Source organism: Hyla sarda, chromosome 4 (assembly GCF_029499605.1).
Source record: "Hyla sarda isolate aHylSar1 chromosome 4, aHylSar1.hap1, whole genome shotgun sequence".
NCBI classification, from domain to species: Eukaryota; Metazoa; Chordata; class Amphibia; order Anura; family Hylidae; genus Hyla; species Hyla sarda.
This window is the reverse complement of record NC_079192.1, coordinates 55,791,040-56,079,397: the sequence shown is the minus strand read 5'-3', so window position 1 is coordinate 56,079,397 and position 288,358 is coordinate 55,791,040. Positions and strand designations below refer to the sequence as shown.

At 44.4% G+C, this 288,358-nt stretch overlaps 3 protein-coding genes, 1 long non-coding RNA gene and 2 pseudogenes across 18 annotated transcripts; all 6 read left to right on the top strand.

The window, feature by feature from the left end:
- Positions 1-6,699: 6,699 nt before the first annotated feature.
- Positions 6,700-22,252, top strand: LOC130366805 (uncharacterized). The gene is made up of 3 exons (XR_008891933.1): positions 6,700-6,836; positions 10,434-10,519; positions 20,134-22,252. It is a non-coding gene; the product is annotated as an uncharacterized LOC130366805 (long non-coding RNA).
- A 34,806-nt stretch (positions 22,253-57,058) lies between these two features.
- On the top strand, positions 57,059-91,416 carry SLC39A14 (solute carrier family 39 member 14). 2 transcript variants are annotated; one of them, XM_056571066.1, is made up of 10 exons: positions 57,059-57,158; positions 57,295-57,497; positions 59,313-59,536; positions 65,652-65,832; positions 73,316-73,485; positions 80,998-81,120; positions 83,431-83,604; positions 83,700-83,907; positions 87,783-87,967; positions 90,334-91,416. In XM_056571066.1, exons 2-10 carry the CDS (start codon positions 57,464-57,466, stop codon positions 90,478-90,480), a joined length of 1,446 nt encoding a protein of 481 aa, XP_056427041.1. In that variant the 5' UTR covers positions 57,059-57,158; positions 57,295-57,463; the 3' UTR covers positions 90,481-91,416. The 2 variants fall into 2 exon arrangements, with proteins under 2 accessions (XP_056427041.1, XP_056427040.1); XM_056571065.1 differs by lacking the exons at positions 57,059-57,158; positions 73,316-73,485 and adding an exon at positions 71,014-71,183 and having other exon boundaries at positions 57,173-57,497.
- A 12,250-nt stretch (positions 91,417-103,666) lies between these two features.
- Positions 103,667-179,717, top strand: PPP3CC (protein phosphatase 3 catalytic subunit gamma). The gene is made up of 15 exons (XM_056571064.1): positions 103,667-104,097; positions 133,357-133,554; positions 135,828-135,952; positions 143,107-143,218; positions 151,101-151,246; positions 156,476-156,615; positions 156,717-156,794; positions 159,121-159,215; positions 164,534-164,660; positions 165,999-166,000; positions 166,133-166,210; positions 171,103-171,184; positions 171,346-171,443; positions 174,667-174,696; positions 179,184-179,717. Exons 1-15 carry the CDS (start codon positions 104,043-104,045, stop codon positions 179,339-179,341), a joined length of 1,524 nt encoding a protein of 507 aa, XP_056427039.1. The 5' UTR covers positions 103,667-104,042; the 3' UTR covers positions 179,342-179,717.
- On the top strand, positions 111,544-111,652 carry LOC130268185 (U2 spliceosomal RNA; annotated as a pseudogene).
- Positions 112,325-112,500, top strand: LOC130267972 (U2 spliceosomal RNA; annotated as a pseudogene).
- An 18,961-nt stretch (positions 179,718-198,678) lies between the features above and the next one.
- Positions 198,679-286,112, top strand: SORBS3 (sorbin and SH3 domain containing 3). Of its 14 annotated transcripts, none has more exons than XM_056571049.1 (16): positions 198,679-198,778; positions 208,934-209,050; positions 212,523-212,678; positions 213,652-213,712; positions 220,290-220,374; positions 222,027-222,540; positions 229,076-229,165; positions 248,449-248,482; positions 251,840-251,895; positions 257,251-257,309; positions 260,466-260,580; positions 264,329-264,433; positions 282,912-283,091; positions 284,762-284,847; positions 285,672-285,778; positions 285,866-286,112. In XM_056571049.1, exons 2-16 carry the CDS (start codon positions 208,952-208,954, stop codon positions 285,934-285,936), a joined length of 1,818 nt encoding a protein of 605 aa, XP_056427024.1. In that variant the 5' UTR covers positions 198,679-198,778; positions 208,934-208,951; the 3' UTR covers positions 285,937-286,112. The 14 variants fall into 14 exon arrangements, with proteins under 14 accessions (XP_056427024.1, XP_056427025.1, XP_056427028.1 ...); XM_056571050.1 differs by having other exon boundaries at positions 198,705-198,778; positions 208,937-209,050; XM_056571053.1 differs by lacking the exon at positions 198,679-198,778 and adding an exon at positions 202,144-202,165.
- The last annotated feature ends 2,246 nt before the right edge of the window (positions 286,113-288,358 follow it).

Genomic DNA, 288,358 nt, shown 5'->3' with positions numbered 1-288,358 from the left:
ATTTGGGGAGCCATGTCATCTGCTGGTCCACTGTGCTTCATTATGTCCAGGCAGGGCCGGTTTTCGGCCTAGCATGGCCCTGGGCAAAATCAAAAGTGGGGCCCCAAAAGTCTTAATAGTGCACTAACCAGATTTGCACCACACATTAGGTTGGCAGTATAGTCGTCGTCGTCCCCCCCCACTTTAGGTTGGCAGTATAGGTCCCCCACATTAGGTTGGCAGTATAGTTTCCCCACATTAGGTTGGCAGTATAGTTTCCCCACATTAGGTTGGCAGTATAGTTTCCCCACATTAGGTTGGCAGTATAGTTTCCCCACATTAGGTTGTAGTTCCCCCACATTTGGTTAGCAGTATAGTTCCCACACATTAGGTTGGCAGCATAGTTCCCCCACATTAGGTTGGCAGTATAGTTCCCCCACATTAGGTTGGCAGTATAGTTCCCCCACATTAGGTGCAGTATAGTTCCCCGCATTAGGTGCAGTATAGTTCCCCCGCATTAGGTGCAGTATAGTTCCCCCCCACATTAGGTGCAATATAGTTCCCCCCACATTAGGTGCAATATAGTTCCCCCCACATTAGGTGCAGTATAGTTCCCCCACATTAGGTGCAGTATAGTTCCCCCACATTAGGTGCAGTACATAGTCCCCCATATTAGGTGCAGTACATAGTCCCCCACATTAGGTGCAGTACATAGTCCCCCACATTAGGTGCAGTACATAGTCCCACACATTAGGTGAAGTACATAGTCCCCCACATTAGGTGCAGTATATAGTTCCCCCACATTAGGTGCAGCACAGTTCCCCCACATTAGGTGCAGTATAGCTCCCCCACATTAGGTGCAGTATGTTCCCTCCACAGACATACAGCCTTTACTTTACTGCCCCACTTCAGTATTCCAACCACCGCTCTGGGGTCACGATCTACTGCTATGGCCCATAGCCTATGATCGTGACCCCGGAGCGGTGGTCGGAATACTGAAGATGACGTGCCGCTGCGCGTCCTCCTCACCGCTCCGCTCTGTTGCCATGGGCGCACGGGACGTCAGTGACGTCCCTGCGTGCGCTACTTCACGTCAGGCCCCTGCATTTTTAAAGTTAACGCAAGGCCGGCAGCCGCACAGAGGTAACCAGGGCATCCTTGTGTCCCGAAAAGATTTTTCGGGACACAGGGATGTCCTTAATAGTGATGGGGGGAATTGCCCCGTCGCTACTGGACGGGCAAGCATCGGCTCTGCTCGGGGCCCTCAGCCAGCTTGGGGGCCCCAAGCAATTGCTTGGTTTGCCTGTCCTGTAACGACGGGCCTGCTGGTAGGAGAAGGAAGGCATCCCATTGTCACCGAGGAAGATCCTGAGTGCTATATACCTGTTCCAGTGCTCCGTCCGTGTTAGTGGTGTAAATGCAGGATTATTAGATTTTCAGTGCTTTTATCTTTTTTTATTTTGTTTTTCTATTAGACACTAAACATGGTATAAAAGATTAGGACACCACTTATTCCTGACACTTTTGTCACCTGTACTAGTATACTTTGTGTCAAATACATTTAATGCAGGAATGGGAAGTGCTGGGATTTGTGGATTAAGTTCTACACAGATTTCTGCAAATCAAAGTTTAGTTGTTTCTTTTGATGCTGTTAATTTAATTCCTCACCCGTTGTCTTGGCACTTATTGAGATATTTGTTCTTCACCACCTTCTAAGCAAACATCCTGCATTTAATGAATAGAGTAGGAAAGGAAATTTAAAAACTAAATTTTAGTTAAAGGAGTAGTATATTCATTAGACCGGTAAAAAAATTGCATAATTCAGTATTGTTTTCTTCTGATTTTTTAACTTAAAGAGTGGAAAACATTTTTATTTTTAAATCAACTGGTGCCAGAAAGTTAAATAGATTTGTAAATTACTTCTATTAAAAAATCTTAATCCTTCTAGTACTTATCAGCTGCTGTATGATCCACAGGAAGTTCTTTTCTTTCTGAATTTCCTTTCTGTCTGACCACAGTGCTCTCTGCTGACTCCTCTGTGCATTTTAGGAACTGTCCAGAGTAGGAGCAAATCCCCATAGCAAACCTATCCTGCTGGACAGTTCCTGACATTGGCAGAGGTGTCAGCAGAGAGCACTGTGGTCAGACAGAAAAGAAATTCAAAAAGAAAATAACTTCCTGTGGAGCATACAGCAGCTGATAAGTACTACAGGGATTAAGATTTTTTAATAGAAGTAATTTACAAATCTTTTTAACTTTCTGACACCAGTTGATTTAAAAAAAAAAAATTTCCAGTGGAGTACCCCTTTAACTACTGACATGTAAATATTATGCTTGTACTGGAGTTACCATTGTTGCTTTAGCAGGAAATATTCATGGACATACTATCATGTGCCCTTGGCTCTTAAAGAAGTACTCCGGGAAATACTTTTTTGCTTACATAGTGAAGCATAGGCTATTATTAGAGGAAAATGTAGAGGTTCTTGTATATTCCTTGGGGGACATGTATCATTTCCAGTGTATAATAGAAGTTTTTTACCCCTCTGCCTGTTGTCTAAATTTGGTGCAGCTGCGTAAAATTTATCATTCTTGTGCAGCTACTTTCTTGAATTGCGTTTAAATTTAGAATTCTCCTCAGAGCATAAATTTACACCGCAGCTCTATTTAGTAGGAGCTTTGTCTGCAGCGTATCTGCACCTAAACAGTAAGTGTGTCCTCGTTATTAGTTTTAGAATTTTTTTTCTTCATAATGTAGAGTTTTAATCTCAAAATAATACCACTTTTTGCACACATCAATTATACCAATGTCCTTATTCTTCATTTAACATCTGTGACACCCCTGTGCAAATCACCTCAAATGTACATGGTGCACTCTACCTTATGGGCCTTGTTGTGCGCCCGCAGAGCACTTTGCGCCCACATAAGTGGTATCTCCGTAGTCGGGAGAAATTGTGTCCCAAAAAATGGGGATCTTTTTTCCCATTTACCTCTTGTGAAAATTTAAAGTAACAAAGCAACACCTGCATGTCAGTGTAAATAATTTTATTTTTATACACTAACATACTGGTGTAAACTCCAACTGTTCCTTTTCATAATGGGTAAAAGCAGAAAATACCCCCCAAAATCTGTAAGGCAATTTCTCCCGTGTACGGCGATACCCCATATGTGACCCTAAACTGTTGCCATGCGCATTTGAGGCCTAAATTAGGGTTTTATATAGGGGTATTCTATGCCAGTGTTTCCCAAACAGGGTGCCTCCAGCTGTTGCAAAACTCCCAACATGCCTGGACAGTCAACGGCTGTCCGGCAATACTGGGAGTTGTTGTTTTGAAACAGCTGGACGCTCCATTTTTGAAAGTGCTGTACCAGACATTGTCCATATTTATTGGGGAGGGGGGCTGTGTAGCGGTATGTGTATATATAGTGTTTTTTACTTATTTTATTTAAGTGTAGTGTAGTGTTTTTAGGGTACGTTCACACGGGCGGGTGTTCACAGCGAGTTTGCTGCATCTCAATCTTGCAGCACTCCCTGTAAACCTCCGCCCATGTGAGTGTACCCTGTCCATTCACATTGGGGGGAGGGGGGGGAAACATCCAGCTGTTGCAAAACTACAACTCCGAGCATGCCCTTTGGCTGTCCGTGCATGCTGGGAGTTGTAGTTTTGCAACAGCTGGAGGCACACTGGTTGCGAAACACGGAAACAGACTCCTTGTTTCGCAACCAGTGTGCCTTCAGCTGTTGCAAAAACTTCAAATCTCAGCATGCAGTGACAGCAGAAGGACATGCTGGAACTTGTAGTTATGCAACAGCTGGAGGCATACTGCTGCAACTCCCAGCATGCCCTTTGGCAGTCCGTGCATGCTGAGGGTTGTAGTTATGCAACAGCTGAAGGCACACTGGTTGCAAAACACTTGAAAGTTTTTTACTTAACTTAGTGTTTCCAAACCAGTGTGCCTCCAGCTGTTGCACAACTTCAATTCCCAGCATGCATGGTCTGTCAGTGCATGCTGGGCGTTATAGTTTGGAGGCACATGGGTTGGGAAAAAGAGTTAGGAAATGAACAATGTTTCCCAACTAGTGTGCCTCTAGCTGTTGCAAAACTATAATTCCCAGCATAGCCAGACATGCTGGAAGTTGTTTTTCGGCAATATCTGAAGGGTCAGATGTTGACAAACTACAACTCCCAGCATGCTTGGGCAGTATGGGCATGCTGGGAGTGGTAGTTTTGCAACAGCTGGAGGTCCAAAGTTTGTAGACCACTGTATAATGGTCTCCAATCTGTGGTCTTCCAGATGTTACAGAACTACAACTCCCAGCATGCCTCGACAGAGTGGGCATGCTGAGATTTGTAATTTTGGAACATCTGGAAGAGCACAGATTGGAGACCATTATACAGTGGTCTCCAAACTGTGGCCCTCCAGATGTTGCAAAACTACAACTCCCAGCATGCCCAGAAAGCCAAAGGCTGTCTGGGTATGCTGGGAGTTGCAGTTTAGAAACTCCCAGAGGCAGCAGTGAGATCGCTTTAGGGCGTTCTCACTGCTGCAAATGAAAATGCCGCCCTGCTGTCGCAAACTCACCGTGGGGACGCACCACCCCCGGGACCGCCTGGAGGACGCCGCTCGCGCCGGGACTGCTTAGGACACCGCATGGCCTGGTAAGTGACGCTGGGGGACAGGTAAGGGACACTTAACAGAGCGGTGTGTGTCCCGATCCCCGTGATCCGGACTCACACACCGCACTGCTATCAGCTAGTCAGATTTGACCAGCTGATAGCAGCGATCGCTGGGGGGGGGGGGGGGGGGGGATGAAACCCCCCCGTGGTCACATGGTAAGATGGCTGGATATCAGTGATAGCCACCATCTTACCGGGCGCTGGGGAAAAGTATAACGAAAAGCAGTAAATTTTAAAAATATAAGGAAAATGATCTACAGTGTTAAGTGGATTACAAAGCTATTTTAATGTGACGGAGCTTGTTCAATGATAAGTTATCAAACATTTCCTATGTAAATGTATTAAATAGTTGGATCATAAAATACCAATATACAAGTGATCTAATGAATAACTGAACTGTAAACAAATATTCTAAATTATTTTAAAAGTTCTTTGGAATAACCAAGGAGTAAAAAGCAATATAAAGCAAACCAAAGGAGGAATTGAGATAGGAAAGTTAAAGGAGTAGTCCAGTGGTGACTCAGTGGTGAGCAACTTATCCCCTATCCTAAGGATAGGGGATAAGTTGCAGATCGCGGGGGGTCCGACCGCTGGGGCCCCCAGCGATCTCCTGTACGGAGCCCCGACAGCCCGCGGGAAGGGGGCGTGTCGACCTCCGCACGAGGCGGCGGCCGACACGCCCCCTCAATACAACTCTATGGCAGAGCCGAAGCGCTGCCTTCGTCAATCTCCGGCTCTGCCATTGAGATGTATTGAGGGGGCGTGTCGGCCGCCGCCTCGTGCGGGGGTCGACACCCGCTATCTCGACGGAGAGCCGGGGCCCCGTACAGAGAGATCGCAGGGGGCCCCAGCGGTTGGACCCCCCGCGATCTCAAACTTATCCCCTATCCTTAGGATAGGGGTATACGTTTTTCACCACTGGACTACCCCTTTAAAACATTCTGGTGGTTCCTTAGTAGAACTTTCCTTCAGAAATAGAAAGGATTGCTACGTGCAGTTAAAGTTGGCTTATATTTGCGGGGGAAAAGACGCACTTGCGTCAAAATTTTTGGTGCAAAGGAAAAGAACGCAGGTAATAAATCCATGTGTACTATATATGCAGCTCCAAGGTACCCTGATTAGGCCACATCTGGGCCACATGCTCTACCAAAACGTGCGCAAAAAAAATGCGCAAAAAAAAAGGGCTTGCGCTAAATTTTGCGCAAAAAAATAAACACAAAACAGGGGTAAAATCTTTAATACATGTCCCCCCTTGTGTTTACCTGTTTTAGCTGATGTGGCAGGCGTGGGTTTTCAGCTATACTTGTTTGCTATTCCATTACTGAAATGATTTCCTAATACTGCCTACATTTCCCATTAATCCCTCTGGCTTTGCAGAGAGAGGATATACTCTAATGCAGTGGTCTCCAATCTGCGGACCTCCAGATGTTGCAAAACTACAATTCCTAGCATGCCCGGACAGCCAACGGCTGTCCGGGCATGCTGGGAGTTGTAGTTTTGCAACATCTGGAGGTCCGCAGGTTGAAGACCACTGCTCTAATGTAATCACACTGCTGGTGCTGGAGTTTACCCAGGTGAACTTATTTGACTCATTAGTGGGTTGAGGTTAGTTCTCATTATGTGCAATTTTGATGCATTTTGTTATTCAGTGATTGAATTTTAAGATAAAAATTGTAATGAAGTGAAAATAATTTGACCCTTAAACACAATTGAGGTGTTTTATTAACATTTAATGTCTTTAGGATTCATTTTTACGTAATTTTTTTACATTTTTTTGTCTATATATATTTTTTTTTTTTGTGTAGTGATTTTCCAAAATTTGCACAATTGTAAAATAGCACAATGTCTGCAGTGATTTGGGGGAAAAAAACCTGTAAAAAAAAAAACCTGTAAAAAACACAATTGCCCAGATTTATCAATCGGCCTGAAACCCTAATTGTCTGTTTTTTTCCCATAACAACAAAGCTCTTGTAAAGTGAAAGCTGTGATTGTTTGCTATGGAAAAAAACAGACAATTAGGGTTTCAGAATGATTCATAAACCAGGGCCAATATGTGTGAACACAGCCTCAGGGGAAGTGAATAACTACTGTACAGGGTTTGGAAAAAAATAAATATATATATATATTTGTCCAGGGACTAAAACTGGAGCCCAATCTACTCGTCCTGGTACACAAAATAAGGTAAGGTTTTGTTTTTTTCCTCTTCACCTTCTAGTGACCATAACGCTTTAATTTTTCCACCTACAGACCCATATGGGAGCCTGTTTTCGTGCCACCAACTGTACTTTGTAATGACATCACTCATTTTACCACCAAATCTACAGCAAAAATGAAAAAAAATATATTTGTGGGGAGAAATAAAAAAAAAAAAAAAAAAGCAACTTTTGGGGGCTTCCATTTCTATGCAGGGCCCTTTCCGGTACAAATGACACATTTTTATTCTGTAGGTCCGTACGATTACAGCGATACCCAAATTATAGGTTTTGTTTTATTACTTTAAAAAATAACACTTTTATTTTTCTGTATACAGGGGGTGTATGAGAGCTATTATTTTTTTGCGCCATGGTCTTTAGTTTTTATTGATACCATATTTGTTTTGATGTGACTTATTAAATGCTTTTTATACATTTTTTTGCCGCAATTATACACTTCGTGACCGATTTTTTTTTTTCTTTTTTTTTTTTTTTACGTTTACGACTTTACGCCACTGATTATGTGGTTTAATTGACATTATATTTTAATAGTTTGGACATTTATGCACACATTGGGGGAGATTTATCAAAACCTGTGGAGAGGCAAAGTTGCCCATAGCAACCCATCAGATCGCTTCTTTCATTCTTAACATGTGAAAAATGAAAGAAGCGATCTGGTTGCTATGGGCAACTGGGCAACTTTGCCTAAACAGGTTTTGATAAATCTCCCCCATTGATACTACATGGGGGAGATTTATCAAATCCTGTCCAGAGGAAAAGTTGCCCATAGCAACCAATCAGATTGCTTCTTTCATTTTGCAGAGGCCTTGTTAAAAATGAAAGAAGTGATCTGATTGGTTGCTATGGGCAACTTTTCCTCTGGACACGTTTTGATGAATCTCCCCCCATATGTTTATTTTTGTTTACATTATTATTATAATTATATATTTTTTTTTAATGATATAAGGGGGGGGGGTTAAACTTTTATTAGGGATGGGGCCTATTCATATTTATTTATTTTTACATTTTATTCACAATTTTTTAGGAGTCTATTACCTGCAAACTTCAGATTGCAAACACTGAACAATGCTTTTCCATAGAAAAACATTGATCAGTGTTATAGGTGCTCCATTGCTACAGCCTGCAATGGCTGGTTGCAGCATAGAAGCGCCGATCAGACAGCAATGAAGCAGTTAAGAAGCTTCTCTCAGTCCTTACAGCTGATTGGAACACCTTGATTTTGTTGCGGAGGTCCCCATCAGCCACCCTGAGCTACCCATCAACTTTGATCGCAGCGTCTAAAGGGTTAAAGGGGTACTTCGGCCCTAAGACATCTTATCCCCTATCCAAAGGATAGAGGATAAGATGTCTGATGGTGGGGATCCCGCCACTGGGGACCCCCTCAGTCTCTCATCCAGCACCCACCTGTCTCAGCTGCCTGAAGCCATGATCGCTCCGTGTCTGAAGACTCAAAACCCCGGGACCAGAGTATTTTGACTTCACGATCCTGTCCCCTTGTGACGTCACACCTCGCCCCCTCTATGCAAGTCTATGGGAGGGGGCGTTATGGCCGTCACACCCCCTCTAATTGGCTTGCATTGAGGGGAGGGCCGTGACGTCACAAGGGGGCAGGATCGTGAAGTCACAATACTCCGGCCCCCGGGGTTGTGAGTCTTCAGACACGGAGCGATCATGGCTTCAGGCAGCTGAGACAGGTGGGTGCTGCATGAGAGATTGAGGGGGTCCCCAGTGGCGGGACCCCCCCCCATCAGACATCTTATCCCCTATCCTTTGGATAGGGGATAAGATGTCTTAGGGCCGGAGTACCCCTTCAATTCAGGACATCACCCTGGTCGGCGATGTCCAGTATTAGCGGGTATAAAGTAAGCTCAGCTCCTGAGCTCACTTCCTACTAATGCCGCGCCGCTGCGCCATATAAACACTGTGTTCTGTGGCAAGGGATTAAATCGGCGCTCACTCGGTGCATCTGGGACGTGAGTCCTGAATCCCCAAGTATCGACCTCATCCCCTGGGTGTTCTTGACCAGTGGCTTGGGCCCTGGCTCTGCCCAAAGCAGGGTTAAATGCCTGTAGAAATCCCCTGCCTGGTGAACAGAACTGCATGTCCCAGGTGTTGGGCGATAGGATTTCCACAACCCTTACTGTATATCCTGATCCCATATATATAGCAGCAGTATACGGTGGTCGGAACACCCCCTCCCCTTCCCGCAATCAAACACTTACCCCTATCCTGTGAATAGGGGATAAGTTATTATGACTGCAGTTGTCCTTTAAGTTTTATATATTAGTTCAAATGCAGCCTTAGGCGTTCCTTTTGATGCTGTATATGAAATCCTTTCACTGTTGTCTTCAACGTATTTGTTCCTCACCACCTTCTAAGTAAACATCCTTCATTTAATGACTAAGAGTAGGAAGGAAAAATATAAAACAGAATTATGATTAATGGGGAAATATATTAAAGTGTAGCTCAATAGATCTTAAAAGTATGCCATGATTCGGTACTGGATTTTTTCAGATTTACTAACTTTTGCTGACATGTATATATTGTTCTTGTGCTGGAAATAACATTCTTGAAAATATTCATGGACACCCTCTTGTGTGACCTGGACACCTTAGACCAGTGTTTCCCAACCAGGGTGCCTCCAGCTGTTGCAAAACTACAACTCCAAGCATTCCCGGACAGCCGCTGGCTGTCCGGGCATGCTGGGAGTTGTAGTTTTGCAACAGCTGAATGCCCCCTGGTTGGCAAACGCTGCCTAAAAGGGGTACTCCGGTGGAAAACTTTTATTTTATTTTTTTAAATCAACTGGTGCCAGAAAGTTAAACAGATTTGTAAATTACTTCTATTTAAAAAAAATCTTAATCCTTCCAGTACTTTTTAGCTGCTGAATACTACAGAAGAAATTCTTTTCTTTTTGGAACACAGAGCTCTCTGTTGAATCACGAGCACAGTGCTCTCTGCTGACATCTCTGTCCATTTTAAGAACTGTCCAGAGTAGGAGAAAACCCCCATAGCAAACATATGCTGCACTGGACAGTTCCTAAAATGGACAGAGATGTTGGCAGAGAGCACTGTGCTCATGATGTCAGCAGAGAGCTCTGTGTTCCAAAAATAAAAGAATTTCCTCTGTAGTATTCAGCAGCTAATGAGTACTGGAAGGATTTTTTAATAGAAGTTTTCCACTGGAGAACCCCTTTAAACAGACTTGTAGATTAGAGAGATGAGAAAAAATAAAGTAACAAGACTGTGGGATCAGACTACGAAACTTTGTAGTCTGTAACCATAGAGACACTTAGTTCAGCATTAGAACTGTATACATAAAACAGTAGGTGATACATTTTTTCATTTTAGATACACTGGAGCAATAAACTAAATGGTTGCACATAGCCTTCAAACCACAACACACTTCTGCCACCTAACCAGAAATAAAGTATTTACCCCCCCCCCCCCCCCATGTCTATTCTGAGTCAAAACTATTGGAAAATACATCTCTATTGTGCTGCTAGAATGCTTCAATTGCACAGGTAATATGCACCTATTATAACATATAACAGCTTTCTTCCAGAAACAGCACCACACCTCTCCCTGGTTATGTCTGGTATTGCAGCTTCATTGAAGTCAACGAGAATGAGTTGCAACAGCTGTGGAAAGGTGTGTTGCTTTTTTTAATATCTATTTTCAGTATATTTTAATACAATTTTAAGATTTATTTTTAATGTCTATATTTTTTAGATTTTTAATCATCTACTTTTTTAGAAAAATTATCATGTTCTTCTAATTATGTATGACTCCTTTATCCCCATGGTGACCTCCTTTGTAGGTTTACAGCTAATTTATATAGGGACAATATGAGACATTAAAAGGGGTATTCCAGGCAAAAACTTTTTTATATATATCAACTGGCTCCAGAAAGTTAAACAGATTTGTAAATTACCTTCTATTAAAAAATCTTAATCCTTGCAGTACTTATGAGCTTCTGAAGTTAAGGTTGGTTGTTCTTTTCTGTCTAAGTCCTCGCTGATGACACCAGTTTAGAAGAGGTTTGCTATGGGGATTTGCTTCTAAACTGGGCATTTCCCGAGACAGGTGTCATCAGAGAGCACTTAGACAGAAAAGAACAACCTTAACTTCAGAAGCTCATAAGTACTGAAATTAAATTTTTTTAATAGAAGTAATTTACAAATCTGTTTAACTTTCTGCAGCCAGTTGATATATAAAAAAAAGTTTTTTCCTGGATAACCCCTTAAATCTGTTCCATGTTTGGTGGATGCCAGCTGTGTTATACAGCTGACACCCCCCTGCAGCAGCATGAGGTGGTTGGTGATCCTTATCACGGCTGTTTTACCCCTGAGATGCCGCAGTCAATAGCAATGGTATCTTCTGAGTGGTTAGAGGGAGGCAGCACTTTCTATCCCCAGGGGTATTATAGCAAGCAGAGGCCTGTTATTTAATAATCTCCATTACAGGGTACAATAGGATTATGGTAAAATCGTAATACACTGCAATATCAAAGTATTGCAGTGTATTGTACAACTGAATGCAAGTTCACATCCCCTAACAGGACTAAAATCAAAATCAAAATTGTAAAACAGGTTTAAAAACATTTTTCTAAAAATACCAAGCATTCAAAGCATTAAGTTTTTTATTGATCATGTAAAAAAATGCAAATACTAAATAAAATAAACCACATTGGTATCACCATACCTGGAAATAAAATGTAAGATCACTTATCTTGGATGGTGAACACAGGAAGAAAAAAAAAGAAGAAAAATACAAAATGTAAAAAATCTAAAAATTGTATGAACTAGAGCTCAGTATGAAAAAAAACGAGCCTCCAAACACCACGGTCAAAGTAAAAAAAAATATATATATATATATATAGAGGTCAGAACAAGGCAACACAAAGCATTAAAAATGATAAAACGTCACAAAAACTATAAAGATTGGGTAAAAACTGAATAAAGTTAATGTCAGTTTTACCGCACAGTGAACTATAAAAATAAAACCCATCAAACAATGGCAGAAGTTCTTTTTAATTACATCCCACAATTCAATATGATACCTAAAATGTTGCTGTTAAAAGACACAACCCGTTCTGCTTAAAATAAAAACATACAGCTGTATCGACAGAAAAAAAAAGTTATGGCTCTTGGAACGTGTTGTTGGATTGGGGATGCACTAAAAGGGGTTAAAGGGGTACTCCGGTGGAAAAAAATCAACTTGTGCCAGAAAGTTAAACAGATTTGTAAATTCTATTTAAAAATCTTAATCCTTCCAGTAGTTATCTGCTGCTGATGCTCCAGAGGAAGTTGTGTAGTTCTTTTCTGTCTGACCACAGTGCTCTCTGCTGCCACCTCTGGCTGTGTCAGGAACTGTCCAGAGTAGAAGCAAACTTCTCCTGCACTGGACAGTTTCTGACATGAACAGAGGTGTCAGCAGAGAGCACTGTGGTCAGACAGAAAAGAACGACACAGCTTCCTGTGGAGCATCAGCAGCTGATAAGTACTGGAAGGATTAAGATTTTTAAATAGAACTAATTTACAAATCTGCAAGGATTAAGATTTCTAAATAGTAGTAATTTACAAATCTGTATAACTTTGTGTCCTTCGGCTGTCCAGGCATGCTGGGAGTTGTAGTTCTGCAACAGCTGGAGGCACCCTGGTTGGGAAACGCTGGTGTAGACAAACCCTGTTGTAGCAAGTCCTCTCCTTGTGAAAGGAAATGTCAAATCTGAGATTGTGTAGGATAAGGGTAATCTCCAGCTCCATATTGTGCAAACAGCTTATCCTGATCATGAGAGGTTCTTACACACACTCCAGAACTATCTGAGGAAAAGTGTTACTAGTAATGTGTATTTACCCTGAGTTCTTGTAAGCAGACTCCTATCTATAGAGAGAGCTGAGGTTGGAATGTTGACTGAGTAAATAAATTATTAAAATCCCCCGTAAATCCTTATACAACTACACATAGCCTACTTTACTATACAGTGGCTGTAGAGATTAAGCGGTCACATAGGCCCCAGCTGGGAGCTGGCGAGGGATTTAGCTCCACTGGCTGTGCTCCTGGATTTAACTGAGAATTTTAGTTTGATCAGGTGACTAAGATCACTTTCAAACATCAGTATATCGGTCAGTATTTTGGTACGAAATACATAAAAGGTTTGTCTTCTGGTTTTAGTTTATAAATACTGATGTTGAATACAGACCAGGATATTGTCATTTTCCATGAACACCCTTAACCCCTTAAGGACTCAGCCCATTTTGGCCTTAAGGACTCAGACAATTAAATTTTTACGTTTTCATTTTTTCCTCCTCGCCTTCTAAAAATCATAACTCTTTTATATTTTCATCCACAGACTAGTATGAGGGCTTGTTTTTTGCGCGACCAGTTGTCCTTTGTAATGACATCACTCATTATATCATAAAATGTATGGCGCAACCAAAAAACACTATTTTTGTGGGGAAATTAAAACGAAAAACGCAATTTTGCTAATTTTGGAAGGTTTTGTTTTCACGCCGTACAATTTATGGTAAAAATGTTGTGTGTTCTTTATTCTGAGGGTCAATACGATTAAAATGATACCCATTATTATATACTTTTATATTATTGTTGCGCTTAAAAAAAATCACAAACTTTTTAACCAAATTAGTACGTTTATAATCCCTTTATTTTGATGACCTCTAACTTTTTTATTTTTCCGTAAAAGCGGCGGTATGGGGGCTCATTTTTTGCGCCATGATCTGTACTTTTTTTTGATACCACATTTGCATATAAAAAACTTTTAATACATTTTTTATAATTTTTTTTTTAATAAAATGTATTAAAAAAGTAGGAATTTTGGACTTTTTTTTTTTTTTTTTCGTTCACGCCGTTCACCGTACGGGATCATTAACATTTTATTTTAATAGTTCGGACATTTACGCACGCGGCGATACCAAATATGTGTATAAAAAATGTTTTTTACGCTTTTTGGGGGTAAAATAGGAAAAAACGAACGTTTTACTTTTTTATTGGGGGAGGGGATTTTTCACATTTTTTTTACTTTAACATTTTTTTACATTTTTTTTTACACTTGAATAGTCCCCATAGGGGACTATTCATAGCAATACCATGATTGCTAATACTGATCTGTTCTATGTATAGGACATAGAACAGATCAGTATTATCGGTCATCTCCTGCTCTGGTCTGCTCGATCACAGACCAGAGCAGGAGACGCCGGGAGCCGGACGGAGGAAGGAGAGGGGACCTCCGTCCGGCGTTCTGAATGATCGGATCCCCGCAGCAGCGCTGCGGGCGATCCGATCGTTCATTTCAATCGCGAACTGCCGCAGATGCCGGGATCTGTATTGATCCCGGCACCTGAGGGGTTAATGGCGGACGCCCGCGATATCGCCTCCGTCGGCCATTGCCGGCAGGTCCCTGGCTGCGATTAGCAGCCGGGATCAGCCGCGCATGACACGGGCATCGCTCTGATGCCCGCGGTTATGCACAGGACGTAAATGTACGTCCTGGTGCGTTAAGTACCACCTCACCAGGACGTACATTTACGTCCTGCGTCCTTAAGGGGTTAAAGGGGTTCTCCGGTGCTTAGACATCTTGCTTAGCCGCCGGCGGCGTGTGACGTCACACGCCGCCGGCTTGTGGTCGTCCGTAATCAGACTCAGAGCGAACACGCTCCGGGGACTGATTCCAAACGGGGTGCCGCATGCAAGATCCCGGGGGTCCCCAGTGGCGGGACTCCCGCGATCAGGCATCTTATCCCCTGTCCTTTGGATAGGGGATAAGATGTCTAAGCACCGGAGAACCCCTTTAAATGGGCACTGTCAGATTCAAAAACTTTTTAGATGTTGTACACCTTCTAATATAGATCATAAGAAAATGTTATTATCTTTCTATAGTAATCATGGCTTATAAAAAAAAACACCACTAGGGGTCCCCATACCATCCAGAACATAATCCTGTCCGGCTACAGTAATATATTTGTCCCAGCTGAAGCACAGGCAGGGACAAAGCCCAGAAAGTGAGGGTGGGACTAGCACTCCTCTGTGCTCACTACTGTCCTTGGAGACTGCAGTATAATAGCAGAGAGGAAGGGGTTACAGCCTGCAGTGATTGGAGGAAGATGAGTCATGCAGAGGGAGGACCCATCCCCTTCCAAAGCACAGGATGACAAACTAAGTGAGCAACAGATATAAGGTATTTGTGAAATAAATATAGGTGCTAGACACAATAATTATGTGTACATAATTAGGATTAGGTAGAAAGTAACATATGACATTTTGGGATTTTTGTTGGATATGTCAGGTATATCTTAAAGGCCTTATCCACACTTAAAATTAACCAGCGTAATTTGGTTACGGAATTGTTTTCAATGGGATTATGCTACACAGAGGAATTCTACCTACAGACGTCTGCCCAAAGAATAGACAATGAATGCTGGACTGCATTGCTGCCTTTGAGGCGGCGCACATCAAAACGGTCCTATTGCCGATTTTGCTCCAGACAGAATCTCCGTCCAGAATATCTCCAGGCAAAGATTCAGCAGTGTGGACGGGGCCTTAAAAACAAACAAACACTATTGTCATCATGTTATATAGCAGGGAACACTGGGCAGACTGATGTACACTCACTGGCCACTTTATTAGGTACACCTTGCTAGTACCGGGTTGGACCTCCTTTTGCCTTCTTTTTTCATGGCATACTTTCTTTAGGGGCCCAAAGTGTGCCAAGAAAATGTTCCCCACACCATTACACCACCACCAGCCTTAACCGCTGATACAAGGCAGGATGGATCCATGCTTTTATGTTGTTTACGACAATTTCTGACCCTGCCATCGGAATGTCATGGTTGGAATCGAGACTCTTTAGACCAGGCATACCTTGGTTAAAACGAGTGGTTATTTGAGTTACTGTTGCCTTTCTGTCATCTTGAACCAGTCTGCCCATTCTCCTCTGACATCAACAGTTCATCCACACAACAAAAGAAAGTGTCGGCACTCAAGTCCAGTAGTGGTGCACGTGGAAAGCAGTACTTCTAGTAGAAAAAAAATATCCTGGCACTCACTGTATTCTTCTGCCACGTTTTCATGTTTATTTACACAGTGCTAATGCAAATAGATGCATTTCGGCCAAAGCCTTACTCAGACTGATATCCACACAACTGCTGCTTACTGGATTATTTCTCTGGTCTCTCGGACAAGCTCGTCTGGCATGAACAACCATCTAAGTCACTTAAATCCCCTTTCTTCCCTATTCTTCAAGTTTGAATGTCAGCAAGTTGTCTTGGCCATATTTACATGCCTAACTGCTTTAAAGGGCTACTCCACTGGAACACTTTTTTTTTTTTAATTAACTGGTGCCAGAAGTTAAAAAGATTTGCAAATTACTTCTATTTAAAAATCTTAACCCTTACAGTACTTATCAGCTGCTGTATGTTCCAGAGGAAGTTCTTTTCTTTTTGAATTTCCTTTCTGTCTGACCACAGTGTTCTCTGCTGACACCTCTGTCCATTTTAGGAACTGTCCAGAGTAGGAGCAAATCCCCATAACAAACCTATCCTGCTCCGGACAGTTCTTAACCCCTTCATGACCCAGCCCATTTTCACCTTCATGACCTGGGCATTTTTTGAAAATCTGACCACTGTCACTTTAAACATTAATAACTCTGGAATGCTTTTACTTATCATTCTGATTCCGAGATTTTTTTTTCGTGACATATTCTACTTTATGTTATCGGTAAAATTTCACTGATATTTGTATCCTTTCTTGGTAAAAAATCTAAAAATTTAATGAAAATTTTGAAAATTTAGCATTTTTCTAACTTTGAAAGTCTCTGCTTGAAAGGAAAATGGATATTCCAAATAAATTACATATTGATTCACATATACAATATGTGTACTTTGTGTTTGCATAAAAAATTGACAAGTTTTTACTTTTGGAAGACACCAGAGGGCTTCAAAGTTCCGCAGCAATTTTCCAATTTTTCTCAAGATTTTCAAAATCGTAATTTTTCAGGGCCCAGTTCAGGTTGGAAGTAGATTTTAAGGATCTTCATATTAGAAATACCCCATAAATGACCCCATTATAAAAACTGCACCCCCCAAAGTATTCAAAATGACATTCAGTAAGTGTTTTAACCCTTTAGGTGTTTCACAGGAATAGCAGCAAAGTGAAGGAGAAAATTCTAAATCTTCATTTTTTACACTCGCATTTTCTTGTAGACCCAATTTTAGAATTTTTACAAGGGGTAAAAGGAGAGAAATCACCCTAAAATTGGTAACCCAATTTCTCTTGAGTAAGGAAATACCTCATATGCGTATGTCAAGTGTTCGGCGGGCGCAGTAGAGGGCTTAGAAGGGAAGGAGCGACAATGGGATTTTGGAGAGTGAGTTTTTCTGAAAGGGTTTTTGGGGGGCATGTCCCATTTAGGAAGCCCCTATGGTGCCAGAACAGTGGACCCCCCCCCCCCCACATGTGACCCCATTTTGGAAACTATACCCCTCATGGAATTTAATAAGGGGTGCAGTGAGCATTTACACCCCACTGGCGTTTGACAGATATTTGAAACAGTGGACTGTGCAAATCAAAAATGTTATTTTTCATTTTCACAGACCACTGTTCCAAAAATCTGTCATACACCAGTGGGGTGTAAATGCTCACTGCACCCCTTATTACATTCCGTGAGGGGTGTAGTTTCCAAAATGGGGTCACATGTGGATATTTATTGTTTTGCGTTTGTCAGAACTGCTGTAACAATCAGCCACCCCTGTGCAAATCGCCTCAAATGTACATGGCGCACTCTCCCTTCTGGGCCTTGCTGTGCGCCCCCAGAGCACTTTTCGCCCACATATGGGGTATCTCCGTACTCAGGAGAAATTGCGTTACAAATTTAGAGGGTCTTTTTTCCCTTTTACCTCTTGTGAAAATGAAAAGTATAGGGCAACACCAGCATGTCAGTGTAAACAATTTATTTTTTTACACTAACATGCTGGTGTAGACCCCAACTTCACCTTTTCATAAGGGGTTAAAGAAGAAAAAGCCCCCCAAAATTTGTAAGGCAATTTCTCCCGAGTACGGGGATACCCCATATGTGTCCCAAAACTGTTGCCCTGAAATACGACAGGGCTCCAAAGTGAGAGAGCGCCATGCGCATTTGAGGCCTGAATTAGGGATTTGCATAGGGGTGGACATAGGGGTATTCTATGCCAATGATTCCCAAACAGGGTGCCTCCAGCTGTTGCAAAACTTCCAGCATGCCTGGACAGTCAATGGCTGTCCGGCAATACTGGGAGTTATTATTTTGCAACAGCTGGAGGCTCCGTTTTGGAAACAGTAGCGTACCAGACGTTTTTCATTTTTTGGGGGGAGGGGGGCTGTGTAGGGGTATGTGTATATGTAGTGTTTTTTACTTTTTATTTTAGGTTAGTGTCAGTGTAGTGTAGTGTTTTTAGGGTACAGTCACATGGGCAGAGGTTCACAGCAAGTTTGCCGCTGGAAGTTTGAGCTGCAACGCAAAATTTGCGCCATCTCAAACTTGCAGCACTCACTGTAAACCTCCGCCCATGTGAGTGTACCCTGTACATTCACATTGGGGGGAGGGGGCAAACATCCAGCTGTTGCAAACTCCGAGCATGCCCTTTGGCTGTCCGTGCATGCTGGGTGTTGTAGTTTTGCAACAGCTGGAGGAACACTGGTTTGGAAACACTAAGTTAAGTAATAAACTTTCAAGTGTTTTGCAACCAAACTTAGTGTTTCCAAACCAGTGTGCCTCCAGCTGTTGCAAAACTACAACTCCCAGCATGCATGGTCTGTCAGTGCATGCTGGGAGTTATAGTTTTGCAACAATTGCAACAGCTGGAGGCACTGAGGTAGGAAACGGACAATGTTTCCCAACTAGTGTGCCTCCAGTTGTTGCAAAACTACAACTCCCAGCATGCCCAGACTGCCAAGGCATGCTGGAAGTTGTAGTTCGGCAATATCTGAAGGATCAGATGTTGCCGAACTACAACTTCCAGCATGCTTGGGCAGTCTGGGCATGCTGGGAGTTGTAGTTTTGCAACATCTGGAGGTCCACAGTTTGGAGACCACTGTATAATGGTCTCCAATCTGTGCTCTTCCAGATGTTAGAGAACTACAACTCCCAGCATGCCTGGACAGACTGAGCATGCTGAGATTTGTAGTTTTGCAACATCTGGAAGAGCACAGATTGGAGACCATTATACAGTGGTCTCCAAACTGTGGACCTCCAGATGTTGCAAAACTACAACTCCCAGCATGCCCAGAAAGCCAAAGGCTGTCTGGGCATGCTGGGAGTTGCAGTTTTGAAACTCTCAGAGGCAGCAGTGAGATCGCTTTACGGCGATCTCACTGCTGCCAATGAAGATGCCGCACTGCTGCCGGAAACTCACCTCCGGGACGCAGCGCAGCCGGGACCGCACGGAGGACGCCGTGACCGCACGGAGGACGCCGGGACCGCTCGGAACACCGCTCCGACGGGTTAGTGACGCCGGGGGACGGGTCAGGGACACTTAGCAGAGCGGTGTGTGTCCCGATCCCCGTGATCGGAACTCACACACCGCGCTGCTATCAGCTAGTCAGATTTGACCAGCTGATAGCAGCGATCGCTGGGGGGGGTGGGGGACGAAACCCCCCGTGGTCGCACGGTAAGATGGCTGGCTATCAGTGATAGCCACCATCTTTCCGGGCGCTGCGGGATGCCGCGAGTAGCGGCAGTAATGTCCATGACGTACCTGTATGTCATGGGTCGGGAACACCTTGCCATCCATGACGTACAGGTATGTCATAGGTCGGGAAGGGGTTAAAATGGACAGAGGTGTCAGCAGAGAGCACTGTGAACATGACAGTGCGGTCAGCCTATCACCGGCCAAGGCGGGAGATTGCTGCAGCTGGCGATACACTACTGACTGCAGTGTGACGTTTTGAGCCTAAGAAGCAGAGAGCCGAGCAGCGCCAGAGGACCGAGATGCCGATATCGGTGCAACGGAACGTAGGAAGGTGAGTTAAAGTTAGTTGTTTTTTTTTCGTTTTTGTTGCCCAGGCACAGGTGGACTTAAAAGTTATGTGCCGCATTTCTCCTTTTAACAAGCAATTAATCAGGTGTATACTGTTTCAGTGTAACTCATTGATTGAAATTGGATATTTTCCTACCCTTGGTGACAGAAAATATGGAATTTTTAAAAGACAGGAGGCGAACGTTATCCCTCCTATTACTCACCGTTATGTTTTTTTCTTGTGCTTCTTTTCAGCATATTAGTACCATCCAGATGCAACCTCTTCTCATGACAACGTTCCGGTCGTTCCTGTTTTGAATCACCAACTCTACTTACCTGCCAGAATTCCAGAAGACTTCATGGCTTCTTCTCCAGTTTATGAACGATCTTCATTGACTTCATAAAATACTACATTTAAGAATTTTATTTTGTTATAGTTTATCGTAAAGAAAGAGGATGTTACCTCAGTTACAGCTCCTTTTATAACATAGGAGACACTCTGATTGGCTATTACCAATGTGTAGCATGTTTGTTTGCACCATTGTATCTAAGTTTTTTCTTATTTATTTTTAAAAACGTTTTTAATATTAATTTCTAACTTTCTGCACTAAATACAAAACTGCAGAATGCTCGCCTTCTGTCTTTTTTAAAATCCATATTTTCCGTCATCAAGGATAGGAAAATCTCCAATTTTATAGCAAGACAGGAGGCCTCGCATTATGCAAGTTTAAAGCTATAACTGTACATAATAAACTATATGATAACTTTAATTATAATCAAGAAGAGACATGAGTTTCAGGTCTGAAATAAAAAGTTTTGAAGGTGGAGTCAGATGACCAATCTGCTGCTTTGAGAAGGTCTGCTAATGAAACACCAGATTGAGCCATTTTTGTGAAGACTGCACCTCTAGTAGAGTGTGCACCGAAAATAGATACATCAATATTAGCAAATTTCATACATTGGCCCTCATTTACTTAGAAACTCGGGTTGTAAGTCTATCTTACTTTCTTACCCGATTGCTTTTTTCCCCGGGTATTTATTATTATGTTGCATCCTGTTTGTCGCACGTGGGTTTTGTTGGTTTTGGTTTCCAACTCCTCTGAGCTGTCGGGAAAAAATCCACAACAATTCAACAAATTCGGGTTGGAAACCTTTATAAATACGTGGGAAAGCTCAGAAATGTCGGGTTACGCCCCTTTTTCGGGTTTGGGAGAATCCACATCGGGTCCGACGGGAAAAAATGTTGCAGACTGGCGCACGATGTCTGCGACATGTCGCAGACAAAGATGCGCCAAAAAAACCCGACAAAACAAGTCAGGTTTAGAATAGTAAATGAGGGCCAATGTCTTACCCATCTTGCAAGAGTAGTAGAAGAAACAGGTAAGTGTGGCTTACAGTAAGAAATAAGGAGATGAGAATGGTGACAAAGAGATTTAGTTTTATCTTCATAGGATTAAAGACATTTAACCACACATAGTTTATCATGATGAGGAAAGGAAGGGCAAAAGATTATTTGTAGGTCTGTTTTAGTGCGTCTATGAATATCGAATATAACACCTTGAGGAGAGTAATGTCTACGAGATATATCTAATGCTCTGATGTCAGATAGAGTTAAGACATAATAAGGTAGTGAGTTTAAAAGACAGTAGTTTAAGGGAAAGAGCATTGTTATTGTCCCAGGATGAAAAGAGTTGAAAACTTAAATTAACATCCCAAGTAGTATGATATTTGGGAAGAGGAGGACGTTTAAAACATATACCTGTGAGAAGTTTGCAAACTAAAGGATGGAATCAATAGGAGACTGATAAAAAGAAATGGCCGAACGATATAAATTCAAGATTCGGTTTTACCAGAATCAAAAGAAGCAGATAAATAGTTTAAGATGTGAGATATATATATATAGGTGCTTGTACGGGATCCAGATCCTGTTGTATGCACCAATCAGACCAGAGTTTCCATGCCAAACGATAGGCGGTTCTGGTACCTGGAGCCCAGGCTTTGGAAAGGATATTTCTAGTTGACTGAGAAAGTTCTGATTCAGGGTTGAGTGTCCCGATATTAGCCAAGCAACTAGAAGCCGTTGTGATAAGATTAGGGGATGATGATTTGCCAAGGGATCCAAGAGAAGATATGGAAGGATTCTTGGATAATCTATGGACATATTCAGGATTTGGGGAAACCAGGATTGAGTCGGCCGGAGTTATCAGGACTAGGGTTGATTTTTGGATCAAACTTGAATCAAAACTCTGGGAATAAGGATGAATGGCAGAAAGGCATAAAGTCTCTGAGATGGCCAAATTTGGAGGAGAGCGTCTACTCCTGATGCTTCCGGATCCGGACACCAGCTGAAGAATAGAGGGAGCTGACAATTGAGGCGAGAAGCAAAAAGGTCCAGATGAAGGGGAAATAAAGTTCTCTCAGCTCACCTCCTCCACGGTCTGCAAGGACCCGAGCCCGGCCAGGCTTGAAACTTGTAGGTAAATGAAGAAAAGTAGTCCAGCAGTCCCTTAAAACGTAGATCCTTTATTTCGCTTTTCTTTAAAAGTACAGAGCACACACCATCCACCTTCACCTGGTCAGCAAACAACTCCTATGGACGCGTTTCGAACGCATGCGCGTTCTTGATCACCACACCACCTGTGTGTTCCTCACCTCCTAAATACCAAATTCAAGAGGGAGGAGCACCAGCTTCAAGAAGACTTGTGTAAAACACCATTTGTGTACTTTAAAACTTCTTACAAAAACAGGTAACTATTAAAACTTACTATTGCATGAAAAAATGAATGAATGAATGGAACAGAGGAAAAATTGAATTGTCAAATTCTGCACGGTGTGTTTTATGAATCGACCAATTAAGGTTATGTGTGTTCTACACCGACTGCAGAATTGACAACTAACGCACTGTATGTGCTGGTTCTGAAAAATACTTATGTTTTCGTTCACAATAATTTGCTTGATGTATTTTTAATAATGCAACATTAATTCCTTCCGTATATTCAGACCGTGCGGTACTCTGGTGCACAGAGTGTACTGCCAGAAGGCCTCACGGTTGAACAATTTTCTTTGTATGTCACCACCTCTTATGGGTTTTTTCACCTTCTCAATGCCATATGCTATGAAATTACTTATATTTCCATTATGTGCCTGTGCGAAATGTGTGGATGCACCCGATTTATTTCTATTGCCTTCCATTTTGACCGCGTCATATAGATGCTCGCGGATCCTGATTTTTAAAGGACGTGAGGTGAATCCTACATATTTTAAGTTGCAAGCAGTGCATTCAATTGCATACACGACATTGGTCGTATTGCAATTGATGTACTGTTTGATTTCATATCTGAGATTATCTGTACTGTCAGTAAAGTCTTTGCAAACCCTGGCAACATTGCATAGTTTGCACCGATTTGCTCCACACCTGAAGAAACCTTTGTTTCTTAACCATGTATTCACACACTGCGTTTCTGAAACAACTAGGCTCGGGGATAGACTATCCTTTAAATTGCTAGCTTTTTTTGGCACTACGGCCACTCCTTGTGCCAAAAGACCTGCCAAGATCTCATCTTCCTTTGAAAGGTGCAGGTTTTTGTAAATTAAACCACGAATGTTTTTGAAATATGGATTGTGTGTGATTGCAAGTACCGGTTTTTGTGTTGTATTATTGTACTTTATTTTCTTTTTGTTTGTCACAAGATTTTCTCGATTTTTGTTTTGGACAATTTTCATGGCTCTATTAAATTGTGTGTGGCTATAGCCTCTTTTCATAAGCCTGTCCTTTAATTGTTTTGCCTCTTCCTGGAATGTGGAATGTGAAGTGCAATTGCGTTTTAACCTGGTGAGTTCTCCGACTGGAATGGCTCTTATGGTTTGTATGGGATGGTTACTATTGGCCCGTAAAATGGTATTTCCTGATGTGGGTTTGCGAAATGTGGAACTTTGTATTGTCTGTCCTGGTATACCTGTGAGTTGTAAATCCAAAAAATTAACTGTGACTGAATCGACATGTTGTGTGAACCTTAAATTGAACTGGTTGTCATTTAAGTATTCCATGTACAGTGGTATGGAAGACATATCTCCTCTCCAAATGAGGAGAAGGTCATCTATGAATCTTCCATACCACTGTACATGGGTGGCAAAGGGATTGTGGCTTGAGAAGATAGTGGTCTCTTCCCAATAAGACATGGTGAGGTTAGCCAATGAGGGGGAATGTCTGGCCCCCATTGACACCCCACTGCACTGAATGTAAAATTGATTGTCAAAATTGAAAAAGTTATGTGACATTAGAAACCATGTAACTTGTTTAATAAATTCACACAAATCGCTTGTATAGTTGCTGTGACATTCTAGATGGTGTTCTAAGGCTCTTATGGCTACCGGCCAGGGTATGCAAGTGTATAACGATACCACATCGCAAGTGAGCCAACACCATCCAGACTGCCACTGCAAATCTCTCAGATTATGTAATACATCCCTAGAGTCTTGTAGGTACCCCGGCACTCGGCGGACAAGTGGCTGGAGCATTTGATCCAGCCAGAGAGATAATCTCTCTAGCAAGGATCCTCGACTGGATACAATGGGGCGCATCGGGGGTGGCAACACTCCCTTGTGCGTTTTAGGTAAGGTGTACAGGATGGGCATAACAGGATTATCACCCAGAAGATACTCTTTTTCTCTCTCACTGAGCACTTTTAAGGCCATTCCCTCACTGAGAAGAATGTTTAACTCTTTGGTGAATTTGGCAGTTGGATCTGCACTTAGTTTACCATATATTTGATCATCAGATAGCATTTTTTGTATCTGTGTTACATAATCTTTCTTATTCATAACAGTTACCATGCCCCCCTTGTCTGACATTCGAATGACAATCGATTTGTCTTCTTGGAGGTCTTTTAAGGCTAATCTGTGTACTTTACTTAAATTATTGTGCTTGTAACTGTTTGTGTTTAATTTTGTTTGTAAGTCCGTGAGATCTCTTTCTATGGCTTCCTGAAATTTGTCCATTCCTTCTGTTCTCGCTTGTACCGGATAGAAATATGGATTTTTGATTTTGTGATGTTTATTTTTCTCAATGTCCCTTGTTTGCTCTTCATTTTCCATATTGAGATCCTCAAGTGCCTTTAGTGCCAACTGTTCAGGAAACATTAGTGTGGAATATGAGTTACTGATTTGTTGATCCTGTGCCAGGACTGATTCATCCTCTGGATTATGAAAGTGACGTTTGACTGTTAGATTCCGAACAAATTTATTGATTTCTGTTAGAGTGTGGAAAACATTGAAATTATTGGTAGGTGCAAAATTTAAACCAAGGGCTAATACTTCGATGTGTTCTGGACTTAAATCCTTTGATGATAGATTTAGGACGCTGCTTTTTTCACCCTGCTCCGGGTCTGTAGCGTTTGTTCTGCGATTTCTTCTTCTATGTTTGCGTCCGGCCCGTCTGTTTTTTTTCCTTTTTTGCCCTTCCAGTTTTTTGATTTATGTTGATAAGGGATGTTTCTTTTGAATTGTGACGTGGAACTTTCTGATCCTGTGCTTTCTGCATCATCTGTATCTACTTCTGTAGAGCTGAAGGTTACTTTAGGATGGTTACGCGGCTTCTTTTTATATCCACCCCTTTTTAGGATAGATCTGGGAACATTCTCATTTTTTTCCCATTTGTGCCAATCATATACTTGGTTTAACGTGTAATCCTTGGTGTCCCTTTTGTATTTGACTTTTTTCGTTTCCATGATAAAATTCTCAAGCTTCTCCACTCTATCATTGATTTTTTCCAGAAATAAATCATAGTCCGGTAAATTTTTGTATTTTTCCACTTCTTCTTTAGTCTTGTCTATGTCAATTTTCAGATCATCCAGTTTGATTGCTTCATATTTAGTGATGACATTAATAAGAGTTTTTGAACATACCGTGAGTGCCTGGTTCCACTCCTGCAACATCTCATCACAGTAGATTGTGGTTGGGATTTTTTTTTACTCTTAGTCCTCTCGGTATCATTTCTTGGCTTAGATAATTGCTTAGAGTTGCTTGATCCCACCAAACTCTTGCACAGGCACATAATGGAAATATAAGTAATTTCATAGCATATGGCATTGAGAAGGTGAAAAAACCCATAAGAGGTGGTGACATACAAAGAAAATTGTTCAACCGTGAGGCCTTCTGGCAGTACACTCTGTGCACCAGAGTACCGCACGGTCTGAATATACGGAAGGAATTAATGTTGCATTATTAAAAATACATCAAGCAGATTATTGTGAACGAAAACATAAGTATTTTTCAGAACCAGCACATACAGTGCGTTAGTTGTCAATTCTGCAGTCGGTGTAGAACACACATAACCTTAATTGGTCGATTCATAAAACACACCGTGCAGAATTTGACAATTCAATTTTTCCTCTGTTCCATTCATTCATTCATTTTTTCATGCAATAGTAAGTTTTAATAGTTACCTGTTTTTGTAAGAAGTTTTAAAGTACACAAATGGTGTTTTACACAAGTCTTCTTGAAGCTGGTGCTCCTCCCTCTTGAATTTGGTATTTAGGAGGTGAGGAACACACAGGTGGTGTGGTGATCAAGAACGCGCATGCGTTCGAAACGCGTCCATAGGAGTTGTTTGCTGACCAGGTGAAGGTGGATGGTGTGTGCTCTGTACTTTTAAAGAAAAGCGAAATAAAGGATCTACGTTTTAAGGGACTGCTGGACTACTTTTCTTCATTTACCTACAGATGAAGGGGACCCCCAAAGAAGATTGATTTGTTGAGAGACAAGCAGATCTAGTCTCCAGTCGCTAGCATCGATTAAATACCCAGATTTCCAGTCTGCAATTGTGTTGGACAGACCTGGAAGGTACTCTGCTTTCTAAATAATATTTCTGCTTAAACAAAATTGCCAAATATCTTTGGCGATATTCGCTAGGAGTTCTGATTTTGTGCCTCCCAAACTATTTATTGAACAGCAGGAATATTGTCCATGTGAATCAGGATGCAGGAATTGGAAAAAAAAATCCGCAAAACTCTTCAAGGCGAGAAATACGGCTAGATTTTGGCTGTCCGGACATGCTAGGAGTTGCAGTTTTGCAATAGCTGGAGGCAGACTGGTTGGGAAACACAGGCATAGGTTTTGGTGTTACCATAACAAGCTGCTAAAATGGATTTTGCTGAGCCCTAATACACATTATACACATTGATTTATTTAATGCTGCGTTCGTGATCCTTTTCACGACCATATACAAATAAAGTGTTTATTATATTTTTCCATGAGTTTGCTATTGATTGTATTATAATGTCATCCTGTCTATTACTTAGTAACTTCCACTCCTTAGAAGTGCGATCATAATCACATTACAAGTCCCTGATAAGAGCTTCAGACCTCATATATACTGAGCCTCCTCGGGTGACTATGACCCTGTCTGTGCTGGGGAGGAGGTAAGTGACAGCTCTGGATCTGTTCTCTCCTCTGTGTATTCTCTATCATTCCTTTATTGTTTATTCTGTTCTATTTATCTCCAAACCAAGCTGAAAAAAAATAGTGTTAACAGGGTGTCTTTAATTTTGATTGGACCCTGGGCAAGCAATTTTTTTGACGTCTCCCATCAGTCCTGGCCGCAGGCTCACTGTTTTGAAGGCCGCGGCGCCGCTTTAGAACAGTGAGGCATAGCACAGCGGCGGAGCCAGCCCTGTCTGGACCGGCGGCAGCTAGCTGCTTTAGCGTGGGGCTAAAGGGCTAGCTGCTTTGGGCCGCCAGGAATGACGGGGCCCAGGGCAGCTGCCCTTTTTGCCCCTTGTTAAAGACGTCCCTGATAGTCTATATATATTGTATAGTGGCCTATTGTTTTCTTCCTATGCTGTGATGTCATAGTTTACGTGCTGACCTTTTGTGTCTGCATTATCCCTAAGCTGTGGCATCATAGTGTGTATTATCTCCTTACTGTGACATCATTGTGTGTATTCTGTACTGTGATATCACTATGTGCAATTTCCTATTACTGTGATATTACATTATCGCATTACTGTGACATCACTATGCATTATCCTTCTATTGTGACATCACTGTGAGCACCCTGTACTGTAACATCACCGGGTGTATGCTATACTGTGACATCCTAATTTGCATTATCCTGTTACTGTGATATTTTTATGTGCATTGTAATTGTGACATAACTGTGTATTATTCTATTAATGTGATCTCATTGTGTAATATCCTGCTATTGTGATATCACTTTGTGCATTATCCTATTACAGTGCTATCACTATGTGCATTATTTTGTTTTGTGACATCACAATGTGCATTCTGTACTGTGACATTACTATGTGCAATAACCCATTATGTGATGTCACAATGTGCATTCTGTTTTGCAACATCACTATGTGCATTATCCTATTACTGTGACATCCCAGTGTGCATTCTGTATTGTGACATCACTGTGCATTATCCTATTACTGGGACATCACTGTGTACATTCTGTACTGTGACATCACAATGTGCATTATCCCATTACTGTGACATCACTGTGTGCATTCTGTACTGTGACATCACAGCGTGCATTATCCCATTACTATGACATCAGCGTGCATTTTGTAGTGTGACATCACTGTGTATTATTTTATTGTGACATCACTGTGTGCATTCTGTACTGTGATATCACTGTGCATTCTGTATATGATATCACTGTGTGCATTGTCCTATTACTATGACATCACTGTGTGCTTTCTGTACTATGATGGCACAATGTGCTTTACTGTGACATCACTATGAATATTATCCTACTACTGTGATATCACTGTGTATTATCCTACTATTGTGATATCACAGTGTGCATTATCCTCTTACTGTGCCATCACTATGTGCATTCTGTACTGTGACATCACTGTGTTCATTCTGTACTGTAATATCACTGTTTGCATTATCCCGTTTCTGTGATATCAGTCAGTGTTTGTGTTACAGCCATGACTCCAGGGACATATGCACCTGTAGATTAGTGGGGGTTAAACAGATTGGAATGTACTAAATTTGTAGAGCATAGGAAGGAATTTTCCTGTGTCAATTATTTTTTTTTTTTAGTATGTTACTGAGGGAGCGTTGAAAAAAAATAAAAATAAAACATGTTATTCTCAAGAATTAAAAAAAAAAGTGTCATACAGTCACCGGCTCAATACTGCTTGTTATTGTTACTTCGTCTAAGATGAGTCTTCTCAGCAGGACATGGCCCCCAGCCAATCACAGGTTACAACTCTGTCCTGTTTCAATAAGGGATTGGCTAAGCTGGAAGGTCCTGCTTTGATGTCTTGTCTCAGAAACAGCAACAGTGGTGAGGAACGGGGACTGGAAGGTGCTGGAACAGGAGCTGCGGGGGAACAAAGTTGGTGTGTATGTCTTTTATTTGGAAACTGAAATACTCCTTTAAAGGGGTACTCCGGTGGATGGAAAAAAAAAGTTTTTAAATCAACTGGTGGCAGAAAGTTAAACAGATTTATAGATTAGTTCATGTACAGTGCAATGTGCAGGCGGCTCACCACAGTCCTCCGCACGGCAAGGAACCTCCAACAGTAGCAATAGGACAACAAAAGCCAGCGATAAAAGTAACTTCACCTTTATTTCATCCAGGTTAAAACATCAACATGGAGTGGTCTCATAAACATCAGTAGTGAGGTAAAACTCAGGAAATGCTCAGCATGACGCATTTCAGGTCATGTGACCTTTCATCAGATGCATCTAATGAAAGGTCACATGACCTGAAACACATCATGCTGAGCGTTTCCTGAGTTTTACCTCACTACTGATGTTTATGAGACCACTCCATGTCGATGTTTTAACCTGGATGAAATAAAGGTGAAGTTACTTTTACTGCTAGCTTTTGTTGTTCTATTGCTAGATTTATAAATTAATTCTATTTAAAAAATGTTATCCTTCCAGTACTTATTAGTTGCTGTATACTACAGAGGAAGTTGTGTCTTTCTTTCCAGTCTCACAGTGCTCTCTGCTGACCATCTGTCCATGTCAGGAACTGTCCCGAGGAGGAGAGGTTTGCTAAGGGCATTTTCTTCTACTCTGGACAGTTCCTGACACGGACTGAGGTGGCAACAGAGAGCACTGTGGTCAGACTGGAAAGAACTACACAACTTCCTCTGGAGCATACAGCAGCTGATAAGTACTGGAAGGGTTAAGATCTTTAAATAGAAATAATGTACAAATCTGTATAACTTTCTGGCACCAGTTGATTTGGAAACACTTTTTTTCCACTGGAGTATCATTTAAATGAGCTACTAAACATTAGAGTTCCTTCCTTTATTAACCCCCTAGGACAAGCAGGTTTTTTGTTTTTGGTTTTTAAATCAACTTGTGCCAGAATGTTATACAGATTTGTAAATTACTAAATCTTAATCCTTCCAGTACTTATCAGCTGCTATATGTTCCAGAGGAAGTTCTTTTCTTTTAGAATTTCTTCTCTGACCACAGTGCTCTCTGCTGACACCTCTGTTCATTTCAGGAACTGTCCAGAGCAGGAGGAGTTTGCTATGGGGATTTGTTCCTGCTCTGGACAGTTCCTGACATGCACACAGGTGTCAGTAGAGAGCACTGTGGTCAGACAGAAAATAAATTAAAAAAGAAAAGAACTTCCTCTGTAGTAGACAACAGCTGATAAGTACTGGAAGGAATAAGATTTTTAAATAGAAGTAATTTACAAATCTGTTTAACTTTCTGGCACCGGTTGATTTAAAAATAAAAAAATGTTTTCCACCAGAGTACCCCTTTAACATTAGCAGGGCGCCCACTTGTACATATGTGCTGCTGTAATATTCTTTGGAAAACCACTGACTACTTACCAATATACAATCAGATGGCAGCTCTGTAAATAGGGAGCTCTCAACTATTTAATAAGACATCTGTGCCACAAGGATCCAGAGTACAGACATGTGCTTTAGGGCCTCCGGCTCAAATAAGTCATATTTCAGGTTAGAGTTACCATCTTTCTCAGTAAACACAGCAGGTACAGCTCCATAGTAGCTGCCATGGTAAACACAGTATTTGGACAGGTCTGTAAGGATCGGGGAAGGAAATCTTTTTTTCCATATTAACAGAATGGCAATGGTCCCATAAACATCCTTATTGTCCTAGATGAAATCTTCCTACGTATCCTGTCTTGGCACCTTTCACAAGACTTGCTTGGCAAGAGCTGGGAATTGTCTCTTGTCTCGCAAACTTACAAACAAATTATGAATGTGTGGCAATGGTCTCACACTGTGGCCCTCCACATGGTACAAAACTTCAACTCCCAGCATGCCCGGACAGCCGTTGGCTGTCCGGGCATGCTGGGAGTTGAAGTTTTGCAATATCTGAAGGGCCACAATATGAGACCACTGACGTATGTCAATAAATGGTACCACTGTACCCAGTGCCAATGACTTAGGCAAATGGCACCTTTACCAAACAAGCAACTGCCCCTCCTGCACTGAAATTGAGCTCGGATATTGAAGAAGGCTCCGTATGTTCTGGAAATGGGGGATTCATTGCTTCTCAATAGTAACTAAAGGAGGTTCTGCTCCTTAGTCGTGGTGTGTGTATGTGTGTGTGGATTTAAAGGGGTTATCCAGGAATAGAAAAACAGGGCTAATTTCTTTCAAAAAACGCTCCCTTTCTGTCTCCATGTTGGGTGTGGTTCTGTTGCTTAGTTCCATTGAAGTACATGGAGCCAAGTTGTAATACCACACACAACCTGGGGACAGACGTGTTTTTTCAAAGTAACCTGATGTACGGCAGTGAGTTTTACTGAGCAGGAACATCAAATAAACCTACAGAAAGGTTTTTTTTTTCCAATTGCCCACACTACAGACTCTTTCTTGTTTATATTACAAACTCAATGAGAAGTCTGTAGTTTTTGCAGTCAAAAGTTCTGCTGCATGGTCATGGTGCAAATGTAAAATACATTGTTGGTAGTTCCTCGTGTAATGCCGTCTGGTGGAGTAACATGAGGTTGGGAAGAAGTCATAATAGGGTGAAGTGTGGTAAAGAAGGTAACAGTACAGAGTGACCCCTGTAGAAGCCCAAATACCCCTTTTGGTTCGCCTATCACCTTAGGTATGTTCTTTGCAGCTTTTATGAATAAGGACCCAAGATCAGAGTTGCTAGTGGGAATGCTTTTTGCAATGAATCCTTCTTGCAGAATCTACCATGCAAAGACAGAGTAGAAGTAGAGGCAAAAATCAAGTCTAGCTGTAGGTCCTGCTTATCCCTTTTGTCTTCAACAATCCTTAGGGCAAGGATCAGTTGTAGCCAATACAAAGAATAACAGGATAAAACAAATAGAATATATCATATACTGTACACGAAAGTAACAACGCATTTCGGGAACACCCCAGTCACCTCATCAAGTCCCTATAAACCGGTAAACTGACCAGGTATGTATGTAAAAAAGTGACCCGGAAGTAGTTACAACAGACACAGTCAAAAGCATTCAATGAATAAAATAGCTAAAAATGCTAAGAGGTTCATACACGCAGAGAAAAACTAAGTATAATCCTTTAAAAAGGGTGTGTTAAACAAAAGCTCTGTATACATATATACACACACACTGGGGGATTTACGAAGCTAGCATTCCATATACCACTCAAAAGTAAAACTTTTTCTCTTGATCACCTGGGTATTTCCATCTCCCATGTAGGGTAGACAGTATGATCAGTTTTACTATGTTCTTTAGAAATACCGTATATGTTACTCCTATGTTTTATGTGTGTCGTTGTTCCTTGTTTGTTTGTCTTGTCTACTCTCCTGTTTTGCCTCCTCCCTTCCCTCTCTTCTCTTTTCCTTCTTTCACCTTTGCTCCTTATTCCCTTCCTCAGGTTTTCTTCCTCTTTCTCCCTTTTCTTTTCTTCCTCTTTCTCTCTTTTCTTCTTTTCCTCTTTCTCCCTTTTCCCGTTGCTATTAAATTCTTGAATGTATGTTTCTTTAATGTTAAGGGAGTTAATCACCTGGAAAAACAGAGTTAGATAGCATACTATCTGCACAAGAAGAAGAGCTCTTAGCTGTGCTGCAGGAGACTCATTTCTGCGCCTCAAGACCACTAATCATTATTACCCACAGTAGAATTATTCTTGTTTGGAGGAGACAAAGGAAGAGGTGTTTCTATACTTTTCCACCTGTCTTTTAAGCCTACAGTCTTGAAGTCACAAGCATGGTAGTAGAACTCTTTTGCTCCAAATTTCCTTTGCCTCTCGAGTGTTAACTATTGCAAATGTTTATTTCCCTAACAAGGGTTAGGTGGCATTTGCTTTCGATTTTTTAAAGACTCTTGATGATTTTGCAGGCTCTACGGAGGTCGTCCTAGGAGAAGACTTTAAACTTACTGTTCCCCAGTTCATTCAATATACAGCCTTATTGATATATATATATATATATATATATTTATTTATTTATTTATTTTTGGTCACACTTTGTCTTTTCTATTACCTTCAGCTGCAATCATATCTATAATTTGGTCCAATCATTTGCCTGTCTTCCTTCATCTACAGCATCGGTCTCAAACTGTGGCACTACAGATGTTGCAAAACTTCAACTCCCAGCATGCCCGCACAGCTGTTGACTGTAGCCAACAGCTGTCCATGTATGTTGGGAGTTGACGTTTTGCAACATCCATAGTGCCACAGTTTGAGACCACTGATCTACAGTGTGAGAAGTCTGTCCCCTGAGCCTTCACGTGCCAACTCACTAGATGATGGGGCCTGTAAAGTAGACATTGAAAACGTGATCTGAGTCTTTTCTCTCACTGATACCTTTAATGATACCTCCGATCCAGTTAAGTGGGGGGCTCTGAAATGAACCTTGTGGGGCATTTTCATCTCACATGCGGCCCGACGCTAGAATGCGAATGCTGCCAAGCTGCCACAATTGTTGCGTGATTTGGCGGTTCTGGAAACTGCCAACAAACATCAAAAATCGGATGTAGTAGTCACAAATCTCTACTACACACCAGAAGCTTCTCTCTTTATTGGATCAGTGTTCAGAAAAAAAGCCTACCATGGTTTCTATGAACACGCAGACAAGAGTGGTCATGGTTGTCCAGGGCTCTCTATCCCTGACTGGCCCGGATCAGGTAAACCCTTTTCCATCTGTCCCAGATACGTATTGAAGGTGTGAATCTGGGGTGGGCTAATATCTACAAATCTGGTAGAATTGTCCACTGTTCTTCTCATTCTGGACAGCAGTATTTGATCTTTATTATCAGGTTTGCGCCTGCGCTATTTCTCCGACACTGACAGCGCAGATTGGACTCTGATCTCTGCTATCTGGAGCTGTCTCTAGTGCCAAACAGGGTCTTGGGAGGTGGTAGTGGAAAACCAGAATAAATTGATTATCTTAGGCAGTATATGTTTGACTGGATGATGGATTTCTGCACTGTCAAGTTGAAATCCTTTGGTGAAGTTGGCTCTAAGTTTGTTCATTCTGTTTCTTAAAGGAGTATTTCAAGTTAAAGTACTTATCCCAAACAGCCTGACCTTTCTTGGGAGGTTTTACTTGCGAGGGTAATGCTATAGTCCTCTCTGAGAAGCTCTCGGCTATGAGAGAGGATGGGGTTGACAGGTTTCAGAAGGTGTGGGGGCCCTGGCTGTCTTCCACTCATTGTCCTGATCTCAGATATAATTTGTCGTAGTACTGATGTACTCTACTTTGAGATGGTGTGTCTTTCCGTTTATCATTTCGAATGGCATGACATATTTATTATGTTTTTTTTGTTTGTTTTTTTGTTTTTTAAGTTTATCCCATCTTTATACTTTACTGTGTTGCATTCCAGATTTTTTTGTAACTCAATAGATTTCCAACTGCTAGGACACCTTGCAATCTCCAGAAAAAGGCCCCAACTCTATGCAGCAACCTCATTCTTTCTCTATAGAAGTTGCTGTGCTTAGCTAACTTTGGTAGCTCCATGATGGAGCTGATCTATTCAAAACAATGTAATTGGGGGCCCAGTTCTTTAGAATGCAGGGGTCCCATCAGTCAGACCAGCCCATCTTTCCCAGTGACCTGGCACAATTACTTTTAATTTGGAATACCCCTTTAACATTTGAATTGTTTGTCCCACTTATTGTAGGATGCACTTACATTCTAGAAGGTATTTGACATAGTCTGAACTACATAGAAAGATAAATATGTCACTCTCCTCCATCTTTCGTGCTCAAGTAGGTTACCCAAACCGTCTTTCACAATAGAAGAAGACTTGGCACACAAATACGTGAAGTATGAAGAATTTATTTCAAGCAATCTTATTTACAGTTACTGAGGTTTTGGTCCAATTCTAGGACATTCCTCAGAGTTTGATTTCTGTGGAGGTGTGGGATTAGAAGAGCGGCTAGCTGCCAGGAGCATTGTGCTGAGAAGCGCGATTTATGATCACTGAAGCAAGCAGTACCATTCAGTAGAGCTAAATGGTGTAACTATCAATTATTTCTGATGTTGGATATTGTGAAAGAATAAACACCTTCCATTTGTCAAAGAATTTCATAGTGTGTGTATCCTTATGGCATTCCGTGTCTAACCTGTCAATCCCACATAGCAACTTAAGTTGAGATATTAACATAGTCAGGAAGGGGACCAAGGGAGATAACCAATTGGAAAAAATGCAACGGAGTGCTACTAAAAGAAAAATATGAACCATCTGAGGTATTATGGTAAGATTAGCTCGACCTGGTTCGGGGGCTTTACACTGGTAAAACAGTAGGGCCCTGGGGGTATATGGCAAGGTCAGACCCCAGGTGTCCTTGACCTAAGACATGACCAGGCGCCAGTAATCCACAATATGTGAGCAAGTCCATAACCCATGCCATAGGTTCGTTAGTGGGGTGGAGCATTTGGGGCAAGCCGTTATCCTGTCTGGAAAATCTGAGGACAGGAGGATATTGAAACCATAAAGGGCCTTGTGTACAAATTTGAAGTAAGTTTCACGCCATCACTCTATAATGCAACGACGGACCACTTGCCAGCAACTCATTACACATTCAGAAATATCGTCTCCCGGGACCCAGGTTGACCAAGAGGAGAAGACTGTTGCCAGGTCCATTTTGAGAAGTACACGTCTGAGAGCAGGGTAAATGGTAGAAACAGTAATTTTCCAAAGGCTAGTACCTATTGGGAAGTCTAATTCGTGGTCTAGTGATTCCTTGGCCAGATTTCTCAAGCGAGTAGTCATAAAAGAGTGCAATTGAAGTAAAGAAAAAAACGTGCATGGGTGATAAATCAAATTTGGATAGAAGAGACTGTGGCGATAGCCACCTCTTGTTAGGTCTATCTATGAGGTGACAGACTGTGGTCAAACCTTTAGAGGCCCAAAAGGCAAATGTCTGGGAAGGGATATCCCTGGGGTATTCCGGATGGCCACTAAGGGAAGATGTTTGGAGATTAAAAAGGGGAGCTGAATCAGTTTCCTCACCTCCTTCCAAGTCACCACCGTGTACGCAGTAGAGCAGAACGCTTCCCCAAGAAAGGCAATTTGGTGTAGGAAGTGTGAAGAAGGGCCGTCAGATCCCAAGGAGCCGCCAATGCCCTCTCCAAATCCGTGATGGCGTGGAAGGAGGATCCGTGTATCCAATCTATGACAAAACGGAACAAACAGGACAGGTTGTACCCCCTCACATATGGAATATTGAGACCTTCATCCTGTTTGCTCTTCATACGTTTAGTTAAAGCAATCCGCGGTCACTTGCCCGCCCATATAATTTTCGTAAAGGCAGAGTTGAGATTACGTGCTTCGAAGCCAACGTGGCGGGATGGTTCCCAAGGCAAGCAATTTCCGATTTATTGAGATTTATTTTGTAACCCGAAAAATCCCCAAAAAGGCACAAATGAGTCAGGATACGTCCTAACGATGTGTCCGGGGAGTTAATGAATAGTAAGACATCATCCGCGAACATTGTGAGATTAACCTCTCCCCCCCCCCCACCTGTATCCCCGTGTATATTTCGAGGTCAATAAAGATCTAGCCAGAGGCTCAAGTGCCAGGTGTAACAGGAGGGGGGAAAGAGGGCAGCCTTGTCTAGTCCCTTTAAATAGATAAATAGGAGCCAAAAGGATACACCATTGCTACTGGGGCCCAGTATACCACTGTTAAATAGTTATGAAAAGAGCCATGAAGGCCTGCTCGGTCCAGCACCAATCCCAGCCAGTCCCATCAGACGTTATCAAAAGACTTTTCGGCATCTAAGGCTAGTAAGGCAAGTTTTTTTCACAGCTGGGGCTGATGCTGTAACCGATTCAACACCAATCTATCGGCCAGTATTTTGGATAATATTTTAATGTCCTTTAATGTAGTTAATTAAAGAGATAGGACAATATGAGCTGGGATCTATAGTGTCTTTGCCCGCTTTCAGTAATACCTTAATATAAGCTAAAGAAGCTTCATTGGACAGGGACCCGGAGGACATATAATCACGAAACACATCCACCAAAATCGGTGAAATCTGGGGTAGAAAGGACTTGTAAAACTCCCCTGGGTAGCTGTCGGGGCGCGGTGCTTTACTGTTCTCCAAATGTCTTATCACAAAATTGATCTCTGATGCATTTAGGACATCCCTCTGATAGTCCATCAGTGAGGGAAGATCCAATCCCCTCAAGAAAGCCTCACCAGCAGATAAATCAGAGGGAGAATCCTTGTATAGATTAGTATAGAAGTTAACCAGAATTTTATGTATCAAGTGGGGGTCAGTCCGCAGTACGCCAGAGCATACCATAGGTCAAATTGGGCCCTAGCTGCCTTCCACTCATCTCTATGTATCTGCGTAGGGGAGGTAAAGAATAGGGCATAAGCAGCTCGTAAGCGGGTACTAGCCTCATTAAGTTGAGCAAGGGAGGTGAGTTTTATGGTTGCCATGTGGGCAATTAAACAGCCTCTGAGTACCACTTTACTGGTCTCCCAGAAGAGAACCAGATTCGAGCGATGAGAAGCATTGTGGACTGGAAATTCTAGCCACCAAGCCCTCAGCTGCTCCGCAAATGCATCATCCTTCACCAGAAGAGAAGGGAATCGCCACAAAATGTCAGTTCCTCGAGGGCAAGATGAGTAAAATTGTAAGGTCACCGGGGCATGATCCGAGAGTGCCAGATCTCCAATCAATTCGAGACCACGAACTGTATGCATTGGAAAAATGGGTAAATTCTCTATCGCCCAGGTGATAGGCGCCATATGTCTTGCATACCTAATTGTCCAGAAACCGAGGAAGGACACAGTCACGTCCACGAACAGAGGTAGTCATGGGTAGGGGGCTTGAACTTGTGCGGTCAACTAGTGGGTCTAATACTGTATTCAGGTCACCCCCTAGTATTTTCCCCCTGGATCCCATCATTTTTAATTCTAGTAGAAAGATCACTAAAGAATTACATATTCTAACCATATACATTGTAAACACTGAGAGACTACCCATTATGTTCCAAGAGTAAATGGGACATCTTACCCTCCGTGTCTGCTGTGTGGGAAACAAAGTGAAACATAAACAATTTATGTATAAGGGTGAGAACCACCACCTTCCCATCCTTAGCTGGAGAGCCATACACATGCCCCACCCACTGCTGCTGCATCCTAATAAAATCAAACTCAGACAAATGAGTTTCCTGAAGTAGCACAATATCTGGATGGAAGTGTTTAAGGTAACGAAGAAAAAGCCTCCTCTTATAGGGGGAGCGAAGGCCCTTGACATTCCAGGACATAATCTTGACCATAGGACAAATTTAGGGGAAGTTGTTCCCTAAGAGGGGAATACACTGTGTCTCAGAATCTAGTTTGGAAAGAAGGATACAGCAGCATGGAGAAAAACATTGGACCCTCCCTGGTTATTTCTAAGAACCCCAATAGTGACGCCCTCTAGACTAGGGCCTCCAAAGAATGAGCGACATGGCAAACCTGGCTCAAAAAAACAGATGAAACATACAGCAGACACCTAAAGCAAAAAATGAATTACAAAAAACCTGTAGAATAGTCGAGTAACACAACTCCCTTCCTATGGGTGAAGGACTTCTTTTTCTTGGGCAACATAGAAAATAGGGGGTTGGCAAAGAAGAAATATATAACAGCGGGATGGTGAGCCCCCCCCCCCCCCCCCGGCCAATTACATAAAGTGCTTATAGACCCCCAATGGAGAGAAATGAGCCCCCCAGGAAGGCAGCACCTGTGGAGAGCTTCCGCTCCCCGCGCTGGAATCGGAAGTCCAATTCTTTTTTGTACCAGATATTTTCCGAGAATTTAGACATGCTGCGAAAAACAGATGCCTCTTAGTTTGGATAATTGGATTTCCTGCAGTTTTTCTTGTTTCTTAACCTTTAGGCAGCTGGGGACCAGGATACTTCTAAGTGTTTTGAATCTCCTTAAAAGAAAATCATAAAAATATTAATCTTGTTGTAGTGTTTTTCCTTTGTTTTTGTGGGATCTGGCATATTGTGCGGTGGTCCTTGGTAAAAGTGATGATAAATTTGTAACTTTCATTTTTGGTCATGGATCTTGGGAAAATGCTATTAAGTATTTAGCGTATTTTTTGGTTATAGATCTTTGTAAGTGCTTTTTTTTGTTGTTGTTGTTGTGGTCAAAATCTTTATCTCGTGTACATTTGCACCTGAGTGAGCTTTGTTAAATTCCATGTAACCATAGCTGTGCACTGTTTTAAAATAAGACTTGGTGCTGATTTTGTGGTCTTCAGTGTGAAATATCATGATGTCCAAAAATCTGTATCTGTAATAGTGTTGGGTAAAAAATGTAGGCCCTTTTTTAATTAGTTTGGTTAAAGTTGATGAGTTTCAATTTGCCTCTTCTCAGATTATATAAATATATCCATAAATTGATTAAATCTTTTGTATGATGCACTTTTTGAACAGCATGTTTCTATATGATGATCTCCTCAAAAAGGCTTACAAAGAAGTAGCTCTCTCTCACCACCTTTTGCAAGATAGCTTTCCCTTAAAGTTTTGCTGTCCTTAGAAACAACTTTTTTTCATTTAATACTTTCTTAAAAACTGACCATTTTCCTAATATGCTTAATAAAAAAAATTTGATTGCTAAAGATGTGAATTTAATTTATTTTGAATTTTGCAAAAAAAAAAAAAACTGGTATCCAAGCCCTTTTGGACCTGGGGGTGTGGTTATCTCCCTGCTGTACCTCAGTGTAGTGTATAATCCAGCTTTCACCAGTGTGAGCTTAACCCCTTAAGATCAAATCAGCTTGCATTCTTTTCATAAGAGGAGCATTTCCTTGCACACTGACAAGCAATACTAATTGCTAAATTATTATTTATATGAAATATGCAATTATTTCTCTTTAGTCCTTTTATGAATTTATTTATTGTGTATTTGCACCATATAGGTTCCACATGGCTGCTTAAAGGGAACCAATCAGCAGATTATAGCATATATAATGCTTGACAATGTGTTATATATGCTAAAATCCTTATCCTCACCATCCTCGAGGGACATTTTTGCCCCCAGAGATGCTAAAGATATTAAGTTATAATAGTAACTAGTAGTCCTCTGGGCGGGGACTTATACTTACCAGCACTCGTCGCTCCGGCCGTGGTCTCGTCCCCTTATCTTCATTGATGGCTTGCGTCACTTCTCTGCTCTGTCTGTTTAGGGAGCAGAGCGATGACGCAAGCCATCAACCAAACCGACGGGGCGCGGCTACAGCCGAAGCAATACGGAGCAGCGGCTGCTGGTAAGCATAAGTTTGTATATGTGCTTTTTTGTGCACAAACACAAAAATGTTTGTGCAGAACTTATGGCAGGGGAGAGGGAGGGGGAAGGAAAGGAACTCCTGAAGAAATGCCCCCAGCCTTCTGGAGAAGTACAAGCAGAGTAAGATCAAAAGGTATTTTACATATAAAAACATGCATATTATTATGCATACAGGTCTCGGCACACTACTACATTGACTTATGCATTCTTTTTTTTATTTTCGTGACACAAATGACAGTAACGCTGTCATTTGAACAAATCTTGCATAGATCAATAGTACAATTAAATATAAGAAACTTTGTAATATATCAAATGCAATATGCTCAAATCTTCTTCTCTGTAAATCTGCTCAGCTTTGTCCTGTGTTTGCAAGACAAGCAATGCAAATCTATGAAGAGAATTGGACGGAGTTCCACCCACAAGTACTGGCAGAGCTGGTGAAAAATGCCATATACACGTTATATATTGGCCAGAAATAGTACTGCTTCTCATGTACACAGGACAGCTTGTCCTAAAAAGTCAACTGAAATGACAGGCACACTTTTAAGTGTTTCACTCCAATTAGGAATCTTAGAACATCTCTGGGAATGTATGCCAGGCCAGAAACCTCTCACTAAGGAAAGAATTGTTATATGTAGACAGCTGTTTCAGGGTTACTGCCCCTTTTTAGAACACACCATTGTGTTGGATGACTGTTGAGAGGGCTATCACCATGGGCCCAAAGGGGTAATGTTTCTCCTTGAGGAGAACATCATAGAGATATGTGAAGACTTATAGGCCATTCATGCTTCGGGAAACTCTCTGCAAATTGTGTTCCCATTGCAGTCCCCTTTTGCTGCATTTTTCATGTAGGAATTGTCACGATTCGGCTCGCTGGATGAGGATCCTCTGTGTCAGCGAGGGATTGGCGTTGACCGTGTCGGTGGACCGGTTCTAAGTTGCTACTGGTTTGCACCAGAGCCCGCCGCAAAGCGGGATGGTCTTGCTGCGGCGGTAGCAACCAGGTCGTATCCACCGGCAACGGCTCAACCTCGCTGACTGCTGAGAAGGCGTGGGACAGAAGGACTAGACAGAGGCAAGGTCAGACGTAGCAGAAGGTCGGGGCAGGCGGCAAGGTTCGTAGTCAATGTGGATAGCAGAAGATCTGGAACACAGGCTTTGGACAACACTAAACGCTTTCACTGGCACAAGGCAACAAGATCCGGCAAGGAAGTGCAGGGGAAGTGAGGTAATATAGCCAGGGAGCAGGTGGAAGCTAATTAGGCTAATTGGGCCAGGCACCAATCATTGGTGCACTGGCCCTTTAAATCTTAGAGAGCTGGCACGCGCGCGCCCTAAGGAGCGGAGCAGTCCGCGCCAGAACATGACAGCCGGGGGCCGGGACAGGTGAGTGACTTGGGATGCGATTCGCGAGCGGGCGTGTCCCGCTATGCGAATCGCATCCCCGCCGGCAATGTCAGTGCAGCGCTCCCGGTCAGCGGGTCTGACCGGGGCGCTGCAGAGAGAGGAACGCCGCGAGCGCTCCGGGGAGGAGCAGGGACCCGGAGCGCTCGGCGTAACAGTACCCCCCCCCTTAAGTCTCCCCCTTTTTTTGTCCGGCAATTGCTTCACGTGGGACGAGGACACTGGGAGCGATTGTAGGGTTTCCTCAAAGGCAGGCAGTTCAGCAGGAGCTGGAATGGGGAGGAAGGGCAGAGGGTGAAGCTTGGCACGGGGCAGAGTGTCACCAGGACGGGGGCTATGAGGAGGCACGGCACAGTCCTGATAGACCTTGGGGAGACCAGGCACAGGAGGAGACACTGAGGCCCGACAGACGGGACTGGGAGCAGAGGTGAGGCATTTCTTACGGCAAGCAGAACCCCAATTCTTGATCTCCCCTGTGGTCCAGTCAAGGGTGGGAGAATGATGCTGGAGCTATGGCAGACCGAGGAGGACTTCAGAGGTACAGTTGGGAAGGACGAACAATTCAATCTTTTCGTGATGGGGTCCAATGCACATTAAGAGGGGTTCTGTGCGGTAACGCGCAGTACAGTCCAACTTCACTCCGTTGACTGAAGAAATGTAGAGCGGCTTGACGAGACGGGTCACCGGGATGCAGAACTTATTCACCAAAGAGTCCAGAATAAAATTTCCAGAAGCACCAGAGTCCAAGCAGGCCACGGCTGAGAAGGAGGAGTTGGCAGAAGGAGAAATCCGCACGGGCACAGTGAGACGTGGAGAAGCAGACTTCGTACCAAGAGACGCCACACCCACGTGAGCTGGGTGCGTGCGTGCATTTCCCAGACGTGGAGGACGAATAGGGCAATCCACCAAGAAATGTTCGGTACTAGCGCAGTACAGACAAAGATTTTTTTTCCCTACGGCGAGTCCTCTCTTCCTGGGTCAGGCGAGACCGATCCACTTGCATAGCCTCCTCGGCGGGAGGCACAGGGGTAGATTGCAAAGGATACTGTGGGAGAGGTGCCCAGAGATCAAGGTCTTTTTCCTGGCGGAGCTCCTGGTGTCTCTCAGAAAAACGCATGTCAATGCGGGTGGCCAAATGGATAAGTTCTTGCAGGTTGGCAGGAATCTCTCGTGCGGCCAGCACATCCTTGATCTTACTGGATAGGCCTTTTTTAAAGGTCGCGCAGAGAGCCTCGTTATTCCAAGATAATTCGGAAGCGAGAGTACGAAATTGGATGGCGTACTCGCCTACTGAAGAATTACCCTGGACCAGGTTCAGCAGGGCAGTCTCGGCAGAAGAAGCTCGGGCTGGTTCCTCGAAGACACTACGGACTTCAGCGAAGAAGGACTGGACTGTGGCTGTGGCAGGATCATTGCGGTCCCAGAGCGGTGTGGCCCAAGACAAGGCCTTTTCAGAAAGAAGACTCACTACGAACGCCACCTTAGACCGTTCTGTGGGAAATTGGTCCGACAACATCTCCATATGTAGGGAACATTGAGACAGAAAGCCACGGCACAGTCTAGAGTCCCCATCAAATTTGTCCGGCAGGGACAAGCGGAGGCTGGGAGCGGCCACTCGCTGTGGAGGAGGTGCAGGAGCTGGCGGAGGAGATGGTTGCTGCTGTAGCAGTGGCAGAAGTTGCTGTAACGTGGCGGTCAACTGCGACAGCTGCTGTCCTGGGCGATTTGCTGCGATTGCTGAGCGACCACCGTGGATAGGTCAGCGAGACTTGGCAGCGGCACCTCAGCGGGATCCATGGCCGGATCTACTGTCACGATTCGGCTCGCTGGATGTGGATCCTCTGTGTCAGCGAGGGATTGGCGTGGACCGGTTCTAAGTTGCTACTGGTTTGCACCAGAGCCCGCCGCAAAGCGGGATGGTCTTGCTGCGGCGGTAGCAACCAGGTCGTATCCACCGGCAACGGCTCAACCTCGCTGACTGCTGAGAAGGCGTGGGACAGAAGGACTAGACAGAGGCAAGGTCAGACGTAGCAGAAGGTCGGGGCAGGCGGCAAGGTTCGTAGTCAATGTGGATAGCAGAAGATCTGGAACACAGGCTTTGGACAACACTAAACGCTTTCACTGGCACAAGGCAACAAGATCCGGCAAGGAAGTGCAGGGGAAGTGAGGTAATATAGCCAGGGAGCAGGTGGAAGCTAATTAGGCTAATTGGGCCAGGCACCAATCATTGGTGCACTGGCCCTTTAAATCTTAGAGAGCTGGCGCGCGCGCGCCCTAAGGAGCGGAGCCGCGCGCGCCAGGACATGACAGCCGGGGGCCGGGACAGGTGAGTGGCTTGGGATGCGATTCGCGAGCGGGCGCGTTCCGCTATGCGAATCGCATCCCCGCCGGCAATGTCAGTGCAGCGCTCCCGGTCAGCGGTTCTAACCGGGGCGCTGCAGAGAGAGGAACGCCGCGAGCGCTCCGGGGAGGAGCAGGGACCCAGAGCGCTCGGCATGACATGAATCAGGTTTGAAGACATATTCTTATAGGTTGATATCAATAAAATAGGACAGATTGGATGTGATGGAATTCATACCAGAGATGATTGGTCTTCCTGGTGGTTTGCTTTGTTTTTTGTGGTCACAGCACCAAGAACCTCCAAAATGTGTCAGTGTCTTTTATCCTGTGTGTAAACCATGTTTTATGGATCTTCAATAAAGTTGATTTAACCCGTTAACGACCATGGACGTCTATGTTCGTCAATGTGTCATTAACGGGGTATGACACAGGCTCCCGAATCGAGCCCGCGTCATACCGGCCGGCCCCCAGCTGATTCTTGTAGCTGGGGTCGGCGTTAATAGCAAACATGCGGTGATTAACGCGGCCGGCTATTAACCCGTTAGATCACCACTGTCAAAGTTGACAGCAGTGTCCAAAGGTGCCTTTATCCCATCCCTGGTGGTCCAGTGGGGTGGATCGCCCCCGCGCAGCGTCACCACTGTGGAGGTAGCCGGTGGGCTTCCCTCTACTCCTGTGCTGGCTCCGGGGCTCAGAATGATAAAGCCTGGCAGGTCCAGGCGTTATCAATCAAGCGCAGAGCACACAGATCAATGTGGTTCTATGGAACTACATTGATCTGTATGAGGAATCAAATGATTCCTCCTAAAAGTCCCCTAAGGGGACTAAAAGTGTAAAAACAAAAGTTTAACCCCTTAAGGACACATGACGTACTGGAACGTCATGTGTCCACTCCCGATCTATAACGCGGGGCCACGGCGTGGCCCCGCATCATAGCGGGTCGGGCCCGGCCTCTAACAACGGCCGGGACCCCTGGCTAATAGCGCGCGGCATTGATCGCTGTGCCGCGCGCTATTAACCCTTTAGACGCATCTAAAGTGAAACCGAAAGTATGCCGGCTAGCTCAGTGGGCTGTTCGGGATAGCCGCGGCGAAACCGCGGCATCCCGAACAGCTTACAGGACAGCAGGAGGGCCCCTACCTGCCTCCTCGCTGTCCGATCGCCGAATGACTGCTCAGTGCCTGAGATCCAGGCATGAGCAGTCATGCGGCAGAATCATCGATCACTGGTTTCTTATGAGAAACCAGTGATCAATGATAAAGATCAGTGTGTGCAGTGTTATAGGTCCCTATGGGAGCTATAACACTGCAAAAAAAAGTGAATAAACATCATTTAACCCCTCCCCTAGTAAAAGTTTGAATCACCCCCCTTTTCCCATAAAAAAAAAACACAGTGTAAATAAAAATAAACATATATGGTATCGCCGCGTGCGGAAATGTCCGAATTATAAAAATATATCGTTAATTAAACCGCACGGTCAAAAAAATTCCAAAGTCCAAAATAGTGCATTTTTGGTCACTTTTTATATCATGAAAAAATTAATTAAAAGCGATCAATAAGTCCTATCAATACAAAAATGGTACCGTTAAAAACTTCAGATCACGGCGCAAAAAATGAGCCCTCATACCGCCCCATACGCGGTAAAATAAAAAAGTTATAGGGGTCAGAAGATGACAATTTTAAAACGTATAAATTTTCCTGCATGAAGTTATGATTTTTTCCAGAAGTACAACAAAATCAAACCTATATAAGTAGGGTATCATTTTAACCGTATGGACCTACAGAATAAATATCAGGTGTCATTTTTACCGAAAAATGTACTACGTAGAAACGGAAGCCCCCAAAAGTTACAAAATGGCTTTTTTTTTTCAATTTTGTCTCACAATGATTTTTTTTTCCGTTTCACCGTAGATTTTTGGGCACAATGACTGACGTCATTACAAAGTAGAATTGGTGGCGCAAAAAATAAGCCATAATATGGATTTTTAGGTGCAAAATTGAAAGAGTTATGATTTTTTAAAGGCAAGGAGCAAAAAACGAAAATGCAAAAACGGAAAAAACCCCGGGGTTAAAGGTTAAAAACCCACACATTACCGCCTTCCCTATTAAAAGTTTGAATCACCCCCCTTTTCCCAAATTCCATATAAAAAATATATAAACATAATAAAAATAAACATGTGGTATCGCTGCATGCGTAAATGTCCAAACTATAAAAATATAATGTTAGTTAAACCGCACGGTCAATAGCGTACACGCAAAAAAATTCCAAAGTCCAATTTAGTGTATTTTTGGTCACTTTTTATACAATTAAAAAAGGAATAAAAAGCGATCAAAAAGTCCTATCAATCCAAAAATGGTACCGATTAAAACTTCAGATCACAGCGCAAAAAAATTAGCCTTCATATGACCCCGTACGCGGAAAAATAAAAAAATGATAGGGGTCAGAAGATGGCAATTTTAAATGTATTAATTTTCGTGCATGTAGTTATGATTTTTTTCAAAAGTTCGACAAAATCAAACCTATATAAGTAGGGTATCATTTTAATTGTATGAACCTACAGAGTAAAGGTAAAGTGTCATTTTTACCAAAAAAATTTACTACGTAGAAGCGGAAGCCCCCAAAATTTACAAAATGGTGTTTTTCTTCAATTTTATCGCACAATGATTTTTTTCCCATTTCGCCCTAGATTTTTAGGTAAAATGACTGATGTCATTACAAAGTAGAAAAGTAGAATTGGTGGTGCAAAAAATTAGCCCTCATATGGATTTTTAGGTGCAATTGAAAGGGTTATGATTTTTAATAGGTAAGGAGGAAAAAATGAAAGTGCAAAAACAGAAAAACGCTTGGTCCTTAAGGGGTTAACATCTGTAAGAAGGTGCAGGATTTCTCTACTTGTTCCATAAATGGAATCCCATTTTGAAAATCCAGAACACACAGCCCCCATCCGCCTAAATGTTAAGAGAAATTAAACACTGCAGGACATCCAATTACCCAAAGTAACAGGCGTTAATGCTGTGAAAACTTTTGGCACAAAAGGAAAGAGTTCAAATCCTACACCACCAATGTTTCTTTATCAAAAACAACATTCCAGAACTGTAGTTCAGACTATATGATATATCTTATAGAATGCAGCTGTGGCCATGAAGCAAATAATTCAAACTGAAAAGGAAAAAGATACCGACAGGTAGTGCAGGTGACACTGATGACAACGGTATTTACCTTGTCCCGTATCGTGCAGGGATCTCTGGTAATCTCCTCCGTTAGCTCCAGCTCCAGGCACCCGGCTTGGGGCACGGGCGGAGCTTAGTGACGTCACCACTGCTCTTCCCAGGACCCGGGACCCAGCAGAGAACAGCAGCGATGATGTCACTACGCTCCGCCCATGCCCCAAGCCACTGCTGCTCTCAGCTGGGTCCTGGGAACAGTAGCGGTGATGTCACTAAGTTCTGCCCGTGCCCCATGCCAGGTGCCCGAAGCTGGAGCTAACGGAGGAGATTACCAGAGATCCCCTGCATGGAATTGGACAAGGTAAGTACCGTTGTCATCAGTGTCACCTGCACTACCTGTCGGTACTGACAGCTTAATGCAGGTAACACTGGTGACAGATTTCCTTTAAAGACAGCATCTGTCACCCAAATCTCTCCACAACAATGCTTCACAGAAATTGGACCTCTCTGATATCCCTTTTTATATCATTTTTATTCCTTGTATTTATTCCTTTTATTCCTGCCTACTGTAATTACTGCACTCCTGAGTCACTTTTTGTATAATAACACTGTCAGTTTACACATGTACAAAGTCCTGATGAAGGGAACGGAGTGTTCCCAAATTGCACTGTCCTTGTTTTACTTTAGCATATACCATATATTTTATTTGTCTTATTTTATATTTGATTATGAATCTGCACCACCTTTGCACTAATTCTTGAAGACAAAAAGGATTTCCAATGCTGTCATCTAGCCTTGAGTTTTCCCCTCTTCTTCTGATGTATTGATGCTGGAAAAGTCAGGGCTGGTTTTATAGAAAAAGAGGTCCTAGGCAAAGAGCTAAATTATGTCCTGTATGACTATGCTGACATAATAGTGGCAAAGCAATACTGCCATATAGTGCCCAAATAACATGCAGTATACTGTACAAACAATACTATGTAATACTGCTATTTAGTTCCCAAAAATAATACCACCTGCACAGGACTTTTTTATATTTTTTTTTTTAATCCTGTTCCCCGCTGGATTTCTATCCATTACCGCCAGCTCCTACAAGTTGTGTTTTCCACTCCTGCCCGCTCCCGCGACGTGTGTCCAATCCTTCCTGCTCCCATAAACATTTTTGTCACAGCTTTTGGAGATAGTATCCCCATGCCATTTCATCAAAGTGTCATTTCATTACCCCCCTTTTGTCATTTCATCACCCCTTGTGCCACTTCATTACCCCCCTTGTGCCATTTCATTACCATGACTGTGCGTGCATTCTAAATATGGGATTAGCTGAATATATTATATTGCTGGAAAAGCACATACTGTTACAATGAACCACCTGTTTAGCTCAACTTTATGGCGCTAACCTGATGATGTCAGCTCATAGCCGGGCGGAACAAACCCCAAGTTGTCCCTTAGGTTCTCATCACTTATCTATGAACAGGTGCTTGCAGAACTGCTTGTGTCATAATATATTTTAGGATAATTTATATTTAACCTGTTGGGGACTGAGGGAGTACAGGTACACCCTCGTGTCCTGGTACTTAAAGGGGTTATCCAGGAAAAAAAACTTTTTTTTATATATATCAACTGGCTCCAGAAAGTTAAACAGATTTGTAAATTGCTTCTATTAAAAAATCTTAATCCTTTTAGTACTTATGAGCTTCTGAAGTTAAAGTTGTTCTTTTCTGTCTAAGTGCTCTCTGATGACACGTGTCTCGGGAAACGCTCAGTTTAGAAGCAAATCCCCATAGCAAACCTCTTCTAAACTGGGCGGTTCCGAGACACGTGTCATCAGAGAGGATTTAGACAGAAAAGAACAACCTTAACTTCAGAAGCTCATAAGTACTGAAAGGATTAAGATTTTTTAATAAAAGTAATTTACAAATCTGTTTAACTTTATGGAGCCAGTTGAGATATATATAAAAGTTTTTCCTGGATAACCCCTTTAAGGATGGAGGGCGTACCTGTACGCCCTCCGTATTTCCTATTCCCGCTGCTCACTGGGCGGTGATCAGACTGGGATGACTGCTAATATCTATCAGCAGACATCCCATGACATCGCCCAGGGGTGTCCAAGGGGTTAATAATCTACTATGTAATTATGTATAATAAGCTACGTATATCTATTGTATATAATAATAGTCCATAATGCTGTCTAATCTAGAAATCGGTTACGCTAAACTAGTGTTTCCCAATCAGCGTGCCTTCAGTTGTTGCAAAACTACAACTCCCAACATGCCCGGACAGCCGAAGGCTGTCCGGGCATGCTGGGAGTTGGTGTTTTGCAACAGCTGGAGGCACACTGGTTGGGAAACACTGCACTAAACTCTGCACTCCTATTGTTCCTCTGCACTCCTATTGCTTTTTCCCTCCTCCCTATAACCATGCAGGACAGGTACGTTGTGTCTTTCAGCTTTGCAAAACTCCATGAGGGTTATTTAGAAGTAGGTCTGATGAGATGGGAGGAGGCACATTTTGTCTCCGCCATGACCCATTTCCAGCGGCCCCGCTGATAATACAACAAGGACATATTTCTGATAAGGCTATAAATAAGATTCTGACATTTCAGCATCTTATCTACACATCACAAATTCCTCCACGCCGAAAGAGGCTCCATAGCTGGAAGGCCCTGCATACAAAATCTGTAAAGTGTCACCATGAGGAACTAGTAGCTGCATGGCCTGGCTTGCAACAGCTGGAGACACACTGTTTTGAAAACACTAATCTAGGCTCTTAGGAATCATGTTCCAGCCCCCATACACCTTAGTGAAAAGTCATATTAACCCTGTGACTATTCTAGGCTAGGTTCCTACCGCAATTTGTGCATCCCAGGCACAGATACGTCAGGAAAATGTCACGCCAACGTGTCCTTGCTTAGACAGGCACGGGCCCCATTCATTAAAATGGCCTGAGCATAATCAGCTAATGACTACGTTCAGGTCATATTCCCAACGTATACAAGGTTTATTTTCGGCTGCAAGCCGCGTTTCTTAGTCTGAACCAAAACGTGCATACGCTCGGGCCGAACCAAAACGTGCATACGCTCGAGCCAGACTAAAACGTGCATACGCTTGAGCCAGACTAAAACGTGCATACGCTTGAGCCGAACCAAAGCGTGCATGCGCTCGAGCCGAACCAAAATGTGCATACGCTCGAGCCAAACCAAAACGTGCATACGTTCGAGCCAAACCAAAACGTGCATGCTCTCGAGCCCAACCAAAACGTGCATGCGCTCAAGCCGAACCAAAACTTGCATACGCTCGAGCCGAACCAAAACGTGCATACGCTCGGGCCGAACCAAAACGTGCATACGCTCGGGCCGAACCAAAACGTGCATGCGCTCAAGCCGAACCAAAATGTGCATGCGCTCAAGCCTAACCAAAACTTGCATACACTCGAGCCGAACCAAAACTTGCATATGCTCAAGCGGAACCAAAACTTGCATACACTCGAGCCGAACCAAAACATGCATGCGCTCGAGCCCAACCAAAACTTGCATGAGCTCGAGCCCAACCAAAACATGCATGCGCTTGAACCGAACCAAAACGTGCATGCACTCGAGCCAAACCAAAACTTGCATACGCTCGAGCCGAACCAAAAGACAACCAAAACTGCCATACATTCGAGCCGAACCAAAACGTGCATATACTTGAGCCGAAGCAAAACTTGCATACACTCAAGCCGAAGCAAAACTTGCATACACTCGAGCTGAACCAAAACGTGCATACACTTGAGCCGAAGCAAAACTTGCATACACTCGAGCCGAACCAAAACGTGCATATGCTGGAGCCGAACCAAAACTTGCATACGCACTAGCTGACTATGCTTGGGCCACTGAAATGAATGGGACCCCATTCCTGTCTGAACAAGGACAGGTTGGCATGTCATTTTGAAAATTTCTCGACATATTGTGGTGTGAACGAGGTCTAATCTATATGGGGGCCCAATTATGGGAAACAATAGGTGGCTGTCAGCTATCAGATCTGTATAGTTACCTTACCAGAAAGTACAAGGTTTTACATTATTATTCAGATTCTGACCTTTCTTAAAGGGGTACTCCAGAGGAAAACTATTTTTTTTTTTTTAAATCAACTGGTGCCAAAAAGTTATACAGATTTGTAAATTACTTCTATTAAAAAAATCTTAATCCTTCCAGTACTTATCAGCTGCTGTATGCTCAACGGGAAGTTCTTTTCTTTTTGAATTTCTTTTCTGTCTGACCACAGTGCTCTCTGCTGACACCTCTGTCCATGTCAGGAACTGTCCAGAGCAGGAGCAAATGCCCATAGTAAACCTCTCCTGCTCTGGACAGTTCCTGACATGGACAGAGGTGTCAGCAGAGAGCACTGTGGTCAGACAGATAAGAAATTCAAAAAGAAAAGAACTTCCCGTGGAGCATACAGCAGCTGATAGGTACTGGAAGGATATACTTTTTAATGTGGTGCACTATATTCACTTCAGTTTGCAAAGAAGTGGTAAAACCAGCATGGTCTGGGATTACCCCAGGATGACATCCATCTTAGTTTAGGTCTACACTGCGTTCCTGCCCCTGTTAATCATATCCCGTTTTTGGCAGGATGCCGACATACACCGTTAACTTGAGCAGCGGACCCCATTCACTTCTATGGCCGGACAGAGTCACCTTGAGACTCCTTTTGGGATGTATGCGCTATTTCAAAAGTGCCCCTAAAATAGTGGATATGTCCTTATCTGAGTCACTAGATGACTTGATCAGCCATAGAAGTGAATGGGGCCCGTTGCTCCCTTTAACAGTATACATCAGCATCCCGTTTTCAGCTGGCGACGGATACGATTAACGGGGGCGGGAGCACAGTGTGGACTTACAGTGAAACCTAATATTAAAAAAATAAATAAAAAACACCACAAAAACTGCATCTTGAGAATGTAAAATGACAGGGCAGTTTTTTTGTGGCAGTTTTTTTTCAGGTGGAAAAAAAAAACCACCAGAAAAAAACAAGAGGAAACCTGGCCTCAATGTGGTGCACTGTATTCACTTCAATTTGCAGAAAAGTGGTAAAACCAGGGTTGTCTAGGATTACCCAAGGTTGACATCTATGTTACTATAGTACGTTCCACCCTGTACAGTTAGGCTAGGTTCAGACTACGGAACCTCCAGGCAGAAAATTTCCGCCTGGAGATTCTGAGTTCCGCCTGCGCCGACTGAATAAGTCGGCGCTAGGACCGCTCGGACACTGCAGTCTCCCATAGACTGCAATGTGTTCCGCGAGGAATTCCGCCTGAAGAAAGAGCACCGCCTTTCTTCAGGCGGAAATTTCTAAGCGGATTTACTAAGCGGACTAAGCGTGAATTTGTGAACAGAAAACCATTCACTACACTAGACATTTTAGCAAGCGGAATTTCTGACGTAAATTTTACGACTGAATTTCTGTCGGAAATTCCGTAGTCTGAACCTAGCCTTAGGGTTTATTCACATGGCGGAATTTCCGCTTGCGGAATCCGCCTCAAATGAAAGCCCATAGACTTCTATGGGATTCCGCACTCCCATTCACACTTCTGAATATCCGCTTGCGGAAATTCAGAAGTGTGAATGGGAGTGCGGAATCCCATAGAAACCTATGGGCTTTAATTTGAGCCTGAATTCAGCCAGCGGAAATTCCGCCGAGTGAATAAACCCTTAAAGGGGTACTCCCGTGGAAAACTTTTTTTTTTTTTTTTTTTTTTTTTAAATTCACGCTTTATTAAACGAACAGAAATGGAAAGGGTACAATGGCAAAGTGCAGAAAGCCACTTCCGTGACAATGAAATATGTTGTACAGCAATACAAATACACGGGCAAAAACCGCCTCACGCAGGAGGGGGCTCAACAAATGTTTGTTCGGCAGACGTTGGTGTCATCTTAAACAAAAACAAAAAAAAAAGAAAACAAGTACTGCCCTGCAGGAATTGAGGGGAGAAAACAAAGTCAAGCCAGAGACGCCAGCGCGCCAGGAATCTATCATTGTGGCCGTGTAGCTCCGACAGACATTCCTCAAGGCCCTGAATGGGAAACTTTTTTTTTTTTTTTTTTTAAATGAACTGGTGCCAGAAAATTTAACAGATTTGTAAATGACTTCTATTTAAAAAAAAAATCTTTATCCTTCCAGTACTTATTAGCAGCTGGATGCTACAGAGGAAATTCTTTGCTTTTTGAATTTCTCTTTTTTTTGTCTTGTCCACAAGTGCTCTCTGCTGACACCTCTGTCCGTGTCAGGAACTCTCCAGAGCAGCATATAGTTTGCTATGGTGATTTTCTCCTGCTCTGGCCAGTATGGGCATCAGGATTCAGCAGAGAGCACTGTGAACAAGACAAAAAAAAGAAGAATTTCCTCTGTAGCATACAGCTGCTAAAAAGTACTGGAAGGATAAAGATTTTTTTTTTTAATAGAAGTCATTTACGAATCTGTTCAACTTTCTGGCACCAGTTGATTAAAAATATATATATATATATATATATATATATATATATGTTTTCCACAGGAGTGCCCCTTTAAGTACTAAACTCCGTCAGTTCCCGGGGTTGTCAGGGCATGCTGGGAGTTGAAATTTCACAGGTTGGCGAGCACTGGTATGGTGTAATGAAGGGCTTATACCAGTGGTCTTCAAACTGTGGCCCTCCAGATGTTGCAAAACTACAATTCCCAGCATGCCCGGACAGCCGTTGGCTGTCCGGGCATGCTGGGAGTTGTAGTTTTGAAACAGCTGGAGGGCCACAGTTTGAAGACCGCTGGCTTATACTGGCACAGAATGGACACTTGTCTACACATGAGATCATTCCAGGTATGGAGGCTTTTATCTAATGTGGATGATAACTAGTAGGTGACTCCCAGTAATGACTGATCATAGCTGCTCTCTGTAGTGGTAATTATAAGGTGGAGGTCATCATGGCGTAGAGAAGTGCCTATGACCATAAAAAAATTAAAGAAGAGTAAGGGTATGACTACACTATGGGGGAGATTTATCAAAACCTATCCAGAGGAAAAGTTGCCCAGTTGCCCATAGCAACCAATCAGATCGCTTCTTTCATTTTTGAAAAGGCCTCTGCAAAATGAAAGAAGCGATCTGATTGGTTGCTATGGGCAACTCAGCAACTTTTCCTCTGGACAGGTTTTGATAAATCTCCCCCTATGTTCCTGCCCCCGTTAAAGGGGTAATCCAGTGGAAAACTATATATATATTTTTTTTAAATCAACTTGCTCCAGAAAGTTGAATAGATTTGAACATTACTTCTATTTAATAATCTAAACCCTTCCAGTACTTATCAGCTTCTGTATACTACAGACGAAGTTGTTTTCTTTTTTTCTATTTCCTTTCTGTCACGACCACAGTGCTCTCTGCTGACACCTCTGTCCATGTCAGGCACTGTCCAGAGCAGGAGCTAATCCCCATAGCAAACCTCTCCTGCTCTGGACAGTTCCTGACATGGACAGAGGTGTCAGCAGAGAGCACTGTGGTCGTGACAGAAAGGAAATTCAAAATGAAAAGAACTTCCTCTGGAGCATACAGCAGCTGATAAGTACTAGAAGGATTAGGATTTTTAAATAGAAGTCATTTACAAATCTGTTTAACTTTCTGGAGCCAGTTGATATATAAAAAAAAAAGTTTTTTCCTGGATAACCCCCTTTAAAACAGCAGATACATCCCGTACGGAGTTAATAGGAGTGGCTGTATTGGGCAATAGAAGCGAATGGGCTGAGCTGCTCCCGTTTAACAGTATACTTTACTATCCCGCAAAAGCTGAAGGCGCACTGGTTGGCAAAGGGTGCGCTAATGTTCTGTAAGGTGCCATATAGGTGTTATGGCATGTCATACTAAGAGCACAATAGTAGAATAATTATAGATTGATGACATGTAGCAGAGCTGGGTTTGCCATTTTGGATAACCATTTGTGATATATCAGCAGTATTACACTGGGCTGCAGGTTATTAAAAACAAATCTGAAGCAGAGCGCACCCTGAGGCTGGGAGTCCACACAACTTTTGTTTGGCCTTTTTTAAATTTGGCTACAAAAAAACTTCCCCCTCATTATGGATTCCCAAGATGCAGTTTTTGTGGCATTTTGTTCTCTCATAATTAGTGGGTTTCAATACAGGCGTTTTTCGTTGGGGTTTTAACCCGCATGTGTATATGGGAGGAAAAATACCAAGATATCCCCTATAGACCCCATGCTGGGCGTTGGTCTACAGCAGTGTTCTTCGACCTGCGGACCTCCAGATGTTGCAAAACTACAACTCCCAGCATGCCCGGACAGCCGTTGGCTGTCCGGGCATGCTGGGAGTTGTAGTTTTGCAACATCTGGAGGTCCGCAGGTTGGAGACCACTGGTGTACAGTATGGAGACTGGCTGTTCGGGCATGCTGGGAGTTGTAGTTTTCTAACGTCTGGATGTCTACAGTATGGAGACCAGCTGTCTGGGCATGCTGGGAGTTGTAGTTTTTTTGACGTCTGGATGTCTACAGTATGGAGACCAGCTGTCTGGGCATGCCGGGAGTTGTAGTTTTTGCATGTCTGGATGTCTATGTATGGAGACCGGCTGTGTGGGCATGCTGGGAGTTGTAGTTTTTGCACGTCTGGAGGTCTACAGTATGGAGACCAGCTGTCTGGGCATGCTGTTAGTTGTAGTTTTCCAACGTCTGGAGGTTTAAAGTTTGGAGACTGGCTGTCTGGGCATGCTGGGAGTTGTAGTTTTTTGACGTCTGGATGTCTACAGTATGGAGACCAGCTGTGTGGGCATGCTGGGAGTTGTAGTTCTTGCACATCTGGATGTCTACAGTATGGAGACCAGCTGTCTGGGCATGCTGGGAGTTGTAGTTTTTTTTTTACGTCTGGATGTCTACAGTATAGAGACCAGCTCTCTGGACAGGCTGGGAGTTGTAGTTTTTGCACGTCTGGATGTCTACAGTATGGAGACCAGCTGTCTGGGCATGCTGGGAGTTGTAGTTTTTGCACACCTGGATGTCTACAGTATGGAGGGCAGCTGTCTTGGCATGCTGGGAGTTGTAGTTTTTGCACGTCTGGATGTCTACAGTATGGAGACCAGCTGTGTGGGCATGCTGGGAGTTGTAGTTTTTGCACACCTGGATGTCTACAGTATGGAGACTGGCTGTCTGGGCATGCTGGGAGTTGTAGTTTTCCAACGTCTGGAGGTCTTCCGTTTGGAGACTGGCTGTCGGGGCATGGTGGGAGTTGTAGTTTTCCGACGTCTGGAGGTCTACAGTATGGAGACCGCTGTCTGGGCATGCTGGGAGTTGTAGTTTTGCAACATTTGGACGTCCTGGCAGTCATACTTTACACAAAACTTATTTTCTGCCCTTAATAATTTTCATATATTTCTCCCTTTTCCATGTTTTGTTGCCTTTATTTTTATTATTATTTTTTTGCTTAAATTTAAGTTGACAAAGTAGCCCCCTCTATGTTGAGCCTGGTGAGGTGACACAGAGGCGCCAAAAGTGCCCTCACACGTAGGCGGCAGGTCATGTGACCGCGCTAACATTCCACTGTATTCGAACATAAGCAACTGTAGAGTGTAATCACGTGATCGTGGAGAACGGTCCGCCAACACTATTCCATTCATACAAACTGTGCGGCCGTTCTAACACTAGAGGTCAAACTGTCTCCTTCGGACGGTAAGCAGCGAAGCCATATTGCCGGAGCCTGCTTAGTAACCTCAGGCGGCTGTGGTCTCCGGTAACAGGGACGCTTCAGCGGACGGGTTAGGAAAATCAGTCCTTGAGTTTATCACAGGCAGATGTTTCTGTACAGGTGATGTGTTGACGGTTTCCTATCTCTGGTTGACGCCCCCTTCGTCAAGGAAAAGAGGCGGAGCGAAATCGAGTGTGACGTCAAGGTTTAAAGAGCCAGCTCCCGAGCTCCACGTTGCTGACAGGGAGGCCGTGATGAGCGCAGTGACCGGGACACCGTGAGCGGATTCATGTGTGACACAGCGAGGACAGCTGCCCGGCAAGGTGAGCGGTGGGGCTGCCGGGGGCTCTTTCTATTGATTCATTACTATAACCCACATCTACTTCTCAATGTCAGGGTATCCTATAGCCCTGGGATCCTGAGCTGTCACCTAGTTGCACTGGAGTCCTGATCTGTCACCCCGGGATCATGAAATGTTGCCAGTTATCCCCGGGATCCTGAGCTGTCGCCCGGTCTCCCCGGGATCCCGAGCTGTCACCCGGTCTCCCCGGGATCCTGAGCTGTCACCCGGTCTCCCCGGGATCCTGAACTGTCTATCACCCGGGATCCTGAGCTGTCTATCACCCGGTCTCCCCGGGATCCTGAGCTGTCTATCACCCTGTCTCCCCGGGATCCTGAGCTGTCTATCACCCGGTCTCCCCGGGATCCTGAGCTGTCTATCACCCTGTCTCCCCGGGATCCTGAGCTGTCTATCACCCTGTCTCCCCGGGATCCTGAGCTGTCTATCACCCTGTCTCCCCGGGATCCTGAGCTGTCTATCACCCTGTCTCCCCGGGATCCTGAGCTGTCTATCACCCTGTCTCCCCGGGATCCTGAGCTATCTGTCACCCTGTCTCCCCGGGATCCTGAGCGAGCTGTCACCCGGTCTCCCCGGGATCCTGAGCTGTCACCCGGTCTCCCCGGGATCCTGAGCTGTCACCCGGTCTCCCCGGGATCCTGAGCTGTCACCCGGTCTCCCCGGGATCCTGAGCTGTCAACCGGTCTCCCCGGGATCCTGAGCTGTCAACCGGTCTCCCCGGGATCCTGAGCTGTCTATCACACGGTCTCCCCGGGATCCTGAGCTGTCTATCACCCTGTCTCCCCGGGATCCTGAGCTGTCTATCACCCTGTCTCCCCGGGATCCTGAGCTGTCTATCACCCTGTCTCCCCGGGATCCTGAGCTGTCTATCACCCTGTCTCCCTGGGATCCTGAGCTGTCAACCGGTCTCCCCGGGATCCTGAGCTGTCAACCGGTCTCCCCGGGATCCTGAGCTGTCAACCGGTCTCCCCGGGATCCTGAGCTGTCAACCGGTCTCCCCGGGATCCTGAGCTGTCTATCACACGGTCTCCCCGGGATCCTGAGCTGTCTATCACACGGTCTCCCCGGGATCCTGAGCTGTCTATCACACGGTCTCCCCGGGATCCTGAGCTGTCTATCACACGGTCTCCCCGGGATCCTGAGCTGTCTATCACACGGTCTCCCCGGGATCCTGAGCTGTCTATCACACGGTCTCCCCGGGATCCTGAGCTGTCTATCACCCTGTCTCCCCGGGATCCTGAGCTGTCTATCACCCTGTCTCCCCGGGATCCTGAGCTGTCTATCACCCTGTCTCCCCGGGATCCTGAGCTGTCTATCACCCTGTCTCCCCGGGATCCTGAGCTGTCTATCACCCTGTCTCCCCGGGATCCTGAGCTGTCTATCACCCTGTCTCCCCGGGATCCTGAGCTGTCAATCACCCTGTCTCCCCGGGATCCTGAGCTGTCAACCGGTCTCCCCGGGATCCTGAGCTGTCTATCACCCTGTCTCCCCGGGATCCTGAGCTGTCACTCTGAGATTCTGGGCTGTCACCCAGTCACCTTGAACCGTAACCTGGGGATCCTGAGCTGTCACCCTGAGCACATATATGGGGCTATTGCCCTCCTACCCTTTTCTCCAGGGTTGTCACCTTCTTGCCCTGTGTCGTGAGGCTATTGCTTTCCTGCTCGGTTATGAAATGAACAGCAATAATATATTTGCCCTAATTGAATGTTATACAGTGTTATCGCCCCCATTCTGGGCCGGCGTGCTTCCACTTATACTGTATCTCTCTCCCTTTTAGAAACCATCATGACTCGTACGTGGGTCCTTCTTGCCTCCATGCTGCTGGGGATTGTAGTTCTGAGCTCCTCGGCCTCTGGAGATCAGCTGAGCGCAGCTTCCTTCCTGCAGGACGTATTGCAGAGATATGGAGAGAATGACACCCTCTCATTGATGCAGCTACAGACCCTACTGGGAAGACTGGAAGTTGGTAGAGTGGTCAAGGAGTCCCACAACATATCACAGGTATGTGCTAAAGCCCATATATTATACAAGCTGTGAGTATTACTCGTATTTATGTATGTCAGTGTTTACCAACCAAGGTGCCTCCAGCTGTTGCAAAACTACAACTTCCAGCATGCCCGGACAGCCGAAGGCTGTCCGGGCATGCTGGGAGTTGTAGTTTTGCAACAGCTGGAGGCACCCTGGTTGGTAAACACTGGCCAACACTGAGAAACTTTCAACCATGTTAATCTTACCTGGGACTATGGCTGTCACATGCCGGATTAGCGTTAACAGGAAGGTGCAGTAGTCGCTATAAAGCTAGGTCTTGTTCTTACTCTTGAGACTACTGGTCAATGGTGTAAAGTAGTTTATCTAAGGGTTTCCAATAGATTAAAAGAGGCGGCAAGGCTTTACTTGAACAGAGGACTCTTTATAGGGACCATAATCGCCATATGGCCACCCGGCGGGTTTCCATCTATAGTTGATTGTAGAACGTGAATCCTACATAATCCCCCATTGGCGGGAACTGAGACGTGCATAGTCTGGATTATAGTAAATTATAGTGCAGAGGAGGAGAACCTTTACCACACAATACTAACATGAAACTTGCTGTTATGACTTTAGTCCCTTATCTCTGCTTTGACGTTCGTTCTTTGTCCTGCGGGATTCAAGACTCGTGTCATCAGTTGCTGACGAGCGTCTGTAACGTAGTAACACAGTCAGATGGTTTGTACGTCTGAAAGACGTCCATCTAGTTCAGTTTACTGCAGTGTTGATCCAGAGGAAGGCAAAACCCAGTGAGGTAGAAGACAATTTACCTCCAAATCTGGTGAATAGAATAAATCCCTGGATCAACAACCCTTGTTTAAAATCTAGAGTCTATAACCTGTCCTATTATAACTCTCCAGACTCTAGTGACTATGGGGGAGATTTATCAAAAGTCCCCCTGTACAGAGGAAGAGCGGTGCAGTTGCCCATAGCAACCAATCAGATCGCTTCTTTCATTTTTCACAGGTCTCTTTAAAAATGAAAGAAGCAACCTGATTGGTTGCCATGGGCAACTGCACCACTCTTCTTCTACACAGTTTTTGATAAATCTCCCCCTATAACCTGTAATATTACTCTCCAGACTCTAGTGACTATAACCTGTAATATTATTACTCTCCAGACTCTAGTGACTATAACCTGTAATATTATTACTCTCCAGACTCTAGTGACTATAACCTGTAATATTATTACTCTCCGGACTCTAGTGACTATAACCTGTAATATTATTACTCTCCGGACTCTAGTGACTATAACCTGTAATATTATTACTCTCCGGACTCTAGTGACTATAACCTGTAATATTATTACTCTCCGGACTCGAGTGACTATAACCTGTAATATTATTACACTCCAAAATATAGAGACTATGGAAGGACATTTATCATCGAGTTTACTCCTTTTTTCTTGTGTATTTTTCTTCTGCAAAAATTTGCGCAGTGACTTTCATTGCGTCTTGTTTTGATAGAATATTTTCCGATGTTCTCTAAGTGCTCGTGTACCGTAGAAAGAAAAAGGCTTTACACACTAATTTACTATAGTGCATCTTTTGTTTAGATATTAAAACTTTGCGCAAAAGGCAACAGATTTTGCGCAAATTATAGAACACCGAGCAGTGCACGTACCAATGTGTCAGATGGTAGGAACATGAAGGAATGTCTATGTTTGAGCAAAATTTATCAACAAGCTTGTGCACGGCTGATAATTTTTGCACAGACATGAAAAACGTAGAAAGCAATGGCAGGGTTTAAAAGATTTCTACCTCACACCGACATTGATAAATCTCCAAACTTGAAAGAAGAAACGAGGAGGCACTGGCTTTGCTGCCACGTGAAGTTTATTCCATGAGGTCAATGATGCATCTCTGGCTGACTGGCCGTTTCTCGCTCACATGCGCTTAATCATGGCCAAGTGAGCGAGAAACGGCCTGTCGCCCAGAGTTGTATCATTGACCTCGTGGAAAAAACTTCACGTGGCAGCAACGCCAGTGCCTCCTCGTTTCTTCTTTCAAGTTTTGAATTTGTCCTTTTTCCGGAGCATTAAGCACGGTGACCAGCCTAATTTTTCGTGCCAGGTGTAGGACGGTATTCACCACCTTCTGCTCATTCAGGTACGTGGCAGTGCTGTACTTGTTTTTTTTTTTCTCATTATGGACATTGATAAATCTCCCCCTATAACCTGTAATATTATTACTCTACAGATTCTAGTGACCATAACCTGTATTATTGTGCTCCAGAATCTTGTCACTATAACCCGTAATATTATTACTCACCAGAATCTAGTGTCTATAACTTCTAATATTGTTACTCTACAGAATCTAGTGAGTATAACATGTAATGTCCAAAGAGCAATAACGAAATAATGAGGGGGCACTCACGTACAGGTGGTCAGGTGTTTGGCTTCTTTATCCATTGCAGTGCAAGTACATCAATGTCCAGCGTGGCCCTGGACAGTGTGGTTCATCACCATGCTCTGTCTGGCGCCCCGCTAGACGTTGATGTGCTTGCACCACAATGAATAAAGAACCAAACACCTGACCACCTCTACATAAGTGGCCCTGTTATTTCTTTATTGCTATTTGGATTGGACTTTTTTGTTGTTTTTTTACTGCACGGGACGGAGCACCAGAGTGGCCGGGAGTGGGCTCCCATGCTTGCTAGGCTGCGATAGGCGGATGCTAGTGTGCTACAGAGTATAGTGTTAGTGCCAACCTCTGTCTCTTGTGGATTGTATCCACAGATATTATCAAAACCTGTACAAAGGAAAAGTTTCCCATAGTAACCAATTAGATTGCTTCATTCATTTTTAACAAAGCCTCTTCAAAATGAAAGAAGCGATCTGATTGGTTGCTATGGGAAACTGGACAACTTTTCCTTTGCACAGGTTTTGATAAATCTCCCCCTATAACCTGTAATATTGATCCCTAGAAATGCATCCAAGCCCTCCTGATCTCTATTAGTGACTTCCCCATTATCACTTCCTCTGCCAGAGAGTATCATGGGGGTTACTCATCTCCAGGGTCTGAGATAGTTGATACAGCCGTGTTCGTTTCAGATTCACCAATCTGAACCGCTATCAGCACCACTGTGCACTTTAGACAAAACATAAAACCCTGCTTGGCTGAGCTCTAATACAGAACTGCATCCCTAATTATTATTTTGAGCCTACTGCTCAATAATGGACACGTGTTTCATAGAGACTTGGAACTTGTGGCTCCACAGGCCTGGCCTAGCCTGTGTCCTCTCACACTGAGAGCCATCACCTGGGAAGCTCTGAAGACTCTGGCCCAGATCTATCAAACTGTGTGAGAGAAAAAATGGAGGGATTTTCCCACAGCAACCAATCACAGCTCAGCTTTCACTTTACCACAGCTCATTAGCTGAGCTATGATTGGTTGCTGTGGGATAATCCTTCCACATTTTCTCACACAGTATGATAAATCTGGGCCTCTAAGGGGGAGATTTATCAAAACCTGTGCAGAGGAAAACTTGCCCAGTTGCCCATAGCAACCAATCAGATTGCTTCTTTCATTTTTCACAGGCCTTCATAAAAATGAAAGCAGCAAGCTGATTGGTTGCTATGGGCAACTGGGCAAGTTTTCCTCTGCACAGGTTTTGATAAATCTTCCCCTAAGTCTATGTTCACACATCGGAATTTCTACATAAAGATGCAGATTTCCGGCCAAATTATGCTTTTCTTTCATTGCTTTTGTTAAATTTCACACGGAATTCACATGGATTCCGTGTGAAATTTTAATAAAAGCAATGAAAGAAATTCTGCACGAAATTCACATCAATTTCGCATTTTGCGGAGACAAAATAAAATCGCCCCATTCATTTCAATGGGCTTCCACTTCCGAATTCCACAAAAGTTTAGGACATGTGAATAGGACTGCGGAATCTCATTGAAGTTCATAAGGCTGTAAACACATGCCGATTTCCATGTGGAAATCCATGCGGAACTTTAAGTGTGAACATAGCCTAAGACTGAGATCAGACTACAGAATTTCTGAGCGGAACTCCATTCTGAAATTCCGATGCAGCAGCAGCCTCCTGATTTCAATGGAATTCTGCTGCACCATGCACACTGCTGAATTTCGACCACCGAAAGACCTTTTGGTAGACCTGCTTGGATATGTATTGCCATCAGTAGTGACCGGGCTTATCCGAGCGGTCCTGCTGTGCACGGAATGTCTGTCGGAATTTTTCCAGGCGTACGTTCCATTGTGTGAACCCAGTCTGACAGGGCTGCGGCAGGTCGTTCCTTTCTCATCAGCTCTGGGCAGGAGTGGAAGCTGCTCTTTTCAAAAGAGCAAACATCCAAACATCCAGCTCCTGTTTTGGATGTACGGTCCAACCCTAACAGGAGAAATGTTTTTTGTTTTTCTCTTGTCTTCATTTTAGTGCCACTCCAGCAGCCTATATTAATTTTATCATTATTCAATTACTATTCATATAGTAATATTGTGTGTGTGTATATATAATATATATATTGTGTGTGTGTGTGTGTGTGTGTATATATAATATATATGTGTGTATATATTCTCACAAAGGAATAACGACTGTTATTTTTAATGATGCAGCATGATGCAATGTTTATCTCCTCACGAGACCTTAAAAATGGCCCCCGAGGAGACTGAAACGTTGCGTCACACTGGCTGCCTTTTCACTGTTATGCCTGTCATTCACGTTATAACAGTGTGTGTGTGCAAAATGACCCTTTGCAGTGCCCTGTAGACCAGTGGTTCTCAACCTGGGGTACAAGTACCTCCAGGGGTACTTAGCAGTTCGCCAGGGGGTAATTGAAAAAAAATCAGTAATGGCAGCCACAACCACTAGTTACTGATCTGGACCCCTTTGAAAGAAATGGTTGGCTGACGTCACTGCACCGAGGAGCGGAGCAGGAGGACAGCAAAGGGGAAGCGCGGGCATTGGGCTGCTGTGGGCAGTAACTACCATCAGCTTTGTTGCTCCACTGCCCCTGCAGAGCGGGGACCTACTACTATGAGCCCTAACAATAGGTCCCCAGACCAGAGGAGCAGTGGAGCAACAAAGTTGGACAGTATGGCGGCCTACAACTATATATGGGGGCAGTTTGGGGGCCTACAGCTATATTTGGGGCACAGGGGGGGGCCTAACAACTTTATGGGGACACAAAGCGGGTACTATTACTGTGTGTGACAATAAACATGGGGAGTTTGTAAATAGGTTGGTATTGTACAGCAGAAATAAGCCTAAAATGTTTGTTTGGCTGGTTCTGTGGAGACGTCTTGTATGGGAGAAATCTTAATGGCGGTCTAGGCCAGATAGTGAAGAAAAGAAAACAACTCCGGTTAGAGAAGACGTCACCTGTAAATGGGCTGTCAAGGGGTACTCAGGCAAAAAAGGTTGCGAACCACTGCTATAGACAGATGATATCAATAAGATGGGTTCTGTAAACGGATTATTTACCAATAAAGGGGCTATATGACGCCTCTAGTACATACTATCCCCTATATGTTATGCTAGAACTCTTTGATGTTGCGGGGGTGATGCATTAGAAAAGCAGAGCCTTGTTTCCTTTTGACGTGTGTATTTTGGAGCATAGATCTCAGTATGGTCTCTGCCTTTTTTGACCTTCCTGCAGGCCCAGTCCAACCACATTTTTTTCATGTTAATGTGAGGTATCTGGTGCCCTAGTAAATCTGCTAGATCATGATTGGCTGTCACAACTCTGTCCCCTAGTGGCGGTTTCAGGGATTATTAAAAATCTGTTTGAAAACGTTATTTTAATTTTAATCTAGTTCATTGTTTCTCCACCAGTGGGCCTCCAGCTGTTGCAAAACTACAACTCCAGCATGCCCAGACAGCCTTTGGCTGTCTGGGCATGCTGAGAGTTGTAGTTTTGCAACAGCTGGAGGCACACTGGTGGAGAAACACTTGCTTAGATCTTTCTATGTCTCCAAGCTATATTGTACTGTGGAGCTCTCCAGCTTTAGCCATGGACTCCACCGTCTTCTGGCATGTCTCATCCTTTAGATGGATAGATGGATAGAGAGATAGATGGATATATATATTATCTCTATTTATCTTAATCATTCTTCTTCCTATAGTGTCTCAGCGCCTCTGCCCTATTCTCCACCCATAACCTTACCTCGGACTCTACGGTCGATGCGGAGGGTCTCCAAAGTCTCTGTCCGTCAATCTTGCAACAGTTGGAAGCCAAAGCGTGCCAGGGGAGCACCGTCCTTCTCAATGACACCGAACCTGAGGGAAGACCCAGCAGTGGAGAAGGTAAGAAGGAAGCCATCTTTACTACTCCTTTTTAAAGTGTACCTGTCACTTTAAAAAATACTTTTGATTTGGCCTTGACACATGTTTAAAAATTTTGATCTGTCTAGGTCTGAGTGTTTGGACCCCAACCAATTGTTAAAACAAGCCTGCAGAATAATGCGGCTGACCGAAACAATCCTATAGACTTACATTGTAAGTTTGTCTGGTTTGGAACGCTTTACTCCCAGTTAGTTTTAGCTATCGGTTGCGGTGTGAACACTCAGACCCCTGACCGATAAACATTATTGACTTTTTTTTTTTTTTTTTTACCCCTTAAGGAACAGGCCCATTTTATTTTTGCATTTTCGTTTTTTCCTTCGCACCATCTAAAAATCATAACTTTTATATTTCCATCCACAGACCCATATGAGGGCTTGTTTTTTGCGTCACCAATTGTACTTCCCTTATTTGACCATACCTTTTTTTTTTTTTTTTTTTTTTCCCCGTTAACGCCGTTCACCATATGGGCTAATTAACAATATATTTTGATAGTTCAGACTCTTTTTTTTTTTTACGCACACGGCGATACCAAATATTTTTAATAATGTTTTTTTTTTTTTTACGCTTTTCTGGGGGGTAAAATGGGGAAAAACAGGTTATTTACTTTTTCATTGGGGGAGGGGATTTTTAACATTTTTAAAAAATTATAATTTTTTTTTTTACACTTTAATAGTCTATTTATAGCAATTGATTGCTAATACTGATCAGTGCTATGCATAGGGCATTGCACTGATCAGTATTATCGTCGATCTTCTGCTCTGATCTGCTCGATCTCAGACCAGAGCAGTAGACGCCAGGAGACGGACAAAGGCAGGTGAGGGGACCTCAGTCCACCATTATGGATGATTGGATCCCCGCAGCAGCACTGCAGGCAATCCGATCATCCACTTTACTGACCACATTACCGAAGATGCCGTGATCTGTATAGATCATGGCATCTGAGGGGTTAATGGCAGACATCCGTATGATCGCAGATGTCCGCCTTTACCGGCGGATCCCGGCTGCTATCAGACGCGCATGACGCGAGTACCGGCCCGATGCTTGCTTTCATGGTGAAGCATAAATGCATGTCATGGTGCGTTAAGTACCACCGAAGCATTTACCTCCATTGTCGTTAAGGCGTTAAAGTAACAGTGCCCATTTAAAGGGGTACTCCGCTGGAAAACATACACATATATAGATGTATGTTTTCCAGCGGAGTACCCCTTTAAATGAGCACTGTTACTTTAACGCCTTAACGACAATGGAGGTATATCATTTTTTTTTATTTTTTTTTTATAATTTTTTTTAAATCAACTGGTGCCAGAAAGTTATAGATTTGTAAATTACTTCTATTTAAAAATCTTAACCCTTCCAGTACTTATCAGCTGCTGTATGCTCTTTTTGAATTTCCTTTCTGTCTGACCACATTGCTCTCTGCTGACACCTCTGTCCATTTTAGGAACTGTCTATAGTAGGAGCAAATCCCCATAGCAAACCTATCCTGCTCTGGACAGTTCCTAAAATGGAAAGAGGTGTCAGCAGAGAGCACTGTGGTCAGACAGAATGGAAATTCAAAAAGAGCATACAGCAGCTAAGTACTGGAAGGGTTAATAATTTTAAATAGAAGTAATTTACACATCTTTTTTACTTTCTGGCGACAGTTGATTTAAAAAATAAAATAAAAAATAAAAATGTTTTCCGGTGGAGTACTCCTTTTAAGGCAAGCCAGTGACTGGAGAGCATCTGGAATCTTCACTACGGGCACAAGTAAGACCTTGAAGAAGATCTATGATCGGGTTCCCGTGGTGTGGTTAAAACCACATACACAATGGCCAATGGGTGCACAATTTTTTTTTTTCTTCGGTAAAATTGCAGTTTTATCTGCATTATTATTTGACCATTGGCGTCCGCCTGTGGTTATGGTCTCAGTGCGAGAACCTGATCTAAGATTTTTTTTTATTTTTAATTTTTTTAATATTTTCATAAATTAATATTTAAAGATGTTACATGTCAGGGGCCAAGTGTTCAGGAGAACGGGCCACATGGTTGATTGGCACCTCCTTACACCTATGTTGGTGTTTGGCCTTTTCAGTTTATTTTCTTCTTTTATTAGTGTATAGTTCAGCTCCGATAAGAAGAATAAAGATATCAAAGTGAACTTTTCCAGCTGCTTTTTTTTTTTTTTTTTTTCTTTCCATGTCCCGTCCTTGGGTTCCTTTTATGCTGTGTTTTTGTTCCGTCTAGGTTCTCTGGAAAGACTCCTCATTAAAGATCTCTGTAAAGACTCCATATCTTAAGGAAAGATCCTAAGTAACTATAGGTCCATGTTGTCCTCTCCAAGGTCCTAAATCGGGCTATAATTGAAAAGTTCTAAAACATTCTTATCTACTTGTATAACCTATATACAGTGGTCCCTCAAGTTACAATATTAATTGGTTCCAGGGCAACCATTGTATGTTGAGTCCATAACTCTATGGAAACCTGGTAATTGATTCTGAAGCCACCAAAATGTCATCCAAAAAATAGGAAAAAGTGAGGATTAAAGAAAAATAAGTAGATAACTAAGGCTGGGTCCACACTACGTTTTGTCCCATACGGGAGCGCATACGGCAGGGGGGAGCTAAAAGCTCGCGCTCCCGTATGTGACCGTATGCGCTCCCGTATGTCATTCATTTCAATGAGCCGACCGGAGTGAAACGTCCGGTCGGCTCATTTTTGCGCCGTATGCGCTTTTACAACCGGACCTAAAACCGTGGTTGACCACAGTTTTAGGTCCGGTTGTAAAAGCGCATACGGCGCAAAAATGAGCCGACTGGACCGAACGTTTCACTCCGGTCGGCTCATTGAAATGAATGACATACGGGAGCGCATACGGTCACATACGGGAGCGCAAGGTTTTAGCTCCCTCCTGCCGTATGCGCTCCCGTATGGGACAAAACGTAGTGTGAACCCAGCCTTATACAGATAAAGCAAATCCTTACATATAAAAGTAATAAAGATCTGCTGGAAGCTGTAAATCACTGTCCGGGCATGCTAGGAGTTGTAGTTTTGCAACAGCTAGAGGCACCCTCTTTGAGAAACACTGGTCTATGTAGAGGACAGGAGCTTCTTCAGGGTCCTGTACAGAACACGCAATGTCCAAAAAAAAAAAATTTTAAAAATGGAGCCGCTCTCACTTGATGCCCAAAGGAGCAGGTAACCCTGGCACAGGTAAATAGTACAGAACATGTAATACCTCCCTGTACTGTAGGGGGCACTACCAGACACCAGTCAGTGCATACACTTTAGGAATACAGGGGATTTACCAGTGAAATATCCATCTGATTGGTCGGTTCTTCCAGCCATTGACACGTTTCGGAGATTCCATTAGCATTGTATGTTGAGTCTGGTTTCAAGTTACAATGATCCAGAAAAGACTATTGTATGGTGAGGCCATTGTAAGTTGAGGGATCGCTGTATACCTTTTTACATCCCTAGTCCTACATCCTGTTATGTCAGTTTCTGGCACATGCTAGGTGACGGCCAACATTGCCATTGCATCTTCAACGTGGATTATACAGGGAGTGCTGAATGGCAAACTTACCTAAAGTATATACATTGGATCCTATATTGCAGCACAAAAAGGCAGATCTACCATTCGGTACTGGCAACATCCTAAGAAGAGGTCACCTAGCTTCCCAAAAGCTGATGTGCAGGAACGACTTGTCAGAAGAGGATGACTTGGACATATAGTTACTGATCATTCATCTTAAAGGGGTACTCCCATGGAAAACTTTTTTTTATTTTTTTTTAAAAACTGGTGCCATAAAGTTAAACAGATTTGTAAATTACTTCTATTAAAAAATCTTAAAGGGGTATTCCATGAAAAAACTTTTTTTTATATATCAACTGGCTCCAGAAAGTTAAACAGATTTGTTAATTACTTCTATTAAAAAATATTAATCCTTTCAATAATTATCAACTGCTGAAGTTGAGTTGTTGTTTTCTGTCTGGCAACAGTGTGCAGTTCCCGAGACAAGCAGAGATGTCAGCAAAGAGCAGAGTAGAAGAGGTTTGCTATGGGGATTTGCTTCTAAACTGGGCGGTTCCCGAGACAGGTGTCATCAGAGAGCACTTAGACAGAAAAAAACAGCTCAACTTCAGCAGCTCATAAGTACTGAAAGGATTAAGATTTTTTAATAGAAGTAATTTACAAATCTGTTTAACTTTCTGGAGCCAGTTGAAATGTAAAAAAAAATGTTTTTTCCTGGATAACCCCTTTAAACCTTCCATTAATTTTTAGGGGATGTATACTACAGAGGAAATGTTTTACTTTTTAGATTTCTCTAATGTCATGACCACAGTGCTCTCTGCTGACCTCTGCTGGCCATTATAGGAACTGTCCAGAGCAGCATATGTTTGCTATAGGGAATTTTCTCCTGCTCTGGACAGTTCCTAAAATGAACAGCAGAGGTCAGCAGAGAGCACTGTGGTCAAGACATTAGATAAATCTAAAAAGTAAAGCATTTCCTCTGTAGTATATACTGGAATGATTAAGATTTTTTTAATAGAAGTAATTTACAAATCTGTTTAACTTTCTGGCACCAGTTGATTTAAAATAGATAAATAAATAAATTAAATAAATAAATTAAAAAATTTCCATGGGAGTACCCCTTTAATGAAAATTGTCTTTAGGGTAGGGTCACACGTTCCGTATTTGCTGCTGCATTTTTTCCTACCCATTGAAGTCTACGGGTAGCAAAATATGCTGCGGACTTTGCAACTTTTTTACTTCAATGGGTAGAAAAATACGCTACGTGTAACCCTACCCTTAAAGGGGTACTCTACTGCTCAGCGCTTGGAACAAAATGTTCCGAACCCGTAGAGCTGGCGCTGAGGACCCATGATGTCGTGGTCCGTCCCCTTGTGACATCACAGCCCACCCCCTCAATGCAAGTCTATGGGAGGGGGCGTGGCGTCCGCCACGCCCCCTCCCATAGACTTGCATTGAGGGGGCAGGCCGTGACATCATGAGCCCCCGCCGCCGGCTCTAGACGTTCGGAGGGTCTGTGTGACATCACTCTGATTTCTGTAATGGGAACGAATATATGTTCTGTCTAGTCTTATAACAAGTCTTGTATTGAGAATAGACATCCCTCACTTTGTCCTCTTGTCCCACAGTCTGGGGTTTTGGGTTGGCAGCAGTCACCGTGATCAGCCTGTCCTCTCTCCTGGGAGTGTTCTTTGCCCCGTGCATGGGTAAACCGATCTTCCGACGACTTCTTATTTATTTCATCGGCCTGTCCATCGGCACGCTGCTGTCCAATGCTCTCCTGCAGTTGATCCCGGAGGTGCAGTACCAGTTTCCACCACAGAGGGAGCTCACGTTCCACAGTACATTTACACACACTGATAATTTATGTATAATGATGGGGGAGCCATAATAATTGGATCAAATTCTATATATTCTCATTACGGGTATATAAATTAAAATATGAATCACATGTACCGAGAACATAATTTAGTCTACAGAGCCGCTGCCTATACACTATAGCGGACACTTACACTTGGGGAACAACTCCTGAATGATTACAGTGATATTGTGGATGATTGCGTCTCAGAAGGTGCCACCTCCATTCCCCCATGTCCTTGATGAGCTGACAGATCTGTCTTTAATTCAATGTATTTGTTTATGCTATTTTGATAGATGAGCCTTTGATTTATTTACCAAATTATGCATTTGGTAAACTTGTTGGTTCATAAATCAAAATGGCGGTCATCATGACAAGTGAATGTCAATATGTACAATAATATATTCTCTCGATCAGAATGACCGCGCTGTGGTGATGCGTCGGCAGTCACTATAGAATACAGGGGGTATAGAAGTGATCTATGATATTGCTGTTAATAATTTCGTTCGTCAATTCAGCCTTTCTTATTTTCAGGGTGTAATTGTTGTCAGTACTTCTGCTGTAACTGAGGAGCCTTTAGGTTTTTCAGGACTTGAGGGAAGGGTCTGACAGAGTCGCCCCACGGTGAACGGAGCGGGAAGCAGACGGTCATACATCGTGTAGTGGCCATGCTGGGTTACTACAGCTCGGACCCCATACACGTCATTCTAAGATGAGTTAGAGAAACCCAGCGCGCGCCCACTACACAACGTACAGAGCTGTCTGGGTCTCGGCACCCCACCAATCTGGTATGAATGACCTATCATGAGATAAAGCCAGTGTTTTCCAAACCGTGTTTCTCCAGCAGTTGCAGAACTGCAACTCCCAGCATGCCCGCACAACAGAGTTGTATTTTTGCAACAGCTGGAGGCACATTGTCTGGAAAACATTGGTGGGGGGGAAAGAAATAATCCTGGAAAACCTATTTAAAAGGGACATTAAATGAAGAAAACCCCTCTCAAATTGTATCAAATGACATGGGGGGGCGGGGGGGATTATTAGTTCTTATTAAAGGAGAAAAATGTATCCCCTTTCCAAAGGATAGAGAATTAGTTTTAGATCACGTGGGGTCTGACTGCTTGGACCCCCACGATCTTCTCGCCCTCTCCCATAGACTTGCATTGAGGGGGCGGAGCGTGATGTCACGAGAGGCAGGGCTGTGATACCACGATACCACGTCCCCTGTATCGCCCGTCATCATAGAAAACGTGCAGCAGGAGACCAGCGGCGGGACCCCCGCAATCAGACATATTATCACCTATGCTTTGGATAGGGGGATAAGATGTCTTGGGGCGGCGTACCCCTTTAAGCTAATTAGAAGGGTAGAGTATTAGCCGGACTATATGGGATGCTGCTTGCTGCAGCAGAAACCCCCCCCCCCCATCCTTTTAATCTAAACCCAAACTAGTGACCTCACATAAGATAATCATATTAAATAATTATCTTATGTTTTTGGGGTTTCTTTTGTGCTCTTTTAGGCTTATCAGCTACAGCAGAAGTATCTGGTTTTTCGGGTTTCCTATCCCTCAGTTCCATATGACTGGGGCATCGGATCCATGTATGAAGAGCCATCCTTTATAGTCTTCTCTCAATGTACTGGTGCAATTCCCCTCGGCCGAGAGAATGGTGAAAATCGTAGGACTCGTGCACATGTGAACTGAGAACTAAATAGTCCTGAAGGGTACAGGATTAGTCAATCATGGCGGCTTTCTTCCAGAAACGGTGCTGCATCTGTCCATGGGTTATGTCTCCACTGAAATGAATGGGACTGACGTGCAGTACTGCACACTACTCGTGAACAAGTGTGGCGCTGTTTCTGAAAACTAAAAATAATAAAAATAAAAAAAACATGTTTTTGTGCCTATTTAGGTGTTGTGGTAGATTCCTCAGATTATATGTGCATGAGGCCTATGGATCGATAGACGCGCTCGGACCGTATCTATGAAAGCCAATCACTAATCATATTTGTTCTCTCTCCCCTCCCTTTGATTTCTTCTTCCTTTCTGTATGTCTTTCCTCTATTCCTTCTATAGTGTGGGGTTATGGCTTCCTATGTGTCACCGTCATTTCTCTCTGCTCCCTCATGGGGGCCGGAGTGGTTCCCTTCATGAAGAAATCCTGTTACAAGCGTCTTCTCCTCTTCTTCATTGCTCTCGCCATTGGGACCCTCTATTCCAACGCTCTCTTTCAGCTCATCCCCGAGGTATGGGGGATCAGTCCTGAGACCCTGTTTGTGTGCGTGCTGTGCTGACTGTGTTAGTGTGATACTGTGCATGTGTAGTTTTAGTGTTTTTTTTTAACTTTTTACAACACTTAACAGTTGAAATTTACATAAAATTGAGGTAACTTTGCCAAGTCTTTGTTTTACTTATCCACGACTGATTTAGATTTTTTTTTTAATCCGGTTTCTCTCTCTCCATTCACAGAATAGATTCCTCACAATTTTGGGGATGGTTTTTTTTTTTTTTTTTTTTTTTTCCTTCCAAGTCTAAGTTCACATTGCTGCTTGCATCCATCCAGTACAGGTTCTGTTTTGGCTCTTTTTTTTATTTTATTTTATTTTTTTTATTATTTTTTGTGCAGAAGTGTCCCTGAAATGAGTCAGAGCGCAATGGACACTGCCGGGTCCCGACGGACCCCATTCACTTGAATGGGGTCTGTCAGAGATCCGGTAGTTTACCAGAGGAAACATAATTGTGCATGCCCAATTTCTTTCTCTGCTAAACTTCACGGAATTGCCACATAACTAAGCCTGATGGAGAGGAGGCCTAAGAATGATAACTTTTTGTAGTTTTCTATTGACAAAGCAATTTGAGGGATTTTTAATTTTGGTGGGTGGTGGGGTGATTCACAATATTTAGTCTATAGTAAAAATCACACTTTTTTATTTTTATTTTTTGTTTTTTATTTTTTCTCCTTTAGGAAAGTAAGATTATAGCAGTACCAATATTTATATAGGTTTTATTTATTTATTTTTTACTACTGAATTAAAACAAAAAGGTAAAAAAAAATAAAAAAATGATATATGCACACACACACACACACACAGGGGCAAAAAAGTATTTAGTCAGCCACCAATTGTGCAAGTTCTCCCACTTTAACAAGATGAGAGAGGCCTGTAATTTTCATCATAGGCATACCTCAACTATAATAGTGAGAAAATGACATAATGAGGAAAAAAAAGATCCATAAAATCACATCGTCTGATTTTTTTTTAAAAAGAATTTATTTGCAAATTATGGTGGAAAATACTTATTTGGACAATAACAAAAATTCATCTCAATACTTTGTTATATACCCCTTCCAGTACTTATTAGCTGCTGAATACTGCAGAGGAAATTCTTTTCTTTCTGGACCAACGAGCTCTCTGCTGATATCATTACCACAGTGCTCTCTGCTGACATCTCTGTCCATTTTGGGAACTGTCCAGAGCAGCATATGTTTTCTATGGGGATTTTCTCCTACTCTGGACAGTTCTTAAAATGGACAGAGATGTCAGCAGAGAGCTCTGTGTTCCAAAAAGAAAATAATTTCCTCTGTAGTATTCAGCAGCTAATAAGTACTGGAAGGATTAAGATTTTTTAATAGAAGTAATTTACAAATCCGTTTAACTTTCTGGCACCACTTGATTTAACAAAAAAAAAAAACATTTCCACCAGAGTACCCCTTTAATGCTCTTGCTGATGGAAGGAGGTTTTCACTCAAAATCTCACGATACATGGCCCATTCATTCTTTCCTTTACACGGACCTTAGCAGAAATACAGCCCCAAAGCATGATGTTTCCACCCCCATGCTTCACGTTAGGTATGGTGTTCTTTGGATGCAGCTCAGCATTCTTTCTCCTCCAAACATGAGAAAATGAGTTTTTACCAAAAAGTTCTACTTTGGTTTCATCTGACTATATGACATTCTCCCAATACTCTTCTGGATCATCCAAATTCTCTCTCTCTCTCTCTCTCTCTCTCTCTCTCTCTTTAGCAAACTTCAGACTGGCCCGGACATGTACTGGCTTAAGCAGGGGGACACGTCTATCACTGCATGATTTGAGTCCCTGGCGGCGAAGTGTGTTACTGATGGTAGCCTTTGTTACTTTGGTCCCAGCTATCTGCAGGTCATTCAATAGGTCCCCCGTGTGGTTCTGGGATTTTTGCTCCCTGTTCTTGTGATCATTTTGACACCACAGGGTGAGATCTTGTGTGGAGCCCCAGATCAAGGGAGATTATCAGTGGTCTTGTATGTCTTCCACTTTCTAATAATTGCTCCCACTGTTGATTTATTCACACCAAGCTGCTTGCCTATTGCAGATTCAGTCTTCCCAGCCTGGTGCAGGTCTACAATTTTTGTTTCTGGTGTCCTTCGACAGCTCTTTGGTCTTGGCCATAGTGGAGTTTGGAATGTGACTGACTGAGGTTGTGGACAGGTGTTTTTTTTAATACTGATAACAAGTTCAAATAGGTGTAATTAATACAGGTAACTCTTAGGCTAAGTCTCTACAATGTATGTTTTGCAATTGGCCCTTTTTTCTTTGGTATTTTTTCACCTGTGAAAGAAAGGGGCTGCTCCCAAGAAGAGGAACAGCAGCCATTTTCTCTGGAATCGGCCAAAAAGTTAAAAAAATCCAACTTGGAAAGGCTGGAAAAACTGCCAAGGTTCCAAAAATGCAATTTCCTACGCAAAAAAAACAAAAACACCAGACGCAGGAAATTGCACTGGCATTTTTTCAGGCTTTTTTCTTACTTTTTTTTCTTTTTTATTTTATATATAAAAAAAAAAAACGCAGGACAATGTGATTTTATGTTTATTCCTCCCCCCCCCCCCTCATAGTTGAGGTATACCTATGATGAAAATTTCAGGCCTCTCATCTTTTTTTAAGTGGGCGAACTTGCACAATTGGTGGCTGACTAAATACTTTTTTTTTTGCCCCACTGTGTGTGTGTATTATATAAATTCAAATAATTATATTTTTTTTTTTGGGGGGGGGGGGGGGGGGGGTAAAATTAGACTTTTTATATATTTCTAGAAACATATACTTTTTGAGCAATACACTGCAACACTTTTACTGTAACATATTCCTCTCTGAACACTCTTGGTATAAAAAACATTAATCTGTTATACATCTTGGCAAAACATTTAAATTTCTAATATACTTCATAGGAAAATTGTGTTTCCTTTTCAGTAAAGTCCAGGGTGGGCTAGCACTCCTCTGTGCTCTCTCCTGTCTGATAGGACTCCTCTGTGCTCTCTCCTGTCTGATAGGACTCCTCTGTGCTCTCTCCTGTCTGATAGGACTCCTCTGTGCTCTCTCCTGTCTGATAGGACTCCTCTGTGCTCTCTCCTGTCTGATAGGACTCCTCTGTGCTCTCTCCTGTCTGATAGGACTCCTCTGTGCTCTCTCCTGTCTGATAGGACTCCTCTGTGCTCTCTCCTGTCTGATCGCTCTCCTCTGTGCTCTCTCCTGTCTGATGGCACTCCTCTGTGCTCTCTCCTGTCTGATGGCACTCCTCTGTGCTCTCTCCTGTCTGATGGCACTCCTCTGTGCTCTCTCCTGTCTGATGGCACTCCTCTGTGCTCTCTCCTGTCTGATGGCACTCCTCTGTGCTCTCTCTCTCTCTCTCTCTCTCTCTCTCTCTCTCATGGCACTCCTCTGTACTAGCCCACCCTCACTTACTGGACTTTGTCCATGCCTGTGCTTCAGCTTGGACAAAGCCATGATTTTATAATCCATGATTTCTATAAAAAGGAAAAAAAAAATTTTATGAAGTATATTAGGCTGGGTTCACACCACGTTTTTGCAATACAGTTCCTGTATCAGGTTTTTGATGAAAAACAGATTCCCCAAAACCGTACTAATTTTAACCGGTGTACGGTTTTAAAAATGAAGTCCGGTTGCATCTGTTTTTTAAGAAAATAACCATATACGTTTTTTAACTTTTCACTCCATTATGAATAAAGTTTCACTTGTTTGGTTGAAATTCCAAGAAAAAAACTGTGCAAAGTCAAAAACTGTATGGTGCAAACCGGATGGAACAGTACGCACATACGGTTCTCTATGGTTCCCATTGACTCCCATGTTTTGAAAAAAAACAAACTCGTTTCAATATGATTTATCCCTTGGCCCTAAAACCGTGGTAGGCTACGGTTTTGGGTACGGGCAAAACCATACAAGACGCAAAACGGATGCAACCGGATGCATCGTTTGTCATACGGTTTTAAATGGAGAGTCAATGCATACGGTTTTCAAATTGGGAACTGTATTGCAAAAACGTGGTGTGAATGCAGCCTTACAAAGGTTAATGTTTAGCCAAGATGTTACAACATCAAAAAGTTTTTTTTGTATCTGACAGTGCCCATTTGACAAAGTTGATGGTGCTGGTGCTTTTCATGGTAACATATTGGTGGGGTTTATCTTCTGGTATCTCCAAACCCAGTCCAGCTGTTATATACAGCCTGTACCAGTCATGTATGGAGTGGACTCCGCTCCTAAGTCTACTTCATATACATTGAAATGTATATTTAAGTAAATCTGTTATCTGTGTAACGAAGACCAGGAAAGGTTCTCCAAAGCGAGAGAGAACCTCTATGTAACCAGTCTCCATTTTGGTCAAGAGCCAAGGATCCTGACCAGAGGACCACCTCTATAAACTCGGCAGTCCCTAATAGAATGCATGACAAAGGGGTTGTCTAGGTCAGAAAACCTATGACGTATGCCTACTGGCTGACCTACTGTTTAGGAATATTAGGAAATATTTATCATAACCTGTGTAGAGGAAAAGTTCACCAGTTGGCCATAGCAACCAATCAGATTGTTTGCCCAGGCCTTGTTAAAAATGAAAGAAGCGATCTGATTGGTTGCTATGGACAACTGGTCTGCTTTTCCTCTGCACAGGTTTTGATAAATCTCCCCCATCTAAGTCTACATGGCCTTCTTTTCATTCTCTTACTTACGTACCCACAGACCATGACCGAAGAGATTCAGTCAGTGGCTGCCAATATGGTGGGGTTGGGGGGGTCGGCTTAGGGGTGTTGTTGTTCCCTTTAATCAGTTGTCTAGAAGGGTCTCCAAAAGGGGACGGCCTGCTGACTGACAAGTCAGGAGAGTTGGAAACTATAGGGGGAGATTTATCAAACCTTGTCCAAACGAAAAGTTGCTGAGTTGCCCATAGCAACCAATCAGATCGCTTCTTTCATTTTTAAAAAGGCCTCTGCAAAATGAAAGAAGCGATCTGATTGGTTGCTATGGGCAACTCGTCAACTTTTTCCCTGGACAGGTTTTGATAAATCTCCGCCTATCTCTTTAAATGTGAATGGAGAAAAGTCGCCCAACTCAAGATCATATAAGATGACTAAAAACTTGACAAAGTTACTTAACCTTTCATGTAAATGTTGTAAAAAGTGTCTAGAAGTAGAGATTTTCCACATGTAATTCACACCAGGTGCTTCTCCATCTTGTCAGATCTCCATATTCAGCCAGTAGAGGTTGTAGAGGCGGCTGGAGAAGCACAGGGGACTTATCCATGTAAACCTTTGTGCGCACCACGTTTTCTCCATATGCTCAGGGTGTTCATTGGCAATCTGTCGAAAAAAGGTTGCAGATATATACTTTGGTGTCCTCCAAAAGGGCCCATTGAGTTTAAAGGGGAACTCTGGTACATAAGGACTTATAAGTGTCTGATCGTGGGGGGTCCTACCACTGGGACCCTGCACCCTGGTCCGACCACTCTCCTGCCCTGCACCCTGGCTCTTCCCATGCACGGAGCAACCTCCGTGTGCGGTCTACTGTTGACCACGCATGACGCGGTGGCCATCACACCCCTCAATGTATCTCTATGGGAGAGCTGAATATACACGAGCCCTGTATCTCTGGTTTTCCCATAGAGAGGTGTGGCGGCCGCCGCTTCATGCGTGGTCGACAGTAAACCGCACAAGAAGAGGTTGCTCCGTGCATGGGAAGAGCCGGGTGCCGGACTGGGGCAGGGGGGCTTTCCCAGTGGTCCAACCCCCGCGATTAAACACATCCCATATCCTGTGGATATGGCATAAGTACTTATGTGCTGGAGTTCCCCTTTAAAGGGGTACTCCGGTGGAAAACTTTTTTTTTTTTTTTATCAACTGGTGCCAGAAAGTTAAACAGATTTGTAAATTACTTCTATAAAAAAAAAATCTTAATCCTTCTAGTACTTATTAGCTGCTGAATCCTACAGAGGAAATTTATTTTCTTTTTGGAATACAGAGCTCTGTATGACCACAGTGGTCTCTGCTGACATCTCTGTCCATTTTAGGAACTGTCCAGAGTAGGAGAAAATCCCTATAGCAAAAAACATGCTGCTCTGGACAGTTCCTAAAATGGACAGAGATGTCAGCAGAGAGCACTGTGGTGCTGATGTCAGCAGAGAGCTCTGTGTTCCTGAAAGAAAAGAATTTCCTCTGTAGTATTCAGCAGCTAATAAGTACTGGAAGGATTAAGTTTTTTTTATTTATTTTTTTATAGAAGTAATTTACAAATCTGTTTAACTTTCTGGCACCAGGTAAAAAAATAAAAACAATTTCCACCGGAGAACCCCTTTAATGGGCTAACTCGATGAACTAGTGCAGGCATATGCCACCTTCAGCACTGCAGATGTTTTACACTACATCTCCCATGATGCTCTTTTAGCCAAAATACTGCCAAAGCATCATGGGAGATGTAGCCCTAAACATCTGCAATGCCAAAGGTTGCCTATGCCTGAATTGGTGACTATGTATAATTTTCGTTGGTGTGCATAGTGCGGTCCGCAAACCTATTGAGTCGCACAAAAGTAACATATACGTTCAGAAAACTGACCCATTGTTTTCACTAGTTTATTACTTTCGCCCATTAAACTCATTGGGGTAACGCCACAGTATACATAGGCAGCTCTTTGTATTTAAAAAAGACTGCCAACATATACATTGAGTATACAGAGAAAACCTTGTGTTCACAAAGCCTTGAAGGGAAGTTCCACTACTATAGCTTATATTCTAGATCAGTGTTTCCCAACCAGTGTGCCTCCAGCTGTTGCAAAACTAGTATTACTTCTCGGCTCGGCAGTTGCTGACTTTTCCTGCATAAATTAATTCAGCTTTCCGGTGCTCCGGTGGGCTGGAAAAGGTGGATACAGTCCTAGGAAAGAGTCTCCTAGGACTATATCCCCCTTTTCCAGCCCACGGGAGCACCGGAAAGCTGAACTAATTCATGCAGGAAAAGTCATCAACTGCCGAGCCGAGAAGTTTGTGACGAATCAAATTTACTGTAAGTTCGCTCATCTCTAATTAGCATGCCTAGACATGCTGGGAGTTGTAGTTTTGTAACAGCTGGAGGCACACTGGTTAAGAAACCCAGTTCCAGACAATATATAGGTAATTGTTTATAAGGCATTACCCTGTTATGTTATTATTGGAAGTGCTCCCCCTGCCTGTGAAGGTGATATGAAATTGCAGATGGTGCCATTCCTTGTCAAACCTCTATTGCGATCAGTACCGTTTCTTTATAGCGCCATCATGTTCTCCAGCGCTGTACAGAGATTGGCAGGGAATAATAATTGCCCCACATCCCCAAACAATTCCAATAGCCACATATCAGGGCAGTGTTACTATATTCGGAATAGAAGCTGTAATGGTGGAACGTGTAACCCTTTGTGTATCTGGAGTCCTGACACCTCTGCCGGGCACTGACTCTTCTTTCTCGCTGTACTGCAGGCATTCGGCTTTAACCCACTGGAGGACGCCTACATATCCACGTCCGCGGTCATCTTTGGGGGGTTTTATCTTTTCTTTTTCACTGAAAAAGTCCTGAAGATGCTTCTGAAGCAGAAACATGAGGTAATGTCTCGGCGGCGATGGTGACGTGTGTCGTTTGTGGTCTGCCAAATAATTTCTGTAGGTTGTTGTCATGGATACAGTCGGATTCTTGCTACGGTGGGTACTGAACCCACAGCGAGGAGATGGATCACTCCTGAACTACACACAAGACATTTTATTGTTGACAGCACTGTTAGATGGGCAGAAATTGGCATTGTGTGTAGATCGGTGGTCTCCAAACTGTGGACCTCCAGCTGTTGCAAAACTACAACTCCCAGGCAACGGCTGTCCGGGCATGCTGGGAGTTGTAGTTTTGCAACCTCCATCAGTCTCCTGCAAACCCATTTGTGTGTGATATCAAAACCTTTGTCCATTGGCAGCTGTAAATGTGTTGTGAGGGCACGGTAGGGCCTATAAATGGGGGTTCCTTGTCTCCCTGTTTAAATAAAGCAGTAGTCATACATGTGCCATGAAACTCTATTTAACTCTGCTAGCCGTGCTCTGCTATCTTCATCCAGCACATAGAGTTAAATGGACGTATCCAACTGCACCTGCATTCAACCAAGGCCGAGGTGGTGACCCCTGTTCTCATATGCAGTGGAAGTCTGATTGCTGGGACCCCCACGTATCTGAAAACTGAAACACCCCTTTTTTTTCTTTCTTTCTTTCTTTCTTTCTTCCTTCCTTCCTTCCTTCCTTCCTTCCTTCCTTCCTTCCTTCCTTCCTTCCTTCTTTTCTTCCTTCTCCGCAATTAAAGTGCCTCGAGTGAAGCTGCTGCATGGTTGACATATTCGCTGTGAGGGTTTTCGCAGCTTGCAAAGTTTAAAGGGGTGCTCCAGAGGGGGAAAAATGTTTTCAAATAAACTGGCGCTAGTGAGTTAAACAGATTTGTAAGCTACATCTATTTAAAATGCTTAAGCTTTCCAGTACTTTATCAGCTGTTGTATTCTCCAGAAGAAGTTGTGTAGTTCTTTCCAGTCTGACCACAGTGCTCTCTGCTGCAACTTCTGTTCCTGTCAAGAACTGTCCAGAGAAGAAACAAATCCCCATAGCAAACCTCTCCTGCTCTGGACAGTTCCTGACACGGATGGAGGTGGCAGCAGAGAGCACTGTGGACAAGACTGGAAAGAACTACACAACTTCCTCTGGAACAAACAGCAGCTGATGAGTACTGGAAGGATTAAGATGTTTAAAAATAAGTTATTTACAAATCTGTTTAACTTTCTGGCACTGGTTGATTTTAAAACATGTTTTTCCCCTCCGTAGCACTTTTTTTTTTTTTTTAAATCTCTACTTAATCTTGGGGAGGGAGTGTGGGCCTACAATGTCCAGAATGGGGACCCCAGTCATTCATTCTCTATTGCAGCTGTTGGAGATAGCCGAGTACACCGTCTGACTGTGGCTGGGGCTCCCATAGAGAATGAATAGAGTGGTGGCGTGCATGCGGGACCCCCCCCCCTTCTAACAGGAGACTCTGGTCCCAGTTCTTGAGGGCCCCAGTGATCAGACCCCCTGAGACATAGTTATCCCCTATCCTGCATTTAGAGGATAACTTTACAAGATGTGAAAACCCCTTTAAGGCCATGTTCAGGCAGCGGAATATCCGCAAATCTTGCTAAACAGAATTGCAGTGATATTCTGTGTTCTCTTAATACAGATGGGATTCTGTTTAATGGGATTCTGCCCGCAATTCCACAAAATTTCAAGACTGAAATTCTGCTGTGTGAATGGGACAGCGGAATCTCCTTGAAGTAAAAGGGCAGTAAATCTTGGCAGAATTTCCTGCAGAATTCTTCCGTAGAATAGCGCCGTGTGAACATGGCCTAAGGCTGGGTTTGCACAGCAGAATGGCACACAAGTCATTTTAAAGCAGATCCAAGCAACATTTCCATATAGAAATTCTGTCAGGAATCCTTGTGGAATCAAAGCCTCATTGATGTCAATGGCAGATCCTGATGAGGATTAGTTTTATCAAGGGAAATTTTGTGAGGAAATGATGCCATGTGAACCAGCCTAAGGGTCGGGTCACACAGGGCACCTCCGCAGCTTATTTCAGGCTGCCGATACCCAATGGCAGTGCGGCAAGGTAGCTCTGTGTGTCTGCTCGTAGTGGCAAATTTCCCACTGTAGAAATCCGCCACTATGAGTGGACACGAGTTACCCAGCCACAGCCAGGAGCTCACTCTGCAGTCCCTCCATGACTGCCATTGGTGCATCCGCAGCGTGAAGTGCAAATGCACCCAATGTGACCCTGCCTTTATGCCATATGCCAGGCCCAGTTTACTTCTTGTTTGTAAATGTCTAATTTCTTATGTTCCCCACCCCCTTCAGCACGGGCACAGTCACTACACGGCAGATACTAGTAAACGGGATGCCGAAGAAGGAGTGACTGAGAAGCTACAAAATGGCGACCTGGATCACATCATTCCTCCACCAGGGGGGAGCGAGTCTGACCTCCAACACCTCGGAGATGAGAAGGTTGTGGTTGGGTCCCTGGCTGTGCAGGTTGGTCAGAAACATCCTCCTTTCTTCTCTCCATTGAGTTCATTTAGCACTTATCATTAGGATTAATAATGGACGTGTAACATCTTTTGATCTAGGACCTCCCGGGACAGCAGAGCTCTTGTTATTGGCTCAAAGGGATTCGGTATTCTGACATTGGCACCCTCGCCTGGATGATCACACTCAGTGATGGACTCCATAACTTCATTGACGGCTTGGCTATAGGAGCCTCGTTTACAGTGTCTGTCTTTCAGGGGGTCAGCACGTCCATTGCCATCCTGTGTGAGGAGTTCCCCCATGAGCTTGGTATGTTACCTAGTGCTGACCATAGTTAAATCTCTTGTCTGGGCTCCATGATGTATACTGTGTGTTAGCAAAAACGTGTAACAGAAGTGGATACAGATTTTCCAGACGTCCCATGCAAATCTAGGACTTCCTACAAATCCGTATCCTGATCGATTGAGTCTCGGGCTATGAAGTTGTAGAGAGATTTAAATTGGTTTCCTACCGCTGACCCGTCATCGGATTTAGGCTGGGTTCACACCACGTTTTGTTAACTACGGTTCCCGTATATGGCTGGGAGGAGGGGAGGTGGGGGGCTTAATCGCGGCGACGGCACTCAGCCGTATTCGGGAACCGTATTTAATGCACGTCTATGAGCCGACCGGAGTGAACCGCAGCCTTTGGTTGGCTTCGTTTTCGGCCGTATGCGGTTTCCCGACCGTAGGCAAAAACACGGTCGACCACGTACCTTGCATACTGCACAATGTACTGTTATATTAAAGCTCAACGTATAAACCGTATGCAGTAAGCTTCCTCTAGCAGTGACCGCTTACAGTCAGAAAGGTCTTTAGCCCCTTAAGGACACAGCCCATTTTGGCCTTAAGAAAACAGCTAATTTTATTTTAGCGTTTTCGTATTTTCCTCCTCATCTTCTAAAATCCATAAGTTGTACTTTGTAATGACATCACATATTTTACCCTAAAATGCTGTACACTTTTTGGTAAAAATTATGTTTTCTTTATTTTCTGGGTCAATTCAATTAAAATGATACCCATGAATAATAACTTTTCTATTATTGTAAAAAATCTCAAACTTTTTTTTTACAAAATCAGTTTATTAAAAATTATCACGTTATTTTGACCACCTCTAACGTTCTAATTTTTTCCGGTGTGAGGACTGATTTGTTTGCACCATGACCTGTAGTTTTTTTTAGTACCCCTTTTTGATCGCTTTTTAGAATTTTTATTTTTATTTTTTTTGCAAAGTAATGTTACCAAAAAGCAGAAATTTTGGACTATGTTTTTATAGTTGCGACATCTACGCACGCGGCAATACCAAATATGTTTATTGTTAAATTTTGTTTACGTTTTTTTTTTTTTTATTATTATTATTTTTTTATTAAAATGGGGAAAAGGGGTGATTTAAATCTTTATTGGGGGAAGGGCTTTTCCACTTCTTCCCCCCCCCCCCCCACACTTTTTTTAAACTTAAATTTTTTTATTTTTTTATTTTTGTCCCCATAGGGGACTATCCATAGCAATCATTTCATTGCTAGTACTGTTCAGTGCTATGCATAGGCATAGCACTGATCAGTATTATCGGCAATCTTCTGCTCTGGTCTACTGGAAGGCAGATCAGTGCAGAAGACCCCGGGCGACTGAGAGAGGCAGGTGAGGGGACCTCCTTCCGCCATCTTGGCTGATCTGATCAGCAGTTTTAAATGCCACACTGCCACAGATGCCGTGATCTGTATTGATCATGGCATCTGAGGGGTTAATGGCAGACATCAGTGCGATCGCTGATGTCTGCCATTACCGTCAGGTCCACAGCTGCCAAGCATAAAGCGAGCGCAGCTCCTGTGCTCGCTTCATAGCCGTGCCGTAAATGTACGGCACTGTGTGTGAAGTACCTTGCTGCAGCGCCGTACATTTACGGTGCATGTCCTTAAGGGGTTATGCCAATTAAAAGAGCAATAGATAGATATTGCTGCTGTGATATGGCTTATACAAACCTGTAGCTATTGCTAGAAGTGGGTCCAAAAGGACGTAAAAAGTACTGATACGTCTGTTTAGTGGATCCTTACCAGAAGGGCTCATTCACACATCCATATTTAGAGTTTATATCATCTTTATTTCCATATAAAAATGCAGATCAGATAAGGATGCGTAGTATGGATCTACTATGACCTAAAAATTGTAGAAAAGATTCATATATATGGTATTAATTTTAGGCCATAGAGGATCCTAATACCAATTTTCTCTGTTTTATGGCCTAAAAAATTTTCAGATTTTTTGGGGGGAATATTCTACATATTGAATAAAAACACTACTGTGTAAAAACAAAAAAACCCCCCCAAAAATATGCTAGAAATGTGAATAAAACCATTTCATTCATTTTGTGATTTGGGCCTACTTTTTTGGGAAACGTGGGCATGGGGATAAGTTGGTAAAGAGAACCTCTCATGATCTTGTTAAATTTTATAATCCTCCCAGTTCACTGCCCCCATCATGATAAACCACCCCCTGCCTTTGTTTTTATTATTTTCTGTTTTCTTCCTTGATATTGCTCTGTATTTTCTGCTCAGTATCAGTCAGATTCACAGACTGGGAAGAGGCGTTACCCAGTATGCGTGACATCATCTGAAGCCATACAGGAGAGAACTTCCTCCCTCACTCTGCTACACACAGCCCAGAGCAGTTCAGTGTGAGATGAGCTATGATTGGATAAGGCTGCGCACACTTCCCTCAGCATTTCCTGATTTTGGACTTCTGCCAGGCCAACAGTCCAAAGTCTATGCAAGAGATGGGGAGGAAATGTGCTCTGGACAAGTAGGGAGACACTTGGTGGCAGCTTTTTTAAACACAAATAAAACAAAGAAATCTTCATATATGTATTTATTTATTTTAAACAAACTACATTAGAAAGATTTTTTATTTACCATAACGAGTGCAATAGCAAAAATTAGTTTTAATAAATCACTTCTATTAAAAAAATCTTAATCCTTCCAGTACTTTTTAGGGGCTGTATCCTAAAGAGAAATCTAAAAAAGAAATGCATTTCCTCTGATGTCATGACCACAGTGCTCTCTGCTGTCCATTTTAGGAACTGTCCAGAGCTGGAGAAAATCCCCATAGCAAACATATGTTGCTCTGGACAGTTCCTAAAATGGACAGCAGAGAGCACTGTGGTCATGACATCAGAGGAAATGCATTTCTTTTTTGGATTTCTCTTTAGGATACAGCCCCTAAAAAGTACTGGAAGGATTAAGATTTTTTTAATAGAAGTGATTTACAAATCTGTTTAACTTTCTGGCACCAGTTCATTTAAAAAAATAAATTAATAAATTAAAAAAAATTCAGCACTTAACTCCCGTGGAAACTTTTTTTTAATTTTTTTTTTTTTAAAAACCATATGGATTCAGAATGTGTAAGTATGAATGAGCCCCCAAAAATGTTGGCTAATATGACAGACTGTTACATTCAGTGGTAGAGCCGGTCTGTCTGCACTTAAATAAAGATATGGCTATAGGTCACTGCAAAACAATAACCTGGATATTGAGAACCTGAAATACAAGTTGTCTATACAAAGAAGGTATTGATAACTGGTTACGTATACGTTCTAATTTTAACTCAAGATATCTGAGATATTCCTAGTGCAAAAGTCATTATTTTCCTATGCAACACGGTTATCAGCCATTTCTTCATATCAACAACTGGGTACAAAGCCTGCAGTCATTGCTGTACAATGTTGTATATACCCCATATAGGACCCATCTCCAGTTAATCCTTTCTCCCCTTCGTGGATCTTCCGCACAGACTGCAGTACGTCTGGACAGCCGCATATGATGTGCCGTGGTATTGGCGAGGTCTTATCCTTTTTTGTAATTTACTGGAATATCATAAACAGATCCGCCTCTTGGATTGTTTTCTGATCAGGTGATGTCCTCAATGAACGGCTGAGGTGACCGTCCGTCAGTGCCAAGTATGGCAAAAGGGGAAAAAATAAACATTGGTGTTTTTAATGAAGCCGTAATGAACCGAATGGATATTTATGATGGTTACACAACACTGTTATAAACCTTGGAAATAGAGTCCCAGTCTGTGCTGCTTGTTATTGCGAAGTTGCTTTCTGGCGTCCTCTGCTGTTTGTGGATCGTAACCTGTCATGTTGTGTTGCAGGCGACTTTGTCATTCTGCTGAATGCTGGGATGAGCATCCCTCAGGCTCTCTTCTTTAACTTCTTGTCTGCTTGCTGCTGCTACCTCGGCCTGGCTTTTGGGATCCTGGCTGGCAGCCACTTCTCTTCTAACTGGATCTTCGGCTTGGCTGGAGGGATGTTTTTGTACATTGCTCTTGCTGATATGGTGAGTAAAAGTAAAACTGTTTGTTGTATTTCACAATGTGTTGGTTTGGCTACATTCACACTACCGTTGCGCCCAATAAAGAATGGCCGTAAAACACAAAGACGGTGCAAGCACTATTTTATTTTATCTATTTTTTTTCTCCCGCTATTCTTCATGGTGTCATAACTGTAGTGTGACAGGTGCCTTACTGCTGTTTCCCACTTTGTGGTTATGTATTCTGTACATGCCATGCACCAAGATTTACTGTCTGGTGGAGAAGAAGGGATATACCTGGCAAATAAGGCCACACATAAGCATCAATAGCGCCAATCCTTTCTATACACGTGCACACTCAGGTTGGCCAAGTGTACGTATGTCCTCAATGGAAAAAGGGCATGGGCTCTGCTAGAGGGAATAGATTGCTGGTAACACATGTCCGCTGCCACTCCATTCATTTAGGGGACTCTTGTCCTCTGTTCTTCTGATTGGGGAGGTCAAATTAGTCAGATCCCGACTATTCAGTCAGTTAGTCCCTATTCTGTAAATAATGGATAAGGTTGTATCTTGTGATAACCCCTTTTAAAGGGGTTTTCCAGGGAACTGAACTTATTGGACACTTATCCCCTATCTCACCTCCACTAGTGATTGGCTCAGCGAGCTGTCACTTGTGCTCGTCCAGAAAGTTAGGGGCTGGAGCGAGCTGAGGGATGGGTAAGTTGTTGTAGGGGAGTCCCAGCGGTCCAATCCCCTGTGATCAGACACTTATTCCCTATCCTAAAACTAGGCTGTAAGTAGACCGTAAGCTGCTGCCAGATACTTCCCTTGAGATAAAACAGATTGGGCATTGAAATTCAATGCCTCCAGAAATCTAGCAGCAGAGCTCGTATAGTTTGTCTAGTTAGTGGCCATACACCCTTAATTCCTATAGGCTTTAACACTAATTCACATGAACGCTATTCCTTCCATTCTCCCTTTATATATACATACTCTGAGTTCACATTTATGCATGGCTGGACAAAGTGGAAAGGCGAATAAGCTGCTGCCAGACACCTCCGGTAGCGGCTCATCTCCCTGAAGAATAAAAGGATGGAAATTAAACAGGCCGGATCCTTCTTTTTCCTGACATCTTCTGTCAGAGGAGAGTTATGAGGCCCCTATATACACTAGATAGTCAGCAGCCCTGATGAAATTGTCAGGTCCGAATATGACTTTGCCGCTCCTCAGTGGTGTGAACTGACGGCTTCTGTAAGGGGCATGTCTTGGTTAGGTATAGAAATTCCTTCTATGGCTATGTTCACACAGCAGAATTTCCTCACCGAATTCCCTATACAATGGTCCCTCAACATACGATGGTAATCCGTTCCAAATGGACCATCGTTTGTTGAAACCATCGTATGTTGAGGGATCCGTGCAATGTAAAGTATAGGACAGTGGTCTACAACCTGCAGACCTCCAGTTGTTGCAAAACTACAACACCCAGCATGCCCGGACAGCCGTTGGCTGTCCGGGCATGCTGGGTGTTGTAGTTTTGCAACATCTGGAGGTCTGCAGGTTGTAGACCACTGTTAGAGGAAGTTGTACTCACCTGTCCGCGCCGCTCCGGACCGTCACCCACGCGATCTCCCTGCTGCACCCGGTGTTCGTTTAGAGCGTCGGGTGGTGCAGCACCGGAGGCATGTGACGTCGGCACGAGACGTGCACCAGATGTCTGGGGTGCTGCGGCTGAGATTGTGGGGGTCCCGCTGCTGGGATAGGGGTTAAGATGTCTAGGGGCAGAGTACCCCTTTAAGTGAGTAAATTCTGCCATGTGAACATAGCTTATCCATTCCACAGTGTGTTAGCTTATTGCTGTGCAAAGTATCCTAAACAGTACCTTTTTTATGGTCCTAAACCAAGACACTGATTTTCACCTGACTCTTTTGGGGGGGGGGTCTTTCACCTTACTTATTCTTGTGCAGAGGAAGTAAAAGGACAACCAGAACAGATGCCGCAGTCACCCCCAAGGTGGCTGCTTTCAGGATGTCTGAATTCTTACCAAAGGGGCTAACATCATAGAACAGTGTGCACCTTCATGTGATCACTGCAATTCCTGGTTAATTTATTGTATTCTTATTTCTATTAAGTAATTTTGTTCCTTCGTGATTACTAGAACCGCTGTGTAGGTCTTGCTATATGTGTAGATTACAGCATCATGTGACCAAATCTCTTGTAACACGAGCTGAAATGAGATGCCCTCACGTCCTTCAGGAGATGTTGTAATGAACTTGCCTCTGCTATTGTTCTTCCGACTCCTTGGTATAGACTTTACGGTTTTGCGGTTTGCAGAGGTAAAGTTTCTCCTGCACATCTTAACCTTCTTCTTTTTTTTTTTTTTCTCTCTCCTCCAGTTTCCAGAGATGAATGAAGTCAGTAAAGAGGATGAAGAAGGAGGACGTCCGCTTACTCCCTTTCTCATACAGAATGCTGGACTGCTCACTGGATTCGCCATCATGCTACTACTGACAACATTCTCTGGTCAGATCCAACTGGGATAGTCCGGGCAAAGAGGCTCTCTTGATTCCTACAACTTCTCCGTCTTGCTTTTTGAGAAAGAAATTGGATTGAAGGAAGAGGAGAATGTTCTAGCAGTGTTACTCTCCTGGAGAGCTTCCAAGATGTCAGTAAGTGCTGCCTTTTCCCCAGTGAAGACCGTCCTGCTACATACATGGTGGCCCATCCCATGTCCATGGTGGTGATCTTGGACAAAGGAGCTTCAGGGGTTACTGCTGACTTACCTAATGTGATTCCATTACGAGGCCTGTTCCAAATCCGTCATCCCCAAGACCAGTAATATGTTGCTCTCCTTTTTTACACCAATCTCTGAAATGGAGATTCTGTTTTTAAAATGTTTTTATCTTATCATATTGATAAGTGGATTATATTCCTCCATAGAAAAAAAAGCAAAAACTGACCAAATCAATTGAACAAAATGAGTGATATTTTTGTTTTCGTTTTTCCTGTGCAGAAAAGGTGACAACCCTTCTGCCGATGGAGCCGTTCCGAACACTAATTCATTGATACGTTACTGTAGCCGTTCCGTCATCTGTTTACCCGGCAATTTCTTTGAACTGAATGAGAGTTGTAGGTTACAGAGAACAACTACACTGACCGGACCTAATATCTCTCCTGTGGCTGCTGTCTCGACACCTTAATAGTGTTTTGCTTTATCTTGATGTACAAGGAAGAAGAGAACTAGAGAGCTTATTGCACACAACGTAGCATTGGCCGCCCTATGTTTATAAGCTAGCTCTGGGGCAATAGCACATGATTTACAGTAATAGCACAGTAGGGATCATCCCGTGATGGAGTAGATTTGCACATTTTTGGTATTTGTGTGAATGTTATTCATAGTTATGGTAAATGTGAAAGTTGATCAGGCACTTCATATGCAACGCTATCCCAATTATGGCTCCAGTTACCCTGGTGTAACTGCGTGTAGCTGTATTCATGGGTGCAGACTTCAAGTAAATGTAGAGGTACGAATAGTGACTGTTAGAATGACACGAATGAAGTCTCTCTCTCCCGAATATATCTTCAGCATCTCAAAGACTTTAAAGCGGTACTCCGCCCCTTGACATCTTATCCCCCTATCCAAAGGATAGGGGATAAGATGTCAATCGCCGGGGTCCCGCTGCTGGGGACCCCCGGGATCTCCGCTGCGGCACCCTGCTATCATTACTGCACAGAGCAGACTCGCTCCGTGCGTAATGACCGGAGCATCGGTACGTCATGGCTCCACCCCCTCGTGACGTAACGGCCCGCCCCCTCAATACATGTCTATAGGAGGGGGCGTGGTGGCCATCACGCCCCCTCCCATAAACTTGTATTGAGGGGGCGGGCCGTTACGTCACGAGGGGGCAGAGCCGTGACGTAATGATGCTTCGGCCCCTGTATCACTGGTCATTACGCATGGAGCGAGTCTGCTCTGCGCAGTAATGATAGCGGGGTGCCAAAGCGGAGATCCCGGGGGTCCCCAGCAGCGGGACCCCGGCGATCTGACATCTTATCCCCTATTCTTTGGATAGGGGATAAGATGTCTAGGGGCGGAGTACCCCTTTTTAACGTCTCTGAGATGCTGAAGATATATTCGGGAGAGAGACTCCACTCGTGTCATTCTAACAGTCACTATTCGTACCTCTACATTTACTTGAAGTGTGCACCCACGAATACAGCTACACGCAGTTACACCAGGGTAACTGGAGCCATAATTGGGATAGCGTTGCAATAAGATGTGATAAGCGTTGCGATAAGATGTCTAGGGGCGGAGTACCCCTTTTATTCCTTAAACATAGCAGTGAAACAGATGAAAGTGAGCGAGAGCAGGCAAGCTCTTGGACATGGGGCACACAAATGAGAGGCAACTAGTTTCACGTAGCCTGCGGACGCTTCTTCTGGCCAAGGCGACGGAAGAAGCGTCCGCAGGTGACGTGAAACTAGTTGCCTTTCATTGGTGTGCCCTGTGTCTGAGAGCTTGCCGGCTCTTGCTCCCCGCTATGGAACTTTGTTTCATCTGTTTCACTGCTATGGTTAAGGAATTAGTCTCTTGAGATGCTGAAGATATATTTGGGTGAGTGCGACTTCATTCATTTCCTCTAACAGTCACTATTCATAGTTATGCTGACAACTGAGGCTTGTAGAGTATGATTCGTAGAACAGCAATGCTAAATGTGATAGTTTAAGTCAGTGTTTCCCAAGCGGGGGGCCTCCAGCTATAGCAAAACTACAACTCCCAGCATGCCCGGACAGCCGAAGGCTGTCCGGGCATGCTGGGAGTTGTAGTTTTGCAACAGCTGGAGGCACCTTGGTTTAAGTGGTTCTACAGCCGCTATAGTAAAGTCTTTCCTTACTGTACTGCCGTCATCCAAAAGATCCTTCATTTCTTATAGCGTACCTTCATTGACCATGGTAGCATTGTGCACCATATTAATCTTTCAAAATGACTTTTATTTCAAAATATGGGCCTAAATGGGGCACAATTATCCTGTTTTCCGCTAAATCTAACTGTGATAGGAGACTAAGCTTCCTGCTCCTCCTACATAGAACCCCTTTCTCAGCACGAAACCTGGTGCCATAGTATCACATTGTGCTGGGACTCGCGTTAGAGATGGGTGCTATGGAGTTGGAGCAGGGAGCGTCGCCTCCAATGGCATAATTGTACATAGTCGGAAACTTAGAGAGCGGCACCAATTTTGAAATAAATGTTATTTTGAAAGATGACTTTTTCGGCACGGTGCTTTCATATTTTTTTTTTTTCCCCCAAAAGCACTGGAGGTAGTATTTAAGTGATAGCCAGTGAAACCATTGTGCTATTTCCCAGATATGCAGTACAGCAAGGCAGAAGGTGACAGCCATTGTTTGTTCTCTTCTTCCTCTGAAACTCCCATCTCAGGTTCCGACAATAAAATATTTAATTGCAGTCTTTGTGTCTTTTTCTTAGCTTGAATACAGGAGAAAAAATCTCGAAACCATTCTCCACAAACTTTTAGGGAGAGGTTTGATTTGAATACCATATTGTTTCTCAACCAGTGTGCATATGGCTGCAAAACTACAACTCCCAGTATGCCGGTTGTCCAGGTAACAGCCTGAGGCGCATTGGAAAGCACTTGGTCATACACTGTAAAGGTGCCCATAGATCTTCAATAGCTGTTGGCCGACAGCTGCGGCCACATGGCCCAGCATTTTCTAGTTATGACTCTGTTCCCTTTTTGCACACACACGCACGCACGCACGCACGCACGCACGTACACGTTGCATGTGTCTTCTATGGGGAGAAGAGAGTAGGCCGCTGCTAGCCATTGGCCGCCACTTAGGTCTCTCAAGTACAAAAGGATCAGATGTATAAATTCTTCATTCCCAATTCCCATTCCCCCCCCCTCCCCAACAGATAAGTTGGCACATTTTCTTGCACATAAGATTTTCCCTAAAACTGGTTAGTTTGGCTCTTATATGTATGGGCACTTTAAAGGACGACTGCAACACAATATACACTTATCCCCTATCTACAAGATAGGGGATAAGTGTTTGATTGTGGGGGGTCCGACCGCTGGGCCCCCCCCCCTCGATCTCCCCAACGGGGCTCGCCATTAGCGCTCATAGTGAGCGCTGAAGGCGCGTAGCGTCGACCCGTCTCCTCCCCGTCCCAATACAGTTCTATGGGGGAGACGGGGAGGCAGGAACACTGCCTCCCCGTCTCTCCCATAGAGATGTATGGAGGAGGCGTGCCGGCCGCAACGTCATGCTGCGGCTGGCACACCCCCTGCCCGGGAGAGTCACGGCACAGCCGCGGCCCCTTACAGGAGATCACAGGGGGTCCCAGCAGTCGGTCCCCCCCGCGATCAAACACTTATCCCTTATCCTGTGGACTACAACTCCCTTTAAGGGGAACCTGTCATCACTTTCATGCTGCCTGAACCATGAGTCATCGGGGCAGTCCCTGACAGCTTTTTCTCCTCCCCACCAGCCTTGACTGATTAACCCCTTAACAACCTGCGCCGTATATATACAGTGCGGCAGGTCTATGAAATGTGCTCAGGAGCTGAGCTCACTTCATATTTCTTTTGGTTTGGCCATAGATTTTGTGGTGAAATGATTGTCATTACAAAGTACAGTTGGTGGTGGACAAAAATTGGTGGTGGACAAAAAAAAAATCAAGCCCTCATATAGGTCTGTAGGTGGAAAATCAAAGCGTTATGATATTTAGAAGGGGTGGTGGAAAAAAAGGAAAGTGCAAAAATGAAGGGGTTAAGCAGGGGGAGAGACCTATCAATCAGTCAATGCTGGTGGGGTGTTGAAAGGGAAGCCCTAATTACTCTGTTTAGGGAGAATGAATGCAGTGACAGGTTCCCTTTTTAAAGCATTGTTTCCCAACTGGGGTGCCTCCAGCTGTTGCAAAACTACAACTCCCACCATGCTGGGAGTTTGTAGTTTTGCAACAGCTGGAGGCTTTAAAGCATAACCAGTGTTACTCCCCCATCTGTTAAGCAATTATTTTCTAGGCCTCCCTGTAAGCCAGTGAAGGAGGAGGAAATCGGAAGCTGAGATCGCGCTGTTGCAGAAAAGGTTCAAGGATACTGGTAGACGTCTTAATTTCTTTTATTCTATTCACACAACGCGTTTCTGGATATTAATAATCCTTTCTTCAGGCGTGATCTGAAGCCATTCATCTAAAAAAAAACATTACACTGCATTGGGTGAACTTAGCCTGACTACAAGAAATGGCGAAAGATTTAAGGCAAGCTGTACGTCTCTTTAAACTGGAAACGCTTCATAATGCAGCTACCTGATGTCTGTGAATGCATGTATGCCGCTCTTTCATAACCTTTTACAGTACAAGAGCTTCATTCAGGGCTGTGGAAAGCCCTAGTCAAGTGCAGCTATTGATGGGTACGCTTATTGGGGAGGTTGCAGACTGCTCTAAGAAAATGTTGGAATAATAAATGGCTCTGGTTTAATAGAGTGCAGCAATTTGCCGAATAAACATGGATGTAGCAGAGCTGAACGGATTAAAAAAGGGGTTAAAAAAAAATATTTGGTCCCAAAATTAAAAACCTATAGAAATATACTGTATATTTAATTTTTATAGAACATAAATTGCTCAAAAAAATAAAGGGACCAATAAGATAACACGTCCTAGATCTGAATGAATGAACTAATCGTATGAAATACTTTCGTCTTTACATAGTTGAATGAGCTGACAACAAAATCCCACAAAAATTATCAATGGAAATCAAATTTATCAACCCATGGAGGTCTGGATATGGAGTCACACTCAAAATCAAAGTGGAAAACCACACTACAGGCTGATCCAACTTTATGTAATGTCCTTAAAACAAGTCACAATGAGGCTCAGTAGTGTGTGTGGCCTCCACGTGCCCGTATGACCTCCCTACAACGCCTGGGCATGCTCCTGATGAGGTGGAGGATGGTCTCCTGAGGGATGTCCTACCAGACCTGGACTAAAGCATCCGCCAACTCCTGGACAGTCGGTGCAACATGGCATTGGTGGATGGATCGAGACATGATGTCCCAGATATATTACAACAACTTTAGGGGGAGCCCCCAAAGGAGTACCCTAAACTAAGTCACCTCCTATTAAAATATAACTTTTATTAGCTCAGTTAAAAGGAAAGGAGAAAATGTGAATAGTGATTGAAAGCACAATTCTGTGGTGTAAACTTAATACTGAAAGTGTCAAATCACACCTCCGATTTAAAAACACAGCTCCAGTATAGCTTCTGTTACCTCTGATGCATGTCACTGCTGCTTATCCAAGTTGAATGTGCACTGGTTTTGAAAAGGCCATTCAGAAGCAGACCAATTGGTTATGGTATTGGAGCTAACTGAATGAGCTGCTATTTAAAAGTTCTTGATAGCCAGTTCCTTGACATTTCGCTGGGACCCCAGCTTCATCAAAAGGACTGATGACTAATGGCCAGCGGGCGTGCCGTGGCTTCTTAAATAGTCTGGCGTCTGACATCATAAATAGGTGTCCCGATGGCTCCTCCAATCACTACCTTTATTAAGTATTATGTGGTGCTCACATACTCTGATGTAATCTCAAATTGCCACGCATGCCGGCGAATTTATTAGAATTCCGTGCCGGGCAAGTGTCACTGCGCAGCCGCCAATGTATGCACATTACTTCGGACTTAGTCTGTATTCAGCACGGATGCACAGTTGTCAGTGCGCAGCCACTGGTATATGCGCATGACATCGGACTTAGTGTGTGTTCAGCATGGATAAACTGTTGTCAGTGCGTAGCCGGCGACAAATGCGCATGTCTTCTGACTTAGGCTATCTCCCGTAACGCTTAGATAATACTATATCGGCACTGCGCCTGAACTTGGACTTAGAACTGGATAGGAAGCATGTTGGATTATGCGCATGTGCTGGCACTTAGAAGTCTCCCATATGATGCGTCTATATCATTACCAAGTCAGCTTACTGTGCGCATGTGTTGGTACTTAGAACCGCTCATGATGTGTCTAGCTTTACCATGATGCTGTCATTAGGGATCTACTATTGTTGCCATCTCTCTAGAAATTTATCATGGCGAGATAGTGACTTGTAATATATAGATACCCTGTTAATTAGTTACTAAACTATAACATCATAATTAATTACAAGTATAATCATAATTAATTACGTGTATAAACATGATGCCCCAGATGTGCTCAATCGGATTCAGGTCTGGGGAACGGGCAGGCCAGTCCATAGCATCAATACCTTCAGCCACATGAGGTCTAGCATTGTCTTGCATTAGGAGGAACCCAGGACCAACCGCATCAGCATATGGTCTCACAAGGGGTCTGAGGATCTCATCTCGGTACCTAATGGCAGTCAGGCCTCCTCTGGCAAGCACATGGAGGGCTGTGCGGCCCCCCCCCAAAGAAATGCCACCCCACACCATTACTGACCCACCGCCAAACTGGTCATGCTGGAGGATGTTGCAGGTACCAGAACATTTTCCACGGCGTCTCCAGACTCTGTCACGTGTGTCACATGTGCTCAGTGTGAACCTGCTTTCATCTGTGAAGAGCACAGGGCGCCAGTGGCGAATCTGCTAATCTTGGTGTCCTCTGGCAAATGCCAAACGTCCTGCAAAGTGTTGGGCTGTAAGCACAACCCCCACCTGTGGACGTCGGGCCCTCATACCACCCTCATGGAGTCTGTTTCTGACCGTTTGAGTGGACACAATCACATTTGTGGCCTGCTGGAGGTCATTTTGCAGGGCTCTTGCAGTGCTCCTCCTGCTCCTCCTTGCACAAAGGCGGAGGTAGCGGTCCTGCTGCTGGGTTATTGCCCTCCTACGGCCTCCTCCACATCTCCTAATGTACTGGCCTCTGTCTCCTGGTAGCTCCTCCATGCTCTGGACACTACGCTGACAGACACAGCAAACCTTCTTGCCACAGCTCGCATTGATGTGCCATCCTGGATGAGCTGCACTACCTGAGCCACTTGTGTGGGTTGTAGACTCCGTCTCATGCTACCACTAGAGTGAAAGCACTGCCAGCATTCAAAAGTGACCAAAACATCAGCCAGGAAGCATATGAACTGAGAAGTGGTCTGTGGTCACCACCTGCAGAACCACTCCTTTATTGGGGTGTCTTGCTCATTGCCTATAATTTTCACGTGTTGTCTGTTCCATTTGCACAACAGCATGTGAAATTGATTGTCAATCAGTGTTCTTCCTGAGTGGACAGTGTGATTTCACAGAAGTGTCATTGACTTGGAGTTACATTGTGTTGTTTAAGTGTTCCCTTTATTTCTTTATAAAAAAAATTATACAGAAAAACTGTTATAGTAATGGGAGAAGCCAAAAGGCAGGATCAGGACTGACCTATAAAGAGAGACTTTATTTTAAAAGGGATATTTCTGTATCTGCGTAAGTTGTATGTACATGTGTGGTAGTGGGGTGTGATGAGGGCAGATGTTGTTACCCTAGGGGCAGATAGCATTAACCCCTTTTATTCATGATGCCAGGGTGTGGTTTAGCCTATAACCACCCGAAGGTATACCACTGGATCCGGGGCTAGGTACGGGGGCAATAAAGACTCCAACGCCAAGTTACGGACAACGGTAGCTTTACTGAGTGTAGACAGTTGGTAAAGTCTATACAGTTCAGCCAGGGCCCAAGGAGGTGACCAGTGACTCAGAGACCTTAAGGGCTTGCTGGGACTTGTAGTAGGACTGGACAATTGAATGCAGACCACGCTGACTTGGCAGATGACAGGGACTGACTTGACTTGACTCATAAAGCTGTGACTTTATCTTACTTGACTTGATGGTGGCTGCAGGACTGGACTTTGAGGTCTCCAACACTCTGGACACACACACTAGACAAGACTGCACTGGACCTCAGCAGAAGAGAGAGAGAAGCTCCACCCAGGGCTTGTATGGGGGAGACTAGCAGGGAGCCCATAGGTCACTCTTGGGATCACCTGGTCACTGGTACCTCCTGGGTAACAATCACATGACATATCACATGGTATAACTCTTAAAGCAACATTACATTTTATAATACACTGCAGAACATATGGACAGGGGGGGGGGGGGGGACAGGTGCAAGGGGCCCTGGGGATACTAGGAGGCAAGGCCTGACAGGGCAGCAAGGGTACGGGGCAACATCTGCCGTACTGGGCCACCACACATGTATGTGTTGCTCTATCTGTAAGGTACTGGATGGGTATACTGTAGTGAATGGGCATTATGTTCATGGACACTCTCCTGGACTATGCATATGGGTGAGGAACCAATTTTGACTTATGTGGCTTGGGCACCAAATCCCAGTGCCCCATATCTTTAAACTCTGATACTTGTGTATAAATCCTTAAAGAGTACCTGTCACCAAATACATTTTTCTAAACCAACTCAGGCTATGTTCCCTATCTACTCCTAACACTCCACTTACCCTTTAAAAAAAATTCAGAGCTTTAAACAGCTGTGTATCTTACCTTTCTTCTTGCTCACATAGTGCAATCTCCCAGCAGGAGAAAGTGGGCGTTTCCCAGTAGGCATGATATCACTGAAGCCTGCTGGGGGACCACTTCCGCCCTCACATGGTTGCAGCGCTGTGATGAATAGAAGACATCAGGCTCTGTGCAGCAGCTTTCAGTCTGTGTATCTTTCAGTGAGGCTCTTTGCAGCTGTCAATCAAGCTCAGCGCAGAGAAACACTTCCTGTGTTTGATCTGAGATTTTGACCAGAGGGCATGTGTTCTGCATAAGAATGGAGACCCCTGGTGGCCAGAAGTATATTGCAGAAAAGCTAACATAAAACGTTAGTTCTTTTTTGTTTTTTTATGGAAGCCAATTACAAAAGTTTTTATTTGGCATAAAGAATCAAATATTAAAAATCATCATCATATTTAAATTTGGCTCAAGACATGTAGTCAACTTTTTTGAAGGAAAACACAGCAAAAAGTAGATTCAGCTCACCCTGGAAAGTAGTTCACTGACCACTGCACGGATCCTGTATCATTGATCCCAGGAACTGGAGACACCAATGAGTATATTAGAGTATATTATGAGAATATTTTTGGATGGAAAATGTTTACATATTTTGCTAAGTTATTCTTCCACGCTATGTGGCATTCTGAAGTTAACGCTGCTATTGTACTCCGGCGCTTAGACATCTTATCCCCTATCCAAAGGATAGGGGATAAGATGCCTGATCGCGGGGTTCCCGCTGCTGGGGACCCCTGTGATCTTGCACGCCACATCCCGTTTATAATCAGTCCCTGGAGCATGTTCACTCCAGGTCTGATTACTGTCGATCACGGGGCCGGAGCGTGTGATGTCACGCCCCCTCCTATAGGCTTGCATTGAGGGGGCGGAGCGTGACGTCACACGTGGGCGGAGTCGTGCATTCACGATACTCCAGTCCCGTGGTCGTCACATGGCAGATTCTGAGCTGGCAGCGTGGTGTGCAGCTCCCAAGATTGTGGGAGTCCCCAACGGTGGGACCCCCGCGGTCAGACATCAAATAAGATGTCTTAGGGCTGGAGTACCCCTTTAAGTCACATAATAAATGCCTATACACGCTAAAATGAGAGGCCAGTTTTGTGCTTTTTTTTTGTGGGGAGGGGGGTCTACGTTGATGGAAAAATTGGAATGTTATTGCTCTGGGAAAGTGAAGCTTACCAAACTAAAAGGGGTTACACAGGCTTATAAAAATTTGGATATATGGCTAGGGGTGAATTTTGTAATCACAAGCCCCATTCCCCTTCAGCTCCTGTTCCAGTTCCCTCGGCCACTTGTCCCTCAGCCAGCGATTGAGAAGGCAGTTCCTGCTCCATCCTCTCGTCTCGGAAGCTGGGAGTCAATAGGGAAATATGAAACACCAAACCCACATGGCCTTTTTAGGTTCAGTGGCAGTTTTTCCAAATTCCCAGCATGCTCTGGGTATGAAATGATGGTGTTTCTTCCTCCCATAGACTTCCATACTCCTTAAGTCACATAATAAATGCCTATACTCGCTTAAAATAAAAACAAAAAAAACAACTGCATCATGGAGGAGAAAAATGAGAGGCCAGTTTTTGTGCATTTTTTTTTGGGGGGGGGGGGGTCTACTTTGATGGAAAAATTGGAATGTTATTGCTCTGGGAAAGTGAAGCTTACCAAACTAAGTGGGGAACCTCATTTCTTGGCCAGAGGGGAGAGCAGTTAGGCCCTGTTCACACCACAGAGATTCTGCACAGAATTGCCACTTGCAGCAGCCTACCATTGATTTCTGTGGGATTTCCGCTGCATAGTTCTCATGAAAAGAAATTGGATTCTGGCAGAAGATTCAACATGGTTAACCTTCCGGTGGAATCTAAAAGAAAATGCTGTTTGTCAATGTGGCGGCGCATAAAGTGTACCTGTCGTTAACAAAAACTTTTGATATAATATAGATAATACAGTACTATTATGTATATTTGTACTATGCATTGATTAAAAATGTGTATATATATATATATTTTTTGTGTTTGTGTGAAACACTGCTTGTCCTCAGTGCACAGAGCCCTGCTTGTCCTCAGTGTACAGAGCCTTGTTTGTCCTCAGTGTATAGAGACCTGCTTGTCCTCAGTGTACAGAGCCCTGCTTGTCCTCAGTGCACAGAGCCCTGCATGTCCTCAGTGTACAGAGCCCTGTTTGTCCTCAGTGCACAGAGCCCTGCTTGTCCTCAGTGTAAGGAGCCCTGCTTGTCTGCAGTGTACAGAGCCCTGCTTGTCCTCAGTGCACAGAGCCCTGCTTATCCTCAGTGTACAGAGCCCTGCTTGTCCTCAGTGCACGGAGCCCTGCTTATCAACAGTGTAAGGAGCCCTGCTTGTCCTCAGTGTACAGAGCCCTGCTTGTCCTCAGTGTACAGAGCCCTGCTTGTCCTCAGTGTACAGAGCCCTGCTTGTCCTCAGTGTACAGAGCCCTGTTTGTCCTCAGTGTATAGAGCCCTTAACAATGATTAATGTAAAAGATCAGTGTGTGCAGTGTTATAGCCCCCTATGGGAGCTATAAGATTGCAAAAAAAAAATAAACATAAAAACAAGGGTAAAAAAGTGAATAAAGATAATTTAACCCCTTCCCTAATAAAAGAATTACTCCCCTTTTCCCATTTAAAAAAAAACACAGTATAAATAAAATTAAACATATGTGGTATCATTTCGTGCAAAAATGTCTGAATTATAAAAATATATAGTTAATTAAACCGCTCGGTCCATGGCGTATGCGCAAAAAATTCCAAAGTCCAAAATAGCGTATTTTCGGTCACTTTTTATATAATAAAAAAATGAATAAAAAGCGATCAAAAAGTCCAATCAATACAAAATTGGTACCGCTAAAAACTTCAGATCACAGCGCAAAAAATGAGCCCTCATACCACCCCATACATGGAGAAATAAAAAAGTTATAGGGGTCAGAAGATGACAATTTTAAACGTATAAATTTTCCTGCATGTAGTTAGGATTTTTTTCAGAAGTGCGACAAAATCAAACCTATATAAGTAGGGTATCATTTTAATCGTATGGACCTACAGAATAAAGAGAAGGTGTCATTTTTACCGAAAAATGTACTGCGTAGAAACGGAAGCCCCCAAAATTTACAAAATGGCGGTTTTTCTTCAATTTTGTCGCACAATGATTTTGTTTCGGTTTTGACGTAGATTTTTGGGAAAAACGACTGATGTCCTTACAAAGTAGAATTGGTGACGCAAAAAAAATAAGCCATCATATGGATTTTTAGGTGCAAAATTTAAAGGGTTATGATTTAAAAAAAAGTAAGAAACTAAAGTGCAAATACGGAAAAACTCCGGGTCGTTAAGGGGTTAATTTTGCAGCAATTTGCCACAGACATGAGCACTGGCTCCTGACCATTTTAAAATGGCGCGTATCTACTGAGGAAAGTCCGCGCTGAATTTCCTTAGTGAGAACGGATTCTTAAGAGTGTCTCTCGCTCTGGAGGACCTGTCCTATATTACACAACCAATTCAATAAAATGGGCACCTGAGTGGTGGGTACCCCAGCCATACACTGCCCCCTTCAGGCCTGTCAGTATCATTACACAGTAGTGGTCTTTGTGGCACATGAATAGTTGGGGTGGCAGCACAGAACCCCATGTTTTTTTCCTGACCAAGAACAATAAAGCAAGTTCATCTAAAAACTGTCAAAAAGTAAAAGAATAGTTTTGTTGCTGATAGTAACCAATCACAGTACAGATTATTCAATCACAAAATGATAGCTGCGCTGTGATTGGTTGTTAAGAACAATAAGGACAGAGCCACGCCCATAAAAGGCAGTCGTTGCTCCTAACAACCAATCAGCTCTCAGCTTCCATTCTCCTAGTGCAGGGTTTTAGGTAATTAAAGGATCGATCTGATTGGTCATTACTGATAACGGTTCTACTCTAGCCTATCACGGACCGGTATGTTGAGAAACATGTGGTATGTCCTAGCAACCAATCAGATTCGAGCTTTTATTTTTCCAGCGCTGCGTCGCCAAATAAAGAAGCGATCTGATTGGTTAGTTCAGATTAGTACTCTGCTATTTATAAACATAAAAAAATATCAATAATAAAATTCATCTTGTTTGCCTCAGTGAGGCGTTTCCTGTCATGCTCTGTTTGGTTTTCAGCTCCTGCACAATGTGCATTCTGGGAAACATAGTTTCCAAGCGTTTGACGTATGAGGTGGGCGTGTATTGCGGGCGCGGTCCCGACGCCGGCAGGTGGGCGGGGGTACGCGCCCTGGATAGAGAGAGAGGGAGACTGTCAGAGGCAGAGACAGCCGGGGGAGAGACAGCGAGGAGAGAGCGCTGTGATCTAGGATCTTATAGACAGCCGGGACTAGACCATTACCAGAGAGGGGTCAGGAGGAGGATGACATAGAGGAGACACGGGGGAGATTATCAGCTGAGAAGAGACAGGCCCGGCTGACAGCAATGTGAAGAGGGCTTCCCTCCAGGAGACAGACACCGGGGCCTGCATACAGAGACAGCCACATACCTCACAGTCAGCCCAGGTCGGGACATGGCGAGCAAGTGACCAACGGCGAGAGTGACACCCGCCGCCACCAGAGACGTCCCACCATGTCAGCACCACGGGGTCCAAACAAGCTGTCCAGCACAGAGCGCCCTGTCCGAGGTACCGCCACCTAACTGACTGCTACGCTATCATGTGACCTCACTGATCACTGCGCTATGACGTGACCTAACTGACCGCCACACTGACCGCCACACCGTGACCTAACTGACCGCCACGCCATGACCTAACTGACCGCCACGCCATGACCTAACTGACCGCCACGCCATGACCTAACTGACCGCCACGCCATGACCTAACTGACCGCCACGCCATGACCTAACTGACCGCCACGCCATGACCTCACAAACCACTACGTTATGACCTAACTGACCGCCACACCATGACCTAACTGACCGCCACGCCATGACCTAACTGACCGCCACACCCTGACCTCACAAACCACTACGTTATGACCTAACTGACCGCCACACCATGACCTAACTGACCGCCACGCCATGACCTCACAAACCACTACGTTATGACCTAACTGACCGCCACGCCATGACCTAACTGACCGCCACACCCTGACCTCACAGACCACTACGCTATGACATGACCTAACTGACCAACGCATCGTAACCTCACTGACTGCTTTACCATGAGGTGACCTCATTGACCACCAGGCCATGATGTGATCTCACTTACAGTTGCTCCATGACGTGACCTCACTGACTTCCGTTACCCCTGCTGAGAAGTCATGACCTAAGGCTAGCCAGCATTTGGCTTTTGCGTTTCCTGGAGAGACACAGATTGACCGCCATCCTTATAGTGTGGAAATGAAAGTGTGTAATGCCTCATTTTCCCTAGGAGGGGAGCTGCAGGGATATAGAACAGGCTTAAGCCCCCACAGATCATAGCTGATCGCTGGAGGTCAGGTTTCATGCCACAATATGGGCCCCACATCGGAACCCAAGGGTCCCCAGTGGTAGCTGATGGACCCAACAGATTTATAATGGGGTTGGTGTCTGTCATTTGGCGGATCCGACAATGCTGTCTTGGCTTTCATAATGGAAGCCATGATGGTGGTTTGGACAGAGCCTAACAAAAATGCAGGATTTTTCCATGCAAATGTGGACTTGTACATTTTTTCTTCTTTGTACAATCTAAGCTGTTTCCTTGGGAAGATCCTTCCATTACTCTGGAAATGTCCATCTGAGAATCTATGGTCGTCTTGACCCATGCAGACAGGTGCAGCCTTCTCTTGACCTTCATAGACATGACTTCCCCTGTACTGTAGATGCTTCACCAACCATTGCTGACCCCCGATGACTCTTGTGACTACATACCATGACCTGACATTTGGTGACCACTGCAGTTGCTATATGAAGGTCTATCATCTTCTCTCTCTTGTCCTTTCTATAGTAATTGCCTTGCGTTGTGTTTCTCATGCTGGGTTCCGACTCCTCAGCCCTGGTCAGGACTAGTCCTTTGCAGCATGGTCCCTCTTAATACCTAACCCATAGCTGTCCCATTCTTTAGGGGTTATCTCCATAGTTACCAATGGTTGTTCTTATTGTGTTGTCATACTATAGGTGTCTCTTTCTGTTCTCTTTAGCTCATGGTTGGTTGTATGTGCTCTATCACATGGCTATTCTTAGCTGTTCACATCTTGACCTTTACTAGTTATTAACCTGTAGTTGTCCTCATCTGTCTAGTGTATCCTCATGGCTGGTCCTAGGGATTCACCCTGGCCATTTCTAACATGCTCTTTCCTAGATAGTAACCAATAGCTGTTCCTTTGTGTCCAGCATACACCAGCATGTGTCAACCTGTGGCTCTCCAGCTATTGCAAAACTACAACTCCCATCATGCCCTGACAGCAGTATAGCTGGACACCCACAGGTCAGGAAGCATTGGTTAAAACCATGGTTGATCCTAATTAATTTCTTAGCAGTTTAAAGCAAAACCTTTACCACTTCCCAGTCTTCAGCTGTTCCACTTTGAGTGTATCTCATTGTTGGTTATAGTCACCCATGGGTGTTCCTAGTAGTCTGCAGTGTGGCCTTTCTTACTTACTTATTGCTTGAATCCCACTTATGTCTGGTCCTAACTACCGTCCAGTGGCCCTTCCTCCCTGTTCTCAGCTAGCCTTTTCTAGCTCATACCCCAGGACCATTTCTATCTGTTAAGTCTAGCACATAGGTACTCACCCATGGCCGTTCCTTATCGTTTACTACCACTTAGCCTTATTTCATGACATGGTCATTCTAACTTCTGACCCACTCCATATGGCCGGCCATCATTTTATGATCGATAATGGTTCAAGATGTCGAATCCCGAGAATGAAGGCGTAGTACTACATCTTGGGAGTGTCACTGGTGACCCACTGAATGGGCTTGTTTTTACTGGCTTTGCAGCTCTGGGATAGATTTGCAGTACCAAGCACATCTTGTGGACAGGTGTGGCACTGTTTCTTTAGGATAGGTTATCATTATCCGATTGGTGGAGGTACATCTCCCATGACCCCTTCCAGTCAGCTGATTGAAGGAGCTTGGTGGCTCATTTCAGTACTTTTGGTCATTGAAGTGAATGGGATGAGATGCAATGCCAGGTACATCTGCCACTGAATGTGTGGAGCTGTTCCTGGATGAAGAGACTGCAGCACTTACAGGAGCAGCATAGCCCCTTCATTCAGCTGTTCAGCGGGGGGTGTCAGGAGTTAGACCCTGACCCATCAGATATTTCTACATTTTCCCAGCTACTTGTGCTACAACACAAGACTCACAAATAACTATGATATTGCTATGTATTGGACATCCCGCGTCAGTCTTGGCCATCATCTGGGTGTTGGCACTATAATCTTTCATAGAGGTATCGGTTACAGTAAGCAGAACACAGAAGCCTTTTGTTCGTCTTCGCTTTACACCTGCAGGCTGGAGAATGCCTCACATAGTATAACTGCACACAGATTTGCAAGGCAAAGTGTTGATTGTATAGTGAAGACTTATGGGACTTCACGTAATGTCGCTTGGATCACTACCAATGCCTATGGTAATGAATGGACTCACACATGCAGTTGTTTGTTCATCCACCATGCAGGTGACATTATCAGCTTCTATCTGAGCCATGTCATTCATTCAGCTGAAGTAGTTTTGCCACAGATTGAGAAACACTTGTATAAGGCTGGGTTCACATCACGTTTTTACCAATACGGGATCGCATACGGCTGGGGGGAACTAAAACCTTTGTGCTCCCGTATCCCTGCCATATGCCGCCTGTATGTAATTCATATCAATGAGCCGGCTGGAGTGAAACGCTGACTCCGGTCGGCTCATTTTTGCCCCGTATGCGGTTTTCTCACCGCACCTAAAATCGCAGTCGATCACGGTTTGAGGTGCGGGAGAAAACCGCATATGGAGCAAAAATGAGCCGACCGGAGTCAGCGTCTCACTCCGGCCGGCTCATTGATATGAATTACATACGGGCGGCATATGGCAGGTATACGGGAGCGCCAGGTTTTAGCTACCTCAAGCCGTATGCGATCCCGTATTGGTAAAAACGTGATATGAACCCAGCCTTAGATTATTTGTACCGTTGACTCAAAGCTTCAAGAAGTTATCCCAAAATCAAAACTTACCACCCATGCACTAGATTAATAAGTATATGATCAGTGGGGGGGGTTCGACTGCCAAGCAGGACCCCCACCGATCGCAAGAATTACTGATTAGTGAGTGAATGGAGTGGCAGCCGAGGATGCACTGTGCTGCTCCATTCACTCTAGTGACAAGGGACCCCTGTTTTTGTGATCGATGGGGGTCTCAGCAGGTCCTAGGTATTTTTACTCCAATAGGTGGTGTGGGAGACAGCTTTCTTCTGGATCAGAGCTAATTTTCATAAATTTTCCCAAGGAGCATTGCCTGTAAGACCCCATACACCAGCTGGTGGACCCGCCAAAGGGAAACAGAAAAAGTTAAAGGGGTACTCCACTGGAAAACTTTTATTTTTTATTTTTTAATAAACTGGTGCCAGAAACTTAAACAGATTTGTAAATGACTTCTATTAAAAAATCTTAATCCTTCCAGTAATTATCAGCTGCTGTTATGATCCACAGGAAGTTCTTTACTTTTTGAATTTCCTTTCTGTCTGACCACAGTGCTCTCTGCTGACACCTCTGTCCATTTTAGGAACTGTCCAGAAAAACCTATCCTGCTCTGGACAGTTCCTAGAAGACAGAGGCGTCAGCAGAGAGCACTGTGGTCAGGCAGAAATGAAGTTCAAAAAGTAAAGAACTTCCTTTGGAGCATACAGGAGCTGATAAGTACTGGAAGGATTAAGATTTTTTTATAGGAGTAATTTACAAATCTGTTTAACTGTCTGGCACCAGTGGATTTACAAAAAAAAATGTGTTCTGGTGCAGTACCCCTTTAAGGCTCACTAGAGTAAGTGATGGCATGTTGTTAGGCTCCGTGGACCATTACCTACTGATTGGTGACGATTTCACTGCTGTAAGACCCTTGATCCTCAGTGTTTCCTTATACAGTGACATACGTTGTGCAGGGAATGAGCTAATAGACCTTGTTCTCTTTATTTTTGTGATCTATGGGGATTCAAGGTCAGTCATAATCTTGTGGCAATAAGATGGCAACCCTATAAGTATGAGTGGCTCTGCATGCATTTTGTTGACTGTAGAAGTATGGACTACAGTAATGCCAGTTGTACAACCCTTCTGAGCCACGCTGAATGGTTGAGGGCAATCCCAGAGGACTGGGAATATGTGATCTAACCTGTGTGGTTGGGGTTACTTTTACAGTATCGTTCTACACTGGATTGCCAAGTGGAGCATTGCTTTGATTTACAATCTGATCTGACAACTGGGCTGATAATATAGTCCTGTATGTATAAGTCATGGTCAGAAGTCACGTATGCTTAGTAGGGATCGACCGATATCATTTTTCTAGGGCCGATAATCTGGGGCCTTTCAGGCCGATAGCCGATAACTTATACCGATATTCCGGTATAACTTATCGGCTATTTCTCCACCCCCCCCCCCCCCGGTCCCGAAAAAGTGGCTGCAGATCATTGATTTAAAGCGGGCGCCACCCGCTTCTCTCCCCCTGCCTGCCGGTCCTTAGTCCAACCACCGCCGCTGCCCCACTGCCTCCCCCATCCCCAGTTTTATAAAGACCTGTTCCCGGGATCTGCGCTACTTCTGGCTCCAGCGGCGTCCCGAGCTGTTACTGTGCGCACGGACGGTGACGTCGCGTTGAGGACGTCGCACATCATTGCGCTGCGCAGCGAAGCGCACAGGACACCGCAGGAGCCAGAAGTAGCCCGGACCCCGAGAACAGGAAATTATAAAACCGGGGGGGGTTATTTTTGTTTTTTATTTATTTATTTATTTTTTTAGGGGGGCGGTAGGGCTTTGCACAGGGGAGGGGCAGTGCGGTGCAGGGCGCTGGGGGGGGCGGGGCATTATTGGATTAACGGCAAGGTGAAAATCGTGAATATCGGCCAAACCGATAATCATTCGATCCCTATTGCTTAGTATAGTATTGCATATGAAGACTTTGTATAGTAAACTTGTAGTTTTCTCTACAGAATTTTACCATGCAAGTCCTAGAGTCATTCCTATCTGGAGAAATCTGTAACAATAGTGAAGGCAGACACATTGGTAGTGATCCGGTTAACTTAACGCGTACATCCAAAGTTTCAAGCCCATACAATCTTCAGCTCCAGGGCGGCTATACACAGGCCACACCGGGTGCCGCAGTTGCCAAGGCAATGGTACGATGCCCAGCAAGTCCCGTGCCTTTTCTAATAAGTAGGGCTCGTGCACGGAACTTGCTGGGGGCGTTGTACCGTCACATTAGCAACTGCGCTGCTCAGCGTGGCCTACATCTTCCCGCACTGATGCTGAAGAATTGTCAGTGGTCTCCAAACTGATGTTGCCAAATTGCTGGGAGTAGTAGTTTTGCAACATTTGAAGGACCACAGAACTGCTTAGATCAGTGTTTCCTAACCAGGGTGCCTCCAGCTGTTGCAAAACTACAACTCCCAGCATGCCTGGACAGCCGTTGGCTGTCCAGGCATGCTGGGAGTTGTAGTTTTGCAACAGCTGGAGGCACCCTGGTTGGAAAACACTGGCTTAGAGCAATGTCAGGCTGGTCTTGGGGGAACTGGCCGACCATATAATGTATATGGGGGCTCTTACCCATAGACTGAGTATGTTGGCTTTCAGTTGCCCGATCCTACCAGAAAAGATTGGCAGAGGCTTTTTCCCCTCTTCTCCCTTGAGAATGCATGCACACCCAGTCAAGCTGAGCATGCATCTGTATTTGGGGATCGGAAAACACCTGACAAGTGTCTTAGAAACGAGATGAGAGCAGAGTCTAATAATTGAGGACATTCTACAGGTAATTTCTATTTTTTTTTTTTAGCCCGTCTGCTCTGTTCCGTGGGGTCAGCCAAGGACTGGCGTCATTTCAATTTTTAACTCTATAAATTGTATGCATTATGGGCCCCGTACTATTAGAGGGGTGTTACATCAGCCGGCCATCGCCTCTGGTTTGCATCAGGTTAGGATCTGCTGGTGCATGCACTTTTCCTGACAGGTCGGTCTCATTAGAGGAGAAGATATCATCACATCTGAGTTCATTTTCCCTGGAAGCGATCCAGCCAGACAGTACCTATCACATTAGAATTTTCTTTCGGATGAAAGTCTGCGCACGCCTTGTCAGATATGACCTAGTTTCCCTATAAATTGCCTGTGTTTCTCTATAGGCTTCTGCTGAGGGTGACGCACAGGTACGCTGCAAGATGACTGTCCCAAAGACAGTTCTCTGCAGGGTAATCTAGCGGCTCACTGTCCCTGATCAGGGATCTCCCTCCCCCTCCTGACTCACTAATAGGATTTCCTGCCCTCCTCCCCCACACGCAGCAGCTTTGCTCTGAGGTGTGTGTGTGTGGCGCGGCTTTAAAGTGTCTCTGTCTGTATGTAATCCTCCACCTGGAGGTACAGATGCAGCATGGGGACAGGTAAAAGCCAGCCAACCCGTGACGGGGGCACCACGGAGGGACAGGCTGAGAAAGAGGAAGATATCCTCATTACTCCGCCTCCCATAGCCCCAGAAGCTGCAAGGAGAGCATCCGGTATGGGGTAAATGTTGGGGTGTAGTAATAGGTGCAGCATGCTCCCTGAATGCATTAGGGATGACTGCTATTGCTTTTCTAGTAGATGGCAGTGGAATACTACACCCACTTTCCTACAGCATCGGTGGCATAGACTGCAGTGTACTTTGGGTGTGTATGAGATTTCATACTACGATTCTTTTTCCTGCATTGAGATTACTTGTATAACTAATAGCTCTATGTAATAGGGTGCATTACAAGATGATGCGTCGGTAGCTTTGTGAGGTCATCATGAACAAGGTGCACAAAGACTCCTGCCACCTTTCCTCTCCCTTATTTCAGTGATTTCCGGCATGGGAAGGGCAGAAGTCACTTGTGCCCGGACATTATGACAGTATGTCTGTTTTATGGACACCACCGAGCCATAAAGCAGGCCTTATCGCTTCTCGGCCTTTTGGCTAAGATCAAGTGTAGTATCTGTTCTTATCAGTTTCATGCTGGTGCCCTAACGTTGCCGGTTTTGGGCTGGTGGGGATGGGTGCTGCATGGAGGGGGCAGGGGTACTGGGGTGTTCCGGGGCTGGTTCTGAGGAATCAGCTCGACTGCTGCTCTGATGTGACCCGTTTCCTTCGGATCTCGCTATGAGGTAGAGGGGTGTAGAGCCGAGGTACTTCTGTGCCTCGGGGGGTGGTGACCCTGAGGTGCCGAAACTCACTGGGTGTTATAACTCACTGAGTGAACGGACTGCACCATTACTCTTCACCTTTGGCACTCGCCCTTGGTATCCCGGCCTTCTGGCTAGGATCCGGGAAATTTTTATAGAACTGTCCGGAGTACCGGGCAGTATACCTGCACTTATCCACTTATTTATTTTTTGTTTTGTCACTGTGCCACTTTTACGTGTTGTTTTGTACACAGGATTGGCAGGATGTGGTAGCCCTTCTGGGTGTCCCTCCTGGTGGTCTAGGGGAGGTGTGTGTGTGGCCTTTAGGTTCCTCACCTCCCTGCAACCCCTGGGCATCTTGGCTTAGGTCAAGATGCCATCAGTATATGGCTCCTGATACCTTGGTTAATGCCTAGGTTGGAGAAGGACTTAGCGATAGACCATATCCTTTCTGCATGTTTCTCTAGTGTGACACGTTTGCACTTTTTCTTGCACTTTGGGTGATAGCGAGCACTTGCCTCGGCTCTTTTAAAAAAAAAAAAAAAAGCGGCCCTTATCGCTTCTCGGCCTTTTGGCTAAAATCAAGTGTAGTATCTGCTCTTATCAATTCATGCCGGTGGCGCGAAACGCCTGTATTGGACTGGTGGGGATGGGTGCTGCATGGATGGGATAGGTGTACCAGGGCATCCCGGGGCTGGTGCCCGAACACCAGCTCAACGGCTGCACTGATGAGAGCTGCTCCCTCTGGGTCTCCCCATATGGCTGGGAGGGTCTAGAGCCGAGGTACTTTATTGCCTCGGGGAGTGGTGACCCCGAGGTGCTGAAACACACTGAGAGGATTGGCTCACTGAGTGGAAGCATGGGCACCATATCTCTACATCTTGTGGCACTCACCTCTTGATTCCCGGCCTTCTGGCTAGGATCGGAGAAATTTTTATAGATCCAGCCGGATGTCCGGGCAGTATACCTGCACACATTCACTTATTTATATATTTTTCGTCACTGTGTCACTTTTTTGTGTGTTGTGTGTCCACAGGATTGTTAGGGTGCGGTAGCCCTTCTTGGTGTCCCTCCTGGCGTTCTAGGGGAGGTGTGTGTGTGGCCATCAGGTTCCTCACCTCCCTGTAAAAACCCCTGGGTACTCCTGCATGGGTACCGACTGTTATTGTCTCTGCGGGCAGATACCTTGGTTGATTCCAAGGGGGATGCTGGGAGAATTTGTGGTCCCTTAGTAGCTTCGGCGATAAGGGACATCAAACCTGGAACCTCGCAGGTACCTTTTGGTCTGGAGGCGAAGGGTAAGGTTTGTTGGGGGGCTCTCTCCTGTAAGAGAAGGGCTTGCGATAGACCTGATCCTATGTGCACTTTTTTAGTGTAACACGTTTTGCACTTTTTCTTGCACCTTGGTGATTCGAGATGTTCACACCACATCCCCTCAATGCAAGTCTATGGGAGGGGGCATGCCATGTGCCATGTCCCCTCCCAAAGACTTGCATTGAGGGGGTGTGGTGTGACATCACGAGGGGCGTGGCCGTGACATCATGACCCCCGCCGCCCGCTCCAAGTCCTAAGTGAAATCTGCCTTAAATCAGACTCCTATTAATTTTTATGGGATCTCGATGACTGTGCAAATCCGAATTCCGCCATAGAATGGACATGCCCATTCTTCTATTTAAAAATATAATCCATAGAAACATGCACAGAAGATAAAATGGGCAGACTGCAGATGACAGAGGCACACCACTAACAGACTGACGCATTTCTGGCCACCCTAGCCCTTAGTCAGGGTCTTGGACTATTAGATGGTTGATGGATCCAGAGAACAATCTTTGTCTATACCAATGTTTCCCCAACCAGGGTGCCTCCATCCGTTGCAAAACTACAACTCCCAGCATGGGCATGGAGACACCCTGGTTGGGAAACACTGGTCTATACTAAAGCTTTTAAAGGGGTACTCTGGTGGAAATTTTTTTTTTTTTTTTTTTTTTTTAAGTCAACTGGTGCCAGAAAGTTAAACAGATTTGTAAATTACTTCTATTAAAAAAATATTTACCCTTCCAGTACTTTTTAGCAGCTGTATGCTACAGAGGAAATTCTTTTCTTTTACATTTTTTTTTTGTCTTGTCCACAGTGCTCTCTGCTGACACCTGATGCTCATGTCAGGAAGTGTCCAGAGCAGCATAGGTTTGCTATGGGGATTTTTTCCTGCTCTGGACAGTTCCTGATACAGGCATCAGGTGTCAGCAGAGAGCACTGTGGACAAGACAAAAAAGAAATTAAAAAAGAAAAGAATTTCCTCTGTAGTATACAGCTGCTAAAAAGTACTGGAAGGGTAAAGATTTTTTAATAGAAGTAATTTACAAATATGTTTAACTTTCTGGCACCAGTTGATAAAAAAAATAAATAAAAAATTTTCCACTGGAGTACCCCCTGATTCTTCATTCTTTATGTTTTTTCTGGACCTAAGGAAAACCATTATCATTACGGCATTGGTTTACTAGCTATTGGACGCCCCAATGCACATCCCCTTCATGCGGTCATGTGGATGGTGACTAATGTACTGTGCTACAGAATATGTTGGCGCCATACAAGCTTTGAGAAATAAGGGTGCATGCACACCAGGGCTGTGGAGTCGGAGTCGGACGAAATTTTGGGTACCTGGAGTCGGAGTCGGCAAACAAGGCTCCGACTCCGACTCCTACTAAATTTAGATTAGAATAAAAAAAAAAAAAGCAAGTTTAAATGTCCCAATTCACAAAAAGTTATAATGAATGAATTCTCTACTATAAGAATAAAGATCAATGCATGCAGTGCCTCATGTAACCGCAAAACGAACATGTTAAGTGACTGTGACTATACTTTCCATAGTGTTGTGTTCTGCTGTTACAGGGAACCCATGGGTAACCTAGCCTCTCACTGATAAGGGATTAAGGAAATATGTTTTTTGCAGGACTAGAGACACTTGCATAAGTGAAGGGAATGGAGGGTCATTTGTTCAAGACTGAAGCTGTAAACCATTGGAAAAACTGCTGCCATTCAGCTAAGGCTATAAAAACTTGTAAACTCGATTGTTAGCTTAAAGGGGTACTCCGCCCCTAGACATCACGAGGGGCGGAGCCGTGATGTAGTGATGCTCTGGCCCCTGTATCGCCCGTCATTACGCACAGAGCGAACTCGCTCTGTGCAGTAATGAGAGCGTGGTGCCGCATCGGCGATCCCGAGGGTCCCCAGCAGCGGGACCCCGGCGATCTGACATCTTATCCCCTATCCTTTGGAAAGGGGATAAGATGTCAGATCGCCGGGGTCCCGCTGCTGGGGACCCCCGGGATCGCCGCTGCGGCACCGCTCGCTCATTACTGCACAGAGCGAGCGAGTAATGACGGGCGATACAGGGGTCGGAGCATCGTTACATCACGGCTCCGCCCCTCATGATGTCACGCCCGCCCCTCAATACAAGTCTATGGGAAGGGGCGTGGGGTCGTCACGCCCCCTGCCATAGACTTGCATTAAGGAGGCAGGCTGTGATGTCATGAGGGGCGGAGCCATGACGTCACGCTGCTCCATCCCCTGTATCGCCCGTCATTACGCACAGAGCAAACTCTCTGTGTAGTAATGAAAGCGCGGTGCCGCAGTGGCGATCCCGGGGATCCCCAGCAGCAGGACCCCGGCGATCTGACATCTTATCCCCTAGTCCTGTGGTAATGACAGGTATGTTACCTTTCTTTCCTTCAAGGAATGTATAAAATACATTCACATATTAATACAGAGGAGTAGGGGAGTCGGAGTTGGAAACACAGAAAACTCCGGAGTCGGAGTTGGAACATTTATCTACCGACTCCACAGCCCTGATGCACACCACATTTTTGCTATACAGTTCCCGTCTACGGTTTCAAGTTAAAAACTGTATGGAACTGTATAGAAAACCGTATGTCAAATGCGTCTGTTTTGTTTCCTATACGGTTGTGTCAGTTTTTTTTCCCTGTACCCAAAACCGTAGTCTACCACGTTTCTTGGTCCGGGTGAAAAACTGTATTAAACCGTATATATATATTTTTTTAAACATGGGAGTCAATGGGAACCGTACAGAACTGTATGTGCATACGGTTCCATCAGGTTTTCACCATACGGTTTTTGACTTTGCACAGTTTTTTCTTGGAATTTCAATCAAACAAGTGACACTTTATTCAAAATGGAGTAAAAAGTTCAAAACGTATAATTTTTTTTTTTTTTTTTAAACGGATGCAACCGGACATCATTTTTCAAACCGTATATGGGTTAAAATTTGTACACACGTTTTGATACAGTTTAGTCAGGTTTTGAGGAATCCGTTTTTCATCCAAAAACCTGATACGGGAAATGTATTGCAAAAACGTGGTGTGCATGCACCCTAATACATTGTCTAACTTATCTTTACCTTTTGTGCACAATGTTACCACAATGGTAGGGGGCTCACTGGAGCCCAAGCAGTGAAATGCCCATCATCCATGATGTGTACTGTGCACGCGGGGTATGTGCAGTGCGGTGCAGGGTCTCCTTCCTCTATAGAGGGATCTCGTGGCAGTCATAGATGTTACTGAATCTGTGATATTGTGTGCTGGATGCATTCCTGGAATAAAATCTGGCAGTGTACCATCAGCAGTGCTCTGTCCTAGGATCCATCTGGTACAGGTGCTGGCATGACGCGCTGCAAGCCATCGGTGTATAACCCTTCCCTGGCAGAGACACAGTAGATCTGTAGCTGGCATTGGTAAGATTATAGCACCTTTAGCTGCTGTGCCTGCAATCTTCTGACTACTCAGGAGAGACGTGTCCTAGTTATCTGGATCAGTGAAGGGGGGGGGGGGCACTGTATCGTATCACTGGACATCTCAACTATGGACACTGTATCTGTGTGTGTGTGTGTGTGTGTGCGCGTGTGTGTGTATATATATATATATATATATATATATATATATCTCAACATCTGTCCACACTTGCCACCAGCCTATAACCTTGAGGAACAGGTGCTGCGTTCCCTGACCTCAAAGCAGCAGATCCTTATACTATGCTACTTCTTATATTTTGCGTCTATATACCAGCAAATTTTACAAAGAAATATTTACATGACCATGGACCTGAGATTAAAGGGGTTATCCAGGAAAAAACTTTTTTTTTTATATATATCAACTGGTTCCAGAAAGTTAAACAGATTTGTAAATTACTTCTATTAAAAAATCTTAATCCTTTCAGTACTTATGAGCTTCTGAAGTTAAGGTTGTTCTTTTCTGTCTAAGTGCTCTCTGATGACACGTGTCTCGGGAACCGCCCAGTTTAGAAGAGGTTTGCTATGGGGATTTGCTTCTAAACTGGGCGGTTCTCAAGACACGTGTCATCAGAGAGCACTTAGACAGAAAAGAACAACCTTAAAGGGGTACTCCGCCCCTAGACATCTTATCCCCTATGCAAAGGATAGGGGATAAGATGTCAGACCCCGGGGATTGCCGTTGCAGCACCCCGCTGTCTTTACTGCACAGAGCGAGTTCGCTCTGCGCGTAATGACGGGCAGTACAGGGGCCGGAGCATCGTTACGTCATGGTCCCGCCCCTCATGACGTCACAGCCTGCCCCCTCAATACGAGTCTATGGGAGGGGGCGTGGCAGTCGTCACGCCCATGCCATAGACTTGTATTAAGGGGGCGGGCCGTGATGTCACGAGGGGCGGGGCCATGACATCACGCTGCTTTGTCCCCTGTATCGCCTGTCATTACGCACAGAGCGAACTCGCTCTGTGCAGTAATGACAGCGGGGTGCCGCAGCAGCAATCCCGGGGGTCCCCAGCAGCGGGACCCCGGCGATCTGACATCTTATCTCCTATCCTTTGGATAGGGGATATGATGTCTAGAGGCGGAGTACCCCTTTAACTTCAGAAGCTCATAAGTACTGGAAGGATTAAGATTTTTTAATAGAAGTAATTTACAAATCTGTTTAACTTTCTGGAGCCAGTTGATATATAAAAAAAAGTTTTTCCTGGAATACCCCTTTAATATTTTCTATAGAGATTTTGTGAAATACTTTTGAGGGACCTTTTGAAATACATTTTTACATTTGGGGAAAATAAAACTGCCTGGTTTGGTGACATGAACCCTTCAGAGTGGTGACAAGTTTCTTGTTTAGTGCACTTGCTGTTATTGAGAAGCAGTGAGCTCCCTCCGTTGTGCACAGCTGTTTCTCATTCTCTCTCAAAGGTTTCTCTGAGTTGGGCTGTTTAGAAGAAGTACACACACATTCTTTTCTCTTAGTTATCTGGCCAGTCACAGCTTACTGATAAGCCATGACATGTATCAGTTTTGCAAGTTGCTATGTAAGCAGATACAGTAGCAGCACAGTAAGGAAGGGGTTACACTAAGCACTGAACTCCTGCTTCTGAGTTTAGAAGGAAGCCTTGATTTAACATTAGGGACAGTGAGAATCCTCTGGAGGAGTCAGACATGCTTGCAGGCATATAGCTCAGGCGCATTGCCTCTCTTGTGCACAAAGTAGTAGCCTAAAAACAGACAGTGAACAGCAGAGACACCTAGTGGACAATTTTGTGGGCATTTTTGAAAATTAATGGGGAGATTTATCAAAATCTTTGGAGAGGCAAAGTTGCCCAGTTGCCCATAGCATCCAATTAGCTTGCTGCTTTCATTTTTCAGCGGTCTTGTTAAGATTGAAAAAAAGCAATCTGGTTGTCAAGGGCAACTGGGCAACTTTGCCTCTTTGGTAGTGGGCACTTCTATGGTGCAGTGTAAGGTGGCATGCAGACATCACATTTATCCCCTAGAAGACACAGAACGTCCTGAGAGCCATCCGGAATATGAAGCGGGAGAAGCAGCGCTTGTTTTATAGTCCACAGGTCTGATGCCAGCTGGGGACCCGGCGGTAATGGCGGACATCAGCGATCTCACTGATGCATGCCATTAACCCTTCAGATTCTGTGATCAATACTGATCACTGCATTGGAAGCATTAGGAGGGCGGTGTGGGACTCAGTCCACCAACAGCATGATCGCAAGGGTCCGATGAGTCAAGATGGTGGCTGGAGCTCTCTTCACCAGCTCCAGGGTCGCTTCGACTATCCTCCTTCTGGCAGACTATATAAATAGATTACTGATATTACTGATCAGTGCTATGAAAACAGTTATAACGTTTTTATAAATGTAGCTTAACTCCTCCCCCAATAAAAAATGATCGCTCCCTTTTCCAATATACAAATAAATTTTTTTTAATAAATATCGTTGTGTGTGTAAATGTCCAAACTATTTAAATATAATGTTATTGATTCTGTAGAGTGAACGGCGTAAACGTAAAAAAATAATAATAATAAAAAAAAAAAATCTCTTCACATCCCAGAAGAAAAGGAATAAAAAGTGATAAAAAAATTTACATATACACAAAATTGGTACAGATAAAAACTAAAGATCACAGTGCAAAAAATGAGCCCTCAAAGAGCCCTGTATTTGGGGAAATAAGAGTTATAGGGGTCAGAATATACTTATTTTGTATTAAAAAGTTTGACTTATTTAGAGCAATACAGTAATGATAAAGCGTGTAAGGCTGGGTTCACACCACGTTTTGTTAAATACGGCCGTATGCAGTTTCCCGACCGCAGGCAAAAACGTGGTCGACCGCGTTTTTGCCTACGGTCGGGAAACTGTATACGGCCGAAAACGAAGCCGACCGGAGGCTGCGGTTCACTCCGGTCGGCTCATAGACATACATTAAATATGGTTCCCGAATACGGCTGAGTGCGGGCGCCGCGATTAAGCCCCGCCCACCTCCTCCCAGCCGTATACGGGAACCGTATTTAACAAAACGTGGTGTGAACCCAGCCTAACCTTGGGTATCATTTTAATCAAATTGACCAACAGAATAGAGAGAACATGTCACTGTAAAGTGCACTGCGTAAAAACAAATCCCCCCCCAAACGTTGCTGGGACTTCATGCGATCTCAGGGCCGGCGTTGCGGTGTTTATGAACAGGGAAACCTAGGGCTTTCACGCCGTCACACTGCGCCCCCTTCATTCATGTCTGTGGGAGAGATGGACAGGAGTACAGGGCTTTGGCTCTACCATAGAGATGCATATAGGGCGCAATGCCGACCCCCGCTCCATCCTTGAGGAGTGCTGGAGCCCATACAGGAGATTGTGAGGTTCCCAGTGGTTGGACCCCTGGTAATCAGACACTTATTCCCTTTCCTTTGGTAAACTGGAGGGTTTAAGTTCTGGGCATATGTCTTTATGGTATACAGTCATGGCTGTAAATGTTGGCACCCCTGAAATCAAGAAAATGAAGTATTTCTCACAGAAAAGGATTGCAGTAACACATGTTTTGCTATACACATGTTTATTCCCTTTGTGTGTATTGGAACTAAACCAAAAAAGGGAGGAAAATAAGCAAATTGGACATAATGTCACCAAACTCCAAAAATGGTCTGGACAAAATTATTGGCATTCATTCAAAATTGTAGAAAAATAAGATTGTTTCAAGCATGTGATGCTCCTTTAAACTCACCCGGGGCAAGTAACAGGTGTGGGCAATATAAAAATCTCAATTGAAAGCAGATAAAAAGGAGAGAAGTTCACTTAGTCTTTGCATTGTGTGTCTGTGTGTGGCACACTAAGCATGGATAACATAGAGAGGAGGAGAGAACTGTCTTCACATGACAACCATTTCACATGACTGCTTGTCTTCACAATAGCACATATGTCTTCTGCTGAGGGAGAATTTGTCCCTTAATTGTCTTTGTTGCCAATAGCAACCAATCACCACACAAGTTTCCTTTTTCAAGAGCTTTATAAGAAATGACAGATGCCTTGTGATTGGTAGCTATGGGTAACAGAGGCACCTTACAAAATCTGCCCCTATTGAATTCCGTTAGCCCCAGCTAGCTGGCTTTAGTAGGATGTGCTTGTTTACTTGCCACCATTGTGCACGGCGGTGTGTACAGGGCCCTGTTGTTTTCCCCTCTGTTTTGCAATGAAAGGGTTACAGTGCGTGTTCTGGTGTTTATCTGGGATGTACATCTCTATCCCACACACATACACTTGTGCGGTACGGGCAGCCATGTCTTGTGGGGGCTGATACTCTCCCTGCCATGTAATTAGCACTCTGCTCCTCACACACTGACAGCCCCTTGGCATTGCCACAGAAACTGCACAGACAGACCCTATATTTGGGAATACTGTGTTCCTCAGCACCAGCAGGCACCTTGTGTGTATACGCTGCTTTGTCTGAGTTATGTGTGTAACTTCACTCTATGGAGCGCCGACTCATTGTACTCATGTCTACATCTCCCTTCATTATTCCATTACAAGGGTTATTCTCCACAAAGAGAATGCTAAATGGCAGGAGATAAAGGTGTGTGTGTATATATATATATATATATATATATATATGTGTGTGTGTGTACTAATATATACATATGTATTAAGACTGTTATCGGGTCTGTATCTCCATGTGTAGGACAGTCTCCAATGTCTCCCATACGGGAGTCCACCCCTCACATTATATACAGTATATCCCATAAGAGAGTCCACCCCTCACATTATATATACAGTATCTCCCATAAGTGACTCCACCCCTCACATTATATACAGTATCTCCCATAAGTGATTCCACCCCTCACATTATATATACAGTATATACCATAAGAGAGTCCACCCCTCACATTATATACAGTATATCCCATAAGAGAGTCCACCCCTCACATTATATATACAGTATCTCCCATAAGTGAGTGCACCCCTCACATTATATACAGTATCTCCCATAAGTGACTCCACCCCTCACATTATATACAGTATATCCCATAAGTGAGTCCACCCCTCACATTATATATACAGTATCTCCCATAAGTGACTCCACCCCTCACATTATATATATAGTATATCCCATAAGAGAGTCCACCCCTCACATTATATATACAGTATCTCCCATAAGTGACTCCACCCCTCACATTATATACAGTATCTCCCATAAGTGATTCCACCCCTCACATTATATATACAGTATCTCCCATAAGAGAGTCCACCCCTCACATTATATATACAGTATCTCCCATAAGTGACTCCACCCCTCACATTATATACAGTATCTCCCATAAGTGACTCCACCCCTCACATTATATATACAGTATCTCCCATAAGTGAGTCCACCCCTCACATTATATACAGTATCTCCCATAAGTGAGTCCACCCCTCACATTATATATACAGTATATCCCATAAGTGAGTCCACCCCTCACATTATATATACAGTATCTCCCATAAGTGAGTCCACCCCTCACATTATATATACAGTATCTCCCATAAGTGAGTCCACCCCTCACTTTATATATACAGTATCTCCCATAAGTGACTCCACCCCTCACATTATATATACAGTATATCCCATAAGTGAGTCCACCCCTCACATTATATATACAGTATCTCCCATAAGTGAGTCCACCCCTCACATTATATATACAGTATATCCCATAAGTGAGTCCACCCCTCACATTATATATAGTATCTCCCATAAGTGAGTCCACCCCTCACATTATATATACAGTATCTCCCATAAGTGAGTCCACCCCTCACATTATATACAGTATCTCCCATAAGTGAGTCCACCCCTCACATTATATACAGTATCTCCCATAAGTGACTCCACCCCTCACATTATATATACAGTATCTCCCATAAGTGAGTCCACCCCTCACATTATATACAGTATCTCCCATAAGTGACTCCACCCCTCACATTATATACAGTATATCCCATAAGTGACTCCACCCCTCACATTATATATACAGTATATACCATAAGAGAGTCCACCCCTCACATTATATACAGTATATCCCATAAGAGAGTCCACCCCTCACATTATATATACAGTATCTCCCATAAGTGAGTGCACCCCTCACATTATATATACAGTATATCCCATAAGTGACTCCACCCCTCACATTATATATACAGTATCTCCCATAAGTGAGTCCACCCCTCACATTATATACAGTATCTCCCATAAGTGAGTCCACCCCTCACATTATATATACAGTATCTCCCATAAGTGACTCCACCCCTCACATTATATATACAGTATCTCCCATAAGTGATTCCACCCCTCACATTATATATACAGTATATACCATAAGAGAGTCCACCCCTCACATTATATACAGTATATCCCATAAGAGAGTCCACCCCTCACATTATATATACAGTATCTCCCATAAGTGAGTGCACCCCTCACATTATATACAGTATCTCCCATAAGTGACTCCACCCCTCACATTATATACAGTATATCCCATAAGTGAGTCCACCCCTCACATTATATATACAGTATCTCCCATAAGTGACTCCACCCCTCACATTATATATATAGTATATCCCATAAGAGAGTCCACCCCTCACATTATATATACAGTATCTCCCATAAGTGACTCCACCCCTCACATTATATACAGTATCTCCCATAAGTGATTCCACCCCTCACATTATATATACAGTATATCCCATAAGAGAGTCCACCCCTCACATTATATATACAGTATCTCCCATAAGTGACTCCACCCCTCACATTATATACAGTATCTCCACCCCTCACATTATATATACAGTATATACCATAAGAGAGTCCACCCCTCACATTATATACAGTATATCCCATAAGAGAGTCCACCCCTCACATTATATACAGTATCTCCCATAAGTGACTCCACCCCTCACATTATATATACAGTATATCCCATAAGTGACTCCACCCCTCACATTATATATACAGTATCTCCCATAAGTGAGTCCACCCCTCACATTATATACAGTATCTCCCATAAGTGAGTCCACCCCTCACATTATATATACAGTATCTCCCATAAGTGACTCCACCCCTCACATTATATATACAGTATCTCCCATAAGTGATTCCACCCCTCACATTATATATACAGTATATACCATAAGAGAGTCCACCCCTCACATTATATACAGTATATCCCATAAGAGAGTCCACCCCTCACATTATATATACAGTATCTCCCATAAGTGAGTGCACCCCTCACATTATATATACAGTATATCCCATAAGTGACTCCACCCCTCACATTATATATACAGTATCTCCCATAAGTGAGTCCACCCCTCACATTATATATACAGTATATCCCATAAGTGAGTCCACCCCTCACATTATATATACAGTATCTCCCATAAGTGAGTCCACCCCTCACATTATATATACAGTATCTCCCATAAGTGAGTCCACCCCTCACTTTATATATACAGTATCTCCCATAAGTGACTCCACCCCTCACATTATATATACAGTATATCCCATAAGTGAGTCCACCCCTCACATTATATATACAGTATCTCCCATAAGTGAGTCCACCCCTCACATTATATATACAGTATATCCCATAAGTGAGTCCACCCCTCACATTATATATAGTATCTCCCATAAGTGAGTCCACCCCTCACATTATATATACAGTATCTCCCATAAGTGAGTCCACCCCTCACATTATATACAGTATCTCCCATAAGTGAGTCCACCCCTCACATTATATACAGTATCTCCCATAAGTGACTCCACCCCTCACATTATATATACAGTATCTCCCATAAGTGAGTCCACCCCTCACATTATATACAGTATCTCCCATAAGTGACTCCACCCCTCACATTATATATACAGTATATCCCATAAGTGACTCCACCCCTCACATTATATATACAGTATCTCCCATAAGTGAGTCCACCCCTCACATTATATACAGTATCTCCCATAAGTGAGTCCACCCCTCACATTATATATACAGTATCTCCCATAAGTGACTCCACCCCTCACATTATATATACAGTATCTCCCATAAGTGACTCCACCCCTCACATTATATATACAGTATCTCCCATAAGTGACTCCACCCCTCACATTATATACAGTATCTCCCATAAGTGACTCCACCCCTCACATTATATATACAGTATCTCCCATAAGTGACTCCACCCCTCACATTATATATACAGTATCACCCATAAGTGACTCCACCCCTCACATTATATACAGTATATCCCATAAGTGACTCCACCCCTCACATTATATATACAGTATATCCCATAAGTGAGTCCACCCCTCACATTATATATACAGTATCTCCCATAAGTGAGTCCACCCCTCACATTATATATACAGTATCTCCCATAAGTGAGTCCACCACTCACATTATATATACAGTATATACCATAAGTGACTCCACCCCTCACATTATATATACAGTATCTCCCATAAGTGAGTCCACCCCTCACATTATATATATACAGTATATACCATAAGTGAGTCCACCCCTCACATTATATATACAGTATATACCATAAGTGACTCCACCCCTCACATTATATATATATATATATATATACAGTATCTCCCATAAGTGAGTCCACCCCTCACATTATATATACAGTATCTCCCATAAGTGAGTCCACCCCTCACATTATATATACAGTATATACCATAAGTGACTCCACCCCTCACATTATATATACAGTATCTCCCATAAGTGAGTCCACCCCTCACATTATATATACAGTATCTCCCATAAGTGAGTCCACCCCTCACATTATATACAGTATCTCCCATAAGTGACTCCACCCCTCACATTTTATATACAGTATCTCCCATAAGTGAGTCCACCCCTCACATTATATATACAGTATATACCATAAGTGACTCCACCCCTCACATTATATATACAGTATCTCCCATAAGTGAGTCCACCCCTCACATTATATATACAGTATCTCCCATAAGTGACTCCACCCCTCACATTATATATACAGTATCTCCCATAAGTGACTCCACCCCTCACATTATATATACAGTATATCCCATAAGTGAGTCCACCCCTCACATTATATATACAGTATCTCCCATAAGTGAGTCCACCCCTCACATTATATATATATAGTATATCCCATAAGTGAGTCCACCCCTCACATTATATATACAGTATCTCCCATAAGTGAGTCCACCCCTCACATTATATATACAGTATATACCATAAGTGAGTCCACCCCTCACATTATATATACAGTATATACCATAAGTGACTCCACCCCTCACATTATATATACAGTATCTCCCATAAGTGAGTCCACCCCTCACATTATATACAGTATATCCCATAAGTGAGTCCACCCCTCACATTATATATACAGTATATCCCATAAGTGAGTCCACCCCTCACATTATATATACAGTATCTCCCATAAGTGAGTCCACCCCTCACAATATATATACAGTATATCCCATAAGTGAGTCCACCCCTCACATTATATACAGTATCTCCCATAAGTGAGTCCACCCCTCACATTATATATACAGTATCTCCCATAAGTGACTCCACCCCTCACATTATATACAGTATCTCCCATAAGTGAGTCCACCCCTCACATTATATATACAGTATCTCCCATAAGTGTGTCCACCCCTCACATTATATATACAGTATCTCCCATAAGTGAGTCCACCCCTCACATTATATATACAGTATCTCCCATAAGTGAGTCCACCCCTCACATTATATATATATAGTATATCCCATAAGTGAGTCCACCCCTCACATTATATACAGTATCTCCCATAAGTGAGTCCACCCCTCACATTATATATACAGTATCTCCCATAAGTGACTCCACCCCTCACATTATATACAGTATCTCCCATAAGTGAGTCCACCCCTCACATTATATATACAGTATCTCCCATAAGTGAGTCCACCCCTCACATTATATATACAGTATCTCCCATAAGTGACTCCACCCCTCACATTATATATACAGTATATCCCATAAGTGAGTCCACCCCTCACATTATATATACAGTATATACCATAAGTGACTCCACCCCTCACATTATATATACAGTATCTCCCATAAGTGAGTCCACCCCTCACATTATATATACAGTATATACCATAAGTGACTCCACCCCTCACATTATATATACAGTATCTCCCATAAGTGAGTCCACCCCTCACATTATATATACAGTATCTCCCATAAGTGAGTCCACCCCTCACATTATATATACAGTATCTCCCATAAGTGACTCCACCCCTCACATTATATATATAGTATCTCCCATAAGTGAGTCCACCCCTCACATTATATATACAGTATCTCCCATAAGTGTGTCCACCCCTCACATTATATACAGTATATACCATAAGTGACTCCACCCCTCACATTATATATATATATATATATATATATATATATATATATATACAGTATCTCCCATAAGTGAGTCCACCCCTCACATTATATATATACACACAGTATATACCATAAGTGAGTCCACCCCTCACATTATATATACAGTATCTCCCATAAGTGACTCCACCCCTCACATTATATATACAGTATATACCATACGTGACTCCACCCCTCACATTATATATACAGTATCTCCCATAAGTGAGTCCACCCCTCACATTATATATACAGTATCTCCCATAAGTGAGTCCACCCCTCACATTATATACAGTATCTCCCATAAGTGAGTCCACCCCTCACATTATATATACAGTATCTCCCATAAGTGACTCCACCCCTCACATTATATATACAGTATATACCATAAGTGACTCCACCCCTCACATTATATATACAGTATCTCCCATAAGTGAGTCCACCCCTCACATTATATATACAGTATCTCCCATAAGTGACTCCACCCCTCACATTATATATACAGTATCTCCCATAAGTGAGTCCACCCCTCACAATATATATACAGTATCTCCCATAAGTGACTCCACCCCTCACATTATATATACAGTATCTCCCATAAGTGAGTCCACCCCTCACATTATATATACAGTATATCCCATAAGAGAGTCCACCCCTCACATTATATACAGTATATCCCATAAGTGACTCCACCCCTCACATTATATATACAGTATATCCCATAAGTGAGTCCACCCCTCACAATATATACAGTATATCCCATAAGTGAGTCCACCCCTCACATTATATACAGTATATCCCATAAGTGAGTCCACCCCTCACATTATATATACAGTATCTCCCATAAGTGAGTCCACCCCTCACATTATATATACAGTATCTCCCATAAGTGATTCCACCCCTCACATTATATATACAGTATCTCCCATAAGTGAGTCCACCCCTCACATTATATATACAGTATCTCCCATAAGTGAGTCCACCCCTCACATTATATATACAGTATCTCCCATAAGTGACTCCACCCCTCACATTATATACAGTATATCCCATAAGTGACTCCACCCCTCACATTATATATACAGTATCTCCCATAAGTGAGTCCACCCCTCACAATATATACAGTATATCCCATAAGTGAGTCCACCCCTCACATTATATACAGTATATCCCATAAGTGAGTCCACCCCTCACATTATATATACAGTATCTCCCATAAGTGAGTCCACCCCTCACATTATATATACAGTATCTCCCATAAGTGAGTCCACCCCTCACATTATATATACAGTATCTCCCATAAGTGAGTCCACCCCTCACATTATATATACAGTATCTCCCATAAGTGAGTCCACCCCTCACAATATATATACAGTATATCCCATAAGTGAGTCCACCCCTCACATTATATACAGTATCTCCCATAAGTGAGTCCACCCCTCACATTATATATACAGTATCTCCCATAAGTGAGTCCACCCCTCACATTATATATACAGTATCTCCCATAAGTGAGTCCACCCCTCACATTATATATACAGTATATCCCATAAGTGACTCCACCCCTCACATTATATATACAGTATGTCCCATAAGTGAGTCCACCCCTCACATTATATATACAGTATATCCCATAAGTGAGTCCACCCCTCACATTATATATACAGTATATCCCATAAGTGAGTCCACCCCTCACATTATATACAGTATCTCCCATAAGTGAGTCCACCCCTCACATTATATATATACAGTATATCCCATAAGTGAGTCCACCCCTCACATTATATACAGTATATCCCATAAGTGACTCCACACCTCACATTATATATATATACAGCATATCCCATAAGTGAGTCCACCCCTCACATTATATATACAGTATATACCATAAGTGACTCCACCCCTCACATTATATACAGTATATCCCATAAGTGAGTCCACCCCTCACATTATATACTGTATATCCCATAAGTGAGTCCACCCCTCACATTATATACAGTATCTCCTATGAGTGAGTCCACCCCTCACATTATATACAGTATCTCCCATAAGTGAGTCCACCCCTCACATTATATATACAGTATCTCCCATAAGTGACTCCACCCCTCACATTATATACAGTATCTCCCATAAGTGAGTCCACCCCTCACATTATATATACAGTATCTCCCATAAGTGAGTCCACCCCTCACATTATATATACAGTATCTCCCATAAGTGAGTCCACCCCTCACATTATATACCGTATCTCCCATAAGTGAGTCCACCCCTCACATTATATACCGTATCTCCCATAAGTGAGTCCACCCCTCACATTATATACAGTATCTCCCATAAGTGACTCCACCCCTCACATTATATATACAGTATATCCCATAAGTGAGTCCACCCCTCACATTATATATACAGTATATTCCATAAGTGAGTCCACCCCTCACATTATATACAGTATCTCCCATAAGTGACTCCACCCCTCACATTATATACAGTATCTACCATAAGTGAGTCCACGACTCACAATATATATACAGTATATTCCATAAGTGAGTCCACCCCTAACATTAGTATGAGGAGAACCGAAAAGATAGGACTTGCTTAGCCCTTGGCGCCTATTCCCCAAGTATCGATTCCAGCCGGTAGTAGTCCATAAACAACTGGCCTTTATTGGTAAAAAAGAAGGGTGCAACACATTGATTTCGAACCCGGGCCGGGTTCTTCATCAGGCAGTGGTTGTTACAAGAGCACATTCCCGCTATTTAAATATACACCTGTGGACCGGCATAGAACTGCTGCCGGGTCACCGGGTCATTGTAATTAACACATTTTGGCAAAAAGTTTTTTTACACATAAGGAAATTAACAAACATGAAAAACTTAAAGTATGTATAGCAGAATTATAGATTTGGTATCACACCTCTATATTGGTTAAATTAGCACTTATACCCTCGTCACTCCTAGGAGGCGCTGAGGTCTCCCTTAGAAGGTGCCCACTGCTGTTGGGCTGCGGTCAGGCTGCGAATATTAACAAGATGAGGAACTCTCCGCAGGTTGGTGCGCCAGGTTTGTGATATTCATATTAGGTATTGGAACCCTGTAACTTCTAGGAGGCGCTGAGGTCTCATGTATGAGTGCCCACTGTTGGCAGGCTGCGGACCCGTTTGTTGCCGCATGCGCTGTCCCTGCATGTCGGGGGTATTTCTTTGGAGTTACCCCGTAGCACAAGCATAGAGTGGAACAGGCCGAAACTGGTATGTAGATTAGTAGTTTTGTCCAGGGGAGAAGGAAAAAAGCCCCGCTGGAAACCCCATTAGAGGAGAATGTAATGGTTTCTTTGTAGGAGCGGTGTGGACTATCTTGATGCAGGTAAGCGGATGATGAGGTATCCTCTGTTTGGGAGCAAGATAATTGTATCTTTGGTATGTTCCTTGGTTATAGGGGATGGGCATGCCGGTGTGTAAATGGATATAATAATTATTTAATAATTATAGCGCTCCCGGCGTGTCTAACCGGACCGAAATTGTAGTCGCAGCGGGTATGAAGCATATGACACCCCTCACATTATATACACAGTATCTCCCATAAGTGAGTCATTACGGGCAGTATAGTTCCCCACATTACGGGCAGTATAGTTCCCCCACATTAGGTGCAGTATAGTTCCCCCACATTAGGTTGGCAGTATAGTTTCCCCACATTACGTTCAGTATAGTTCCCCCACATTACGTGTAGTATAGTTCCCCCACATTAGGTACACTAGGTACAGTACAGTTCCCCCCCACATTATGTGCAGTATAGTTCCCCACATTAGGTGCAGTATAGTTCCCCACAGACATACAGCCTTCAGCCATATACAGTGTATGTCTGGAGGCTGTATGCCTGTTAACTGCCTCACCTCAGTGTTCCGACCACCACTCCTCCGGTCCGGGGTCATGATCTACCGCTATGGCTTATGGGCCATAGCAGTAGGTCCCGGGACCGGAGGAGCGGTTTTCGGAACACCGAAGATGACATGCTGGTGAGTGGTGACTTACCATACCCGCGCGTCCTCCTCACTGCTCCACTCTGCTCTTCTCCTATGGGTGCACGCACGGGACGTCAGTGACGTCCCTGCATGCGCTACCTCCCAGTAGCCCCTTTTTAAAGTAGTCGCGGGGCCGCAGAGAGGTAACCGGGGCATCCTTGTGTCCTGAAAAGATTTTTCAGGACACAGGGATGCCCCAAATGTGACAGGGGGTTCCTGCGGGCAAGGGGCCCGGAGCAGGTGCTCCAGGAGCGCCAATGATGATCCGGCCCTGACCAGAGCAATGAATATCTTTGCCGGGCCACAAAGATATTCATTGAGGGCCGCATTTTTGACACCCATGACCTAGACTATAAGAAGATTGCCAAGACTTGAAGCTGAGCTGCTGCACAGTGTGAAGAGGAAATGTCTAAATTGGGCTCAGAGTGTCAATATGTTTGTGTGGCCTTTTGAGCATGGAGACCACCAGAGCTTCACAGGTTGCCACTGGAGTCCTCTTCCACTCCTCCAACAACTTTACAGAGCTTAGAGATGTTAGAGACCTTACGCTCCCCCACCTGTTGTTGAAGGATGCCCGACAGATACTCGATAGGGTTTAGGTCTGGAGACATGCTTGGTCATTCCATCACCTTCAGCTTCTTTATCAAGGTAGATGTCGTCTTGGAGATGTGTTTTGGGGTCCTTATGTTGGAATAATGCCCTCCGGCCCAGTCTCTGACAGGAGGGGATCATGCTCTGATTCAGTATGGCACAATACATGTTGGCATTCATGGTTCCCTCAATGAACTGTAGCTCCCCAGTGCCAGCAGCAGTCATGCAGCCCCAGACAATGACACTCCCACTATAGATGAGCGAACTTACAGTGATTCGTCATGAACTTCTCGGCTCGGCAGTTGCTGACTTTAGCCTGCATAAATTAGTTCAGCTTTCAGGTGCTCTGGAAAGCACCTGAAAGCTGAACTAATTTATGCAGGCTAAAGTAAGCAACCGTCGAGCCGCGAAGTTCGTGACGAATCGAATTACTGTAAGTTCACTCATCTCGAACTCCCACCATGCATAACTGTAGGCAAGACACACTTGTCCTTGTACCCTTCACCTAGTTACCACCACATACGCTTGACACCATCTGAACCAAGTTTATCTTGGTCTTATCGGACCACAGGACATGGTTCCAGTAATCCATGTTCTTAGTCTGCTTGTCTACAGCAAACTGCAGGTTTTCTTGTGCTTCATCTTTAGAAGAGGTTTCCTTTTGGGACGACAGCAACGCAGACCAATTTTGTGCAGTGTGCGGTGTATGGTTTGAGCACTGACAATCTGATCCACCCAGACCTTCAACCTCTGCAGCAATGCTGGCAGCACTCATTCATCTATTTCTGGAAGACAACCTCTGGATATGATGGTGACCACGTGCACTCATCTTCTTTGATTTACCATGGCGAGGTCTGTTCTGCGTTGAACCTGTCCTGTGAATTTACTGTATGGTCTTGCCCATCGTGCTGCAATTCAGTTTCAAGGTCTTGGCAATCTTCCTATAGTCTAGGCCATCTTTATGTAGAGACACAATTCTTTTTTTCAGATCCCCAGAGAGTTCTTTGCTAGTTTCCTGTATTAAAGAGTGTGAGAGCAACCAAATTTAAGACACCTGCTCCCCTTTCACAAATGAGACCTTGTAACACTAACAAGTGACATGATATTGCGATGGGAAAATGGCTAATTGACCAAATTTTTTACATTTCCTCTTTTATGTATTTGGAAGCAATAAAAAATGTGGTCCAAAATCTGGACTTGGGTAACAACAACAACCTCAGATGAACAGAACACATGACCGTTTACAATATGTTATTATTTATTTGACATAAACTATACCAAAATGCAGAAGTAGTGCATGAAAAATGAAGTTCCCCTTTACTGCTTTGCTAGGAATTAAGAGGGTAAGTAGCAGCCAGGTGCTGCTTATCAAGTGCCCTTGATTAATTAATCATTGATAATTTTGGCCACCTTTATAAGGGTTCTCTTACATGTGGTGCTACTGGCCTCGACTGCAACGGGCAATCCTGCAGTGCAGACAGAACCTGGACTTACTAATTTGAACAGTGGCAAGTCCAAGTTTACCCGACGCTGACTTTTTCTATACTATGTCCCGATGTGTAAAACCATAAGTTCAAAGAAGATGTATGTTCCTTTTCTATAAAAGGGATGTTACCCAGTCTGTATCCCTTACAAGGTGCTGCATAGGAAATATTGTTCTTTACGACCAGTCCATACACATTTTTCATTCTACTTTCTTCACTCATGCGCTTTGTGTCTTGCAGCTGTCCCTTTTCCTCCTACACGGCGACTGGCTATGAATGAGGTGTTCGTGGAGGGCCGCCCACAGCTAGAGACTTTGAAGAACCACTTGGCCAAGGAGGGAAGACTGGAGGAAGAAGTGGCTCTACGCATCATCCGAGAAGGAGCTGCCATTCTACGACATGAAAAGACAATGCTGGAGGTGGAAGCTCCCATCACAGGCAAGTCAGCCATTGTTCTTTAAATGGGCATTGTCACCAAACTTTTTTTTTTTTTTGACATGTTGTAGTACTTATGTACTACAACATATCTCTAATATAAACCTATTACATTTTTTTTCATTAAAATAGTTTATTTTATTCTTGAAAACCGGCCACTAAGGGTCTCCCTCCTAGTGGCCGGCTGCAGGCTGGCGTGACGTCACGCCTGAATTCGGACTGATGCTGGCCGGACATCAGTCCTAATTCATTCTGCCTGCGCTCGCTCCCTGCCTGTCAATCAGAGAGCGCATTGGCTCCCTGGCTTGACACGCCGCCACCGCCGCTCTGCACTAGAGTTGTTGGGGGGGGGTTCGGGGGAGCGCCGCTGTGAGGTGTTTCACCTCACACCGCCGCTGCTTGACATGCCAGCCCCGCCTCCCAGCATATATCCGCTGCCGCCGCTCTGCACTGGAGGTATGGAAGGGGGGGGGGGGGGGTCGGGGGAGCGCCGCCGCTGCTTGACACGTCGGCCCCGCCTCCCAGCATCTACATGCCTCTGCACTAGAGGTATGGGGGGGGAAAGCGCCGCTGCTGCTACTCTGCACAAAGTTATTGTTTTCACCACAGGGTGCCTCCAGCTGTTTCACCACTACAACTCCCAGCATGCCCTGACAGCTAGTAGATGTCAGGGCAAGCTGGGAGTTGTAGTGGTGAAACAGCTGGAGGCACCCTGTATAGTGAACTAAGGGCGGATGTGTCGGCCCCAGCAGGCATCAGTGAAGTGGTGCCTGCTGGGGAAGTCTGCCTGGTAGTGAGCACACTACCAGGCAGACAAAAAGCCATTTTAATATAGTAAAAAAAAAAAAAAATGTAAAGGCAGGGAGGGGGTTAGGGATAGATGGGAAATAGGCAGGGACAGAAAAAAACAAAAAAAAAATGGATGGTGGGAGCTACCCTTTAAAGGGGTACTCTGCTGCTCAGTGTTTGGAACAAACTGTTCCAAACGCTGGAGCTGGCGCCGGGAGCTTGTGATGTCATATCCCCGCCCCCTCAATGCAAGTCTATGGGAGGGGGCATGACAGCCGTCATGCCCCCTCCCATAGACTTGCATTGAGGGGGCGGGGCGTGATGTAATGAGGGGCGGGTCTATGATGTCACGAGCTTCCGGCTCCAGCGTTTAGAACAGTTTGCTCCAAACGCTGAGCAGCGGATTACCCCTTTAAGTGGGAAAAAGCAACACCGTTCTAACAGTGAGATCAGTTCTATCATCCAGCATGCCGGTATAGATATGGAATTAGGAATATACACCTTTTCATGAGCAGAAGGAAATTATCCAGATTCAGCTCCATGATGCTTTACGTCAAGACCCTTGGGCCCTGTTTCCAGTTTGTTCTGCCTTAGGCAATAAGACTGGTGCCACTCGCACATATTTATGTCCCCATTTATTATGTAAGACGATCCATCTTAGAGGATGCAATAGCATTATTAGATCTTGCTAAGGCCGTCACACACCAGATGTCAGTCCCCTTTATAGCACCTCTGCGGCTATAGATTGAGTGTCGCCTAGTGCATGCTGCAGCTCCAACGCTGCTTGTCTTTCTCGAATCTAAGCACTGGGACGTATGCCTGTCTACCACTCCTCCTCCCCCCCGGAGCAGCTGCTGGTTTTCTCAGTACTGTTTAGTGAAATAATAAATGTAAAAAACAAAAAAGAAAATGCTATTGAGAAGGCATCGCCACCCCCTTTTTTCCAGCTTCTCTGCCCAAGGTGCCATAAGTGCCCGGTTCAGTATGCCAGTGCGTGACCGATCATCCAGACCAGGACAGCTGCTCAGATATCCCAGCTTGAGGAACGCTTGTCCCCCCCTGAAGATCAATCATTTTTGGGGCTCAGATATATTGAGGGGGAGGTGGCGCTTAGCTAAATGTTCTTTACTAAAACCTCTACAACGAGAGGTAAAATTTCATCTTTTTCTTTCGACTTAATAAACCTTTATGTTAATAATCTCCCAATTGTTAGCACAAATCTCTCTCGCCGCTGTGCAGAAATCTGCTCATATGCATTGCAAAACACAGCGGGGACGTACAGAGGAGCTGATCAAAAGGAGAACTATGCTGGAGGGATGCCAGGATCTTACTAGTTGCTACGGGCAACACAACCCATTTTCCTCGCGATGGTTTTCATGTGCGTTCGGCGCCGTCCTCCTGCACACACTTTTTTTTTTTTTTCTCTTGATGGTTTCTGGTATTATGTCTCATTCACATGTCCCCCTTCTCTTTTTCTTGTTTTGCAGTGTGCGGAGATATTCATGGACAGTTCTTTGACCTCATGAAGTTGTTTGAGGTTGGAGGTTCCCCTCACACTACACGCTACCTCTTCTTAGGGGACTACGTAGATCGGGGATACTTCAGTATAGAGGTTGGTCTGCTGGAGGGAAAGACAACATTTCTGATATTCTCAGACCAGAACATGTACTTATTATTATTTGGATTTGGTGCTTCATACATCAATGCAAATAAATATTTGAATGCTTATTTGCTTGTAAAGAAAAGCATAAAGGGTGTATAAGTGACATAAACAGCAAGATGTTCATCCAGGGACAGAACTGTTGTACCACCATTAGAGGACCTGTCAATACTGAAGCATTTTATTAAAAAAATTTAAGAATTCTGTGCCAAACCTCTGTTATTCCTCTGGGAAATGTATAAATACATTGACAGCTGAGTGTTGGAGTATGTTCACACTACAGTTTTTAAAGGGGTTATGCAGAAATAGAAAACCAGAGCTAATTTCTTCCAAAAACAGCAACACCACTGTCCTCGGGTTGTGTGTGATATTGCAGCTCAGTTCTACTGAAGTGAATGGAGACCAGTTGTAATACCACACACAGCCTGAGGACAGGGGTGACACAGTTTTTGGAAAAAGTTTTTGTTTGCTGGACAACCCCTTTAAGGTAGTTGTAGACATGTAGAAATGTCTGCAAGGAATTTTGCGCAGATTCTGCCTTGCTGCACACTCCCATTTACTACAATGCTTTTCCTTCAGCTGTGTGTAAACTTCGGAGGAGGAAAGTCACATCAGTTATTGGGACTTTGAATTTTGGTGCTTATTTCTGCTGCAAATTCCATGGAAAATAAGTGCAGATTCAGACTAATTTCTGCTTCTTTAACCACAGATTCGCAGAATTCCATAGTGTGCACATACCCTTAGGTCCCATTCAAGAGCCCACAGGCTTCCAGAACAAACGCAGCTCTCGCTAATTGGCGCTCCTATATAGAGCCTGCAGAAGTCACGATCAATCATGCAGCCCATCAAATTGATCATTATTGGCTGCACATCACTTGTTTACATAGGGCGATGTGTGGCCGATTTTAAGGCTAGGTTCACACTACGGAATTTCCGCCTGCTATTCTGCTTTGAAATTGCAGGCAGAAATTCCACTTACTGAAATGTACACTGACCCCCCCCCCCCCCCCCCGACCTACGATGGCCCTGACATACGATAATTTCAACATGCGATGGCCTCTCAGAGGCCATCGCATGTTGAAGGCAGCATCAACATACGATGCTTTTGTATGTCGGGGCCATCGCATAAACGGCTATCCGGCAGCGCAGACTGCTTCAGCTGCCACAGGATAGCCGTTTACGGTGCCCAGTGTGGTCCGCTGACGATCACTTACCTGTCCTCGGGGCTCCGGCGCGTCCTCTTCGGGATCCTCTGCATCGTCGGCGCTCTCCATCGTCGTCATCACGTCATCGCGCACGCCGTCCTGGCATCCAATAGGAGCAGCGTGCGCTGCGACGTGATGACTGTGATGAAGAGATACAGCAGAGACGGTCCAGGGACGCGGCGACAGCGATGGAGGGCGACATCCAGGGCAGCGGTGGACAGGTGAGTACAGTATAACCTCCTATACCAGTGGTCTTCAACCTGCGGACCTCCAGATGTTGCAAAACTATAACTCCCAGCATGCTGGGCGTTGTAGTTTTGCAACATCTGGAGGTCCGCAGGTTGTAGACCACTGTCCTATACTTTACATTGCACGGATTCCTCAACATACAATGGTTTCAACAAACGATGGTTCATTTGGAACGGATTACCATCGTATGTTGAGGGACCACTGTATAGTGTAGTGAATGGGTTTCCGTACACAAATTCACACTTCGGAATCTGTAAAGCGGAATTTGTGAACAGAAAATCCACTTGAAAATTTCTGTCTGAAGAATGGCGTTGCTCCTTCTTTAGGCAGAAATTCTCGCGGAACACATTGCAGTCTATTGGAGACTGCAGTGTCCGTGCGGTCCTAGCGCCGACTGATTGTGTGAACCTAGCCTAAAGGCCTCAGCAAAGATGCGATTAGCCAACAGGTGAGTGTTTGCTTGTTCCTTGGCTATTCCCTGTCCCCTTTACACATTCATAGCAGTGCTCATTTGCCCAAAAATCAGACCATTTAAAAGGGCCTTTACCTTTGTGAAAAAGGTGAGTGCCACTGCTTTTGGCTGTCCGGGCATGGTGGAAGTTGTAGTTTTGAAACAGCTGGAGGCACCCAGGTTGGGAATCAATGGATTAGAGAGTATCCAAGTGTGTAGAACTGATAACATCCAGTTATCAATTTATTCCTATATTTCCAGGAGGAATAACACAAGCACTGCACTGCATGGAGTTCTAAGAAAAGACGATCCAGAGTTGTTATATCATAGAAAATACAAGTATTAACTAATACGGACATGTCAGAAGAGGTGACTGATTGGCTGGGTTCATACACAATATTTTGGTCCGTGGAACCGACAGACATAAACTATAATGAAAAAATTAGCATCTTCTGTGTTTTGGACCCACTCCTGATGTTGGCTAAAAATATTGACTGAAATACTATACTAAGAGTGTTGTGTAGGTTTCTTTGTGGGTATTAATTCCCTACAATTTTTTTCCACGGTATTTACTAAGGTTTCCCTACATTTTCCACTTTCCCTACATTTTGCTTTTTTTTTTACACCTGCTCTGATCTGTAGCGTTTTCCTCAGCTCAAATCTACATTTTCTGTGGAAACCTTAGTAAATATGTTGTTTTTTTGTGAAAATGTTGGGAACACGCCCCTTTCCGGAGACCTCGCCCACTTTCCTCGGCAGCCACACCCCCATTTTTGGGTTTTCTTAGCAAAATGGAGAGTTAGTCGGGGGGTTTTTCAATTCTGGCACAAACTCTGGCGCAGACAGAATTTCTGGCGCAATGCAACAGAATCTGGCGCACAACCCGACAAAGCATGTCGGGTTTGCAATAGTAAATGAGGGCCATTGTGTGAATCTAGGTTGAGGGTGCATTCACACGCTATTACTAGCAGCGGGAGACCCACTACCAGTTACGCTACCATTCATTTGAATGGGTCCGCGGACAGTCCGCAAATCTGACACTATTGCGGACTGTCTGTGGACCCATTTAAATCAGTGGTAGCGTTACTTGCAGCAGGATTACCGCAGCGGGAAACCCGCTGCTAGTAATAGCATGTGAACGCACCCTTATACTGGTCTAAGTGTACAGACATTTAGTGCCTTACTGGAATCTAAATGACCTAAAATAACGTCCAATTTTTTGGCCGGGGGAGGGCGGGATGTATGATATATGAGGCACTTAATGGAGGAGCGCCTCTCACTGACAGGGCTGTCCAGCAGGCACATATAGACATCTTATAGATGGCATTGTTTAAAAGTATAGCAATGAAAGAATGAATGAGAGGCCAATCACCGGATCCGTGCTCCAAGGTGCTTCTTTATTTCAGTGCTTTAAAAACGCCAACAGGGCAAGGTCAGACGCCTTTCAGGCGTCTGACCTTGCCCTGTTGGCGTTTTTAAAGCACTGAAATAAAGAAGCACCTTGGAGCACTGATCCGGTGATTGGCCTCTCATTCATTCTTTCATTGCTATCTTGAACCTTTGTGACCATTTCATTTGAGATTGAGCACCACCACTACCGGCCCATTTGTCCCATTCCTCAGAGCGCCCTGACCACATGCATACAGAAGTAGGTTGTGCCGACCGCTGTCTCTATAGAAGCATATTGTTTAAAGTATTACTGCTCATGGCCGTGGCATTTTAAGGGTGCGTTCACACGCTCTTTGTTTTTGCGGGTTTTCCGCAGCGTATTTGAAAGTGGACGGGCTCTTCTCGGCTGTCCATAGCAGTTTGTCCGCAGCGGAATTTACGCTGCGGAAAATCCGCCGAAGTCCCTACTGACTTCAATGGGGCTTGCGGCGGATTTTCCGCAGCGTAAAGTCCGCCGCAGACAAACTGCTATGGACAGCCGAGAAGAGCCCGCCCCTTTCAAATACACTGCGGAAAACCCGCAAAAACAAAGAGCGTGTGAACGCACCGTAAAGGGGTAATCCAGTCGGAAAAAAAAAAAAATTCAATCAGCTGGTGCCAGAGTACAAGCAAATCCCCATAGCAAAGCTCTCCTGCTCTGGACAATTCGTAAAATGGACAGAAGTGTCAGCAGAGTGTCAAAAGAAATTCAAAAACAAAAGAACTTCCTGTGGATCATACAGCAGCTAATAAGTACTGGAAGGATTAAGATTGTTCAATAGAAGTCATTTACAAATCTGTTTTAACTTTCTGGCACCAGTTGATTAAAAAAAAAAAAAAAAATGTTTACCAGTGGAGTACCCCTTTAAAACTAGATGCATATCTTATGTATATTTTAGCAGTGTAGTGTACTGAGAACCATCAGCATTAGAGATGAGCAAACTTACAGTAAATTCAATTCGTCACGAACTTCTCGGCTCGGCAGTTGATGACTTATCCTGCATAAATGAGTTCAGCTTTCAGGTGCTCCCGTGGGCTGGAAAAGGTGGATACAGTCCTAGGAGACTCTTTCCTAGGAATGTATCCACCTTTTCCAGCCCACCGGAGCACCCGAAAGCTGAACTAATTTACGCAGGAAAAGTCATCAACTGCCGAGCCGAGAAGTTCATGACGAATCAAATTTACTGTAAATTCGCTCATCTCTAATCAGCATAAATACCATTTCATTATATAAAAGCATACTGCTCGATATGCCATCATTATAGGATTGGCATGAGCCGGCCGGAGTAAAACGTTCGGTTGGCTCATTTTTGCACCGTATGCGCTTTTAAAACCGGACCTAAAATGAGCCGACCGGACCGAACGTTTCACTCCGGCCGGCTCATTGAAATGAATTGCACACGGGAGCGCATACGAAGGCATACGGGAGCGCAAGGTTTTAGCTCCCCCCCCTGTCGTATGCGCTCCTGTATGGGAGATAACGTGATGTGAACCAGCCCTAACGCAGTGTTATGTGTTATACCGGTAAAGCGTTTATTCTCAGGATCGGGTTGGAGCCCAACCAATAAATAATATGATAGCATATCCCAGAGATGGGAACACATCCTTAACTGTGTATAGGAAAATTAGTTACGTATGCAGTTTCCTATTAGTTTATGCATTTGTTTTCACATTAAGGCTACATTCACACTATGTTTCTGGCATACGGCAACCGTATCCGGCGAGGAAATTGGAAAAATGTCTGTTGACGTATCCCTGCCGGACCCTCGCCGCATCCCATTCATTTAAATAAGCCAGATTGTGACTCCGGTCGGCTCATTTATGCACCGTATCAGTTTTAAAGGGGTATTCCAGGAAAAAACTTTTTTTTATATATATCAACTGGCTCCAGAAAGTTAAACAGATTTGTAAATTACTTCTATTAAAAAATCTTAATCCTTTCAGTAGTTATGAGCTTCTGAAGTTAAGGTTGTTCTTTTCTATCTAAGTCCTCTCTGATGACACCTGTCTCGGGAACCGCCCAGTTTAGAAGCAAATCCCCATAGTAAACCTCTTCTAATCTGGGCGGTTCCCGAGACACGTGTCAGAGAGACAGAAAAGAACAACCTTAACTTCAGAAGCTCATAACTACTGAAAGGATTAAGATTTTTTAATAGAAGTAATTTACAAATCTGTTTAACTTTCTGGAGCCAGTTGAGATATAGATATATATATATATATATATATATATATATATATATATATATATATATATATATATGAAAAAAAAAGTTTTTTCCTGGATAACCCCTTTAATGCCGGACTGAAAACCACAGCAGACCACGGTTTTTAGTTCGGCAAAAAAAAAAAAAAAAACGGATAAATGAATAGGATGCGGCGGGGATGCGTCAGTGGACGGTTTTTTAAATTTCCTTTCCAGATCCGGCTGCCGCATGCCAGACACGTAGTAAGAATTCACCCTTATTAGGTTCTGTCAGGCTTCTGACGTGTGTGTTTTGGTTAACACCTATGTACTACAAGAAACTGTTCTGGAGCACCTTGTTTTTACAGTGTGCCATTCCTCCATAAATAAATAGAGAAGTTGGGTGTTACCATTCATCACGTCATCTTGTCAGTATCAATAGAGATCTGCAAACTACCGTATTTTTCGCCGTATAAGACGCACTGAAGTTGGTGCGTCTTATACGGCAAATACACATTAAAACCCTGTCCTATCGCGGCGGTCCCTGCGGCCATCAACGTCCGGGACCCGCAGCTAATACAGGACATCACCGATCGCGGTGATGCCCTGTATTAACCGTTCAGACGCGGCGATCAAAGCTGACCGCCGCATCTGAAGCGAAAGTGACACTAACCCGGCTGCTCAGTCGGGCTGTTCAGGACCGCCGTGGTGAAATCGCGGCGTCCCGAACAGCTTACAGGACACCGGGAGGGACCTTACCTGCCTCCTCGGTGTCTGTTCCTTGCCGGGATCCCCTGCATGGCCGGCGCTCTCCTTCGTCATCATCACGTCGTCGCGCACGCCGTCCCGTCATCCAATGGGAGCGGCGTGTCTAGTGACGTAATGGCGGCGACGGAGAGCGAGGATACCGAGTAGCAGAGACGTTCCGGTGCGACGGGGACACCCCGGCGATGTGGTGACAGTGATGGAGGGCGACATCCAGGGCAGCGGTGATGGTTCCGGAGCGGCGGGGACACGTGAGTACTACCTTCTATAGCAGTGATCTTCAACCTGCGGACCTCCAGATGTTGCAAAACTATAACTCCCAGCATGCCCGGACAGCCAACGGCTGTCCGGGCATGCTGGGAGTTGTAGTTTTGCAACATCTGGAGGTCCGCAGGTTGAAGATCACTGTCCTATACTTTACATTGTATTTGGTTCAGAATTTTTTTTTTTCTTCTAGATTATCATCCTTTAAAATTGGGTGCGTTTTATATTCCGGAGCGTCTTATATGGCGAAAAATACGGTAGTCCCCCTAAGGGAGGAAAGAATGAGGAGGTCGGTGCAATCTGTTCCCCCAGTGATATTACTGGGATCATCCGTTACCGTAATATGGTGTATTTGCACATGTACACAATGATGTTTCTGATACCACTTATTTATGAAGCACTAACATGTTGTGTAGAGCTGCTGCACAGTCCTGGGACAAGCTGTATACAAATTACGACCTCAGAGCTTACAATCAAATGTACCTGACATAACAAACATCTGACATTACTTTGTATCATTTTTACTATTGCAATTTTAACCCACTTCTTTGTGTCTCTGTAGTGTGTTCTCTACCTCTGGAGCTTGAAAATCATCCACCCCAAAACCCTGTTCTTGTTGCGAGGGAACCACGAGTGCCGGCACTTGACAGAGTATTTCACCTTCAAGCAAGAATGTGAGTGATGTGTTTAGTACCTGCCATAGACATGTATAGGATCCACCCTACAGGGTGACTGGTGACCCGGCCTTGTATATACAGTGGTCCCTCAACATACGATGGTAATTCGTTCCAAACGAGCCATCGTTTGTCGAATCCATCGTATGTTGAGGGATTAGTGCAATGTAAAGTATAGTAAGCTGTACTCACCTGTCCCCGCCGCTCGAGATGGTGTCCCTGCCGCTCCCGATGGTGATCCCGGGCCTCCGCTGGGCTCTCCTGGTCTTCTCCGGTCCTCCGCTGTCTTCTCCGGTCCTCCGCTGTCTTCTCCGGTCCTCTGCTGTCTTCCGCAAGGCCTTACTGGGCCTGCGTAGCGACGTCATTACGCCGCTGCGTACGCCATTCCTATTGGATGACGTGCGCAGCAGCGTATTGACGTCATCGGAGAGGGCCGAGAAGACACCGGAAGACCAGCGCTGGACCTGGAGGGCACCCTGGAGCATCGTGGAGGGGTAAGTAATACTTACCGCACCACACGGGGAACATTAAGCTGCTATCCGGCAGCAGCTTAAGCATTTGGCGCTGCCAGATAGCACTTAATGCGATGGCCCCGACATAAAAAAGCATCGTATGTCGATTTCATCATATGTCGGGGCCATCGTAGGTCGGGGGGGTCACTGTATATGAGCACAGCCTATTATATAGAAAATGGCTCAAGAATAGTTCTTTGTGCTCACACATGGAGTCCATGGCTAAATGTTGCTGCTGGGTATAAGAGAATAAAGTGCAAGTCACAAATGTCACGCGGGCTTTGTCAATATTAAAGGGGTACTCCGGTGAAAAACTTATTTTTTTAATTTTATTTTTTTTAAATCAACTGGTGCCAGAAAGTTAAACAGATTTGTAAATTACTTCTATTAAAAAATCTTAATCCTTCCTGTACTTATTAGCTGCTGAATACTACAGCGGAAATTCTTTTTCTTTTTGAAATACAGAGCTAGCTGTCTGCTGACATCATGAGCACAGTGCTCTCTGCTGACATCACGAGCACAGTGCTCTCTGCTGACATCTCTGTTCATTTTTAGGAAGTGTCCAGGGCAGCATATGTTTGCTATGGGGATTTTCTCCTAGTACTGGACAGTACCTAAAATGGACAGAGATGTCAGCAGAGGGCACTGTGCTCATGATGTCAGCAGAGAGCTCTGTGTTTCAAACGGAAAAGAATTTCCATTGTAGTATTCAGCAGCTAATAAGTACATGAAGGATTAAGATTTTTTAATAGAAGTCATTTACAAATCTGTTTAACTTTCTGGAGCCAATTGATACAAAAAAAACCCCTGATCTCCAGATGTCGGACCCCTGTGTTCTCCAGAGCTGGATCCCTACATGGAGCGTGGGATCGGCACATGCTGCGTGCCTTCTCTATGGGAGCTAGAGATACCAGAGTACACCACTCGATAATGAATGGAGCATGTTCTGACCTCTGGAGATCGGGAAGTCTGATCTTGGGGATATGGGATATGTCTTAAAATGCTGGAGTACCCTTTTAGGGTCTATTCACAGGTACAGTATTCTGCGCAGATTTGCCGCGCAGGATTTTCTGCTGCAGATTTCAATGTAAACTGAGCACAGCTTGAAATCCTGCGCATCAAATCTGCGAAGAATACTGCACGTGTGAATAGACCCTTAAAGGGGTACTCCGGTGCTAAGACATCTTGTCCTTCCTTTGGATAGGGGATAAGATGCCTGATCGCGGGGGTCCCGCCGCTGGGGACCCCCGTGATCTTCGACGCCGCACCCCGTTCGTATCAGCCCCCGAAGCGTGCTTGCTCCGGGTCTGATTACTGGCGATCACAGGGACGGAGCATTGTGACGTCACGGCTCCGCCCCCGTGTGATGTCACGCTCCGCCCCCTCAATGCAAGCCTATGGAGGGGGCGTGGTAGCTGTCACGCCCCCTCCATAGGCTTGCATTGAGGGCGCGAAGCCGTGACATCACTGTGCTCCGTCCCTGTGATCGCCATTAATCAGCCCACGGAGCGAGCACGCTCCGGGAGCTGATTCTAACGGGGTGCGGCGTCAAAGATCATGGGGGTCCTCAGCGGCTGGACACCCGCGATCAGGCATCTTATCCCCTATTCTTTGGCTAAGGGATAAGATGTCTCAGCGCCGGAGTACCCCTTTAAGGGGTAAAATTTTCCTGACACCTTGAATAGGCTGCATTTACATTTGCATTCGGTTCTGCTGGAGTAATCCATATTATTTTCAGTCTGATCTGTTCCTGTGCTTTCTTGTTAACACTATCATGATGGAGAGTGATGGGGATCAGCAGGGGTGAAGGAGAAAGACTTGCGTTAACATTAAAATAACATAGGAACAATAGCACCTGGTTAACATCAATGTTGACCTTAAAACGTGTTCCCTGTATTGTTGGGCTCTCTTTTCCATGCCGCTGTATGCAGTGCCTACGTTTTCATGCAGTCCCAGCATGCAACAGTTTCATACTCCATTCTGGGACTTGTAGTTTCACATCAGCTAGAGCGGCACACGTTTCGGACCAGTGCAAATCACAACGATCTGCCATGACTCCATGATTGATTGGGGTTCTGGACTCTTGGACCTTCTCCTGTCCTGAAAATAAAGGGGCTGCAATGCTAATTCTGCTCTGTAGCCTCTTCAGTTTTCCCCTTCACAATTGTGCACCCAACCCTCCATACCAGTGTTTCCCAACCAGGGTGCCTCCAGCTGTTGCAAAACTACAACTCCCAGCATGCCCAGACAGCCTTCGGCTGTCCGGGCATGCTGGGAGTTGTAGTTTTGCAACAGCTGGAGGCACCCTGGTTGGGAAACACTGCTCCATACTGTAGCTGGCCTCATTCACTTGAGTGGAGCCGTGCACAGCAGGTGGCAGGGTGTCCCTGTGAAGGGGCTGTAGCACTGAATAATCACTGTAGTCCCTTCATTTTTATGGTAGGAGGGGGGGTCTCATAGGTCCTAAAGTAATGTACCATCCTGGCAAAATGCAATTACTTTATAAGATGTAAAACCCCATTTAAAGGGGTACTCCGGTGAAAACCTTTTTTTTTTTTTTTTATTTTTTTTTTTTTTTTTTTTTATCAACTGGTGCCAGAAAGTTAAACGGATTTGTAAATGACTTCTATTAAAAAATCTTAATCCTTCCTGTACTTATTAGCTGCTGAATACTACAGTGGAAATTCTTTTCCGTTTTAAACACAGAGCTGTCTGCTGGCATCACGAGCACAGTGCTCTCTGCTGACATCTCTGTCCAGTTTAGGAACTGTCCAGAACAGCATATGTTTGCTATGGGGATTTCCTTTTACCCTGGACAGTTCCTAAAATGGACATAGATGTCAGCAGAGAGCTCTGTGTTTAAAACGGAAAAGAATTTCCACTGTAGTATTCAGCAGCTAATAAGTACAGGAAGGATTAAGATTTTTTTAATAGAAGTAATTTACAAATCTGTTTAACTTTCTGGCACCAGTTGATTTAAAAAAAAAAATATATATATATATTTTCACCGGAGTACCCCTTTAACACTGTTGTGGCATTGTCCTCCTCTATGATATATCTCTTATTTTCCTATTTCTCTGTAAACTTGCTTTTCCATCACTACAGTGACCACTATTCCTGGTAGTGTAGCCTTTGCTATATATATATATATATATATATATATATATATATATATATATATATATACACATATGTATATAGCTTCAGCATCTTGGACACATGCACTGGGCCACAATACCCAATCATCCCTGGATTCTGCTGTGTCACTTGCTGTCTCAGTGCCGTGGCTTTGCCCATCTGCTGCACTGGAGCATGTGTCCGGCTACTTAGATAAGTATATCCTGTAGATAAGTAGATAAGTATATCCTAATATGCTGTTCGGTTTTGGTCACCAGTTCATAAAAGGGACGTTGTGGAGCTGGAGAAGGTGCAGAGACGCGCCACTAAACTAATATGGGGCATGGAACATCTTAGCTGTGAGGAAACATTAAAAGAATTAGATTTGTTTAGTCTTGAGATAACATTTAAGGGGGGATATGATCAATGTATATAAGTACAGTGACCCCTCAACCTACGATGGCCCCAACATACGATCATTTCAACATACAATGCTTTTGTATGTCGGGGCCATCGGATAAACGGCTATCCGGCAGCGCAGACTGCTTCAGCTGCCACCGGATAGCCATTTACGGTGCCCCGTGTGGTCCAATGACTATCACTTACCTGTCCTCGGGGCTCCAGAGCGTCCTCTTCGGGATCCTCTGCATCTTCGGCGCTCTCCATCGTCGTCATCACGTCGCTGCACACGCCGTCCTGTCATCCAATAGGAGCGGCGTGCGTAGCGACGTGATGGCGGCGACGGAGAGCTCGGTTGCCGGGGAAGCAGAGGCCTTGCCGGAGCGTCGGGGACACCTCGGGGACGCGGCGACAGCGATGGACGGCGACATCCCGGGCAGTGGTGATGGTCCGGAGTGGCGGGGACAGGTGAGTACAACTTTCTCTACCAGTGGTCTTCAACCTGCGGACTTCCAGATGTTGCAAAACTACAACTCCCAGCATGCCCGGACAGCCGTTGGCTGTCCGGGCATGCTGGGTGTTGTAGTTTTGCAACATCTGGAGGTCCGCAGGTTGTAGACCACTCTCCTATACTTTACATTGCACGGATCCCTGATGGTCCGTTTGGAAAGGATTACCATCGTATGTTGAGGGACCACTGTATATAAATGGCCCATACAAAAAAATATGGGAAAATCTGTTCCAGGTTAAACCCCCTCAAAGGACAAAGGGGCACTCCCTCCATCTAGAGAAGAAAAGGTTTGGTCTAAAGGGGCCACATGCCTTCTTTACCATAAGAATTGTGAATTTATGGAACAGTCTACCTCAGGAACTGGTCACAGTTGAAAGCTTCAAAACCGGGTTAGATACATTTTTAGAACAAAATAACATTAATGCTCATGCAGAAATATAATCACATCCCTTCCCCTTCATCCAACCATACCCCTTCCCTTCAATTCTTTGGTTGAACTTGATGAACGTAGGTCTTACGAACTATGTAAACTATGTAATCCCTTAAAGGACATCTGCAGCCAATTAAAACGTCTCCCCTATCCACAGGATAGCGGATAAGTGTTTGATCGCGGGGGGTCCGACCGCTGGGCCACCCCGCGATCTCCCAAACGAGCAAAATATTTTTTTATTTTTTTTTTACCTAAAACACTTGTTGAACTTTTATTTCATTTTTTTTTTGTCTTAAAGGGGTACTCCAGTGGAAAACTTTTACATTTTTTAAAAATTATTTTTTTTTTAAATCAACTGGTGCCAGAAAGTTAAACAGATTTGTAAATGACTTCCAGTACTTTTTTTTAGCAGCTGTATGCTACAGAGGAAATTCTTTTCTTTTTGAATTTCTTTTTGTCTTGTCCACAGTGCTCTCTCATGACACCTGATGTCTGTATAAGGAACTGTCCAGAGCAGCATAGGTTTGCAATGGGGATTTTCTCCTGCTCTGGACAGTTCCTGATACGGGCATCAGGTGTCAGCAGAGAGCACTGTGGACAAGACAATAAAGAAATTTAAAAAGAAAAGCATTTCTTCTGTAGCATACAGCTGCTAAAAAGTACTGGAAGGGTAAAGATTATTTTTTATAGATGTCATTTACAAATCTGTATAAACCAGTTGATTTAAAAAAAAAAAAAAAAAAATGTTTTCCACCGGAGTACCCCATTAAATAGCGTAGGGGGCCCTGGTCGCTCACCTTGATACAACCTTTCCTTCCAGAGAGATGAGGGTTTATAGTTTGTCTGACCATTCAGTGAATCAGTCAGATGGGCGGGGACTTGATTTGAGTAATGGGGGTGATCAGGTGATGGGTGGGGTTATACAGTCAGGGGGTGTGTATTAGGCATACATGCCCCCTTAATGTGCAACATACACACCCCCTGACTGTATAATCCTGCCCATCACTCCGATTACTCAAATTAATAGGGGTTGACATGCTAGGAAGTACGCTGTTATAGTAAGGGTATGTTCACACTGTGGAATCCCCGCGATAGCATCTGTGTGAATGGGTCTTCCGCGAGACCCGTTCACACTGCGGAATTTCAGAGGCAGACAATTCCGCTGCTGAAATTGTTCCGCGCAAAGAAAGAACATGTTCATTCTTTGAGTGGAAGTCCGCGAGCACTGCATAGTCATCAATGGTAACTGCGCGGTCCTACCACCACCGCCACCGGCTGCCAGGCTGAATCATCTCGCTGAATTCCGCGAGCGGAGATTAAGCTACAATTTCGCAGTGTGAACATACCCTAACAGGGTTTTTTATGAGGCGTTCCCACCTCTGTGACCCCAACCTATTAGCGTGGTTGGCACCATTAGTTAACTGCATCCAGCAAGTGCGTGGCTCCTTCCATTGAAGCCTATAGAGCAGTGTTTCCCAACCAGGGTGCCTCCAGCTGTTGCAAAACTACAACTACCAGATTTGTAAATTACTTCTATTAAACATTTTTTTTACCCTTCCAGTAATTTTTAACAGCTGTATACTATAGAGGAAGTTATTTTCTTTTTGAATTAATTTTTTTTGCCTTGTCCACAGTGCTCTCTGCTGACACCTGATGCCCGTATCAGGAACTGTCCAGAGCAGGAGAAAATCCCCATTGCAAACCTATGCTACTCTGGACAGTTCCTGATACGGGCACCAGGTGTCAGCAGAGCGCACTATGGACAAGACAGCAAAAAAAATGTAAAAGAAAAGAATTTCCTCTTTTTCTTTTAAATCAACTGGTGGCAGAAAGTTAAACATATTTGTAAATAACTTCTATTAAAAAATCCTTTTAGAAATTCCTTTCTTTTTGGAACACTGATGACATCACGAGCACAGTGCTCTCTGCTGACATCTCTGTCCATTTTAGCAACCGTGCATAACAGATGTATGCTAAGGGCAGCATGGTGGCTCAGTGGTTAGCACTGCTGCCTTGCAGTGCAGGGAACTTGGGTTCAAATCCCACTAAGGACAACAATAAATAAAGCGTTATTATTATTATAATAACGTCAGCAGAGAGAACTGTGCTCGTGATGTCATCAGAGAGCATTTAAAAAAGAAAAGAATTTCCTCTGTAGTATTCAGCAGCTAATAAGTACAGGAAGGATTAAGATTTTTTTTAATAGAAGTAATTTACAAATATGTTTAACTTTCTGCCACCAGTTGATTTAAAAGAAAAAAGGTTTTCACCGGAGTACCCCTTTAAGCAGCTGTATGCTACAGAGGAAATTCTTTTCTTTGACATTTTTATTGTTGTCTTGTCCACAGTGCTCTCTGCTGACACCTGGTGCCCGTATCAGGAACTGTCCAGAGTAGCATAGGTTTGCAATGGGGATTTATTTTCTCCTGCTCTGGCAGTTCCTGATATGGGTATCAGGTGTCAGCAGAGAGCACTGTGGAAAAGGCAAAAAAAAAAAAATTCGAAAAGAAAAGCATTTTCTCTGTAGCATACAGCTGCAAAAAAAAGTACTGGAAGGGTAAAGATTTTTTTAATAGAAGTCATTTACAAATCTGTTTAACTTTCTGGCACCAGTTGACTTAAAAACAAAAAAAAAAATGTTTTCCACCAGAGTACCCCTCAAAGCTTTAGTATAGACCAGTGTTTCCCAACCAGGGTGCCTCCAGCTGTGGCAAAACTACAACTACCTGCATGCCCGGACAGCCTTCGGCTGTCCGGGCATGCAGGTAGTTGTAGTTTTGAAACAGCTGGAGGCACCCTGGTTGGGAAACACTGCTATAGAGATATGGAAAGATTCCAAACAAGCACCATTAAGTAGTTATTTTAAGGCTTTGACTGTGTTGACGCATCCTAATATTGGTCATTTCCCTACAGGTAAAATTAAGTATTCGGAGCGAGTGTATGACTCCTGTATGGATGCCTTCGACTGCCTCCCACTAGCAGCTCTGCTCAACCAGCAGTTCCTGTGTGTACATGGGGGTCTCTCCCCTGAAATCTCTTGCCTGGACGACATCAGAAAGGTGAATCCCACCCTCTGTCCTGTAATATTCATGCCTTTTTATTATGCCATTAGGACTAGTTTTATAAGTAGGCTTAGCAGATTTTACTGTCCAGTTTTCTATTTTTATGTAATAAAACTTTTATGACCATTTATGCAACTTTCTAATGTATTAGATTCATAAAAACTGATTTCTCAGTTTCGCCATTTTAAAACTGAAGTTTGTGGGAGAACAATGCTTCAAATGTAATAGGACACCTACCTCTTAAAGGGGTAGTCCAGTGGTGAAAATCTTATCCCCTATCCTAAGGATAGGGGATAAGTTTGAGATTGCGAGGGGTCCGACCGCTCGGGCCCCCTGCGATCTCTCTGTACGGGGGCCAGGCTCTCCGGCCAGATAGCGGGTGTCGACCCCCGCACGAAGCGGCGGCCGACACGCCCCCTCAATACATCGCTATGGCAGAGCCGGAGATTGCCGAAGGCAGCGATTCGGCTCTGCCATAGAGTTGTATTGAGGGGGCGTGTCGGCCGCCGCTTCGTGCGGAGGTCGACACGCCCCCTTCCCGCGGGCTGTCGGGGCTCCGTACAGGAGATCGCAGGGGGCCCCAGCGGTCGGACCCCCCGCGATGTCAAACTTATCCCCTATCCTTAGTTAAGTTGTTCACCACTGGGTCACCACTGGACTACTCCTTTAATACATTTAGTGCAATCTTGGTCTGTATTAAAGGGGAATTCCAGGAAAAAAACTTTTTTTTTTTTTATATATCAACTGGCTCCAGAAAGTTAAACAGATTTGTAAATTACTTTTATTAAAAAAAAAATCTTAATCCTTCCAGTACTTATCAGCTGCTGAAGTTGAGTTGTTCTTTTCTGTCTAACTGCTCTCTGATGACACCTGTCTCGGCAGCTGTCCAGAGTAGGAACGAATCCCTATAGCAAACCTCTTATGCTCCGGACAGTTTCTGAGACAGACAGACAGGTGTCAGCAGAGAGCACTGTTGCCAGACAGAAAAGGACAACTCAATTTCAGCAGCTGATAACTATTGGAAGGATTGATATTTTGTAAAAGAAGTAATTTACAAATCTGTTTAACTTTCTGGAGCTAGTTGATCTAAAAAAAAAAAGTTATTTCCTGGAATACCCCTTTAATGCCAGAAAAATGAAATTATACCTGCTATGCGCAGGCGTTGTACCTCTATTGACACCATGTTTTCGCCATACACTTATACAAGTGTTATTGAAGATTCGAAAAAAAAGCACCACGTCTGTCCTCAGGTTACCGTATATACTCGAGTATAACCCGACCCGAATATAAGCCGAGGCCCCTAATTTCACCCCAAAAACCCGGGAAAAGTTATTGACTCAACTATAATCACCCCCCCCCCCCTTGTCATCATCCAGACCCCCGTCATTAACACCCTCTCATCATCACCCTGTAATTTTCACCCCCGTCATAATCACTCTGTCATCATCCAGACCCCCGTCATCATTCCCCCCCCCCCCTTCATCATCACCGCCTGTCAATCCCTTCATCAGTGGTCTTCAGCCTGCGAACTTCCAGATGTTGCAAAACTGCAACTCCCAGCATTCCCGGACAGCCATTGGCTGTCCAGGGATGCTGGGAGTTGTAGTTTTGAAACATCTGGAGGTCCACAGGTTGAAGACCACTGCGGCCTTCGTCATCATCCAGACCCCCCTTTCCTACTCCCTTCCCCTCGGTGGGAAGGAAGGAATATTTGAAACATCTGGAGGTCCGCAGGTTGAAGACCTCTGCGGCCTTCGTCATCATCCAGACCCCCCTTTCCTACTCCCTTCCCCTCGGTGGGAAGGAAGGAATATTTGAAACATCTGGAGGTCCGCAGGTTGAAGACCTCTGCGGCCTTTGTCATCATCCAGACCCCCCTTTCCTACTCACTTCCCCTCGGTGGGAAGGAAGGGTGAGCTGGTCCGGGCCATCTATGCTGCAGGGACCGTCCGGTGGGGAGGGTTAGTCGTTCCGGGCTGTCCATTTTCACCAGGAGGCCCTCTTCTCTGCTCTGCTCCGGGCCGGCCCCGGACTAATGACGTTGCCTTGACTACGAAACACAGGGACGTTCATGCGCAGGTATGTCTGCTGCGCACAGACATCCCTGTGCGTCGTCAAGGCAACGTCACTAGTCTGGAGGTCCACAGGTTGAAGACCACTGAGAAGGGATTGACAGGCGGAGAGTTCACTCGAGTATAAGCCGAGGAGGGCGTTTTCAGCACAAAAAATCATGCAGAAAAACTCTGCTTATACTCTGCTAGTATGTACGGTAATTGTCCGTGGTATTGCAGCTCAGTTTCATTTAAGTGAGTAGAGCCAAGTTGTAATACCACACGCAACCTGAGGACAGGTGTGGAGCTATTTTTGGAAGAAATTAGCTCTTGTTTTTACAGAGACAATGCTAACGAACACCCCACACTCTTTGTTTGTCACATTTATTAAAAAAAAACAAAAAAAACAAAACACTAATTTTTCACAAATATACCATACATCATAAGTTGCAGTTTTTTTAAAGCCCCCAAAACTACCCAAATCACTAAGACCCCCATCATCTCCTTTTGTACTTGGTTTTTCTGTCTGCTTAATGCCAGTGAATGGAAAGACTCATTGTGGGAGATTTATCAAAACCTGTCCAGAGGAAAAGTATATAAAAAAAAGAAGGTTGCAGCAGCACTCGTGGTCAAAAAATTGAGGCTCTTAGCGCACTTTTTGATCAAAACGTGTCCCCCATCCACCACGCGGAGGTGGCCTCTTGTCGGATGGGACACTAACATGCTTAATCCACTCACCTCTGCTGGGCATATGGCCTCTGATTGGGTGACATGCAGGATCCACTATCAATTTAAAAACCTCCTGTGAAACAAGGAGGGGTGCACGGCTTGTATGCAAGTTAGGGGGAGTGACACCCTATGTAGCCGTGCACCCCTCCCTGTTCACAGGAGGTTTTTAAATTGATAGTGGATCCTGCATGTCACCCAATCAGAGGCTATATGCCCAGCAGAGGTGAGTGGATTAAGCATGTTAGGGTCCCATCCGACAAGAGGCCACCTCTGCGTGGTGGACGGGGGACACTTTTTGATCAAAAAGTGCGCTAAGAGCCTCCATTTTTTGACCAAGAGTGCTGCTACAACCTTCTTTTTTGTATATTTTGTATTTGCCACAGCAGCGGGCACCCGTGTATTAGGTAGTTGTGCTATTTTTCTTTTTTTGTGTTTTTGCTGTCCAGAGGAAAAGCTGCTGAGTTGCCCATAGCAACCAATCAGATCACTACTTTCATTTTTGAAAAGGCCTCTGAAAAATGAAAGAAGCGATCTGATTGGTTGCTATGGGCAACTCAGCAACTTTTCCTCTGGACGGGTTTTGGTAAATCTCCCCCTTTGAGAGGCTAAACATTGCTCCTGGGCTTGTTATGTACACACAGCTGAGTGTTCGTTACAGTGTAGGTAACCACTGTCTCCTGGCTTCCTGACAGAAGACAGATTTCATCTGGTGTTGTGTTTAGGTTCTAGAAAAGTGGTCTTCAACCTGCAGACCTCCAGATGTTGCAAAACTACAAATCCCAGCATGCCCGGACAGCCGTTGGCTGTCCGGGCATGCTGGGAGTTGTAGTTTTGCAACATCTGGAGGTCCGCAGGTTGAAGACCACTGTTCTAGAACATTGCCTAACCTTCTACATTGTAGTAAACCTCTCGGTTGTGTGAGCAGGACCAGGTAAGGAAGGTTTTCAGCCTCTGAATGTAATCAGGTTTGGGTATACTGACAGCAAGCAGAGATCTTGAAAATCATTGCAATGTAATGTGAAGAATAAATAGTCTGGCACTACTCACTGTAGGTAAAATACACAAGGTGGGGGACCAGATAGGGCAGGAGCTGTGGAGTAATGGAGATGGGTGATGGTCAGTATAGAACAGCAGTCCCAGGGTAGTAACTCAGCAAAGAAGCTAAAGAGACAGCGGCACTTCGCTATACACTTCCCTTCTTGCTTAAAAGGGTTATCCAGTAAAAAACTTTTTTTTATTTATCAACTGGCTCCAGAAAGTTAAACAGATCTGTAAATTACTTCTATTAAAAAAAAATCGTAATCCTTTCAGTACTTATGAGCTGATGAAGTTGAGTTGTTCTTTTCTGTCTAAGTGCTCTCTGATGACACCTGTCTCGGGAACCGCCCAGTTTAGAAGCAAATCCCGATAGCAAACCTCTTCTACTCTGTGCAGTTCCCGAGACAAGCAGAGATGTCAGCAGAGAGCAATGTTGCCAGACAGAAAAGAACAACTCAACTTCAGCAGCTGATAATTATTGAAAGCATTAAGGATTTTTAAATAGAAGTAATTTACATATCTGTTTAACTAAAAATAAAAATAAAATAAATAAAAAGTTTTTTCCTAGAATACCCCTTTAAGGGATTGACAGGCGGAGAGTTCACTCAAGTATAAGCCGAGGAGGGCGTTTTCAGCACGAAAAATCGTGCTGAAAAACTCGGTTTATACTCGAGTATATACGGTAATTGTCCGTGGTATTGCAGCTCAGTTTACAGATTTGTAAATTACTTCTATTAAAAAATCTTAATTCTTTCAGTACTTATGAGCTGATGAAGTTGAGTTGTTCTTTTCTGTCTAAGTGCTCTCTGATGACACCTGTCTCGGGAAACGCCCAGTTTAGAAGCAAATCCCCATAGCAAACCTCTTCTACTCTGTGCAGTTCCCGAGACGAGCAGAGATGTCAGCAGAGAGCACTGTTGCCAGACAGAAAAGAACAACTCAACTTCAGCAGCTGATAATTATTGAAAGGATTAAGGATTTTTTAAATAGAAGTAATTTACAAATCTGTTTAACTTAAAAAAAAAAAAAAGGTTTTTCCTGGAATGCCCCTTTAATGATTGGTGATTTACACAGGACAGCAGTGACTGCCAATGACGGACCTGTTTTTGATCCCCTGTCTGAGTGTAAAGTGTATAAGTGAGTGATGTTGTCTCTTCTGTGTCTTTTCAGTGTTATTGATCTTGAATAGTGGAGAACTTTTTACTATACGATTTAAATTGTAATTATAGGGGAATGACTAATCTAGTAAATAACGGAGTTCCATCAGTGTAGATTCCTATTTACAGACTACCATATAGGAAAATGGATACAATGGCATAGGAGTCTATGAGGGATACAAATGTGTATCATTTGGGTCCCATGGTGGTTCCCTGCTTTCATACTCTCCTTATTTTCACCGCCTCATCAGTTAGACCGATTCAAGGAACCCCCCGCCTTTGGCCCTATGTGCGATCTGCTGTGGTCTGACCCGGCTGAGGACTACGGCAATGAAAAGACTTTGGAACATTTCACCCATAACACGGTTCGCGGGTGCTCCTATTTCTACAGGTAACAGGACAGCAATGTATTGTAATGGCTGATTATGTGATTGTTATGTGCTCTAGAACACGTAGCTTCTGCCAACCTTATTAGCACCTTCTGTATTTCAGCTACCCTGCCGTCTGTGAGTTCCTGCAGAGCAACAACCTGCTGTCAGTGATTCGAGCCCATGAAGCACAGGATGCTGGGTAATACTTAATCTTCACTGCTCTCATCCCAGACTAAAATGGTTAAAGGGGTTATCAAGGAAAAAACTTTTTTTATATATATATATATATATAAATCAACTGGCTCCAGAAAGTTAAACAGATTTGTAAATTACTTCTATTAAAAAATCCTAATCCTTTCAGTACTTATGAGCTGATGAAGTTGAGTTGTTCTTTTCTGTCTAAGTGCTCTCTGATGACACCTATCTTGGGAACCGCCCAGTTTAGAAGCAAATCCCCATAGCAAACCTCTTCTACTCTGTGCAGTTCCCGAGATTTTTTAATAGAAGTCATTTACAAATCTGTTTAACTTTCTGAAGCCAGTTGAGATATATATATATATATATATATATATATATATATATATATAAATAAAAAAAAAAAGAGGTTTTTTTCTGGAATACCCCTTTAAGGCAAAAGGTCCATCCACATTTACCAACCTAAAGCCCTGCTGTGATATCAGCTGAACAGGGTGTCACTAAGAGGGGCATAAACATATATGACTCTCCCAGTGGAATAGTTGGTGGCTCCCTGGGAGGTAGAAAATGGTATCACCGCCCCCCCCGCATGTTATTTTTTCCCATATTACACTGAGGAAGCCGCGGTCGAGTTTACACGATTTCTATTAACACAAGTTGTGTAGTATACGCAACTTGCGTAAGAACGTGAGCGCCCTCAAGTGTCTCTGCTTCCCTGCCAGCAATTGCACAGACATGTTGTTTAGGAATTAGGAATGGGATTTAAATATTTAACAGGTTCCCTACATGACGTGACCACCGCCACGGTGTAATGTACCGCCAATTCTGGGCACTAATGTGTTGAAAGAAGTTAAAATGGGCAAATCTAAGGATCTGTGCGATTTTGACAAGGGCCAAATTGTGATGTGTAGATCAGTGTTTCCCAACCAGGGTGCCTCCAGATGTTGCAAAACCACAACTCCCAGCATGCCTGGACAGCCTTCGGCTGTCCAGGCATTCTGGGAGTTGTAGTTTTGCAACATCTGGAGGCACCCTGGTTGGGAAACACTGGTGTAGATTAGAGATGAGCGAATTTACAGTAAATTCGATTCGTCACGAACTTCTCGGCTCGGCGGTTGCTCACTTATCCTGCGTAAATTAGTTCAGCTTTCAGGTGCTCCGGTGGGCTGGAAAAGGTGGATACATTCCTAGGAGACTCTTTCCTAGGAATGTATCCACCTTTTCCAGCCCACCGGAGCACCTGAAAGCTGAACTAATTTACGCAGGATAAGTCATCAACTGCCGAGCCGAGAAGTTCGTGACGAATCGAATTTACTGTAAATTCGCTCATCTCTAGTGTATATGACTGTGTCAGAGCATCTCCAGAATGTGAGGCCTGTCGGGGTGTTCCCAGTATCTAGTGATTGGCAGTCTATCAACCGGCAACAAGGTCATAGGCACTCAAGGCTCAGTGATGTAAATGGGAGGAGAAGGATAGCCGTTATGGTTCAGTTCCTCAGAAGATTTACCGTGGAGAAAATTGTATTAAAAATTGAACGCTGGTTATGATAAATGCCACATCTCAGCCGGCCCTGTGTGTGGATGCATATCCTCAAGCCACTGACCCTTGTCAAGAGCTGAGATAACCTACAACGGGCATTTAAGTGGCGGAACACACCGTGTGGATAGTCGGGTACAACACTTATCTGGGGAATAGATGGCACCAAGAAGCACTATGGGAAGAAGACAAGATGGTGGAGACAGGGGGATGCTCTGGATAATGTTCTGCTGGAAATATAATCTATGGAAGACAGCCAAGAGGGGACCATTCCTTTGTCTGATTTCTTCCTATTGCCTGGCAAACATGTTCAGGACCAGAAGGGGGCAAGACCCTCTGAACTCCTGCTGAACACCATCCAGATATACAAACTGGAAGAACAAAGAGAGATGGATCCAGCTCGATGCAAATAAAATGATTTTAATCCATAAGACAAGGAGGATACAAGTAACGCGTTTCAAGCGCTGAATGCGCTCTTAGTCATGTATGACTAAGAACGCATTCAGCGCTTGAAACGCGTTACTTGTATCCTCCTTGTCTTATGGATTAAAATCATTTTATTTGCATCGAGCTGGATCCATCTCTTTGTTCTTCTGATTAGCTGGTGCCGTCCAGCACCTGGATCCATGCTCTGCTGTCCGAGGCGGGGTGAGCTGGTCTTTATCTTATCTGCACAGATATACAAACTGTATCCTACGCCTCATTTGTATCTTTGTTACGGTCAGTGTAGCAAAGCATTGATGTATGGATGGAGGATGTAGACCGTTCCCCATACTTGTGTTCCTTTCTGCAGTTACCGAATGTATCGGAAGAGTCAGACGACTGGTTTTCCTTCCCTCATCACCATTTTTTCTGCACCGAATTACCTTGATGTCTACAACAACAAAGGTTAGATGATGGCTCATGTTATTGTGTATTGCGTTCTTGCACAGTGTATGCCTTGGTTGTTATCCTGTTGCCTTGTTCTTGCAAGAGGAATTGTACCACCTTAAAGGGGTATTCCAGGAAAAACCTTTTTTTTTATATATCAAGTGGCTCCAGAAAGTTAAACAGATTTGTAAATTACTTCTATTAAAAAAATCTTAATCCTTTCAATAATTATCAGCTGCTGAAGTTGAGTTGTTGTTTTCTGTCTGGCAACAGTGCTCTCTGCTGACATCTCTGCTTGTCTCGGGAACTGCACAGAGTAGAATAGGTTTGCTATGGGTGGTTTGCTTCTAAACTGGGCGTTTCCCGAGACACGTGTCATCAGAGAGCACTTAGACAGAAAAGAACAACTCTACTTCAGAAGCTCATAAGAACTGAAAGGATGAAGATTTTGTAATAGAAGTAATTTACAAATCTGTTTAACTTTCTGGAGCCAATTGATATATACAAAAAAGTTTTTTTTTCTGGATAACCCCTTTAATGGGGTACTCCATCCCTAGATATCTTATCCCCTAGCCAAAGGATAGGGGATAAGATGTCTGATCGCTGGGGTGCTGCCGCTGGGGACCCCCGCAATATTGGCTGTGGCACCCCAGACATCCAGTGCACAAAGCGAACTTCGCTCCGTGCCGGATGACTGTCGATGCCATTCGGAGGCTGGAAACGTCACGGTCATGCCCCGCTCATGATGTCACGGCCGTGCCCCCTCAATTCAAGTCTATGGGAGGGGGCGTGACGGCAGTCATGCCCCCTCCCATAGACTTGCATTGAGGGGACGTGGTCGTGATGTGACGAGCGGACCATGATGTCACAAGACTCCGGCACTGCACTGACGCTGTAAACGAATGCTTGGTGCAGCAGGGAGATCGCGGGGTCCCCAGGGCAGGACCCCCACGATCAGACATCTTATCCTCTATCCTTTGGATAGGGGATAAGATGTCTAGGGGCAGAGTACCCCTTTAATTTCTGAAGTATCACGTAGATATGTGGGAAGGTACCAAAGTGTGGGGCATGTCAACAGGGACTCCAGCTGACTGTCAGAACAAAGGAAGCGCAGCGATCAGTACGGCACATGAACCCCTTTGAAGCCGTTCAGAGACGTCCACTGCTGGTATTGATTGAATAAAACTTCAAAAGAAGCTAAGTTAGAGATTCTGTCTTCAGAGCTTCTAGAGTCTTTAATCTTTAAGATGAGGGTTAAATGTGTTTGCTAATGTGTGAATCGGTTGTTGTCATATACCGGAATGTGGAAACTTTAAGCTGCAACCTAGATAGACTGTTATGTGGAATCCCCTGGCCCTTTGGGGAGTACTGTGACATCAATAACAATAGAAAAACAACTCAAAAATGCTACAGAAGCATATATCTCTGTTACCAGTCTGCCCAGCTCTGAAACAACCAAAAATCTATTTGTTTTTGGGGTCTCAGGTCTGCACTTCCTGATCGTACTTCCTGGTTGAGCAGTTGCTCAGTACCACAGTACCCAAAATACATTGCTTTTCTCCAGCTCTTTACATTAGTCTTTCCACCCTGCCTACTCACCTCCCACAGCACTCCTGTTATTTTGCTGCCCAGAGCTATTGCAGAACATTTCATTTCACAGAAAACTATCAGTATTTAAGAGGCTGCAATACATGCTGCATTCTTTCCTTGTCTGCTCCTCTGTCTGTGGCATTGCTTAGCACCAGGCAGCATGGTATAAACACATCTCATTCTTCCCTAAAATGTATATATTAAAAATATGTGTATATGACAGGTGGGATATGAGAGGTGGTGACTGTAGAGGCTTGTCAGAGGTAGTGACATCACTGGGGGGGGGGTGCAGGGTTAGAGCTGAGACCAAATCCAGCCATACCTCCTGAAACAGCAGAGGATGTGGCGTTGACCATGCGAAGGCTAAACAACTTCCTGTCAGGTACCTCTGGCAAAAACAGGGTGAAGCCAGTACAATTTGTGATGACTCTGTATTAGTTAGTTATATATCTTGGGGTGAAAGTCTTGTTGAATACAATTTTCTGGAAGCGGAATACCCCTTTAACCCCTGCAAGAAGGTGTAAACTTTTAGTATGGAAATCTCTAGTCCCGTATAGGTATATTTTTACACCCTTATATATTAAAGGCAGATGGGAATAGGGGGAGGGGGTTATCACACATGAACAGCATCTTTTTTTAATGAATTGTAGTATCCCCATAAATAGAGGCAGCTGCACATGTGGAGACCATGTGTGAGGAAAGCAACTGGCACAATGAGTTAAGGTTGGCATACATTTTCAGTACCATTAGGCCGAAAAATTATCTCTCCTGACTTGTCTATGGGGAGGAAAGGGGTAAGCTGCAGCCAGAGAGCTCTGGTGACGGCTTATCCCTCCCTGAACTGAAGGGTCAGGTGGCAGATAGTATGTCATGCCCAACCCTTTTCTCGGGAGGGCATGGGGACATGCAACTTAAATAGACGGCACAACCTGCCAATGGCGGCAGATTCACACGACTTTAGTATTAGGTGTTTGGGCACAAAAATATGAAAAAATTTATGATTTACAGATTAAAATTGCAGTTTATTGGGTATATTCTATTAAAACACACACATAATCCCTATGACAATACGATATTACTCTCCTGTGACCGCAAAGGGAAAAAATATTCACAGAGAATAAATAACGTGATATATAAATAACATCCACCACAAAATATTGCACATAAATACGTCACTTCAGTGGTCACCTGACTTATTGCATAAATATAATTAGTTGCCACCTAATAGTCAGTTTCAGAGGCTTATTATATTGCACATATTATGGGCTCAAAAATCATAGTGGACCTACAGAGGGAAACATAAAAATAGCGGGGAAGACTGATGTATGCTGTCCCTGCGCTCCCTATTAGTCCCTATAATGAAATGCACTTATGGCCCTTAATCACACCTTCCCCTCACTGTGTGGCATGTAAGGCTAGGTTCAGACTACAGAATCTCCGGGCAGAAAATTTCCACCCGGAGATTCAGAGTGCGGCCAGGACCGACTGAATCAGTTGGCGCTAGGACCGCACAGACACTGCAGTCTCCAATAGACTGCAATGTGTTCCGCGAGTATTTCCGCCTGAAGAAAGAGCAACGCCATTCTTCAGGCGGAAATTTCCAATCGGATTTTCCGTTCACAAATTCCGATTTACAAATTCCGAAGTGTGAACGAAAACCCATTCACTACACTATACATTTTAGCAAGCGGAATTTCCGCCTGCAATTTCAAAGCAGAATTGCAGGTGGAAATTCTGTAGTCTGAACCTAGCCTAACTGGGGCACTCGTCCTAATAAGGACGACCCCCATGTCTCAGGACCCTGTCCCTACACTGACAAGTTCCTATGAGTGTGGTGTACACTAGGGATCGACCGATTATCGGTTTGGCCGATATTATCGGCCGATAATCACGATTTTGGGCATTATCGGTATCGGCAATTACCTTGCCGATAATGCACCGCACCACGACCGCGCCCCGACCCGCCGCACCCCGTTGCACCCCCCACCGCACCGCCCCAGCCCCATTGCCTTCCCCATCCCCGGTTTTATAATTACCTGTTCCCGGGGCCCACGCTACTTCTGGCTCCTGCTGCGTCCTGCATTATGCTGTGCGCAATGACGAGTGACGTGACGCGACGTGACGTCACCGTCAGTGCGCACAGTGACAGCTCAGGAGGACGCCACCGGAGCCAGATGTAGAGTGGACCCCGGGAACAGGTAATTATAAAACCGGGGATGGGGGAGGCAATGGGGCCAGGGAGGTGCAGTAGGGGGCGGGGAGCGGTGGCGGTGATAGGACTCAGGAGGACCCCCGGACAGGCAGGGGGAGAGAAGCGGGTGGCGGCTGCGGCCTATGGCACTGCAAAAGCCACTGCAGTTCATTGATTTAAAGCGCCCGCTTTAAATCAATGATCTGCAACGGTGTCGTGGGGGGATAAATAGCCGATAACTTATACCGGAATATCGGTATAAGTTATCGTCCCTAACCTCCACCGATTATCGGTATCGGCCCTAAAAAAACGATATCGGTCGATCCCTAGTGTACACAGTTATTGAGGATATAAAGTGCAAATGTGCAATCATGCATATACAAAAGGAATGCCTTAAATTATATTAGGATCATAACTTAACCGCATATGGTACAATGTAACCTGGCCTCCAACGCAGCGTTTCGCTTGGCTCAGCTCATCAGGGAGACGTGTTATCAGGCTGTAGTATCCCGGCAGGGTGGAGTGGCAGTGGCCAGTGGTTCAGACCACTTTAGTATAAGGTGTTTGGGCACCTTTTAAAGGGGTACTCCGGCCCCAAGACATCTCATCCCCTATCCAAAGCATAGGGGATAAGATGTCTGATCGCGGGACCCCCGCAATCTAGCATGCAGCACCCACCTGTGAGCACTGCCGAAGCACTGGAGGCTCTCAGTCTTATGCCTCCCGACCATGGGGACGGAGTATCATGATTCACGACTCCGCCCCCGTGTGACATCACGCCCCGCCCCCTCTGTGCAAGTCTATGGCAGGGGGCGTGGCTGCACAATACTCTATCCCCGTGTGACATCATGCCCCGCCCCCTGAATGCAAGTCTATGTGAGGTGGCGTGACGGCCGTCACGCCCCCTTCCATACACTTGCATTGAGGGGGCGGGACGTGACGTCATACGGGGCGGAGTCGTGACGTCACTATACTCTGTCCCTATGGTTGGGAGTCATAACACTGAGAGCCTCCAGCGCTTTCTGCAGTGCTGCATGCTAGATTGCGGGGTCCCAAGTGGCGGGACCCCATGATCAGTCATCTTCTCCCCTATCCTTTTGGATAGGGGATAAGATGTCTTGGGGCCGGAGTACCCCTTTAATATTGGGCTCCACCGATGGAGGAATAATAGGAGTTAAAAAGATCTCATTTGCGCTTTATGGGGGAGATTTATCAAAACCTGTCCAGAGGAAAAGTTGCCCAGTTGCCCATAGCAACCAATCAGCTCGCTTCTTTCACTTTTAACAAGGCCTCTGCAAAGTGAAAGAAGCGATCTGATTGGTTGCTATGGGCAACTGGGCAACTTTTCCTCTGCACAGGTTTTGCTAAATCTCCCCCTATGTGATTATATGAGGATAATAAAATATTCTGTATATGTGTGAGGCTGTTGGAGCCTGCGCTACCACCGCCACATGTCTTTGTGAGGAGCAGCTACCGCCGCTGCCTGTGTGTGTGGGAGTCTGTGCTAAAAGCATCTGCAGCATATGTAAAATTGCTTCTTATTGTCTCCTTACAGCCGCAGTGCTCAAGTATGAAAACAATGTCATGAATATCCGTCAGTTTAATTGCTCTCCACATCCTTACTGGCTGCCAAACTTCATGGATGTGTTCACGTGGTCCCTGCCCTTTGTTGGGGGAGAAAGGTAAAAAAATGCAGACCACCTGTTACATTACTGTGGGCGGAATCATAAGGCATAGGCTGCTTTAGAGGGCGTTCCGAAAAGAAAGAAATGTAGGGATCCTGTTCTCTGAGATTCAAGTATCTGCATCCATACTGGGTTAGGGGAGCGTTCACACCACAGTTTGTCAATACAGTGGTCCCTCAACATATGATGGTAATCCGTTCCAAATGGTTCATCGTTTGTTGAAACCATCGTATGTTGGTGCAATGTAAAGTATAGGACAGTGGTCTACAACCTGCGGACCTCCAGATGTTGCAAAACTACAACACCCAGCATGCCCGGACAGCCAACGGCTGTCCGGGCATGCTGGGAGTTGTAGTTTTGCAACATCTGGAGGTCCGCAGGTTGAAGACCACTGGTATTGGAGGTTATACTCCCCTGTCCCCGCCGCTCCGGACCATCACCGCTGCCCTGGATGTCGCCCTCCATCTCTGTCGCCGCGTCCCTGTGGTGTCCCCGACGCTCCGGCAAGGCCTCTGCTTCCCCGGCATCCTCGCTCTCCGTTGCCACCATCACGTCGCTACGCACACCACTCCTATTGGATGACGGGACGGCGTGCGTAGCGACGTGATGACGACGATAGAGAGCGCCGACGATGCAGGGGATCCCGAAGAGGACGCTCCAGAGCCCCGAGGACAGGTAAGTGATAGTCAGCGGACCACACGGGGCACCGTAAGCGGCTATCTGGTGGCAGCTGAAGCAGTCTGCGCTGCGGATAGCCGTTTATGCGATGGCCCCCGACATACAAAAACATCGTATGTTGATGCTGCCTTCAACATGCGATGGTCTCTGAGAGGCCATCGTATGTTGAAATGATCGTATGTCAGGGCCATCGTAGGTCGGGGGGGTCACTGTACGGGGGACTAGATCCGGCTGGGGGGAGTGAAAATCAGCCCGCATCTCATTCATTTGAATGGGACGGCCGGAGTCAGATAGTGACTCATTTTTGCCCCCGTATCCAGTTTTGTGACCAGACCAAAAACCATGGTATACTGCGGTTTTAGTTCTGGTCACAAAACCGGATACGGGGCAAAAATGAGTCACTATCTGACTCCGGTCGGCTCAGATGCGGGCCGGGTCCTTGTATTGACAAACCGTGGTGTGAACGCAGCCTTAGCAAGAGCGTCCCTTAACTGGTTGTATCTACTTGAAGACTGCCAATACGCCTTTTTACGACATCATGGCAGTCGTACGTGCAGCAGACCAAACTCCTCTTGTATTTTACCTGTTTGACTCTAAGAAAGCGAGGAGGAAAAATCTAAAGAAAGCGCAAAGACGAACATATTTTTGGTCACTGAGGGGTTAAAAAAACCTGCCCTAGAACTTCGGTGTGTGAACAGAGATGTTCAGTCTAATAATCCTGCACACTGAACATTGATAGAATAGAATTGTGCTGGCATTGTTGGGATATCTTGCTCTTTTTTCCCCTCCAGTTACAGAAATGCTGGTGAATATTCTCAGTATATGTTCGGATGATGAGCTGATTACAGATGGAGAAGACCCACTGGAAAGTAAGATGACTGTCTCTGCTGTTCATTATTTTTTTGTCTTTATCATTTCTTTACTTATTACAAGATGTTACTGATGATGTGGCCGCTGTAGACTTAGGGTCTATTCAAACGGCAGAATTTCCACTTTGGGGATTCCGTCTCAAAATAAAGCCCATAGACTTGTATGGGGATTCCGCACTCCCATTCACACTTCTGAATTTCCGCAAGTGGAAATTCAGAAGTGCGAATAGGAGTGCAGAATCCCATAGAAGTCGAGGGGCTTTAATTTAAGGCGAAATTCCGTGAACGGAAATTTAGAAGTAGGAATGGGAATACGGAATCTCATAGAAGTTGAGTAATTTAAGGCGGAATTCCGCAAACGGAAAATTCTGCCGTGCGAATAGACCCTTAGGGGACATCAAGACTAGGGATCGACCGATTATCAGTTTGTCCAATATTATCGGCCGATATTCACGATTTTGGACGTTATCGGTATCGTCAATTACCTTACTGATAATCCGCTAATGCCCCGCCCCCCACCGCACCACCCCGGCCAGAGACCGCTGCCCCCGCTGCCCCATTGCCTCCCCCATTCCCGGTTTTATAATTACCTGTTCCCGGGGCCCGGGCTACTTCTGGCTCCTGCGGCGTCCTGTGTTACGCTGTGCGCTGCGCAATGACGAGTGACGTCCTCAATGCGACGTCACTGTCAATGTGCACAGTGACAGCTCAGGAGGCCGCCGCCGGAGCCAGAAGTAGCGCGGACCCCGGGGAACAGGTAATTATAAAACCGGGAATGGGGGAGGCAATGGGGCAGAGGGTGGCGGCGGTCTCTGGTCGGGGCGGTGCGGTGGCAGGACTCAGGAGGACCCCAGGACAGGGAGGGAGAGAGAAGCTGGTGGCGGCGCCGGTCTCTGGCACCGCAAAAGCCGCTGCAGTTCATTGATTTAAAGCGCCCGGAATATCGGTATAAGTTATCGGCCCTAACCTCCACAGAGAATCGATATCGGCCCTAAAAAATCAATATCGGTCGATCCCTAATCAAGACATCAACAGCAATTTATATCTACAATCATTCTAAGGGACCATTTACAAGGTAGAATATCTGTCTAGATAATTTCCAGGGTGGACATTCCACGTGCAAAATTAGCCGACACTAGGAGTGTTCGGACATGCACCACCTCCGCTGACGACAATGCATATGCATATCCAGAAATGAGCATGTTAATTCTTTCATCAGAATCTGAAATGTAAATTTCTGTTGCGGAAATTCTTCAATATGCACGGTGCAGTAGAATCCTATTAAAGCAATAGAAGGCTGCTGCACCGGATTTTCCTAGCACAATTTTTCTGCTTGAAAATGATGCCACATGCATGGGTCCTAATGGAAGGTTCACTGGGTTAAAAGAAACTTCTAAAAATCCACCTACAACAACTGGTTTAAAAAGCATCTGATTTTAGAGTTGTTGTTTTTTTTTCCCCTAAAAAACAAACAAAATTTTGATTGGTCAGGGAAGCGCATTCTCTCCCAGCTCTGTCACATGACCCATAAAGGTTGCATAATGTCTCTGTCCCATAGTTTTTTTAAACGACAGGTACAATTTAAGGGTAGGTTCACACGTACATAATTCGCTGTGGAATTTCTGCAGCTCCATTGAAGTCAATGGGTAGCAACATAATCCGCAGTGGAAAATCAGCAGCGGAATTCATGTTTGTAAGAACGCACCCTTAGGCAGTTTGTTTTTTTTAGAAGTTTTTTTAAAAGCTTTATTTTAATGTGAGCTTTCAAACAGAACTGTTCTAAAAAGTGGCACGGCACTTTATTTTTTTTTAGAGCTGATTTTCCACCCGGTCTTTTGAAAATCACATGCATTCCCCATTAAAGTCAATGGGAGCTGGGAACTGCGTGCTTTTGGTGTCTTTGGGGCAGGGCATTCATTCATGAATGTTTTTTTTTTTTTTCATGCACATTTGAATATACCTTAAACTATGCCCCTTTAGGTATTAAAAATGCCCCTTTAGGTATTTTTGGCTGACGCATTTTCGGGGCAAATTTTTTTTTTTTTTTGGGGGGGGGGGGCTTAAATTACACAGGGTGTACAGGTATGGCCTGAGCGCCAGGGACTAAGTGCCCCCAGAACGTGCCTGTACGTCCTGAGTCCCGCCCGCAGCTATGACTCGAGTGCAGGAGCTGCGCTCGCATCATATCCCATGGGTAATGGTAGAAATTGTAGGCGGCTGATGTTGTCTCGCTGATGACGTCATGAGCTGCGCCGCATGAACCGCTTCTGGTAGCCGTGGTAACTCAGCCCACAGGGAGCTAGCTGTCTGCTGCTGAGCTACGGGACAATGAGCTTTGTGGATGAGGTGGCCGAGGCGGTGTCTGTGGGGTCTGATTGGAGGAGGTTGCTGGGGGCGCGCTGTGAGTTGACCACGGTTTTAGGTCCGGTGGAAAACCGCATGCAGGGCAAAAATGAGCCGATCGGAGGTCAGCATTTCACTCCGGTCGGCTCATTGAAATGAATTATATACGGGCGGCATACGGCAGGGATACGGGAGCGCCCGGTTTTAGCCCCCCCCAGGCAGTCCTGTATGGCTGAAAACGTGATGTGAACCCAGCCTTACAAAGATGGAAATGGAGCCATTATGATAACATTATTTCTTTTACCTCTAGGGGGAATCCCACTGTATATTGACTTATGGTAGAGTTTAATGAGAGATGTAAAAATAGCGATCCATCGATCTCCCCATAGCATTGTCTGGAGGCAAACAAGTTCATCATGTTATAGCTGTAAGGCCGCTTACACACTATAGAAATGTCCGTTTTAAAGATCCATTATAATGACCCGTTAACAAAACCATTAAAAGACGGCCGTTACAAAATCCCATTATAGTCTATGGGATTATTACATTACCGGTTTTAAACCTGTCATAGCCCATTATTAATAACGGATGTTATTTTGTGACAGGAGAAAGTAACGGGAGAAATAGTACATGCACTATTTCTCCTGTCACAAAATAACGTCCATTATTAATAACGGGCTATAACAGGTTAAAACGGGTAATGTAAAAATCCCATAGACTATAATGGGATTTTGTAACGACTGTTTAACGGCCATTTTTAATGGTTTTGTTAACGGGTCATTATAACGGATCTTTAAAATGGAGCATTCTATAGTGTGTAAGCGGCCTGAGCTGTAAGGAAGCAGTATATGTGGAGCTTTGTATCAGCTTTGGACTTGTTGGGAATAAATAGATTTTTGCGAATTTTGATATAGCGATACGGCCCCTCCCGGGAAAACTTGTGATTATCTGCTCAGGCCGGCTCACATGTGCGGTTGCAGGCGGGGGTCGGCCAGAGCAGGTAAAAAGAAATTCAAATACTAAAAGTCAGTGTTTCCCAACCAGGGTGCCTCCAGCTGTTGCAAAACTACAAATCCCAGCATGCCCAGACAGCCAAAGGCTGTCTGGGCATGCTGGGAGTTGTAGTTTCACAACAGCTGGAGGCACCCTGGTAGAGAAACACTGTGCTTAGTAAGAGGTGCAGGGAGAAACCTAAAAAAAAAATTCTGCTCACCTACTCCCGGTCCCTGCAGATGCTGGTCCCCTCCGTGCGGTCCGGTGTCTCCTCTCTTCTCCGTACAAGCAGAAGGACCTTTCCCTTTTCAGCCAATCACTGGCCGCAGCGGTGTCACATAGCGGTGTCACATGTCGAGCCAGGCATTGGCTGATAGGGAAAGGTCTTTTCTGGCTGCAAACGCACTAGGTTTCCCGGATCTGGCAGGAGATTTGAAAACCGCCCGGGAAACCCAGTGTATTTGCAGTACAAAATGTGACGGGGAGTGTGTGGGGGGGAGAATACGATGGGGGGGAGAGGGAATATGACTGGGGTGGGGGGGGGGCCGAGAATATGATGGGGGGGGGGGGGAGAGAGAATATGACGACGGGGGGGGGGGGGGGGGGGGGAGAATATGACGGGGGGAGAGAGAATATGACGGGGGGGGGGGGAGAGAGAATATGACGGGGGGGGGGAGAGAGAATATGACGGGGGGGGGGGAATATGATGGGGGGGGGGGAGAGAGAATATGACGACGGGGGGGAGAGAGAATATGACGATGGGGGGGGGCGAGAATATGACGGGGGGAGAATATGACGGGGGGGAGAGAGAATATGACGGGGGGTGAGAGTATAACAAGGGGGGGGGAGAATATGACGGGGGGGCGAATTGACGGGGGGGGGGAGAGAGAATATGACGGGGTGGGAGAATATGATGGGGGAGAGAGAATGACGGGGGGGAATATGACGTGGGGGGGATATGACGGGGTAATATAACGGTGGGGGGGGAGAGAATATGACATGGGGGGGAGAATATGAAGGAGGGGGGGAGAATATAACTGGGGGAATGTGACAGGGGGGAGAATGTATAGAAATGAAATGGGGGAGATGTGAAATGGGCTGTGAACATAAAATGGGGGGATAGATGTGAAATGGGGGGATAGATGTGGGGGATTTCACCATTTGTTTATTATATCACATCGCATATCGAAATGACGATATTTAGGCCCATAATCGCACAGTTTCCCCATATTGTGCAGCCTTTAGCTGTGACCATGGACATTACCCTTTTCACTCATTTCATATATGTTCTTACTAATTATGAAATACACCTTTAATGTTATTTTGCAGCTTCCGCACAGATATCTGCATTCGTGATTCCATTTTATAGAGCTGTTATTGTATACGGACCGGGATAAAACTGCAGGTTGTGTAAAATATAGGCGCTGCCCCAGACATTCACAATGGGGTGTTGGAGGAGGGATTATTCCAAAAATTTACATTGTGACGAGATCACCTTGGGGGGAGAAGGTCCAAGCGGTTTTATTTATTTCTTATTTATTTCTCTTTCCTTCCAGGTGGAGCGTCTGTGCGTAAAGAGATTATTCGAAACAAGATCCGAGCGATTGGGAAGATGGCCCGCGTTTTCTCTGTTCTCAGGTGACTTGTCAGGACATCTCTTCTGATATTCCTGCATAAAACACATCACACTTTCATGGGGAGAGACACAGCTGACCCGGCATGAAGGGGTGGTAGGTTGGGATGAGGAAGGAAAGTTTGTACTTCCGTTACTGTTGTCTGACGTGATGTTTCATCCACAGGGAGGAGAGTGAGAGTGTCCTGACACTGAAGGGCCTGACACCCACAGGAACGCTTCCCCAGGGAGTACTGTCCGGAGGGAGACAGACTCTGCAGAGCGGTAACTTTTACTATTGTCTCGTCAAGTACTTGCCGTGTCGTTTTTTTGCCACTGCATGATGCTACCACGGGTTCAGTTTCCTCCCACATTAACCTACACAAAAATTTCTAGCCTTATATCCAAAAAAGAAAATAACAACATGATAGAGCTGGGCGGTATGACCAAATATGTGCATCACAGTATTTTTGGAACTGGTTCCACGGTATATAACGGTATTTCTTTCACCCCCCCCCCAATCATGTGACCCGCCAGCACTGTTCTGCTCCCCCCCAATTAATTATCAGCCCACAGGGGTACTACTCACATATTTCACCCGCAAGCACTGCCCTCCTCCTCTTTGTTGCGGGGCGTTGGAACTCTATACTATACGCCAGTGGTCTCCAACCTGCGGACCTCCACATGTTGCAAAACTACAACTCCCAGCATGCCCGGACAGACAACGGCTGTCTGGGCATGCTAGCAGTTGTAGTTTTGCAACAGCTGGAGGTCCCCAGGTTGGAGACCACTGCTGTATGCTGTATCCCAGTGCCCGGGCTGCAAAAGATAAAGAAAATAAACTTTAACTTACCTACGTCGGCCTTACGCTGGGGACTGGAACACCGGACAGCCGTCAGCCTATCACCGACCACAGCGATGTTCCGCCCCGGCCAGTGTCATGTAAGGAGCTCTGGCTGGCTTCTTACATGACAGTGCGCTCTGTTATGTAGATAGGCTGAGCGCACTGTCATGTAAGAAGCCAGCCAGAGCTCCTTACATGACACTGGCCGGGGCAGAACATCGCTGCGGTCGGTGATAGGCTGACGGCTTTCCGACGTTCCAGTCCCCAGCGTAAGGCCGACGTAGGTAAGTTAAAGTTTATTTTCTTTATCTTTTGCAGCTCGGGCATAGGCATACAACGTACAGCAGTGGTCTCAAACCTGCGGACCTCCAGCTGTTGCAAAACTACAACTCCCAGCATGCCCGGACAGCCGTTGGCTGTCCGGGCATGCTGGGAGTTGTAGTTTTGCAACAGCTGGAGGTCCGCAGGTTGGAGACCACTGGCGTACAGTATAGAGTTCCAGCGCAGACGGCCCGCAACAAAGAGGAGGAGGGCAGTGCTTGGGGGTGACACATGTGAGTAGTACCCCGCTGGGCTGATAATTAATTGGGGGGAAGCAGAAAAGCGCTCGCGGGTCACATATGATTAGTTCCTCGATGTGGGGGGACAGCTGCCACTAGGTGTCTCCCTACTTGTCCAGAGCACATTTCCCTTCATCTCCTGCACAGACTTTGGACTCCTTCTGGCCTGGCAGAAGTCTAAAATCAGGAAATGCAGTCTGGAGTGCTGAGGGGTGTTTGTGCAGCCTTAGCCAATCATAGCTCATCTCACACTGAACTGCTCTGGGCTGTGTGTAGCAGAGTGAGGGAGGAAGTTCTCCCCTGTATGGCTTCAGATGATGTCACGCCTGCTGGGGAACGCCCCTTCCCAGTCTGTGAATCTGACTGGGACTGAGCAGAAAATACAGAGCAATATCAAGGTAGAAAACTAAAAAATTAGAAAAATAAAGGCAGGGGGTGGTTTATTATGATGGGGGCAGTGAACTGGGAGGATTATTTTAACAAGATCATGAGAGGTACTGATGCCACAAAGGCTGTCCGGGCATGCTGGGAGATGGAGAGACACTGTTTGGAACACACTGCTTTAAAATATACCTTGGTTAGAAAGTCAATGTGTGAGATGGTGGCCATGTCTGTGTTAGGGCTGGATCTGAGAACATGTTGCATGCTGGGGGTTCTTACATGTGTCCTTATATGAGAGAAATGATGTGAGGAATGTTCTTCATCCTCTCCTCCTCTCACAAGTCTGCACAGGTAACACTCCGGTGCAATGTTATGTTGTCCTGGAGGATGTCACAAGGAGTTCTGTATTCTTAGGGATGAACTGCAATAACCTGTCAGGATCAGCACGAGAAATGCATGTGTATTTTCCTTCCAATATACACAAAGCTTTCCATTATCTGTAGTGTTTACACCCCATAATAGATAGATATTATATAGAGCGATAGATATGAGATAGATAGATATTATATAGAGAGATATATATGAGATAGATAGATAGATATTATATAGGGAGATAGATATGAAATAGATAGATATTATATAGAGAGATAGATATGAGAGAGATAGATATTATATAGAGAGATATATATGAGATAGATAGATATTATATAGGGAGATAGATAGATAGATAGATATTATATAGGGAGATAGATATGAAATAGATAGATATTATATAGAGAGATATATATGAGATAGATAGATAGATAGATAGATATTATATAGGGAGATAGATATGAAATAGATAGATATTATATAGAGCGATAGATATGAGATAGATAGATATTATATAGAGAGATATATATGAGATAGATATTATATAGGGAGATAGATATGAAATAGATAGATATTATATAGAGCGATAGATATGAGATAGATAGATATTATATAGAGAGATATATATGAGATAGATATTATATAGGGAGATAGATATGAAATAGATAGATATTATATAGAGAGATATATATGAGAGAGAGAGATATTATATATAGAGATAGATATGAAAGAGATAGATAGATATTATATAGAGAGATAGATATGAGATAGATATGAGATAGATAGATATGAGATAGATAGATAGATATGAGATAGATAGACAGATAGATATGAGATAGATAGATATGAGACAGATAGATAGATATGAGACAGATAGATAGATATGAGACAGATAGATAGATATGAGACAGATAGATAGATATGAGACAGATAGATAGATATGAGACAGATAGATAGATATGAGACAGATAGATAGATATGAGACAGATAGATAGATATGAGACAGATAGATAGATATGAGACAGATGGATGGATGGGTGGATAGATAAATATGAGATAGATAGATATGAGATAGATGTATGGGTGGATATATATATATATATATATATATATATATTTTATGACTTTATATCCCCCTCATAAGCTTCCAGAATACAGAATTGTTCCAGATCTTGTTGCTGCACATAGTATCTGTGTCCGTCCTGCCCTCCATTTAGTGCACATCACATACACAGCCCCAGGATAGCCCTGAAGAAATGGTGTCACCCGGCTGATGATGTACATAGGAGAGGTAATCTGATGTGACCCAGATATACATCTAATTCGTTGTCTTCCTCTTTCTCCCATACAGCTACGGAAGAAGCGGTGGAGGCACAAGAATGTAAGTACAAGCTTCTTGGGACAGCAGTTAACCAAACTGACACTAGGGGGTGCTATGCAAACAGGAAATGAGAGCACATAGGAGCATATGGTTATACCAGCTGGTTTAATCATTGGACTGACACATAAGCAGAACAGCATTGTGGAGTATATTATCTTAGTATTGTAATGCATTTCAGGGGGGCCATAGGTAATTTCTACCACCTTCTCATAACAGGTTCACCTTAGATGACGTTATTATTATTATTATCATTATCATTAAAGGGGTTGTCCAGCATCTCTCTCTTCTGCACTGACATCGGGCGTGGGTAGACCATGCTGCATACCGGGGGGCAGGACAGTTGTCATCCGGGGCTATGCAGGTATCGCGCTCGTGTCAGGGTCTGCCCATGGTGCAGAAACATCTCTCCACTCCTGATACCAGGTCAGATGGATGGGTAGTGGACGCCTCCTGTAACTATAAGGTAGTGGACACCTCCTGTAACTATAAGGTAGTGGTCACCTCCTGTAACTATAAGGTAGTGGTCACCTCCTGTAACTATAAGGCAGTGGACGCCTCCTGTAACTATAAGGCAGTGGACGCCTCCTGTAACTATAAGGTAGTGGACGCCTCCTGTAACTATAAGGTAGTGGTCACCTCCTGTAACTATAAGGCAGTGGACGCCTCCTGTAACTATAAGGTAGTGGACGCCTCCTGTAACTATAAGGTAGTGGACGCCTCCTGTAACTATAAGGTAGTGGACGCCTCCTGTAACTATAAGGCAGTGGACGCCTCCTGTAACTATAAGGTAGTGGTCACCTCCTGTAACTATAAGGCAGTGGACGCCTCCTGTAACTATAAGGTAGTGGACACCTCCTGTAACTATAAGGTAGTGGACGCCTCCTGTAACTATAAGGTAGTGGACGCCTCCTGTAACTATAAGGCAGTGGACGCCTCCTGTAACTATAAGGTAGTGGACGCCTCCTGTAACTATAAGGTAGTGGACGCCTCCTGTAACTATAAGGCAGTGGACGCCTCCTGTAACTATAAGGTAGTGGACGCCTCCTGTAACTATAAGGTAGTGGACGCCTCCTGTAACTATAAGGTAGTGGACGCCTCCTGTAACTATAAGGTAGTGGACGCCTCCTGTAACTATAAGGTAGTGGACGCCTCCTGTAACTATAAGGCAGTGGACGCCTCCTGTAACTATAAGGTAGTGGACACCTCCTGTAACTATAAGGTAGTGGACGCCTCCTGTAACTATAAGGTAGTGGACGCCTCCTGTAACTATAAGGCAGTGGATGCCTCCTGTAACTATAAGGTAGTGGACGCCTCCTGTAACTATAAGGTAGTGGATGCCTCCTGTAACTATAAGGCAGTGGACGCCTCCTGTAACTATAAGGCAGTGGACGCCTCCTGTAACTATAAGGTAGTGGACACCTCCTGTAACTATAAGGTAGTGGATGCCTCCTGTAACTATAAGGTAGTAGACACCTCCTGTAACTATAAGGTAGTGGACGCCTCCTGTAACTATAAGGTAGTGGATGCCTCCTGTAACTATAAGGTAGTGGACGCCTCCTGTAACTATAAGGTAGTGGACGCCTCCTGTAACTATAAGGCAGTGGACGCCTCCTGTAACTATAAGGTAGTGGACGCCTCCTGTAACTATAAGGTAGTGGACGCCTCCTGTAACTATAAGGTAGTGGACGCCTCCTGTAACTATAAGGTAGTGGATGCCTCCTGTAACTATAAGGTAGTGGACGCCTCCTGTAACTATAAGGTAGTGGACGCCTCCTGTAACTATAAGGTAGTGGACGCCTCCTGTAACTATAAGGTAGTGGACGCCTCCTGTAACTATAAGGTAGCACTTTCCGGATGTCAGGACTTTGTCTAAAAGTTCATGTGACCTTTAAGTGCACTTCCTGAAATAATCTTTTAGCTCACATGCACACAGCTTTTATACAGTATGTGGAGGTACACATCCAAAGTGCACACCTGACATACCACTATAGATACAAAACATGTGTCGGCCCATCTAGTCTGCCCAATATCCCAAATACTATGCAAATTCCCTTATATGAAGGATAGTCTTATACCTATCTCTATCTTATATGAAGGATAACCTTATACCTATCTCTATCTTATATGAAGGATAGCCTTATACCTATCTATCTTATATGAAGGATAGCCTTATGCCTATCTCTATCTTATATAAAGGATAGCCTTATACCTATCTCTATCTTATATGAAGGATAGCCTTATGCCTATCCCTATCTTATATGAAGGATAGCCTTATACCTATCTATCTTATATGAAGGATAGCCTTATACCTATCTATCTTATATGAAGGATAGCCTTATACCTATCTCTATCTTAGCGTATAGATGAGTAGTTCGGCACTGCTAATTTCTGAACCTGAAAGCGGGTGGACACTAAGTCGCTGTAGCGGAGTGGGGATACGGTGGTGCTCGGACTCATGTAGAATATACCATCAGTGCATGAGAAGACAAAGAAAAGTCGGCACTCACCGGGTTTCCAATTCAGCAGATTTATTTGCACGTTGCTCACAGCCGTAGTACAATTCTCGGGGAGACGACGGATGGTACGAGGGGGGTACCACAGAGAGGCGACACTTGTGTTTCGCACTTAGTAGTGCTTCAACGGGCCTAACTCTTTACCGGAACATGTCATCTTCTTATACAGGTGAGTTTAGTAATTGGACCTATCACCATCTAACACACCTTGTGACGTTAAAAGAAGGGGAGGAGGTTGCTTAGTTAAGCTTGTTCCTACTTAGATCTAGCTCTAGCTAAGTAGGAACAAGCTTAACTAAGCAACCTCCTCCCCTTCTTTTAACGTCACAAGGTGTGTTAGATGGTGATAGGTCCAATTACTAAACTCACCTGTATAAGAAGATGACATGTTCCGGTAAAGAGTTAGGCCCGTTGAAGCACTACTAAGTGCGAAACACAAGTGTCGCCTCTCTGTGGTACCCCCCTCGTACCATCCGTCGTCTCCCCGAGAATTGTACTACGGCTGTGAGCAACGTGCAAATAAATCTGCTGAATTGGAAACCCGGTGAGTGCCGACTTTTCTTTGTCTTCTCATGCACTATCTCTATCTTATATGAAGGATAGCCTTATACCTATCTCTATCTTATATGAAGGATAGCCTTATATCTATCCCTATCTTATATGAAGGATAGCCTTATACCTATCTCTATCTTATATGAAGGATAGCCTTATACCTATCTCTATCTTATATGAAGGATAGCCTTATACCTATCTCTATCTTATATGAAGGATAGCATTATACCTATCTCTATCTTATATGAAGAACAGCCTTATACCTATCCCTATCTTATATGAAGGATAGCCTTATCCCTATCTTATATGAAGGATAACCTTATACCCATCTCTATCTTATATGAAGGATAGCCTTATGCCTATCTCTATCTTATATGAAGGATAGCCTTATGCCTATCCCTATCTTATATGAAGGATAGCCTTATACCTATCCCTATCTTATATGAAGGATAACCTTATACCTATCTCTATCTTATATGAAGGATAGCCTTATACCTATCTCTATCTTATATGAAGGATAGCCTTATACCTATCTCTATCTTATATGAAGTATAGCCTTATACCAATCCCTATCTTATATGAAGGATAGCCTTATACCTATCTCTATCTTATATGAAGGATAGTCTTATGCCTATCTCTATCTTATATGAAGGATAGCCTTATACCTATCTCTATCTTATATAAAGGATAGCCTTATACCTATCCCTATCTTATATGAAGGATAGCCTTATACCTATCTCTATCTTATATGAAGGATAGTCTTATGCCTATCTCTATCTTATATGAAGGATAGCCTTATACCTATCTCTATCTTATATGAAGTATAGCCTTATGCCTATCCCATGCATGCTTATACCCCTTCACTGTATTTGCAGCGACCATTTCTACAGGAAGGCTATTCCATGCCTCCACTACTCTCTCATTGGCTACAATGCAAATATTTTCTGTGACAGCCTGCTGTATTATGAGGCGCTAGTCTTCCTGCGCTTCCCAACGGAGTCCAAAAGCACATTCTTTTGGCCTCTGTCAGAACAGTGTGGGCCTGTTGCTATGCTCAGCTTATGTGCCTTTCCTGGAGCATACACCAAATGTCGTGGGGTATGAAGACTTCTAGTCAGCGCATGCTTCCTGGAGGGAGGGAATGATGGGGGATAATGAATACATTTACCATTACAAGGGGTATTCATCCAGCTTACGGCAGCGTTTCCCAAGCAGCGTGCCTCCAGCTGTTGCAAAACTACAACTCCCCAGCATGCCCGGACAGCCGAAGGCTGTCCGGGCATGCTGGGAGTTGTAGTTTTGCAACAGCTGGAGGCACGCTGCTTGGGAAACACTGCTATACAGCGTTGAGCACATTTTCTGTTGCCATTGGATCAGTTTTTGCATTGTCCTTTTCACCATTGTAACACATTCTCCCCGCAGCCGTCCGAGGCTTCTCTCCCCAGCACAAGATTCGCAGCTTCGAAGAAGCCAGGGGACTGGATCGAATCAATGAGCGTATGCCGCCCCGCCGTCCCTCCTCCCCCCAAGACATCAATCTGAACTCAGCCGACAAGAACAGTAACAGGAGCCAGCAGTGACACTGCCGCCAGCATTACACATGGTCTCATCTACCACCTCCACCACCACCACCACCACATGCTCGAGGGCAGGACTCTCAAAACCAGGCCAACATACAGAACCATGTACACCCCGCTCTACATCGGGGACACACACACATGTACATGTCAACCATGCTGCTCTACCTACATACATTACAGTACCGGAATCATGTACACAAGTGGTAGTATGTTCACCCGTCATCCTCCAGGTATGTATATAGGGTCCATACATAAATCACATGACTTTAAAGGGGAACTCCGGTGGAAAATAAAGATTTTCAAATCAACTGGTGCCGGAAAGTTAAGCAGATTTGTAAAAAAAAAAGTAACCCTTCCAGTACTTATCAGCTGCTGTATACTTCTGAGAAAATTGTGCAGTTCTTTCCAGTCTGACCACAGTGCTCTCTGCTGACACCTCTGTCCGTGTCAGGAACTGTACAGATTAGAAGCAAATCCCCATAGCAAACCTCTCCTGCTCTGGTCAGTTCCTGACACGGACAGAGGTGTCAGCAGAGAGCACTGTGGTCAGACAGAAAAGAACTACACAACTTCCTCTGGAGCATACAGCAGCTGATAAGTGCTTGAAGGGTTAAGATTTTTATATAGAAGTCATTTACAAATCTGTTTTAAAAGGGGTACTCCGGCGCTTAAACATCTTATCCCCTATCCAAAGTATAGGGGATAAGATGCCTGATCGCGGGGGTCCCGCCGCTGGGGACCCCCCCGTGATCTTGCACGCCGCAACCCGTTAAAATCAGTCCCCGGAGCATGTTCGCTCCGGGTCTGATTACTGTTGATCACGGGGCCGGAGCATTGTGACGCTGTGTGATGTCATGCTCCGCCCCCTCAATACAAACCTATGGGAGGGGGCGTGACCCCCGCGAACGGGCATCTTATCCCCTATCCTTTAGATAGGGGATAAGATGTCTAAGCGACGGAGAACCCCTTTAACTTTCTGGCACCAGTTGATTTGAAAACATTTTTTTTTCCCCACCGGAGTACCCCTTTAACACTCCTGATACATACAGACAGATCCATGGACACAGACGAACACACACACACACTTTTTAACACACAATTGTGAACATAAACACGCTGAGCTGGTCTGTCCTCCAGTTTGTATCCTCTTTGTAAATGTTATTTGCGTCCTATATATATATATTTATACATGTGTAATATAAATACCCTGTTTTTTAACGTAGGGTCTGTCTAGCGGCAGCAGCTGCAGTATTGTACCATATTACCAGGGCCAGTTTGCAGCGCCCCCCCCCCCCCTCCACCTGCACTGCACCCAGGTACAGATGAACGCTATCTACTCCTCGCATAGCCGGGCAGACTGCTTCATGTGCTGATCATGGCTTATTGGTTTAGCCGAGAGGTAGGAAATGTCTTTTTACATGAATTAAGGATATCACCAAATACTCTGAGCCTGGATTGGCCCCAGTTCTGCAAATGAACCATAGATAAAGGAGATCTCCGGCAAAAATTAAAGGGGTACTCCGTTGGAATTTTTTTTTTTTTTAAATCAACTGGTGCCAGAAAATTAAACAGATTTGTAAATTACTTCCATTAAAAAATCTTTACCCTTCCAGTACTTTTATGCATCTGTATGCTACAGGGGAAATTTCTTTTCTTTTTGAATTTCTTTTTTGTCTTGTCCACAGTGCTCTCTGCTGACACCTCTGTCCGTGTCAGGAACTGTCCAGAGCAGCATAGGTTTGCTATGGGGATTTTCTCCTGCTCTGGACAGTTCCTGATACGGGCATCAGGTGTCAGCAGAGAGCACTGGGGACAAGACAAAAAAGAAAATTAAAAAAGAAAAACACTTCCTCTGTAGCATACAGCTGCTAAAAAGTACTGGAAGGGTAAAGATTTTTTAATAGAAGTCATATACAAATCTGTTTAATTTTCTGGCACCAGTTGATTTAAAAAAAAAATGTTTTCCATCGAAGTACCCCTTTAACTTATCCCCTATCCACATGATAGGGGATTAGTAGCTGACAGGACCCGGCTACCGTAGACAACACGCACTCCTCGCTGAGGGCGTCAGGGTCCCGTCCCAGAGAGCGCGGGGGGCCCCAGCAGTCGGAACCTCCCGCCATCAGCTACTTATCCTGTGGATAGAGGATGAGTTATTTTTCGCCGGAGTACTCCTTTAACCCATCCACCCTTAGAGGTTGGCATGGCATGTCCAAGACATCAAATGTATGGTGACTGCACACACAGCCATCCTCCATTGTGAGATACGGGGTGCACTCATACATTGCTCTGATCATGTGAGAACAGACAGCTCACCTGAGCGCTCTGACCTAGGTGACTCTACTCGTATGGCACTGCCGCGGGTGGCTCTGCGCACACAGATTGCGCTGCGTTGGTTGCTCTGCAGTGTCGCTGCTCTCTCAAGCACTAATAATCATATACAAGAGAGAGCTCACATATTTTGGGGTTTATTTTTGAGGGGTTATGCTGCCCCCTAAACACTCCTGATCACCTGTCCATCTACCCCCCCCCCCCCAGGGCACATCCATTATATTAAGGGAGTGCATTTAGGGCTATCTACATAGGAAACCTTTGTACAACAAGGGCTTAAGGTGACACCAAGTTGTATCTTTAGTGTGGCACTCAGATACTGGGTTCCCTATTGACCAGGGACGCCTACTGCCATTGCAATAAGACACTCAGGAGTTGGGTTACCTTCTGACAATCTCATCTTAAGCACATCTCCTGCAGGGTCTTTAAAGCACCATGGAAGAGCCACATTATATGGCCGCCTGTTTCCTCCGGTGCCTCTAGAGATGAATAGCACAATGATTAACTCTTTCATTGCTCCCATCTTTGAGTTTTATTTCGATGGCCCACTTGGAGGGAGTCGGGGGATATGCTTGTTTCTCTACGCCCTCTCTCCTCATTCTTTCTTCTCTTCATTAAGTCTATGATTTGCTGAGTTGTCTTGTATTAAAAAAGGAGGAAATGTTTTTAAAAAAGTAAATGATTTTTTTCCACAAGAAATTGGGAGAAAAAAAATGTTCAGATTAAACTGCAAAATAGTAAAAAAAAAAATGCGTTAATTGTGACTGATTCCTGGTTGTACGGCCTCAGATGGGAGTGTGCAATGTATGGCATGAAATGCAGGTGTGTACTGTAGGGGTCAGATGGGAGTGTGCAATGTATGGCATGAAATGGAGGTGTGTACTGTAGGGGTCAGATGGGAGTGTGCAATGTATGGCATGAAATGGAGGTGTGTACTGTAGGGGTCAGACGGGAGTGTGCAATGTATGGCATGAAATGGAGGTGTGTACTTTAGGGGTCAGATGGGAGTGTGCAATGTATGGCATGAAATGGAGGTGTGCACTGTAGGGGTCAGATGGGAGTGTGCAATGTATGGCATGGAATGGAGGTGTGTACTGTAGGGGTCAGATGGGAGTGTGCAATGTATGGCATGAAATGGAGGTGTGCACTGTAGGGGTCAGATGGGAGTGTGCAATGTATGGCATGGAATGGAGGTGTGTACTGTAGGGGTCAGATGGGAGTGTGCAATGTATGGCATGGAATGGAGGTGTGTACTGTAGGGGTCAGACGGGAGTGTGCAATGTATGGCATGAAATGGAGGTGTGTACTGTAGGGGTCAGATGGGAGTGTGCAATGTATGGCATGAAATGGAGGTGTGTACTGTAGGGGTCAGACGGGAGTGTGCAATGTATGGCATGAAATGGAGGTGTGTACTGTAGGGGTCAGATGGGAGTGTGCAATGTATGGCATGAAATGGAGGTGTGTACTGTAGGGGTCAGATGGGAGTGTGCAATGTATGGCATGAAATGGAGGTGTGTACTGTAGGGGTCAGATGGGAGTGTGCAATGTATGGCATGAAATGGAGGTGTGTACTGTAGGGGTCAGATGGGAGTGTGCAATGTATGGCATGAAATGGAGGTGTGCACTGTAGGGGTCAGATGGGAGTGTGCAATGTATGGCATGAAATGGAGGTGTGCACTGTAGGGGTCAGATGGGAGTGTGCAATGTATGGCATGGAATGGAGGTGTGCACTGTAGGGGTCAGACGGGAGTGTGCAATGTATGGCATGAAATGGAGGTGTGTACTGTAGGGGTCAGACGGGAGTGTGCAATGTATGGCATGAAATGGAGGTGTGTACTGTAGGGGTCAGATGGGAGTGTGCAATGTATGGCATGAAATGGAGGTGTGCACTGTAGGGGTCAGATGGGAGTGTGCAATGTATGGCATGGAATGGAGGTGTGTACTGTAGGGGTCAGATGGGAGTGTGCAATGTATGGCATGGAATGGAGGTGTGTACTGTAGGGGTCAGACGGGAGTGTGCAATGTATGGCATGAAATGGAGGTGTGTACTGTAGGGGTCAGATGGGAGTGTGCAATGTATGGCATGAAATGGAGGTGTGTACTGTAGGGGTCAGACGGGAGTGTGCAATGTATGGCATGAAATGGAGGTGTGTACTGTAGGGGTCAGATGGGAGTGTGCAATGTATGGCATGAAATGGAGGTGTGTACTGTAGGGGTCAGATGGGAGTGTGCAATGTATGGCATGAAATGGAGGTGTGTACTGTAGGGGTCAGATGGGAGTGTGCAATGTATGGCATGAAATGGAGGTGTGTACTGTAGGGGTCAGATGGGAGTGTGCAATGTATGGCATGAAATGGAGGTGTGCACTGTAGGGGTCAGATGGGAGTGTGCAATGTATGGCATGAAATGGAGGTGTGCACTGTAGGGGTCAGATGGGAGTGTGCAATGTATGGCATGAAATGGAGGTGTGCACTGTAGGGGTCAGATGGGAGTGTGCAATGTATGGCATGAAATGGAGGTGTGTACTGTAGGGGTCAGATGGGAGTGTGCAATGTATGGCATGAAATGGAGGTGTGTACTGTAGGGGTCAGATGGGAGTGTGCAATGTATGGCATGAAATGGAGGTGTGTACTGTAGGGGTCAGATGGGAGTGTGCAATGTATGGCATGAAATGCAGGTGTGTACTGTAGGGGTCAGACGGGAGTGTGCAATGTATGGCATGAAATGGAGGTGTGTACTGTAGGGGTCAGACGGGAGTGTGTAATGTAAGGCATGAAATGGAGGTGTGCACTGTAGGGGTCAGATGGGAGTGTGCAATGTAAGGTATGAAATGGAGGTGTGCACTGTAGGGGTCAGACGGGAGTGTGCAATGTAAGGTATGAAATGGAGGTGTGTACTGTAGGGGTCAGATGGGAGTGTGCAATGTATGGCATGAAATGGAGGTGTGTACTGTAGGGGTCAGATGGGAGTGTGCAATGTATGGCATGAAATGGAGGTGTGTACTGTAGGGGTCAGATGGGAGTGTGCAATGTATGGCATGAAATGGAGGTGTGTACTGTAGGGGTCAGATGGGAGTGTGCAATGTATGGCATGAAATGCAGGTGTGCACTGTAGGGGTCAGACGGGAGTGTGCAATGTATGGCATGAAATGGAGGTGTGCACTGTAGGGGTCAGATGGGAGTGTGCAATGTATGGCATGAAATGCAGGTGTGCACTGTAGGGGTCAGATGGGAGTGTGCAATGTATGGCATGGAATGGAGGTGTGTACTGTAGGGGTCAGATGGGAGTGTGCAATGTATGGCATGAAATGCAGGTGTGCACTGTAGGGGTCAGATGGGAGTGTGCAATGTATGGCATGAAATGGAGGTGTGCACTGTAGGGGTCAGATGGGAGTGTGCAATGTATGGCATGGAATGGAGGTGTGTACTGTAGGGGTCAGATGGGAGTGTGCAATGTATGGCATGGAATGGAGGTGTGTACTGTAGGGGTCAGATGGGAGTGTGCAATGTATGGCATGGAATGGAGGTGTGTACTGTAGGGGTCAGATGGGAGCAGGCACTCTGACTGCAGACGGGCAGACGAGCATTAATTGTTTGATTCCTGCTAGTATGGGGTCGGATGAGAGGGGCTCTATGGAATTAAATGGGAACATGCACTTTATGGCATCAGATGGGAGCATGCACTGTATGGCATCAGATGGGAGCATGCACTGTATGGCATCAGATGGGAGCATGCACTCTATAGCACCAGACCTTTATGGCTTCAGATGGGAGCGTGCACTGTATGGCATCATATGAGAGCATGCACTGACTGTATGGTGTCATGGGAACGTGCACTCTTTGGCATGAGATGGACATGTGCACTGTATAGCTTGAAATGGGAACATGCACTTGTTTAGCATCTGAACCAGTGTTTCCCAACCAGGGTGCCTTCAACTGTTTCAAAACTACAACTCCCAGCATGCTGAGACAGCCTTTGGCTGTCTATGCATGCTGGGAGTTGTAGTTTTGCAAAGGCTGGAGGTGACCTGGTTGGGAAACACTGCTTTAATGTAAAGCACAGATATCTAGAAAGGATCAACGAGCTGCTATTAACTTGCAAAGGGTTAATCTACAACAGTGTTTCCCAACCAGGATGTCTCCAGGTGTTTTAAACCTACAACTCCCAGCATACTTGGAATTGTAGTTTTGAAACCGCTGGAGCCAAAGGCTGTCCGGGCATGCTGGGAGTTGTAGTTTTGGAACAGCTGGACCGTTTCCAGGTATCTGTACTTTAAAGCAGTGTTTGGCTGGGTTCACACCACGTTTTTGTAATACAGTTCCCGTATATGTTGTCAATTTGAAAACCGTACAGAACCGTATAGAAAACCATAAGCATTGACTCTCCATTGAAAACCGTATGCCAAAAGATGCATCGGGTTGTGTCCATTTTGCATCCTGTGCGGTTTTGTCAGTTTTTTTCCCGTACCCAAAACCGTAGCCTACCACAGTCTTAGGTCCGGGAGAAAACCCGTATTGAAACCGTATACGTTTTTTCTTTTTTTCTTTAACATGGGAGTCAATGGGAACCCGATGTGCGTACGGTTCCATCCGGTTTGCGCCATACAGATTTTGAACTTTGCACTGTTTTTTTTTCCTTGGAATTTCAATCAAACAAGTGAAACTTTATTCATAATGGAGTGAAAAGTAAAAAAAAACGGACATCATTTTTCAAACCGTATACGGATTATAATTTGTACACACGTTTTGATATCGATTAGTCCGGTTTTGAGGAATCTGTTTTTTTTTTTTAAATCAAAAACCTTTCACTGGAACTGTATTGCAAAAATGTGGTGTGAACCCAGCCTTTCCCAATCAAGGTGCCTCCAGCTGTTGCAAAATTACAACTCCCAGCATGCCCGGACAGTTCCCAGGCTTTGCTGGAAGTTGTAGTTTGGAAACGGCTGAAGGCACCTTGGTTGGGGAACACTGCATTGAAGGATAAATTATAAGTTTCTACTCAGTGGAAATCAGACCCCAGGGACCCCCACTGCCCATAAGAATAGGGGTCCTGTGCCCCCCTGGTTGAATCGAGTGATGGTCGGACAACTACGCTGCCGTTCCATTCAACTCTATAGGCCTGGTCAAGATAGTGGAGCTCTGTGCTGTAACATCATTTAAAAAGAACACCCGAGACCACTCTACTCGTGACCAGTTGGGGTCCCAGTGGTCGGATCCCTACCAATCGGACACCTACCAACAGATGCCGGATTCTACATTTGCCAAGGTGGATATTAAGGTTGTTAGCAATGTTGTCTTGCAACGCTGGGGTCCTAGGTTCAAATCCAACCAGGGCAACATCTGCCGCAGAGTATGGAAGTTCTCTCTGTATCTGCTTGGGGTTTCCTCCCACACCGTAAAAAAAACCTACTGCGGTAAGATCGAGAGCCTTAAAGGGGTTATCCAGGAAAAAAGTTTTTTTTATATATCAACTGGCTCCAGAAAGTTAAACAGATTTGTAAATTACTTCTATTAAAACATCTTTATCCTTTCAGTACTTATGAGCTTCTGAAGTTGAGTTGTTCTTTTCTGTCTAAGTGCTCTCTGATGACACGTGTCTCGGAAACCACCCAGTTTAGAAGAGGTTTGCTATGGGGATTTTGCTTCTAAACTGTGCGGTTCCCGAGACACGTGTCATCAGAGAGCACTTAGACAGAAAAGAACAACTCAACTTCAAAAGCTCATAAGTACTGAAAGGATTACGATTTTTTAATAGAAGTCATTTACAAATCTGTTTAACTTTCTGGAACCAGTTGATATATATATATATATATATTAAAAAAAAAACTTTTTTCCTGGATAACCCCCTTTAATGGGAACAGGGATCGATGTGATAACATCAGACGTACCACGCTGCGGAATATGTCAGTGCTGTGTAAATGACTAAAATAATAATAGCCAAATGGTAAAGACAGAATTTCCCATTAATAAGAACACCTTACAGGATAAAAGGCTCCTGTAACATAAAGGGATTCCTGAGAAACCGGTTGATGCCGCACAAAAGATTTGCAGTAATTACTAGTGTACACGGTAAGAAATATTACCGCATATAGAAATGAGAAATAAAGCATTATCCATTGCTGAACGTGGTCATTACTAATCGTATCCATTACTTAGGATATTGCAAAACCTAACAACCTTGTCTCACTACTTAATACTGAACCAAACAGTCGCCTCTCCCCTCCCCCTATATAAGGCAGTGTTTCCCAACCACGGTGCCTTCCGCTGTTGCAAAATTACAACTCCCAGCATGCCCGGACAGCCAAAGGCTGTCCGGGCATGCTGGGAGTTGTAATTTTGCAACAGCTGGGGGCACCCTGATTGCGAAACACTTGATATAAGCCGTGACATACACAGGGGTGCAGAATAGTTTAGTTTGCACTTGAAGTCTCATTGAACCCTGTAATATCAGATCCGCGATTGTTGCACTTCTGGCAATCAGCTGGTTTTACAGGGCAAAAATGCTTTCCCCCCTCTAGGAGATAAGTATTAGATAATGCAGCCCCTATAGGAGATAAGTCTTATTACAAGCAACCATTTAAAGGGGTACTCCAGTGGAAAACTTTTTTTTTTTTTTATCAACTGGTGCTGAAAAGTTAAACAGATTTGTAAATGACTTCTAATAAAAAATCTTAATCCTTCCAGTACATATTAGCAGCTGTATACTACAGAGGAAATTCTTTTTTATTTTTTATTTAATTTCTTTTCTGTCACGAGCACAGTGCTCTCTGCTGACACCTCTGTCCATGTCAGGAACTGTCCAGAGTAGGAGAAAATCCCCATAGCAAACATATGCTGCTCTGGACAGTTCCTAAAATGGACAGAGGTGTCAGCAGAGAGCACTGTGATCGTGACAGAAAAGAAATCCAAAAATAAAAGAATTTCCTTTGTAGTACAGCCGCTAATAAGTACTGGAAGGATTAAGAATTTTTAATAGAAGTATTTTACAAATCTGTTTAACTTTCTGGCACCAGTTGATTGAAAAAAAAAATAAAAATAATTTCCACCGAAGTACCCCTTAAGGGTACATTCCCACTCGGCGTATTTGCTGCGTATTTTATTTTCTCTGTTGAAGTCAATGGGTAGGAAAATATGCAGCACCAAATACGCAGCAAAATACGCCGTGGGGGAACGTACCCTTAAAGTGGACCTGTGGCCAACACAAAAAAAAGAATTTGATATCACTGGCATAAAATAGTTTAAATATACACTCTCTACTTTGCAATATATCTTATTAGAGAAAAATGCTTCTTTCTCTTTTTATTAAAGGGAATTTCTCATCATTATCATCAGTTAGTAACCTGTTGGTACAGGCTTGTAGTTAGGGCGACACTGATGAAAATGATACTTAGAGGCACCTGTTTCCCAAGCTCAAATCTTCTCAGAAAATTCCCTCAGCTTTGTCCTGTATCTGCAAGACAAGTCTATGGAAGGGGTAGGAGGGAGCTCTACCCAACAGCTCTGAGTCTACAAATTATAGATGAAGCCTGCAGAGCAAAAATCTGCTGAAAAATACCATAATAAAAGTATATAATGGCCAGAACTAGTGCAGCTCTTCAAGTAGACACAGGGCAACTTATCTTAAGAAGTCACCTAAAATAACAGGGGCACTTTAAGGGGCCCTGATCACACACCGTTTTACAGTTCCATGATATACCCTTCTGTTCCTGAAATACAAGGATTTATAGTTTGTCTGACAGTTCAGGGAATCAGTCAGATGGGTGGGAACTTAGTTTTAGTATTAGGAGTGACTATTAGGCGGGGGATATACAATCAGGGGGTGTGAATGTTATGCATTGAGGGGTGTGTATGCATAATACATACCCCCTAACTGTATAGTCCCATCCATCACCTGATATCTACTACAATTATAAAAATTAAAGGGGTATTCCAGGATTATTTTTTATTTTTTTGTGACTATGCTACAGGGGCTGTAAAGTTTGTGTAGTTCATAATATAGTGCCTGTACCTGTGTGTGACGGTTTTCTCACAATTCTTCTGTGATTTTCACCCCAATATTTATTTTTAACAGCATACAAAATGACTGTTGTCTTAGATTTTTCCCAGCTTGCAATGCGGCTGAGACCTGACTCACTAGTCAGCTGATGACAGGAAGCCTGTCTGCTTCAATGGGTGGAGCGATCGCTTGGTGGGAGAGAGATAAATCTGCAACTAATGCAACAGCTGTAGGCACCCTGATTGAAAACCACAGGTCTTTTGAATGGATGCAGCTCATTTATGTTTTAATGGGTGGGTTGGCTGATGTGTGGGAGGGAGGAGAATGGAATTGTGGGATTTGTAGTCAAAAAAGAAAAACTCTAACAGGAAATATCCGTTCACAAAAAGCTAACCACAGTGTTATGGTAATCAGACAACATAGCCATTTAGCCCCAAGACAAGCGCAGATCCTTCCTAACATGTCCATTACTTGTCTGGCAGGTACGTACTAAAATCACCTTATGATGGAGAACCCCTTTAAGTCCCTGTCCATCTGACTGATTCCCGAAATTGTCAGACAGGACTATAAACCCTCACATCTCAGGAACAGAAAGACGTATCAAGGAACTGTAAAAATATTCAGAATCAGGGCAACCTACGCTGTTGATCATGCAATCAAATTTTTAGGGGTTAAGCACAGGTCATCTTTAAAACAACAACCCTGCAATAACAACAGTAACACAAACCTAAACCAAGAACATTTATAAGCATATACTGTCTTACACATTATCCTAAAATGAGTCTCTTCAATACTCCTTCTTCCTTCATGACGGCACCATTATGGAGGATGCTTTAGGGACCGGAAACTCTAAGGTTCAAAAGGGTCTCCTCCCTTATACACCCCAAAGTGGTGCAGGGATGCACTGAAGATCTCTATGGAAATCGGTGAATTGAGGTCTGTTTGGTCTCCTCCTGTCACTATGGAGTGGTTGTGCTGGCCTGCAGCAACTGTTCCTTTGGGCATAAAATCCTTCTGGCTGTGGTAATTCTGCGTGTGTTTATAGCCTGTTGACTTCAATGCCATTCTGCAGACCCATTCACACTTCAGAATTTCTGCTGCGGATGTTCCGCAGCTAAAATTCCATGTTCCACAAAAATAGAAGTCATGTCTTATATTTTTGCATAATTCAGCTGTGGAAGCCCATTAAAGTGAATGGGTCTTTTTTTTTTTTGTCTCCGCTAAATGCGGATTTGGTGCAAACTTTGTGTGGATTCCGTGTGAAAACTAACTTTTTCAATAAAAAAAAAAACAAAAAAAAAAAAACACTTTTCTTCCATGCACTGTGTATTCTTACGGAAATTCCAAATTTCGTGGAAATTCCGCATATGATTTAAAAGATGCAGTATTCCGGCCAAATTAACACACGGGATTCCGCCTCTATGAGTTTTGAAGTTGTTTACTTTAGAAAAGATAAGAAGTTTTCTAGAAGAGTTTTTTCCAGATTTTTATGACCGTTCAATAATCCATATAATTCTGTTCTATCAAGTCAGTGCTGAGTTAACGACATTTTTACTGTACCGCAAACAAATTGTACTCGTTTATACCCAATGAAAATGAGGAATGACAGGGATAACTACATGAGTACATATTGGCTAGGAGGAGTGAAATCTAAACACGTTCTATACATTTCCTTATCTCTGGGCTGCTGTCACATGACCTTTGTGTGGCTTTATGGTATTTTATACCTAAATATTAACTCGGCAAACAACTTCCCGGTAAGGAGAAAAAAGTGTCGGTGTTGCCGACAGCAACCAGATTCTACAATTCTACAACCCCCATGAGGGGTACAATTATCAAAAGTTGTGCAGGAGAGAAGTGAAGCTGTTGCCTATAGCAACCAAATTGCTGCTTTCATTTTTCAGCAGAGCTTTTTAATAAATCCAGGGCTGGATTCTGATTGGTTGCTATGGGCAACAGCTCAATTTTTCTCCCCATATTGGTTTTCTTAAAGCGCGACTGTAATTGTGCTCTGGCGGCAGAATATCTGTTTAAATCTCCTATAACTTTGTAGCCCGAGACTACAGCGATCAGGATACGGATTTGCCGTTAGGCAAATCCGTATCCTGATCGCTGTAGTCTCGGGCTATAAGGGTACGTTCACACGCGCGGATTTTCGCAGCATAATTTAGCTGCGTATCCGCTGGTGAAGGCCCCGCTCTATGCTGGCTTTACATGTGCCTGCTGGTAGTGGCAATACGCCGCTACGAGCAGACACACTGCAGCGATGTGCGCGACTTACTCTCACATCGCGGCCGCTCTCCCTGCTCTGAGCTAGGCAGAGAGCTCCCGCGATGTGCGAGTATACTGCGACACTCACATGGCAGTGTGCCTGCTGGTAGCGGTGTATTGCCACTACGAGCAGGCACATGTAAAGCCAGTAGAGATGAGCGAACTTACAGTAAATTTGATTCGTCACGAACTTCTCGGCTCGGCAGTTGATGGCTTATCCTGCGTAAATTAGTTCAGCCTTCAGGTGCTCCGGTGGACTGGAAAAGGTGGATACAGTCCTAGGAAAGAGTCTCCTAGGACTGTATCCACCTTTTCCAGCCCACGGGAGCACCTGAAAGCTGAACTCATTTATGCAGGAAAAGTCATCAACTGCCGAGCCGAGAAGTTCGTGACTAATCGAATTTACTGTAAGTTCGCTCATCTCTAAAAGCCAGCATAGAGCGGGGCCTTCACCAGCGGATGTGCAGCGTAAAATACACTGAAAATCTGCGCGTGTGAACGTACGCTAAAGTTGCAGGAGATTTGAACAGATATCCTGCCGCCGGAGCGTGATTACGGATATGCTACGTGATTACGTAGCTCATCCGCATTGTATTTGACGCTGTGGATGCGCTACTGACCGTCCATAGAGTGTTCCTCCTGCTGTGCCGGTGCGTCCTGCTTTGTCTGCTCGTTGCAGTAATCCGCCGCTACCAGCAGACACAGTGATCCGGAGAGTTGCCGCGCGCATGTGCAGTGAACTCACAGACATCGCTGTGGCTCCACCTGCTCCCTATGCTAGGCAGAGAGCGGCCGCAATGTCTTTCAGTACACTGCGCATGCGCGCGGCAACTTGCAGATCACTGTGTATTCTGCTCGTGGCGGTGTATTGCTGCTACGAGCAGACAAAGTAGGACACACCGGCACAGCAGTAGGCACAGTCAATAGCGCATCCGCAGTGTCACCCGACTTTAAGTGGGAGATACATCAAGACCTGTGCTGGGGTAAAGTTGGCCATAACAACCAATCAGATCGATTTCTTCATTTTTCAGAGGCCTTTTCAAAAATAAAAGAAGGGCTCTGATTGGTTGCTATGGTCAACTGGTCAACTTTTCCTCTCCCCCAAATCTCTCCCGTTATGTTCATTTATACTTAGATTTAAAAAAAAAATTTTTTTTTATTCCCTGATGTGTAAAACGTCACCCTCTGCCCACAGTAATGTCTGTCATAATGTAAAGTGTTGTATCAGAGAAAGTATGCGTCCTGGGGGATGACAAACACACAATGGCCCCTCTATGCCCACAGACTCTGCGTGGGGCAGCGGCAGAAGGTTAATGCAGATCAGTGACAACAAGGACCTGACGGCATAGCTGAAGTAACTGGAGGGCGCGCGTTGTCACTGTAGTGAAATGTTACACAGCTCGCTAATATGCTATGAGGGGAATTTATCAATGTTGGTGTGGGGGAATGTTTTTCCCCACCTTTGTTTTGTGTGGTGGCGATGTGTACACGCTCCAAATGTATTAAATGGTTGCACAGCATGTGATAAATAGGATGCTAATACACTTCAGAACACTTCTATGTATAGTTTTCCTGTTGCGCAAAAATCTACAGCTGCTTAAAGGGGTATTCCGGGCAAAAACATTTTATCCCCTATCCAAAGGATAAGGGATAAGATGTCTGATCGCGGGGGGCCCGCTGCTGAGATCCCCCGCAATCTCCAGTTTCGGAAACCTCCGGGACTGGGGACGTGACACCACGCCCCCTCCATTCATGTCTATGGGAGGGGGCGTGACGTCCGTCACGCCCCCTCCCATAGACATGAATGGAGGGGGCGTGGCGTGATGTCACGTCCCCAGTCCCGGAGGTTTCCGAAACTGGAGATTCAGCACCCGCATAGAATGCGGGTGCTGCAGGGAGATCGCGGGGGGTCTCAGTAGCGGGCCCCCCGCGATCCGACATAAAATGTTTTTGCCCGGAATACCCCTTTAAGGCAGTGCGGCTCTCCTGTGTAGAGATTTTGGGAGCTTGGCGGTCAGTATGATAGCCGGGCTTTTGCTATAACTACCAGGTGTGGAGAACCCCGGGCTCAAGTCCTGCAGGAACGCGTGGGAACTGAGTTCCTGCACTCTTTTTTACAGCAAGAACAACGTTCCCGTTAGAAGGAGTTCTGCTGGACCAGCCCTTTAGTGGAAGAGTTCCCACACTTGTTTTTCCAGGACTTGACCCCTGGAACAAACCTCTGCTCTGGTAGTTTAACTCTTCACATGCCGCGGTCAAATCATGACCGCTGCATATGAAGAGTGCTGCTTACCTCTGGCATCAGCCCAGTTTCCATGGCAGCCTGGGGTCTTGTGAAAGTGCCCAGGCATGCCATGGATGACTCTGCACCTGGCCTTGCAGCATGGTCTTCTGAAGGCCCCCAGGCTTGCCATAGCCAGCTGTGCCATGCAGCATGGCCAAATACATTGCCTATCAGCCTGCCGACACCCCGACTCTCTCCATGCACAGAGGGGCCTCTGCACAAATTACTGTCTGGATCCTGTGGATAGGGGATAAGTACTTATGTACCGGAGTTCCACTTTAAGATTTTTAAATAAAACTAATTTACAAATGTATAATGTATAATTTCCTGCCATCAGTTGATTTGAAAAAAAATCTTTTCCTCCAGTGTACCCTTTTAAGTTAAGGTAAGTACAAAAAAAACAAAAAAAATAAGGCAGAAAAACTCCCTCCACTGTATCAGGCTAAGTTTATATTGGCGTCAAGCTCTGGTCAGGGGAGCTCCATTTTGGATGCTGTAGAGGAAGTTGTGTAGTTCTTTCCAGTCTGACCTTAGTACTCTCTGCAACAAAATAAATCCTCTAGGTCTTTATTAAGAATTTAGTTCAGTTTCTGCAGCCGGACTCTTTTATGTATTTAAAGGGGTACTCCGCTGCTCAGCGATTGGAACAAAATGTTCCGAATGCTTAGAGCCGGCGCCGGGAGCTCGTGACGTCATAGCCCCGCCCTCTCATGATGTCACGCCCCGCCCCCTCAATGCAAGTCTATGGGACGGCTCTCTGCTGACACCTCTGTCCATGTTAGGAACTGTCCAGAGCAGGAGAAGTTTGCTATGGGGATTTGCTCCTGCTCTGGACAGTTCCTGATATGGACAGAGGTGTCAGCACTGTGGTCAGACTAAAGAACCACACAACTTTCTCTGAAGCATTCAGCAGCTGATAAGTACTGGAAGGATTAAGATTTTTAAATAAAAGTAATTTACAAATCTGTATAACTTTCTGGCACCAGTTAATATGAAAAAAAAATGTTCTCCTCCGGCGTTCCTCTTTAATACAAAGTAAGTAACAGCATCCTAAGGCGGTGATAATAGAACAAACCTCTCTGTTCTTCTATGGTTCAGTGCCATAGAAGAACAAAGAGGTTTTTTTTTTCTATTATCACCGCCTAAGGATGTTGTTACTTTCTTAGAATTATATTTAAGGGCTGTCGCCACCATGATCCTATGTGCATTTATGGTCAACCTTAAACCCAAATACATTCATAGCCCAACCTCAAATCTCTCGTACATGAGCAGTATCATGTGTGCCCTCCAGGGCATTAATTCAGTAACCCTGACCCCAATTAAAAATGATTGTACATCTCCAGTACTATAGAATTGTCAACTTTATTGCCACTTAATAAATGCGAGCGCAGTCTATAAAGGTCTATTGGTTGACACCTGGCCTATAAATAAGTGCAAGGTAATTTATGGCGCTCAAGATCAGTCAGTGAGTGCAAAGTCAATGGAATACTTGAGGAACACCCGTTGGTTAAACAAGTTGAAAAGCATGCATGCCTAAAATGACAGAAGAAGTGGTTTTCCTTATATAAATGGATCTTGTAAACTAGGTATGTACTTTATATAACTTTTTAATGGTATAGGCTGCCTCCTTGTTACTTCAAGAAACAGTGAAGTAGATAAAACACAGCTGGACAGAATGGCCTGCTTCTAAGGCAGTGTTTTCCAAGCAGGGTGCCTCCAGCTGTTGCAAAGCTACGACTTCCAGCATGCCCGGACAGCCTTCGGCTGTCCGGGCATGCTGGAAGTCGTAGCTTTGCAACAGCTGGAGGCACCCTGCTTGGGAAACACTGGTCTAAGGCACATGGCGGAATTTCCATAGTGGAAAGATTTGCCGTGGAAATTCAGATTCCAGCCTCCGCATAGGGTATTGACTTCATTCAGAAATGTATTGCCGTCTATAGAGATGGAACATTTCCAAGCATGTCCTGCCGGCGCCCGCTGTCTGCGCCATGTCCGTCTGGAAATTTTCTGGCTAGACCTTTTGTCATGTTAAAAAAAAAGCCTAAGGCTGGGTTCACACTGTGGAATCTCTCGGAAGAATTTCTGCCGGAGATCAAGCTGGCGGCACTGGGACCACGCGGACCGCATTGCCGTCCCCATAGATGTCAATGCATTTCTGAGCAGATCTCCCAAAAGATCCACCCAGAAATGCATTGCCATCTATGGGGAACGGCAATGCAGTCTGTGCGGTCCTAGTGCCGCCGGCTTGATCTACGGCAGAAATTCTGCCCAGCGATTCCGTAGTGGGAACCTAGCCTTAGGCTAGGTTCACACGGCAGAATTTACAAGCGGAATTCCTGTGGAAATGTTCTGCTCGGAAATTCCGCAAATATATTTTTTTAAAATTTCCGCTACAGATGTTTCTGTCATGGAAATCCCATTTTTGGCATTCGCAGAAACAATTAACATGTGCATTGTGGGTTCCGCTCGCAAATCCATTGGCATCTATGAAGATGGTGCTAGCACCTCGGAAATGCATTGCTATCTATGAAGATGGTCCTAGTGCCTCGGAAATACATTGCCATCTATGAAGATGGTCCTAGCACCTCGGAAATGCATTGCTATCTATGAAGATGGTCCAAGTGCCTCGGAAATACATTGCCATCTATGAAGATGGTCCTAGCACCTCGGAAATGCATTGCTATCTATAAAGATGGTCCAAGTGCCTCGGAAATGCATTGCCATCTATGAAGAAGGTTCTAGCACCTCAGAAATGCATTGCCATCAATGAAGATGGTCCTAGTACCTCAGAAATGCATTGCCATCTATGAAGATGGTCCTAGCACCTCGGAAATGCATTGCTATCTATGAAGATGGTCCTAGCACCTCAGAAATGCATTGCCATCTATGAAGATGGTCCTAGCACCTCAGAAATACATTGCCATCTATGAAGATGGTCCTAGCACCTCGGAAATGTATTGCCAGGGCCGGTTCTACCAATAGGCGAAGTAGGCGATCACCTATAGCGCACTTTTGTGAGGGCGCACTTCCGCCGTTGTCAGTAAACTGAAGCTCCAGTCACTCACTGAGCGATTGGGATCACCAAGCGATTCTGGTGGAGCGGCAGGCAGCGCTCCACCAACGGTAACCTCCGTCCCCCCAGCCAGTCTCCCCCCTCACTCTGGAGGAGCACTGCCTGTACGGATGTGAGATGTGCCTGCTACAACTTCAACAAGTGGCCATACCTCGCTGTAAGTACTTCATCCCCTCTGCCAGTAGCGGCTACTGTGAGTGTGTGGCAGCAGGCACAGCTTGTATGTCCCTGCCAGGCCCTCGGAGCGCAGGGGAGAGAGGAGTCTCTGATCTTTCCTGCCTTTTGGATAAGGTATGTCCCCCCAAACAGTGTTCAGATAGCGGGCACACCTCCTGTGCCTTTGCTCCAATATTGTACAGCAGAACATGGCCGACTGTTATAAAACACACAACTGTTACCACAGACCTTGCCCTGGCCCGGCTCTGCTACATTGCATAGTATCCACTACTTCCCCTATGTGCCCGGCTGTCTCTAGGCCGCTCCATCCCTGCCTGCCCCTGTGTACTGAAGAGCGCAGAGCAGTGTGAGGGAGAAAGTCTAATCTCCACCCTGTGAGCACGGACACTGCCCGCCCCTGAGGAGGCTGTAAGTTATGTCACCTTATCTGTCTTCATAGATAGTCAGTATTGCTATCTATAAAGATGGTCCTAGCACCTCAGAAATGCATTGCCATCTATGAAGATGGTCCTAGCACCTCAGAAATGTATTGCTATCTATAAAGATGGTTCTAGCACCTCAGAAATGTATTGCCATCTATGAAGATGGTCCTAGCACCTCGGAAATGTATTGCTATCTATAAAGATGGTCCTAGCACCTCAGAAATGCATTGCCATCTATCAAGATGATCCTAGCACCTCAGAAATGTATTGCTATCTATAAAGATGGTCCTAGCACCTCAGAAATGCATTGCTATCTATGAAGACGGTCCGAAAGCCTGCAGAACATACAAATGTGCTTAATGTCCACCCGTGTTTTCCAGGCGGATATTCTGCACATTTTCCATTGTGTGAACATAACCATAGGGTACGTTCACGCGAGTGGATCCTTAGCGCGTATTACACTGCGGATCCGCTGCTGAATGACCGCTGTATGCTGCCTTTACAGGTGCCTGCGCGTAGCTTCAATACGCCGCTACAAGCAGACGCGATGACAAGGCCCAGTAGGATAACGGAAGGGCCACATGGGATGGGCCCCCCCTCTTCCCCTCCCCATGGTGGTTAGAGTTATTTAAATGTAGTTTGAGGCGTAAAGTTAATAAGGGTTAATCTATTTCTAATGTGGTATTAAGTTTCTTATAGGGCCAGCCTGTTGCTGGGCAGATTATGAGAAGCTGCTGATTGGCTGTTGCTACCCACAGCGGGAAGATTTGAAACCTATATAAATTGCTGCTGAAGGAGCCCGGTATCCAGTCTGAGGAGAACTCTGAAGAAACACCTTGCCCGCCCACCCTTGTCACGGTCTGTTATGAGGGTGTCACCGAAAGGTTAATTATTTATTTTATTGATTATTTATTAATAAAATAATACTCTCAATAAACAGGCCGTGGCCTTTTCTCCAAAGTAGTTGTATTAGTTTTTATTTATAGAAGGTTTGGGGGTGGGGTGTGGGGGGGGGTCCCTATCCCATGTGCCAGTCACTGTGCATTTGCAGTGTATTCGCACACATCGCGGCCTCTCCCCCTTCTCTATGAGCTAGGCCGAGAGCTGCCGTGATGTGCAAGTATACTGCGCATGCGCGAGGCAAATCGTACATTGCAGTGTGTCTGCTCGTAGCAGCATATTGCCGATCCAAGCAGGCACCTGTAAGCATACAGTCCTTCAGCGGCGGATCCGCACCGTAATACACGCTGGGGATCCGCTCATGTGAATAGACCCTTAGGGTCTATTCACACGGCAGAATTTCCGCTTACGGAATTCCGCCTCAAATTAAAGCCCATAGACTTCTATGGGATTCCGCACTCCCATTCACACTTCTCAATTTCCGCAAACGGAAATTCAGAAGTGTGAACGGGAGTGCGGAATCCCATAGAAGTCTGTGGGCTTTAATTTGAGGCGGAATTCTGCCAGCAGAAATTCTGCCGTGTGAATAGACCCCAAGGCTAGGTTCAGACTACGGAATCTCCGGGCAGAAAATTTCCGCCCGGAGATTCCGAGTGCGGCCATCGCTGACTGAATCAGGCGGCGCTAGGACCGCCCAGACACTGCAGTCTCCAATAGAATGCAATGTGTTCCTCGCGGATTTCTGCCTGAAGAAAGAGCAACGCCTTTCTTCAGACGGAAATTTCCAAGCGGATTTTTTGTTCACAAATTCCGAAATGGTTTCCATTCACTACACTATACATTTAAGCAAGCGGAATTTCCGGTTGCAATTTCAAAGCGAAATTGCAGGCGGAAATTCCGTAGTCTGAACCTAGCCTAAGGGTGCATTTACAGTACAGAATATATCTGCACAGAGATATTCCGGGAAGAGATTCTGCTGCCGAAATCAACACTCGGACATGCGCCATAACCATTGAAAACAATGCAGTCTGTGCACCATTTCACCAAAACAATGAACATCTTTAGAAATTCTGTAGAAATTGTGCAGCGACCATGACTGAAGGCTGCTGAGTTCTCAGAAATTCCGTAGTGTGAATGCAGCCTTACTCCCACCTAAGCAAAGGAAACATAGGCCAGCAATGTATATTACACCCTGAGCTGTGGTCACTCATAGTATTTTGCTTAGTATATTTTAGCCAAAAACATAAGTGGGTTTGAAACTCCAAAAAAAAGGTGCAATCCCTCCATTACAGTTTTTCTGGCCTGGGCTAAAAATACTGACCAAAATACTAGGTGTGAATGCAGACTCACGGGGAGATTTATCAAAACCTGCGCAGTGAAAAAAAGTTGCCCATAACAACCAATCAGATCGCTTCTTTTATTTTTAACAAGGCCTCTGTAAATGGAAAGAAAGGATCTGATTGGTTGCTATGGGCAACTATTCCTCTGCGCAGGTTTTGATAAATGTCCCCCATAGTGTCCTGGTCTGTAGGCGGAGGGTGTGTGTCTCATACGTGCTGATGTTGGATAGGCTGGCTTTCCTTCCGCAGTTTCCATTCAGTATGTTTTTCCTTCCCTTTCTCATGCTTTGGCTGGGATTCATTATAACCGCTCATCAACCCCAATTCAGCCTTATGTAACCTTCCCCGGCTGGGGTGGCATCAGTCCCAGGGCAAGGAGACAATATTCACAATGGTGCCCTCATATACAAGTTACTGGCTATCATGTATGGGCTGGGCTATCCTTCAACAAATGAAAACCACTAAGAGGCACCATTTTAATTTCCCCACTGACCCTGAATGGCTTATAATTCTATATACTTCTCATCCTTTTGTCTATCAGTCCTAGTGCCAGTCTTTACTACTTTATGTTGAATTGAGTTAATGAAACAGGAGGATCAGGATAAACAATTTCGTGGCCCTGCGTTTGAGACTATGCTGTAATAGGTGCTACAGTAGGTTGATATAGAGAATATTAATTGATTTAGTATAGTGCCAATTAATATATATATATATTTATACACACACACAGTGACCCCCCCCCCCGACTTATGATGGCCCTGACGTACATTGAAGGCAGCATCAACATACAATGCGTTTGTATGTTGGGGCCATCGCAAAAACGGCTATCTGGCAGTGCAGACTGCTTCAGCTGCCACCGGATAGCCGTTTAATGTGCCCCGTGTGCTCCGGTAAGTGTCACTCATCTGTCCCCGCCGCTCCGGACCATCCTCTTCATACTCCGCTGCATCGTCGGCGCTCTCCTTCGTCGTCATCACGTCGCCACACACGCGGTCCCGTCATCCAATAGAAGCGGTGTGCGCAGCAACATGATGACGGCGATGGAGAGCGAAAATCCAGGGCAGCGGTGATGGTCCAGAGCAGCGAAGACACCCCGGGGACGCGATGACAGTGATGATCCAGGGCAGCGGTGATGGTCCAGAGCAGCGAGGACACCCCGGGGACGCGATGACAGTGATGATCCAGGGCAGCGGTGACGGTCCGGAGCGTTGGGGACACGTGAGTATAACTTTCTATATTATTATTGCACGGATCCCTCAACATACGATGGATTCAAGTAACGATGGATCATTTAATATGGACAATCAGAATCGACAGAAATATCGACATACTAATTATTTAAACACAGAGTAAGGGGCCCTGTCTGGAAGAGCTTACAATCTATTTTGATTGAAAGTGTACCTGTCATATCGCAGAAAAATAATGCTTACTGGACTCTCTCTGGTGTGCGTATCACAAGTGTAATACAGCTGCATACAGGATGTAGCCCAATTAGTGCAAACTTTACTGTAAAGGCCTATACAGGCTGGTTTGTTGTGGTGCAAATCCTTGAACTTTTTGCTCACAGGTTTGTGGCTCGATACCCTATTCGCAGGGCGTACACTGAAGAAACTTCTATGACCTATTGAGCCACACAGCACTAACTCTGTAGGTCACTGAAGAGATTAGTGTATGCAGAGAGGTCTTTGTCCAGCTATCTCCTCAGCTGGAAATTTGAGCATTATACAGCTTAGACTGGAGAGACCTTTGGGGTAAAATCCTCCAAATTGTACATTGCTGTGAACAGTGCACAGGGGGTTCATATCTGTCTCAAGTGAGATGGAACTTGCAATTGGCACAGTACTTATTGCTTACTTTAGGAGAGGAAAAAGAAACGGAGGGAGCACTCACAGTTAGGGAGAGTCTGACGAAGCACTGCCTGATCAGTGCAAAAGCAGCTGTTAACCCGAGGGTCCGTGGTGTCCCGCTGTATGAAGTTTGTACACCGCACCGTCTACTGAATAAAGCTTCCACTTACAACTCTCCCTAACTGTGAGTGCTCCCCCCATTTCTTTTTTTCTCTCCAAATGAATGATATCACTGCTTTACGAGGTTATAGCACGAGAGGTTCGTACATTTGAAGTGGGACCGCATTAGAGAACCTGCTGCTGTTGATAGAGCAAAAACTGGAAATACCTGTGTCTATATTTTCTCCACTTATAGGGTTCCCCCCCCCCCATTGGATAGATAGGTTGCTCCAGTAGGTACTTTTTCTCATTTGTTAGGTGCCCCCCTGTATGTAGGTTCCCTTAGTAAGCTGGGACCCACAGTAGGTAGGTTTCCACCTGTATGCTTGTGTTCCCTGTACATACAGTATTTCCCCCTGTATGTAGTTTTATTTAGCAGGTGCTTTGCCCTCTGTAGGCAGTTTGCCCACCTGTATGTAGTTTGCTTCATCTCTGTAGGTAGTTTCTAAGATGCTCCCCCCCTTTTATGTAGTTTGCCCCATGTAAGACCTCCCTGTAAGAAGTGTGCCCTTGTAGGTAGAACCCCCCTGTAGATAGCTTACCCCCTGTAGGTAGTTTGCCCACCCATGGGGAAGATTTATCAAAACCTGTGCAGAGGAAAAGTTGCCCAGTTGCCCATAGCAACCAATCTGATCACTTCTATTTTTGAGAAGGCCTTTGCAAAATGGAAGAAGCGATCTGATTGGTTGCTATGGGCAACTGGTCAACTTTTCCTCTGCACAGATTTTGATAAATATCCCCCCATGTGAGTAGGACCCCCCTGTAGATAGCTTATCCCCTGTAGGTAGGACCCCACTGTAGGTAGTTTGCCCCCTATAGATGTAGGACTCCCTGTAGGTAGGACCCCCCTGTAGATAGCTTACCCGTTGTAGGTAGGACCCCACTGTAGGTAGTTTGCCCCCTATAGATGTAGGACTCCCTGTAGGTAGGACCCCCCTGTAGATAGCTTACCCGTTGTAGGTAGGACCCCACTGTAGGTGGTTTGGCCCCTATAGATGTAGGACTCCCTGTAGGTAGGACCCCACTGTACGTAGTTTGCCCCCTATAGATGTAGGACCCCACTGTACGTAGTTTGCCTCTACAAAAAAATAAAATAATAATTATTACCTTGCAGTTACCAACCACTTCCCCCGCTTCTACACCTCAGGCAGCTTCTTCCTGCAGACACTAGCGTCCGGGAACTTCCTTACCTTTTGAGATTTTACTTGTGCATGTCCCAAGAGAAGTGACCACGGCAAAAAAGGGTGACTTAAAACCCCTGAGCCTCAATGCGAAATCTGCAAGAGACCCTCACCTACTATGGACTACCACAGATAGGTGTTTGAGCTTATTCAGGCACTAGGGCACAGCTGTTACCCATACACCCGCCTTAGCTGCACCCCTGGCCCAATATATAAGACTCAGCACTGTTGTCATGATCACCCTATTATGTGTATTATTATACATATTTATAGCGGTCTGGGGTTTGCATTTCTGTGGCGTCCACATTCCTACCCCTGGTGTGTTCCGGTAATGTTGTGTCATATTTCTTATGTGCCAGGTCCTGGGTTTATTGTCCACAATTGCAAGACCTCTGCCCTCTGTCACTTGTCACCGCTCTCACATCGTCACACGCTACGCCCAGAGTATCCCACATAGTATTTCTACTATTTGTGACGGACTCCATAGACAACAATTGCCGATGTAGCACCATTCACAATACATTGTATTATTTTTTTTATTCTGTTTATATTCACTTTTGTTATTTTTAGCCCCCCCCCCCACATATGCATCCACTACAGATCAAGTTTATACACTCTTCTTTATGGGCTGGGCCTATAGCCTTGCCCATCCTGAGCCTTCTGGTGAATAGAAAATAACTAGGAATAACAATGTAGGGGAAATGAGGATGACAAATGAGGTCGTAATCTGAAATCGGGATATGAGGACAGGATAAGAAGTCCTAATCTGAGGTCGGGATATGAGGACAGGATAAGAGGTCCTAATCTGAGGTCGGGATATGAGGACAGGATAAGAAGTTCTAATCTGAGGTCGGGATATGAGGACAGGATAAGAAGTCCTAATCTGAGGTCGGGATATGAGGACAGGATAAGAAGTCCTAATCTGAGGTCGGGATATGAGGACAGGATAAGAAGTCCTAATCTGAGGTCGGGATATGAGGACAGGATAAGAGGTCCTAATCTGAGGTCGGGATATGAGGACAGGATAAGAAGTTCTAATCTGAGGTCGGGATATGAGGACAGGATAAGAAGTCCTAATCTGAGGTCGGGATATGAGGACAGGATAAGAAGTCCTAATCTGAGGTCGGGATATGAGGACAGGATAAGAGGTCCTAATCTGAGGTCGGGATATGAGGACAGGATAAGAGGTCCTAATCTGAGGTCGGGATATGAGGACAGGATAAGAGGTCCTAATCTGAGGTCGGGATATAGGGTTGCCACCTGACCGGTATTTTATAGGCAGAGCCGGTATTTCGGCCACCCTGACGGTATTTTTATATTAAGAATACCAGCAATGTAATGGCCGGTATTTATCCAACCAATCCTCCAACGCCCTGACTGTTGCACCATAACCTATACCGGTGTTTCCAAACCAGAGCGCCTCAGGCTGTTGCAAAACTACAACTCCCAGCATGCCCGGACAGCCGTAGGCTGTCCGGGCATGCTGGGAGTTGTAGCTTTGCAACAGCTGGAGGCACCACCTGGTTGGGAATCACTGAATTATACTATATACTACTATATAGTCCAACATGCTGGGAGTTGTAGTTTTGCAACAGCTGGAGGCACCCCTGGTTGGAAAACACTGACCTATACTATATACTACTATATAGTCCAACATGCTGGGAGTTGTAGTTTTGCATCAGCTGGAGGCACTCTGGTTGGGAATCACTGACCTATACTATATACTACTATATAGTCCAACATGCTGGGAGTTGTAGTTTTGCAACAGCTGGAGGCACCCCCTGGTTGGGAATCACTGAATTATACTATATACTACTATATAGTCCAACATGCTGGGAGTTGTAGTTTAGCAACAGCTGGAGGCACCCCTGGTTGGGAAACACTGACCTATACTATATACTACTATATAGTCCAACATGCTGGGAGTTGTAGTTTTGCAACAGCTGGAGGCACCCCTGGTTGGGAATCACTGACCTATACTATATACTACTATATAGTCCAACATGCTGGGAGTTGTAGTTTTGCAACAGCTGGAGGCACCCCCTGGTTGGGAATCACTGAATTATACTATATACTACTATATAGTCCAACATGCTGGGAGTTGTAGTTTAGCAACAGCTGGAGGCACCCCTGGTTGGGAAACACTGACCTATACTATATACTACTATATAGTCCAACATGCTGGGAGTTGTAGTTTTGCAACAGCTGGAGGCACCCCTGGTTAGGAAACACTGACCTATACTATATACTACTATATAGTCCAACATGCTGGGAGTTGTAGTTTTGCAACAGCTGGAGGCACTCCTGGTTGGGAAACACTGACCTATACTATATACTACTATATAGTCTAACATGCTGGGAGTTGTAGTTTTCGTTTGTGGCTGCTGCTGAGCCACAGGCTGTATCAGGGCATGCTGGGAGTTGCAGTTAGTAACTAACTGCAACTCTTGATTTAATTTTTTTTTTTTTAAAAGATCAAAAAAGTCACATCGAAACAAAAATGGAACTACAGATCGAGGGGCAAGAAATGAGCCCTGGGGCTCATTATAGGGGTCAGAATAGGACAAAATTTCCCCCGCATATATGTATCCTATGACATTACGCATATATAATTTATTATGCAAATGAGCATGGCCGGTATTTTTTTTTTGCAAGAAAGGTGGCAACCCTAACTGGATATAAGGTGGGGATATTAAGACGAGATATGAGGACGAGAACATCATTGGTGCTTTTCCTCTCCCACAATATTTAGGCAGTTAGGCCGGGTACCCAGCTGGTACTGTTATAAATACCAGTGCATAGTCTGCTGACATGCTTTCAGGGCAGTCACTGGCAATGCCAATTACTTTTCCTTTTAGGAAGAATTGCTATTCATGCAGTTGCCTTTGTCTTCACTGTGGTAATAAAGTAAGTAAATAAATTCTGTATAAAATCTTAAATTAAAGGGGTACTCTGCCCCTAGACATCTTATCCCCTAGCCAAAGGGGATAAGATGTCAGATCGCCGCGGTCCCGCTGCTGGGTATCCCCGGGATCCCCGCTGCGGCACCCCGCTATCATTACTGCACAGAGCGAGTTCGCTCTGCACGTAATGACGGGCGATACAGGGGACGGAGCATCGTTACGTCACGGCTCCGCCCCTCGTGATGTCACGGCCCGCCCCTTCCAATACAAGTCTATGGGAGGGGGCGCGGCAGTCGTCACGCCCCCTGCCATAGACTTGCATTAAGGGGACGGGAGGTGATGTCACGAGGGGCAGAGCCATGACGTCACGCGTCCTCTGTATCGCCCGTCATAACGCACAGAGCGAACTCGCTCTGTGCAGTAATGATAGCGAAGTGCCGCAGCGGGGATCCCGGGGCTCCCCAGCAGCGGGACCGCGGCGATCTGACATCTTATCTCCTATCCTTTGGATAGGGGATAAGATGTCTAGGTGCGGAGTACCCCTTTAAGAAGAGCCGAGGATGTAGATACTTCTTATGTAGAGCCCTGCAGGAGTAGCTTAGTGTATTGTGTACAGTGATTATATTAGATTTGCTCTATTGCCCTCCATTATATCACTTTCCAGTGTATTTGACTCTGCAGTCATTCTTTCCTTGCTCCTCTGCGGGTTCCTGAACTTTTTTTCTCCTCTGATCTGTGAGTCATTGTGTTCTCCTCCCTGTCACATTCTTCTGCACATTTTCCTTCTCCCACTTTCCATCCTCCCCGTCTCTCTCTATCCTTCACATCTCTATACGTTTCATATATAGTGGTACCTCTTCCCCTGCATCTTCTGCCTCCTCTGCCTTTACCTTGTATAGCAGATCTCATCCTTACCTCAACGATCAGTGTTTCCCAACCAGGGTGCCTCCAGCTGTTGCAAAACTACAACTCGCAGCATGAACATAACTAGGAATAACAATGTAGGGGAAACGAGGATTAGATAGGAGGTCGTAATCTGAAGTCGGGATATGAGGACAGGATAAGAGGTCCTAATCTGAGGTCGGGATATAGGGTTGCCGCATGACCGGTATTTTGGCCACCCTGACGGTATTTTTATATTAATAATACCAGCAACGCAATAGCCGGTATTTATCCAACCAATCCTCCAACTCCCGGAATGTTGCACCATTACCTATACCAGCGTTTCCCAATAAGAGCGCCTCCAGCTGTTGCAAAACTACAACTCCCAGCATGCCCGGACAGCCGTTGGCTGTCCGGGCATGCTGGGAGTTGTAGTTTTGCAACAGCTGGAGGAACCCCTGGTTGGGAAACACTGACCTATACTATATACTATTATATAGTCCAACATGCTGGGAGCTGAAGTTTTGCAAGAGCGGGAGGCACCCCTTGTTGGGAAACACTGACCTATACTATTATATAGTCCAACATGCTGGGAGCTGAAGTTTTGCAACAGCTGGAGGCACCCCTTGTTGGGAAACACTGACCTATACTATTATATAGTCCAACATGCTGGGAGCTGAAGTTTTGCAACAGCTGGAGGCACCCCTTGTTGGGAAACACTGACCTATACTATATACTACTATATAGACCAACATGTTGGGAGTTGTAGTTTTGCAACAGCTGGAGGCACCCCTGGTTGGGAAACACTGACCTATACTATATACTACTATATAGTCCAACATGCTGGGAGTTGAAGTTTTGCAACAGCTGGAGGCACCCCTGGTTGGGAAACACTGACCTATACTATATACTACTATATAGTCCAACATGCTGGGAGTTGTAGTTTAGCCACAGCTGGAGGCACCCCTGGTTGGGAAACACTGACCTATACTATATACTACTATATAGACCAACATGTTGGGAGTTGTAGTTTTGCAACAGCTGGAGGCACGCCTGGTTGGGAAACACTGACCTATACTATATACTACTATATAGTCCAACATGCTGGGAGTTGAAGTTTTGCAACAGCTGGAGGCACCCCTGGTTGGGAAACACTGACCTATACTATATACTACTATATAGTCCAACATGCTGGGAGTTGTAGTTTTGCCACAGCTGGAGGCACCCTGGTTGTCAAACACTGACCTATACTATATACTACTATATAGTCCAACATGCTGGGAGTTGTAGTTTTGCCACAGCTGGAGGCACCCTGGTTGGGAAACACTGTCATAGAAGAACGATTGTCATGAGTTCCCCCTGCTGTTAATAAGTTAACTGGATTCTGAGGGCAGAGTTCAGGCAGTGGGTGTGTTGTGTGGCACTAGCCGGGCAGGAGGAGGGTGTGTGTACAGTACTATGGAATAACCAGCAGGGGTGTGCTCCAGCCCCATAGTGCAGGGTGTGTGTGTGTGTACGCTTTTACTTTGAAGAATAGCGTGTGGGTCAGGAGAGCTTGCATGACTGTGGCGTGTGCACTTGTATAAAGGAATGGAGAGTAAGCCCGTCAGGACGGTGGACTAAGAACACAGGACTATGAGTCCGCACTGAAGCATTACAGACTGGAGTTGCAGCATTGTGTGTATGTATGTATAGAATCTACATCAGACATACACACATAGGGCTGTATATGTAACAAGTGGCTCGTATGAGACAGGTGAGACACCTATAACAGGACTTGGGGCTGTATGGTATGGCAAGATACTGATCAATTTATGATCCCACCAGCAGGAGGCGCTGCAAGGGATGGACCCAGACCTACCGTTATCACTGGATGACTTCATCCCCCCTCATTTGCAGAAGAAACAGAATCGGGGGGCTTCACAGACCTACAATGCATACACGGTAAGACTGCACTGGACATGGGGCGGGGGGCAAATAGGAGTTTGACGTCTGCTAGAACAATATGGTAGGGGGATGTGAATTGTGTCATGTACAGAAGAAAGTCGAAGAATTAGAGCAGTGGTCTTCAACCTGTGGGCCTCCAGATGTTGCAAAACTACAACTCCCAGCATGCCCGGACAGCCATCGGCTGTCCGGGCATGCTGGGAGTTGTAGTTTTGAAACATCTGGAGGTCCGCAGGTTGAAGACCACTGAATTAGAGTATAGTGTAAAAGTTCATTGTATTTCATTAATGCATCTTAAACGGGTATTCAATGAAAAAATAAAAAAATTTTCATAGCAACTGGCTTTTATTAAAAAATCTTAATCCTTCCAGTACTTATCAGCTGCTGAAGTTGAGTTGTTCTTTCCAGTCTGACCACAGTGCTCTCTGCTGACACCTCTGTCTGTCTCAGGAACTGTCCAGAGTAGCAGCAAATCCCCATAGCAAACCTCTCCTGCTCTGGACAGTTCCTGAGACGGACAGAGGTGTCAGCAGAGAGCACTGTGGTCAGACTGGAAAGAACAACTCAACTTCAGCAGCTGATGAGTACTGGAAGGATTAAGATTTTTTTTAATAAAAGTAATTTACAAATCTGTTTAACTTTCTGGGGCAAGTAACAGGTTTGGGCAATATAAAAATCCCACCTGAAAGCAGATAAAAAGGAGAGAAGTTCACTTAGTCTTTGCATTGTGTGTCTGTGTGTGCCACACGAAGCATGGACAAACAGACAGAGGAGAAGAGGAAAAATATCAACAATCTCAAGGTTACAAGTCCATCTCCAGAGATCTAGATTTGCCTTTGTCCACAGTGCGCAACATTATAAAGAAGTTTACAACCCATGGCACTGTAGATAATCTCCCAGGGCGTGGACAGAAGAGAAAAATTGATGAAAGGTGTCAACGCAGGATGGTCTGGATGGTGGATAAGCAGCCCCAAACAAGTTCCAAAGATATTCAAGCTGTCCTGTAGGCTCAGGGAGCATCAGTGTCAGTACGAACTATCTGTCGACATTTAAATGAAATGAAACGCTATGGCAGGAGACCCAGGAGGACCCCACTGCTGACACAGAGACATAAAAAAGCAAGACTACATATTGCCAAAAGGAACTTGAATAAGCCAAAATCCTTCTGGGGAAACATCTGGGACAGAGGAGAACAAGATAGAGCTTTTTGGTAAAGCACATCATTCTACTGTTTACCGAAAATGGAATGAGGCCTACAAAGAAAAGAACACAGTATCTACAGTGAAATATGGTGGAGGGTCAATGATGTTTTGGGGTTGTTTTGCTGCCTCTGGCACTGGGTGCCTTGAATGTGTACAAGGCAGCATGAAATCTGAGGATTACCAACCGATTTTGGGTCGTACTGTACAGCCCAGTGTCAGAAAGCTGGGTTTGTGTCTGAGATCTTGGGTCTTCCAGCAGGACAATGACCCCAAACATACGTCATAAAGCCCCCAGAAATGGATGACAACAAAGTGCTGGAGAGTTCTGAAGTGGCAGCAATGAGTCCAGATCTAAATCCCATTGAACACCTGTGGAGAGATCTTAAAATTGCTGTTGGTAAAAGGCGCCTTCCAAAAAGAGAGACCTGGAGCAGTTTGCAAAGGAAGAGTGGTCCAACATTCCTGCTGAGAGGTGTAAGAAGCTTATTGATGGTTATAGGAAGTGACTGATTTCAGTTATTTTTTCCAAAGTGTGTGCAACCAAATATTAAGTTAAGGGTGCCAATAATTTTGTCCAGCCCATTTTTGGAGTTTGGTGACATTATGTCCAATTAGCTATTTTTCCCCTCCCTTTTTTGGTTTAGTTCCAATACACACAAAGGGAATAAACATGTGTATAGCAAAACATGTGTTACTGCAATCCTTTTCTGTGAGAAATACTTCATTTTCTAGAAAAATTTCAGGGGTTCCAACATTTACGGCTATGACTGTATATTACTTTCACCTTTTAAATTGCATTACTGAAATAAATGAACTTTGCACGATAGTCAAATTTTTTGAGTTTCACCTGTAAGAACTGGAATGTGTTAATTCAGGACTGTATACTATGTATTTGAATCTAAATCTGGCCGTAGATACCAAGTCAACGCCACTAAGATTAACATTCCAGTATGTATTAAGTATAGAAGCGTTTGACCTCGGCATTTATGACTCCACATACTTTGCTATGATCCCTAATGACTCTTTGAGGAGCAGAATCGGATATGAAAAGTTTTCCAGCCAATGGAGAATCTGTGATAAATCGTAGTTTGTCACTAAGGACCCCCTGTACATCACATAAATGGGTATTGCATTAAAATTCTGGAAAAGGTTGCCCACTCCCTTCTCTATGAGAATATTATTTGGGGACACATGGAGAAGAGCAAATAAGGCATCGTTGGACCTAAGGCTTGTCCTGGTTATAAGTGCTTTTTGTTTGTGTCCATATGATCTACAGCAGTGGTCTCAAACTGCGGCCCTCCAGATGTTGCAAAACTTCAACTCCCAGCATGCCCGGACAGCCGAAGGCTGTCCGGGCATGCTGGGAGTTGAAGTTTTGCAACATCTGGAGGGCCACAGTTTGAGACCACTGAGCATAGCTAGCACAATAGGGTCTGTATAATCAGAATTAGATGGTCACAGGGTTCTTCTTGGGTTTCCCACACTGTGTAGAGCAAGAATATTGTTGCCCTTCCCTATTATTCACCTAAGCAGACTCCATCATATTTTATGTTAACATTAATGGGTATCATCTACTTCTGAAGAGCTGTTAGGTTTGGCTTTAATCCCCAATCATGTTCTAAGGCTTCTTAAAGGTGTACCCCCACTGGAAAACTTTATTTATTTATTATTATTATTATTTATTTATTTTTTATCAACTGGTGCCAGAAAGTTAAAACAGATTTGTAAATTACTTCTATAACAAACATCTTAATCCTTTCAGTACTTACCAGCTGCCGTATGATCCACAGGAAGTTCTTTTCTTTTTGAATTTCCTTTCTGCCTGACCACGGTGCTCTCTGTTGACACCTCTGTCCACTTTAGGAACTGTCCAGAGTAGGAGCAAATCCCCATAGAAAAGCCATCCTGCTTTGGACAGTTCCTAAAATGGACAGAGGTGTCAGCAGAGAGCACCGTGGTCAGGCAGAAAGGACATTCAAAAAGAAACGAACTTCCTGTGGATCATAACAGCAGCTGATAAGTACTGGAAGGATTAAGATTTTTTTTTATAGAAGTAATTTAAAAATCTGTTTAACATTTTGGCACCAGTTGATAAAAAAAATAGAATAATAATAATAATGTTTTCCAGTGGAGTACCCCTTTAATGGAGTAAGACACTGACTTGCCTTCTTCCCCTGTTTATATTACATAATATAGTAAACATTTAAATGGTTTTTCCTTTTACCTATCCAGTGGCGATTTTATTGAGCAATATTGTTACTCTGCAGGACAGCTTTGATGAGGGCGATCTCTACTACAGGGCCACATTGGTATTGACTGATGATAGCCTGGACACCCCAAGCCCACAGACACAAAAGCGGTATATTCGCTATGAGGGCATCGGACCAACAGATCATGATGGGATGCCCTTTGCCTCCAGATCAGTAAGTCTGTACTTTAACTTAGCCGGAAAATTTGCTCGGTTTATAGGGTCCACTATAAAGCAGCTGTATGTGTAATGTGTAATGTCGTCTCCAACTCGAGGATATCCTGCAGTTGTGAAACTACAATTCCAGGAGGTCCACGAAGATCCCCTGGTTGGCCCAGGCTCTAAAACAGTAATGTTCTCCAATGGTCCAGGCAAAGACAACCCCATTTGGAGATAACTTTAGGAGCAATCACTTATCACTAGGGTCTGTTTCTTATGGGATGATCACAAATAACCTATTAGGCCTTACTGGCAATATGTTCTGTTTGTGCAGTAATAACAACAAAGATCACATACACTTAGAGGGATATTCAAGGAAAATTTTTTTTTTTTTTATATCAACTGGCTCCAGAAAGTTAAACAGATTTGTGAATTACTTCTATTAAAAAATCTTAATCTTTCCAATAATTATCAGCTGCTGAAGTTGAGTTGTTCTTTTCTGTCTGGCAACAGTGCTCTCTGCTGACACCTCTACTTGTCTCGGGAACTGCACAGAGGAGAAGACGTTTGCTATGGGGATTTGCTTCTACTCTGGACAGTTCATGAGACCGGTGTCATCAGGGCCATACTGAAAGGATTAAGATTTTATAATAGAAGTAATTTACAAATCTGTTTAATGTTTTTCACTAGAGTACCCCTTTAAGTGCTTCATCGTTGCTTACCTTCTGTGTTCTACTCCAAATCCCAGGCGATATGATGGCACCTAAGCAGCTTGAGCTTGAGGGTAAGCATTGGAGCTTAAATGTCTTGTGCCTTCATGGTGGAGGCTCCTAAATTTCAGATACATATGACACACGACACTGATACACAGACGACTATTTGGCTCAGTATAAATGGACAACAATTCCATCTATCAAAGTTATAAATATCCCACAATGATGTGATTCTTGGGTACATTAACTGCCTCAACTTCCTTTATTCTCTTCTAGAGTGTCGACAGGCCCCGTGAATGGTACAAAAACATGTACAGGGTTCTGCACCAGATGTCAGGTCAGTGGTCACCAGTCTCTATTTTCTGTAGATTTAAAACTTTAATAAAAATTTACAGTTGGAAAAAAAACGAAGTCCATTTCCAGTACAAAACAAGGGTCAGTAACGGCTTACCATATACAGAATTGTCAGGAAATTCTATATAAAAGCACATGGGTAACACTTAAGTACAAAATAACAAGCTAAGTTATGAAAAAGTGCTAGAAGGTAACTCAAAAAAAGCCCTTGGTTAACCATAATAGTGAAAGGAGAACCACACAACATCACAAGGACAAGGACAGACAAGGACAAAAGTAAGATCACTACAATGAAGACGAAGAGAGGAGAAGTAGTACTTAGTCCCAGTAGTACTTAGTCACATCAGGAACCAAACCCCCCCCCCATAGACCTACTAGCCATCATAACCGACATCGGGAAACGATGCCGTTTGCCATCCCAAATGAACCGAAAAATGGCTGACTGAAAAGCACGGAGAGCAGACAAAGGTACTCGGACGGGTAATGTTTCAAAAAAATAAAGCAACTTATGGAGTATTGTCATTTTTGCTGAGTGGAAAGGGACAGGAGAAGATTTAAGGGTAGGACCTCAGACTTGGAGAGGTTGATTTTGTAGCCAGAAACGTCACCATAGGAGCAAAGAACCCTATAGAGGATAGGGAGAGAAATGAAAGGTTGCGTGAGAGTAAGAAGAACATAGTCAGCAAAGAGGCAGATCTTAAACTCCCTGTCATGATGAGCAATCCCAGAGATATTCGTGTCCCCCCGTATAACGGCAGCAAGAGGTTCAATACACAAAGCAAAGATCAGGGGGGACAACGGACATCCCTGCCTAGTACCATTGGACAGATGAAAAGCCTTAGAAAAAGCATGAGGAAGCTTGAGAGAGGCCATGGGGGAGGAGTAGAGACCCCGTAGTGCAGTATTAAAATTGCCTATAATCCCAAATTTCCTGAGGGTTGCAAAAAGGATGGGCCATCCCAGCCTATCAAAAGCCTTTTCAGCGTCCAAACTAAGGACGACAGCCTCAGATCGCCGATTAACCAGATCAATCAGGTCAATCACCCGCCTCATGTTGTCACCCCCCTGGCGACAAGGTATAAAGACCACCTGGTCCTTATGAATGAGGGAAGGGAGGAAACAACCGAGATGGGCTGCCAGTACCTTAGAAAACAATTTCAGATCGGTGTTGAGCAGGGCTATGGGCCTGTAGCCGGAGCAATCATGCGGATCCTTACCCGGTTTGGGAATAAGGGTAAGCAGAGAGTGCAAAAAGGACTGCGGGATCCTCTCACCCCCCAGAAAAGAATTAGAGAGGAACAAGTTTACGGACAAGAAGAGCAGAGTAAGTCTTATAATACAGATAGGTGAAGCCATCTGGGCCAGGGGAGCGCCCTGCAGGTAGGGACTTAAGGACCTCAGTCAGTTCAACGTAGCCCGATAAGACACAGAAAGTCGTTATGTGGCATCGCGAAAGAAAAGAGTCCAACAGCGCATCGCGTTTCCCTGGGTCAGAAGGGAGTTGGGAGGGAAGGGAGTAGAGCTTGCAGTAGTAGTCCCAAAAGAGACGAGAGATAGCATCAGGGTGATAATGAAGAGTGCCAGAAGAATTCTTCAGAGCCGAAGGCGTCTGGGCTGCAGCACGATCACGCAGGCGCCTAGCCAACATGGAGTGGGCCTTGTTGCCCTTCTCATAAAATCTCTTCTTAGCATAAAGAAGCTGATTCTCCACTTTATGTAGTGCAAGATCACCCAACTGAGCACGTGCTGCAACCAGACGCCTCAGCACTGACAGTGAAGGAACAGAAAGCAAAGTAGTTTGCGCACGCAATACAATGCCCCCCTGGATTACCGATTTATGCGCTTCCCAAAGAACTGCATGAGAGGAGACCGAACCTTGGTTAACAGCAAAGTACTCGGAAATACATGCCTGGATCGATTCCCGGGAGGGCAGGGATTTAAGTAAAGACTCATTAAGCCGCCAGTGGTAGCGCCTGGGAGAAGAAGAAAAGGGAGAAAAAGAAAGGATGGTCAGACCAAGAGATAGGTTCTAACGAAGCAGTGGAGAACATTCGAACCATGAGTAGATTACCGAAAAAATAGTCAATACACGTGTGCAGCTTATGAGGGTGAGAGTAGAAAGAAAAAGATTTATCAGTGAGGTGATTCATTCTCCAGAGGTCATATAAAAGGAAGATCGAATCGAGTGACGAAACAATGAGGCCAAACGCAGCTGGGCAGGTGAGGGAGGGTGAGCGAGTGGGGAGTGGCGGTCCATGGAGGAAGAAAAAAATAAGATTAAAATCACCTCCTAGAAGCCACGCAGAGGGAAGGTATTTATGCAACCGAGGGAGAACCTGATGCAAAAAGGGGATCTGGGAGGTATTAGGAGCATAGATGTTGCAGAAAAGCAGGGGTTTACCACCAAGAGAACCTTCCACAATTATACAGTGTCCCTGAGGGTCAGCATGGAAAGTAGAAACCTGAAGGGGACAGGACCGGGAAATCAGAATTGCCCCACCAGCTACCTTCCTTCCCGCAGTAGCCGAGAAAGCATGAGGATAGAAATGTTGTAGGAATATGAAGGAACCAGAGTGGTCAAAGTGTGTTTCCTGAAAGAAGACTATATCCGCCCTCTGCATCACCAAGTCCATCTCTTGAGGAGTAGGAATGTCCAAGACAGAACAGAAGGAAGGGATGTCCGAATGTGAGTGCAGCACAGCTGAGCGTCCATCTTTGTGAGCATGCTCAGCGAAGGGAAAGCTCCAGCGGTATGGCACGTGATGATTCCGAAGGATAGTCAGGAGAGGTTGAAGCATACAACGCTTTTGGAGAGTGATCCAAGAAAGGTCTTGATAAAGTTGTATAGGGGCTCCATCGAAATCAAAGTTCTGTAGGGAGCGGACTTTAGCCATAATGGCTTCCTTGAGTTGAAAATCATTCACGCAGCAAATGACATCCCTAGGAGGGCCATTAGAGGTCTTAGAGCGGAGGGCCCGGTGCGCCCTGTCCAGTTTAGTCTTATAGGAGGAAGGCTCACCCAGGATGAGGTTAAAGATAGCTTCCAAAATGGAGTGAAGATCTTTCTCCTGGGTGGCTTCAGGGAGGCCGCGGACCCGGATGTTGTTGTGCCGTCCCCTGTTATCCAAGTCCTCAACATGGTTATGCAAATCACAGAGGAATTCCGACTGGGAGGCAACAGTAGATTGGAGCTGAGCAACATACGCCCTGGTAGAATCATGCGCCCCCTCCAGGCTCTCAACCCGGTCCGAAACATGTTGTAAATCCTGGCGGAGGGAGGAGATTTATGCATGGCAAGTATCCTTGACCTCTGAAATTAAGGATCGGAAGTCCTCTTTAATAGGAATCTGAGACAGAAGCTGACTCCAGTCAGAAGGTGCGGATGGAGTAGCCAGGACTCCTGAGCACTTCAGGTCAGCCTCAGACAGTGTACCCTGCTAGAGCATGAGCTTCAGGGGCTACAGCCTTAGAGGAGGGGCCCCTCAGGAACACCGAGCAGGAGGCCCCAGTGGGTGGCTTAATGGAGGTCATGGTGCGAGGAGGCTTTGGAGTACAGTCCTGGGGGGACAGAGGCAGCACAGATGGTAGGAGTAGGGTGTCCCCAGGGATGAGGGGAGAAGAGGAGACAGGGGGAGAGGCCCAATCCACAGTGGCAGAATGGGGGCCCAGTAGGGAGTCCTGAGAGTCCAGGGCCGCAGCAGCAGCAGAGGGTCCAGGGGAGTGTAGAGGAGAAGGAGAGCCCTTCACAACTGAAGCCCAGGAGAGCAGCCGGGAGCCTGGAGACCTTTTATGGAGAGTGTGGTACGCCTCTGGGGTAGGGGTAGTGTAGTCAGGGTTTTGCTTTAGTATATCAGGGGTTAAGGTTAACCCTATTGTTCGTGACGCCAGGCTGAGGGCTAGTATGCTGAGGTAATTCTCCAGCCTATCGCCGCCCTTCCCAGTAACCATAGGTGCATGCAAATAATGACTGAAGGTCCACAAGGTAGCTGAACTTGAACTTGGGTAAACTTTACTTAAAGGGTAGCTCCCACCACCACTTTTTTTTTTTTCTGTCCCTGCCTATTACCCATCTATCCCTAACCCCCTCCCTGCCTTTATTTTTTTTTTTTACATTTTAAAAATGCTTTTTTGTCTGCCTGGTAGCGTGCTCACTACCAGGCAGACTTCCCCAGCAGGCACCACGTCACTGATGCCTGCTGGGGCCGGCACTTCCGTCGGTAGTTCACCTATACAGGGTGCCTCCAGCTGTTTCACCACTACAACTCCCAGCTTGCACTGACATCTATTGGCTGTCAGGACATGCTGGGAGCTGTAGTGGGGAAACAACTGGAGGCACCCTGTATAGGTGAACACCGGAGCACATACCGCTCCCCGCCACGCAGCCCGCAAACCCCCCCCCGTCGCGGCGCTCAACTAACTCCCCCTCCCCCTTAGTTCACCTAGAGTACCCCCCCCCCCGCCCCGCCCCGCCGCTCAACCCACTCCCCCTCAGTTCACCTATTCAGTGTCCCTCCAGGCTTCCCCACTACAACTCCCAGGGTATGCTGGGAGTTGTAGTGGGGAAACTGGAGGCATACTGTATAGGTGAACAGTATAGATAATACAGTGATACAGACATAATACTTTACCTTGTCCCTAGCCTGCGCACGTCCTCTTCCTTCAAAGCGCTCGCTCCCGCCTGTCTGATTGACAGGCGGGAGCGAGCACAGCAGTGATTGAATTTCGACTCGTTGCCAGGCTTCAACAAGTCGAAATTCAGTGGTGACGTCACTGCTGAATGCATTCGGCCACTAGGAGGGCGACCCCTAGTGGCCGAATTTTAAAATGATTTTAAACTGTTTTAAAATCACTTTTTTAATTAAACTACATTAGAGATATGTTGTAGTACTTAAGTACTACAACATATCAATTTTTTGTTTTCATGACAGTGCCCATTTAAAGGCTTGCGGTACATTCAATGAACAGTAACAGTCTAATTCAAACAGTCGCCATACACTTCAGTGACAGACAGTTGTTGCGGACCTTGACTTTTGTTATAAGTCTCAGAATTCAGAGTAATTTGCGAAGGTCCGTCTGGATTTAGGGGATAGATATGGTCCGGAGATCTTGCAGAGTGCTTAGGGATTGATACACTCACAGTTTTGTAATGATCAGCCGTCGCCGCAAGGCTCGGGCCTAAACTCACGGATGACAGCAGCGCAGATCCTCCTCTAACAACAGCCCACAAGGAAAGAGCGATGTTGTTTGCCTGGCTGCACAGGAACAAGAGAGAAAAGAGCTAACAATGGCCGTCGCTCCCTTATATGGGCAGGGGCAGGGCCACTTTGATTGGTTCAAGTAACTGTCACTCACCGTTACAAGGAATGATGGGTGAAATAAGTTTAGGGACCTCCAAAGGTCCTTAAGCAAAAAACCATAGAGTTTACCTGATCTCTTGACCCGCAGGTCCTGCTACGCTCCGTACAGGTAATTAACCAATTATATACATTTGTACAATTATATTTATATAAATCCTGAATAAACTGTTAGATTACTAATATCTAGATGAGAGGTGACAAGGGGTGGACTAGATAAGAAGGACCCCGACATCCTAGGGACTCTGGCTATGGGGACCTCTATACAGGTACCGTATAGGATGCGGTACCGGGACACCACAACAGGGTCTAGGGGAGAGGTAGGCAGCTGGGGGGAGATGGAGCCCACCCCTGAAATATGACAGGAGAGGCCAAGGAAAGGGGGGTCAGGAGGGCCTCTGGCGTTATCTGAAGTGGAAGAGTGTTCAGTGCTGGCGCCTGAGTCTCCCTTGCAGCCGTTGGGTGAGAAGGCTACACTTCTGGCTCCTGCTCCGGAGCACAGCGAACACCAGAGGCCACCATCCCAGACGGGTCCAGATGACAGGGGACTCTCTGAGGTGCCGAAGTCCGCAGCGGAGTCCCCAGGAAGGATTCCCCATGGCAGAGGGAGGGAGCTGCCGAGTGTGACCGCAGACCAGCAGCGGGACCTAAAATGGCAGGCGGGCAGTCTTCAGCCTGATCTTACCGAGGCCAGAGGAAGCGCTGAATGCTCCCAGGTACAAAGGAGGGATGTCAGGGGCGGAGGGACGCTTAGGGGTCCTGTCGGAGGTTCTCCCAATAGAGTAGGAAGCGGTCAGGGCATATAGAATTATATAGAATAATAGCACTAACAGTCTCACTGTTAAGTAACAAAGACAATTTTACTCCCTTTGATTTGCCCCTATTTCTTGGTAATATATGTAGTACATTAGTAAGACGCAGAGGACAGATAAAAGAGAGTAAAACTGCAATATCTGACTACACTTTTGTTTGTAGTCTGTAGCCATGGAGACGCATAGGTCTGCATAGAAGATGTATACCGAACACAGAAGGGGGGATTTTAGATACATCGGAGAAATAATACCTCCAGATATTGTTCTTTAATATAACAAGATATCTGTAAAGAAAAAAAGAAAGGAAAAAAAGAAAAAAGATGAGAAGAAACATTTTATCCTTTCATTATAAAAACAAAATGAATGAATGAATTTTCTTTCTCTCTTTATTCAGATTCTGAAGACAGTGATAGTGAAAGTAATCGGTCAAAACCAGAAGATAACCATAAAGAAGCTTTCACTGTGTCTTATAAATCAAAGTAAGTCACTGGGGCAGTGCTTCCCAACCATTGTGCCTCCGACTGTCCGCGCAGACTGGGAGTTGTAGTTGGAGGGAAACACTGTGAAACCCTTGACTGGGGATTATTTATATATATATCTGTACTTATATAGGCTTGCTATTACTGCGGGTGAAGCATGGGGTCTACAGATGAGGCCTCAGTTTGGAAAATTACTTATGTTATAAAATTATCTTCTTAAATGGCTGGTACTGTGTCTTCTGTGTACTGCTGCTACCATCTTAAAATACCCTTCCACTGGCCAGCGTTGGAAATATTTAGTTCCGAACGCTGTGTGCACGATGCGGGGTCGGCCACGCCCCCTCAATGCAAGTCTATGGAAGGGGCAACGAGGGGGTGTGGCCAACCTCCGCAGTGGGCACACAGCATTCGGAACTAAATGTTCCGAACGCTGGCCAGTGGAGTACCCCTTTAACTGGGGGTGTAACTTAAATCCTAAAGGAGAAATATTCCATCTGGAGACTCTGAGATCAGACAGTGCTGACTGTAGATGACAATGTATTCCACGCGATTTCTGCCGAAAGAATGACTGAGACTATACTTTCAGCCGAAAAATTTCAGCAGCAGGTTTTCCGCTTCTGAAATTTCGTCTTACGGACTGTACAGTGGAATCCTATATACAGCAATAGGATTCCGCTGCATCGGAAAGTTCTCTGTGTAATTTCAAAGCAAAATTACGCTTGGACATTGCTGAATCTGAACCCCACCTAACAGAGCTTCTGTCCTTAGCAAAATCTTCAGCCGTATCCTGTGCCATGTGAAGTAATGGGACATAGTCACATGCTGATATGTCCTTCAACCATTATGTGTCTTCTAAATACTGAATTAAAGGGGTATTCCAGGAAAAAACTTTTTTATATATATCAACTGGCTCCAGAAAGTTAAACAAATTTGTAAATTACTTCTATTAAAAAATATTAATCCTTTCAGTACTTATGAGCTTCGGAAGTTAAGGGTGTTCTTTTCTGTCTAAAGCCTCTCTGATGACACCTGTCTCGGGAAACGCCCAGCTTAGAAGCAAATCCCCAGAGCAAACCTCTTCTACACTGGGCGTTTCCCGAGACAGGTGTCATCAGAGAGGATTTAAACAGAAAAGAACACACTTAAAGGGGTACTCTGCCCCTAGACATCTTATCCCCTATCCAAAGGATCGGGGATAAGATGTCAGATTGCCGGGGTCCCGCTGCTGGGGACCCCGGGGATCGCTGCTGCAGCACCCCGCTATCATTACAGCGCAGAGCGAGATCGCTCTGCATGTAATGACGGGCAATACAGGGGCCGGAGCATCGTTACGTCACGGCTCCGCCCCTCGTGACGTAGGATCGCGGCGATCTGACATCTTATCCCCTATCCTTTGGATAGGGAATAAGATGCCAGGGGAGGAGTACCCCTTTAACTTCTGAAGCTCATAAGTACTGAAAGGATTAAGATTTTTTAATAGAAGTCATTTACAAATCTGTTTAATTTTCTGGAGCCAGTTGATGTATATAAAAAAGTTTTTTCCTGGAATACCCCTTTAAAGTAGAAACTCTCTGTGTTATTGGATTGATCATCAGTTTTTACCAAGACATTTTATAGTAAAGATTCTTGATATTTTTCCTTTCTGGTGACAGGTTTATAACAGATGAGAAAAATAGTCAGTCTGGGCTGAAGGATAAAGAAACGTCCCATTTGCATGTAACAGTAAAGTCCAACATGAGGGAATCACCAAGAAAGTCCAGCGACACCCTGAAAGCAGAAACAATTCCAGGTTCCTCTAAACCACATGCCACTACACTGCCACGTTCTTCATCTCGGCATCCACCACAGACATCTCCAAACTACTCCTCTAAAGTGTCATCTTTTATTAATAACTACAATACTGTACAATCTTCACCAAACTACAGCAGCCAACAATCTCATAATGCGCTGTCCAGTACCAGAAGCGGGAAACAGACATCAGAACCCGGCCCGCGCCATTTTTTCCCTGACCAATCGTTCCAGGGCTCACAAGCTAATAAGGAAACAAGCTCCCTGCAAAGACTCCAGCAAAAGTCTAACTATTCTTCATCAGGAAGTACCGCCTCCAGCTCCCACATCCTAAGCCCCACCCGCAGGGAGCCACGGAAATCCACTACTAAGGTCTTAGTAAGTAAAGCTAGCAATTCTGGGACTACCATTTGTTATAGATTTAAATAAATAAGTCATTCATGTCATTACTGCCAGAAAGATTCCACTTGGAAATTCCGTTTCAGCAGACTCCCATTGCTTTCAATTGGATACTACTGAACTGTGCACACGGCAGAGTTTCAGTGGCAAAAACATCTGCCGCGAAAATACCGGTTCCGGCCTCTGCCAAAAGAATTGACATGTCAATTCTTTGGGTGGATTTGCTTGGAAATACATTGCCATTTATTCAGATCGCACATTTCCGAGCAGTCATAGCACCAACAGAACATGCAAATTCGCTAATTTTTCGCTGAGTAAACATATCCTTAGGCCATGTTTACAAGGCGGAATTCCCATGTGGAATTCCGCTGGAGAATTCCACCAGAAATTTTGCCAAAATTTACTGCCTATAGATTTTAATGGAATTCCGCTGCCCGATTCACACAGGGGAATTTCTTTAATTTTGCAGAATTTGCGGAATTCCACAGAGGAATCCCATGGAAGTCAATGGGTCTTTAAGCAAAATTCTGTGTTTTGAGAACACAGAATTCTGCTACAATTCCACTGGAATTCCCACTGGCGTAAGTCTGGAGAGGAAAAAATGGCAGAGCTCCTCATGGGACAAGTATCGTTTGATACACAGTGTGTTGTCAAGCAAGTGATGTGCAGTGGGTGTTAGTCAACCACTCACCTTGCTTAGTTGTGTATATAGCCACAACTACAAATGCGCTTGGATGATCATGCAGGTGGTGCAGCCTCCTGGTCCCGGATCTAGGAGTGCTCCTGGCCGGTAGGTACAGTGGTAAATATGAGAGTAAAAATTTACCAGGTTTTCGGCACAATCCACCAAGGATGGGTCAGAGTTTCTTCAAAATAATTTTTATTTGCCAAAGAAACAACGCGTTTCAGTGCTTTGGAGCTCCTTCGTCAGGTAAACATGGCAGTAGCTCCAAAGCTCTGAAATGCGTTGTTTCTTTGGCAAATAAAAATTCTTTTGAAGAAACTCTGACCCATCCTTGGTGGATTGCGCCGAAAACCTGGTAAATTTTTACTCTCATATTTACCACTGGAATTCCCACAGAATTCCGCAATTCCATTTGACAACCTTTGCTAAACAGAATTTGTGCGGAATTGTGGAAATTCCGCTGTGTATACATGGCATTACAGGGACAAAATTGTGTTCAACTAGTGCCAGAAAGTTATACAGATTTGTAATATTTGAATTATTGTAAGAAAGCGAAGCCTTCCTGTACTTATAGCTAGATCTATGTAACTCTTTGGCACCAGTTAATAAAAAATAAAATAAAAATTCCCTTTCCAAACAAATCATTCCCTTTAATAAGCGTAAGCTCCACCCTCTTTGCAGTCTTTTGCAATCAGACTTGAACCTTTGATTGATCAGTTTGTCATCAGTTATTTATAAAGGTGACAACCAACGTGGCTTTACTTTCTGTTGTCACTTTTGCAAAAATGTTCAATGGACGTCCAGTCCTTTCATACTCTATGGCAGTGGTCTTCAACCTGCGGACCTCCAGATGTTTCAAAACTACAACTCCCAGCATGCCCGGACAGCCGATGGCTGTCCGGGCATGCTGGGAGTTGTAGTTTTGCAACATCTGGAGTAGAGATGAGCGAACTTACAGTAAATTCGATTCATCACAAACTTCTCGGCTCGGCAGTTGATGACTTTTCCTGCATAAATTCAGCTTTCAGGTGCTCCGGTGGGCTGGAAAAGGTGGATACAGTCCTAGGAGACTCTTTCCTAGGACTGTATCCACCTTTTCCAGCCCACCGGAGCACCTGAAATTTGAACTAATTTACGCAGGATAAGGCATCAACTGCCGAGCCGAGAAGTTCGTGACGAATCGAATTTACTGTAAGTTCGCTCATCTCTAATCTGGAGGTCCGCAGGTTGAAGACCACTGCTCTATGGTTACGACGAATGTTTCGGGGCGCTGAACTCTGAAATGTTCGGCGGTCCCATTAATTGGGTGGTGGCCAAGCACAAGCACTCATACTCATGAATTCTATTTATTCCAGGGATATGGGGGAGATTCATCAAAATCTGTCCTGAGGAAAAGTTGCCCAGTTGCCCATAGCAATCAATCAGATCGCTTCTTTCATTTTTAAAAAGGCCACTGCAAAATGAAAGAAGCAATCTGATTGGTTGCTATGGACAACTGGTCAAAGTTTTGATGTATGTCCCCAATGTCCCTGTTCTTAGGAATGGTGGGAGTTCCTGTGGTCGGACCCTCACCAATCAGCTTGTTATTCTCTATCCTATGGAGAAGACCGAAAGTGGTAACAAAAAGTGAAGAAAACAGGGGTGCTCCCTTGTGTAGAATTTAAAGTAGAGACCCAGGCACCACACCTAGGGGGTCTACTAACCAGTGGGGTTGCTAGGATTGGTGTCACCCAGTGCGGCAGAAAATGGTGTCACCCCATACAACCCTCCCAAAGTAATTTTATAGCTGTCGTGAAGAACGCCAGTGGTGTTGTGCGTTGTGTAAAATTATTTCCAGTATAATAATCAAATATGCCAATTGCCATGTAACAGTAAAGTGCTAAAGATGTTTTTACCATGTAAAACTACAGCTCCCGGTATGACCTAAGCAGTGGTGAGGTTATGCTGGGAGTTGTTGTTTCATCCATCATAACTGCAGAACTCACAAGTGACTCCAGCTAAGATGGGACATAGTGAGGAGAATACACGATAAGTGATTACAGGTGACGTCTTCTCTATAGTGAGGAGAATACACGATAAGTGATTACAGGTGACGTCTTCTCTATAGTGAGTAGAATACACGATAAGTGATTACAGGTGACGTCTTCTCTATAGTGAGGAGAATACACGATAAGTGATTACAGGTGACGTCTTCTCTATAGTCTTTCCTTATCTAATTCAGCTGGTACATACCGCCAGGACTTGCTCCAGCTAAATCTTCTCTCAGACTCTGCAGAACTTGATGCCCAGATGGTTCCTCACTTTGTCAGTGCATTCTGATACGAAAACAATAATTAATATAATACTGCCAAACACTGTATCCGCTGTACATAATACTACAACACACTGCACTCTTTGAATATAATACTACCACACACTGTACCTTCTGAACATAATACTGCCACACATTGTATCCCCTGTATATAACACTACCACACAATATACCCTCTGAATATTATACTGCCACACATTGTATCCCCTTGTATATAATACTACAACAAACTGCACTCTCTGAACATAATACTACCACACACTGTACCTTCTGTATATAATACTACCACACACTGAACTCCTTGAATATAATACCCTCACACACACTGCACTCCTTGAATATAATACCCTCACACACTGTGCTCTATGAATATAATACTATTACACATTGCGCCTCTGAATATAACCTTGCCATACAGTGCACACTCTGAATATAATACCGCAACAATTTGTGGCGCATAAAAACCATTCCACCCCAGAAATTCCTTATAATATACACCATACCTCTGAAATGCAAAACACTCTGTGCCCCTTACATATAGCAATAATGCCACCTGCCCTGTGCCCCCACATATAACAATGCCCAGTGAAGTTACAGTACAGGAATAATACACACAGTGATGTCACAGTACAGGGATAATACACACAGTGATGTCACAGTACAGGGATAATACACACAGTGATGTCACAGTACAGGGATAATACACACTGATGTCACAGTACAGGGATAATACACAGTGATGTCACAGTACAGGGATAATACACAGTGATGTCACAGTACAGGAATAATACACAGTGATGTCACAGTACAGGAATAATACACAGTGATGTCACAGTACAGGGATAATACACAGTGATGTCACAGTACAGGAATAATACACACAGTGATGTCACAGTACAGGAATAATACACACAGTGATGTCGCAGTACAGGGATAATACACACAGTGATGTAACAGTACAGGGATAATACACAGTGATGTCACAGTACAGGGATAATACACACAGTGATGTCACAGTACAGGAATAATACACAGTAATGTCACAGTACAGGAATAATACACACAGTGATGTCACAGTACAGGGATAATACACACAGTGATGTCACAGTACAGGGATAATACACACAGTGATGTTACAGTACAGGATAATACACACAGTGATGTTACAGTACAGGGATAATACACACAGTGATGTCACAGTACAGGGATAATACACAGTGATGTCACAGTACATGGATAATACACACAGTGATTTCACAGTACAGGGATAATAGACACAGTGATGTCACAGTACAGGGATTATACATACAGTGATGTCACAGTACAGGGACAATACACAGTGATGTCACAGTACAGGGATAATACACAGTGATGTCACAGTACAAGGATAATACACAGTGATGTCACAGTACAGGGATAATACACACAGTGATGCCACAGTACAGGGATAATACACAGTGATGTCACAGTACAGGGATAATACACACAGTGATGTCACAGTACAGGGATAATACACACAGTGATTTCACAGTACAGGGATAATACACACAGTGATGTCACAGTACAGGGATAATACACACAGTGATGTCACAGTACAGGGATAATACACACAGTGATGTCACAGTACAGGGATAATACACACAGTGATTTCACAGTACAGGGATAATACACACAGTGATGTCACAGTACAGGGATAATACACACAGTGATGTCACAGTACAGGGATAATACACACAGTGATGTCACAGTACAGGGATAATACACACAGTGATGTCACAGTACAGGGATAATACACAGTGATGTCACAGTACAGGGATAATACACACAGTGATGTCACAGTACAGGGATAATACACACAGTGATGTCACAGTACAGGGATAATAAACAGTACAGGGTTAATATGCAATTGCAGAACAGTATAGGATTAAAATTCACAATGGGAGGTGGAGGGAGGAATGGCAGGGGTCAGGGCACAGTATTTATAGTGTTACCTGTGTAACCTGCCTGCCATCATCCACTGTTCTCCTGCACTCTGGTCCTTCATCTGACCCCAGCAGGCCTCCGTATGAGTCTGTGATCACATGACCAGCAGGGTGTGGTGATCAGCTGGAGGCCGAGATCGCTCAGTGTATGGGAGTGTTCCCTAAGCAGGTGCCTGCAGACATTGCTAAACTACAACTCCCAGCATGTCCGGATAACCTTTCTGTGTCACCCGTTGTGGCCCGCATCACCCGCACCTCCCTAGCAATGTCACTGCTACTAACCGTCTAGAGTTGTACTAGAATAGGCACAACCCTATTGAGGGTGGTATAAATTCCAGTCTGCTGCACTTTAAGGGGTTCTCCACCATAAGGTGAATTTAGGACATACCTTGCAGACAGTATGGACAGGAAGGATCTGCGCTTGTCTTAGGGCTAAATGGCTATGTTGTCTGATTACCATAACACTGTGGCTAGCTTTTTGTGAACTGGTATTTCCTGTTTGACTTTCCTTCTTTGCCTACAAATACCAGAATTCCATTTTCCTCCCTCCCACACATCAGCCACTCCCCCCCCCCCAATTGAAACATAAATGAGCTGCATCCATTCAAAGACCTGTGGTTTTCAATCAGGGTGCCTACAGCTGTTGCATTAGTTGCAGATTGATCTCTCTCCCACCAAGCGATCGCTCCACCCATTGAAGCAGACAGGCTCCCTGTCATCAGCTGACTAGTGAGGTCAGGTCTCCGCCACATTGCAACCTGGGGAAAATCTGAGACAACAGTCATTTTGTATGCTGTTAAAAATAAATATTGGGGTGAAAATCACATAAGAATTGTGAGAAAACCGTCACACACAGGTACAGACACTATATTATGAACTACACTAACTTTACAGCCCCTGTAGCATAGTCAAACAAAAAGCATTCCTGGAATACCCCTTTAAAACCCCTGTACAACAATACCCGGAAGCGAATAGACAAGTCAATGGCAGAAGGAAAAATTAGTTTTTTTTAGAGGTGCTACGTCATATCTGTGTCAATTATAACAACCACAGGATGCACAGGAGGACAGGTCGACTTTATTGATACAAAACAGTAGGACCTACAGTTGTCCTACTGTTTCGTATCAATAAATTCGACCTGTTCTGGGCATCCTTTGTGGTAGTGATAATTGACACAGATATGACGTAGCACCAAAAAAAAAACTAATTTATCCTTCTTTCATTGGCTGTGAAAAGGGCATAACAAGATGGGAGTCAGGCAGAGCGTCCTGTACTACTAACAAGTTTCTATAGCATTTAGCATTGTATACCAACCAGTGTGCCTCCAGCTGTTACAAAACTACAACTTGCAGCATACCCGGACAGCCTTCGGCTGTCCGGGCATGCTGGAAGTTGTAGTTTTGCAACAGCTGAAAGCGCACTGGTTGGGTAATACTGTTCTATAGTTTTAACCCTGTAAATGATGACCTAAGCTTGCCCTGCAGACGTATTATTCCATAGACTTCTTTATAAATCTACTTCCTTTTTACCTGACAGGAGCAGCTGGAGACCGATTTACGGAACTTCACAGAGGAACTCGACAAAGACCTGGAGGCCCGTCCTGAAACAACACTACAACAGTGCGAGGTAAGAAATCCCATATAAAGAAATAAAAAGAAAAAATACATTCATTTTCTACATGTTGAATAAGTAACTCAGGAATTTACGGGGTTAAACGCTGTTGGGCCACTAACCTAAAGATAGAAATATCAAGAGTAAGTGTCCCTCCATAATACCCAACTGTATCCAGCCTGGCCTAAACAATGAATTGGCAAGAAAACAGGTGCCAACCATGCCAACTATATACATTTTCTGCTTTTTGAAAAAGCAACTTGTGATTTCAAGGGGTTCAACGCTGTTGGGCCATGGACTTAACCACTTAGGGACCAAGGGCGTACATGTACGCCCTGACGCCCTGGTACTTAAGGACCAAGGGCGTACCTGTACGCCAGTTGGAATTCCGGTCCCCGACGCTCACTTCCGGACCGGGATACCTGCTGAAATCATTCAGCAGGCACCCCGTGCAAAACCCTGGGGGTTCCTGAGACCACCCCATGTGGGCGATCGCCGGTCAATTCAGACCGGCGATCTGCGGCGATTCCGGGTCATAGGGGTCTCTGGTGACACGGAAAATAAGCGGAATTGGGGCTGTCCAAGACACCCACGATCCCCCTAAAGGGATAGGAGTTAGGTGGCAGGGGTGCCACCCCTCCTCTCCATGCTATTGGTCAGTCAGAAGCGACCGACCAATAGCAGATTGGGGGCGGGGAGGTTAAAGCTCGGTCCCCCCGTTGTGCCCACCCACGGTAGTCTGGGCAGAACAGGGGAACCGTGATGTGACCGGCGGTCACTTACCGGCGGCGATTGGCGGCAGCGGGCGGCGATGAGGTGCGTCTCCCTGGTGCAGGCTACAGAAGCCGGTGAGTTGTTGCCTTGCAACATCTGGAGGGCTGCAGTTTGGAGACCACTATACAGTGGTCTCTAAACTGTAGCTCTCCAGATGTTGCAAAACTTCAACTCCCAGCATACCCAGACAGCTGTTTGTTGTCTGGGCATGCTGGGATTTGTAGTTTTGCAACATCTGGGGGGCCACAGTTTGGAGATCACTGTGCCGTGGTGTAGTTGCGTGCCTCCAGTTGTTGCATAACTACATCTCCCAGCATGCCCTTCAGTGATCAGTACATGCTGAGAGTTGTAGTTTTGCAACAGCTGGAGGCATACTGGTCGGGGTACATTCACACGGGCAGGTTTACAGTGAGTTTCCTGCTTCAAGTTTGAGCTGTGGCAAATTTTCTGCCGCAGCGCAAACGCCTAGCGGGAAACTCGTCGTAAACCCCCGTCAGTGCGAATGTACCCTAAAAACACTACACTACACATAATAAAGGGTAAAACACTACATATACACCCCCTTGCACTGCCCCCCCCCTCCCCCCAATAAAAATGAAAAACATATGGTACGGCAGTGTTTCCAAAACGGAGCCTTCGGCTGCAAAACAACAACTCCCAGAATTTCCGGACAGCCACTGACTGTCAGGCTTGCTGGGAGTTTAGCAACAGCTGGAGGCACCCTGTTTGGGAATCACTGGCGTAGAATACCCCTATGTCCACCCCTATGCAATCCCTAATTTAGTCCTCAAATGCGCATGGCGCTCTCTCATTTTGGAGCCCTGTCGTATTTCAAGGAAACAGTTTAGGGCCACATATGGGGTATTCCAATACTCCAGAGCAATTGCACTACAAATTTTGGGGGGCTTTTTCTCCTGAAAAGGAAAAGTTGAGGTCTACACCGGCCAGTTAGTGTAAAAAAAATAAACATTTTTACACTAACATGCTGGTGTTGCCCCATACTTTTTATTTTCACAAGAGGTAAAAGGAAAAAAAGACCCCCAAAATTAGGACGGAAATACCCCATATGTGGGTGTAAAATGCTCTGTGGGCGCACAAGGCTCAGGAGTGAGAGCGCACTATGTACCGTATTTATCGGGGTATACCACGCACCGGCCTATAACACGCACCCTCATTTTACCAAGGATATTTGGGTAAAAAAAGTTGTTTACCCAAATATGCTTGGTAAAATGAGGGTGCGTGTGTGCATGTGTATACCCCGATACAGTTTCTGACCCCGCAGAAGCCCCCAGGAAAGGCAGGGGGAGAGAGGCCGTCGCTGCACGCTTCTTTCCCCCTGCCTTTCCTGGGGTCTAGAGCCCTGCTGCCGCCGCTTCTCTCCCCCGGCTATCGGCGCCGCTGCCCCTTCTCTCCCCCTGGCTATCGGTACCGCTGCCCTATTCCCGGCGCCGATAGCCAGGGGGAGAGAAGCGGCGCCGGCAATGGGGCAGCGGCGCCGACAGACAGGGGGAGAGAAGGGGCAGCAGCACCCATTGCCAGCGCTGCTGCCCCGTTGCCTCCCCCATCCCCGGTTGTATAATTACCTGTTGCTGGGGTCGGGTCCGCACTGCTTCAGGCCTCTGGTGTGCGACCCCTGCGTCGTTGAGTGACGTCACTAGTCATTGCGTCTCGCAGCACATAGCAATGACGCAGGGGACGCCACACCGGAGGCCAGAGGCAGCGCGGACCCGACCCCGGCAACAGGTAATTATACAAGCGGGGATGGGGGAGGCAACGGGGCAGCGGCGCCGGCAGTCTCTGGACCCCAGGACAGGCAGGGGCAGAGAAGCCGGCAGCGACGGCAGGTCTCTGCACCTACAAAAGCCGCTGAAGTTCATTGATTTAAAGCGCCCGCTTTAAATCATTGAACTGCAGTGGCTTATCGGCGTATAACATGCAGATAGACTTTAGGCAAAAAATTTTTGTCTAAAAAATGCGTGTTATATGCCAATAAATACGGTACATTTGAGGTCTAAATTAGTGATTTGCACAGAGGTGGCTGATTTTACAGCGGTTCTGACATAAACGCAAAAAAATAAATACCCACGTGTTACCCCATTTTGGAAACTACACCTCTCACGGAACGTAACAAGGGGTATCGTGAGCTTTAACACCCCACAGGTGTTTGACAAATTTTCGTTAAAGTTGGATGGGAAAATGAAGAAATTTTTTTTTTAACTAAGATGCTGGTGTTACCCTAAATTTTTCATTTTCACAAGGGAAAATAGGAAAAAAAAGCTCCCCAAAATTTGTAGCCCTATTTCTTCTGAGTAAGAACATACCCCATATGTGGATGTAAAGTGCTCTGCGGGCGACCTATAATGCTCAGAAGAGAAGGAGCACCATTGGGCTTCTGGGGAGAAAATTTGCCCTGAATTGAAGGCCACGTGTGTTTACAAAGCCCCCATAGTGCCAGAACAATGGACCCCCCCTCCCACATGTGACCCTATTTTGGAAACTACACCCCTCATGTAATGTAATAAGGGGCCCCACAGGTGTCTGACAGATTTTTGGAACAGTGGTCAGTGAAAATGAAACATTTTATATTTCATTTGCACAGCCCACTGTTCCAAAGGTCTGTAAAAAGCCAGTGGGGTGTAAATGCCCACTGCACCCCTTATTCAATTCTGTGAGGGGTGTTGTTTCCAAAATGGGGTCACATGTGGGGGGGGGTCATCTGTTCTGGCACCACGGGGGGCTTTGTAAACGCACATGACCCCCAACTTCCATTCCAAACAAATTCTCTCTCTAAAAGCTCAATGGCGCTCCTCCTCTTCTAAGCATTGTAGTGCGCCAGCAGAGCACTTGACGTCCACACATGGGGTATTTCCATACTCAGAAGAAATGGGGTTACAAACTTTGGGGGGCATTTTCTCCTATTACCCCTTGTAAAAATTTTAAATTTGGGGAAAAAACTGCATTTTAGTGAAATATTTTTTTTCTCATTTACACATCCAACTTTAACGAAAAGTCATCAAACACCTGTCGGGTGTTAAGGTTCACTATACCCCTTGTCATGTTCCTTGAGGGGTGTAGTTTCCAAAATAGTATGGCATGTTTTTTTTCTTGCTGCTCTGGCGACATGCCCCCCAAAAACCATTTCAGCAAAATTTGTTTTCCAAAAGCCAAATGTGGCTCCTTCTCTTCTGAGCACTGTAGTGTGCCCGCGGAGCACTTGACGTCCACACATGGGTTATTTCCATACTCTGAAGAAATGGGGTTACAAGCCGTCACGCCCCCTCCCATAGACCTGCATGTAGGGGGCGGGGCGTGACATAATGATGGGGGCGGGGCTAGGCCATCATAAGCTCCCGGCTACAGCATACGGAACAGTTTGTTCCAAACGCTGAGCAGTGGAGTTCCCCTTTAAGGTGAAACTAGGCTGAGTCCCTAAATATATATATATATAGGGGAATATGCAAATCAGCTCATTACATCACCTTTTCAGACAATGTTCCCTGGTATCAGCTTAGCTCCAGTTACGGAATATAAAAGCTAATCGGGATTAATGCCAAGCCAGAACTCTCTCTCCAGAAGGAAAGAGCACCCATCTGCAGACAGCTGTTTCGGGGTATTTGCCCCTCGTCAGTACAGAGCAGGGTAATCTGGCTTGGCTGAGATGAGGGGCCTTAGACCAACTAAGGCCTAAGGGTCTAAGGCCCCTCATCTCAGCCAAGCCAGATTACCCTGCTCTATACTGACGAGGGGCAAGTACCCCGAAACAGCTGTCTGCAGATGGGTGCTCTTTCCTTCTGGAGAGAGAGTTCTGGCTTGGCATTAATCCTGATTAGCTTTTTATATTCCGTAACTGGAGCTAAGCTGATACCAGGGAACATCGCCTGAAAAGGTGATGTAATGAGCTGATTTGCATATTCCCCTAGAAAAATAGGTAAAGGTTCAGCTCACCATTAGCAGCATGCAGACCCAGATCACAATGAACTCAGCACACCTTCCAGCGGAAACCACGGAATGAGCAAGGGCCATGTTCCCAGGTACAAAGGATGAAGCAAAAAAGAGGAAAATCCGGCTCCCAGGACTGGATAAAAATTTGTAGCTTTAATGAATCATATTAAAATCCAAGGTAGAAAAAAAGAATAAGCTAAAAGCACAAACGAAACGCACCAACGCGTTTCGACTTGTTAACAAGTCTTAATCATGGTCAATGCTAAAGACAACAGATATACCTTATATACTATTACAACTGGTGACGTCACCCTCTGAAATCAGGTGAACACATGGCAAGAGGTAAAATAAGACATGGATAATACTTGACAGATGGTATATACTGGAGAGTCATTATACAAAACAAGAGAAAATATACTTAGAAACCTCTAATAGATATAACTCAGGTCGTGTCTGAAATTGAGTCCATACGGGAAGCGAGTATCCAAAACCAAAATCCAATACGCTTCCTGTCTGAACACGGCCCTACTCCAGTCACCACCCCGTGATGGTGGGCGTACCCTCTCTAAGTCACAGTAATTTGGGGAATAGTACCTACATGTTTTTCAATTATGTGTTTCGTAAAGCCTGACATGGATCTATTTGTAATCTTGTTACTGTCGGGTATATGGAGATGTTCTTGAATTCTAACCTTAAGTTTCCTGCTAGTGCAGCCCACATATTGTAGATTGCACCGTAGGCACCGTTTGCATATTCCCCTACCCAGAATGCCTGCGGAGTGCTTAGTGGCCCTTGAAAGCTCCGTCACACCCGGAGTGGTGAACTCTCCCTGAGTTAAATACTCATCCCGTTTATATATATATATATATATATATATATATATATATATATATATATATATATTATATAAAAAACATGAAAACAAAAATGGTACCAATAAAAACTACAGACCACGGCGCAAAAAAATGAGCCCTCACACATCCTCGTAGGCCAGGTATGTGCAGAGCATTGCAGTCTGTGTACATTCCTATGTTAGCGGGAGCAGGCGGGATTGGACAAACATTTTAGCGGGAGCGGGCGGGAGTGAAGCAAACACCCCCTGGGAGCGGGCAGGTCAAAAAAATCATCCGGAGTGGGATTGAAAAACCAGTTCCGTGCAGGGTTCTACTGTGAAGGAGCATCTGACACAGATGTCAACAGAGCCTAAAGCTGCACATATTCCTTAGATTAACATGAGCCAAGCTCGCCGATTCCAGCAGGATAAGATGGCCACCTATTGTGTATGATGGCCTCCTGTCAGGACAGAACAGTCAGGCAGATTGGTCTTCAACATACCCAAGGCCCAAAGATGTGGAGTATTTAGTGACCTCTTATCTATGATCATTTTCTTAGGTTTGCTTTAGATAGTACCGTGAACTGTGTCCGCTCAGTGAGTCTGAAGAGCTTGATGGACTCCTATCGAGGAGCTTTCCTAGCAATACAGTCAGTAGAATGTCATTTTTGGGCCCCTTATACTTCAGACTATTCAGACAACTAAAGGGTATGTATTTTCACACAGCAGAATGTCTGTCCGGAATGCCACATGAATATTCCTGACAGACATTCTGCAGCAGCAGAGTCCCATTGATTTCAATTGGATTCTGTTGCACTGTTCACACGGCAGAATTTCTGCGCAAGATGTTTCTGGCTTGGAAATTCGGATTCTGTAGTCTGTAGTAAGAATAGTCTTGTCTATTCTTCCTGCGGATACAGCAAGGAAATGCATTGCCGTCTATGAGACAGTGCATTTCTGAGCTGTCCTAGCGCCCGCCAGTTAGTCATATGTGCAGAATGTCCGCACCTGTTTTCCACACAATTTTCGTTGGGACATATCAGATAGATTTTGGTTATTGTTTTATAAGCAAGAATTTGTGATAGTATTTGGGAGGCATTGCTCGGCCTTACACCCTATTTCTATTGACACATCAGCCAGGCTCCTTTCACACTACACTGTTGCTCCGTTTTCAATCCTGTTACAATGTCCCATTAAGAAAACCCTAAAAAACGGGCGTTAAAAAATCCCATTCAAGTCTATGGGATTTTTTGATTATCTGTTGTCACCCGTGATAACAGTTACGAATAACGGACGTTATTTGTGACGGGAGAAAAATTTGTGCATGTAACATTTTCTCTCCCATCACAAATAACGTCCGTTAGTCATAATGGGCTATAACGGATGATAACGGATTATCAAAAAATCCCATAGACTTGAATGGGATTTTTTAATGCCCGTTTTTAAAGGTTTTCTTAACGGGACATTGTAACGGGTCTTGTAACAGTATAGTGTGAAAGGAGCCTTAGGTACACGAAGGTTTTTTCTTTTTTTTTTCTTTTCCTGTTTGCACAGATGCTGGAGAACTGTTTATTTTATTTATCTATTAATCAAATGTTATGTTTTAATAGAGACATTTTTCAATATTTCTGTGATGTTCTTTTGGGGAAGAGCCTGTGACGTATATGTCACTCTGCCTCCTCCATAGCAGTACAGGAGGAGCGCAGGGACAGGAGGAGGAGGCACAGTGACTTGTATCATCACGTGCTCCTCTGTAGGAGGCCATGTATGGATGAATACAGGGAACCGGGGGGGTGATGGCACTGTGTGATTACAGCAAAAAGGGCCCCATAGAATCCTAATACTTCATTGCTTTATAAAAATAAACATTTGGAGCGTTCACACAGGCAGATTACCTGTGGAATCCTCAAAATCTGCAGAGGATTTTGCATCCATTGACTTCAATGGGTCCGAAGGAAAACCTGCAAATCTGCCTCTTTTGGGGATTTTCTGCTGACCCATTGAAGTCAATGATAGCAAAATCCACTGGGATTTTCTGCAGAAAATACGCTGCAGAAATTCTGTAGGTAATCCATCTGTGAGAACGTACCCTAAGGGTGCATTCACACGGGCGTATTTGTCAGTGGATCCGCAGACAAAGGCCCCTAAAGTGCTGCCCTCTTTGTGCCCGCTAATAGCGGCAATCCGCCGCTACCAGCAGACACACTGTGAAGTGCGAGTCGCAGTGTATCCGCACATCGCGGCCGCTCCCCCGGCTCCCTGAGCTACACAGAAAGCGGCCGCGATGTGCGGATACACTGCAGGGTAACTCGCACTTCACAGTGTGTCTGCTGGTAGCAGCGGATTGCCGCTATTAGCAGGCACAAAGAGGGCAGCACTTTAGGGGCCTTTGTCAGCGGATCCGCAGCTGCGGATCCGCTGACAAATACGCCCGTGTGAATGCATTTTAGGGTACGTTCACACGTGCCTATTTTCTGCTACAGATCTGCTTCTGCAAATTTTGCTACTCATTAAAGTCAATATGCAGCAAAATCTGCAGCAGAAAACACGCACATGTGAACGTACCCTAAAGGTCTATTCACACATACAGTATCCTGTGTACATTTGATGCACAGGATTTGATGCTGCAGATTTCAATGTAAACGAAATGACTGAACACAACTTAAAATCCTGCGCATCAAATATGCATAGGATACTGTACGTGTGAATAGACAGACCCTAAATGTGGCCAACCTCTTTAAAATCTATTTAAAGGAAAACTGTAGTGCGCAGGAAGGGGGCGTGTCCGTTCTCAGCATGACGCGGCTGCCAACATGCCCGCCCATATATGCCATAGAGATACATGGAGGGGGCATGTCAGCCGCTGCGTCATGCGGGGACAAAACGCTCCATTCATGCGGACAGCCGGGGCCCCGTACAGGAGATCATGGGGGTCCCAGATCCTTTGGATAGGGATAAGTTATATACCACTACAGTTTTCCTTTGACATAAAACCTTGATTAAGACAATAGGTTTTTTTTTATGACACTTTCTCTTTAAGAATGTATCACAGTGGCTGAAGCCGATTGATGGAGCTGTCATATTCTTAAATGCTTAAACTGAGACATGAATTTGTTCCAGAATTTTGACATATGTTTGTCCCCCGATGGTCCACCTTAAACTACGCCCCTTTTATAAAAGCCGCACACCCTTTTCTGATGCATTGGGAAAGTGCCTAAAAAGTGTTGCCAGAATTCAGGAGCATTTGCAATTGTCAATCTTGGCCACTGTTCATTTTTGGGTTGTCTTTTTTTTACAGACAAATTAAAGGGGTACTTACAGATTTGTAAATTACTTCTATTAAAAAAATCTTAATCCTTCCAATACATTTTATGGGCTGTATACTACAGAGGAAATTCTTTTCTTTTTGGATTTCTCTTTTGTCACGACCACAGTTCTCTCTGCTGACCTCTGTTGTCCATTTTAGCAACTGTCCAGAGCAGCATATGTTTACAATGAGGATTTTCTCCTGCTCTGGACAGTTCCAAAAATGGACAGCAGAGGTCAGCAGAGAACACTGCGGTCATGACATCAGAGAAATCCAAAAAGAAAAGCATTTCCTCTGTAGTATACAGCCCCTAAAAAGTACTGGAAGGATTAACAAATTTACAAATCTGTTTAACTTTCTGGCACCAGTTGATTTAAAAACAAAAGTTTTCCACAGGAGTACCCCTTTAAAAAAATTCCTGCCCCCCCTCCCTCCCATTAATCATGTGTCATTTATAAGGCCCCTTTCACACTATCCCGTTAGGAAATCGGCAGTTATACGGATGGTACAAAATAATTAACGGCTGTTAGAAAATCCCATTATAGTCTACGGGTTTTAACCCGTTATCGCCCGTTATTTTGTGACGGGTGAATGAACGGGAGAAATAGTGCACGGACTAATTCTCCCGTTACTATCACCCGTCACAAAATAACGCTCGTTATTAATAACGGGCGATAACGGGTTAAAATGGCTATTAGAAAATTCCCATAGACTATAATGGGATTTTCTAACGGCCGTTAGTGAATTTGTACGGGCCGTATACCTGCCGATTTCCTAACGGGTGTTCATAACGGAAGTGTTTTTATAGTGTGAAAGGGGCGTAAGCCTGGGGTCTGCCTATATATCAGAGGGGCCCTTTGGTCCTCTGCAGACAGCATGGTCCTGGATTAGCATCCATTTCTATACTGTACCTTGTGCCTTGAATCTTTATTTCTTGATCCATTATCTCACTTTGCACTGGGATAGGGGACTCGGCTGTTTTGATTTCGTAGTCAGTGTATTTTGGCATTCGCACACATCAGACCGGGTAAAATGACGCGTTTTACTCACTCACCAACTGTTGTTGTTCTTGGGTCGGGAGCAAAGCTTTTGCCCAGTTCCCATTGTATAAAGTCCTGATTTTTCTAACAAATAGGACTTTATAAGATCTCTGTAGACCAGTGCTTCCCAACCAGGGTGCCTCCAGCTGTTGCAAAACTACAACTCCCAGCATGCCCGGACAGCCGTTGGACATTGGTTAGCAAACATTGCAACACTGCTGTAGGCTAATGTCATATGATGGTAATGTTATGGTATGATGGGGATGGGGGGGGGGGGGGGGTATTTGGCATTTATGGGGAAGCATGTGAATATGTATGTGCGTGTTTCAATTTGGAAGGTACACAGGTGATTTTGACTGGTTTTTCTACTTTCCTTATTGCATACATGCGTATTTCGCTGCAGATTTTCAGCTGCTGATTTTCCAACCCATTGAAGTCAATGGGCATGAAAATCAGCAGCAGAAAATCTGGATCAAAATACGCATGTATTGAACATACAATAAGGAAAGTAGCAAAACCAGTCAAAATCCCACCGGGATCAACTATAAAGTGCACAAATAATAAAGTACAATATATTAAACAGGCTATGTGCAGCTAGGAAGGAAGTAGAGCGAAACGCGTCGGAGTGTGAGGTGGGGGAACATCCTGGAGGTATCTTCATATAATTTGTTTGCCGGTCTGTATCAGTGTGGTTACTATTATGGTGTCCTTGTTGCCTAGTACATATATTTATTATATTCTGGATTTCATTTATATAGTTGCACATAGCCTGCTTAATATATTGTACTTTATTATTTGTGCACTTTGTAGTTGATCCTGGTGGGACTATACATCAGGCATCATTTGTATGGCACAAGTCACTTTATAGTTTACAATTTATTTTTACATAACATCTATTTGTATATATATATATGGCACAAGTCACTTTATAGTTTACAATTTATTTTTACATAACATCTATTTGTATATATATATATATATGGCACAAGTCACTTTATAGTTTATGAGTTTATGGTTTACAATTTATTTTTACATAACATCTACTTGTGTATATATGTATATATATATATATATATATATATATATATATATATATTCACACACATGGCACGGGTCACTTTATATCTATTCTTATAGCTTATTATTGATTCAGCTGGTGTGAAATATATATATATATATATATATATATATATATACAGTGGTCTCTTAAGTTACAATATTAATCGGCTCCAGGACGACCATTGTATGTTGAAACCATTGTATGTTGAGACCATAACTCTATGGAAACCTGGTAATTGGATCTGAAGCCACCAAAATGTCATCCAAAAATAGTAAAAAGTGAGGATTAAAGAAAAATAAGTAGAAAACTAATATAGATAAAGCAAATCCTTACATATAAAAGTAAGAAAGATCTGCTGGGAGCTGTAAATCACTGTCTATGTCAGTGTTTCCCAGCCAGAGTGCCTCCAGCTGTTGCACAACTACAACTCCCAGCATGCCCGGACAGCCTTCGGCTGTCCGGGCATGCTGGGAGTTGTAGTTGTGCAACAGCTGGAGGCACCCTCTTTGGGAAACAATGGTCTATGTAGACGATAGAAGCTTCTTCAGGGTCCTGTACAGAACACGCAATGTCCTAAAAAAGAAAAAAAGAAAAAGGAGCCGTCCTCACCTGGTGTCCAAAGGAGCAGCTAACCCTGGTACAGGTAAAGAGTACAGAACATGTAATGCCTCCCTGTACTGTGGGGGGCGCTACCAGACACTAGTCAGTGCATACGCTTTATAACTACAGGTATTTTACCAGTGAATGCCCATTGTGATTGGTCGGTTCTTCCAGCCAATGACACGTTTTGCAGATTCCATAGCATTGTATGTTGAGTCTGGTTTCAAGTTACAATGGTCCAGAAAAGACCATTGTATGTTGAAACCATTGTATGTTGCGGCCATTGTAAGTTGAGGGATCACTGTGTATATATATATATATATATATATATATATATATATCTATAGCTTTTTGGTAGGCAGCACTTCCGAAAAAATGAATATGGTGCAAGCAGTCTAGGGGCCCTGGTCTTGGGTCCAATTCATACAAAACATAAAGGATGACCGCAGCACTCGATAGTAGTGAAAAGATCAAAAAAGTGGCTTTATTCCAAAAGCAAACAGCAGCGACGTTTCGGTGTTCTCACAACACCATTCTCAAGCTAAATAACAGTGATCACAGCAAAGTATATATAGAGGGTGAAATAAATCAATCATAATTACAAACAATTATAAATATGTAAACATTCATAAAGTGCCAGTGCATACAGTGCATCAAAAAGGTATTAGGGGATGTACAATAGTCATCCAGATACAAGTGGGTGATATTAAAAACATTTCTATGCAGATCTTATACATAGGTAAAACAGAGAATGGTATAAAATATAAAAACAGTAAAGTATGTAAACAAACAGCTTAAGTATCATAGGGATTCAGGGCAGGTGTGTGGCGTCACTCACCGAGGAAGCGTGTCCCATGTGTAACAAGTGTAATGGCGGCGAACGCCAATATAGCGATACAGCCAGTGTCATGGCGACAGACGCCAGTGTGTGTATAAATAAAGTTGTAAAGGAACGGACCAATCACTCAAATGGAAATAGAGCACATGACTATCGGTGTAGTGTCAGTATGTTAGCCGGAGGCGCATGCGCACCGCTACAGGTCACATAGCGGTGGCCATCTTAGTGTAGGGCAATACTGTATAAAGTGTTGGCAAGGCGCTAGTCAGCGCAGTATCGATGGTAAAGAAGCTGTACTTTTGTCCCCACTCATCCTGATCATAGCAATCATACTAGGCACATATGTTTCTCTAACCCACCAGGGAGTCCCAATGTCCACCGCCCGATCCTTGCGGACCCGGAGGGGATCGCCCGGTCGCATGTCACAGGGCCACTAAGGGTCCCGGGCACTGACGTCGGGGGGCGCCCTGGTACCTGGGCTACCAATATATGGACGAGAGTGCCACTCAGTCATAAAGTACACAGGCGCAGGGGAACATGATCATGTCAACAGGATTTATTATAAACCGTCAACCTGCTCAACGAGAGGAATGCCCCAACATAAAAAATAAAATAAATATAAAAAATAATAAATAATAAATAGTAAAGAAATATTAAAAAAATAATAATAAAAATAATAAAAAATAAAATAAAATATTACTAAACCAAATAAATGTAAATAATAATATAGAAACAGATCTACAAATAATGAAATAAATAAAATAAAATTGAAAGTAAAAATAAAAGATCAAAAATCAAAAATAATAAAAAATAAATCATATTGGATATTAGTAATCTATTCCAGTGTGGGTGAATCCGTTCCTTTACAAACAAGGTGATTAATGTACAGTACAGTGTGATGAAAAATATATTTCAAAGGGGACCGCTGTCGCTTCGGTTCATATGTTCAGCCACCGGCCGCACCTGATCCCTATGAGAAAACGAAAAAATGAAAAAAGTCATTAAAATAAAATAAATTCATATCATTATTCAAGATAGATCACTATTATCAATACCCAATCAGAACAATGATAACCACCGGATCCCCGGGCGAAACAAGGGTCAGACGCCACTCTAACTACATATTCATTGTGCATTATATATTTGCTGGGTGACCGTGAAGTCTACATTGAGGCCCTTCGGCCGAAGGGTCTGGAGCTCATAGATCCACTTGAGCTCGCGACGTTTTAGTACGCTCACACGGTCACCTCCCCTCTTCAAAGGTGGAATACAATCCAACAACATGAATCTAAGGTCGCCTTCTGTATGATGTGCCTCAGCAAAATGTTTGGACACTGGTAAATCCAGTCTCCGTTTGCGTATACAATAGCGGTGCTGATTAAATCTGGTCTTGAAGTCCCATGTGGTCTCCCCAACATATAGGAGATTTAATCAGCACCGCTATTGTATACGCAAACGGAGACTGGATTTACCAGTGTCCAAACATTTTGCTGAGGCACATCATACAGAAGGCGACCTTAGATTCATGTTGTTGGATTGTATTCCACCTTTGAAGAGGGGAGGTGACCGTGTGAGCGTACTAAAACGTCGCGAGCTCAAGTGGATCTATGAGCTCCAGACCCTTCGGCCGAAGGGCCTCAATGTAGACTTCACGGTCACCCAGCAAATATATAATGCACAATGAATATGTAGTTAGAGTGGCGTCTGACCCTTGTTTCGCCCGGGGATCCGGTGGTTATCATTGTTCTGATTGGGTATTGATAATAGTGATCTATCTTGAATAATGATATGAATTTATTTTATTTTAATGACTTTTTTCATTTTTTCGTTTTCTCATAGGGATCAGGTGCGGCCGGTGGCTGAACATATGAACCGAAGCGACAGCGGTCCCCTTTGAAATATATTTTTCATCACACTGTACTGTACATTAATCACCTTGTTTGTAAAGGAACGGATTCACCCACACTGGAATAGATTACTAATATCCAATATGATTTATTTTTTATTATTTTTGATTTTTGATCTTTTATTTTTACTTTCAATTTTATTTTATTTATTTCATTATTTGTAGATCTGTTTCTATATTATTATTTACATTTATTTGGTTTAGTAATATTTTATTTTATTTTTTATTATTTTTATTATTATTTTTTTAATATTTCTTTACTATTTATTATTTATTATTTTTTATATTTATTTTATTTTTTATGTTGGGGCATTCCTCTCGTTGAGCAGGTTGACGGTTTATAATAAATCCTGTTGACATGATCATGTTCCCCTGCGCCTGTGTACTTTATGACTGAGTGGCACTCTCGTCCATATATTGGTAGCCCAGGTACCAGGGCGCCCCCCGACGTCAGTGCCCGGGACCCTTAGTGGCCCTGTGACATGCGACCGGGCGATCCCCTCCGGGTCCGCAAGGATCGGGCGGTGGACATTGGGACTCCCTGGTGGGTTAGAGAAACATATGTGCCTAGTATGATTGCTATGATCAGGATGAGTGGGGACAAAAGTACAGCTTCTTTACCATCGATACTGCGCTGACTAGCGCCTTGCCAACACTTTATACAGTATTGCCCTACACTAAGATGGCCACCGCTATGTGACCTGTAGCGGTGCGCATGCGCCTCCGGCTAACATACTGACACTACACCGATAGTCATGTGCTCTATTTCCATTTGAGTGATTGGTCCGTTCCTTTACAACTTTATTTATACACACACTGGCGTCTGTCGCCATGACACTGGCTGTATCGCTATATTGGCGTTCGCCGCCATTACACTTGTTACACATGGGACACGCTTCCTCGGTGAGTGACGCCACACACCTGCCCTGAATCCCTATGATACTTAAGCTGTTTGTTTACATACTTTACTGTTTTTATATTTTATACCATTCTCTGTTTTACCTATGTATAAGATCTGCATAGAAATGTTTTTAATATCACCCACTTGTATCTGGATGACTATTGTACATCCCCTAATACCTTTTTGATGCACTGTATGCACTGGCACTTTATGAATGTTTACATATTTATAATTGTTTGTAATTATGATTGATTTATTTCACCCTCTATATATACTTTGCTGTGATCACTGTTATTTAGCTTGAGAATGGTGTTGTGAGAACACCGAAACGTCGCTGCTGTTTGCTTTTGGAATAAAGCCACTTTTTTGATCTTTTCACTACTATCGAGTGCTGCGGTCATCCTTTATGTTTTATATATATATATATATATATATTGTGACAGAGTGTCTGGAGAAGTAGTGGACGGGGTCTATGTGTGCCCGAGGTTCCTCACTTATGTAATTTAAAGCAACCAGGGAAATGTTCAGCAGAGGTCTATGCAGACGTCTCTGCAATTTGGGTTTGTATAAAACCTGTGTGTTTTTAGGGCCTGTGTTGCTGGAGTGGGGAGAGAAGGGTGGGCCCCCACTCCATCCGGACAGTCCGGGTTTTGGGCTGTCAGGTAACCCCTCCTCAGGTGTGCTGGCCTGATATAAGGCTGAGAATGCAGACACATCTCTCTCTCAGCCTGGGAACAGGTTATCTGCATGAAGCCTGTGGGAGAATGTCAAGTGGAATGGACGTCGCTATATATTGTTTGGTGCCCGGTATTAGGCCGGCACTTGGTTAGTGAGGTTTCCTGTTGTTAGTTAGAGCCGGACAGGCTTAGGATTTCGTTTTTTATATTTTATGTTCTGTACCTCAACCTGTCAATAAAACTGGTTGAGGTCAGTTAAACGAATCCCCTGCTGTTTGGACTGCAATTTATACAGTGTTCCTGCAAAACTGTGCCCGTCTACCCAGGAGACGTTATCCCCGTTACCTAATCCCTTACTATATATATATATATATATATATATATATGAAAGACAATTGAATGTCCAGTGCAGGTAGATGCAGAACAATGCTCTTTATTGCAATAAAAACTTCAGAACATGGACACAGGTGATGCGTTTCGGCCCTGGCGTCGGGCCTTAGTCATGTCAGGTATGATGCCAGGGCTGAAACGCGTCACCTGTGTCCATGTTTTCCATGTTCTGAAGTTTTTATTGCAATAAAGAGCATCGTTCTGCATCTACCTGCACTGGACATTTACTTGTCTTTCAGTCTACATACCCATACCCAATTCACGTTACTCACTATATATATATATATATATATATATATATATATATATATATAATTTCTCCAATAAAAACAGCACCTCCAGAAATGTGTAGAAAAAAAAAAAAAGAAATCGGGGTGCCCGCATATTCTGAACCACTGAATTCACTGGTTCCTCAATGTATACAAAAATATAGAAGCAGCACACCACAGGTAGACTTCAAAGGAAAGGTGAATTTATTCCATGATGTGAGAGACTATGTTTCTCCAGCCTCACGCTGGCTTTCTCAAGTGAGAAAGGCAGCGTGAGGCTGGAGAAACGTAGTCTCACATCATGGAATAAATTCACCTTTCCTTTGAAGTCTACCTGTGGTGTGCTGCTTCTATATTTTTGTGTGTGTATGTGTATATATATATATATATATATAATTTGTATGTAGTTTTCATCTTTATTCATAATTGGGCATGTTTTCTAGGTTTAATATCCTGAGGATAGGTCATCAATATCTGATCAGTGGGGGGTCCAACATGACGTTGCCCACCGACAGGCTGTTTACCAGGTGAATGGGAATTGAGCTTCAGTAATCCAAGATGGCCACTAGACAATGTATCGAGCAGTCTGCTTGTAGGAAAAGATACCTCTGCATTGTACGAAGACAAACCTGTCACCGTAGATGACTGGTCCTCTCTAAAGGGGTTATCCAGACTATAAAAATAGATCAAGATAGGCCATCAATATCAGATTGGCAGAAGTACGACTACCAGCACCCCCACCGATCAACCATGTGAAGGGTCCATGGAGCTTGTGCAGCGCTACAGCCTCTTCAATGTAGTCCATTTGTACTTGGAAATGCTGCACTATCAGTAACATCATTGACCGGGACAACGCTGCAATACCGTGGAGCACTGCTACTAAGTAATTAGTAGTTTGCAGGCCGGGTAAATCCTACAGAAGCTGCAGCGCTCACACAAGAACCATGGACCCTTCATAGAGATGATGAGCAGAGTTGCTAGAAATTGGACCCCCACCCTCTAAAATCCATTCCCTATGCGTAGGAGAGGCCATCAGTCTTATACGTATGTATATAAGTACCTGTGGATATACACATATATACAGTATATCTGGATTGCTGTGGGCTTAACAAGCAGCGCCTGGTGTTCATCTGCAGTGGACTTTGAGATCATTCTTGCATAGCTGCCAGTGCTCCACAGATAAATACTTCTCCAGGGACATTTTTGAGATATACTCTGTTACATGTGATGCAATTCACGTAGACCTTTGGCTATATTTTCCTCTTTGTGTATAACATCTACTGTATGGTTTACATAAAATGATTTTGAGTATCACATGGTCTCACATACATAATCACTTGAGTCATTTATTGCTTATCCCTGCTTAAAGGGGTTATCCAGGAAAAACACATATCTCAACTGGCTCCAGAAAGTTAAACAGATTTGTAAATTACTTCTATTACAAAATCTTAATTCTTTCAGTACTTATGAGCTGCCAAAGTTGAGTTGTTCTTTTCTGTCTAAGTGCTCTCTGATGAGACCTGTCTCGGGAACTGTCCAGGGTAGAAGCAAATCCCCATAGCAAACCTCTTCTACTCTGTGCAGTTCCTGAGACAAGCAGAGATAACAGCAGAGAGCACTGTTGCCAGACAGAAAAGAACAACTCAACTTCAGCAGCTGATACTTATTGGAAGGATTGAGATTTTTTAATAGAAGTAATTTACAAATCTGTTTAACTTTCTGGAGCCAGTTGATATAAAAAAGAGAGTTTTTTTCCTGGAATACCCCTTTAAGGGGACCTCACTGACCCTGAGGGTCTGGGTACCCAAAACTTGCAAGCCCAGTTTAAGGGTAAGTTCAGACTCTCGGAATGTTTCCACACAGAGATTCCGAGGGCGGCCCCATAGACGACAATATATTCCGAACATATTCTGCCAAAAGAATAACCGAGATCATTCTTTTAGTGGCATCATTTTAGTAGCAGATTTTCCACCGCTGAAATTCCATAGTCTACACTGTGCAGTGGACTCTGCTGCATCGGAATTTCCAAGAGGAGTTACATTTGGAAATTCCATAATGTGACCCATCCTTATTCTTGGTGTCTAAAACTATGGAAATGGAGCTTTAGGGAATCTGACTATATTCTATTCTGTATTGATTTATTGTACCTTATTGAATTGATAGGGATGACCCTTATGTTTCTAATGACTGATCAATATACTAATACTAAAATGCCATTGCTGCTGGAAAAATATATCTGTTATCTACCCTTTAACCCATATACATCAGAATGCTATCTGCTCATGACTCTGAATATAGGCCTTGAAATGACTCCATGAGGGAGTAGAAAGACTAAACATCTGACGAATAGAGAACTTCTGTCAAGAAATTAATGGACACTAGATATACTAATATATACGGACACAATAATCGAACAACCAATCAAAATGTAACATGCTAATTGTGATGTCATAATTAACCCTCCTTCTTTGTACAATGTAAAAACCAAATCTACTTCCTGTATAAAGCAGAACTCTTTTGGGAACGGCTGAGTTTCCTGCTAAGAAAGAATGTATACCAACATCCTCTGTGTGGTGTATATTTTTTATGTCGACACTTAGTAAAATATATAGCAGCACAGTCAATCACATTTGAAAGCCCCCACTCGGTCCATCCTTATCAGGGTCGCTGTGTCTTCTGCATCCTGGAATGTGTAAATCTCTCATTATAATGGACACATACAATGCGTTTGCTCAGATCTCACTCTTTATCTCTTTTTACAGCAAGTTATATATCGGAGATATTCACACCGAGCAGGTGAGTCGGGTAATGGTTCAGTCTATGGAATTCGTGGGTAAACCAATATTCATCTTTTCAGTTACAGCCAATACAAGACTTACAGAATAAATGTGCTGAGGTGTCACTAAATCCTGCATTTACACTGTCTGCAATGTAATTGAATAGAAAGGGTATAACAACTGGTTAACCCCAGCGCTGGATTTTTAAATGGAGGTTTATGGGCTAGTTTTCCTCCTCCACCCTTGGTTATTACATCACACATTTTCGCATTGAATAGTTTAAAGGTTATCAATAGTATTTCTGTCCTAGGCCCGGCCTGAAGCCTGTGCAGGTACCAGGAAAGAGCTAAGAGGCCATTGTGAAGCTTATCATCTCCGACTTGCTAATCCCTCCCTCAGCAGTAGAATATATCACTGCTTTTTAGAGTCAGTAAAGTAGCTTAATATCCCATTTGATAGGACTGGAAAGTTTTCCAGGAGTAGATACTCAATCAACTGGCTCCAGAAAGTTAAACAGATTTGTAAATGACTTCTATTTAAAAATCTTAATCCTCTCAGTACTTATGAGCTGCTGAAGTTGAGTTGTTCTTTTCTGTCTAAGTGCTCTCTGATGACACCTGTCTCGGGAACTGTCCAGAGTAGTAGCAAATCTCCATAGCAAACCTATTCTACTCTGTGCAGTTCCCGAGACAAGCAGAGATGTCAGCAGAGAGCACTGTTGCCAGACAGAAAAGAACAACTCAACTTCAGCAGCTGATAATTATTGGAAGGATTAAAGGAGTACTCCAGGATAAGAAAAGTTATCCCCTATCCTAAGGATAGGGGATGAGTTTCAGATCGCGGGGGGTCCGACCGCTGCCCACCCCCCCCCCCCCGTGATCTTTTGTATGGTGCCCTCGGCTATTTGCTGAAATAGCGCATTGCCGAAATAGCGCATTGATTGCAGCGCTCCGGCTCTCCCATAGAGATGTATTGAGGGGGCGTGTCGGCCGCCACGTCATGCGGTGGTCAGACACACCCCCTGGCTGCTGTATGGGAGATCGCGGGGGACCCCAGCGGTCGGACCCCCTGCGATCTGAAACTTATCCCCTTTCCTTAGGATAGGGGATATGTTTTTTTTATCCTGGAGTACTCCTTTAAGATTTTTTAATAGAAGTAATTTACAAATCTGTTTAACTTTCTGGAGCCAGTTGATATATATATATAAAAAAAAGTTTTTTCCTGGAATACCCCTTTAACTACATTTGCTAAGCCTGTGGTGCTGGCAGGGACTTGTGTTTAGCTTGGAGGCCGTCCTGAACTGAAATAACTGGTCCTCTCTTGCTAATAGGGAGGCTGGGCTAGGATGGCCGCCTCCACATATAAGTAGCAGTGTTTTGTATAGGGCCCTTCTCACATGCACCTACACAAATCTGACACTAGATGTCAGCAAAGTAGCAGGGCCAATGTTGCCATATAGCCTTAGCCTAAAATGGTTTGTTAAAACATTATGTTTCTAAAAGCAGCTGCCTAGGAAAATACAATTCTGTACACAAGGTAAATCATCTCCTATAATAAGAACTAGGAGCAAGATTTCCCTTGGATACGCTGCTCTCGGATTAACCGATGACACAGAAGATTGATGGGATTTAATCAGCTGTCATTACTGATCCCTACAACATGTGATGCTGTCAGTTCACACTATGAATATAGAAGCCACAGTCAAAACACTGCATGTTCACCCCGGCGAAACGGGAACTAGATGAAACTCAAAAAAAATATCTAGGATATGTATTCAGTGCTTGATAAATGGTTGGACTACTGGGACCACCAGTGTAAGCTTCAGCACTAGATAAGGTACAGGAGCCTCTTCAGTGCTATATGGCAGTGGTCTCCAAACTGTAGCCCTCCAGATGTTGCAAAACTACAACTTCCAGCATGCCCAGACAGCCAACGGCTGTCTGGGCATGCTGGTAGTTGTAGTTTTGCAACATCTGGAGGGGTACAGTTTGGAGACCACTGCTATATGGCATATGCAGTGGAAGCCTTGCACAAAATGTAGCAACACTACAATGGCTGTCCGGCCATGCTGGGAGTTGTAGTTTTGCAACATCTGGAGGGCAACAGTTTGGAAACCGCTGTTAGGCTGGGTTCACACTACGTTTTTGCCATACTGTTTTCAATCCATTTTTCTAAAGAAAACCGTATGGCAAAAAAAACGGATGGAACAGTATGGGAAAAAAGTAAACTGTATGCGTTTTTAAACAGTATACAGTTCCGCCAGTTTTTATAGAAAAAAACCCATACGTTTTTGAAAATTTTGTCCATTTTTAATGGGAGGGGTCTTGGGTGGGGACTTTAGGATTCAAATGCGCATGTGCAAAGTAAAAACGTATACGTTTTTCCCGTATGGAACCGTATACATGTGCGTTTCCCATTGACGTCCATGTTTAAAAAAAACGTATGCGGTTGCAGTACGGTTTTTAAACCGGAGACAAAATTGTGGTCAACTACGGTTTTCAAATGGACAAAATTTTCAAAAACGTATGTTTTTTTTTTCTATAAAAACTGACAGAACTGTATGCACTTTTAAAAACAGTATACTGTTTAAAAACGCATACGGTTTACTTTTTTCCATACTGTTCCATCCGTTTTTTTTTTTTTTGCCATACGGTTTTCTTTAGAAAAACGGATTGAAAACAGTATGGCAAAAACGTAGTGTGAACCCAGCCTTATATGGGATCTGCAGCGCAACGCTTGAAAAATGTTGTAAGGCTATGTTCACACTGAGTAAATGAAGAGTAATTCTCGCCACAACATTTACGGGCGGAATTTTTTTTTTCGTGCAAAATTCATGCAAAATTGTGTGCGGAAATGGGGGAGAAAGTGAAGGGTTTTTCAGCCATTTCCGCGTGAATTTCGCACGAATTCCGCGCAAATTGCGCGCGAATTCCATGCGAAAACGATGTCGGGTGAAATTTTTTTTTACCATTGACTTCTATTGATTTCTGCTTGCGGATTCCGCTTGAAGAATGAACATGCTCTTTCTTCAAGCGGAACGGAATTCAGCGTCGAAATTCCACTAGCAGAATTTCCGCAGTGTGAACAGGACAGCGGAAAAAAGAGGAAATGTGCATTAGTTTGGAGCAGAGAATTCAAGAAGAATTACTCGAGTAAAGTCCTCTTGAATTACTCCGAGTGAACGGGGCCTAAAACTGCAACTCCCAGCATGCCCGGACAGCCGAAGGGCAGGAATGAACGGTGTTAGGTCAAAGAGAGGCCAAAGGGTTGTGCTTAGTGATCGCTGTGGAATCCCACCTCTAATATGCCTTTGAAATACCCCTTTACTATGTGTCCAGGAATATATATTACAGTTTTCTCACATTCTATCCTGCAGGTGGCAGCCCTGAGCCGAAAGTGAACAGATCCAGAAGGCACAATCCAGAGGAGCAGGTGAGCGACCCAGACATGTGTTAGTTGGTAACAATGATGATTCACAGATTTAGGATATTGTAGCTTCCCCCCCCCCCCCCCCCCCCGCCGTCATTATTGCTAAATCACCCTAAAAATGGATTGTCTTAGATAACAGTAATACAGATGTAGCAAGCTTTAACCTGACGTCTAATCATGATGAAGCAGGCTGTAACTTGACATTTAACACATCACGCGTAACATTGAGCACGTTTCAGTTAAAGGGGTACTCCCCTGGAAAACTTTTTTTTTTTTTTTATTAACTGGTGCCAGAAAGTTAAACAGATTTGTAAATTACTTCTATTAAAAAATCTTAATCCTTCCAGTACTTATTAGCTGTTGAACACTACAGAGGAAATTCTTTTCTTTTTGGAACACGCACTGTGGTCATGATGTCAGCAGAGAGCACTTCTCTGCTGACATCACGAGCACAGTGCTCTCTGCTGACATCTCTGTGCATTTTAAGAACTGTCCAGAGCAGCGTATGTTTTCTATGGGGATTTTCTCCTACTCTGGACAGTTCTTAAAATGGACAGAGATGTCAGCAGAGAGCACTGTGCTCGTGATGTCAGCAGAGAGCTCTGTGTTCCAAAAAGAAAATAATTTCTTCTGTAGTATTCAGCAGCTAATAAGTACTGGAAGGATTAAGATTATGTAATTGAAGTAATTTACAAATCTGTTTAACTTTCTGGCACCAGTTGATTAAAATAAAAAAAAGTTTTCCATCGGAGTGCCCCTTTAGAGGGGTACTCCGGCGCTTAGACATCTTATCCCCTATCCAAAGGATAGGGGATAAGATGCCTGATCGTGGGGGTCCCGCCACTGGGGACCCCCGTGATTTTGCATGCCGTACCCTGTTTATAATCAGTCCCCGGAGCATGTTCGCTCCGGGTCTGATTACCGGCGACCACAGGGCCGGTGGCGTGTGACGTCACGCTCTGCCCCTCAATGCAAGCCTATGGGAGGGGGCGTGACAGTGGTCACGCCCCCTCCCATAGGCTTGCATTGAGGGGTGGAGCTTGACGTCACACCCCGCCGGCCCTGTGGTCGCCGGTAATCAGACGCGGAGCGAACATGCGGCCAGTAATAAGTACTGGAAGGATTAAGATTTTTTTATAGAAGTAATTTACAAATCTGTTTAACTTTATGGCACCGGTTGATTAAATTTTTTTTTTTCCATCGGAGTACCCCTTTAAGATGGAGGGGGATAATGGCAAAAGGGGATCGGAGGGAAGGGGAATAATGGCACAAGGGGATTAAATTGTGTGTGTGTGTGTAGTCATTATTCACCCCATTCCCCTCCATCTTAATCCCCTTGTGCCATTATTCTCCCCACCCTCTGATTCCCTTTTCCATTATCCGATTATGGCAAAAGGGGATCAGAGGGAGGGGCGAATAATGGCACAAGGGGATTAAGGATCGCATTACCAAGATAAGCACGTGCCATTATTAAATTAAGCACTTTTATTACTTACTTTGTCCACTTGTACGGTACCCGCGGACATACTTTCACCCTATAGGGGTACAGTCTCGAAAAAGGTTGAGAACCACTGGGTTAAAGGGGTACTCCGGCGCTAAGACATCTTATCCTCTATCCAAAGGATAGGGGATAAGATGTCAGATCGCCGGGGTCCTGCTGCTGGGGACCCCCAGTATCTACCATGCAGCACCCACCTTTAGCGGCTTCCGGAACTGCTGGAGTCCATCTCGACCACGAGGACGGAGCATAGTGATGTCACGGCTCCGCCCCCGTGTGACATCACGCTCCACCCCCTCAATGTAAGTCTATTGGAGGGGCGTGACAGCTGCCACGCCCCCTCCCATAGGCTTGCATTGAGGGGGGAAGCATGCCGTCACACGGGGGGCAGAGCCGTGACGTTACTATGCTCCGTCCTCGTGATCGCCAGTAATCAGACTCCGGGGACTGATTTTAACGGGGTGCGGCTTGGAAGATCACGGGGGTCCCCAGCGGCGGGACCCCCGCCATCAGGCATCTTATCCCCTATCCTTTGGATAGGGGATAAGATGTCTTAGCGCCGGAGTACCCCTTTTAAGGGTTCATGGTAGGGCCCAATTTTGAACAAAAGCTTGACAAAAGCCCTGCGACATCACAACTCTTATGACATCACAAATGTCTTAGACTACATTCACACAGTGGAAATGGACACTGCACAAATAGCGAGCGTTGGCAAAGTTTGCTGGCACTAGGACCGCTTGGAAACGCACATGTCCATAGACGGCAATGCATTTCCGAGCGGATTCCACGAGAGAACTGACAATGTTAATTCTTTAGGGAAAAAAAATGAAATTGGCATTTCCGCAGCGGAAATTCCACTGTGTGCACGATGCAGCAGAATCCCATTGAAAACAATGGGACTCTGCTGCAACAAAAGTTACAAGCAAAATGTTTCCGCCGGATTCTGTTTGGAAATTCTGCTGTGTGAACATGGCGAGTGGGTGTGACCTCACAGGTGAGCTTTTATCTCGTAAAGCTGCTGTAACACAACAAGTGGGTTTTAGTCAGGTGACTGCTGTGACATCATAGCTATCATGCTTCCTGACAGAAAAGCTGCTGTGACATCACAAGTTTGTTTCCATCAGGTTTTAGTCGTGTATGCTACTGTGACATCATAAGTTTGCTTTAGTTAAGTACACCGCTGTGACATCACTACTGGGTTTCTGCTGCGATATCACAAGTTGGTTTCAGTCAGGTGTGCTGCTATCGACGTTGCGACATCATGTGTATTAAAGCAAATCATTGTGAGATCACAAGTGGGTTCCAGACATTTAGCTGCTATAGGTGGCTTTAAGTCAGGGAAAGCGCTGTGACCTCATAGTTGTGCTTTTGTCAGGTCATCTGCTGTGACATCACAAGTGTGTTTCGATTAGATAAGCTGCTCGGACACCACATTAGGGATGGACATACTGGAAATAATACTGCGGTGGTCTCCAAACTGTGGACCTCCAGATGTTGCAAAACTACAACTCCCAGCATGCCCAGACAGCCAACGGCTGTCTGGGCATGCTGGGAGTTGTAGTTTTGCAACATCTGGAGGTCCACAGTTTGGAGACCACTTTACTTCTGTGTACCTGTTCTTGCACTGCACCCTCTGCTGTTGGTGTCTGACACTGTGTTAGGGCGGGTTCACACCACGTTTTTCAAGTACGGTTACCGTATACGTTTTCATTATAGAAAAATGTATGGAACCCTATTGAAAACCGTATACATAGACAAACAATTGAAAACCGTATGCACTCGGATCCATACTTTTATCCTGTTATGTTGCGGTGGAAATAAAGAATCAGCTTTTATTTGCACAAGTTTCTGCGCTGGACCTTCGTTGTTATGTGTTGGATTTACCGATCCGTGCACAGAGCTCTGGCTCTGGAGGTGAGCTGAGGCACTCCTTCACACATGTATATATATATATATATATATATATATATATATATATATGTATATATACATACAGGGCTCAAGTCCTGCAGGAACTCATGAGAATGGAGTTCCTGCACTTTTTTTCCCCACATCAGGAATGCATTAGCAAGAATCCTGCAAGACCAGCCTTTAAAGGGTTACTCCGCCCCTAGACATCTTATCCCCTATCCAAAGTATAGGGAATAAGATGTCTTATCCCGGGGGTCCTGCTGCTGGTGACCCCCGCAATCTCGGCTGCGGCACCCCAGACTTCTGGTGCACGGAGTGAGCTGGTGATGCGGGGCAGAGGCACGTGATGTCACAGTAATGCCCCCTCAATACAAGTCTATGGGAGGGGGCGTGACTTGCATTGAGGGGTCGTGATGCCACGAGCCTCCGGCGCTGCACCCAATGCTCTAAACGAACGCCGGGTGCAGCAGGGAGAACACAGGGGTCCCCAGCAGCGGGACCCCCGGAATCAGACATCTTATCCCCTTGGGTGAGTTCCCACACTTTTTTTCCCAGGACTTCACCCCTGTATGTATATATGTGTGTGTGTGTGTGTGTATATATATATATATATATATATATATATATATATATATATATACATACACAACAACAAAAAATCTTGCAGCACTATCTCAACTCCAGTGCACGGTGCCAGCACTCCAGACCTTACCACGGTCCGTATGTATGTGCTGTATGTATATGTATGTGTATGTGCTGTATGTATGTGCTGTATGTATGTGCTGTATGTATGTGCTGTATGTATATGTATGTGCTGTATGTATATGTATGTGCTGTATGTATGTGCTGTATGTATATGTATGTGCTGTATGTATGTGTATGTGCTGTGTGTATGTGCTGTGTGTATATGTATGTGCTGCATGTATGTGCTGCATGTATGTGCTGCATGTATGTGCTGCATGTATGTGCTGCATGTATATGTATGTATGTGCTGTATGTATATGTATGTATGTGCTGTATGTATATGTATGTGCTGTATGTATATTTATGTATATGTATGTGCTGTATGTATATGTATGTATATGTATGTGCTGTATGTATATGTATGTGCTGTATGTATGTGCTGTATGTATATGTATGTGCTGTATGTATGTGCTGTATGTGTATGTATGTGCTGTATGTATGTGCTGTATGTATGTGCTGTATGTATATGTATGTGCTGTATGCATGTGCTGTATGTATATGTATGTGCTGTATGCATGTGCTGTATGTATATGCATGTGCTGTATGTATGTGCTGCATGTATATGTATGTATGTGCTGTATGTATATGTATGTATGTGCTGTATGTATATGTATGTGCTGTATGTATATGTATGTGCTGTATGTATATGTATGTGATGTATGTATGTGCTGTATGTATATGTATGTGCTGTATGTATGTGCTGTATGTATATGTATGTGCTGTATGTATGTGCTGTATGTATATGTATGTGCTGTATGTATGTGCTGTATGTATATGTATGTGCTGTATGCATGTGCTGTATGTATATGCATGTGCTGTATGTATGTGCTGCATGTATGTGCTGCATGTATGTGCTGTATGTATGTGCATGTGCTGTATGTATATGTATGTGCTGTATGTATATGTATGTGCTGTATGTATGTGCTGTATGTATGTGCTGTATGTATGTGCTGTATGTATGTGCTGTATGTATGTGCTGCATGTATGTGCTGCATGTATGTGCTGTATGTATGTGTTAATGTTTTTTGGTTGGTCCACAAAACATTTATCTATAGAGACCTGGATGCTGATGGTCTATGGGAGAAGGTGATGCTGTTTATGTGCTTAGATAATGCCAATCAAATACCTTGTCCCAGCCCTAACTATATTCATCTATATTCTATCCATCTATCCTCTATATCGCTCTCGTATACTTTGTTTTTCAGAATCTCTCACCGATTTCAAAAGCTGTGGTAAAGTTTGACTTTGTGGCAGAGTCAGAAAAGTGAGTGAGTATGACTTCATTCCTTATCGTTCCTTTTTTTTTCTTTAAAATATTAAAAATATTAAAATAAAAATTGACACAGTGAATACATATTTAAATTAAAGGAAAATGGCCATCCTGTTCACCCACACTAAACCAAATACACTGGGTTATAATGTGGGTGAACCAGAGACTGATGAGAGGTCACTGACTGAAATACTTACCTTCCGTCCGGAGATATATCCCACCGAAGATCCACTTCTATATTCTCTGAATTGCGCGCTGGAGGCGGGCCCCGGTGGCTCAATTTGCACATTCATTGTCGCTGGTCATGTGAGCACTCAGTCAGCACATGTGTTCATGTTACCTGCGACGCCATGTCACTAGGATGTGGAGTAACAGACAATTATTGTAATGATTGAGCCGACTGGGCCCGCAATTCAGAGAATATAGAAACGGAGATAGAACCCAGTGTAATGGGTTTAGTGTGGGTGAACAGGATGACCGTTTTACTTTAAAGGGGTACTCCACTGCCAGACATCTTATTCCCTATCCAAGGGATAGGGGATAAGATGTCTGATTGCAGGGGTCCCGCTGCTAGGCCCCCCCCGCGATCTCCCACAGTACTCGCCGTTCTAAACAAAGGCTGGGTTCCTGCGGCCACGCCCCCTCATGACATCACACCACGCCCCCTCCATTCATGTCTATGGGAGGGGGCATGTCTGCCGACATGCCCCCTTCCATAGACATGAATGGAGGGAGCGTGGTGTGATGTCTCAAGGGGGCGTGGCAGTTATGTCACGATCACGGCCTCTGACTCAGAGTGTTTGGAACACTGGAGCACCGGAGTACCCCTTTAAGGTGGTCATACACATAAGACAGAATTAGGTCAATGGTTGAATAGCTGTTGAACAATTGATTGCCGTTGTTCCACAGAAACAGCCATACACATTTTAGTCCATAACACAGAGTGAAATTAAAATGATTTTGAGGAATATTCTGGGAACATTCTAAGAATATTCTTTCTAAAATTTAAAGCTCTCTTCTCAGACTATGGGCAAAAATTTCAAACACAGCTGACTTCCTCTCAGACGGTAATCTTCCACCATCACTTCATCGAAAGACAAATTGTTTTTGCTGACATCGTCCATTTTCATTGACTTTTATCTATTGTGTACCGTTAGGCTTTCTTCTGGAAGGCTGTACTGTATATCTTTGCTGATCTTTTTTACATACTCATCAATGAATGTCTAAATATTTGATAAGCTAGTACCTAGTAGTTGATGGTACTGTGTAAAACATTGGCCCTCCTTTACTTAGAAAATCGGGTTGTAAGTCTATCTTGCTTTCTTACCCGATTGCTTTTTTCCCCGGGTATTTATTATTATGTTGCATCCTGTTTGTCGCACGTGGGTTTTGTTGGTTTTGGTTTCCAACTCCTCTGAGTTGTCGGGAAAAAATCCACAACAATTCAACAAATTCGGGTTGGAAACCTTTATAAATACGTGGGAAAGCTCAGAAATGTTGGGTTACGCCCCTTTTTCGGGTTTGGGAGAATCCACATCGCGTCCGTCGGGAAAAAATGTCGCATCGTGTCTCAGACAAAGATGCGCCAAAAAAACCCGACAAAACAAGTCGGGTTTAGAATAGTAAATGAGGGCCACTGTGTAGTCCACTTTTGGGGAACCAGTATTGTTGAACCTGGGATCAGCGTATTTTCACAGAACGAAGCTGGAGATATTTTCCTATAGTCAAAGCCAAGAATTTCCTACAGACAAGCTCTATAGCTGATTAACTGAAACTGCCAGAACTCTTCTTCATGTAACTAGTTGAGCTCCAAGTTTTGGATCTATGGGGTCAAAATAAGCTTTTCGGAGAAGACCACCTCATATGAAAGAGCTTTAAAGGGGTACTTTGCAACTCAGCATTTGGAACAAACTGTTCCGAACACAGGAGCCAGTGTTGGGAGCTCGTGGGCTGAGCAGTGGGGTGCCCCTTTAATAAAAAGTGGAAATCCCTTTGAGAAGCTTGATTGAAGGTCTACTGTGTTTAATAATCTACTTAAAGGGGTATTCCAGGATCTTTTTTTATTTGACTATGCTACAGGGGCTGTAAAGTTAGTGTAGGTCATGATATAGTGTCTGTACCTGTGTGTCACGGTGGTTTCACAATTCTTCTGTGATTATCGCCCCAATATTTATTTTTAACAGCATACAAAATTACTCAGGTCTCAGGATTTCCCAGGTTCCAGTGCGTTGAGACCTGACATCACTAGTCAGGTGATCAGAGGGAGTCTGTCCTGCTTGAATGGGTAGAGCGACCGCTGGGTGGGAGAGAGTTCATTTTGCAACAGCTGTAGGCACCCTGGTTAGGAAACACTGGTGCATTGCATTGAAGAGATCACAGGTGTGTTTCAATGGGTGGTGTGGCTGATGTGTGGGAGGGAGGAAAGTGACCTCATACTTACAAACTATGGAATGGAGTGGGATGGGTAGTTTAGAGAACGAATTTCAACAGGAAATGCAGGTATGTTCTACTAAAATCACCTTATGGTGGATAACTCCTTTAAAGAGGTACTACCGTGCTGACAACTTATCCCCTATCTAAAGGATAGGGGATAAGTTGCCTGATCGCGCGGGGACCCGTTGCTGGGGACCCCCGCGATCTCGCACGCAGCACCCCGCTCTCATCAGGCCCCGGAGCGAACATCGCTCCGAATCTGATGACTGCCGATCACGGGGCCGGAGTATCGTGACGTCACGGCTCCGCCCCCAGGTGACATCACGCTCCGCCCCCCTCATTGTAAGTCTATGACAGCTGTCTCGCCCCTGCCATAGACTTGCATTGAGGGGGCGGAGCTATGACGTCACGATCACCGGCCCCGTCATCAGACCCGGAGCGGATGAGAGCGGGGTGCTGCGTGCGAGATCGCGGGGGTCCCCGCGCGATCAGGCAACTTATCCCCTATCCTTTAGATAGGGCATAAGTTGTCAGCACGGTAGTACCCCTTTAACTCCTGGTATTGAGAGTAATTTGATGTACACTTCTATAAATAATTAGTTACAATAAGGTGATGGTGGAATTCCTTTAATCTAGCACCAAGCTTATGAACTGTAAGATATTCCATCTAACAACATGGACAGCAAAGACTGATTATAATATTTATTTACGTTGTAGAGAGATTTCCTTGCAGCGAGGGACCACGGTCAACATCCTAAAGGAAGTAGATGAACACTGGCTGCTGGGAGAACAAGATGGAAGGAAAGGCCTTTTCCCGGAGAGCTATGTCAGGGTCAGTAGTTATGTACATGGCTATGCAAATTGTTACTGTTGATGCTAAAAACCAAGTCCAGTCATTTGAAAACCTTGCCGATAGGTGGTAGAAAAGTAGAATTCCTTCGAGCATGAATGGAAGGCTAAAGTGGTTTGAGGAGCAGATAACTGTATGTTTTGGGCCCTCATACACCCTACTCAATAGATGTACAGATGTCCTATGATCAAGTGACAATGACATACCAATTCATAATGATCATGTCCTGACATCGATGCTTAGTAACTAGTAAACTAATATTCACAACAATGTATAAGGAAAGAAGATAATGCACTAACCGCTGGTTACAATGCAGAAATTTTAAGGGGTATTCCAGGAATTTTTTTTATTTGACAGGGGCTGTAAAGTTAGTGTAGTTCATAATATAGTGTCTGTATCTGTGTGTGACGGTTTTCTCACAATTCTTCTGTGATTTTCACCCCAATATTTATTTTTACCAGCATACAAAATGACTGTTGTCTCGGATTTTTCCCAGCTTGCAATGCGGCCGAGACCTGACATCACTAGTCAGCTGATGACAGGGAGCCTGTCTGCTTCAGTGGGTGGAGGGATCAATCTGCAACTAATGCAACAGCTGGAGGCACCCTGATTGAAAACCACAGGTCTTTTGTTTCAATGGGTTGGGTGGCTGATGTGTGGGAGGGAGGAAAATGGCATTGTGGGATTTGTAGTCAAAAAAACATAAGGCAAACATGAAATACAAGTTCACAAAAAGCTAGCCACAGTGTTATGGTAATCTCATGACACAGCCATTTAGCCCCAAGACAAGTGCAGATCCTTCCTAAGCATGTCCATTACTGTCTGCCAGGTACGTACTAAAATCACCTTATGGTGGAGAACCCCTTTAAGCTTTATTTACAAGGTAATACAGAAGCTTCAATAGACAGTACAGGTACACAGGGAGCTCGGGTGTTACAGGTGAGGCGGGGGCGTAACGCCCCCGCCTCACCTGTAACACCCAATCTCCCTGTATACCTGTTCTGTCTATTGAAGCTTCTGTATTCCCTTGGAAATAAAGTTTAAATTTTTGCATCGTAACCAGCGGTGAGTGCATTATCTTCTTTCCTTATACATTGTTGTGAATTCTTACCTGTGGACATTCTTGATAATAGCACCTTCGTTTTTCAATGCACTTTATATCAGGACTGATACACGTTGTTGGTTACCATTTTTGTTCATTATTATGATCTCAATTATATTGCATTATATTGCATTAGCGGTGCCAGACTGTTTTTCTTTTTCAATGCAGTAAACTAATATTACCAATGATCACCTGATCTTGACTGAAGAACTTTTGATGATCATTCCCCATGATCGACTGATAGTAACTGATAACCAAAACAATTTATCAACTGCTAAAAACTAATCTCAACGTATTCATTGATCGTCTTACAATGTCCATTATCCATTCTCAAATAAGGCCCCTTTCACACTGCCGGTATGCTCCGGCAAATTGGGCCGTCAAGCTCCCTATTTTTATTTATTTTTGCATTTTGCTGGCCAATAACGGGTCCGGATGGACCCCATTGTATTCAATAGCAGCCGTTATTTTTGGAGAGAAAAGCAGGATAAAAATTCCGCGCAAGCACTATTTTTTCTCCGACTTTCTCGATCCTAAAATAACGGACTTCACACTGCCGGAGACAGCCGGCAGTGTGAACGTAGCCTTAGATTGACACATCTACTCATCATGTCCTCTGGTCAACTGATCATCATGATATAATGTAGTCATCATGTACTGTGACAACTCATTATGATCGTGTTTCATCATCTACTCGTGATGTCTGATCAACTTGTTATGATCATGTGTTTTGATCAACTTGTAAGGACTCATCAACTCGCCACATGCTTCTCAAGAATCCCTTTTTTTTGGTGGACCAGTCCCTACTTTACACCTAGTATATAGAAAAAGACCATGCACTTGCTATGGGGCTTACAGAGAAGTGCCCAGCCTCATTTGTTTTCATCCACTTTCATCCTTTTCTATTGGTCTCATCTCATGCCCCCATCATCTCTTGCTTGGACAACTGCAACATCCCACTTGTGGCCTTCTGTTAAACACTTTTTCTTCCCTCAAATCTGCTGCCTGACTAATTCACTTCTCGCCTCGCTCCTCCTCTGCCTCTTTACTCTGCCAGCCCCTACACTAGCTACCTGTCACTCAATGAGTTCAGTAGAAAATGGTCCCCATGACATACAACCTGTCCCCTCTATACATCTCTGACAGGATTCCCCAATACCTCCCCTCATAATCTCCGATCATTTCAAGACCTCCACTAGTGCTCTCCTCTAATCCGCACCTCACACATCTATCTCCAAGACATCTCCTGAGCTTTACACTCTACCCCTTACATTGGAACTCACCAGCGTGACACATCCAGCTCTCCCACCATCAAGACCTTCAAGAGCAACCTGAAGACCCATCTCTTCAAACAAAGATATGACCTTCAATAATCTTGCTGCCACTGCCCTATGAACTGCTACTTCCCTACCTGCTCACAGCCGACCTGCTGTCCTCCTCACTGTTTTCCTCCCCTTGTAGACTGTAAGCCCTCGCAGGTAGGGTCTTCTCCCCCTCTATATCAGTCTGCAATCTAATCTGTGTCATGTTCATTGTTCCTGTGTTTGTATTATGTGTTTTAACCCTTATCAAATGTAAAATGCCTGTTACGCCGAGCGCTCCGGGTCCCTGCTCCTCCCCGGAGAGCTCGCGGCGTTTTCCTCTCGGCAGCGCCCCGGTCGGACCCGCTGACCGGGAGCGCTGCACTGACACTGCCGGCGGGAATGCGATTCGCATAGCGGGACGCGCCCGCTCGCGAATCGCATCCCAAGCTACTCACCTGTCCCGGTCCCCGGCTGTCACGTCCTGGCGTGCGTGGCTCCGCTCTCTAGGGCGTGTGTGCGCGCCAGCTCTCTAAGATTTAAAGGGCCAGTGCACCACTGATTGGTGCCTGGCCCAATCACTGTAATTAGCTTCCACCTGCTCCTTGCTCTATATAACCTCACTTCCCCTTCCCAGCATTGCCGGATCTTGTTGCCCTTGTGCCTAGTGAAAGCGTTTCTTGTTTGCCATACCAGTGTTTCCAGACCTTCTGCCATCTCCATTGACTACGAACCTTGCCGCCTGCCCTGACCTTCTGCTACGCCTGACCTCGCCTCTGTCTAGTCCTTCTGTCCCACGCCTTCTCAGCAGTCAGCGAGGTTGAGCCATTACCGGTGGATACGACCTGGTTGCTACCGCCGCTGCAAGACCATCCCGCTTTGCGGCGGGCTCTGGTGAATACCAGTAGCAGCTTAGAACCGGTCCACGCCAATCCCTCGCTGACACAGTGGATCCACATCCAGCCTGCCGAATCCTAACAGTGCCCTGGAACCAAGGGCATTTTATAAATTAATAATAATAATCATAATAATTGGGTGGTAAGTACCTATGTGGGACTCCTATAGAGAGGAACAGCAGTGTAAACAAACATGCTGGAGAGAAACTCATCCAATATTTACTGAAAGGGGGTGAAAGGGGAAGCAAACACTGGGAACATCTATCCAGTATGGCATAACCCAATACCATACGGGAGGCCCCTTTTTAGTCTTGTCTTGAGTGCTCACTGCTGGTTGTAGGTATCCCTGTTGAATGTTGCTTACGTCTAGACACGATAAGGCTTAATGTGATCATCCTTATATATCAGTCCTTGTTTTCTTGCCCCTACAGGTGCTATCCCCCGGTCAGCAAGAACCATTGGACGCACCCCAACTCTCAGGAATTGCCCTTTATGACTTTAAGGCGGATTCTGCTGCTGAGCTGCCTCTATGTAAAGTAAGATCAGATCCCCGTGTTACTCAAATACGCGGTCTGTCAATGATACATGTGCAAACAAACAAAAGAAACCATAGCAACAGAGTTTTAATCATAAACCACGTCTATCATAAAGCGATTGTGCTGGAGTTATGTGGTGACATTTTTATTATATTTAGAATATTCCAGCAATTTTAATTGTTATACAGTATTATGAGAAAGAGTCACAGTGTTTTGTCTTTATAATTTATCAGCTGAGAGTTACAGAGACAGCATTGTCTATTATGAGAATTCTACTTTTTGAGTAATTATCTATATGGCTCCATTTTATAGGACAATTACATATAGAAAACAGGCCCTGGGAACCTCTGGGGTCTGGGGCCCCTTCTGCACACATTGCTTCTTTGTCACATTGGAAGGCCCTGTAGCTTCTTTCCTCGTTGAGTTCTATGGAAGATATTTACATTGGCACTGTCAGATTCAAAAACTTTTTATATGTTGTACATTTTGGCAGAACATTAACCTTTATAATATACTTCATAAGAATTTTTTATTTCCTTTTGATAGAAATCATGGCTGATAAAATCATGGCTTTGTCTATGCCTGTGCTTCAGCTTGGACAAAGTTTAGTAAGTGAGGGTGGGCGAGCACTCCTCTGTGCTCTCTCCTGACTGATAGCACTCCTCTGTGCTCTCTCTTGTCTGATAGGACTCCTCTGTGCTCTCTCCTGTCTGAAAGCCTGATGAAGACCCCTGTCCGGGGTTGAAACGCGTTGCTTTACATATGAAAATAAAACTATATGCATCCATGGACCAGCACCTTTATTGAGGAACACTTTTTCATCCATTTTCCTCTCCTGTCTGATAGCACTCCTTTGTGCTCTCTCCTGTCTGATAGCACTCCTCTGTGCTCTCTCCTGTCTGATAGGACTCCTCTGTGCTCTCTCCTGTCTGATAGCACTCCTCTGTGCTCTCTCCTGTCTGATAGGACTCCACTGTGCTCTCTCCTGTCTGATAGCTCTCCTCTGTGCTCTCTCCTGTCTGATAGGACTCCTCTGTGCTCTCTTGTCTGATAGGACTCCTCTGTGCTCTCTCCTGTCTGATAGCACTCCTCTGTGCTCTCTCTTGTCTGATAGCACTCCTCTGTGCTCTCTCATGTCTGATAGCACTCCTCTGTGCTCTCTCCTGTCTGATAGGACTCCTCTGTGCTCTCTCCTGTCTGATAGCACTCCTCTGTGCTCTCTCCTGTCTGATAGGACTCCTCTGTGCTCTCTCCTGTCTGATAGCACTCCTCTGTTCTCTCTCCTGTCTGATAGGACTCCTCTGTTCTCTCTCTTGTCTGATAGTTCTCTTCTGTGCTCTGTTCTCTCTGATAGTACTCCTTTGTGCTCTCTCTTGTCTGACAGGACTCCTCTGTGCTTTCTCCTGACAGATAGGAATCCTTTGTGCTTACTCCTGTCTGATAGGACTCTTCTGTGCTCTCTCCTGTCTGATAGGACTCCTCTGTGTCTTATAGGACAGGAGAGAGAGCACAGGAGTACTATCAGACAGGAGAGAGCTCAGAGGAGTCCTAGCAGACAGGAGAGAGCACAGAGGAGTCCTATTAGACAGGAGTGAGCACAAAGGAGTCCTATTTGTCAGGAGAAAGCACATAGGAGTGCTATCAGACAAGAGAGAGCACATAGGAGTGCTATCAGACAGGAGAGAGCACATAGGAGTGCTATCAGACAGGAGAGAGCACAGAGGAGTGCTATCAGACAAGAGAGAGCACAGAGGAGTACTATCAGACAGGAGAGAGCACAGAGGAGTGCTATCAGACAGGAGAGAGCACAGAGGAGTGCTATCAGACAGGAGAGAGCACAGAGGAGTACTATCAGACAGGAGAGAGCACAGAGGAGTACTATCAGACAGGAGAGAGCACAGAGGAATGCTATCAGACAGGAGAGAGCACAGAAGAATACTATCAGACAAGAGAGAGCACAGAGGAGTCCTATCAGACAGAAGAGAGCACAAATGAGTCCTATCAGACAGAAGAGAGCACAAATGAGTCCTATCAGACAGGAGAGAGCACAGAGGAGTCCTATCAGACAGGAGAGAGCACAGAGGAGTCCTATCAGACAGGAGAGAGCACAGAGGAGTCCTATCAGACAGGAGAGAGCACAGAGGAGTCCTATCAGACAGGAGAGCACAGAGGAGTGCTATCAGACAGGAGAGAGCACAGAGGAGTGCTATCAGACAGGAGAGAGCACAGAGGAGTGCTATCAGACAGGAGAGAGCACAGAGGAGTCCTATCAGACAGGAGAGAGCACAGAGCAGTCCTATCAGACAGGAGAGAGCACAGAGGAATGCTATCAGACAGGAGAAAGCACAGAGGAGTCCTATCAGACAGGAGAGAGCACAGAGCAGTCCTATCAGACAGGAGAGAGCACAGAGGAATGCTATCAGACAGGAGAAAGCACAGAGGAGTCCTATCAGACAGGAGAGCACAGAAGAGTCCTATCAGACAGGCGAGAGCACAGAGGGGTGCTATAAGACAGGAGAGAGCACAGAGGAGTCCTATCAGACAGGAGAGAGCACAGAGGAGTCCTATCAGACAGGAGAGAGCACAGAGGAGTCCTATCAGACAGGAGAGAGCACAGAGGAGTCCTATCAGACAGGAGAGAGCACAGAGGAGTCCTATCAGACAGGAGAGAGCACAGAGGAGTCCTATCAGACAGGAGAGAGCACAGAGGAGTGCTAGCACACCCTCACTTACTGGACTTAGTCCATGCCTGTGCTTCAGCTTGGACAAAGCCATGATTTTATAAGCCATGATTTCTATAAAAAAAAAAAAGTAACATTTTCTTATGAAGTATATTAGAAAAGTTCATGTCTTGCCAAGATGTACATAGAAACATATAAAAACTTTTAGTAGGGCAGAGTGGGAGCAGAAAGCCTAAGTAGGTTGTCTCCTATGAGGCTGGCCCTGCTACGAGTCAGTATGGCTGGTACTATTATGAGAGTGCTGTGGCTGTCTGGTTTATTAAATACTTGTATTTCACACGAATGAACAATTCTCCAACATCTTTTCTTAGAATCTTTTCTTGGGTCACACCTTTGTTATTCCTTATGGGAATATAAGAATAAACGGAAAATTGGATGCTACCCATCTTCTTGTCAATGGGGCACAGTCAAAAACTGAATTTCAAAACAGACATTGTAGGGGTACAGCCTATTAATAAGGGGAATGCTACATTTTCAATGTATTATTTAATTCATTAATTTTCAGGAATATTAACAGAGGAACAGAGTTCAAAAAAGATTTCTAAGATGTTCCACAATTTGTACTTTTATGAGGAATACAAATATTCAGTGTTGCTGTTATTTTTATGTGGCTACTCTGGGGTGCAGTGACTGTCACTGTTATTGGGGTGCTGTTACTGTCACTCTTATGGGGGCACTTTTATTGGGGTGCTGTTACTGTCACTCTTATGGGGGCACTTTTATTGGGGTGCTGTTACTGTCACTCTTAGGGGGGCACTGTTATTGGGGTGCTGTTACTGTCACAGTTATTGGGGTGCTGTTACTGTCACTGTTATTGGGGTGCTGTTACTGTCTGTTATTGGGGTGCTGTTACTGTCACTGTTATTGGGGTGCTGTTACTGTCACTGTTATTGGGGTGCTGTTACTGTCACTGTTATTGGGGTGCTGTTACTGTCACTGTTATTGGGGTACTGTTACTGTCACTCTTACAGGGGTACTGTTACTTTCACTGTTATTGGGGTGCTGTTACTATAATGGGGTACTGTTACTGTCACTGTTATTGGGGTGCTGTTACTGTCACTGTTATGGGGGTACTGTTACTTTCACTGTTATTGGGGTGCAGTTACTGTCCCTTTAAGGTGACCATTGTGATGGTCACCGTTATCAGGGCGTTGTTACTGCCACTATTATCGGGGTGCTGTTACTATAACACTTATTGGGGGCAATGTTGGGGTGCTGTTACTGTCACTCTTATGGGGGCACTTACTGTCACTCCTATGGTCGCACTGTTATTGGGGTGCTGTTGCTGTCACTGTTATTGGGGTGCTGTTGCTGTCACTGTTATTGGGGTGCTGTTACTGTTACTGTCACTGTTATTGGGGTGCTGTTACTGTCACTCTTATGGGGGCACTGTTATTGGGGTGCTGTTACTGTCACTGTTATTGGGGTGCTGTTACTGTCACTGTTATTGGGGTGCTGTTACTGTCACTGTTATTGGGGTGCTGTTACTGTCACTGTTATTGGGGTGCTGTTACTGTCACTGTTATTGGGGTGCTGTTACTGTCACTGTTATTGGGGTGCTGTTACTGTCACTGTTATTGGGGTGCTGTTACTGTCACTGTTATTGGGGTGCTGTTACTGTCACTGTTATTGGGGTGCTGTTACTGTCACTGTTATTGGGGTGCTGTTACTGTCACTGTTATTGGGGTGCTGTTACTGTCACTGTTATTGGGGTGCTGTTACTGTCACTGTTATTGGGGTGCTGTTACTGTCACTGTTATTGGGGTGCTGTTACTGTCACTGTTATTGGGGTGCTGTTACTGTCACTGTTATTGGGGTGCTGTTACTGTCACTGTTATTGGGGTGCTGTTACTGTCACTGTTATAGGGGTGCTGTTACTGTCACTGTTATTGGGGCGCTGTTACTGTCACTCTTATGGGGGCGCTGTTACTGTCACTGTTATTGGGGCGCTGTTACTGTCACTGTTATTGGGGTGCTGTTACTGTCACTGTTATTGGGGTGCTGTTACTGTCACTGTTATTGGGGTGCTGTTACTGTCACTGTTATTGGGGTGCTGTTACTGTCACTGTTATTGGGGTGCTGTTACTGTCACTGTTATTGGGGTGCTGTTACTGTCACTCTTATGGGGGTGCTGTTACTGTCACTCTTATGGGGGTGCTGTTATTGGGTGCTGTTACTGTCACTGTTATTGGGGTGCTGTTACTGTCACTCTTATGGGGGCACTGTTATTGGGTGCTGTTACTGTCACTGTTATTGGGTGCTGTTACTGTCACTGTTATTGGGGTACTGTTACTTTCACTGTTATTGGGGTGCTGTTACTGTCACTGTTATAGGGGCGCTGTTACTGTCACTGTTATTGGGGCGCTGTTACTGTCACTGTTATTGGGGTGCTGTTACTGTCACTGTTATTGGGGTGCTGTTACTGTCACTGTTATTGGGGTGCTGTTACTGTCACTGTTATTGGGGTGCTGTTACTGTCACTGTTATTGGGGTGCTGTTACTGTCACTCTTATGGGGGTGCTGTTACTGTCACTCTTATGGGGGTGCTGTTATTGGGTGCTGTTACTGTCACTGTTATTGGGGTGCTGTTACTGTCACTCTTATGGGGGCACTGTTATTGGGTGCTGTTACTGTCACTGTTATTGGGTGCTGTTACTGTCACTGTTATTGGGGTACTGTTACTTTCACTGTTATAGGGGCGCTGTTACTGTCACTGTTATAGGGGCGCTGTTACTGTCACTGTTATAGGGGTGCTGTTACTGTCACTGTTATAGGGGTGCTGTTACTTTCACTGTTATTGGGGTGCTGTTACTGTCACTCTTATGGGGGCGCTGTTACTGTCACTGTTATAGGGGCGCTGTTACTGTCACTGTTATAGGGGCGCTGTTACTGTCACTGTTATAGGGGTGCTGTTACTTTCACTGTTATTGGGGTGCTGTTACTGTCACTCTTATGGGGGTACTGTAACTTTCACTGTTATTGGGGTGCTGTTACTGTCACTTTAAGGTGGACACTGTGATTGTCACCGTTATCAGGGCGTTGTTACTGCCACTATTATCGGGGTGCTGTTACTATAACTCTAATTGGGGCGATGTTGCTGTCACTCTTATGGGGGCGCTGTCACAGTATGGGGATGCTGTTAGTGTCACCGCTATGTGGGCATTAGCTTGCTCTGTTATGGGGGAGCTGTAGTTTTCCCTAATTTAACTTTACTGGGGGTGACATAGTATTTGTTCCCTAAGCGAGAGGTTTTGGACTATTAGATCAATGCATCCATAGAAATATCAGATTCTGCAAACCAGCTGTATATGTATATGTTTAAGGTTAGTCACTGTAGGACAACCAGATATTTGGAGGTCTTGAATTGTGTACCCCCTTGGCAGAATGTATCATCTGTCAGGAATAGTAGAGAGGCCCCATATATAGTAGTCGGATGGTTTAGCTTTATATATATATATAACCGCCCAGTTTAGAAGCAAATCCCCATAGCAAACCTCTTCTAAACTGGGCGGTTCCCGAGACACGTGTCATCAGAGAGCACTTAGACAGAAAAGAACAACCTTAACTTCAGAAGCTCATAAGTACTGAAAGGATTAAGATTTTTTAATAGAAGCAATTTACAAATCTGTTTAACTTTCTGGAGCCAGCTGATATATAAAAAAAAAAGTTTTTTCCTGGATAACCCCTTTAAAGGGGTAGTCCAGTGGTGAAAAACTTATCCCCTATCCTAAGTATAGGGGATAAGTTTGAGATCGCGGGGGGTCCGATGGGGCCCCCTGCGATCTCTCTGTACGGAGGCCAGGCTCTCCGGTCAGATAGCGGGTGTTGACCTCCGCACGAAGCGGCGGCCGACACGCCCCCTCAATACATCTCTATGGCAGAGCCGGAGATTGCCGAAGGCAGCGCTTCGGCTCTGCCATAGAGTTGTATTGAGGGGGCGTGTCGGCCGCGGCTTCGTGCGGAGATCGACACGCCCCCTTCCCGCGGGCTGTTGGGGCTCCGTACAGGAGATCGCAGGGGGCCCCAGCGGTCGGACCCCCCGCGATATCAAACTTATCCCCTATCCTTATGATAGGGGATAAGTTGTTCACCACTGGACTACTCCTTTAAGTAGTTCCCAACCAGTGCACCTTTAGCTGTTGCCAAAACTACTACTCCCAGCATGCCCGGACAGCCTTTGGCTGTCCGGGCATGCTGGGAGTTGTAGTTTTGCAACAGCTGGAGGCACACTGGTTGGAAAACACTGATCTAGACAGACTCTATGTGAGAGGCCCATAGACCTGAGCTAGTCCAGATGTTCTGGGCCTGACACGTTATGGCATAAAGCTTCTCTGTGACGTATTCCCTCTAATATGAAACCGTAATGTGACCGAGAAATTGTCAGGTGCGCATTCACCTGGAAGCCGGCGTGGAATAAGTGCTGTTGCCATAGGCCCGTAAACATGAATAATACAGCAGGTTCATCTCTAGGAGGATGACAGGCAAAACATGACAAAAACATGACACGTCAGCTCAACCTGAACGGAACATTCCTGAGCCTGAGGTGAATGTCGGACAATGAGAGGGAGAGGTGAGGCAATGGCGTAACCTGAAGATTAGGGACTGGGCCTCCAGCTGTAATTCTTCATGTACTGTCCTCCTCATATAGGAAAGAGAGACCTTATGGCCCCCTCAGGCTCCTGGGCCCAGGTGCAACCGCATCCTCTGCCCATCCTATAGTAACGCACGTGGATCCTGGGGAGTATACAGCCAAAGACTAAGAGGATTTCTATTGGCCACATATCACCAATATGGCTGCCTTACACAACTTTCTCAGCTACTGAATGTCAAACCTGCTAAAAAAAAAATAAAAAAGTAAAACGAACTACAGTATAAGGCTATAAGGTTCATTTCCACACAACTTTCTCAGCTACTGAATGTCAAACCTGCTTAAAAAATAAATAAATAAAACGAACTACAGTATTAGGCTATAAGGTTCATTTCCACACAACTTTTATTTTTGGCTTATTTTTTTTTTACCCCAAAAAACTGCCCCCTCATTTTGCATTCTCAAGATGCAATTTTGTGGGCTTTTAAAAAAAAATATATATATATACATTAACAAATTAATTAATTAATTGTAGTTTTTATTCCTGGCGATTTTTATTTAAAATGTTTGAAATTTTTTTTCCTTTCCACACAACAATTTTTGGTGTTTATGGTTTTTGTTTTGTTTTTTTCCACTCAAAAAACTGCCCCCTCATTTTGCATTCTCAAGATGCAATTTTGTGGGTTTAAAAAAAAGAAACATTAATAAATAAATAAATTAATTAATTGTGGTTTTTATTCCTGGCAATTTTTATTTACAATGTTTTGAAAAAAAACGTTCGTTTCCACACAACTTATTTTTGGTGTTAATGGTTTTTTTTTTTTTTTGTTTTTTTTTTCACCCAAGAAACTGCCCCCTCATTTTGCACTCTCAAGTTGCAATTTTGTGGCTTTAAAAAAATATAAAAAAACATTAAAAAAAAAATTCATTCATTCATTGTGGGTTTTGTTCTTGGCAGTTTTATTAATTTTTTTTTTTTTTTTTTTAAAACATGTTCGTTTCCACCCAACTTATTTTTGCTGTTTATAATTTTTTTTATTTTTTTTTAAAAATGAACAAAAAAAAAAAAGCCCCCCTCCCTCTCAGCCTTCACCCCCACTAGGGTCATTTCCACACAATCTATTTTTGGCGTTTCTGTTTTGTTTTTGTTTCTTTTTTAACCCATAAAAACTGCCCCCTCATTTTGCACTCTCAAGATGTAAGAAATAAATAAATAATTGGCACTTTTTTTTCTTTGGTGTTTTTATCATTACAAGTTATTTGATTCATTCATCATGTGACTTAAAGGTATACTCCGGTGGAAAACTTTTTTTTTTTATTTATTTTTTAATCAGCTGGTACCAGAAAGTTAAACAGATTTGTAAATTACTTCTATTAAAAAATCTTAATCCTTACTTATTATTAGTACTTATTAGCTGCTGAATACTACAGAAGAAATTCTTTTCTTTTTGGAACACAGTGCTCTCTGCTGACATCACGAGCACAGTGCTCTCTGCTGACATCTCTGTCCATTTTAGGAACTGTCCAGAGCAGCATATGTTTGCTAACAGGATTTTCTCCTACTATGGACAGTTCTTAAAATGGACAGAGATGTCAGCAGAGAGGAGCTCTGTGTTCAAAAAAGAAAATAATTTCCTCTGTTGTATTCAGCAGCTAATAAGTACTGGAAGGATAAAGATTTTTTAATAGAAGTAATTTACAAATCTGTTAAACTTTCTAGCACCAGTTTATAAAAAAAAAAAAAAAAAAGTTTTCCACCAAAGTACCCCTTTAAGGATTTCTATTAAAAAAATGTTAAGAAAAAAAAAAAAGCAAAAATAAAAACTGCCAATGTTAAACCCTCATAGATTTTTGGGTTTTCTTTTTTTTTTCCCAGAAAAAAAAAAAACTTATAGCCTCAGCATGCTGTGATTTTTAAAAACTGCCACTGAGCCAAAAAAAAAAAATTATAATAATTTAAAACACCACATGGGTTTGGTATTTCGTATTTCCTTATTGACTCCCAGCTAATCTGGCAGTGACGTTTTTTGCAGAATTTAGTGTATTTTAGGCCTAATAATGGCTTATTGATTGCCTCTTATCTTTCCCAGACTCCTGAATGGCACAGTGAGATTCCCCTGTTCTTATATTACAGCATCGCAAGACAGATATTCTGAGAACTCTGGGAAAGCTGGGTGCCAAAACTGTAAGATGACCATATAGATGAGTGTTTTCCAACCAGGGTTCCTCCAGCTGTTGCAAAACTACAACTCCCAGCATGCCCGGACAGCCAACGGCTGTCCAGGCATGCTGGGAGTTGTAGTTTTGCAACAGCTGGTGGCACCCTAGTTGGAAAGCACTGATATAATTTGTCACCCCAGATTTCTCAGAAACTGATACAACAACTAAAAACGTCTGAATGCAGTTTTACCATGTTGACAGGAGAGATGACTGTTCTGCTGTGTATGCGTTTGCATCACTACGTAAGGTACATAAATATTTGCCGTCCATCGCTGCTATGTAACACGAGGAAGTCCTTGAGGATTTCCATTCCGGATACCAAGTGCTATTATACAGGCAATGGAAATGGTGTATGACGTCCGCTACCTGCATAATGTATGACAACGTGGTTCATTCTTTTTACATGAATCACTTTGACAAACAGATCAGGGATTATCGTATTGAATTCCATGATATTCAGAATATGCGTAGCTTGGGGAGGTTTAGGACGACCAGATATTTGGAGGTCTTGACCCCCTTGGCAGAATGTAGAATTGATACCCTTCAGCACCTGGCAGTGGAGACGGTCATACTGGGCTGCGGAAGATTCAGTCACTTCATACACACTGATAAAGAGCTTAGGTCAGTGTTTCCCAACCAGTGTGCCTCGCGCTGTTGCAAAACTACAACTTCCAGCATGCTGGGAGTTATAGTTTTGCGACATGATGGGGGGCACCCTGTTTGGGAAACACTAGCTTGGGTCATGTTTGCAGGTACTTGTGAGTAAGGAAAAAACAAGGGGACCAGAGGGGGCGCCGTGTGTGATACCGTAGGGATAATAAAAGTCAGAGATAGCGAAGTAGCGGGGCCTGCAAGGCCCCTAGGTAGTGGCTGCTCACCTTGCGGCAAGTAAAAAACTTGCATATCAACCGCGATTGGGGTTATAGAAGAAAGCTGGAACCGCTGCTAAGCCTCAGGTTGCAGGAGAGGTAGAAGCGTTTTCTGGGAGAAGACCAATAGCAGTACAGCAAAATAACCTTAGGGTCACGCTGCTGGTTCCAATGGTGGAGATAGCAAACCGTAGCCAAAGATGTAGGTAATATGAAACACTGGACAATTTATTTAAAAGTGCATAAAGAAACAATAAAAGATTACGCGTTTCGGGGGAGTTTCCCCCTGGTTACTGATCTGATGAAGGGGGAGACTCCCCCGAAACGCGTAATCTTCCTGTTTTATTGTTTTTTATGCACTTTTAAATAAACTGTCCAGCGTTTTTGTATTACCTACATCTCTGGCTACGATTTGTTATCTCCACCATTGGAACCAGCAGCGCCACCCTAAGGTTATTTTGATGTTTGCAGGTAGGCCTGTGGCATCTTCATGGGGTCCTTCAGGACTGCAACATTGATTGTATGACATTTAATCTGTGAGGGTCCACATCACTAAAATAAGTGCTGTACCCTGTTCATTGTTACTTAGGTGCAGCAGTTCATCCCAAAAATATGGAGGTTTGACCCCCACAGATTAAAGGAGAACTCCAGACAAAACTTACTTATCCACTATCCAAAGGATAGGGGATAAGGAGCTGATCCTGGTGGGGTCCAACTGCTGGGACCCCCCCACTATCTCTGGAACGGGACCCCAGCTGTCAGTGAGGAGCGTGTGCAGTAGAGGGCATTCGCTCCATTCATTTCTATGGGAGCGCCGGAGATGTGCTGTACTCTGGTCTCTCCGCCACTCCCATAGAAATGAATGGAGCGAGTACCGTCTGCAGCACGTGCTCCTCACTGAGGGCCGGCTCCCGGACTGAAGAGCGTGGGGGTCCCAGCAGTCAGACCCCCCCCACAATCAGCTACTTATCCCCTATCCTGTGGATAGTGGATAAGTAAGTTTTGGCTGGAGTTCTCCTTTAACTAAAACAGAAGTCCCCACCCCAGTCCTCAAAGCCCACCTACAGTGCAGGGTTGGAATGGAGTAACTGGAAAAAAAAACAAAAAAAAAACTGAATGTTGGTGGGCCTTGTGGACTGGGCTGGGGACCACTGACTGGCCTGTAAGATAAGCTTCAGTGTTATACTTCCACAGAAACAATTCAAAAAATAAAATTGAACTCAATTGTGAAAGCATCCCACACATATTTGTTTTACAGGCGTAATTGTTACGGCCAATATAAAATTAAGCGTTCACTTTTTTTTATTTTTTTTGGCTCTTCATCTGCCAAAATATGATAGTATATTGGTACATATTTCAACACGTAATTTGGCAAGTATTTTGGCCCATGTATGGTTTGGGCGTGCTGATTCCCAGTAAAAACATGATCGTCTCCTTTTCTTATTGCTTTTCTAAAAATACAGTGGTCCCTCAACATACAATGGTAATCCGTTCCAAACGGACCATCGTTTGTTGAAACCATCGTATGTTGAGGGATCTGTGCAATGTAAAGTATAGGACAGTGGTCTACAACCTGCGGACCTCCAGATGTTGCAAAACTACAACACCCAGCATGCCCGGACAGCTAACAATTCCTGTATTTGCCATACTAAAGGGCCAATGTGTTTCTAACTTTCATCCTTCTCTTTGCCAACTCAGGGTTACAATCATTGCATCCATCTTGGAGCAGCATTGTAATAATAATTATATTATACTTATTTTAGTGCAGAACAAAATAAATCCTCTAGGTCTTTATTAAGAATTTAGTTCAGTTTCTGCAGCTGGACCCTTTATATGTATTTAAAGGGGTACTCCGCTGCTCAGCGTTTGGAACAAAATGTTCCGAATGCTTAGAGCCTGGCGCCGGGAGCTCGGTGATGTCATAGCCCGCCCTCTCATGATGTCACGCCCCGCCCCCTCAATGCAAGTCTATGGGACGGCTCTCTGCTGACATCTCTGTCCATTTTAGGAACTGTCCAGAGCAGCGTATTTTTGCTATGGGGATTTTCTCCTACTCTGCTGACATCTCTGTCCATTTTAAGAACTGTCCAGAGAGCACTGTGCTCATGATTCAGCAGAGAGCTCTGTGTTTCAAAAAGAAAAGAACTTCCTCTGTAGAATTCGGCAGCTAATAAGTACTGGGAGGATTAAGATTTTTTAATAGAAGTCATTTACAAATCTGTTTAACTTTCTGGCACCAGTTGATTTAAAAAAATAAAATAAAAAAAGTTTTCCACCGAAGTACTCCTTTAAAAGAACACAAAGTGTGGTTGTGTGAATCTTTCAGTAGTGCAGCCTCAGGCTTTTGGCCTCTAACTTGAAGCAATGATATTTCAGCATAGCAGTAAGATATTTAAAATCTGTTTTCACATTCTAAATACAGAGTAATGGTCTTTCTGTGTTCTTTTCCTTCTGCCGAGGCCTGTGTGATCCTGCATATTCTGAACTACCACTTTGTAGTGATTTTTATGAACTTTCTATGCAGTTGCCTCATCATATAATGCAGGTTTCTATAGGATCTGTATTTTTGTGAGTTTCGCTCCCAGTTTCTGTCACGGTGGGGAGTGCCTTTACTATTATAGGTGACAGCGGTGATGTACTTAGATGAGAGAGACATTTGTTATCTAACGTGAAACTCCTGTGTATACGGAGTCTCATGGTAATCTGAACATTGCACTTAAGATAACATTATAGATACCAGGCAGTTCTATCAATCTTATAATGTCATGCCATAACCTTCACAGAGTTTTTCACTTTTTAGTCCATTCCCAATAAGGGTGCATGCACACCACGTTTTTGTTATACAGTTCCCGTATACGGTTTCAAGTTAAAAACCGTACAGAACTGTATAGAAAACTGTATGCATTGATTTAACCCCTTAAGGACGCAGCCCTTTTTCACCTTAAGGACTGAGCCCTTTTTCGCAATTCTGACCACCGTCACTTTACAAATTAATAACGCGAAAACGCTTTTACCGAATATTCTGATTCTGAGAGTTTTTTCGTGACATATTCTACTTTATTTTGGTGGTAAATTTTCGGCGTTAATTGCATCCTTTTTTGGTGAAAAATCCCCAAATTTCATGAAAATTTGGTAAATTTTGCATTTTTCTAACTTTGAAGCTCTCTGCTTGTAAGGAAAATGGATATTCACAATTAATTTAATTTTTCTTCACAAATACAATATGTCCACTTTATGTTGGCATCATAAAATGGACATACTTTTGCTTTTTGAAAAAATTAGAGGGCTTTAAAGTAGAGCAGCAATTTTCAAAAATGTCATGAAAATTGCTAAATCTGAAGGGGCAGATATTACAGAACTACAACTCCCAGCATGCCTGGGCAGTCTAGGCATGCTGAGAGTTGTAGTTTGGCAACATATGTAACAGTGGTCCCCAAACTGTGACCCTCCAGATGTTGCAAAACTACAACTCCCAGCATGCCCAGACAGCCTTTGGCTGTCTGGGCATGCTGGGAGTTGCAGTTTGGCCCCCCTAGTGGTTGCCACAGTAAAGATCGATTTACTTTCACTTTCAATCCCCCCCCCCCCCCCCCCCCCCCCCGTCGAAGATCCCAGGTCCCCAGGCTCCAGCGAAGATCCCAGGTCCCCAGGCATCTTCTCCTGCAGGTACGGCCTCCATCTTCTTCCCAGAGCCCCTCGACATCCAGGGGCGGGCAGAACGGGGGTCCCCTGTCCTGCGCTGCCATTGGTCAGAACTCAGTTCTGACTAATGCCAGGGGATAGGAAGAGATCGCAGCTTTGCGACCTCACTCCTATCCTTTAGGCTGATCGGGGCTGTTGCTGACAGCTCCGATCAGCCCTACTTTCCAGGTGATCGGGTCACCAGAGACCCGATTAGCCCGGAATTGGAGAAAATCGCATGTCTGAATTGACATTTTCTCCGATCGCCGACATGGTGGGGTCTCAGGACCCCCCTTGGCGATGTGCCAGGGTGCCTGCTGAATGATTTCAGCAGGCATTCGGCTCCGGTCCCCAACCGGCTAGTGGTGGGGACCGGATTTCCCACGGGCGTATGGATACGCCCTCGGTCCTTAAGGACTCGGAATGCAGGGCGTATCCATACGCCCTGTGTCCTGAAGAGGTTAACATTGCAAACCGTATGTCAAACGCATCATCCGGTTGGGCTGGGTTCACATCACGTTTTTGCCATACTGTTTTCAATCAGTTTTTCTAAAGAAAACCGTATGGGGAAAAAAACGGATGGAACAGTATGGGAAAAAGTAAACCGTATGTGTTTTTAAACTGTATACTGTTTTATAAAAGTGCATATAGTTCCGTCCGTTTTTATTTTTTTTTTTAAAACATAAGTTTTTGAAAATGTTGTCCATTTTTAATGAGAAGGGTCTTGGGTGGGGACTTTAGGATACAAATGTGCATGTGCAAAGTAAAAACCGTATACGGTTTCGCGTATGGAACCGTATACATGTGCGTTTCGTATTGACGTCCATGTTTTAAAAAAAAAAAAAACATACGCGGTTGCAGTGTGGTTTTTGAACCGGAGTCAAAACCGTGGTTGACCACGTTTTTGTCTCCGGTTTAAAAACCGTGCTGCAACCGCATAGGTTTTTTTTTTTTTTTTAAATTAAACTGTATACGTTTTTTTTTAACATGGGAGTTAATGGGAACCGTACAGAACTGTATGTGCGTACGGTTCCATCAGGTTTTCACCATACGTTTTTTGACTTTGCACAGTTTTTTTTCTTGGAATTTCAATCAAACAAGTGAAACTTTATTCAAAATGGAGTGAAAAGTTAAAAACGTATACGTTTTTTTCTTAAAAAACGGATGCAACCGGACATCATTTTTCAAATCGTATACGGCTTTCAACCGTATATGGGTTAAAATTTGTACACACTTTTTGATACAGTTTAGTCAGGTTTTGAGGAATCCATTTTTCATCAAAAACCTGATACAGGAACTGTATTGCAAAAACGTGGTGTGCAGGCACCCTAATACAGCAGGATTTACCTTATCCCTCCACGCCCCTGTAAAGCCTGTTTTATATGAAGCCTTCCATACATGTTGTGACTACACTAGAGAATTTGGGTGATCTGGACCTAACGGGTCATGACTTGCAGCAGCCAGTCCCACCAGTGTTGCTATGATCTGCCTGAAATAGGAATGCTTTGGATTAATGCATGTGTTTCCCAACCAATGTGCCTCCAGCTGTTGCAAAACTACAACTCCCAGCATGTTGGGAGTTATAGTTTTGCAACAGCTGAAGGCACCCTGGTTAAAGGGGTACTCCCGTGGAAAACTTTTATTTTTATTAATTAACTGGTGCCAGAAAGTTAAACAGATTTGTAAATTACTTCTATTAAAAAAAATCTTAATCCTTCCAGTACATTTTAGGGGCTGTATACTACAGAGGAAATGCTTTTCTTTTCGGATTTCTCTTCTGTCACGACCACAGTGCTCTCTGCTGACCTCTGCTGTCCATTTTAGGAACTGTCCAGAGCAGCATGAGGTCAGCAGAGAGCACTGTGGTCGTGACAGAAGAGACATCCAAAAAGAAAAGCATTTCCTCCCCTAAAAAGTACTGGAAGGATTAAGATTTTTTTTAATTTTTTTTTATAGAATTCATTTACAAATCTGTTTAACTTTATTGCACCAGTTGATTTAATAAATGTTTTTTTTTTTTTCCACAGGAGTACCCCTTTAAGAGACACTGTTCTAAGGGTATCCGTACACTAGTTACAACTATCTCCTCTAATCCTCCCATAGACATGAATGCTCGCCTGAGCCTTCTTGAATGGAAAGAGTGAGGATCAGTCGCTGCCAGACTCCTCTGGCTGATGGTTATCTCGCTGAAGTAAAAAAAAAAAAAAAAAAAAATAATAATAATAATAAAAAACTTAGGTTTTTGTAATGAAACACACCCATTCCTCCTCTCCCCCGAAATGATTATTCAGGGAAGAGTTGGGAGGTCCCAATACACATTACATGGCCCACAAAAATCAGCAGCTTTTCCTGGCACATTTGGGGAGATTTATCGAATTTGATAGTTATAGGACATCTGCAGCGAACAAAACTCATCCCCTATTCACAAGATAAGGGATAAGTTTCTGATTGCGGGAGTTTCGACCGCTGGGACCCCCGCGATCTCCCGAACGGGACTCCTGCATTGCCGCGCTGTGCGCCGGCTAATGTGCGTAGCGTCACCCTCACTGACATTGACAGTACGCCCCGTCCACGCCCCAAGAGATACATGGAGGAGGCGTGTCGGCCGCAACGTCATGCTGAAGCCTACACGCCTCCTGCACGGGAAAGCCGCGGCAGATCTCGGGGGTCCCAGTGGTCAGACCCCCCCACCGCGATCAGACACTTATCCCCTATACTGTGGATAGGGGATGAGTTTTTTCGCTGCATATTTCCTTTATACCCTATGGATAGGGGATAACTTTCTAAAATAGCAATACCCCCATAATCCTTCCTGACAGTAGCACGAAGTCAGGGGCGAAACTGTGTAGCTTCAGGACCCCTATGCCAAATCTGCAACATTTATAATAATGGTCTCTTATGGGGCAGAGGTGCCTTGCGGCCCCCTTAGGCACCAGGGCTCAGTGCTACTGCTACCTCTGCACCCCTATAGTTACGCCCCTGCATGAAGTAGTGACAGGCTGTGTGGTGTCCGGCATAATTGTGAACTGCAGGCTCTCCTGCCTATGATCAGATTATTCCCTATTAAAGTGTATAGGAAGGAAGATGTCAATCTGCAACCAGTGGGCTTTCACGTCACTGCATAACACAGCAGAGTTACGATTCAAGACTTCTGGAAAAAAGCCACAATGGTTGTCACCCAGCTTGCTCAGAAACAGATATAAATAAGAAACATCTGGGTAAACTAACATTTCTGGGGATTTTTATTATTTCAGGGTAAAATGCTCTAATATTGTTTTTATAAAAAAAAAAAAATGCATGTAAATGGTGTGTTCATATAGGGGGAGATTTGTCAAAACCTGTGTAGAGGAAGAGTAGTGCAGTTGCCCATAGCAACCAATCAGATCGCTTCTTTCCTTTTTAAAGAGGCCTGTGAAAAATGAAAGAAGCGATCTGATTGGTTGCTATGGGCAACTGCACCACTCTTCCTCTACACGGGTTTTGATAAATCTCTCCCATAGTTCTTATTAAAAATAAACTACTATATTCAGTATACAGCCTGCTCACTTATCTCCATGGTAACAGACTACAAACAAACCCCGCGTAGTCTGATGCTGCAGTCATGCTTTGCTCTTTTCCAGTTCATTCCAGCTGATTACTTACCTACAGAGAGTCAGTTACCCACAATAAGTGTAGGGTCACACATAGCGTATACACAGCGCATTTCACGCTGCGCAAAATCTGCTGCACAATGGGAAAGACGCTGCGTTTTCTTCTATGAGCAGACACAGGGCTACACGGCGGCAGCCCCCCTATGTGTGCGGGTCCAGAGCACCAACGTCACTGTGACACATGGGTCCACCTCCAAACCTCACTGCTCACACAGGCCTGTGTTTCTGCTCATAGGAAAATACTATAGTCACTATGCAGCAGATTTCACGCAGCGTAGTGTGACCCAGTTATTAAAAACTGATTTCTTCTCCACAGGATAAGGGATAAGTGTCTTATTTTGGGGAGGGGGGGGTCTAAGCACTGATTGTCCGTTCAGCCAATAACCTACTGAGGCGGGCCCCGTTACAGCCGTTCTGATTGACTGAGTACCCGGTCACTGCCAAGACAAATGTGTTTCGGAATTTGCGTGGCATAGCTTTCAGTGGGGAGAGACAAGGCCCATTTTGGAGCTCCTTAGGGGCCCCAGTGGTCAGAACCCCCACGATCAGATGCTGATCCCCTATTCTGCACATAGGGGATACATTTTTAATAACTGGAACATATTGCTTTGTACTTTTTGCTATTTTAACTTGTTTTTGAGCATGAAGCATGTATATTGTAAGATGTACGATGACTTAGTATGTGTATGTCCATGTGCCGGTGTGTCATTGTCACTGTCTCTGCCTCAGGGCCAGCGTGTTCTTATTATTCGAAGGGTTGGTGGCAATTGGTTTGAAGGGCGAGTTGAAGGCACCAGACGACTTGGCCTGTTTCCTGCAAGTTATGTGCAGGTCACAGACGGTGTTGTACAGGCCAGGAAGGTGGACACCATAACAAAGCAAGCACCAAATACTAACTCTGTAGAGCAGGTCAGTACTAACAATGTGTATTATGGCTTGTTGCTATATACCTATCGATCACTGGTGATTTTTATTCCACCTATTGAAAACCAACACAACCTAACAGTACAACACTGAGTCTGCTAAAATGGTCATTTTTTCTCTGTCATTGTTCTGTATGATCATATTTTCCAAAGTTTCAGATGACCAAAAAGGATTTTATGGATTCATTTGATGAAAGGTCAACTTTGCCTTGCTGGTCCATGTGTTTTGTGCCTCATAATCTACGCCATGAGACTACATGGTCTATGCCCAGACTCCATTCTACATTGTCTTGCTGAATTGTTCTTCAGTAGCTATTCTGTCCTGTGAATCTGTCCCACATGTTGTGTTTAGTTTTCTTTATATATCCTGTGCTTTGAGTCTACTCTACAAACTCTGTCTCCTCACTTTACATGCATTTTCCCTTGACTTTGTTCTACATGCTTTGTCCCCTGACTCTTCTCTACATGGACTCTCTCCTTACTCTGCTGTACATGCGCTGTCCCCTGACTCCTCTCTACATGCGCTGTCCCCTGACTCCTCTCTACATGCGCTGTCCCCTGACTCCTCTCTACATGCGCTGTCCCCTGACTCTTCTCTACATGTGCTGTCCCCTGACTCTTCTCTACATGCGCTGTCCCCTGACTCTTCTCTACATGCGCTGTCCCCTGACTCCTCTCTACATGCGCTGTCCCCTGACTCCTCTCTACATGCGCTGTCCCCTGACTCTTCTCTACATGTGCTGTCCCCTGACTCTTCTCTACATGCGCTGTCCCCTGACTCTTCTCTACATGCGCTGTCCCCTGACTCTTCTCTACATGCGCTGTCCCCTGACTCTTCTCTACATGCGCTGTCCCCTGACTCTTCTCTACATGGACTCTCTCCTCACTCTGCTGTACATGCGCTGTCCCTGACTCCTCTCTACATGTGCTGTCCCCTGACTCTTCTCTACATGCGCTGTCCCCTGACTCTTCTCTACATGCGCTGTCCCCTGACTCTTCTCTACATGCGCTGTCCCCTGACTCTTCTCTACATGCGCTGTCCCCTGACTCTTCTCTACATGGACTCTCTCCTTACTCTGCTGTACATGTGCTGTTCCCTGACTCTTCTCTACATGCGCTGTCCCCTGACTCTTCTCTACATTCGCAGTCCCCTGACTCTGTCCCCTGACTCTTCTCTACATGCGCTGTCCCCTGACTCTGCTAAACATGCATGGTCACCAGACTGTTCTTTATGGAGATTTATCAAAACCTGTCCAGAGGAAAAGTTGCCCAGTTGCCCATAGCAACCAATCAGATCGCTTCTTTCATTTTTAGCAAGGCCTCTGCAAAATGAAAGAAGCAACCTGATTGGTTGCTATGGGCAACTGGGCAACTTTTCCTCTGGACAGCTTTTGATAAATCTCCCCCTACATGTTTTGATCCTTGACTTTTCTTCACATGCGCCGTCCCTTAATTCTTCTTTACATGCTCTGTCTCCTTCCTTTACTCAACATCCTTTGTTCCTTGACCTGCTCCCAGATTTTAGTTTGCTTCATACATTGCTCCCACAGAATCCTAATAATCTGATGTATTATATTATCCTATGTTGTATGGACTCTCTATTTCCTATATATTATCATTTTTAGTCCAAAGTCTTTATATTTACCTTATTTGCAGGTCTCTAGCACTCTAACGCTTAAAGAAAGACCATGTACTGTAAAGGCCCCTGCATTCAACCGGCTTCAGGACCTGCAAGGGACCATGTAAGTTCTATAAAACACAACTGTAATGGTCCCCTTAAGTCTTGTATGACAATGTGAATGGTACCTACCCTTTATTTTCTTTACATTAGTGTACTTGTTTCCAAAGATGTAGGGTGCAACATCTGGACCCTGGTGAGTAAAGGGGCCCCATGAGCTGACATTATTATTATAAATGGCACATGGATAGTTTATTGATATTGCACCAGGACTCAACAGGTTCAAGATGCACCTTGAATTTCCCCTCTCTCTCCTTTCTTTAAAGTTGCTAAAATCGTAACAACCATTTGCTGCAACCAGATTTGTTGTAACTTCTTATCCCCCACAGTAAAAGGGATGAATATATACACTCTGTGTATATATATATGCTCTGGGGTGACTTATTGAGTCCTTAATGCAGTCAGTAGGCTGAGCGCTTGTGTACATCAGCTGGTGTATTGGTGGTGCTCACGCTAATAAAGGTAGAGAAAAAGGATATATCCAAGAAGATAGAAAAGTAAGACACGGATCACTCACCACAATTCCAATGCTGTGTACTTTATTCAAAAGCGTAGACGGTGGCCGTACGGAAAAGGCAGGGCAGTAGGTGTTGTGGAGCCCCGTCCGGGGCTCCACAACATCTACTGCCCTGCCTTTTCCATCCGTCCATGTACGGCCACCGTCTACGCTTTTGAATAAAGTACACAGCATTGGAATTTTGATGAGTGATCTGCTTCTTACTTTTCTATCTTCTTGGGTAAAAGGGATGAAGTTTTGCCAAACCAAATGATGTGGCAAGAAGAAGAATCAAGTTTGGTTTCTCTATTTTATGTTCTTCTTACTTACAGGTACCGAGTGTTATTCAATTACTCCCCGAAAGACACAGATGAGCTGCAGCTGAACGCTGGGGACATAGTGACGGTGACACAGCGATGTGACGATGGATGGTATGTCGGTAAGTAACCCTGTGCTGTAGGTTATACAGTGTGGTAGTGGGTGTCTCTTCTGTATGATAAATGCCATACCGCTCTGTGTCTTACAGGTGTCTGCTGGAGAACACAAAAGTTTGGAACCTTCCCTGGAAATTTTGTCACCCCATATGAAACCTCATAGACTGCACCCATAAACATGGCAGCGCCAAACACTCAGCTCGACTACAGAGACCATTATTATTTGTATGGGATTAATGAACAGATCAAGTGATCATCACCAGATGACTGACGTCTCCACATGCCATTCTTCTATATCCGAGCCAAGATTTATCTATCAATAAACCTGATTCATGTCTTGCCTGTAGCCTATGCTTCCTGATCTACTAGAGTCTACAGTCTTGTTTTATATCTGACATCTGATATGTAAATAAGAGAGTATGTAATCTCCTGCCCGTCTTCATTCCTTCTTAAGACGACAACATTTTTCACTGCCAAGGTTGGTGACTATGATCTCCATCAATTTCAAATACATATATACTATAATATCTGGAAATTTTCTCAACACACAAATTTATATTATTTCCCTGAATCCTAAAACTGATAGATAGTAGGTACTGCTTAGGATACACAGTGAGACTCCCACCAAAGGAGTTTAACACCGGTTGTCCAGATTAGGAAACTCATTTTGGTATAGGGAATTAAAAGGAAGATGCGGTCCCCGCCTCTCAATCTTTCTGGCAAGAATGGCTATAAAAAGCGTATCCTGCCCTGGAAGACCTATTGTGCATTGCACAGGCATCCCACTAATTTGAATGAGAGCTGTGTAATGCTTACATTCACCTGTGGTGGCGCTGCATGTTTAATGAGCACTTAGTACCAAATTTTGCTATAGATTACAACTGATCCCTGAGGGTCTTAGCTGGGGATGGAGGGATGGAATTTGTGATCAGCATATTATAGTCTATCAAGTAGGACTGAAGAAGGACACGCTTAGTTAAATGTGTCCATACATATGCAGTAAAGCCAGGACTTGTGGCACGTAAAACCAGCATAAGGCTCTGTTTACACTGTGTGTTTTAGTTACATTCTTTGTTCTAAATGGTGAACATTTAGGAGATACATGTGTAATGTCCCAGTACAGAACATAGTTCTGTACTACACTTAGGCCCTGTCAGGTTGAGTCCCTCAGTGTCCTAGGGGCTCTCCTGCCGTGTCTCCCCCATAATGAAGTTAGAGTTACTATGTCCAGCCAGTACAAGGTTATGTATTATGTGTATATACAGTATAAAGGACCTTTGGAGGACCAATGTAATTGTCTAAAGGACCTTTGGAGTTATCACATGTTATCACATGTTACCCAGAGAGAACCAGTTAAACACATGACCTGCAGCTTGACCTATGGGCTTCTGACTCAGCCCCCTTTATAAGAGGGGTGGCCATTACAATCACTCTCTTACTCCAGACCTTTGCTGAGGCACAGCCCCAAGCACAGACACCTCAGATCCAACATCCAGTACACCTGGAGGCCACAAGCCTGCATATGTCAGTAAGTCCAGCTATCTATGTCTACTGCCTCTACCTACAACCAAGTAAAGTTACCAGTCAAGTCAATTATAGTCGGAGTGGCTGCATAGAAGACTGATCCAAAAGTATTGCAACCCCAAGCAAGCTGCAGGGCCCTTTCCGTGTCACTGGCTGACTCTCTGGGATTCTGGCCTAGCTGTAAAGACTATAACAACTGTCTGAATTCAGTAAAGCTACCGTTAACACTTACCTGGTCTTGGACTATTATTGCCCTGCCTAACCTTGGGATAGCGGTGCTACCATTCGAGTGGTTACCGGAAAAAACCCTCTGGCGTCACGAACATTAGGGGTTACTAACATCTTGCCCCTGGGGTTAATACCATCTGCCCCATCCACCTACACTCTTCATGCCCCGCGGTCACCCCACATCTCGGGGTCACCACACATGGGAGTTTGCCAACAAAAACAGCAAACACATGTTAAAAACAAAAATGCACAGTGGGAACCCCCCCCCCCCCCCCCTTTATATGATGTTAAAGTATTTTTAAGACCACACCTGTTTCAGCCACTCAAGCACAGCCGGCACTTCAGGACGCATTGTTATTATTCTCTTGTGGACCTGATGAAGGCACATGTGAGTGCTGAAACGCGTTGTCCTTTAAAAACATTTCAATAAATTGTCCTGTGCAACCGTGGCGTTTTGAGTCCGTCCTTTGACAGCAGGAGCGCTCGACACAATTCCCCATCTTTATCTACCCATTCTCCGTCTATCATTCCGTACCCTAAGGGACACAGATAGGGGAGATAGAGCTGCACACTGCATCCACTAATCTCTACCCACACCTCCCAACAGTGTTGGGCTTACACTATTGCATCCCCTCAGCAGGTCGGTACAGCACATTAGGGGAGGTGGTGGGTCCCCTACCCCCCCCCTTTTTCCCCCCACAAACAGCATATGAGAGAGCGCCCCGTTGTTTTTTCTCTCTTCTGTCTTCTACCTGTTATGGAGTAATGTAATTGGCTAGGGTTACACGGCACTATTTGGATGTATGTGAATTGCAGTAAAATTGGGCCAGACA

Coding starts and splice junctions, on each gene's coding strand:
- SLC39A14 (XM_056571066.1), top strand. CDS start 57,464: ATGTGTGACACAGCGAGGACAGCTGCCCGGCAAG. Junction 59,537..65,651: donor AGTCCCACAACATATCACAG/GTATGTGCTAAA, acceptor TTCTTCCTATAG/TGTCTCAGCGCCTCTGCCCT. Junction 87,968..90,333: donor ACATTGCTCTTGCTGATATG/GTGAGTAAAAGT, acceptor TCTCTCCTCCAG/TTTCCAGAGATGAATGAAGT.
- PPP3CC (XM_056571064.1), top strand. CDS start 104,043: ATGTCAGCACCACGGGGTCCAAACAAGCTGTCCAGCACAGAGCGCCCT. Junction 159,216..164,533: donor TGATGTCTACAACAACAAAG/GTTAGATGATGG, acceptor GTCTCCTTACAG/CCGCAGTGCTCAAGTATGAA. Junction 171,444..174,666: donor GAGACAGACTCTGCAGAGCG/GTAACTTTTACT, acceptor TCTCCCATACAG/CTACGGAAGAAGCGGTGGAG.
- SORBS3 (XM_056571045.1), top strand. CDS start 202,205: ATGATATCACTGCTTTACGAGGTTATAGCACGAGAG. Junction 209,051..212,522: donor AGACCTACAATGCATACACG/GTAAGACTGCAC, acceptor GTTACTCTGCAG/GACAGCTTTGATGAGGGCGA. Junction 229,166..248,448: donor CAACACTACAACAGTGCGAG/GTAAGAAATCCC, acceptor CTCTTTTTACAG/CAAGTTATATATCGGAGATA.